We start from the raw sequence: 213992 nt of genomic DNA, 5'->3' as shown, positions 1-213992 counted from the left end.
GATACAGATGTAAGCACACCTAGATGTGGTTTTCTTTAGTAGTAGGGGACAAACTCCTGAAATGCCACAACTCCGCAGGTGCTGTTTTTGAAACGTTCTTGAAATTTCTGTCCCCAGCCCTGCTTCCAGCTGAGCTAGGAGGGAGTGGGATGCCAGGGGAATGATTTCTTTCTGCTGCTGGCATGTGGGCTCCGCGTGCGTGACGTGACCGCCGGCAGGCTCAGGCACCGTGGGGTTTTTCCACCCCTTTTTGCGGGGGTGCGGCGTAGAGGAGGGCGGGCACGGAGGGCAGGGCTGGGCTGGGCGGCGGGAACCGGCCCGGCTGGCGGCCAGCATGGGGGCCGGGGCGCTGGCTATCCGCGTGAGTAGGGCGGGGAGCGGGCGGCGCGGCCGGGGAGAGGCCGCGGGGAGCGGCCGGGTTGGGGTGAGCGGGAGCCGGCGGCGGCGCCTTGTGGGGCGGGGAAGGGAAGGGAGCGGGCGGCCTGGCCCTGCTCGTCCCGAGCGCTCGGCTCCCGCGTCTCCTCGAGGCAGCCTTTTAAGTGGAGGTGAATAATCAAGGGCCGCTCCGGGCTTTTTTTGGTTTGTTTGTAGTTTTATAGCCCGTACTCGCGGCCTGTGCACGGCGGGCTGCATGCACGTTCCTGCCGTGCAGGGGCAGCCCTACTGCTGCTGTACAGCGCGGTCGACTCTTAACTTACTTTTTTTGTTGCTTTGGCCTCAAGTGGAAAAGGTGCGTTGTCCGTTTCATCTTCCATGGAAGCATCTTTTTTGGAAAGAGAGAGGTCAAAAGCTTCAGCCTTTAGCTCGTTGAATTGCACGCGAGCGACATGTTGGCTGTGAAGACGAGCTGTTGGCAGGCATGCTGGCCTGGTTTATTATATTGTTGTTTTGCAAATAGTCACATGCATGTATGGCGTTTATGCTAGTAACACTTCATACAGACGTCTAGGGGCAGTACTTAAGACGTTAGAACACACTCATGCTCCAAGTGTTCATGTGTTCAATGGGAAAGGTGCAGCAGAAAGAAAGTGAAAAACTGCCCGGTTGCATTATAACTGAAAGGCAGGCTCAATAGCAGCCCTGGTGCAGGAGTTGATTTTCATCACAGTAAGCGTATGGCTCCACAGATTTAGAAGCTTTGAGTTTTTCGAAGCAAAAGTGTACGTTGATGTGTTCAAGCACCACGACCCAGACAAGAGTCTGAGCAGTTGTTTGTGATGCATACAGAGACTATTGCACATTTCAGTCAGGTTTCCAGTACCTGTTCATTAAAAAAACACCATAGGAATAAAATGATTATAAGTATCAGGCTGGTGGTGGCCTTCTTAAACAAATAGACTGAACACTATGGTATCAGTGACCGACTTCTAGCAGCATGGTGTCATAAACAACAGCAATTTCTGCTTGTCTGCATTAATTAAATAATGCTTAGGTGTGTATAGAGTTCATAACTGCAGTGGGTTATGCTGCTGCTCTTGGGCGGTCTGTCCAAACCATAGCACCCTATGTTTATTTAGGTTTCTGCATTGCAAAAGTTATCCTAAATTATGTTATTCCCTTGGGTATTACTGGATATATTCTCATGTTCTCTCTGTCACTGCAACTCAGAACTTGTGAGAATGTCTTGCAGATGTATCTTCTGCCTTCAGAAGAAGTTATGGGATGCATGAAGTTAAGGCTTTGTGCTATTACATTTTCCCCTAGTATTACATGTGATTGGATCGCCTAGTTCATTTCTAACCTTAAAATCTCTGCAATTAAATATCAGATTTATCAGATACTAAATAGGCCATAAAAGTTCTCATAAGGGTCCATCTCTCCTGGCAGTGGTCAAAATGAATCTGTAGGAAACACCATTTGGAAGAAGGATGCATTGAATCTGAACGTGCTCAGAGGCCGACAGGTGTCCTAGAGACATCCCAAACTGTTTGTAGTATACTGGGATTTTTCATGTGTGCGTTTGTCCTGTTTTTGTAACCCACAGGAACTATGTGAGTTACAAAAGCAATCTCCTGTGAATCCTTGTTGTTCTAGTAACGTGGTTGCATATAGAAGTGCCTATTTCTCCCTTATCTTAACTGCAGACTGCTGTTACCCTTCCTGTTAGTGACTTGTTTTTTTTTTCAGTATGTTTTGTTGTTGTTTTGGATTGTTTTTTTTTCTTTCCTACTTTACAGGGATTTTCCTGTCCCTTAGAAGGAAGTAAGACCAAGAGCTTATTTTTGAGCATATAAGCCAGTTTTGATGGGTATCATTGTGCTGTAACTATACAACATTTTGTAGCATATGTAGTTAATGCTTCTTTTTCCTGTGCCCCTTTAAGCAAAGCAAGTCAGCTGTGAGATTGAAGGAAGACATGAAAAAAATAGCCTCGCTTCCACTGAACAAGCAGAAGGATCCAACTCGTCCTAAGGTGTTTGGCGTGAGTCTTCTGGAACTCCAGCAGCAGGGACTGAGCAAGAATGGCATTCCTTTAGTTGTGTGGAATATAGTTGAATACTTGACTCAGCATGGTAAGCTTAAGGAAGTCACTTTTGCTTAGCATTACTTTTTACTGTGAAGATCTTCAACAGGACAAGCTTTTCCTTTTTGTGATAGCGAGTCTGAATAAGGTGTTGGTGATAAGTACTTGCAGAGGACATTGCTATTGCTTCTTTATTTCCTTCTGCTCAGTTTACTGTTTAATGGGATGTTTGTTAACTACAGTGTTGTGGAGCAGCGCGTGTTCATTGACAAGCTATTCAGCTTTTTAAATTGCATGTGTTTTATTTTGAAGCTTTGTGTCACTTTTTAGTTGCAAAACAGTTCACCTCTCTCACTGTGGTAGTGGGAAGACAGAAGTATATCTACAGTTATATTCATATGCATGTACACACCCCATGAGAGTATATTATTGGATACACTTTCTCACAGATTGTCACAGTTACATTTCAGATGTTATGTATCTTCTCAGGGAGTTAGGTATCCAATTCTTAGCTTTTCTTTGCATTCATTTTATGGGATTTTATTCTCTGTAAAGGAAATTCATCTCTGCAGCAATCTAGAATGCCTTTAGTACACAGATGTATCTTGTGTAGTTATTCAGCACTGGAAAAAATTTTGTGGAGGTAACTTCATCTTGTAAGAAGCTCCATCTGTTATTACTCTCAGTTCTCTGTTTTAGCTGCTCACTGATGATAATCCCATTACAGTGTCTTAAGATGCTGTGTTTTTATCTTGATAGATCTGTAGAAGCTGTTAGACACTAACGCAGCTTGAAAGTTAGCTGAGTAATCTAAGTTATGGAAATTTGAAACATAATCCTACCTTTATTCCACTGCAGTATCTTTCCTGATCTAATTCAGCTTGCTATAAAAGTCATCTGTTAGGTCAGTGAAAGAGCAAGGATGGGAAAATGCCTTCAGTCACTTAGGTTTAATCAAAACCAGATGTTGACAAACCCTCTTAATTCCAAGTTGTGGGCTGTACTCGTGTTCCATAAAAAGATCTGCATCTCACTCAAGTGTTTCCCAAATACAAACAATACAAGCCAGATCTTCTCTCTGCAGCAAGAAGAGCTGGGCTTCTAAGTGCTAAGGTGTTAATCCAGCGTTGATAAACGCATAATCCATTCTTTTTCTCGAAAAAAAAACCGTCAAATATGCCCTCATATTTTGAAAGATTTTGAAAGCAGTGTTCTGTGTTTGCTTTCACTTTGTTTTGTGAATTAACAGTGAAGTTAAGGATTATGTTTTCAACAAAGCTCCACAAATGAACTCCAGCTATTTGGAGTCACAGTGTTCTGTGAAGTATGTTTGCTGTTTGTTCATTAATGTCTCCTGTTCTGCACAGGTATAGTAATAAACATTGTAGGGCTTTTTAAGGACAGGCCGTTTCAGAGTCTCTCTTCTAGTTCATGGGTGACTGATTACCCATTTTGACAAAGCTGAGCCATCTTTTGAGTAGCTACATCCTTCAACTAAGTTTGTGGTAAGCTGCTTCTTTTGAAATCTGTAGGTGAAGCAGCATTTTCCTATATTGAATTTGTAGAAATATCTGATGACTGTTCCCAGTAGGTTCTAGCCTTTCTTCCATAAATAACCAATTTGGAAAGAGCCAAGGAAGTTTTATGTGCATGGACGCTCCTCTCTGTTCCATCTGTGATGCAGAAATGTGACTGAGATGTGGTGTTTTCTGTTGCCCCTCCAGAGGGCAGTATAGCATCTTATATGTGTTTTGTTCTAGCTGCAGGAATACAGGATCTGTAAGCGGTCTCTTAGTCGAGGAAAATGCTTCAGTATTTGAGTGTTTTAATTTTTTTCCTATAGGATCAGTTTGTTTCTTGGTCTAAGAGAGAAGTAATATTTTATACAAACTCTGCTGCATCAGTATCTTGGCCTGGTTCTGTGAAACTCCTGCTTAATTATGACAACTCTGAACTACTATAAGCCCTACATCATATATTTTGGTCCTCTTGGTGTTCTGTTTCTAAAGAAGAATAAGCACGTTTATGCACACTGGATAAGAAAAAAATAAACACTTAACACTTCATGTTTTATGATGAAACTTTCAGTGAAAAATGAATTTACTGAGATCAGCTTTAGGCACTTGTTTTCCTCAAGTTTTTGAATTTCAGCATCTGCCTAGAAAGTGATACAGTATGATTCATCTGGCTTCCTCTGTGGAAACCATTGCTGGGTGTGGGTCGTCTGGCCTGAAGTGATTGATAGTTTTATTTTTCATTGTGTAATGTTTATGTTTCATGCAATTAAAAATACACAATTGCTCTCAGATTTTCTTCTGTAGTGACTTAGTAGTGCTTATTATTGAGTTTACTGCTGATAGCAGCCTGTATTCAGCTGTTTTTGCTTAGTGACAGTCACAGGTAACAAGTTGCAATCCTGGAGAGCAAAGCTGTGAAAAAGCTTGTGCGAGTAAAGTCACTAAAGCTTAGGGGCTACTTGCAACTGCCATTCTGTCAGACTGCTCCTCTGCTGCCACTTGTCACTCAGCAAGAACATGCAATGTGGGGGTATTGGTGGGAAGGTTTGTCCTCTGCTACCTCTTCCACCAACATCTGCCTCTTGACATTGTGAGCTGACAGAAGAAAATAGGAGGCATTCCTATTGGAACAGGTCTCATACTTCTTAGGTTGTGGCGGTGCCACTGGGTTCTGTGCCTTTTCATAGAGTATCCCAGGCCTCAAGATCTACTCATTGTTATTTGTTAATTATCTCAACTCAATTACTTGACCAGCAGGATTTCTCAGGGAAAGCAGTGTCTTTTCAATCCACATTGTATTTATTGTCCTTTGTATTAATATTATTGTATTATTCACGCTTGAGTGTCTGTTTTATTATATCAGTAGAGTGTCTTGGATCAGATCAGCCTCATGTGTAATGTATAATTACAGGTATGACCCAGGAAGGTCTTTTCAGGGTAAATGGAAGCATGAAAATGGTGGAACAGCTGCGTCTGCAATATGAACGTGGAGAAGAGGTGGAACTGGCTAAAGATGGTGATGTGTATTCAGCAGCCAGTCTTTTGAAATTGTTCCTGAGAGAGCTGCCCGATGGGATTATCACCTCTGCCTTACATTCTAAGTTCATTCAGCTTTACCAGGGTGAGTGAGAGGTAAAAGTCTCCATCTTTCTGTGTGCTTTCCTTCTGGAGTATTTTATACTGACAGTGTAAGCAGTGCTCTCTTAAGTTACTTACTTTGTTCCACATTTCCTTGACTTGAGTTCTTGCCTGCTCACAGAGCGCCTTGAGATACAAAATTCTCAATCTTGTAATTCTGCATTTGAAATCTGAACTATTTATGCTTTTCTAATCCAGTTACATCTACTAATTAGAAATAATTAATTGGTTGGTTAGTAGAAGCTTGTAGACAATAACTGCAGTCTCTCTAGGACACAGATTTGCTAGAGACGCTGGCAATTTCACTCTGAATGGGCTCTAAGTTCTAAAAACTTCATCTGCTAATCATTCTTAATATCCGTGGAGCCTCATGGGTATGTTGTCTAAATTTCCACTTCTCACAAAGTGATGTAATTGCCCTTCAAACACAAGCCAGTTTGCAATTAGAGCAGACTTTACCCTTTAGTCCCAGTTGTGGCATACAACCTGCAAGATTTTTTTTCCCCTTCAAGAGGATAACCTGCTTTAGGAAGTTGAAACTTGCACAACTGTCTGTCTGATGATTTATTGAGCTAATCTATCTTTATTGGGCAGTCCAGACTGCTGCTGTGCAAACTAGATGGTCTGTTGCTGGACTGTCTAGGTCAGTGGGAATTCTTCCTGCAGGCAGCTGATGCCTCTTGCTCTCTTCCTAAGAACCTCAGAGTGCATGGGTACGTATCGCTAGAGATATGCTCTTTACTGTAGATCAGAATAATATGGTGTGTGGTAGAGGAGGAATGTGCTGACAAACACCTTCGTGTGCTGAGTTTTCATGCTGTTTTTCTTGGGTCTCTCTCCCATTTCTCTTGCCTGCTGCAGAAAGGAAGTTGAGTTCTTTCCTGGAGAAGAGAGGGCACAACCTTGTCTTTTCCTTCTTTATTTTTTGGGACTGTACAGACAGTTGAGGGTGCACTGAAGAATTTTTTGCTTTCTCCTGAGCGCAGTCATTAAAGCTAGAATCACGTCATACGTGGGGTGGGTGGGGAACTTTCTCAGTAAAAAGGCATTTAGTAAAATTGGGGCCCAAAGAGAGTGTTGAGGAAGTGTTGGGTAGGAAGGTGCTGTTGCTTAAGAAAGTCCCCCTATTTTTTCGTGTAGCGGTGTCTTTCAGATTTAACCATACTTGGTTCATGAAAGATATTTAATTATGTTTTTAAATCAGTTGAAGTGGAAGTTTTGTTTAAGTTGTGTGTTCTTTCTTCTACTTCCCTGTCCCTCTCAAAGGTCATGTTTCCAGAAAACTATTGATGAACTTAATGAACTGTGCTGATAGTGGAAGGTTTCATCCGTTCTTGCTTCCCACAGGAAATGCAAAATGTGCCCAGTGCTTTCTGTGGAAATGTGTATTCTTTCTTAGCAGTCCAAGATTTGTTATTGGCAAACACAGTTCTCTCCAAGTCATCCAGCTGTGATGCATCTTCACAGTTCAGTTTGCATGTATTGCACCATAATCTATGTTTGTAGTCCCACTGTAATTTTGACTAGGAAACAAGTTTTTTTTAAATAAAAAATGCTGTGTTAGCTGCTATGGCAAGGGGAAGGCTTTGGTAAACTGAGTAAAAACGAGTCGTTGGGTTTTGTTTTGTTTTCATGCCCTAGAAAATAGGGCTTAAAATAAGTTGCTCTGAAGGGTACTGATGACTTTGAAGTTCTGGTTAGCTTCAGTGGTAGATGAACCTGTTTACCATTGAATGATCAACCAGCTGTGCAGGATTGGAGGAATTGTCTATTCATTATCAAAGTACGTGCAAGGTTATTTGTTGCAAAATGGTGCCAACAGCGAGCCTGCCTTAGTGTTCTTTTTGTAAACTATGAAAAAGGGAGGTCAAGGTGTTTCTGAGCCTACAGGTTATTAAAAAGTAGCTCTTAATCTGGAGCTTCTTCACTGTATGTCTATAATGAAAGCGATTATAAGCTCTATTGCAACCTCTGTGCTCCCTCGTGTTGAAGTTTATGTGGGAAATGGTGTTTTTGTAGTTGTTAGAATTCTTTTGGACTATTTTCAGGGATTTGTATCAGCATCTTTCAAGCTAGGTAAAAGCTGTGAATAAGACACAGTTATGTTTATTCCTATAAAAAATAAGTTAGGGAGTGTTTCCTCCAGTTGAAAATAGCTGGAGTGAAAATTGCAGATCTTACCTGAAGCTGTAATCCTTTTTAATGCCGAGTATGATGTCCTTATTACCAAAGCAGAGTATATATGATCTGCTCTTTATTGAAAAAGAGAAACCTGATCCATTGGTAGTTTGGGAAGTCCACGCGGCTGATTTGGCATGCTAGCTGTGCAGCACTGCACGAAATGAACCCTGCACACTGCCCTCAATTCTGACGCATTGCTGTTTATATAAATATTCAGAGTAACTCCAGGACTATGCAGTTCCAGAAGCCATCACGTAGTGTAGGTTAAAGGCAGTCTGGTGCGTCCTCGTGTTCTCTTTCTGCTTTTGGAGAAGGGCAGTGATGGAATGTGGAGAATAGCACCATTTATAGATGGAGGCCTACAAGAGATGTGTGTAGCATGTGCAGGCCAGGGACACCCTAATAGTTATCTCTGTATGGACTGGCCCCCCTCAGCATACTTGACAGATATGAATGCTGCTCCTTGCAGGGAGTCCTGGGGTATAATGTCCCTCAGGGAGGCTACAGCTTTGCTGGAGAACAGGGTTGTGCTTGGCCAAGTAAAATGGGCTGTGCTTGCAAACCTGACAGAGCCCTGTGTGACTGAAAGGTATTTCTTTCATCAATCTCCATTGGAAGTAATCGATGATTCCCATACAGCAATCTCTGTTTCAGTTTGTTTATTCATTTTGGCTTTTCATTCCTTTTATAACTTAGTCACTGAGTTTTAAGATACTTGTACATACTAGAACCAGCTCTGCATGCTCAGCTTTGATCCCCTTTCACAGGTCACTTGTTTTTAGCAAAACAGGTTGCTGTTGTACTTCACTTTTTTGACATGCAGAGAGCTTTCCCCTTATGTGATTTTTGTGTGTGTGTTTTTTATTTGGTACATTCCTTTCTTTAGAGGGGAGTAAAATGGAGGCTTATTCTTACCTTTGCCACTCAGTACTCTAAGTTGAATACTGTTTCATAATACTATTTCATTATTCAGGACTCTCAGTGTTGCTCTATTTGAGATAGCTTGTATTTTCCGTAATGCAGCAAATGTGTGAGTTCTGTCTCACACACCCTTTCCCTCACAGCTTGCTATGGTTGGTGATGGTCTGTGTAGTGCCAGTGCAGAGCTCTGCATGTTTCAAGGAGAGGGGTGGGAGGGAAGGAGGAGCTCCCTCCTGGATCAACAGGTTTGTTTCCTGAATGTTTGGTAGTCAGGAGCTGTTGGAACCATGTGAGCGGGCTCATGAATAAATAAATTAAGGTTGTGTAGGGGATTTTAGAGGTCAGGCTTCAACCTGAGCAGTGGATATAAAAGTGAATAGATGAGAGCTGTCCATGTAATCATCGAATCAGATTCCCTGGTTGTCTGTGGTTTTCCAGTTGTTCTTAACCTTTTCCTTTGCCTTTCATTGCTATTTTGATATTGTTTTTCAAGTTTGGAAGAGCTCACGTTATCTTGTGTTTTCCACATGCAGAAGATGCTTATTGTGCAGTAAAAACTCTTGGTATTGGCTTTCTTGTGCGATGATAATGCTCAGCGCAGGTGCAGAAGAGTTTCGGGATGGACTGTGATGAGAACCTTTTCATGATGAGAACTTCACACAGTTCTGCTACTGATGACAACAAACTGATATTTTTTTCCTCAGTCATAGAGCCTTGTCTGAAGCAGATCACTTTGTAACTGAAGCTCCAGGCCCACTTCTTGCATACTGTGGAGAAAGGAAAAGAAAACAAGACTGTTTTCTCCAACAGCCTGGCCTAGCTAGCAGCGTCCAACCCGCTGCCTGTGTGCCAAAGGTTGACTTCCAAGGGAATGTTGATAGCCAGAGACAGATGCAAGCTTTCCTGTCTGCCCTCCTGGTGGATAATATGCAAGGAAGCTGAAAGCTATGCAGCCGTGGTAGCATGACACTGAGCTCCAGACTCTCTTCCGTGCATCACAACAGATAATTAGCTGCAGAATGGCACCATGCTGATACAGTGTCAGTGCTAGGCTGGAGTTGTTTGGGGTCAGGCCTTCTGAGACGTGCACAGAGCAATTACATGCACCTGTCTGCTGACATCTGTACCTCTAAGTGATGTTCAGACAGCATGCTCTGTAGGGTGAAGGAATATCATGCAGATGGACTGATGGAGAAATTAGATGGTGTTGTAGCGTGTCAAAGAAACTCACTGTGTACAGAAATAGGATGGACTATTGGAAATTAGGTCCCTCTTTCCTTGTGATCTGTGGGTGTATGGTGAAATTAAATGAGGCTGAAAACACACTTGTAAATTTGTTTTTGCCTCCTGCACTGCTGAGGCTCCCGTTTTCAGTTAATTAACATTTTTAGAGATGGCTTGTTGTTTTTGGTTGCCTCTTAGACTGCAGTCCCTGAGTAGTGGGTCCCTAACAAAAGATCCATGTACTGGGCTAAGTTTCGTGCTTGACAGCAGCAAGTGTGATGGTAGCTGGGGTTATTTTTAATATGATTTAATAATATATCTGTGATTTAATAGGAAATATTATTTAAATATAATTTCTTTAATTGCCTTTGAAAGTCTGTCACTGTGCAGTTAAAGACAGCTCTCGGTATGGTCTTCACTTCCTCAGGACATCTTGTACCTTACAGAATTAGGCAAGTACATAAGCTTAGGGCATTGGCACACTTGATGCTTGTCTGGATAATAGTATAAACATCTCTGGTGCTCTAATGTTACTCTGATGGTCAGTACCAGCTGACTAAATCTTAGTGATTAACTTTGAAGCTGAAAAATTGTCTAGCAGGTGGACGTCAAGAAAGAGAGCTCCAGGCAATTAGCTGCCATGACTCATGAATATTCTTGGTCTTTGATAAGTTGAGAAGCTGTTTTATTTGACATATTGCGGTTATGGACAGCTAAGCTTCATTGGTCCTGAAAAATGGATGAAGTGCATGGAGTAATATGTAATTATATTGCTCTCTGAATTCATCGTGGTCATCACCTCAAATAATAACTTCTGAAGATGGAGCTTAAGTCTGTGAAATATGTCTCAGCAATGGGCAGTTAACAAATTATTTTTGGTTTTTGAATTGCATTGAAGGGAAGGTTTGACTGCCTTTCCTCTACTTTCCACTGGAGGTGGGGGGGGGGGGGGGAAATCAAGAGAGCCATATTTTCTTGTTCTTCTTTCAGCAGGACAAATAACTTCATTCCTCCATAAATGGTTTTTTCTGTCTCCTGCTGCTCAGTAGTTCTGTGGCTTTCAATTTAGGGCAATTTTGGAAGATCTTATGGCCTGATATGCATCCTTATTCTTAAAAGGACATAAGTGGAAGCAAAACAGACCTGATACTAAGATAGTAGTAATGAGGAGGGAACAAAGGTTTGGTTGTGTCTAGCAATAAGCATCTCTGATGTTAATCCTCTCCATATCATAATATACTGTATTTAATGAACAAGGACATCAAGCCCACTAAATATAGCTGATACCGTGAAATCACCAGCTTTCTGTGTTGTCAGAGTGCAACCTGTGGAGGTTATTAGCATCTTACCAGTTATGAAGGAATGGAAAATCATTCAGTAAATGGAAAAGTACCTGTCAATTTGAAGCCCCTTTGTGGGGTTCAGAGGGGTAATTAGTTTTCAAGGGCGTTACCTAATTAGGTGATAGAGTGATTCTGGTAGTTATGCTTCTTTCTGAGTGACAGCTTTGGGATTCTTTACTATAACTGCAAGCAACTTGTGCAGGGTAGAAAAGTGCTATGTGCTGGTTGTTTTGTTTTCTAAATAGAATTATGTTGCAAGGTGAATTTCAGTGTTCTTTGTGGAAATGAGTTGTATGTTGTCTTTCTTCAAGCTTTATGAAAAGGAAGGTAATTGGTAATCAAGTGAGGGACTGCCCAGTTCACTTTGGTCGGTACCAACACAGGTAAATTCCCTATTGTTACTCAACATAATAAAGCCTTCTGGAGCCATCCTGAAGTTTTGTTGCAGATATGAAGTTAATGAATCAGATTTCCTCCTGTTACCAGCTGATTCATAGTGATGAAGTCATGATATTTTTTTCTGTTTATCTCCAAACCGTTTCGAAATAAATACTTAACTTAAATAGGCAGTAAGTTCTTTGCATCTTTTCTTCATGCACGTTTGCTTTCTTTAAAGGAGCTAATATTTTAGCTGCTGTAGAAAAGGATGTAGATGATTAAGTCGTGGAAGGTAAACTGTGTTAAGTGACAAGTGTGTTTATACAGAAACTCATTCGCTTCCCAGATCATGTGCGGGGTAAATGTATGTATGCTTATTTGTGTATGTTTTTTCTCTTGTTGTGTTTTCTAGATGGTAGAAATGAACTGCAGAAGGAAAGTAACTTGAAAGAACTCCTTAAAGAACTGCCTGATGCTCATTACTGCCTGTTGAAGTATTTGTGCCGGTTTCTGATACAAGTTGCTGAACATCACGTAGAGAACAGGATGAACCTTTGCAATCTTGCCACGGTATTTGGACCAAACTGCTTTCAGTAAGTTGATTTTTTCATTTTTCCCATTATGCTGTTCGAGTGTTATGAAGCAAATGTAACAGACCCTAACAACAGAATGATGAAACGGAGGCCATGTCTGAGGCTTTCTGGTAATTTTTGGTACTAAAGCTAATATTTGAACTGACAGGGAATTGAATTGCTTTCTCATCTCCACTTGCAGTGTTGCACAACAGTTAGCCTGTTTTCTTTTGCTTTGTTGACAGCAGATTAGCTGTATCCAATGACTGGCCTCCAGATTGCTTAAGAGCTAAGAGATTGTGCTTTACAGCTTTCTTTCTCACTGAATGAGGTGGATGCAGAAGGATTTGGGGAAGGTGCTTATTGGTAGAAGAGGACTCTGATGCAATGCTTGGGTGCTTTATGCTTTCTAGCTCTGCTCATTTTTGAACTGGTGGTTGTCTTCAACACCAGAGTTCAAGAGAGGTCTGTCATTCTACTCAGTTTTTAAACTGCTCTAGAGCTATTGGGTTCTCTTGGTCTTTTGAGTCTTAGTGGTTTCATTAGTTGTACTATTTTGTTTCAATGGGCACAGTTTCTTGCTGCATTTGCTGAAGATGGTTCACTGTACATGCTGGTGAGGTTGGCAGCGGTATTGGGAGGAAGTATTTCCAGATGTGAGAATGCACTCAAGTAATACTGTAGCCTCCCGAAATAGGCTTCTTTGTAGAGAGAGAAAACTAAAGTTACATTCCTAATAAGGTATTGAGCCTGTTCTGCATGGATGCTGCTTGCTCTCTTCTTAATGGAGCATGTTTATTGAAAGGAGAACGTATTTTTCTGTCAACTAGGGAGGAATACTGCTAAGATAAGACTCTAAAACCAAAGTTTGTCCCTTTGACTATACTACCACCTCATCTTTCTCACACATGATAAAGATGACTGTGTCAAGATATGAGCATTCAAGAATTTGCTGTCCTAATATAAAGCCTTAAAACGTTTTGTGGGGGAGAAAGCAGTTCTCCCGTCCAAAATAAAGAAGACTCATAGAGAGTTGTTTATACGGGCACATACAAGTACAATGGCTAGTGGAAACAGCACTACAGATATCTCAGAATTAAATTTGTTTTTTAAAAATAGATAGTTAGATGAGCAGTCTTATTTACACATGGTCAAGTTTTGAAGTTAGGGAGTTGCTGCCTAACTGTATTAGTGGGCTTAGATTCATCTCATTTAATTTGTTTGTTCGGAATTCTAGTGGCTAAATCTCTGTGATTTGAACTCCCAAGTGGCTATTAAAATAATTTTTAGTTTACTCATCACTTGGTTGAGGAAAGTTTTGAAAATCAGCTCTGCATTCTTTTTAATGTAGAACGCAGAACCTTGCAATTGGAAAAGCGATTGGCATTCTTGAGACTAAACCATACTTAGTAAAAGCTGTTTAGTTGTTGCCTCAACTGGTCTCTGCTCATAAGATAGCATAGAGAAGGATCAATGGTTTCTGTGAGGTATCGGCCTGTGTCTAAGAGGCAAAGAATGACATCGTTCTGTTTCAGAAGAGTGGGAGAGGCGGGGAGTTCACTTAAGACTGAAGGATACGAGGTCTCTTGGGTGCATACGAATGCTGCCAGCCTTGCAGTTGTGGTGCATCAAACTGCATGTGCAGCAGAAGAGGCAAGACATGACATAACAGATGAGTAATGTACTTTTACAAGATCCAAATATTTCAGAATGCTGGATGTAGATTTTTGTTTAAGCTCCACCATCTGGCAATTCAGCTGTGTGTTTTATCAGATCTTGATCTTTTCTAGGCAGTTCAGGATTGTGGTCTAGACACATTTGTGAGCAACTGTTGAAATGCCCTTTTCTTCTGTGTTAATGAATACATTCTTAAATTGATGGATCTGGGGCCAAATAAATTCAAGTTGCCAGGAGGGGAAAGGAATTTCTAGCACCCAGATTTCAGCGTTGCGTTTGGCCAGCTGGTTAGCTAAGCATCTGGAGAGAGATCTTCCAAACACAGTTTGGAGCAAGTCTATCTCAAGTCTGCCTTCATAGGGATCATCTTACCATTGACTCTGGGCAGCTAATCCTTGAAAGATTAGCTGAAGGAATTGAGTATCAGCAAATGATTGAACCAAACTTAAACTTTGCCTCATTTGTTCAGATCAGTGCATGGAGTGTTTTGCTGGAATGAGGGACTTAGCAGCCAGCGATTGTCAGCAGTTGCACTGCTGGTGTAAGAAAATCTCACATCTTTGGATGTGTCATCTCACACATCCAAAACCAATGTCTGTGTAGTTAATGCTTAGAGTCAGAGAAAATAAAGTCCTTCTTGCTTCCTCTACAGGATGTTTTTATCGACATTTTAGCTATTTAGGTATATTATTTCCTACTCAGTAACTGAAACTGTTTTACAATTGTATAAACTTCACGGTTGGGCAGCTTTCCAAACATTTAGATTTTAATTCCCTTCATTGCATTCGGTTTCTCTACCTAGTGTTCTCAGTATTTTTTTTCTAATTTCTCAAACTTGTGATCTTTATTACTTTTATCTTAACCAGCGCTTCTCCTGCTTCCTTATTTGCTGTTTCAGAAATCAAACTTAACCTTTCATTAGAAGAGCCTATCTTTTTGTTTTCCGTAGTTGTAATGAAAAGAAGAATGTAGAAAATTGCCATTTGCTGTCCTTGTAATGTTGTGCAGTGTAAAATACAGGAAAACATAAAGGGCAGACAGCAGAGCAGACAGCTCAAAAAAGAAAATCTGGTGATATGAGACTTAGTGCAGTGTTTTCTCCCAATTTGGATTTGTGTGTTGTGATGGAAGCCAAAGAAATATCGACATTGAGAGACAGCAAGCATGGAGGAATGTTAATAATTGGCTTTTCTGTTATTGAGCTAATCTGTGTGGAGGATTAATGCTTGCCCTGTGGCTACTCTTGGAGAAGGGATCTGTTGACATGAATTTAACTGCTTGTTCAAACCATATTCTCCATGTCAGGGAGGCCGTATTTCCATCCTGTGGCTGGGAAGTGTGTAAGACAAGACATATGAGGCTCATGAGTTATGGAGTAAATAGAGTATTTCTTTGCACATTTTTGTTTGTTGTTCTTTTCATCTCTCTCAGAGAATGATGTGTGCTTGCTGCCTCTGTGATTCAAGCTCGCAATGACTTAATGGTATTTCATTCCAACAGAAATGTGATGTGAGGGTTTGCTCAGCCCCTCAAAAAGGGCTGGCAAATGCAAGTGTCTGATTAAAATGTTGGTATTTGTTATGCAGCAGTTGGATGATACGATAAAGGCTTGGGAGGTTTGCTGATTTGGGTTCCAAAAGGGCTAAGTATCTTCAGTGATGAAAGGCTTTGCTCTCATTGTTCCCCTGCAGAATTCAAGCACTTTGTCTGCCTAGCTATCCTCCAGTTCTGGTCAGAGATGAAGAAAGGTCATGGAGTACAACTTCTTGAACTGTGGTAGAAAGAAAATCCTGGAGAGCAGTTGTGCTTTGGGGCTACTTTTCACAACAGGGTGAATGTTCCGTGCAATGTAATGCAGCATAAATGCACGGCTTGTGTTGCGTCCACTGGTGGTGTTCCTTTTGAGTGGTGGGAATATAGGTCAAAGTAGTCCACTTGGATGGCAGAACAAGGATTGCAAGGATTTATGTTACAGGGATTGATAGTGCTGGAGTATTTCAATTTTTCACCTACGGAAGACTATGAGGAGGAGATCAGAGGGAAGTGTTTTATGCACCTACTCGAGTTCTTACTGGTTTGGGTTGGAGATGGTCTTTCTTCAGATCTTGTTTCAAAGTTGAGAAGGAAGCTTATTCTTAGGAATTAAGCAAAGGAACAGTTTTACAGGAAAAGCAGCTATAATATTTTTGCATTTTGTCAAATTGTGGCGTGGGTAAAGTTTCTGTTCAAGTCTTCTTTCTATGAAGCTGTTTCCATTTCACTCATCTGTATTGTAGTTAAAATTTTTGTACCGGGACAGGTCTGGAAACAATATTCACAGTTCCTCACATCTCATCCTTGGTCTCATACAGGGGAGCACATCCATTTGTATGAAGCAGTGGGCCATTTAAAACTACTGCTTCCATTCCCTGCCAACCTTAGCCCTCTGTGCTAAGCCCAATGGTATTTGAGGGTTGTTTTTTTTTTTTTTTGACAAATCATGTACCTTTTGGGTTATCAGATCCCTTCTCTAAGGAGTCTGACCCTTCACATTAACAGTTGAGAGAATTTGAATATCTCATGCTATCTGTGCCTCAGTCGTGAAACCAAATTTTAACAAAACTGGTACTATCTCATTTGGTGGTTGCCTCAGTTAGATTTCAGCCTAGACTTTGTGGCTTAGATTGCTTGGCCAACAGATAGGTAAGTTAATATTGCGAAAAAAAACTGAACAAACCGTAATAGTGGTTACCACCATTTGTTTCTTCTTTCCCAGACCTTCTGTCTGCTAGCCAGCCTTTATCCACAACTGAAGTATTACATAGACATGGTGTGGGAACATTTCTCTTTTGATTATCTAATATTGTGCTTCAACTTCCATCCAATTTTAGTGTGCCCACTGGATTTGAAGGTATAAAAGAACAAGAGATTTGCAACAAGATCATGACTAAAATGCTGGAGAGTTACAATAATTTGTTTGAAGTGGAAGGTTTGAAGAAGGATGAAGAAAAGCCTGTATGTGAAGAGCTAGCAAGAATTATTCTGGTTAAGGTGAGTATTTGTAATACTTTATTTTCTTATAGCAAATCAGTAGTGCTGTTCAAATTCGGAAGTCTGTTCCTGAAGTGGTATGGTAGTTAGACACTGTTGTGATAATGTTCTCTGTTACTGAGTATGCAGTACTACACATAGATCTTGTTAATGGGCAGATTTTCATTACTGGTCTGAAAGTTGTTTCTATCTAAAAGCTTTAGAGTAAATAGGACAGTTCAGTTGCAAGGGGCCTTTAAAAATCTAGTCCAACTACCTGACAAGTCCAGGGCTTTCCCCTGTGTTTTGTCAGTTCTCAGAGAGAAGAGCCTGTCACCTCCCTTTGCTTCTCAACCTCAGGACATTGCATAGAGCTACGAGGTCAGCTCTCAGTCTTGCTTTCTCTAGGCTTTACAGTCTACATGTCCTCAGCCTTCCAGTCAAGTGACATCAGCTGAATTCCTTACTGTCTTTGCCATATGTTCTAAGATATGGTGATTTGGTAGACTTACAGGGCAGTCTGTACAAGTTAGACCAGCTGCCTTCAGGAGGATTTGTTGTTTCCTCATGATGAACCAGTGCAGAAAGAGTAAACCTGTTAGTCTTTTAGATGCTACTAGCATTCATGTAAAGAACTTGTATAGATGGAGATAAAATGGCTGATGATTCTTGCAGAGTTAGTTACTGAAGATACAGTGATTTCTGGGCAATGTAAGAGATCTGTCTGGCATATGAGAGTTTATCTGCTGATTGTCACTCAAGAAATGAAACTGTTAAAAAGACATAAATTAATAATGCCAGAGTACTTTAAGGAGCTCAGTAGAAGGGCTTTTCAAGTATGAGTCTATTTCCTTCAAATCAGTTGCAGAAGTCAGGATAGTCTTTCATTCTTAAGGGCTTACAAGTGATTGCAAGTGCACAGAGATGGAGACCTGAGAGATTTCCCACAGTAGCTACCAAAAGGTATGGTGATAACCAGAATAGCTCCAACAAATTAGTCTGAAAGACAAAGTTATTCAAATTAGATGGAAAACATTGCCCAACTCTTGGCTTTAGAAGAGAGGTGAGTAGAATGAGCCATACCCAAACACAAGAGCCTACGTTGTGTTTGTGTTTTTGGGTCTTTCTGATGGTTTCCAAATTCTGTTGGCAGTCTGCTGTAAAAATAGCACCATGTTCCTCGTCCATGTAATTTGGATGGGTTTTCTAGGTCAACCAAGACAAAATCTCAAACACAAGAAATACAAGCATCAAACTTGATATAGTGAAGTGCTTGTTGAGATATGCCAAGTGGCTTTTAGAAAGAATGCTTTATACCATTCCTAAATGTTAATTTTCTTGTATCCTAGCAGATATCCCTAGCCTTGCCAATTTGTGTAATTTATTTGAAATAGTGGACCGAAGGAGGAAACCAAGTGGCAATAAATGAGTTTTTGTAGAGAAAAGTGATTATCTGCTTACTAATGCGTGAACTTTGATGGAATGAGGAGCAGACAGCAAGGAGAGGGAAGAAAGTGAGGATTCCTTACGAAGCTCAGCTGCTTTGACCTAAGCATCTTTTTCAGCTTTAATATTGTGAGCCACAAGAGAGTGAGGGACTTATTCTCATTAGGGATATTTCTGCCACCCCTCATGCCCCAGATCACTGCTGCATTGCCAGTGACCTTGAGACACCACAGTGCTATTTTTCCTCTAACTGCCTGTACTTTTACTCTTTTCTTTTTCCCACGTTTACATTTTGGTCCCACTCTGACAGACTTGTCCCACTTTCCTCCCATTGGCCCTTTTTTTCCCACTCTCCCTTTTTTCCCCCACGGGAAAGGCTGGGAATTTGAGGTACACCTCCAGTCACTGCACATGTGTACTGTAGTCCATCCACTATCCATGTTTGTCATCGTACTCTTTACTTTCTTAAACGTGGAGATAGCTTTTTGTCTAGGTTAGTATGGTGCTTGCGATATGGTGACCTGCATATATAACTGTCGATGGTTTGTGGGGCAGTTTGACCCAGTACTGTGACAATTGAGGCAGGGGACCCACGGGCCCACACCCCAAGAAAGATCTGAGGATCTGAGGAGGAAAGCTCATTTACTAAATAAGATATCAGAAAGCAAAATAACACAATATAATACGATGTAACTGGAATTGAGGCTAATGAATCAAATAAAGTGAGCAAGAGAGAGTGTCCAGTAACCTGAAGGTCTTACGCTAACGCTGAAGGACAGCTGCAACAAACACCCACTGCCGAGCTCCATCCCAAAGGGAAGAGAGAGTCCTGCGACTGCAGACAGTTTTTATCTTTCTGTCTGGGTGGAAACACGTAAAAATGCAAAGCATCACGCAGCCCTCTGGGGAATGGAGTTGTTCTCTTCTGAGACACGCATATCTGGAACTTACCATGGTCTACGCAGCTAGAGCATAAACTCTTTAACTCCCAATGCACTACATGATGTTATGATGTGGAATATCAATAATATTGTCAGGGTTTTATAATTTTTGTTATAATGAGGGACTAGCGGCTTTTCATAGGCAAGTGCTACTGCCTTTTGTTTTCTGTAATGCTGCTTTTAAAAAAAAAAGAGCAGCTTGAACCTTGAAACTTGTTGTACAGGGAGCAGAATGCCGTGAATTTGTGGAAGGGTTATCTTGAATCAAAATTCCAAACCCAGAAACAGTGGCTTAAAAAAAAAAAAGATTAAAAAGTACAGCTTCTCAAAATCAACTTCTTTAAACTCTCTAGCATGTCTTTCTAGCATACTGAATTACAAAAGTAGCCCTGCTTTTACTTGTGCTGCAAAATAGGAACTTATTTTTTGTTGGTGTCTAAAAGTATTGTGGTACTGTTATTTTTTCTTAAAATCTCTTGTCATCATATCATCCCATTGTTACTGTGTATTTTTTTAAAGCCAATGTCAACTCTTTATCACGATAGAACAGATACCCAGAAACACCACGTCCCATCCCGATGTGGGAATGCACTTCTGTTCTTGCCCAGTGCTGTTTACCACCTGTGTGAGCTTGCATGCCTCTTGACACCTCATGATCTATGCATCTTAAGTTTATCCTACTCTTTGCAACAAAGTCCACGGAAAATTTCCTAAAAAGTACATCTCTTATAAAATGTAACTAAGAACACGTGCATTGTGCAGATAAAGCTATGAAAGCCCCATACTTTGAGCAGTGACTTGGGAAGGAAAAGCGGGACTTGAGTGGAGAGCATTATCTCTTGTTGACTGTGCTGGTCATGGCTAGGGGAAATGTGCAATGCTATGCATTTCCAGAAGGTGTAAGAGCTTTTCAGTCAGCTACATGGTTGTGGCAGCTTACATCAAGTTAATTTTAGAGGTGGGGAAAAGAGGTGTGATTCTGTACACTCTTGTTTGTTGAGTTATCATTTTTGGTGTGTTTGTGCACTGAGGGGGTAGAGGTTATATCACACCAGTTTCAAAGATTGCTCAGTCAATGGGAAAGGCAAGTGATGCCAGTTAAAGGGATTTCTTTGCTCTCTTTTTCACTGGATAGTAGTTCAAAACGTAAGGGAGCAGGAAATTTTTGCAGGCTGCTTTCCAGCCCCTGCTTTGTTCCCATGACTGTAAAACCTCCTCTTGCTCGTTGTTCAGGCATATGGTAGTACTATGTTTAGAAGTGCTGGGGAGTTTTTCTTCAGAAACCTCTGTTTAAGAACAAATCAAGTGCCACTTCGATGAAATAATGTACATCTTGGGACAGATTCCATTTCTCTGGGAAGTTGACTGTGAGGTTCCAGGTGTGTCTGTGTATGTACTCAATGTAGTTTTTTTATCTATTTATTGTTAAATATTGTTAAAGTGTGTTTTCCAAGGGTCTGTTAGTAAGAGACAGGTGGAGAAGTGGCTTGAATATTCTGAGTAGCTATCTGCTCAGTGTTGTGTTTTTCTGACTTTGAAGTATCATAAATATTTTTTTATTGGGCAGAGCCTGGTGTGGCCTATTTATTTTCCTATTGTATCTGAACTGCTGTGCACACGTCACATTCTGAGTTTCAGTGTATCATAATAAAACATTCAGGGTTTGCTTTGGAGCGGAATTCCTACTGTGTTCATTTATGGTCCTGATTGGTCTCTGTGGCACTGAGCTGAGCAGTAGCTTAAGTAATGAAAGATTAGTTGGTTCTGAGTTGCAGTATGGCTGATTTCATCATCTACTTGAAAAAATATTGATTGAAGCAATCTGCCTACAGCAACAATGCAAATAATAATTTCGCACTTAGACTTTAAATAGAATTTTATATTATTCAGCAATTAAACTACAGCTGCATGTGGTCCTATATTGTGCACCTAGACAATGTTGTTCTGTTAGAGCTGCAATGAAATGAGACTTATGAGTAACGCAGGTAATGTTACTCAATAATGATCAAAGTTAAGTGGCAAAAAGGATTATTTTTAAACTGAGTGGCCAGAGGAATCTGGACAGTATTATGAGACCCATGAGAGATTTCTGGAATTAGCCCTTTCACCAGTTCCAAGTGAAATGTAGTACCATTTGGGTCAGTATTGCCTTGAAATAAGACATACGACCTGTTACATGGTCATTAAGAGTTACAGGGTTGAGTTTTTTTTTTTCCCTTAACTTTTCTCTCTAATGCCCTATTGACTGAATACCGTTTAATTTTAAGAAGCTGTGAGCTGATAGTACAGTTGTTAGCATTGGGAAACAACTAAACATTATGATGAGGATTTAATGCTGCTCACAGCTTGATTACCTATTTGGGAAAGGAATGTGAACAAGTCTATTTGTAACATTAAATTTATAATGCCGTATAACTCCTGGGCTGCCTTGCACTCACAGCAGTCTCCTATTTTTGCCACCTCGGTGCTCTGCTGCTATGGTTATACATGCAGCAGACCAAATGACGGCTTGTTTACGTCATGAGAAAAGGCACCTGCTTCTTATCAGTGTTATACTGCCCTGGCTGAGCCCGCAGGGTCTAGATAGTTTCTTTTATGCTTTTTTCATGCCTGGGACTGTTTTAGCCTCACGTTAATGGCTTGCTTTCACTACTGGATTAGTTCCTTCCCTTCAGAAGACCATGGACACTGAGATCCTCTGAAATCATTCCTGAAGGTCATACACATGTTAATGTTTCATTCAGTATTCCCCTTTTTAGGGCAAGTCATGCCAGTTCTCTCCTGCCTGGGCCAGAGTTCCGAGTGACAGTGTGGGTTCTGATTGGATAAGGATGGGTGGTAAGTGCAAGGGGATAAAGATCACCAGTGGAAGTCCATCACTGCTTTTCTGTGTAGTATTTCTTCAGCTAGTATTCACTTGGCAGTTGTCAACCAGTGAGCAGATGGGCATGTTTATAGTAAGGTTATATAGTGGTTCAACCTGAATGACGTTTTAATATGTGAGCTGACAGGAAATGAGTAATATGAGATTTGTGGGGATAAGTTTATAAACTTCTAAACCTTTCACCTATAGCAGATTGTGGAATCTCAATTGAAGTGGACTGTTAATTTTAGGCTGTAGCTCAGGAAGGCAAGTAAAAAATCAGATTATTATAAAACAATTCCTTGTCCAGTTTTTAGAATAAAATTGTTAAGCTTTCGCATATTTGAAGGGAATAGATACGTATAACAAATCACTCTTTCTATCCTGATGTACTTATTTCTTGTACACCAGAACTCTTTCAAACCTAGCCGGCAAATTTTTAAGTGGAGATGCTTAGGGAACTGTGTTTTTTCTCTCTGGTAACTTTTCATTTGAACAAATGCTCAGTGATGAAAATGTTACCCCTTGTAATACCACATAACCAAAGTTTAGAGAAAATGAAATCCATGTGTTTGTGTGCTTACATCTGTATCTTAATTGAAATTTCTTCCTTTCATTGTGTGTTTATTTAGGGGTAGGCAGGGAATGACATCACAGTTTAGCATTGGAGAGCAGTCCTTCTCAGTCAGTGCCAAGAAACAAGGTACAGTAGTAATAAGCATGTGAGCCACTACTCTAGCTGGCTGTTTCTGTGCATCCTTGCTGTACCCTAGAAAGAAAAAAAAAAAGTTGTTTGCTGGAAGGATGAGCATTTTCCTACTAAGAAAACATTTCTCAGTTCTTCCTGTTTTGATTTCTCAATATTTAGTTTCTCATTAATTGTTTTTTTTCATTTAAACAGATTACAGATGTGATAATGCTTATTATTTAATGCAAAAATCAGCAGTTTCAATGCTGCCTTTGTAACAATGACTTTGTCAGCAATAAGAATTGTTCCAAAGTGATGGAGTCTAAGCTATTTTTGAGCCTGTGAAGATTTAATTCATACTGGTATCTGCCAATGGTTTCACCTGCAGTACTGTTAAGGTGGGAATTTCAGAAGGACTCAGCACCGAATGAGTTCTTTTTCCCATTTTAACTGAGTAGCAAAATGCTCACTGGCTTCATTGCAAGCCCTGTGCGTTCTTTGACTTCTTTGATTAGTAGGAAAAACACAGTTTGTCCAGGGCAAGTTTGTTGGTACACCTGGTGCAACTGTAGCATCCACTGCTGTGTGGGATTTCTGGAGCCTTGGAACTTGCATATAAGTAGGGCTCAGGGCAGTCTAAAGCAACAGGACACTCTGGTGCAAGGGTCATAAGGGAACAGATGCTCTTGAAGTGTTTGAATATCTATGCTCTTGAAAACTAGATCGATCCAGCAGACTACAGCGTGATTCGGCTTTAATCATCAGCAGCAAACATCTCTATTGGTGTATTAAGGAGGTGGCATACCCTTTACAGTGTTATAAGTCTTACAACTGTGGAGTAATGTAGAGACCTACTGGAAGCTGTAATTTACCGCAACATTAGGTATGCATTTTGAAAAATAACATTTCTGAATTCTGTGTGTGAGAAACTTTATTTATGATTGTTAGGTCAGAAATGCAACTTAGCTTTTCCAAGAATGAGTTAAAGGAAGTATAATATGAGATGTAAACCTGGAGGGTTTCTCCTATAGCTACGTCATGTTTTTCTCTTAGGTCCCACTTTTTTTTCTGTTTATGAATACCATTACAGTAAATAGGTAAATCACTCCGCAGCTTTTGAAATTGCTTGGGAGAACAGAATGTTCCCCTGGAACTGATCTTTGCTCTGTTGTTTCTGAACACACGCATACATACTGAGTTCACTCAGCAAGAGAGCAGTGTTGCTGTGTCACTTTGTAAATATTTGGTTTGTTGGTGTTTTTGCTTTCTTTTTCATCTTAAGTTCTCCTGCACGTTCCTAATGGGTACTTGAGCCATTAAGAACTGAGCTGTGGGATGTAACCCGTTACGTGGCCCCTTAACTCTGACAGCTACTGTATGACAAGCTCTTAGAAATTGTCGAATTGGGTATGAAAGATGAATGTCTTTGCTCGCTGGAATCTTGGTAACCTTTCTACAGATTCTGGGATTCTATTTGATCTCACCTTTATCAGTGTTTGCAGCCTTTAGTAAACAGTCCTCCTACACTGCAGTGATCATATTTTTGTTTTTCACCTAGAAAGTAGCATGATATTCCACAGATACAATTGCCAATATTGAGCTGTATCGTAGGGTTTGTCATTTCCTTTTTTAAATTGCAGTCCTTTCTAAAAGTAATGGATTTCGGTGTCTCTGCTGCTTTCCTACCGAGACCTTTGTACATGTTTCATGGCAGCAATCGTAGCAGGTTAAGGCTGTACTGAAGCACAACCGACTAACCTTTATGAAGAGATATGGTCTCAGGTGAAAGGTCATATATATAATTTTGGGAGAACAAAAGGAAATGAAAGGGGAGCTGGGTGGGGTATTAGTTTCATACTGAAAAGCAGTGATGCATTTTTTGCAAAGTGTGAGATATTGCTTTTTACTGCTTCTGTCTGAAACAGCTCTGCTCAAGTGTGGTTATTAAAGTATAGTGTAAAAGACAGCACGATAGAACAGCAGATAGGTACTGAGTCAGCTGTAGTGTTCTTCCTAAATGTCAATAGCAAACAAGGAGAAGTTCAGTACGTAATACTAGATGTGTCATCTGTTATGTTCATCTTTTAGCCAGGACGTTTAACAGCTTTGAAAACATTGTTTCTCCTTGTAGCGAGGGTCTTCATACTTTCTGGTTACCAAGTGGAAAGGATTCTTAAAGCATAGTAGAAAGAAGGATATATCTTTAAATCATTTTGGTGTTATATCATTGTATTTTTCTATCTGTGCTGCTGAATGATGACTCTGTACTGATAGCCAAATAAAAACTAGTCATTCTGTCCACTTGATATTTATTAAATTATGTATAATCAAATTACAGAATTTCCTTTGAAAATTCCGTGCCATTGGCACTGCAGTTTTGGCTTCAGAAATGTGTTATTTGGTACTTTTTTGAGTCTTAACCACATCAGGAGCTGTTTTGTGTGGTTGAAAGAGATTACATTTAATATTGATTTGTGATTAGTAGAAAGAGCAGCTCTGTAGTTGCTGTGGTTCTTCTACTTTTGCACTGGCACCCTTGGCAGCACTGCTGCTCGTCACATCTGAGCTGCCATGCTCCAGAACAGCTTTGTGCACTGGTTTGGGTAACATTCCTCACTGCAATGCCAAATGAAGGGACAAGGAGGAACTCTGAAATCGATTCTTTCTGAACTACTCATTGTCACTGTTGCACACTTCTGTAGTAGCCTAGGAAAAATCACAGCTGTGGCCTTGGTGGCACCTACTGAAGCAAAAGCCACATAGCATTGATTTGTGGGGCAGTACTAAGAGAAACTGAATGCTCCCTCCTACTATTTTCTGTGGTGTATAGCTGCTGACCCAGCCAAGAATCAGCTGCTGCAGGCTATCCCAGTGCAATCAGCTAATGAATCATTTCTGCAGTCATTTAGAGCACTGAATTCACTGGGTAATCCTCTTAATGGTTGCTCATCCTAGGTAAGGATGGCTGCACTGGCAGAGATGTAGGGTCTGTATAACCTAGTTTCCTGCCGCCCACTGCAGCCGTGAGCGGATGTGCAGAGAGGAATAAGAGCAGGGCAAGGCATATGTAGTGTGTCCTTCACTTACCTGACCAGTTCTTTACTATTCTCAGGGAATATTTGGGGCCCTGACATTATTTGTGTATTTAGATATGTCCGCAGTGGTTGTCCTGTCACCCTTTGTGCACATGCAAACACTCCTCTTCCACAGTGTCATCTGGCAAGGAGTTCCATAAATTGCTCCCTGCCATGTGAGGAGTGGACTCCTTTTGTTTGCTATAAACAGGTTTTTTACTAGTGTCATTTGAAGGACATCTGTTTCAATTGGTTGGTTTGTTTGAAGGAGCAGTCTATCTACTGTCAGCTGCCCGTGATATTCAAAACTCTACAAACTGCCGTGACCTATCTATTTTTATTTTTTTTAATGAAACATTAGTATTGACATCTGCAGCCTTAATCACTGCAGTGGGTTTTGTTTTATTTTTTTCCTGTCAAAACCCCTGCATAGAGTCAGTCAGCAAACAATCATGTAATAGCTTTTCTATTTTGGGGCATGGGGCCGAACACTCTGACGCAGTAAATTGGATGATATTTAAGCAAAGCTCAGGAAGCTGCACATGCTCTTAATATCAGAGAAGAATCTGATTTCTGCTTTAAAAAAATAAAATAAAATCTAGTCTGTGCCTTGGTTAAAAGAAATGCTGTACATTAATGAAGTTAGGAGTTTGTTTTAAGGTCTTCTCTTAGGTTTTAACAGCTAACAAAGTAGACCCAGTGCTTTCTTAGCAGCCTTTGAAGCTTGAACTGGAAGTCCCACATCCTAGTCTTTACTGAGTGTGCAGTTTGAAAGTCCGAAAGGAGAACCAAGTAGTGAGGAAAGGGTGAAAACAGCAGTAGTGATGGTAATGTGACAAAAGTATCTTGAAATACTAATTGATCAGTAAATTATTCTGTAATGTACAAGAGATTCAATAAATTCACCTGTATCATTAAAATAGAGCACACTGTATAATCCTTGTTCTTACTCTTTTTTTTTCCTGAGCTAGTTGTAATGAGAAGCATTTTTACTCTTGTGTTAGTGTGTAGTTCACAAATGATTGTAAATACCCTTCACTGTGTAGTTTGATTTCCCTGAGGCTGCACTTGACTGAGGCAGAAACAGGTTTTATGCCCGTTCAGCGTTTTGTTGGAAAGTGTAAATGAGGATTGTATTCAGTTTAGTTTGAACTTTGCATCCCAGCCACATAACAGTGCAAGATGCAAATACACTGTACGAATTTCTCTCACTTAATAATGGAAGTGGATCAAGGGAATAAATAGCACAGCTTAGTCTGCTGAAGAAAAGTTATAATGACTAAATAAAGCTGAACTGTTGTTGAACTTTTTTTCCTGTTCCATTTAAATGATAAGATTTTGTCCAAGGTTTTTACCTAGGGCCAGTCATGTTTTCTACTCATGATGCAGTAAATGATGTTATTGGGTTGGGTTTTTTTGTGCCTGGATCTTTCTCAGTCTTTTCTACTTTTGTTAGTAATTCTCCTAAAATAAATTTATATTGGAAATTGGAAACCAATGTCTAACTGAACATTCTCACCATTCCATTTTTGGCCTATAGATAATGTCTGTCTGACAAAGAAATAAACATAAAGGGGAATAAGGGTGTCAGGAGTTGCTGAGTAAGAGACATTGTTGAGTATTTAATACCCTGTCTGTGATTCAGTCTCTCGATTAAGAACACCCTTGACCTCTTGTGTTTCTTCATCCATGTGGGAGGAAGCTAGGAGCTGGAGTATTTAACCACCTGTCTTTGTTAGTGTCAGCACTTCTTGACATTAAAGGATTATTCTAGAGATGTTCTAATCTTTTCTAATCATTGAGGTCTCTATAGTTAATTGGTTTAAAGCTTTAACTGAGGTGGACTCTTTCACGTTCTAAAACCTACATTTTGTATGACTTGCTAATGATATGCCAAAGGAAGAAAAATAGATTCATAAGCAAGTTACACTTAGTAAGGACGAGGATGTGTTCGTTGAGCTAGAATAATTCATTTGGTCTAGGTATAACATGCTGGGCTGGGATTTGAATTAAGAAAGGTCTTTTTCACGGTTTGGGAACATGTACAAGCCTGTTGTGTTCTGGAGTGTTTTTTGTCAGTTATTAACATTATTAGCAATGCAGTGTTAACTGAGAACCATATTCATGGGTCAGCACCCACTGCTGTATTAATGCAGAATCGAAGAATTGTAGGGGTTGTAAGGGACCTCCAGGGATCAAGTCCAACTCCCCTGTCAAAGCAGCTCCCTAGACCAGGTTGTACAGGTAGGCATCCAGGTGGGTGTTGAATCCAGAGCTAAAAACCAGTCTCAGGTATTTCCAAGAGAGTTCACAGGTTTGTTAAGCTGTATGAGCAATAGGAAACATTTAGTAGTTTTGGTGTGACAGTAGTGCATCTCATGGGAAATAGCAGCTGAGGTCTAGTGTGGACAAAAGGTATCTGTTATTGTCATGTAATGTTAGGGACGTCTGAAAGACTCTAGATTTGCTAGCAGTTCAAGAAGCTGACTAGTAGCTTTGATTTGTGTTGATATATTTCCAACAAACTATTTACTGGTAAATAGTGCCTATTAAAATTAGGATGTTAAGTGAATAATCTCTAGCTTTTGCAATTATCTTCTTCATTCTTTTTGAGAAATCATCAGAAAAGTTTAGTTCAAATCATGGTTTTGATGGTGTTCTATACAGATGTTGGCTATTTCATTTGGTTCAAGTATTCTTCATTGTACAAGTTTTCCTTAGATTATATTAATAGGGCTTGATGCCATGATGAGCAGCTAGTGTAGTTTGAATAGATTTTGGAAAGACTCTGTTACTTCATTTTTTCAGGTGGGATTATCTTTTATGCTGAAGTGGGATGGATAGATGGTTACTGCCAGCTACTGACAGTGAGTGGGACTTGGGTGTACTTTTTCAGGTGTGAACAGTTGGGTTGTGGTAATTGTTGAGCACACAGTTGAACAAAACAAAGTTTCTACCTTTCATACAGAGTCTTGAACTCGTTTTGCATCCAGTATGCTGTAGCAGAGATTTTTTTTTTAATATGAATGGAAACAGTGCAGTTTCCAACAACCTTTATTCCTTTTGGAGTTCTGTGGAGGTCTGTAATGGTTTAGAAGAGTGATGCTCAGGTAGTTCTTACATATGGGCTGCACATTAGTTCTTTTATGGTTCCATGTTTATTTTTCTTACCTGGACAGTAGCTGTATCATTGTCTTTAAAGGAGATAAGGCTTTAAAGTGCAATGGATATCGTTTCATAGTTTCACAATTTTCAGAAGCAATAGCAAAATTGAATGAGTAGAAATCTCAGAAATTCTCAAGATTCAGTAATAACTTAAGTTAGACCAAATTAATTAAACTTAGTATTAGTAATTCAGTTCCTCATGTACTCCACGTGGGATGCTGCTGCCTTACTAAACACTTGCATTTGAAAATTATGTTAATTGTTTGAATCCCAATACCAGAGAGTGTTCTGAGAGAGCCAGGGTCGGGTTCTGAAGGTGTACAGCTATATAGTCTCTGCTAGTAGCATTAGGAGTTGATAAACTATATTCAAAGATATCTGAAATTATTTAGTGCTTTTTGATCTGTAAGTTTGCCAGATGCTTGAAAAGTAAAACATATGCCAAAATATACTTAAGTTTCTGAAGTGTGGTATAGTATTAGAAATGAACTCGTGTTGTTTCTGCTTTCAGGATTTTGCAGGGTAACATCAAACAGGCAGTACTGAAAACAGTAGGTTCTAATCTTAAATCATGTTTGAGGCTCTGGTTTTGCTTTGTTTCCTTTCCATTCTTGAACTAGCCTAAGAACCTAAGCAGCTTGAGAATATGAGTTAAACATGCTACTTTTTTGTAGCTTTTGTCTTTCGGTTGCATTTTTCATTTTAAAATTGTTTTCTTTCCCTGTGTAATTTACTGTGAAAAAAATACACGGCAAAATTTAAATAAGAGGAAGCGACTGGTTCAAAAGTATGATTCTGTAGTCCTGTGTGAATTACTGCCTTGTGAAAACTAGCATGGATTTGAAGACAACAGGGAGAGGACAAGGAGATTGCAAGCAATTGAACAAATACAAGTTACTATCTTTTCTGAAGAACTTGTGTGCACCTTTCCCAGTAAAACTATGATCTCTTGCCAATAGCGAGCAGACCTGTAGAGGTTAATATTTAACAAGTTCCTGGCTAGAGCTGTGTGTTGTGTTTTCAGTATGTAACTCTCTTGTTCCCTTGGAAGCATTATTTTGTGTAAACAGAACACATTTTTTTAACTGAAGTGCATCTGTCTACATATGCTGTTCCTTGATGAATCAGTTAATAATGGGCTATCAGAAGATTTTCTGCTTGCTTGTTATCGTTTTTCATCTCCGTTCAACGTAATGGAAGCCATTATTGTACTGCCTGATTCTGGCAATCAATGAATATTGCATCTTAACAGTATTTAATTGGTGGCGAGGCTGATCCTAGTGACTGATGGAATGTTCTTTTCTAACTTTTACTAACAACAGTGAAAAAAAAAACTAATCTAACACACCTGCATGACTCATTTCGAGTCATTTGTCTGCAATGACTGGTACTTAAAATTAATATGTGGTTATAATAAAGATATAATGCAGTGAAAGTGGGAGATGACAGTGGCCTATGAGATCACCTTGAAAGCCTTGTTCAAGTATAGAATGTATTTTTCAATTTTTTTTTCTAGTTTAAAGGTAAATCCTCCAAGAACAGTAAGTTGGATATCCTTTTTTGGGTGGGTTGTTACGTAATCTGGTGGAATTTCTAGTGGAGTCTCAGCTTATGTGTATCACCCAGTGTTGACACAAAAGGACATAGAAAATGTGCTAGCTGAGCTGAGGCACCTGTACTTAACAGTTCATGATATGCTTGAAAGTGCTACTCCCCTATTCTTAAAAATCCCTAAGGCCTAAACCTGCTTTTTTATACAGAGTTTGTAAACCATGTATTTTATTGCTGAGAAGAAGTGCCTGAAGGGTGGGTACCTGACTTGAACCTCTGTAGGTTGTTTTTGTTGTTTCTGTTGTTTTTTTCCTCTTCACTTCTACAAGTTCTTTTGCTAATGAGCTGGCCATATGAGAAATACAGCTATTTAACTAACTTCATTTCCTTGAAGAATCTTTCTGCTCTCTAGGGGTTATAGTACAGTCCAGGCTTGTGCCAACACTGTCTTTTAAGCAGCAAATTCTTTCATTACTGTGTAATTCATTGTCAAACTGTGAGCAGGAGGAGTACCATACATGGAGAAAGACAGGTTTCTCGACTGTTTGTTTGAGTCTTTCCAACCTACTTACATGGACTTCAATAGAACAGCTTCAAATTTTGGCACAGCTTCACACTTTTCTAATGTAGAAATCCTTTGGCAAACACGTACGTGTTTACATCTCAAACAGTTAGGAAGGATGGAGGAATGTGATGGCCTATGCACTGACTTACCTCAGTTTCCTGGCTTTTGATGATCTTATTAACATTTACTCTTTAACACCACAGTTGATATTTGCAGATTTCTTAAAAAATATATATTAAAAAAATGACTGGAGGCAGAATGTATTGAAATATCAAGTGATGTCCTCTGCAGCTACAGTTATTTGCCATAATGCTTGTTGCTCTCACTATTGTTCTGAGTGGGCAGCTGAATACAGACATCAGCAGATAGTCTGCCCCGTGGGAAGCTGAAAACAGAAATCATTATTCATAGCCTTTTAAGTTCATTCCTGCATCTCTCCTCTGGCTGTGATCTCCTGGCCATATTTGTGCTTCTTACTCTTAATATATTTCATGCAAATACAGTTCATGCAAATACAGTCCACAGAAACCAAGTTAATGAAAGGCAGAAGTTACCACCCGCAGGAACCATTGTCTCTGTAGTTAGGTGAGAATACCTGATTTAGTAATAAGTTTGTAGTGAATGCTTGCTCTCTGTGGGGAGGCCTTGATTCTAAATTCAGGGCAAGTGAGACTTAGTTTATATTTTTCTCAAGAGGCCATACTCAGTGATGTTTTACAGAAGTACTCTGACTATGGCCAAGTTATGTCTATGCGTAGAATTGATACAGACCAACACTTCAGCAGTAATTGCTCAGCCTGTAGGCACACACTAGAAGAGGATTAAGCCAATTCTTGACTTTCTTAGGGTCCAGTTGACTTTGTCCTAGCCTGTGACAAAATTCCTTGTTGCTACAAGATGTCTGTTGCATGAAAGCAGTGTAGGTACTCATCAGTATCGATTCAGTTGATAATTTCATCAGCGCCTCTACTGCGATTAATCCTGCTTAAAAATAGTGAATTTGGAGGGTATCCACCAGTGTGGAGCAAAGCCTATAAGAAATGTTCTTTTACCTTTGTGGCCAAGCAATGGTAAATCTGCCTTTTTTGTCTCAGAATGTCAAACAGGAATGCAAGGGTGAAGAAGGTAAAGTGTTCATAGTCCATTCACTAGTTTAATCCATGAGGCTGATTTGTCCCTGCTTTATAGTTGATTATGTTGTTCACACGTGTATAAATGGGTTCCAGAGCATAGTGAAACCATCCTGATCTATTTGTGCACTGCCTGCAAATGCAGATACAGCCCTTGAGATAAGGGAGTCGGACATTACCGGAATTGAAAAATGAGTTTGAGTGCCTTTGCCCAACTTATGCAAGCATAAAAATGCCCAACATTTGCAAGCATTATACATTATATGTTTCTACCGTTCATCTGGACTTTACTTGAGCACCAGTGTCAGTTATTTTTTTATATGCTCTTAATCAAGAGTACAGGTATTTGGCACTGTCAGCTGCACAGACTAAAATATCAATACTGTGGGTGTTGCCTCAGCTTATAGCAAAGTGACCACTTATTATGTTGTGTAGGATTTCTTTTTCCTCCAAATCATACAGCACCATACTTAGAGTCAAAGGTGTATTTTACTGATGGTGAAATGATTTGATATATTATGTAATATGGTTTGCAGAATAGAGCTAAAGAGAGAAAACAGGTAACAGAACTTTTAGAGAAAGTGAGTAAGTCTGGTCTTCTTAGTCTTACGCAGTTCAAACTAGGATGGTAACTACCTAAAAGAGTTAATATGAAAACAGGTAACCCAAAACCCTGGAGAAGGAATACATAATGAACATCTGGATAGGAGTCCTCCCTTCCTTTGCTTTAGTATTTTGAGGGATTCCCTAAGTAGGCTAGCTTATCTCTGTTTGAGAAGTGAGTCTGGGAAGATCCATTTGATCAAAGATTTTTCAGTGAGTGCAGCAGGAGGCCCGGGTAGCTGTATGCAGACTGCAGGGTACGCACTGCAGCAGTCTTGCTTGGTGTTGCCTTAAACTTAAGATGGGAATTTGAATAACTTATCCCATGTATGCAGAATCTGAGATGCCCCATTCCCACGGGCAAGTTTGAAGATGAGGAAAGCTGTAACTGATTCCATTATGTATCTCCTTTCTGACCTGCTGTTACATAGAAAAGTGAGTGGCAAGCTCAAGTACATTCACTGAGATGTCATCATTTAAACAGCTCTTTTAAACCACAGGAGCAATGATTTCAAGCGCTTTCATGTGGCTTTGAACCAGAATCAGCTGCAGATGTGCAGACTTCTTTTTCTTTAGACTTCTATATTGACATTTCTTAAGTTTTAAGGAATTTGTTTTGATAGAGAAGCAACTGAGGAAAACTGTTTTTATCTCTAAGAAAAATCTCACCAGAATCCCACTTCTTAAGTAAAGCAATTGTCTACTGCTCTATGGATTGGGTTCAGTTAGAGACAGTGAAATTATGAATTGCATATCTGTAGTACTATTGGAAATTAACTTGCTGCTACCTAATTAATTTAGTACTTTGTTGAAGACAGACAAAATTCAGTATAGCAATTAGAAATATTACAATTGTTCTGATAGAATTTAAGTCACTCGTGTACGAACTGATATCCCTGGGCTTTGACAAGTCTATATAAGGCATTAGTGTTAAATTTTGAGGAAGTTTACTGAAACAAAATTTTGGGGATTCACAGGTTAATTAACCCTGGGGCCTGAAGTGTGATATCAACAAAACTTTGCCTGAATTTCTTAGGCTTTCAGGGAATTGTTCAGTTTTTTTTTATTTTTTATACATGTGTGTTGACTTTTAAATATTTAAGCAGTACTGCTGTTTGCAGTGGTTCTTTTCAGATATGGAAGCTGTGGTGATATGTCGTAAAGGAAAATAATACGCAGCCCTTGGAATACAAAAGGTCTTGTTATGAAGAGAAAGATGGAAAAAAAAAAAACCAGTCAAAATTTGGTTGAACTTCAAAGCTTCACACATCACATCAAATATATAACTTGGATATCCAAGTGGAGTGGGGTTCAGAAGAGGTGTTTTAGTGATCTAATGCCTAAAAATACAAGTAGATTAAGAGAAATCCAAATTTGGCAGTGGCAGCTGCACAGATTGTAGGGATGACTGCACTGATTGTGACTTTATCATTGCAGTGTGGCATTTAATCAAGAATTTCAGATTTGGTTGTGGGTATTGCAGAGAATTGGTGACTAGATTTTGCATGTATGTGTTACTGCTTCTGTTACTTGTGTTAAAAATCTGTCTCCCAAAATCAGTAATTTGGAATGATAAGGTGTGTTTTCTTTCATAACTACTCATCTTGTCAACTGTACTATGAGTACATAGTTTTAAAATCAATATCATAGATGTTAGGTGAAGTGACTAATCAACAGTTTATATTACTTTTTAACAAGCTATCGCATTCTGAATGGAATCCATGCTTCATCAAGTATTTGAGCACAAGCCAATTTTTACCTTACACAGTAGTTTTACTAAAGATGACAGTGTGCCTTGCTTGCTTTAAGCCTTCCAGGCTTAAGGACTTGTCTTGAGTTCTACTATTACGGAAAAGAATGCCACTGTACTTCAGGTATGTTTAGATGATGATGTTTTGCAGCCTCGCTGACATCTTATTCCCTACTAGTGTGGCACGCATAGCAGTCAGAGAGCAACCAAGGAGCATTTGCTTCCTCTTACACAGAAATTCTGTGCCGTCATCAGTGGGGTGATGAATCAGACCTTCATTTTGTCTGTAGGAATAGAAAGTGAGAGTATATTACAGAAAGTCTGAGGGGAATGTAACTGGAAAATGTCACTGCAGAATTATCCCTGTCTCTACCAATCCTGTGTGCCTGGCAGATATATGGGCCTCAGAGCTGCAAGGGATTCATCTCGTGCAAATTCATCTTGCTTGTCTCTCATTACAGTCTCGCACACAGAATTACAGTATCATGTTTTTTGGAAGAGACTTCTGGAGATAATCTAGTCCACCCCCCTGGCTAAAGCAGCTTCCCTGGAGTAGGTTACACGTAAAAGTGTCTGGGTGGGTTTTGCTTTTGTCCAGAAATAGTGTTTGATGAACTGTCCTGTGAGAGCTTACCAGGCTGCAAAGCTTTGAAGAACCACAAAGGGACATTTTCCTTACTTGACTGTTTGCTGAATGACTTGAAGTGCTTTGCTGTCCCAGAAAGAGACAGACCCCTATTGTCTGGGACACTGTAGCTTGACAAATGCCTCCAGCAATATTTTGTATCTCCTGGCAAGGCCTGATATAATTGACTGTCTCTGTAGATACTGTTATGTAACTTCGGTAGAGAGCTTTCAGCTGTGCTTGTGTGATGAGAAGTACCATTGAAATGGTTTATGTTTTTAAATAGAATGAATGTAATAAATTTGTTTCAAGAGCTATCAGTGGCCAAATATGCGGCCTGGGTAACTTCAGTGGGTGACTCACTCCCTGGTTATTTGACTTGACAGAATTGGCTAAATCGAGTTCTCCAGGAGTTGGTTGTCAAACAAGACTTTTATCTGGCTTATGGTCTCCCTTTCTTATTTGTTCACAAGCAGAGTTAGTGACAATACCTTAAAATGTAAGGTATATGGTATGGTGTCACAAAGAGACTTAAACTTGAGTGAAAATGAAAACAGCTCTCTAAATTTCCCTGCATCACTTTGCTATGTCCTTTTTTGTTTTGTTTTGCAAAGAAATGTGCCTTCTTCCATTCATCAGAACAATTGTGTTGATTGACAAAACACATCTTGTAAGCTGTAAGGGCCCTAGATAAGGGCCCTTCATCCTTAATAGGGTGAAATGCACTCCCATGCTTTGATGGAGAAGTCTCCAATTTTAATACCAGTTGTTCATTAAGTAAGCTTTTTGACTGAGAGTTTTCTTTTGGCCAAAAGAAAACTCAAACAATCAAAAAACCCCACCCCTGCAGGACTGAATAAAGGAATGTGGTGTTTATTTTTCAAGTACCTTCCATTGTGTGTGTTTGTGTTTGTTTTTGGTTGTTTTAAAGATACTTATATAAGTTTATCATAATCATCCTTTAATTTCTTAATGTTGAATATAAACTCACAACTAGGTTCTTTCAATGGTTCTGTATGTAAACTTTCTAATTATTTATTCAAATGGGTTTAATTTGCCTTTGTTACATTTGAGTTTATAGCTTGGAGTAGTTGAAGCTTTTCTTTTTTTTCTCCTTGAGAAAGAGGTACTCAGTAAAGCAAGATGTCCTGTGCTAACGATTTGTATCTTCACTCCATCTTCAATGCAAGTGCTTAGAACTCTTCAATGTGGAGATTGTGGAGCAATCCCTGTCCTTTGGGAGCCAACAAATAATACACTCATCATGCCAAACTGGAGCTTTAGAATATATGGCATGATTATCTTTGAACCCAGTAATTTCTGACATCTCATAGCTTGATGATGCTTCCATAAGTAAAGGAAAACCTTAGCAGTGGAATATGTGAAATGATGCCACCTGGTCTGGTCAGTTTAAGCCTCTTGGGGAGAGATTATTGCACTTTCTTTAATATCCACAATGACTAATGTTTATTCTGGTCATGAAACTGACAGGTCTCTATTAGAATTATAAATACAATTCCTTGCATCTGAACTGTCTGTGACAGCAAATGTTAAAAGCCAATGCGGGGTGTGTGGTATAACACAGCTCCTTGGAGTTATCTGCTCTTAGGCATTTTGATTACCCTCTATTTAGATGATCCCTTTTGATCCTGAATAGCACCCACTATTTACTTAAATTTAGCTGGGAATGGAGATGTATTTTTAAATGACTAAGTAGCAGACTTCAGCATATGCCCAGGGATGTTGGCTGACAACCACAGTTATACGTTAGCCCATCTTTTCAAGAGGTCATACTCAGTAACTAACCACTCATGACACAGGCTGAGCCTCAGCCAGGTTGGTTGAGGCTGAGGCTGAATCTGATCTTTGTCATATGCAGTTTGAGGCTGAACTTCACCAGTTTAAAAGGTTTCAGGAGAGAATGATCAGTTAATTTAGTTCTACTTGTGAGCAAAAAGCATTAACAGGGAGGTGAGCTTGTTGAGTATCTTCAAAGATTTACTGGTTTCTTCTTCACAAACCAGCCCAGTTAGATTTTGTCTGGGACAAAATGTTTCTTTGAAACATGCCACAGCACATTATATAGCAATTCATATGACCTGCTGATGTGCTGGATAGATGAGAATGTCATAGGTGAGGTTACAAAATCACAGAGTGGCTGAGGTAGGAAGAGGCCCTGGGGGTTCATTTTGTTCAATCCCTGCTCAAGCAGAGATGCCCAGAATAAGGCTTGGCACTTGTCTGTGCTGAGCTGCATGGCACTCTTGTCAGCCCACCTCTCCAGCCTGTCAGGTCCCTCTGGGTGGTAGCATAAGCCCTTTCCAGTTTTGTGTCACCTGCAAGTTTGCTGAGGGAGCACTCTGTCCCACTGACCAGCTCATTAATGCTAATGAGACTTTGTACTCATGATCAGGCAGATAAGGAATGCAGTCAGATTAATATTTGCTTGATTATATGGTATTAAATCTGAAGAAGAAAAAAACAAAACTAAAAACATCATAAATCAAAAGTGAAGGACTGTGAGCTAAAAGTAGAAGCATGACATTTTCTAGAAGTCATCCTGAGGGAAGCAAAACAACTGCTGTAGAAGTTGGTATCTGGAAGAATAAGCAGTTGCTCTTTTTTTGTTGTTGTTTATATTTTAAGAACAGAAGCTGAAAACAACTGCCTTATATTTAAGGATGGCCCTTACCTGGGCAAAAGCACGCAACCTTTAAAAATCTCACTTGAATTTTCTCTATCACTGGATAGGCTGCCTTCTCTGAAGGTAGTGTGGAAGGTGTTGTGCTACACAGGTAATTATAAATCTCCTACAGTGGTTCTTAAAACTTGCAATATTATATTTCAAAATTAAACAAGTTACACAGTCTTTAAAACAAATGAACAGGAAAAAAAAAACACAAGACCAAGAAGTATGTAACAAGTTCAAATATTAGGTGCCTTGTAGTAGCTGATGGGTGGAGGTTTTCCTTGGCTATCTCCAGCATCACGCAGCCAATAATGTTGCGATTCAGGCTTGTCAAGTATTAATATTTTCCAACTTAACTGTGTGAAACATTTGCTGGAGTGTGCATCTATAACAAAATATCTTCTCTTGAGAGCTCTGGCACCCAAAAAGCATTCAAGTTGCTTCTATAAGTTTTCCTTTAATATGTTTTGTTAGAAACTCAGATTACAGGTGTCTTTGAACATGGGCAAGCCTCCATTTCAGTGACACTCAAGCTCTGTCGTTACCACGTCGTGGAGGCAGCTTTTCTGCAGTCTCATTAACAACTGTAGCATGTGCTAGTGAATATTGTTACTTATTGTTCGTAATTATTAAAAACATTACTTAAATGATCATTTATTTAATTTAATTAATTTCTTTAATTTTTAATACACTGTCTGAATAACTGAATTCAACCATTTCTTCTTTTTACGTTGATGCAACTCAAAAGAGTTTTGTGTGAGAAGGAATGATATGTAATTGTAATTCAGATATAAAGTAACATTACCTGTAGGATATATTGCTGGAGAAATAACTACAGTGCTATTATTTTGTATGCCGAGGCTGTCAAAATGCTAGCTTATAGGTCATCTGGAACAGAGAATGGAAATACTGTTTCCTTCCACTTATTAATTTTGGAGTGCCCTAGAAATGCAGTGGTGATCTTAGATTTGAATCTAATCTTTCAAACAGATTTTTTTTGCACGTCTTGTATGTGATACATGTGTTTTATTTAGGAAGTGCTAGTATCCGAATTATTTTTTATTGCTGAAAGATGAGAAGGATTGAACACTCTACCAAAACTTTTTTTTTTCAGAGCACTGGAGTACTAAATAGTTTTGTGTGTGTGGAATTGCCCAGTGAGTAGATAAGCGTACTGTTCAAAAGAAAGGAAGGGTTTGCACAGACGGAAGTTGATTCACGTTGTTTGGTAGATGTTTCCAGTTTCCTAGCACTTGTTGCTGGGTATAAATACAATACCTGGTAGCAAAATTATTTAGCATTAACTGTGTTCCTGAAATCAGTATGCACATGGTATGTACAGGGTGGAAAGTCTTTCTGCTGCCTTCTAGACTTCAATCACAGCTGTCACATGAGATACATTGAAAGTTGTCTCTTTCACTTACACCTACGTGTTTACTGCAAAGCACTAAAGGGTTAGTGCAGGATCAGTTATTTCTCTGCTCTGCTGGCTCACATCCAGAGGCACAGCATGGCTTCCCTTGTGCCCTGTGTAGGACCATCTGCTTTTCAGGAGCTCCCCATCTTGCTGATCACAGGTTGCATTTTTGTGGCATGCTGCTCGTCTGTGGTCAGTTTGGTAGCCTCAGTTTGCCTCCTTTGCCCTATGAAGATATTGTCTCCCTTATCTTAAACCACAGCATCCCTTTTGTTTCCAGTCAAGAGCCACAGCCAGATAGATGCAGGCTGTGCACCCAGTTCTTGTGGTGTCATCAGCCAGTGACCACTACAGGCAACGAGGATGAAGATTATTGCCAGAAAACAGTCTTGAAAAAAAACATCTTATAAGCCTGTTATGAAAAGGGTTCAAGAGTGATCCGAAAAGACTTAATTACTGTCCGGGTGATTTATAGGAACTGCAACAGAATTAATAAACAAATGGATAATTATAGGTATCAGAAGGCACGAGCAAGACTTGCTCAGGGAAAATAAGTGTTGCATAGGAAGCAGAAAGCGTATGTTTAAGCGTAGCCTTTATAGTGCACTTCAAAATCTTTTCAAAGGTTTTGATAAGATTATCAAAGACATTTAAAGAAGCAGAGTTCTTGTGAAATTGGAGGGAAAGTGTTCTTACAGATTAATAATTAGAAAGCAGTAAAAATAAATGGCCTCTTTCTCAGCAGAGACAGATTCTGAAGTTTCTCAAGGATATTTGATAGAATTTATGTTATTCGACCTTTCTAATAGTGACCTAGGAAGGGGCTGAATATGCTAATACTAGAAAATTATTCAAAGCAAAGAAAGTTGAAAGCTGGCTACAGGGACTTGCAGAAGGTTCTTAAGATACTCCATATTATGTGAAAAAATAATGGGAGAGATTCCGTCGTTATGTTAACTACTGTCCACATAAAACCCAAATATTATATGCACGTGTATACTGATGAGCCCCAAATTAATTACTCTCTTTAGAAAAGCGATCCTGATGCTAATTGAACTTAACAAAGCTCAGTCAGCAGTAGTGAAAGCAAACAGAAAGCTGCATTTCAATAAGAAGCCACCAACAAATCTGCAATTTACCTATATATAAAATTCAGCTCTCGGAAGTCTTTTTGAAAGGATTTAGCAGAAGTGAAAAGGTATAGAGAAAAGGAGCACAGAGAATTAAAGCCATCAGAATGACTTCTGTGAAGTGAAAAAATATATAAACTGATTAGAGACTACTAATGGAGTAGTAGAGTATTTTTTAAAGTCAAAAATTATTTGCATAATGTGGGTTTGGAGCATTGTTTTCAAGTTCCCATGGAAACAGTTAATCTTTCCCTAGTGCTTGAATTATATCTGAAATAAAATACTGTTAGCTTGGGGTTTTTTTGTTTATTCGTTATTAATCAATGTATTAAGATGTGATACTCCCAGCCAAGGATCATGCAAAAGCTAGAGGAAATTTGGACATATTCACAAAGGGTAAGTTTGCTGTCCACTGTACACAGTGAACTAAGGGCAACTTCCAAGTTAAAGAAAGTCCCAAGCCGTGTAGTGCCAAGAGCTGGGACAGTGTATTAGGGACAGATTCCTGAGCTTGATCTCCTCCCCTGTGTACCCTTTATCTGCTGCCAGTACTGAACAATGCAGCACCATCTGCTCTTTGGTTTTGTACACTTGCAATGAAGGGAAGAGCCCTGGCTGATACTTGAAAATTTCATCTGAAATGTAGGAAGCCCAGCTATCAATGCCATGTTCTATCTGCCTCCACAAAGATCATCAACGTGTGAAGTCCATGAAGTCCATATCTTGAGGAATTCTCCTCCAGCATATATAATGATATCAACTTCCTTTTTAAAATGCGAAGAGGTCTTTTAGTTTCTTGTACCTTCTGTTTGTCTAAGTGGTGTCAAGAGATAAAGATTCAGTGAGAATATTTTCAGTTTGTCAGCTGTGAAAGAGGAAATAACTTGCCAGTTAGTTTACTTGCCTTTCTTTTTATTAATTTCACTATTACTCTTATTCTTTCGGTAGGTGTATATTTATTTTTTCTTTAAATAGACTTTAAACAAGCAGAACTTTTGATTTATGTGCTTTTCATATAATTGGTTTGTAACTTGTCATTTTTGCTGTTTGCACGCTGGTAGGGAGTATCTTTCTGTTACAGCTTATCTGCAGAGGCTGCTCTGTTTCAATATTTTCTTTCTTTGCTTTTGTAGGTGACAAAGTCCACAAGGGAAGGATCCAGTCGAACACACCTAGTGCCACAGCCAAGCTTGTCAGTTGGAACACCTCAGGTCAGCCTCCGATTATCAGACAGTAGTTCATGTTTGAAGGAGATGGATTTAACAGATGAAATCTCCTTTGTTAACAGTGGTGCGCTTTTCTTCAGGTTAGTGCTTTCATTTTTTGTCTTTGTACTTGTTTCCTTACTTATAATGTAGCTGCGTCTCCAGCTCTGAGCATTTTGAACACATTTCTGCACTCTAAGTCAGCGTGGTGTGATGTAAGGCAAAATAATATGCGTATCTCTGTGGAAGCACACATTCCATCAGGTGCCTTACAAAGCTGGATGCATGCTTTAGTTTGCCTTTCAAAAACAAATTTACATTCCTCATTGAAGGCAACCTCATTGGTGAAGGAGGGTAGGACTTATTAAAGTCAAGCACTAGAAATGGCATTGAGCACAAGATCCAACCGAAATACATGTTTTCTGTCAGCATTTACACGTGTTTGATCTGCCTAGTTTAAGTCTTAAGAGAAAGCTGAGTTTTTTCCCATTCTCAATCCAATAAGGGAAGGGGCTTTAAGAGGGGCTTATCTTTCTAACAGGTAATGGTGTCCTAGGTATACTAGAGTTGTTTACACAAGATAGAAAGTAAAAGTGTCTATAGAGCAACCTTATCTGTCTAAAAGTGTCTTTCAAAATCTGTGTAACATATCATGATTATATCTATAGTTCTGATTGATGTCGCTTTACTAATGAGGTGAACAGGTGATTGACAATTTGATTTCTTATGAAATTCTTCACTCAACATTAGAGTTAACCAGTGTCTTTTCATCATTCTCAGGATAATGAATTGGGTATTCAATTCCCTTTCCTCTTGTGTCTAGCGTAAAACATCAAGGATTCGCATTACTGTGGGAAATTGCTGTATGCTACTGAAATAGGAGGTTGGCCTAATGTGGGCAATAGTGTTATTTATGTGTCATGAAACATGACACCGCAGTGTCTCTGCATACCAGGGCAGAACACAAAGCAGTGACAGTGCTGCCAGCCACATAACTGAGTGGCTTCACCGAGGAAGCGGGAGATGGCGTGCTATTCTCAGCGCTAACGCAGACAGACAGCATGAGACAAGTTAGCAAACCATGCACTAACACCAAATTTTGATTCATAGTGGTGGTGAAAAACAGATGTTAAATCTGGTGTTTATCTTTGCACATGCACATCATTTTTTAGCTTCTAGCTGTGCCAGCTTTGTGGTTCATTGTCCCCAGCGCTGCCCTCAAAACTTCTGTATTAAGAATACAAGGTTAGCTTTTATAGTTTAAACTCAATTCCTTCTATGAGTGTGTCTTGGTTAATCCAGCTTGTTCTAAGTGAGATGAACTAGGAAAAAATAAGTAAAGCAGGTCATTAGGCAAAACTGAGAAGGCGATGTGAGTCTGTCAACTAAATAGGGCTAAGCAGGTAGGGCTGGGGCAGAATTTATGGCCTCATGCACTGGTATGCTGGAGCTTGGCAGAGAGCGTGCCCTTGCCAGTCAGTACTCCACTATGTATTGTGAGGTGTAAAGGAGAGGTAAAACAAAGGACTGCAGAGTCTCATGCTTGGGAAGGCATTTATGAGTGATGTGCTTCTTGAGGTGTCAAAAAATTGTGGTTCTTGTAGTTGAACATTCCCCAAAGGAATGTTCATGGTAAGAATTCATACTTCGATGTCAGTATGCGTAGGGTGAATAACCCGAAAGAAGTACTGAAAGTACTGAAGAACTGAACCAAAAGTAATGAATAACTACTGCTGAAGTTAGGGGCACTTGGGCTGACACCAGTACGGAACATCAAGTACCAAATAAGATGTCTTGGTAAGTAGGCAATAGCTGACAGTTTCTGTGCTCATTGCTCAGAATGAAAGATGTCTGGATTTCTAACTTTACCTGTGAGATGAATAAGATAGAGAAAGTAATTCTCTTGTAATCCCATGTTGTTTGAGAACACTGTCATTTTCTATCCCATATCTGAATTCTCTGTGTGTTTATGTAAGTGGATTGAGTTTATGTCTGCACTGCTGCTAAGTTCTAGTGCTTTTCTGTCAGTGATCTGCTGCTGCTACTGAAATAGGTAGTGCTTGCTGTTTCCTGCCCAAGTCTGGGACAGCGGGTTGTGGGACAGGACGAGCTGCAGAGGAGGGGGCCCTTGATCACCCCACCCCTAAGAGGAAAAGCAGGGAGATATCTCTTACAGAACTGGGGGACGTGTAGTGCTATAGTGTATCAGGAGTGTTTTTGGATGTGCTTTTGGCTTGTGCCTCTTCTGTGGAATCTAAGCACACTGTATGACGTTATCTAGTTATATTTCAGTGCAAGGCTGCATTTGTTTTTATCTATTTTAGCAGGAGGACTCTGGCACCTGTTTTGAACTACGAAGTGCTTTGCGAACCCGTTGCTAGACTTGTTGGGGGGAGGGGTTCTGTCACAAGGTACTAGCAGTTCTTAAATGTTATCATTGTGTAATTAAACGTAATTATCAGATACCTTTTAGTGAAATTACTGTATCTGCTCAGTTATCATATGATCTTTGTTAGAAAAGAATAAAGGTTGTTCTTGGCAATGATAATCTTTTGCTGTTTCATGAAAATGCTTGTGGTTAGTTCCTGCTCTGTGCTCAGATACCATGATATGGGTGGGTTAGAAGGGGATGAAGGGCTACGATAAAACAGTAAGTGCAGAACTCCACCTTTAGCACGCTCACACATGTAGAAGTGAGGAACCAACCATGCACGGGCCTGTAAAGTCCCCTCAGCATTAACTGTAACAGGTCTATCGTTTTCATTTGTCGATAGAGAATAGGGTAAGGACAAAATGGGAATTCTAGTTGTTCAGTAATGTTTAATAGTATTTATAATGTCTCTCAGTATGTGTTTTATACAGCTGACTTAAAAATGATGTTCTGTATACTAAATAGCAGTTGAAGCTGTGACTATATCTTACAGAATGACTTACCTTTTAATTAATACTGAAAGGTGCATTATGCACCTTTACAGGCATTATATTCCTCATGGCAGAAATATTTTGTAAGTGTTGCTGTCACTTGAAATATGAGAAATATAAGTTTTGGTCAAGACACTGCAGAGCATAAAATCTGTTTCCTTCTGTTTATGACTTGATCTTAAGAAAATGAGCTTGTAAAGTTGTTATGTTGATTTGGTTTTTTTGTTTGGTTTTTTGTTGTTTTTTTTACCAGAATAGGTAGAGTAACTACGTGTACCCATAATCACTACTCGTAATGTATGTGATCTCTTGAGAATTAACATTATTGTAGCTGTGTGCCAAGAGCAAACTGCTAATTATGCAGTAGCAAAAAAATGTACCTGTAATACAGTCTTTGAACAAATCCCAGAAGGTTCAGGAAAGAGAAAAAGAAGAGAGAGGAGAGATGAGTTAGATCCCCTGAAGGAAGAATCAAGTCTGCATGCAATAAACTGATGGCTGTATCAAAATTCTGGACACTGGGAGCCGCATACCTTGTCTGTTTTTGCCTGGTTGAAATCCGCAAGACTTACACTGCAAACCTTAGAAGCTGGAGGAGATAGCAGCTTTGAGATTAGTGCAGAGGCAGGAGAGTATTAGCTCCCTGGAGCCACACTAGGCCCTCAGTGAGATGGGTCTAGGGTGGGCTTGCCGCTGTGTGAAGTTCAGTTTGTGTATCTCCCACCCTCTTTTTTCCTACTATCAATAAGAAAAAATGTGTTTTCAAAGCTGTAGTTCAGAAGGAGCATGTGTAACAGCAGTAGTAGCTTGGAAGATTCTGGATGTGCCTAGAGGTGCTAAAACTTCAATAATTCGAATAAGAAGTTCAAATGGATTTTACTTCAGGGCACATTAAGATTTAAGTGAATGCAAAGGTAGGAAAGCCTCTTACAAACTGCTCTTAGCCTTTCATGCTAAAGTTCATATAACAGCAAAGAATAGTGAAAGCCTTCAGGAGGAGGGAAAAAGCTTCCTGAAGCCAAGATGTGAGGCAGGAGATTGTTGACAGCAAGCTGAAATGACTTTCCCAGTGTTGGCCTAGAAGTGCCAAATGCTTGCTGTCTACAGACATTTGTTTCCACTGCCCTAATATTTCTACCCCAGAAGGGGCACTGAAATGGACTTTGCCACATATTGCTGTTCTGGCACGTAATGGAGCTGTGTATCTCCTCACAGTCCTTGTACTGTTTTCAAGGAGGATTTATCTGTGGGAGGGCACCCTGTTGTTTGCCACATTGTTGGGCTCAACGCACGCTCCCTAGGTGGAACTACTTATCTAAGGAGTGCTACCACGTACCTTACCTTGTTGGTAATCATTAGGTGCTGTGAAATCAGTGTGTGTATGGCAGACAGACTTGGTGGAAAACACTGTGCAGATGCTGTTCAACCGTTCGGTAAACAATCCGCCTTCTCCAATAGCTTCTAGCCCTCTCTTTGCGTGCCAAAGATCATAAATTCCTTTTTGCAACTGCAGACACAGCTGCAATGAGATTTGCCAGCACAGATAACCTTTGTTGGCTTTCTAACATATAAGAGATTTGTTTACATCAACCTTTTGTTCACAAAGATGCTTATATCTGGCCTACGTCCCACAAATGTAGCGATCGCATGCTGAGTTGTCCTCCTTAAAATTAAGGGTGGATTTATGTACCCTTGCTGCGCCCTCTTCTTTACAAGACCTGGTGTTCTAGCTGTTAATTGCTGAGGTGGTATGAAAACACGTGTATTTGTACACTGAGAAGTTTGTGCTTACTATAAACACTTTCCCTGTTTGTTGGCTTTCCTTTTAGCAGCTGCGGTTTCAAACCAAGGCAAGCCAAAACGTACCATTATTCTCTGGCATGTGATAAGAGCTTGGGTTCCTGTTGTTGCCAGAACAAATCAAGCAGGGGGGCTGGTGTTTGTTTAGCTGACTATTTTTGTTTAGGCTTGGGGTTTTTGCAGCCTGTCATGGCAGTACATTCAGTCCCTCTCCAAAGTAATAATTTGCCTTATCGCTCGGGAGCCTTGCTGCCAGGTTTGTGTATGGGATTGCGGCCAAAGAACAGACAGCACTGCCTTCTGAAAGGCCCAGATTCTTCGAGAAAACGGCTCAGGAAAGGAACAAAGGTCTAGGGAGAGTTTGCTGGGGAAGTGGTGAGAGCAGTTCCCTTCTGGATGGTTCAGCAGCAGTCTCTTCTGTGCCCTGCTCTGAGCCCTCACAGGAGACGTTTTTAGCATAAGGTATTTTTGCTGTTTGTCCCTTTCTCTCTTTAGGTTATGTTGAGTTAGTTTTTCCAAGCTGACTCATTTAACTTAAAAAGTACGTTTGTCTCCACCCTCCTATGCAATCAATTCCCTTCTTTCTTGCATTATGAGATGCTGGCACGAAGACCTGCATTACATAATGAGTTGTTAAGAAAAGCTTTCAGTTTTCCAAAAACACAGCCACAAAGACATGTGATTTAAGTTTCTCTTCAAGGTAGGTGACTGTGAGCGGTGAGTCAGGGTGTGGTGTCAGCTCTTCCTCAGTTCTTCTCTGCTGTCCACGCAATGTCAGCCACAGTAACTTGTAATTATGTAGATTTTTACCCATGCAAGTCACCTGGGTGGATTTCAGTTTACTTTTTCAGGCATTTGCACCCTGAACAGGTTATTGCTTTAGATTAGCCTTTACCCATTAGGTACCTTCCTCTTTATGTCATCTTCTTATTTCTGCCTCTCTGTACATGATTTACTTGGTGACAAAGCATGGTTTGTGTGATGGAGAATATCTTGCATCCCGCCTCCTGATCCGTGCCACAGAAGTGGAGGTTCACTTTGGAAGCTGTAGGAATCATAAGCCAAACAATGGTCTGGCTACTGATCCATGTAAAAAGCAGCTCTTAAATGCCATAAAACAAATAGGGAAACACGTTCTTTTTTCAGCTGATAACCAAAGTGTATTAGCTTTTCCTGTTTCCTGGGACAGCATCCAGCAGCCTCAGAAACCAGGAAGGGACTACTGTAAGTTCACAGTAATTGAGTAATAACGATAATAACCTGAATTCTCCCTGTAAAAAAAAAAAAAAAAAAAAAAAGGTTAGCTGGCTGCCATCACGTACCTCAGGTATTATTGCCCTCACAGCTACAAGGATTATTTATTTTGTCATCTTGTTCATTTCTTTCTTATCTGCCTTTGCAGTGATAAGTAAGTCCCTTCATCTTGTGAGGCTGGAACCTGACCGATAATGGCCCTTGCTGTACTGAAGGAGGTGGCAATTTTAAGGTCCTTTTCAAACAAAATAAGATCAGTGACCTCTTACGAGAAAGCACACCGTGAATAATAAGGAACTTAAGCCTGCTTTGGAAAGTGTTTTGTCTTTTATATTTGTGTTTATAAAAACGAAACACCTGTGGCTATCTCTTTTTGCTACTATCTAGGGAAAACATAGAATCTCTGCGCTGTGGCTTTATGTACTTGTAGTGCATTGAGTGAGTAGTTTCCTTTGCTCTAGCTTCTTTAGCCTGTCTCCTGGTGTTCCCAGTGTGTTGTTTAGCTAAGGAAGGTCATCGCAGTGTGTTTCCGGTGGCTTTGCAAAGCAAGCAGTTTTCAGTCACCTGAAGCTTGAGCGGTGCTCCTTCCTGTGCTGCTTCCCAGAGGGGACCTTGGCCTGCTTCCTGCAGGCAGGCTGCAGGAAGATCAGCATACAGAGGTCAGCAAGTTCTCAACCAGGCTTGCTTGCTGTTGCAACTTCCTGGTTCAGCTCAAATAATTGTGCATTTGGACGTTCTGTTCAGCACGTTGCCCTGTAGGCTGATGGAGTTCAGCAGTGACTTCCCATTACATGCACGTATAGTTTTAAACAAATTGGCCTGCTATCTGCCTAGTAAGAAAAGACTTGGGGTGGCAGGGCAGTGTTATCTATCATTCAGTATTCTTGCCACCTTGCTTGCATCTGTATCTGGTTCAGTGTTGTAAAAGTCTCCTCTTTCATGGTCAGTAGCAGTGAATGATTTTTTTTATTTTTAATTTTTTTTTTGCTGTGAGGAATGGGATTTCTAACTAACTGCTTATTTACTAATTGCACTTTCTCACATTGGCTCAGCGCCTTCCTCCTGGCTTGAAAGTGCTGCAGTTGAAGCAGTGTGAAGGCTGTTCTGTTTCTCCACTAAAGTTTTCCTTGGCGTTCTGTATGTGCAGGAAGCAGTGCAATTGCACTAGGGATAACTCCAAAAAGAAGCCACTTGGTAATTATGAAGGAATTACTAAGGGATGCTTGGATGTTGGCAGTTTCTACTTTGATGAGACTGCTGGAGAGGAGACTCCACCAGCGATTTCTTACTTCCTTTCACAGTCTCCAAGCTTTCAGAATGCAGAAATTTTAGAGTCACACGGGGTGGGATTAGCACCTCATAAAGGTAACGTTTTTATTGTCGTGTATTACGGTTAGGACTCAACTAACTGCAGTGAAACTATTACTATGCTGGGAGCACTTCTCCTATGTTTTATAACAGTTTTAGATGCTTCTTTAAAACAAAAAAAAAAAAAGAAAAAATCCAGAAAGCATTAAATTGAAAAAGAATAAAGTAAAAATTTAAATCAAGTGCTCATCATTCTGAAGGGCTAATGAGCATTGTAAGGGACGAGTCCTCTAGACTCCCGCTAGTATTTCACTTGATTTATGTGTTTGGGTTGGAAAATGAAGGTTTTCAGTTTGTTTTTCCAGGTCTGTGCAGGTGATTTGGGTATTTCCAAGCTTTTAGCCTTTCTCATGTTGTTCTGGATGTCCCTGATAAATAAATGAGGCCTTACACTGAATCTTTTCATTCTTTTTGGTATCCATTCCTAACATTATTCAGACGGGCCTGCTGCAGAGTAGGAGCATGTTTGCTCAGCTTGGGCACATATGGAGTGATTAAATGCAAAGCTGGTGATGCATACGAGGGCTACAGTAGTGAACTGTACTGCTGGTAACATTGCTTGAGCCCAGCATCATTGTACCAGGCTACATGTAAACACTGTTTAGTGTTTTTTGATGTACACATACCTAATTACAGAAAAGAAACACAGGACAGGCCTGAGAGAACTGTTCTCCAGGCAAATGCAGTCAGGCTCTGACAGACCTGGTCAGAGTTGTCCTTTAGCCAGGATCTCTCTTGCTTCCATGGCAGATGTGTCTTCCAGCTCCAGACAGAGATCAAGTTATTCTCACCTAGCTCACTCCATACCAGTCAGTCTCTTCTGCCAAGTCTCAGCCTAGACATCACTTCCTATCACCTGTCCTGAGTGCCAGAAGGGCTCTTTGGGTGCTTCTGCAAAGAGGATTCCTTTCTGTTATGATACGAGTCCAAGAAGAGGAGTTATTTCCAGAAGGTTTTCTGGAGTGTAACTCTGCCAGACCGCCTTCCTTGCCAACAGGGAAGGTTGTTTATCTTTCAGTGAAGTAAAAAGCCATGTTCACCAAGTGCAATTTGTGAGGACTGCTCCTCTGCTTTGTTCAGCCTCAGCAGTTTGAATTACCATACCAGCCTGCAAAACCATGCTCTCCATTGTCATCCCAGCTTCTTCTCAGTCTTGAGATTGCATTAATCATCTGACAAGAAAACAGCATCCCACTTGAGAAGCGAAGGGGGTTCATTTCCCAACCAAGATAGGATTGCAGGATATCTGGACCTCAGATATACCTCGTAAGACACAGCTCATTAGTTTAGCTGAGCTTTGGTAAAAGCCGGCATTGAAAATAACGTGATAGAAGTTCAGACTTCTGTTTGTCCTACTTGCTCTTCTGTGCTCTGACGCTTGAACTAACAGGTGAAAGGGAAGTGTCTACTGACCTGCTGTACAGCACACTTTACCCTCTTCCCACAGCCCATTGGCAGAGCCAGTCATTACGTGATGCTTTCACCGAAAACCCTTTAGGAACCTGCTCCCAGTCCTCCCCCTTCTCCAGGATGGAGGGCAAGAAGTAATTTCTGAAGCTTTTCCTTTGCTTTCCTTCATTTCCAGCAAGTTTAAGCAGTCTCAGTATAGGCGCGGAGATGCCATCCTTGACTGACTGGTCCTTTTCAGAATCAAAAGCAGCTTTTCACTACAACTTTCTCATTTAGATTGCATTTGAGATTGTGAGAAGTATGTACTCCCACTCTGCTTTGTTGTTGTTTTTTTTCTGTTCATTTCCTTACTTTATCAAGTTCAGCACAGGATGTGTTCTATACTCATTATTTAATACTTTCAGTGGAAATTCGTGGTTTTTTACTAAGTTTTCTTTTCCTGAGAGATTTTAGAAATGGGTAATTTGGACTGTTTAGAGGAATAGTTCTGTAACAAAGGAGTAAACTATAACCCTTCCTCCTTAATTATACCCATAGAGGCCTACATTATATGGAAACATTTAGCCAGAGAGATGAGAACTATAGTGATTTCCTTTACTTTGACAGCAGACAGTAGTGTCTGCTAGAACCCCATTATTTTCTCATCCTTTATAAATGATGGCTGATTAACTGTCTGCAATCTGTTGCTGATATTGAGCTCTTCTACTCTTTCTTAACTGACTAAAAAGCCCAAGGGAGAATCCAGAGAAACCACAGTATCAATTGATTATATATTAAAACGTGCCAGAATGTTCTCATAATTGATAGCACTTGTCCCATTTGAAGAGAATTAATGGCAGCAGAATCTGCTCATTGATACAGTTTTAGGGTTAAAAGAAAACGAAATAAAATTCCAATATGATTTTCTGCAGGTGAGAGAACCACAGCTCATTCTGAATTGATTGCCACCTCCATTCAGTTGCTGTGGTTGCGACATAACATTTCTTTTAGCCTTTCTTCATTTGTTCTTATTTCTAAAATTCCTTTTGGTAGAAAATTCACCATTCTCTTTGTTAACTTGTGTCAGTAGTCAGCAGTCAGTAATCGTCCTGACTGCTTAAAAATGTTTCATTTCTTGTCATAATTTGTCTGTCCTTGACTTCCAGCCAGTGGATCTCATTCAGCTTTTTGAGTGGTAGTTCAAATATTAACATTTCCTGCCTGCACACATAGTCTGTTTAATTTGAAAAGCACTGAATGTGTGGGCGTTAGGTTTGGGGTTTTTTTTTTGCGTTCCTTTTCTGGATTGTCTCTGAGCACTCTTCAGGTTTTCATAACTTGCTCGTAAAAGGGAATTCCAGAGCCTTTGTTAGCAGACACGCTAGTACCAAGTTGATAAATAAAACAGCTTTTCCACGTGGGTATCTATGCTGATGTATATGTAGACAATATTAGTTTCTTTAGCAAAGTAGCCACTCAGAGCTTGTATGGAAATGCTGCTCCAGCATGGCGTTGTATCCCCCGATAATGCTGGGTGTTCCTAATCACAAATTTCACTCCTCTATGGCTGTATTGAAGCCTGTGCACGATGTGCAGACAGGACCACCAGAATTGTTTTGTGTTTAATTTCTGTTCGTTGATAAAATTAGTAGGCAAGGTAGGGCTGGATACTAGCCTTGAAAATTCAGTTAGTACCCACTCACGTAACAAGGTTTGCCTGTTCACTGAATTTTATTCTTGACACATTAGTTGTTCTTTCTTCCCATCTGTGCTCTTTTGAACAGGGTCTATTTAATCATCTGTCTGCTTTGTTTGGACACGAAGAGCTACAGTTTCCAAATATGGTTTTTATTTATTCGGGTCTTGCTTATTCCATACGTGCACACAAATCTACTGGACTACAGGGAGTTCTTCTCAGCATTTTGCATCTGTAATTGCTGGTTTTTATATGCGTGGATATTTCTAAGAGAAAAAATGCTCACGTTGATGTGTATGTGTAAATAGTGGTGTTCTAAAATCTCTATCAGTGGTATTTTGAAAAGGATGTTCTTTAATTTTTAGCCTGTTCAAGATGTGCTTATATCTTCGCTTTTTTGCTTTGCATTTCATATTTTTGCAAGGGAGAAATTATTAATGAAATTTAGTAAGTACTGGAGGAATACATTGATGGCATTGAGTGGAACTCTAGCACCTTAAATAATTTAAGATTTTAACAAACCAGGCAGTATATATTTAATATTTAATTAAATACACAAATTAGATATTAAATATATATATGGCAGTGAAGTGAGCCAAGGGATAACGGCTTTTCAGAAAGCAGACACAGCCATGTCTTCATAAAATCCATTAACTGAATCAGGTATATTCTGTCTGCTGCTACTTTTCTGGTCACAGATTCTCTTCTTTTGTTGATTTATATGCTGAGAAGATTACTTGCTGTGTGGCAAAGTATGGAAAGGAAAGAAAGAAGAGCAAGTATTTCTACAATGATGATTGGTTGGACACTTCCCTTCCAAATGTGTGCTTATTCATTGATGACGGAAGAGAAAGGTGATTATTCATCTTCAGTTCCAGACAGTATATGTTTGTTTCTTTCTTGAATCTCAGTAATAAATCTTCAAATCAAACAGTGCTAACCCAGATGGTGTAAAACCCACATGTGTTTAGCCCATGTGCTGAAGTGTAGTGGCATGTGTTAGCATTTGGGGGGAGGTTAATCATTTTTATTACTTTTTGTTACCTGTTTTCCTGAAATATTCACAGTACATTAGCGAGTCTGTGGAGAGGATGCTGTGCCTGTCCTGAGCTGATTTTTTCTCTCCCATCCTTACTGCATTTTTTTGGAGCATGATTTTCTGTGGTAGGGTGGGAACTGCATGGGAATGGTGGCTTCTTTCTATTCTAAGCATTTGATGATACGCAGTTGGGATGAGTCCAGGTTTAAAAGCCTCCAGACGGAGAAGGGTATGTGGCTGTATCCTCCATGTGTTTGTTTGGTGGTACCAAAAATAGCCACTGAAATGAATTGTAGCTACCAACAAATGAGTTTGGTTTTCTGAGCAAGCAGTAGGGATGTAAGAATTGCTTACAACTTGTTTCCCATCTCTGACATGGGACATTAGTTTTAATGAGTACATACAACCAAATCCCAAATGAGATATTGCATAATCCCAGGTTTTATATGTGATAATCCTGCCTGTATTATGCAAAGAGGCAAGGGGAAGGGTAGTAATCTTTACATATGTCCAGTGGAAGTTGGCTTTGACATTAAAAAAAAAATCTGCAGAAGGAAATTGAGTTGTTTGGAGATAAGGCCATAGTGTTTTGGCAGCTTTTATCTGCTTACTGTGTGCCACAAATACATTGCTTGTGGTCCGTACACATGATGAAGTATTAAGAAGTTCTGTTCTTGAGTACAGGTTCAGTGGGAAGTGATGCTAAGTTATGTGCACTCTCAGGCTTCCTCCTGCTGTCTGAGGTGCAGGTAGCACTCATGTCACGAGTGGTTGGCCTTTGTTCCCCAAAGTACTTTTAAAATTTCACTCCCTTTGGTATTCCTTAATATGAGAACCTTTTAAAGTAATACCTGCGTCTCCTCCAGAAGTAATTTAAACCCTGGGAAGCCAACAGTGCTACCAAAAGTCCCCCAGATGGATTTTTCATCTTTGGTCTTCTTGTTTTCAGTGGGTACTGAAGTTGAGTGTCTGTGGATGTGCAGGGAAAGGTGCACTACGATATTCCTTTGTTGTGATGTTTTTGTCAATATTAAACGTGCAAACAAGGTAAGAGAAGATAAAATTTGGAAGCTCATCGAGAGGACTCCAAAAGAAGAGAACAGGACTGGGAGGTGGATTTGACAGTATTGATGACACAGGGTGCACTGAGCAATTTCAGTGCTCTCCCAAGGCATCTAGTTGATCTTAGCACAGCGCCAGCAACTGACCTTCACTGATGCTAACTCATAAATTAATCTTTCTGGTTATTACGGTGCCCCTTTTTGCTAGTGAATTCTTTGTTGTGGATGTTAGCATTTTTAAATCCATTTGTACAGGCAAGTCACGTGGAAGTTGAAACAAAACAGCTCAGAAATAAACTTCAGAGCACAGCAGCTATTAGCGTTATCCCACTTCAGTTTGTTGAGCAAGCTGCTCCAGAGACCCCAGCTCCCTTCCTCATGTAGATGGGTCCTTCCTTAAATGTGCAGTTTCACATTTTGTCTTTAATTGGCATCCTCATGCTAACATTCGGTTTACAGAAGTGTAATAAACCATGAATAATTCTGAGTGTATAGAAAAAGACTGGCCAGGAAGAGAGCAATTAGATTTATCGTCAAATTGTGAAACAATACAAGGTGCTTTTGTTTTATTCTGAGGCATTTCTGTCTAGTGAAGTAAAATCTTTCCTGCATGATTTCAGTTGCTGAAGCATGCTTATAGCACGTTTAATTTAACAGGAAGTCGTGAAGATATTCATTTAATTGACACAGATAAGAGCAGGCCAGATCTCTGATGGCAGAGTGCTTTGTCAGCATTGCTGACTTTCCAGAAAAAAAGGGGCTCTTTGCTGTGCCTGGCATGACTGTGCTGCGGCAGAACAGGCTTGTGCTGAGGCAGTGGGCAGAAGCATTACTAATGCACTTCTTCAGCAAGCCTGCTGACAGAAGCAAATATTAAACAGTTGAGCATACTGAAGCAGAGCCACTTCTCAATTGACCTCTGTGTTTCCACTCCGTGCCACCACTTTCTGAGGCTGCAGCTACCTGCTGCTTTTGTGTTGAGGATACAGAACACTCCTGCCTCCTGCTGAGAAAGGATAACATCTATTAGGCATCCCTGCAAAATGTACTTCTGTTCTTTTGTGAGTGCCTGCTGTTTCTTTAGAAAGCTGCAGTGGCTCTTGCATCATTCTCACGACCCACATCTGTATGGGAGTCAGAAATGTACAGGTACTAAGTTCTTGCCACAGCTTTCCCCCAAACCAGTACCAACTCCCTGGTCTGGCATTGAAGGCAAGTGTGCTTTTAACACAGACTTGAATTTTAGAAGGTTGGTATGCCTGGCTGTGTGGGAATTAACCACTGGATGTTTACCGCCTAAAATGTTGAAAGGCTCCATTCTCTTGTGCCCCCTCGTTTTCTTGGGATTCTCCCATGGTACTGATAAAAATCACTTGGTTCACAGCTGTGGCAGCAGCAGCGGAAGTGTTTGTTTGATGCTGCAGAAAGTTGAAGGTGATTCCTTGGATTTTTTGGGGCAGAGGAGGTTCAAAGGTTAAACATATAACATTGGCTATGCCCCTTTTGAATCCATCAAACGTTTCAGTGCAAGACCTTGCAGATTTTGTACTGAGTGTTTTCCAAGGCTGCTACGTCATGGAAGAACTGGAACGTGGCACGCCATTGTGTAGTGTTCCGTTCCACAAATTTCTACCAGAGAAAATGGTCTGATTCTTAGATTCAGAGCAGTATTTGGTCAGCAGCCACAATTATATGAGAGACAGTAGTCCTTGAGGGTGCCCCACGGGGAACATCAATAAACTAAGTTCTGCTTTTACAATGCTACCATTTAATTTTGAATGGTAAAGGGAGCATTCTCATATACTCCTTCGCTGTGTGTCGGGATTCATCTGCCAGCTACTGCAGAAAGCAGTCACGCTCCAGTCACACCTCCTAGAGTTCAAAGGGAGAGTAGGTTCACAGGGCCCGTGGGTATCTATGTGTAGCAAAGGCAAGCGGGCACAGCAGCCTGCCATGGAGCACGCACAATGCTGTGCGCACAGTTCCTCTGCCCTCCTGCGAGCAGCAGCTATCGAGCAGGCGCCATTCACGTTGTTGGGGCACGATGGCCACAGAATCACAGAACTGTATGGGCTGGAAGGGACCTATACAGATCATTGAGTCCAACTCCTCTGCCCAAGCAGCTCCCTAGCCCAGGTTGCACAGGTGCGCATCCACGTGGGTCTTGAACGTCTCCAGAGGAGGCTCCAGAAAGGTTAACTTATTGATGCCCACATTTTTGGTGGTGTTTCAGTTAGAGGGTAGCATGGGGCATTTCTTGAGCATGGAAAGCAACTTAAGAGTTGCGTAGAGTGATACGTGTATGTTTTTGTTTTCCTCCACAGCAACACTGCGTGGATCAAATCTTTTACAGCAGTGCCAGCACAGCAGCTCGAGGAGGTGTGTGCTTCGTTGGTCACTGGGAGAGCAGAAACAATCCAAACTGCCATAACTCTTTTAACAGAGCAAGCAGCTTCGCGCCGTTCGCACTGAGCTTCTCCCACCACTGCTCGTTCCCCTAGGCAGAGGGGGAGCCGGGGCGAGGCCCGTCCCGCCGCCGGCTCTCCCTCCCACGCCGCAATGCAGTACCCGCGCCGCCTTCCGAGCGCCGGGCCGGGCAGTGACCGGCCGCGAGAACGGCCTCTTCTCCGCCGGCGCGGTACCGCCTGAGGGCAGGCCCGGCCCCTCCGCAACAGGGCGGGCCTCGGGAGCGCCAACCCGCGGCCGGGCGGCCCCTCGCCCCTCCCCGGGGCCGGGCCTTGGCTCCGGCTCTCCCGCGGCCAGGCGCTGCGGGCGGGCGCGGCCGGCAGAGCGGTGGCGGAGCAGCCCCATGGCCAGCATGGCCTGCGAAGTCATGCCCCTGCAGAGGTACGTGTCCCGCCGGCCGCGGGGAGAGCTGGCCGTGCCGTTTTAATGAGGCGGTGGGTGCGTAATGAGGGCCCGCGTGTGCGGGGGGGAAATAAAAAAGCTGTTTTGTTTGCGCGGTGCTGGGACACGCCTCTCTTCAGCACCAGCTGCGAGCGCGGAGCTGCGGCGGCATGTGCCGTGAGGGAACCGGTGGCTGTGAGGGGACGGGCTGGCATGGCAGCGCCGGGGCAGCGTGCTCCGGGTTCTCGCTGCGTGGCCCTCTCGTTGCTTTTTTACTTCTTAGTATTACGCGTGTCTCTACCGCGGGGCGAGCACCGCTCTCTCTGCAGCCCGCTTGGGGTGCTCGGGCACGCCTTTTCAGCACCACGGCCCTGCCGCTTCGGCAGAAGCCGTGAAGTTGCTGTTTGCGTGGGCACCATGAGATAACAACTAGAATTGCTGCCCAAACTGTTGTCGTCTCGGTAAAGCACCGCGTCCTCTGCAGATGGATGCGTAGAAAGTCGGTTCTGCGGGAATGCTGTTGCGGAGTTCCATGTTTCTCACTGCAGAGAAGCAGAAGTACAGTTTGAACGTCTTAAGGAAGCGGTTATAACCCGTAGTGCCTATTTGCAGGGCCAGCTTGCATCGTTTTTTTAAACATTTTGTGTTCCAGACCCTCTGGCTACTGTACGCAGAGGCAGAACAAGTGGTTGTTATGACGCTCCCAAATGCTTGTATTCAGCCCAGGGGGAGATAAGTTTCCCGGGACAGCCTTAATTAAACGCTTTGGGGTTTGTTGGTGCCAGGTGCTCTTGCTCTGGGGCTTTTTCTGTGCTTCAGGAAGACAGATCCCTGGCAGTGGCTGTGGTTCCTTGTGACAGGTAGGCTGCTGCTGCACTGACAGCTGCCTCTGCACAGTGCCCGCTGCCTGGCTCCAAAGCAGATCTACCATGGTATCTGTAAGCTGTGAGTCTGTCTACCTGAAAATCACGTCACGTGCTTGCATAGAGCCCTGTGCGCTATTCCATCTCATTTTATTCTATCTATAGATGTCTGTGGAGTGGCACATGAAGGAATAGGGTGGCTTCCTTCGAGGAAGTGACAGTAGGGCTTCAAGGTTGTGTTCCATTGCACGGGAAAAGGCAGAAGGCCAAACACGTTGAACTTTTTCTTTCCTGAAGTCGGTACCGTGTTGCCTAAGCTCTGTGAAAGGTACCTTAAAGCGACACTCTCATTGCATTCCTGATTTTCCAATAACCTCTACACCATCAGTTGTTTCTTTTGTTACTAACAGATTAACGTGTTTTCTGAATGGCAGCTAGCTTTGTTTAATAACTTAGGTTCCTAGTTAGAGCTTTAGTAACACTGTTAATGTGTGTATGAATTCGTTTACTCTAGCTCAGCGTATTCCAGGTTTAACAAAAGCCGTGTGAAGCTGAAACCTGTGGCTGCCTTTGCCAGTTGCATCTGTCAGTTTCTGCAGGAGATAAGAAACCAGGTACATGCTGTGGCCTTGCTTGTGTCCAGTGGTTCTCTTGCTTTGCACTTTGCTCAAACAATTTGATGGTAAGGAAAGGTGAAGCCATCACAAATGTTTCTACAATGGACATCTGATAGAAGTAGGGAAGCATGCCTGGTCTGGTTCTCATCTGTACAACAGCAGTTATCTGCATGGACTGCCTCGCATGCTGACAGCATTATGGTTGTGGAATTCACCTTAGTGGTTTGTTTTCTTGGGGTCTTTCACAAATACAGAGTATTTCAGCCTGAGAACACACTCTGTTCCACTGCATTTCCTTTTCTTTTGTAGTGGAGGCTGTATTCTTTTTAACTGACTAGGGAATGTGTCTGCATGTAAAGCTGTACTGTAAATAACTCTGAGCCTTTGGACTTTGTTATCACTTTCTTTCCAACGTACTTGGACCATTTTACAAACACCGTTGAAGTATGTTCTGGAATATCCCTCTCTGACAGTGGAGGGAATTTGTCAGGTGTGTTTGCTTGATTTTCTGGTGGTATAATTAAGAGAAATTTAGTCCAGTGGTTCTCATCTTCCTGAATGAAGATAGTTGCCATAGTCTGTGACAAAACGCTGTATAAATTTTTGGCCTTTTCAGTTGGGATCTCTTTTCCCTGCTCTGACTTTGTTGCATGTAGAAGCCTGTGGGTTTTCCTGGCACCACCAGGTGGGCAGCAGAGGGTACTCTGACTGTAAAAGGAAACAGACGTGAAAATGGGTTTGGTTTTTTTGGTGTTTGTTTTTTTTTTTTGGTGTTTGCTTCTCTGGTGCCCACTTGATTAAGTAAGAAAATGTGACTATTTTCTGAAAAAACTGGACTGCTAGGTTATTTTATTTGAGACCTGAGAGCTTTTAACAAATAGTCCTGGAACAGAAGTCACTGGTTTACTTTATAAAGTAACAGGTATGCATGCGTTATGCAACTTTACACTTAATTCTGAGAAAAGGTGAGATTTTGGCTGGTATGAGCCTTCTGCCTCTTTCTGACCCATTTTCTAGTTCTATTCTAGTGAGGACTGCTGCCAAACCACAAGAAGAAAAGACACTGCCCTATCTTTCATAATAAGCCCCAACTAGTTTAAGAAGTAAAACAATAAAAGCAAGCTGTTTAACATTGACGTCATTTTATAAAAGATAAACATATTTGTAATCCAGGAGAATAGTGAGTAGAAAATAATTAGTCAAAATTACACTGTCAGGCATTCCCTTGGATTCAGATATGATAATATAAATGTAAAATCAGCCTCTTGCTTGCAGTGGTGTTCACGAGCAAGAAGTTCTGCCCATTTCGTCTTGCTGTGGGATAGCCTGTACTTCCCTGCTGTTGCTTCAGAGAGGGTGCATCTAACAGGTCTTCAGTCCATGTTTATTTCAGTTCAGGCTATGTGTATCAACCTCATCCCATCTCACATACAGACTGCACAGAGTTACGCTTGTGGATAGTGTAGTATATTCCCAATGCATGTGGCTGTACCACATTAGCTTTTCCTACATTTGAGAGCTCCCGCTCTAGGCTTGGGTACCCATGATTTAACCTTTGCTGTGGCAAATGGTAAATAGAAAACATACTCCTCAGACGTGTCACAGAATGCTCTTTCATATTCATCTCAGCTTGCCTTTATAAAATAGTAATCTTGGCATTTTGAATGCCAGATAAAACAGGACACTGAAGCTGATGCTTTTTGCAAGGCTAAGGAGATCACTTTCTACTGCTCTACAGTCGTATTGCTGTACGCTGTGATCTTGCTGTGATCTCTCAACTTGGTTGAGAAAGCTGATGAAGAAACTGCTGCGTGGAAGACAGAAGGATCTTTTGTCGATCAATATGTAAATAATTATTGAAGATATTTCACAGATGATGTGACTTAAGAACAAATAAGTCAAACTATAGGCTTGTGTTTTGACATTTGTCTCATTTGATGAGTTACTTAGGTTTAAGCAAGTAGTTCAGCATTACCTTAACTTAAGCATGGTTGGGCATAAGTGTAATTGTTGGAAGACTGGAGATAAATAGCAAAAATGATACACTGTATTTTTGACCGTAACAATTAGTCTTCAGAGAAAGTGAAAATGTTTGCGTGAAAATGGCTGTCATAGGAAAATGGCTATACACATTTTTAGTGCTACCCCATGGCTACTGTAGAGTCTGAGTAAAGGTAAAGAGCAAGGGTGGCATTGCTCAACAATTGATGATAAGCGCTGCTTTTAACGACGGCTATCATGTCACTGAAGTGTTATCATATTTGATTGAATTTATGATTATTCTTTCATTAGAGATGATTGTATTCTTCTTCTGCGTGACGTGCCTCAGCACTTGCTTTATATACAGGGAGTAGCTTATGTTCCCTGCTATTTCTCTATGTGTGGAAACATTACCTTTTACCCACCGTTGTTAAGCACGAACTATGGGTAAGTCACTCGAATGAAAAATCATGTATGCAATAAATTTTCATAGCACGTTCAATCTTGTATTTGTCACAAGCTTGAAATAACTTTTATGGGAAAGTAACCCAGAGGAGGAAAAGAAATGTCAAAGAATGCATAGATAAGTAGAGATGTTTGGCAGAATATATTTCTGTGGCCAAAACTGGGGGTTCTTCAAAGTTGGTTTTTGGTGTAGTAATGCTGAATATCAAAATTAGTAAATATTGTTAAAATCCCTCACGAGTGCAGCAATGGCTTGTCTGTTAATGCAAGGTGGCATGGTGGCTCTAAATGGTGAGAGGAGGACAGAAAGTTTCAAGTTGTAATAAGTCACCCAAATTTACCCTTCCTTCTCTTCCTCCCAGAAGCTACATTAACTTTTGATATTGTTAGTAATTTAATACCACTGAAGTTTCAATGCCTTTTTGATTGATCACATTAAAATTAGAAGCAGCAGTGTAATTGCCTGAGAAAGGCATTCTCACTAAAAAATAATGTACTTCTTTTGAAGTCCAGAATTGTTGCGGTGCAGTAGAAAGAGCCATTTCTTTATCTAACTTTTGAGGACAGAACAAATAGAGCCTATGGCAGGGTTGTAGGAAAACATGACCTTGGCTGAGCAGCATGACCCTGCCAGTGTCTTAGCTCTTCATCTCTGGTGCCAAATGTTGACACTTGAGTCAAAGTACATTTTCAGGACTGTAAAAATTGCATGTTTTTTTTGTATTTAACTAAATGTCCCATTTAACTTTTGAAAAGAAATGCAGGCTAGGAGAACAATATTTGCTTTAGAGTAAGAGGAATGTGGTGACAGGAAATGAGGATGGATGAATTGCTGATAATTAGGAGCAAGTAAAATAGGGCAATTAAAACCCTAAAGGGGTAGGGGGGAATAATCAACAACCTAGTTGTTTATAAACAGTCAATAAAGACCTCCCTAAAATCTGTATTTGTAAAGCAATATGAGTGTTGGGGGCGGGGGGGGGGGGAGTGGGGGTGGAGGGAGGAGGGAGGTAGAGGGGAGGAAGTCTACTGGTTTAACTGTTAGGCTTCACCAAAGCTTTCCTGTTTCCTACTTTAGAGACAGAAAGAATGCCTTGCATAAATGCTGTCAAATACACAGGCTATAAAAGCCTAAGATGGGCTAAGCAGACTGGAGGATGATACTGGCATTCTTTCCAGTCTGACAGACTTTTCAGTTAGCTCACTGGGGATCACAAACATAACAATATTACTCCAGTAGCAGTAAAGCAAACTTCAGAAGAAAGTAACCTTCTTTTTCTTTTTCAATTTTGTAGGTTTATTTCTTTTTTTTTTTTTAGCAAGAAGGGAGGATTTTTGGGTGTCCGTAGGAATGTGATAAATTGATCTCCCAGATACGGCATGAAAGAGCATCCATTTTGGTTTAATCCCTTCACATAGAGGAGCTGTATTTATGTCTGAGAAGAAGGCAACAGCTATATTTGGCACTCACCTGCTTGGCCCAGTTATCACTAGTAGCTGATAAAGTAGCTGATGTATTATTATTATTATTATTATTATTTTCAATTATTTTATCCCTTTTTCAGTGTCTTCTGGCCACAAAATACGCGTTTTTATAACAAGTAAATAAATAACTTCTGTAAACCTACTTGCTAAATGGATAAATTCTTCACTGGACAGGGTAGACATTTAGACCTTATAGGAGGTGCTCTTCTGAAGTGACTTGTGTCCTCCTGGCTGTGGACAGCTCGCATGGTTTGCCAGGTCCCTGTGTGTTCCTTTCTGCAAAGGTAACCAAAGATGAATGACACAGCCAAAGTAAAGTACAGGTGCATGCAGAGTGCATCTTAATGGCTTTGCATTTTTTTCTTGGGAGGACACAATATGTGGTGAAGAGGACTTCCTAATAGTGCTATTAAATCCCCTTTAGTACAAGGTGCATTAAAAATGAGAAAGCAGTTATTTCATTGTTGGTTTATTTTCATAAGCAGTGTGTGAGTAGTGGTGACTTAAGAGTCCTACAAGGAAGATTTTAAACCAATTTCTAGCTTGTTTATTGCATCATATCAGCTGATGATCATTTATGATTCATATCTTGCACATTCTTGTTTGCTTGCTTGTCTCTTATATCACAAACCATGCGATTAGATATACACAGATTTAAAACCTTTCACACACATTTTTCATTTCTTTCTTTAAGCTGTGCTCGTGCGTATAACGTAAGCACAGCCACGAATTATCTTGCAACATTAATACTTAATTGTTTCATAAAGTAGTTAAAATAGAATCCTTGTGCAGTCCGTGATTGCAGTAGGACCTACTGGTTTAACATCTAATTGGAGGGATTGTGATTGTGGATTAACTGGTTAAAATCTACTGGTAATTTACACAGCTGTAATCTTCCAGCTTGCATAGGGGAGTTGCCTAGGGAGTATGAAGTGAAGGAAAGATGCTTGGGATGCGTTGTTGTTCATGATTGGGATGGGGAAAATGGGTAACCTGCTTTGCTCAGATGTGGAAAGTCTTCTTTAGTTTAATGTTTTGTTTGTTTTTCTCAAAAATCTGTTTCTTGCTCATTTCATCCTGGATGCAGCTACATGTATCTGCTGCATGTATAAAACTGTAAAGCACTGCAGGATCATGCACAGCTGACAACCGTGTGAAATTCTGACATGTGGCAACGTAAATGAAATGTTACTGTTAATGTTCTTAAGATACTTGTTCCTCAGTTGCTTTGTATACGTGGATAATGATTTTTGTTTAGCTTCAAAATGCCTAAACTTGTGGAGCAGTGATCACACTTGCTGTGGGGGAAAAGGAAGGACAAGAGGTTTCTGAGTCCCTGCTGAATGCTGCTACTACATCTGATCTGTTACACAACTTGTTGGGAGTATGAATATAAGGAAGTTGTTTGGGCTTTCTCAGGATCATTGTGCTTCTGTGACCTGCAAACTGTGAGATAAGGAAGGATATTTGCTGTGGGTTTGACAGCTGCTACTTGTACATGAAACAGCGTTTTCTGTGGTCATTGGTAGTTGTGTGGATACGTAGAAATCCTGATGGCTCTGTAGACTTTTTTTCAGATGTGATTTATTTTTTATGTTTTATGGGCACCAGTGGGACTTGCTTGCGTTCAAATCACAAGGACAGCCACTGCCGTGAATTTAGCAAAACAGCAGAAACTTTGTGAGTTTAAAGTAGCTTAAAAAATGTTTTTTAAGGAAAGAGTATTCTGTTTTTGCTAAATTAAGAGAATGACTTATGCTTGCAAGTTGAGAGGGCACATGCCATCAAGAAAAAGAGCCTGGCTCTGGAATATGTTCCTACCTGTGTCCTGGTCATCTTCTGGAAAGCAGCCCTGTGGGGTACTCATGTGTTCCCTTTTCCTCAGCAGTCTCAGAGCCATAACTTTTTCTCACAAAGATCCTCTAGACATTCCTTAGCTTTTGGGCAGGCCACTGTGCTACCTTCCTGGTTGCAGCAACTTTCAGCCTGCTCTGACCGTCATTTCCCAATAGCATCTAGGTGAAGCTTGCTCAAGCAGCATAAGACAGGCTTGTGGAAGCTGGAGCATGACCTTCAGCAGCAGCCGTGCTTTTGGTGGTCTCACAGAGCTGCTGAAAACTTCCCAGTCACTGTTGTGTTAGAGAGGCCTTGCAAACTTAGGCCACTTCTCTTGCTTCTACTCTGTGGCCTTCTGTTTTACCCTTGAAGGCTGCCAACGTGACATGCTATCACAGTGAATGGGAGTGTCTTTTCTGTAGATGTCTCTAGCTGTCTATGTACAAATCTATGCTAGAGTGGGGAGTCAAACAACACCGTAGAAACCCCTATGATTTCTCTGTTGCGCTGGCTTGCCTGCACTTTTCTCTCTATCTGACTTCCTGGCCTTTCTGATCCCTTGCATCCTGCTACCTCCTTTCCCCTGGGATAGATTTAGCATTCATATTTGTGAATCTGTTATAACATTGGATGGATTTGAAATGAGCCACGATGAAATCTGCCTCTGGCTATATTCACTGTGAGAGCACAGTGCTTACCTGGCTCTAGGCCAGTTTCAGCTCATCTTGCTTAGACAGCTTCCTCCTGACTCAGTGGAAGCTGCAAAATATGTATGTGAGCATTTCATCTCCTAGCTACAAAACCCATGGTGATGTTTCTTTGGCTTTTATTCTGTGCTTAGAGAGCCTTTTCTGGACTGACAAATAAAATACTCTGAAAGTTGAGAGACTAATGGGCTCAGGCTAGGTTCTCAACTAATACTTAGTTTTGATTTTCTTCAGATCTCTGTTGAAGTTGATAAGAGTTTCAGGACAGTCAATGCCCCCAAGTGGCTTGAGTGCAAAACGGAGTTCATCTCACTGAGATCTTGAATTCTTCATCCTCCGAATAAACTGAAAAGCAGTAAAAATCCCTGGTCTTCTCTATCAATAGCAGTGGTTGAATTGCTGGGCGCTGGTGTAGTCTCAGGCTTCTAGAACAGTGGGGAACCAGTAGGGGAATGCGTCATTCCCAGTGCCTGTGAAATGTTATCCTTTCTGCTTTTGTTTAAAGTAATCTGTATAGCTTCCCATTTTTTTTACTTTCTCCCAAGCTTACTCTTCAGCAGACCCAATTAGAAGTCCTTTGAGGACAAATTGACCTCAGAGGCATTTCCTGTGTGCTTGGAGGAAAGCAAGATTTCTAATTGAATGAGCTACAAGGGCTAAATGCCTGCAAGTACAGTGGTTTGTTTGATGAAGTTTATGTTTTGACCCTTTCTTAAAGTGGAAAATCTAGCATTGCCTCAAACGTTCATCAGTCCACTCCACCTTGAAGCTTTAGCACTCCAGCAGCTCATCGCTAGCCTTGTGCTAGCACAGTCGTATGCAGCTGTCTAGAGAGCTGGGTTAGGGAGTTAGCTGTCTGCTGGCAGAACAGGCCACGCACAAAGTAGTCCCTTCAGATGGATCAGTTGGGCACTGAAACACTTACTTTTGGAAGGGGAGCTCCACAGCAGGCAGTGACAGCCCTTGATCTCAAGCCAGGAGCTGCTTCCTCAGTTCCATAAGGAACACGTTTCTCCTGAGTTCTGTTGAATTTGATACAGACTTGCCTTGCCACAGTCAGACCTGCCTTTCAGTTTTTTCACACCTCTGCAGCCGAACCACATTTCAGCATCATCAAATAGGTTTTCAATGGGAAAAAGGAAACCAGGGAGTTCTTGGCTGTATGCATACAGACATAGCTGTTTCTTTGATCTCTCAGTATGTCATTTGCTTTTTTTTTTTTTTTTAATTTTAATCCAACTATCAGGTTGTTTAATTCTGGAACAGCAGACAGCAAAAGGCTCTGGTGCTTCTGCTGGCAGAAATGCTTTATTGTTGCTATGGGAATAGTCCCTGCATGCCTGCAGAGCTGGAGTGACTCCTGACCGTCTAGCAGTGGGTCTGTTATACATTTGTGAACTCTGAGAAATTAATGTAGTTCACAGGATTTAAAGAATTTAATGTAAAGCAGTCTTCCACGAGTACAGCCACAGGACCAAACAGATGTAAATGTTACCTCTGTAACTGATGTGCTGTTTCACTTTTATTATCTTTTTTTTTTCAGAGTGGGTGTCTTGCTGTAAATTAACTGCAAATACAGGAGAGAGCTGCTAACTTAAAATTTTTTTGTTTGTTTGTTTTTAGCTCCCAAGAGGATGAGCGGCCGATGTCACCCTTCTATGTGAGGTATTTACTCAATTGTTTTAATTTATTTCTCTGGATGGGATTGACTTGTTATTAGAATTAAATGTGAGGAGTGATGCCAGACAGTCTGAGCAGACTGTAATCAAAGTGAAGATCAATTGTTAAGTTCTTAATTATTGCTCAGCTAGTGGGATGCATGACTCTTCAGAGAGTAAAAAAAAAAATTCTGAAGACTTCATATTTAAAGACAAGGCTTAAATTTCAATGTCAGTCTTGCAAATTCTTAATTAGAAGATGGAGTTTGGCTTCCTACTTTCCTCATTTCATAATATAGTTGTATTTACAACACGCTTGCAGTCTGTGGGCATAGGACAGATTCTTGCCATGAGCTTTGTAGAACTGACATCATGTACTGTTCAGAAAGAAAGCAGGAACCAGATAGTGAGTCAGCAGCCCATACAGCAACTGCTCCTCCAATGCAGCCCAGCCAGAACAGAAAAGCTGGGACTGCCTCAGTCCACAGTTCTGCCTGTCTGGAGGGAATGCAGCCTGGCTGCATTTGAACAAATAGGGATTCTTGTTTTGCCAACTGCAGGGCAAAGTCACTGCCTGTAAAAGTGGCCTAATTCTGTTGACATCAGTGAAAGTTTGCTCTGCTTACTTCAGTAGCAGGCTCAATTCCAGTGCTTTCGTTTATACTTACTGAAAGTCCAGGAGCCGAGGCAATTAACAGTGAAGGGCTGCAGAAGAAGGGCCAGATATTGTAATTGGTTTCTTTGATCTCTGTGGAGCTGAGACAAATAAAAAGAAATCCCTGTGGTGCTTTTTGTGTGGGCAGTGAGATTTAAAATTCTTACAGAGATTTCGTATTAATTGTCTTGCATGTGTTCCTCTTGATGTTTGTAGACTGGATTCTCTCTGAGAAATTTTTTCTAGTATAAACCACAGAAAAAGTGCATTTCATGCATAGTTGTAACATGTAGGCTTACATTACAGCTGCAGAAATGCGCACCGGTGAGCAGTAGACGAGCCCAGTTGCTTGATCTGGTCTGCCTTCCTGGTGACACACCATTGTTCACTGTCATGTATTTCTGCAGATATTGTCCGATCTGTGCTTCAGAAGCTCCTAACTGTCCGAAGAGGTTTTGCCTTTATCTCCAGGAGATAGTTTAGTGCAGATGATCCTGTCAGTTTCGCCCAAGTTAAATCCTCATCCTGTCTTTCCATTGATAATAGTATTCCTCTTTTTTTTTTTTTTTTTCTTATTTCTTGCTGGATATACTCTTCAGATGATTGTAGGCTTTCATTACGTTTCCACCTCTCTTACTTGATAAAACTATCCTTCCAAGCTTTTTCCTAGATCATGGAAAAATGATCCAGGAAGGGATATCTTCATCTGTCCTTGTGGGTTTGCTTAGGATATGAGGAGCAGAGATTGGAGTTGAAGAAGCTGATATCAAACCAGGAAGTTTCAGAGAGAGAGAGCGAGCGCAAGTTTGGAAATTCAAATTGAAGTGTGGACATACTAGTATGAGGAATTAAATAGAGTTGTGTCTGTTGAAGTGAGGGGATGGCTTTCTGTAAAAATAATCTTGCAAATAGGAAGGAAAAACTCAAGAATTAGCAGCTAGAAAGTGAAGCAAGAGTAGAGAAGGAGCAGCATACATTGAAACATGAGGCTTCGGGCCAAGCTTGCATCTTTTGTAGCATTGCTAGGACACAATTACTTGTAAATAAAGGTAACAGCTTGTAGGTCTTGCTTGTATTTATCACACCTAAGAAATGTGCGCTCTTGAGGTCAGTTGCCGAGTGCAGTTAATTTGGCAGGAGAGCTAGTACTGTCTGGGCAATTTATGGTACTTCGACAATGAAGAATTTGAGTGCGTGATGCATTTTTTCTGTGCAGTTTTGAATGTTCTAGTTGTTAAATGACTTCTCTGAATGTCTGCTTTATCTGTCTGATGATCAAACGTCTGAAATACTGTTCAAGTAATCCTTCAAGTGAATCACGAGTGTGTACAGAGTTAGGCCGCTAGCCTGTTCATACAGTAGTTTTCATAGAGGTAATTTTGCAACAATTTAATCAAATGGGAACAAGAGCTCTTTATATTCCAAACACTGCAGAGTGCCTGGCCTTTGCCTGGCTCAAGGAGGATTCTGTCTCCCACTTGATGAGTTTTGCCAGGATCAAACCAGGGACTTGATCCTGTACGGTGCAGTACTATACCATGTCAGCTAGCAATGGAGAAGTTTCTCTTGATGTTGTTTTTATGTGTAACACCAATGCTTGACTTATTTCCAAGTTAGAATTGTCAGAATGCTACCAATAGACATTTTAAAAAGTTTCCCCGACTTAGGATTCTGAATGGGTCTTTTGGTGTTGAGGGTTTTCTCTTCAGACGTTGGGGAAGTCATGACCAAGAACTGAACTAATTATCACTGTTGCTCTATAGGGAAATAAGCAATCATTAAAGGTACGAAGGTGGTAAATGAGGCAAAATATGATGCACGTTTAACAAGAGAGGTGAAATAATAAATATCAAATTATTTTTTATAAGACTCCAGAGTGAGGAAGAAGAAAATTATATGTGATCTGTCTAATTTCACCATGGTTTTTTTGCACTATGCCATACAGAGAAATAGGCCTTAATGTAAGACCTTAAAGATGGATAAGGAAAGAGTGAGACCTGTATGTATTTCTTGAGGAGAGGAAGGAGATTGCTTATAGAAATTGTGGTGTTTTTTGTTTTGTTTTGTTTTCTTTTCTTTTATAGGCAGTGGTGTAAAAAGAATGGAATTGTGCTTGGGGAAGTAGGAGTGTTCTTGTACAAGGCTGAGATGAGGCTTGATAAAATTTCACTAATACCTATTCTTAAGGCATTAGGTTTGTGAAGATCCTTGAATAAGTAAGCAAGCCTGTTACAAAATGGAGACGAGCACAGAAGACTTACGTACTATGAGGAATGAACTAGACTGTATTTATTTAGTCTGGATCTTAGACAGAATGAAAGGTTGATTTGTTAAGTAACAAACCTGTTGCGAGAAGAAATTGGTGGAATTAGTCAAGGAATAAATTGAGGTACATTATTAGAAATCTTGTAGTTGAATCCTTCTCGTGTTAGGCATTTGGAGGAAGAGCTGAGTTTGATCAGTTTGTGAGATGGAGTTCTGAGGTTTGAATCCATTCTGTTGCTGGTGAGCGGGATTGTCCTTTCCTTTTCTGTATTCCCTGTTAAGACTTTTTACTATACTTAGTACTAGGCAAGGATGTTTCTGCACTGTTGAAAGAAGAGGAAAACCATGCTGGATGACTGACTGTTCTAGGGAGTCATGCCTGAAGGGCATTTATGTTCCAAAAGTTTTTGTAATTAAACCTTGTGGGAATGAGAGTTGAGATAGTTGTTAGAAGTACTGTGGATTTTTTAATTCCATTATATGAATGGGAATGTGAGTAATAATACTGAGAAACAGTTTGCAGTTTCATTTCATGTAATTAAACAACATCTGGCAAAGGCAGTTCCCTGTAAGCACACTTTTGCTCAACACGTGCAATGAGTTTTTAAAAGACAGGGAATCTAGAGACATACTTGGTGTCAGAATATCTGCGTTAGATTTGACATGAGTCATGTAGATGCTTTCAGAGTCATTTCCTAATGAGTACAACCTGAGGTAAGCCAGAGTCATATTAAAGTGGAAAAAGGCAAAAGCTTTGAAGTGTGGGAGCTTCCTTGTTAATATACAGAGTGCTAAATCAAAATCAGGATGAGTGCTGGCATCACAAGCAAGGTCTAAATTGCGTTGAATTCAGGGCAAGATGTTGGGTGGTTTCACCTGTTACAGCATTTCTTTTCTCTGTAAGTACTAATATCCTGTTGGATGTATTTAATGCAGCTGACTGTTTACCCTTTTAACAGTTGTTACATAAGGCAACTCATTTTACATAATACGTGTCGAGCATTCCTAATATATTGGGTAAGATGTTTTACTGTATTTGCTGTCTTCTACATCTAGTTGATCAGAAGGGTGTGTGGCTTCCTACTGAACACTTCTTGTTGGTGGGACATGTAGTAGGAGTTCCTAAAGTCAACAGCAGCATGGGGCTCTTTTACCAGTGATTATGTTATGGGATGTGTACTGTTCTCCTTTATTGTATAGCCATTGGCTGAAAACAGATAGAAGGCTGCTAGGTTCCCCTGTTCTCATTGTCCAGCTGCTGTGTGGATCTCAGACCGAGGGACCCCTGTGTGGTGGAGATGTAGGGAACTGGGAGTCCTGATTTCATACCATGAGCCAGGAGGACTATCTCACTAAGCACCCTATTTGTTCAATGGAAGAAGGTGATCTATGCCAGTTTGAATCAGGAGCCAAATGTGGAGGCTGTGGATGGCCCCCAAAGGAACATTTATGTTGTCTGGAGAGGATCGTGCAGTCACAACGATCTAAATTTGCAGAGGTGCATTGGATAGCATGTAAGTGCCCTTTGGGGCTGTCTCTGCTTCAAACAGTAGGTGTCAGTGTGCACCCAACTTGAAGTACAATACCAGTGCACAGGGAAACACCGCGAATACTGAATAAGGCAGTTTCCTTGGGATTAATTTTCTGCATAGTAAGGAAGTAAAGTAAAATACAGTGTACCACATTTAAAGGGAAGATTATTGAATCTGAAGCTTGCCAAAGTGTGAAGATAATTAGAAACACTGAAAGTGTGTTTTCTGTTCAATGGTTCTTCTCAGTAATTAAGAGCACATCTCTTTTTTTTTTTGAACTCATTATTTTCACACTTTCATGCCAACACAATCTTTCTCTTTGGGAAATATTTGTCAGATGTAGTGGTGGCCTTAAGATTGATCCCATGTGGGTCAGCAGCATTACACCTCACAGTATGCCACTCTCATGGAAAGTGAACCATTAGACAATAGCAATAACTGTGGAAAAGTAAGAATTTCCTGGGTCATGTGCTGGAACTCTGTATTAGGGAGTTCTTGAGAAGTTTCCTATCTGAAATGTTAAAGGAATTTAAACAGGCAGTGTGTGCATTGCTGGAATGACAAAAAGTGAGATTTTTGTTATGGTTGGTGTAAGAATTTTTTATTGTTGCGCTTGGCTTTTTAAAAGCAAAACCAGAAATATTTTTACTTTCTGAAAACAGCAAATGGATTATAAATAAATGTCAGCAGCAAGTGGCCTTTGTTTCAAATTGCCAGTACAGCTTATGATTTAGGCAGTTCAGTATGTCCAGCAATTAAATTATTCACTTTATAAATGAAAACCCTATCTGGGTAAATACTGCACCAGTAAGCCGGTTTGTTCTTGCTGATTCATACTGCACTCTTTTAATACATTACAGCTGATAGGTTTTGCTCAGTAGAGCCTTGAGTGGAAAAACAGGAGAGGGGTTTTGATATCTAATTCAGTTATTTGTTTGCTATAGCAAGATGCCCAATACAGATCAAGGAATGTGTGGTTATTGCATAATGTAGTTCTTCAGTGCATATCTTTAAGTCTACAGTTACTAGCTGGAGTGGCAGAGATTTAATGCCAGCTTTGGCAGAAAGTACAACCTGTCACATACTTGAGATTGAAATGGAATGGAAGAAAAGGCCATAACGTAAAGAACACACCTTGTGTGTGAAGCAAGACATGATTCAGAGGGGTCACCTGAGTGTGAGAGCAGGAGAGGACTTTAGTAAACAAGCTAGAAAACACTGAGAAGTGCCAGAGTTTGGGCTTCCTGAAAGTAAAAGCAAGAACCTCTTCAAGAGTTTCTAGCATTTAAAGTATCTGCACTGATGCAAGTTTTTTGGCTGGCTTTCTGAAAATAAAAATCCCCAGCACTGGGAAACAATCGTGCTGCTTCCTGTTACAGGCAAAAGAAGGAGAAACTAGTTTGTATCAAAAGTCGCTATTTCTCAGTGTGTTCTACAACGGGTGCATAATTTAATACATATGATCTAGCTGTGGAGATAATTGACCGTATCTATCAGTGCAATGGGGCAGACTGGAGGAGAAAATAATTAACCAAAGCAGAACATGATTTCACATTGTCTAGATGTTTTGATGAACAAAGCAGCCCTTCTGAGGCGGCTCCCAGTGCAATGGGGCATGCCAAGAGGGCTCTTCTGGATATGGCTTGCTTGGCCTGCTCTGTGAAGCATAAATCTGGCGATGGACTGACTTTTGCCACCCAGAAAGTTTGGAAAATACCTCAGGATGTGTCTCCCATGCCTGGTTGCTCATCTGAGCTGCAAAATCTATACAGAGCCATGCCTTTCCCTGCACGTGCCAACACGCTTAAGCAAATTCATCACCAGGCAGGCAAGAATCTGAAAGCCTCTGTATATTTGCTGCTTTGTTGTTTGTTTCTTCTTATTATTACTTCTTGTGTTAAGGGGCTGTGTGTTTTCAGTGCTGGTGTGAGTGGTTTGCTGATAGTGACTGTCGGTTGGCCTTGAACATTGCATGTGGGGTTAACAGCACGAACACTCGCATAACATGTCTAGCAGTTCATTAGGTTTACTTAGAACAGGGATTTGCATTTTCACACACTGTCAGCGCTATTAGAAGTAGAAGGAAAAGCTATTTCCTGGCATTTTCTGTCTTCTCTGATGGATTGCTATACCTACACCTTCGGAATGTTTTCAGAAGACTAGAACCCAAACCATCCTGCCTCCTCTTCATCACCTTCCTGATGTGAGAACACAGAAAGGTGTGATATGAGGACCACCCCACTCTGGGTAAATGTTGGGGAAAGTTGATACAGCATTAACTTGTCCGCATGTAGGAGCTGTAGTCGTAAGAGGGGTTTCATGTTACAATGTGGTTTAGTCTACCACAACTAGCAACTTACTTTCTAATCTATGTCTGGCAGGAAACCAGACCTTGAAACATAGTTTCAAGCTCAGAAGAGACCAAGTAGTTTGTGTAAGCAGGAAAGCAAGGAGGATGCTTGAAATGTGAGCTTCAAATGGTAAAGCCATGCAATAGTTAGTAGTCAAGATGTTGCGTGTGGGAAGAGAAGGATCTTGCAATTCTTTTTTTCTATGTGTACTGCTTGTCCGAAATCGTAAGTGCAGCAGTTTAGCACTTGCTTGTGTGTCTTCCATTCATGAACTCATTTGAATGACACAACTCCTCGAGTGTTGTGTAGGCAACGTGGAATCCACTGGGAAATACGTGACTGCTTTCATGCTGTGCCACAGCTCCAGGGAGCTGTGTCTGGACTAGAGGTCAGCAGAGAGTGAGCAAGGCCTGGAAGGGATGAGTGTGCAGTCAGGGTGTGCTGGTTCACCCAAACCAAGGTGAAGGCTGTGGCTCAGCCGAGGAGAGCAGAAGTGCGTGTGTCTGGTTTGTGGCTTGGGGGTTGTGGGTTTGTACTCAAGAGAAGCAGAAAGGAAGCCTTTGGTTAGTTAAGGGAAGCTGGCTGTTACTGGTTCTTCTGCACTGAAACAGTTTGGGAGAAACTCTTGGAGGCTGAAAGCAGTGAATGGCCGCTTTGGCAGAAAGCACTTTGTCCTATCACCTGTCCACACTTCTCTGGAGTTTATCAGCCAGTCACACTTCTAATTCTGCTGATACAGGGAGAAACCCAAATGAACCCTCTAGGCCTGTGATGTGTCTGACTTAATGTAGATCACGGGGGTGATGAATGGTCATGGAGGGTCACGTGCCACCTTATCTGCAGAGCCGAGTCAGCACTGGAGCAGCAGGTGGGATAGGACTTGGCTGAGCTGCGTCTGGCCCTGTGCAGAGGGAGGAGAGCAGTGGCAGCTGTGCAAGGTGGCACGTCAGCTTATTCAGCAGCAAGCAATGACACCTGGAATTCTGTCAGCTCTTCTGAGCCTGAGCACAGCCTGAAAGGGAAAAGAAAAGAATGAAGCACGGATTTTATTTTTAAAAACACGAACATCAGAGAGCCACAGAACGATTTTGAAGTGCAAAGGCTGTTTTCTTTTTCTCCTCAATTAACAGTTAAAAGTTCTTAAATATTAAGCCCACTGTTGTACATTTTCAGGTCAGCCTCAAAAAGCAAAAACTTTTGAGATGAGGTTAAAACAACCTCCTGCCACTGAAAGCTCACGAGAAAGCAAGTGCAGTGTGTTAAAGCGGAAATACTTTCCGTTAGATCTTGGAATGATGGGCAAATGAGTTCTTGAGGATATTGGCATTGTCAAAACGTGCCACGTCACTGTGGGAGTAAAAATTCCTGATGGGGAAAACTTGTGGCATGTGCATGCAATTGTTGATACAGCCTCGAATCTCTAAATCTATTCTTAGTGCTGCAAAGAACAAATTTTGTTAAGGCATTATTGCGCTAGGTAGATGTAACTTTCTCCTCTTTTTGTTTTACACAGCACCCACGTGTCACAAGTCAGTAGTAACATTCCTGCTACAGGAGAGTAAGTGTTTTATTATTTTGTAGCTTTTTTAATTTTTATTATTTTGTATATTTAAAGTTTTTGAAGTATTGCTGGTTATTCTTCAGTTTCTCCACGAGGGTTATTCTTACGCTAATAAAAAGGACATTATTTCCCAAATCCGAGCATCTGCAACAATAGTAAATCACCTCCTCCTGAAAAATTCCCAGGTCCTTATTTTTTTCATTGCACTGTGCCTGTGATGGTTTGGTTAGGTAGATTATGCACATATAAAGAGCCTATTCATGCTCCCCTCATGCTCTTGTTTACACCCTGTCCTGTACCAGCAGAGGACAGAACTTCATCTCTTTGCACTAATTCCAGTGCCAGTGAGAGCAGCAAAGCTGATGAGTTGATGCCCATGCCAGAGGTTGGTGGGTTTGCAGGGCTGATTCTTGTCAAGACATGCTCATCGAGTTGAACTATGTGATTTTTTTTGTTGACATCCTTCAACTCTTTCAGGGGGTTATAACTCTATAGGTGGTTAGCAACACCTTTTGTATATTCTCTGGAGAAGCCAGCCCAGGTGCGGGTTCACATACTTAAAACTACCCAGTTGGAAATTAACATCTTGCAAGTAATATTTTTAGTTATGGAAGAAGCACTTGAAGTTGTATAGGGAATTAGGTCAGGCATGTTTGAAAACCTTCTTCTTCAGCAGACTACTTAAAGCATCGCGAGAAACAAGGGTGGAGCAAGGTGGAACAGAAATGTGTTTCCCAAAGATGTTTTAGAAAGTAAAAGGTGACTCATTTAGATTTTGCCCATAAAACAAAAAAATAAAACTTCCTCTGATTAAGGAAGGAAGGAAATACTATAAGGAAATGTGAGTGCCGAAATGAAGTAGATTTGGTTGCGCTGAAAGTTTGAGCAGCCTGACAGTTTTAATTGATGGAACTCAGAGGCTCCCCTGCTGTGGCTTATGTGGAAGCTCTCGTAGTGCCAGGGGGCATGATAGCAATCTCACACCAGAGTACGCCGAGAGTAGCTGCGGGTGTGTGCATTCATGGCACAAGAACAATTCCAAAACAGCATGAGCTCAGAGCCAGATGCGTTTTCAGTCACTGAGTGGAGCACACTGAGGTGCTGTTAGCATGTTCTCATCCCCCTGTGAGACAGCACTGAATCACCTTGCAGATGACTTGCTGGCTTACTGAGCTCTGTACCATAGGCTTGATCGGTGTCGTTGTGGTTGGGTGGCAAACAAGATCTTGTCAGAGCAAGGAACGTTAAAGAGGAGGGTAAAAGTTAGACACCGATGTTAATGGTTGCAGTAAAGCACCTGTTTTACAGCAGGCTCAAGGAACCCTAGAAATTTTCAAGGACAAAATGAACTGGAAAAGCTCAGCTTCAATGAAGGACCTGAGCATCAAGGTATCCGAAGGTTTTGGCTTAGCTCTTTGCAGATTTCATGGGCCCTAATGCATTTTATTCTGCCTTGCCACTGTAATGAAATATAACGCTCTGATACTCATTCTTTATGTGTTGTTGCAGAGAGGGAGCTCCAGAAACTATTTGAGCTCAATTGACCTTATTTTTCGGCTTGACAGGTATTTAGAGAAGACAATCCGCTCAGCCGTGGAGCAGCATCTCTTTGATGTTCATGGCTCAGGCGGCCAGAGTTCAGAGGACTCTGAATCGGGAACATCTTCAGCCTCTTCTAATGTGTCTGCCAGGCAGAGGAGGCGACAGCACAAAGAGCAGGAGGAAGCCCGGAGAAACAGAGACATGTACGATCCTGATTTCTTCGTTTTGGAAAGTATATCTGATTAAGTGTACCCTAGTTGTGTACTCTATCTAGGCACTGCCTGGTAGTTCTATTAAGAAACGCGCTGGCCCTTGCCCTTGGTTGAAAGTACAGACTGCAGTGCCACTGCAGAGCTTTGTTACATCAGAGAGCTGAGAAATGTGGAGCTGATTAGAGGTAACTGAGTGGGCCAGAGCGTGATAAGAAGCCAGTTATAGCAGTATAGTTGAGTTCTTAATTAAAATATTTTGAAATGTTTCTTTTTGGTGTTAATTGTTCCCAAGCAGTTGGCTCTAGAACCAGTGATATTCTACAAGATAAAAACAACTGCGTTAAAATGCTTTTCTGAATTCAGAATGGGACCGAGTTCTCCTTTTGTATGTACAGGCACAGCTTACGTTCAGGACTATTGAAGAGCCCCGGGAGTTGATCTGAAAGTAAAAATGAGCTTTTTAATTAATGAGAACCTAAGAGTTTTTATCCACCATTACATTAAATGTTATTTAGTGGTAATTTTCATAAAATATCTATCAAAGGGTGAAAATAATACAATTTTTAAAATTTTATCCTGCTATAATTGTGCCTTGTATTGGGTGGTACAAATGTGATATAAACCACCACAGCTTTAAAAAACATATCTTTGAGGAACTGTAACTGGAGAATTTGCAAGCACATCTAATTAGTGCTTACACATACACCTAGCTTTAAACATTGTGCTAATTCTTGCAGTGAGTTTGTACTCTTGACTGTAGTAGTGGATTGCTAGGATGAAGCTATAGGATTGCTAGGATTGCTATAGATGTAGGCTGTTGGTTTGTTGATTTTTTTTATACCGAATTCCCCAAGTCTTGGAGATCTGTATCTTTCTTTACCAAACTGCTTTTGTATAGAACCGTAGCCTTCAGTACTTCAGGTGAATACTGCAGCTATGCTCTTTCCCAGTACGTGTCAGTGTTTAAAAAAAAATATATATAAATATATAAATATATCCTTAGTTAGAAAATGAAAAAGGTCTTTCCCTAGTGAATGGAAATATGCTGTGAAGATAGGCTGGGAAATGACACTTGCGAGTCACCTAAGTAGCTGGCAGCAGCTCCGCAGTAGTTTTTCTTGTTTAGTAGCCCTGCTGACAGGCTTCACAGGTAAGTAGGTCAGAGACTGGCTAGTGTACGTGTTTGGAAGCATATCGTACTGCAGGTTTTTTTTTCAACATTGTGTTACAGAGCATTACAGATCAGCCTGGAGCACTCAAGCCTATCTTGACGCAGTACAGTCCCTAAAGCCCAAGCCAGGAATTTAACACATTGGAAGTTTTAGATGTTGGCTGAGTTTCAAATCATTTTCCCTGGTTCTTGTAGATTGGAGTGCTGGAACTTCTGGGGGTGGATTATCAAAATTCAGAAATCCTTTCAAAACTACTTCCCCCCACCCCTTTGATTGTCAGTGACTTCATCTTCTTGCCTTGTGATGGATCACAAGAGGATTTGTAATGTCACAAGATGGGACTGCAGAATTAATACAGCTAGGAGGAACATTCATCACAAAAATACATTCCCAGCAGTCCCAGGCTTGACAGACTATGATTTCTACAGGCTGTGTATACCTAATTAATCTATTCAGAACATTGTAAAAAACTTTCAGAGAGGCAAATGGACTATCTGAGAAGTTTTAATCTTATAATCTCTTTGTATCTCTCTTCCAGTAGCCAAACCTAGAGATCTGAGATCTAGAAAATCACTGGAACTTTGTTTTGTTTTTATTCTGAATATTTTGTCATGCTGCCACTGTCCGGATACTACAGAGTAACTGCTTTCTTATCACACTACTGCAGGTTAGGAGAAATTCTGCTGCTGTCTTTGAAAGCAGGCTTTGGAGTTGCACAGCACTGGATAAGGCAGCTGCACATAAAGTAGTTAGCAAACATTCCAGTTTTTATGTCAAGTTTAAGCAGCCAGTCTTTAGCCTAGGCAGGATAGTGTTAGTAAAGAATGGGATGCCTTGTTTTTCTTCTGTTTCCACAGTGTAGTTTATCTGTTATGTATGTGCATGCTCATGATTGCATAAAGTAGAAGACCACTAACAGGTTGTGAAGAGAAGTCTGCATGCTGAAGGATCTAGTGGGATGACCGTGTAGGGGAAGATAAGCTGTATGCCAGGCTTATGGAAAGCATACACAAATCCCGCTAGCCCAGAGGGACCCAGCTAGTGTGTCACATGATGACTTTAAGGTAGTTGGCCTATCACTTTCCAGTGCAGCAAAACATTCCTCTGACCTAGTTGTGTTGCTGTTGTAGAAATACATTCCCTTTTCTGTTTTGTGTAATTTCTAAACACGAGTTAGGTGTTTGACTGAACATTGTCTTATTCTTGCATTTGAGAAAATGAGTAAGAGGGACAATTACATGGTGTGTCATGGACTAAAGGAGTTCCCTGCGCCACAATTATGAATCAGTTTTCTGTATTAAAAGCATGTGTCTCAAAGGAAAATATGCTGCATATTGTCTATAAAAATACAACAGACAACTGGGAGTTAGACTAGCTTCCTTCTGAAGTCAGTGGGATTCTCTGTGTTGGCTTTAGTTGGAAGCAAATCAAGTGTTGACATTGGCAGCTTTCTCACCAGAAGTGTATACACCTGGCTTTCACTCCTCAGTAGGATTTAGCATTTCATAGTGTAGTTTGCTGCAGTAGGAAGAACCAGAGATACTGGTTTCATAGGGCGTAGAAGATGTTGCCGGAACTGCACCAGTCAGCATAATACATTTCTGAAATGCTACCATAAATGTAGCGGGAGAGCATTTTAAACATGACTGTAATGTCCTTTTTTGTTTTAGGGAAGTCATCAACAAGGAGAACATTCCATCTGGTTTCAGCAATCTCGAAGACTGTATTCTAACTCCTCAAGAAGTAGAAAAATTACAAGACAACAGCTCTGGATATCTTAATGAAAAGAATAAACCAAAACGGCAGAAATCCAGCACCAAACTTTCAGAGCTTAATGACAACCAGGATAGTCCTGTGGTAAGCCAGCATGCTGAGCTATTTGACACCTTGTATAAGGGTGGGAAAAAGATTTTTTTTTTTATTTATTTCGGAGCACATCTCGTTCCCTTTGGTAGCCACTTATTTAATACGTGCATAAGTGTCTCTTCTTGATTACGGGGAATACTGGTCTCTGCACTTGTAATCTTTGTTAAGAGGCATCCAAGAAGTTATTTTTCCAGTAGGATTCCCTTAGTCCACTGTAGTCGTATTCTCTTTCCGTGTCTTTCTGCTTATGTCTTCTGCATTTAGCAATTACAGAAAAAGGATATAATTTCTTTTTCCCAATTTTTCAAAACTCCTATAAGGTGATTGGAACTTCAGATACAGGATCATCTTTTAAGGTTGAGTTTAATTTTATGTTCCTGTTAAGTTATGAAACCACAGATCACAAATGTCTTTCTGATAAGATGATTTAATGCATTATGTGCCTTTTCCCTACAGTCTACATGTTACTGTCATGTTCACAGTTTGTGAAACACTTTTGGAATGCATTGATCCCAAAGATGTTTTTTCTAGCCAGACTTTACTGGGAATGTATAGTGGGCTCATATATAGTGCTCTAAAAATCTGGAGTGCCGTGTAATTTATGCAGCATATTCTTGTGTAACTTTCACAGTAGAAGAGAGTTTGCCAAATTTTGCAAGCTATAGAATAAAACTGATGTGCCCTCCTTCCCTCTCAGCCAACCAGACGCTGATTGTAGTGTCAGCAGATGACAAACTGTATTTTGCTTGAGTGGGGTTCTGCTTACAGTAGATGCCCTCTGCATCCTGCTGCCTGGTAGCACACATGGATCATGCAGCTACTAATAACAATGAAAGTTGGTGTGGAAAGATCAGAATTCTGAGCTACAGAGCATTTCCTTTTAAGTTTTATTCTGCTCTGAGTTCCTTCTTAATGTAATATTGCATTGTGACTCATTCTGTTTAGGTTAAAAAATTGCAATGGTCTTATGGTCTACCCTGTGCAGAGGTCCTAAGGAGAGGCAGATTTGGCTTCTCTCTGTGATAAAAAGAAGCAAAGATGCCAACAACTGTAGACTATGCTTAGATAACACTCAGTATCAGTAACCTACTGGTATGTGATGTTTCGAGAAAGAACGCAGTCACATAGACATGCTTCTTTGTGTCTTGGCTTGTAGTTATGGGCTTGAAAGCAGGCTAACGTCAAGTGCTTAGACTTTTCTGTGCTTCTTCTATGTACCTGTGCAGTGTACAACAGCTTCAAAGGAACTAAGAATTTGATCCAGGATTTGGGGAAGGAGAGACCACCAAAAGTTTCCATTAAGAGTGTACACTGAGGACCTGAAACACATTCATAAAATATTTAAAAGTTTGTGAAAGATATGTCCTCAGAATTACCTGTCTGCACTGTACTTTGCCCTGACCTTCATTTTTTGGATTGTTTTTGAGTTTTGGAGGGACAGAGGGTGAAAGCAGCATATAACAAACTGGCCTCACACAAAGAGCGCTTTGGTGGTTATCCTGTCAGTATGGTCCTTGCTTGCTTTGCCAGAAGTGTCACAGTGGAACTGTCAAATAGGAACACTGTTATGAAACAGCCTGCTGAGAGTATGATGTTACTCTTTATGAAATGAAAGCACAGGCTGCTCTTTAAGCTTTCATGAATGCACTTATTTAATACTTACGTATCTGAGACTGCCAGCAGGATGCAATGTGCGGTGGCTTAGCTTTCTTTTGGCTGTATCTTTACCCTTAAAATAATCACCCAAGTTGGATTAGCTCCCTGAGGTATAACAGGACATAACCTGCTTTTACAGGTTACAGTCTAACAGGACTTTCCCATGAAAACATGATTGTGATGTAGTAGTTTCTTCCCCACCTTTTTTAATCTTCCTGTTCTAGCAACAGAGCCTGAAAGAATATGTAGGACAGAGTGTGGAAGCTCTCCTCCTAACTGTCGAAGTGAATCTGACTCGAATGTGCAACTCAGCAGTGGAAAAACGGTCAGTTCCGCTGGTTCAAAGCGAAGGAGCTTTGAAAGCTTGTAACTGCACTTGAGTCACAGTAGCCAGGTTTCACTAGGAGGTGAAGAATCTCATTAAGCAAGGCTAGAAGGGCTGGAGGTGCAGAGGGTGAGAGGAGGCTGTGGCTGCCACTGCAACCCCCCTCCTCTCTGCACACTTCCTTCCTCTTCTTTAAGGGAGACTTGCCCAAATACCAGAGCAGAAAACCTCCTGGTCGTGTGCCCAAAGTGGCAACATTCAGTTTTCCTGTCTGGGCCTCTGGTGTGTTGTGTGCCATGTTTAATTTCTTTAAGGTTTACAAGAATGCACTCTAGTGGCAGTGTCGAGGCAGTTTTGAAGCATGTTTCCACTATGAAAGCACTCAGTCCCAATCCCTTCACTTCTCCTTACTTTTTTAAATTTCTTTTTGTAAATGCTTTATGACTGAGTCACTGTCAACAGAAAGTAAAATAGAATTACTACATTATTACATATGGACACAGTGTGTGCGACAAGGTTTTATTTAGAAAAAAAAAAAGTATTCTGACCATTTGAGATTAAGGGTTTGATTTTTCCTGTGAATTTCACCATCAGTAACCTGCAAGAGCACTGCTGCCTGTGTGCAGCATGTAATTCAGTTCGTATTTCCAGAGTGAGAGTTCAATGGCCGCATTCCTCAGCACCTTTAAAATACCAAAATAAAATAGAAAGCTACCTTTTTGCTTGCAGGCTGAGAAATCCAAGCAGACACGTTTCACTCTTGAGATTCCGGGTAGGGTGAAACCAGAGGCATAAGTCTTATGTATTTCCATCAAAGACATACCAGTGTTTGGCTTGTCTTCACAGTACTTTCTCAGGCCCTCAGGGGACATCAGAGTTAATACTGCTAATGGTTACCAAGACAATTTTGGTACATGTTGTCATGATCAGTTAGATTTCTTGCCCTGCATTCATATTAGCACAGCTTAACGTTACCTCTGTGCAGACAGCAGTCTCTGTGTGCTCCTAACGCTTCGAGAATACAGAAGGGTTTGTCTAAGAAGGAATATTTTCTAAGCTGAGCGTAATGAATGCTGTTGGGATGCTCTGGATTTTGGTACCTGCTCTGGCAGGATGTTTACATATCCCAGACTTGCTCTTCTTACTGTATCAGTTCATAAAATAGGAAGTGCAGGATATCATTCAGCATTATTCTGTCAGGCATTTTGAGGTCATCTGATGAAAGAGACAAAAGAAGCAGTGAGTTGTTTCTTCTGCAAGTTGTTTCATTATGCATGTATAACAGGGAGTATTCTGATTGTTGTCTTGTTCCTAGCAGTCCTGTTGGATATTTCTGTATTCGATTAATGGCTTCTGGTTTTAGTCTGTTTCTCACATATATTTTACTGCTTTAACATTTACTGTATTACAGAGTATGGAAAGCTTCAGCTTATCCAGGCCTATAGACAGAACAGGACCTGATGACATGGAAGTTTTATCGGAAGAAAGGTGATTTTTATTCTTTTTTATTATTATTAATTATATATTCGTATATATATATATATATATGCACTTCACTTTCCCTGTGATTGTGGTAGGGACAGAATAGGAGGGTCACATTTCATTACGCTGCAGAACAGAGTTACCTCTGCCATCTTAGCTTCAAAATAGAATTGTATGGAGGCACTGCTCACACTGTATGTCAGCAAGTCTTCTCGCAGCCTGTAAGACTTGAAAAGAAGTTAAAATGTAGGCACCTGAACCTGCATGCTCCTCACAGGGGACTGCAATGAATGGGTGCATGTGGCCTGGCCTTTGGCTTGCGAGTCAGCCCCTTTCTTTGTGCTCCGCTCTCCTGTGAGAGCTGTGTAATAGCTTCACTTAGCTCTCCTGGTATGACATTTCTCTCCACAAATATGTTTGCCGAGTGAGGTGTATTTGTGTGTATTGAAGGCTCAAACAGCTCCTGAGAAGAAGCAAAACAGATAGCTTAGCATCTTGAAGTGCTGTAAGCCAGCGTCCCTTCATTTACTGAAATGCATCAGCAAACGTGGAGTATTGGAATTATCTGAAAACATGAGTGTACATGAGTCCTGGCTGTTTTTATTGCAAGACAAGTGTGCTTTTCTATTTGTAATATGTTTATTTTGTTTTGTTCTGTTTTGTAGCAAAGAAAGTGAAAGCGGTGAAGGGTTTTTCAGGCACTCTCAGGTTGGTAATCTCTTTTTATTTCATTTCAGTTTTGTGGGCTCTAAATGGGCTTTTTAATTGAGTAGATACAAGCAGTTAGGCGTGTTCTGTATTCCCAGGGAAATTGTTGTTGCTCCCAGAGAAACGAAGTTAACATTTGCTTTTTCTTTCCTTCCCCTCTCCTTTTTTACTTACATAATCTAAAGAGTCTCTCAACCACTGATGGGCCTGAAAGCATCTGCCTCATTCCTTTCAATCCCTCCTTGCCAAAATGAGAAGCATGAACTGAAGTCAAGCACTGTGGTTTGAGTGATATTGCATTCCTTTGTAGTCATTGTGAATAGGGTGTATAACTGATTATCTCCGGGGGTAGTAAGATTAGCTTGTGCCTCTTGGTTTATCTAAAATAATTTTGGTCTTTCATTTACGATTTCTCCGGTGTGGCTTGTTGTCTGATAATGCAGGTGTCCCTGATTGTTTGTCTTACAAAACTGGATTGACTCCTGCTTCTCTCTGAGGGATGGTGGTTGAAGTGAATGTCAGGAAGGGAATTGAAGGGAATTTGGCATTCTTCCTTTCTTCCTTCTCCTCTTTCTCTCCCTCTCTCCTCTTTCTCTCCCTCTCTCCTCTTTCTCTCCCTCTCTCCTCTTTCTCTCCCTCTCTCCTCTTTCTCTCCCTCTCTCCTCTTTCTCTCCCTCTCTCCTCTTTCTCTCCCTCTCTCCTCTTTCTCTCCCTCTCTCCTCTTTCTCTCCCTCTCTCCTCTTTCTCTCCCTCTCTCCTCTTTCTCTCCCTCTCTCCTCTTTCTCTCCCTCTCTCCTCTTTCTCTCCCTCTCTCCTCTTTCTCTCCCTCTCTCTCTCTCCTCTTTCTCTCTCTCTCTTTCAATCCGCTGTGCACTTATTGCTCCTGTCTGGCAGGGAAGGTACAAGAGATGATTGTTGGGCCGTAGCTGCCGTTCAGGGTCCCACGTAACCTCTGCAAGGGTTGCTCAGCACATGCTTTGATCCTTTGGTTAGGCTTAGCCAGATCTTCTGCTTTGCTCCCAGAGAGTCATTAATCCCCAGGTTTCCTGCACATGGCAGCACTAATTCCTGGCAGCTCAGACTTGTGAGCTGTTGCATTTCCCGGAATATAAATTCTGCAACACCTCCAAATTCTTTTTGCACGTGGAGAAGGTGCTGTCGCTGCCACACCACAGTGTGCTTCCACTGAACTTTTAAATTAGTCTGGGGGAGATGTGTTTGAATGTGAAATCTTAAAATAAACTCATAAGGAAGAGTCTTAAAATTCAGTACAGATTGTGGGAGGGGATGTAACCATAACCATTATGACCCATAAATTTCGTAAGAGATGGTGTTATATAGGTATTACAAGGTCAAGAAAATGTTACATTCCTGCAGGGTAGTTTAACACTCTGTGTCCCTTAAAATCCTTATGCTTAGTGCAGCTTAAAAACATACCTTTTGTAACAAACAAATATTTGGAATGGGGAAGGCACTTAGTTACTTCTTTTTCTTTCTCACTTGGTCTGTCAATATTAGTAAAGATATTTGGATTTCATCTTAGCTAGCGTTTTTGCAGACCTAAGGCAGTGAAAATACCTTGAAACATATGTCCTACATGAGTTTTGAGTGGCTTTGTAGCATTTACAATATGCCCTTGGAGTAGCTAGGCTCCAGGATGGAAGTAAGTGGTTTCTAATACCACAGTTTTGTTGAAGGAAGTTGTCCTAAACAGATCTGAGTGTGACTTACTGAGTAAAGGTCTGCATGCTGCCTGAGAACCCTCACTCTAAGTGACATTGTTTACCACAGTGTTGCCTATGCTTCAAATGTAATAACACAACAATGTTTGTCAACTTGTTAATTGTTTATGATATTCAGGTAGTGTACTAAGTCTGGAAACTGGAAAAACTTGTACTTCTTCGTCTGGTGGCAGGAAAGCAGGAAGAGAACTGCAGAGGTTTTCCATCTGCTAACTTTGGCCACATAATCCACTTTCATTACCAAGCTCTTCTGCAGATAGGAGTACACAGTGCAGAGAGTTACATTGCATTTATTTTCATAAAATATTTGAGGGTGGGGTATTCTTTTGGTTGTTAATGTAACAAAGTACTTAATTTTCAAGATTGCCCCAGCACTGCAACAAGGATAGGGGAGAAATGGCGTGACTCAGGACTAAAGCAGCAGAGTGTGACTGCGTTCTTGCATTGAATTATATTATCAGAAGTTGCTTAAGAATGCTTCTTGCTGGTGGTTGCAATGGATGATGAGATGTAGGGGAAGTGTATCTTTTGTATATATTTCATTTGAATCCACATACAACTGAACAGAACACAACATCCTCCTGATCTGAAGTCAAAGATCTGTTGGCATTCATTTCTAGCTGCTGGAGGTACTCTTTATGCTGAATCTCCTTTTGAGCAGAGATAATGAAAGCAGTGAATTATCCCCAGGTTATTTACATCTGTAGTTAGTAGTAACTGCAAAGCATGGCTGCAAAAGCAGTTTCTAAGAAGCATAGTCAAGTGTCTGGTTTGTGCACATCCTGAGATCAGGAAGCAGCTACCCCTTTACTTTGCATGGCATGACTTTTCCTAAAGCAAGGTAGTTCTGCCTTGAATTTTGTCCTGCAGGTTGGCAACTGGTGGCATCAGGAAGTCAAAGAAAACAAGCTATGAGGATACTAAATTACCTCCCAGTCTGTGGGTTTTAATGCAAAGAAGGTTAAACATCTGCCTTCTTGTGTCTCCTGGGTTTATACCACCATTATTCTTTGGAACACCTAATGATTTATTCATTGTATTAGAGACTACATCACTGAGCAAGCGAGCACAGAAAGGACAGTCACTAGCTGCAGGCACAGCACAGGCCTGATTTAAAACGTTTGCAACAACTGAAGTGACTTTAGCAGGAAGACATGGATGTAACCCTACTAATATATCTGTAGTGGAAGTGCATCTGGAAGAGTGTCCTTTTCTCTTACAAACATCTTTTCAGAGTCGCAATGCGTCAGGAGATTGTACACTCTTTGTAAAGATATTTACTTCTGTGATTAGTATCAGTGATGGTAACGATATAATATTTTGAGGTTGCTGCCTTTGAAGTTGTTAAAATGCAGGTAAGCTCTTCACACTCGTTACGTGCTGTTCTTAATAGCATCCATTTGAAGCTTATCGCTTGATTTCTTTCAGCCTTAAAGTACTATGCTGGCAATTTAAGTACAGTTTATAAACTGGTACAGTTTGTTCTCTAGCAAGTGCAAAATACTGCCTGTTTCTGGCCACTGGCCAGTCTTTCTGTTTATAATGTACACTTGACTATTTAGATCCTGGCAGGAAAAGGAACTAAAATTTCACTGGACCTTAAAGTAATATTTAAGTCCTCCCAACCTAGAAGCAGCTTAAAAGTTGTTGAGTGGCGAATTAGCATTTTTCCATGTACAGCTTTCACAATAACCACATTTGTAATCAGATTTAGCGTCAATCTGTACGAGTTATTAGTGACTTGGCAAACTGTCACTTAGTGTTTCCTTTTGTTATAATGTTTTTAAAAGGTGATTTATTGAAATGAAAAGGAAATACAAACCTTATACAAATACAACGCAGAACACTATTTACTAATACTAGGATGTTCATCCAGTTTGATGGGATTGAATCCAGATAAGAACATTCTTCATTCAATGTGTGAATTGGGCAGGGCTTTTTTTTTTTTCCTTCTCTGCATGAAGTTTACTTGTTTTTTCTCAGCTCAGAGGAAAAAAAACAGTGTGTAAATAGATTATCAAAATACCTGTGGGGGAAAAGCTTTATGTTGCTTACCTGCTAAACTGTACTTGAGAGAGCTACGCCTCAGCTGTTCTTACCAAGACCAGACACTTCACGTTCAAGTGTAATGCTATCCATTCTCATAACTCTGTGTCTGCCGGGTTTAGACGTGTCCCGCTACGTGTTTATGCACATGTTTTACCCTTCCTGTTCCCCACAGCCCTCTGCGAGCCATTACAGCTCGTTTATTTTATTGTGGTCAGACTGCCTGTGTCACGAAGCCCTGTTCTAGCACACGTACAGTGTACCTGGGTTATGTGGATGGCTGAGGTTTCCTCCACAAAAGCACACTCTGTGTGGTGTGTCAGGATGAGTAGTGGTGAGACAAGCAGCAGTTCCCTCTAGGTAGCATTAAATTATGAATCATTTACTTGACGGCATTCTGTTGTTGTTGCTTTTTTCCTTTTTTTTTTTTTTCTTAAGTCATTGGATGCTCGTGTGCATTTTTTGGCTCGTTCCCAGAGTCCGCACTGCTTTCCAGCTGAGATGCCAAACCCCACTGCCATTTGGATTTGCGCAACACTGCTTTAATACCCAGAGCTCCTCCATAAATAGTTCTGCTCTCCCCACGCCCAGCTAGAAAACAACCACAGGAAATCGGGGAATGTGCAGCCTGCACAGCTTAGCTGGCACTAATTGATCTGAGCCAGCATAGCCTGCATGAGAGCGTTTGTGTACGCAGCCTGTACTGCTGGCTGCCTGCAGCTGCTACCACAGGAGCTCCAGTGCCTGCTTTTTAGGAGACCGCATATTGCCTCAGCCTTGCAGCAGCGTTTTAGTTCCTGTTCCAGGGTGCTGCACTCCTGTAGGAACTCTTTGCAGCCTCCTCTTCCCTCTCTCCCTTCCTCCCTGCTGTCCCCCCTCCCTTTCACCCCAATCAATCAGCAGAGGCTTTTTCAGCTGCATGCGGTTGTCAGGGCAGGCAGCCTCGGGAACTTGCTGTGGCTTTCTAAAGAAGGGAAAATTCAAGGAAGGCAGAAAATTCAAGGAAGGCAAATAGCCAGATGTTTTTATCAGCGTGAGTGATCAGTATGCGGGGGTCACTGCAAGGGGCTTTGAATCTGGAAGTGGAAACGTCCGTTTCTTTTTATTTTGACCTTTTTATTTAAAAGCATGAGCTTAGTGCTGCTGTGACTGCAGGGGGTTTTTCCCTCTTCTTCATCTTGATTTTTTTTTCTCTCATTCCTGTGGGAATATAGCAGACTTCAAGTATGAAGATTCAAGAACACCCAAGCATTCCTGAAAACAAGCTGCAAAGGAGTCAAGATGCTGATGATCAGGAAAACAGCTTTGTGTCAGAAGTGCCTCGGCTGGATTTGACAACGCTGTGTGATGACAACAACTGGGAAGGTAGGATTTGTGTCATGGCTGTTTAAACGAGTTTAAGTAGAGAACGTAACCTCTGTGGGCTGGATATATCTTTATGTGCTAAAATTCGCTTGCCAAAAACAACAGGAAATCAATTTTGTCCTGATTATGGAACTGAAAGTTCAGAGAAATTAGAAGTGAAAGTCTAAACGGTTGCTAGTTCCACTTGTCCCTTTAAGAAATGAAATTGTTTTGTTCTTGAAGTTACTTTCATGTGCTGTTTGGTACTCTAAGTCCCCGTGTGCTTTAGGATAACTAATTTCTTGATGGCTGGTTTCTTGACTACTAAGCTGGAACTGTAAGTAATAGTGCTTACTTCAAAGAAGCTGAATTTTTCACAGTCTGGAAGGAACTTGCTTCTTTCTCTCTATTCTTCTACTTCAGTTCTTATTTGGAAGTAAAGATGCAGAAGGAAGGTACAGCTGGGAGAAAAATGGCTGTCTGTCTAGAACTTTATACCTTGGTAACTCTTAGAGACAACATTTTTTTGATGTACACTGTGAAAAAATTGTGATCACAGACTCAAAGGGCAATATAAGATTGCTTGTGGTTTAGATTATTTTATTAGTTTATTAGCACTCATCTCCAGAGTGTGTGCTTACTTGTATGTTTGCCCTGTCTTAGGTTAGAGAATGAAATCTCATGCACAGTGTGAGTGTTGTGAACTTCCATTTCTTCTGAATAGAGAGGAACTGAGGGAGTCCATCATCTCTGTGATCAGAGCTCTTCTCACTTACTGGATGTGTCTTTCTCTTTTCTACAATTAGTTGTCCTGCTTGTTTGTGCTTTAGAAGTGAGAGAGAGGCTTTGTCAGGGAAGAAACAGGAAGATGAGGGCTTTGTATTGTAAGAGTCAAAGAAAGAGGGGAAAGGTTTATAACTAAGTTGATTAATCTAAAGAGGAACACTGAGAAGTTAAATTCTCTGGTCCTGCCTTCACAGCATACATGACGTGCTGGATTTTGCCTTTCTGTCTAGTTATGACACCTTGGGCATGAGTAAAGAAAAGCCACAAACCCTGGCTGCTTTTGATGCATCCTGGCTGCCTGTCACCATGGACAGAAGAGAGTTTCTCTACTCGCTTATTAGCAGGGATTCCCTGGGTGATATCACCAGGCGTGCAGCACAGCTGATCAAAGCGCTGCGGAAGGGCTCCCGCAGGGCCTTGGCTGCCCTGATGTTGGGGAGGTGCCAATCAGCACGGTCCCTCAGGGCCTAGGCAGCCCTAGTGAGCACCTCTGTGTTCCCAGGGGTGATGTGTGGCTGCAGCCATCATGTGAACCTTGGGAAATAAAGACTTTTTTCTCCCCGGTGCACGCCTGTGGCAAGCTGCGTTACTAATGGGAGTCATATGAGTGTGAGAAGGGGACAACACAGTTCCCTTCTGTCCAGCAGGTTTTCCCATAGCGTGGAGTACATTGCACCTTGGTACAAATCCTTCTTTGTGGGTGTGCTCTTGTGTTTGGATCCCAGCTTTCTTGCACTGCAAATATGAGTCAGGATTTATGAGTGCCTGTGACTGCAGTTGAGTGCTTCTTTCTGAGTCTTCTTCCATTTTCTTCAAATATTTTGTGCAAGAGGAAGAGGTGGGCAGCTGCAAGCACATCAGCCCTAGAGGGAGAGAGATGTGTCTTCAGTGGTAGTAATGACAAGTTATTTGCTGTAGCTTTGGGGTGGGTTCCTTTGCAGGAACTACTCCAGGAGGTGCAGGGTGTGGTGTGACCAGGGCCACTGGGAGAGCATCTGCATGCTGAGGGGGCAACATCATCAGCTGTAGCTGTCACTGCCCGAGGAAAGCCTTAGAGAATGGGCACAAAATTACATAAGACAGCCTTGTCTGCTGACTAGCTTTTATTCTTCACTAGGGAAGATTTCTCATCGTGTTAAGACCAAAGCTGACATAAAGAACAGTATTTCAGGGGCGCTGGACTGTAGTGGCTGCCACGTGAGCTTACAGGGTTATTCTAGAAATAATTTCTACCTGATTATTTTTAGTGTTTACTGCACAGTCAGACTTGCACACAAGAGAAGAGATTAGCTATACTTCTACAGGATACGTTCCCCTTGCTGTGGATTGTGTTGGAATTGAATGCCATGAGTGGGAAGGACACTATGTTCTCTCAGAATCCAGTGCTATTGTGCAGAATTCTTACCAAATGTTACTAATTCAAGAGCAGAATTTGTTATCCTGCCCTCAAGGAAAATCTGGAAGCATGTTGCTCTCCTAACAGAGGCTGGCCCTGTCATCAGCTGAAGAGCTGAACAGATAGTTTAGTAAGTTGATCTGACATGTGTGATTGCTGCCTACATCGCCTCATTACTGAGGTTTTAAAGAAGGGTTCTGTAGATGAAATTTGAAGCAAATTTTGCAGTAGCGAACACAAAACAATCAGCAGACGTTTTTCTTTTAAGCTTAATAAAAGGAAAGGCTAAAAGCAGAAGTTTAAAATGAATAAACATTCTGTCCAGTTTTGAGAACCCACGTATTGTAGCAGTGAGACCCTGAGAGTGAAGCTGATCTCCAAATAGTTTTGAGACGGATTTAATTGATGTTTTCCCATGATAAGAAGCAAGGTAATGAGAAGGAAAAAAAAGAGTGTAGCGGGAGAAACATTGTTCTAGGGTTGTTTTTAACAGTAGACACTTAGATAGTTGTATTTGTGTGCAACGCACATAAATCAGAAGGTGGTGAAACATGCTGTGTTTTTATCACCACATGTAGAAGTGAATAATTTCATTGTTTATGAATTTTGTTTTATAGCAGCAGTATTAAAAAAGATTGTTGTTTATTTTGGACAACACTAGTAACAAATTGCAGAATTGTCTGGATAGCTGGGAAGTGTTTCATCTCACTGACCAATTTAGGGTAGCTCCTTACTTGGGCCATTGTTTCTCATCTATTTAGGAAGAGTTCTGACAGTGCTGTTTAAAGATGTAAAACACGTTGTTATTGACCAAGTGAATGTTTTGAGGTTTTGAATTGCTTTATTCATCTCAATATGAGAAGTCTTTCTGGAGTCTTTCAAGGGGGATTTAGTGGTAGGACCTCAGGTGTTGTAATTAGTTTAGGCTTTTTAATCCCTCCAGACCTACTTCATTTCACAGCAGTGAAAATTGTAGCCTCTTGAGGCTGTCATGTGTGTGCTGAAGCAGTATACATCAGTTGTATGGCTCCAGAGAGGAGCACACAACCCTCAGTGGCCTTTTGCTGGCTGTACCTCTGGGCAGATGCACATGGTGGTACCCCTCTGCTGGCCCTGCAGCCCTCACTTGTCCTGTCACAAATAATCAGCAGAACAACTAAAGAAGAAATAAAAAGTCAGGCATCCATCAGCAGGATGGCATGGAGCTGACCCTACCGAATTTGGTTACATTCATTTTTCTTCTTGGTTGGTGCAGGTTTATTAATAAGGCCAGTCCTTTGTGTGGCAGATTGGTAGAGAGGCTGTGCTGCAGCGACAGACGTATGAATGCCTACAGAGTTTTGCAGAGCAACACCTGGCAGATGGCTGACAGCTTTGTTAAAAGATTAGCTGGTTGTGAGATTGGAGAGGAGTGCATCGCTGCTGAGGGTCTGCAGGCCCCATAGCAGTGTATTTCATTTCTGTGACTACTTAGAAAAGGCACACCTGAAAGAAACGTGATGAGAGTGACCAAGAAACAGAAAATTAGCTCATCTTTTCTCTACGCTGGCATGGCCATGGCGGTTAAATATTCCCAAAGCTATTCATTTTTTCATGCAAGGTTTTTATTACGAAGAAAATAAGCACGTAGAAGGAGTATAGAGACTTGCTCAGCAAGAAGGATCTGTTCAAGATAGAGGAGTACAGGTAGCTGCTCTGTCAAGTCAGAGGCAAAGGAAAGGCAAAGCATTTTCATTTTTTACTGAGACTTCTATTCGCTTGGCAGAAACAGCCACAATATTAAAACTAGTAACAGATATTTCAAACCTGAACCATAAGTCCAGAAATCTAGCAGCCTTCGGAAAGGGCTTAAAACTTTTATATATGTATTTTCTGTAGATAAGTAACAAAAGAGGCTATAGCTTCTGTTGGGCTGGCTTTGGTTGATTGTTCTCTATCAGGAAAGGAAGCTCCTTACCCTGAGTGGGTTACTATTTGTTTGTGCAGTCCAAGCTTCTGGCACCTCACCCATATAAAGAACAGGACAGTCAGTCTGCAACTCTGATCCAGTTCATGGTCTGATGTAGATAAGATCCGTAATTCTAAATATCTCAATATGTTCCTTTATTATTTGCTTTGTTCCTTTTGTTTATGTCCCTTTGTTCCCGTGTTTATATGTTCCTTTATTATATGTTGGGGGGAGGAGGAGGAAAGCATCGTTACTCATTTTTTGTTCTGATGAGGTTTTTCTTCTAAACATCTACAGTCAACAAGGGAAACAACTTGCCATGGAATCTTTCCATCTTCGATTGAGAATGAAAACCAGCTGATTTTCTATAGCAAGCATTTCTTATGTCAAATTTGACTTCTCCTTTTAGGCTGTTTTTTTCCTTATCTTTCTATATACTTTCTCCTTTTGGATTCGACTTTTGGGCACTACTTATGTTCACTTCAGGGCAAAATCACATGCGTCATGCATGCTTGGTAATGGCTTTTTTTTTTTTAACTGGTGTGGTAGAAGCTTTATTTGGTTACTGCTAAATATACTTCTGATTTCTCCTACGTTTCTTATATGTTAATCCTATGAGGGTGTTATTTAATGATTTCCAAGAGCAAATTCTATTTTGGTGTGAGTGTATTCCGAAAACTGGAATTGAAAAATGTCTTGAAGAATTGCATATATCACTTACCTCATTCCTGCTAGTCAGATGTATCAGATTTGTTCCTTTTTTGTTATCAGCCATTAATTTGCTGCAAGAGATCATGTGAGGACCTGAAATTATGAGATTCTGGTAAGGGTCAGAGACCAAAGTGACACTGTTTGGGTGAATGTTTTGCCCTTAGTTTCCTCTTTGTTCTTGAGAATATCTTTTCAATTATTAGGTACCACCAAGGTGAATGTAGCTTAGAAACAACTCATGTTCCGGAAGTTACTTAAGGGAAATACAGGCTGCATGAACTTACGAATCCATGGCAACGCAACCTATGTCCATCTGAGTTTTGCACACCTCATTAATACAGCCCCTGAGAGCACTTCTATCTGCCGTGTATGTTCTTCACTTCTCACAGCACTTGTGTGGTGCAAAAACCTCCAGCCATCCTTTCTAGGATAACTCATCAGGTTGTATGCAGCATTAATCTCTAAGCAGAGGCATACAATTTCAAGTCATGTACTACAGAAGATGGGAAAAGGTGGAGAGTAACCTTTGATGGAGCAGAACTCCTCCGAGCCCGGTCATTCCTGGCCTGTGGATGATCTCTTGCTGCCTGAGCTGTACCTAGGGGAGAGCAGCATAAGATTCTGTAAGGGGGTCCCTACAAAATCCTTTCTGAGCTATGAAACTCTTAACCTTGTTCAGCAGAAGGAAATACTGCTTTTAGTTCAAGAAATTACCAGCTTCCAAAGCCTCTTCTCTTCATGAAACAAGAGCAGACATGCTAGGCACAGGAAATACCAAGTCCATAGCTCTGTGACTGGCCTGGGAGCTTTCTATAAGGTTTTTGTTTTGTTACTTGACTCTAGAACTATTTGTTAGGTTTATAAGTTCAAGGCCTGGCTCTTAAACTGTTTAATCCCATGGTGCTAAGTAGGAGCATGCAAATCAGCTTAGTAAACTATCTGAACAGAAAACGTTCGACTCCTTATGGCATCTGGAGGGAGCTGTCACAAGACTGAGGCAATTGTTTTCCGTGGGCTCCAATATGCGAAGCAGCAACACTAAGTGGGGCTTCCATTTCTCTCCCACCCTGCTGCCTCCCTGTATGGCATTGCTTTCACTTCCAGCTAAGCATTAAAGATTTCCTCACTCTTCGGCCACGCAGCAGGATTAAGCAGCAGTTTTACATATGACTGCTGGGTGCCCTATGGAAGAGGTAGTAGTACAGTGAGATAGTCCTTCTTTTTGCTATAGAAACATATGCTTCCTTCTAGTCTTTGAATATGCAGCTGTGTGTGGTGGAGTTGTGTTGGGGAACAGGAGGACAATTACTCTGCTGCTCACTTACAGCATTTGTAAGGCCTAAAACAGACGAGCTTCTTCCTATCGCCAGCTTAACTCCTTTATCCTTCAGTGTGCCGATAGTTCTGTTCTATCCCAGAGCTATTTGCTCAAAGGCTGGCGATGCCCTCTCTTGGTGTCAGTCCGTGGTAATTCCAGCCAGATTATGGGTACAGCTTTGTGTTGCACCCAGCAGGGTATTTATGTTTGTGTAGCACATCCACTGTGACCAGGCAGTGTTTTGCACGCTGGCAGGCGTGAATAACAACCAGAGAATACCTGACACTGAAACCAAGGAATTACTTAGGATAAAGGGGTCACTGTATGACATGAGAAATGTTGTCTGGAGTCTATGGTACTTGTAATACAAAAATGATAAAACCAGTCTTTGTCTTGCTGTTCCTAGAGCCCATCCCTGCACTTTCTTCATGGCAGCGAGATGGCTTAGACTCAGAAGAGGCTCGCCTTTCCCCACAGGCTGGTCGTTTAATTCGCCAGCTCCTGGATGAGGACAGCGATCCTATGCTGTCACCTCGCTTCTATGCCTATGGACAGAGCCAGCAGTACCTGGATGATACAGAAGTGCCTCCTTCCCCTCCCAATTCTCATTCATTTATGAGGTGGGTTGTGATTTCTCTGTGGTGACTCTGATCTGGCCGCATTGCACAGTTGCATCAGGCAACGTCTCCCACAAGCCATATAGCTATATTGTGTTTGGCTTCTGTTTTTTCTGTGAGGAAATGGGTGTTTTAAGAAAATTTCTCAGTAACTGATCATTTCAGTGTTTTTGTATCAGTATCTAGGGAGTTGCTGTTCTTCAAAGAGGCTGTTATAGCATCCTCTTGTTCTGTCTGTCATTAGAAAGTAACCAACATAACTCTCTCGCTTCCGTGGGATTTGCCTCTATTTACACAAAGTTTAAGTGTCCTTCTGAGTATTAAGATGTACTGCAGCTGTTTGGATAAACTCTTCTTGCCATCTCTGCTCTTGGTAGGAGGCGGAGTTCTTCTTTGGGATCTTACGAAGATGACAGAGAAGATCTCACCCCTGCACAACTTACCCGGAGGATTCAGGGACTGAAGAAAAAAATCAGGAAGTTTGAGGACAAATTTGAGGAGGAGAGGAAATACAGAGTGAGTTTCTACTTGTGTAATGGGATGTATAAGTTAGCTAGAAAGGGAGCGGACGCTGAGGGAGCCTGTCAAACATATACAGAGAGCTTGGAAGTACTTAAACAAAGTAAAATAAAGTAAAAAGTAATGCTGATGCTCTAAAAATGAAAAGGTGCATTCTGTACCAAGCGATTTACCTTTCCTGGCATTTTTTGTACCACCAACACAATATAAGAGAGTCTTAGAAACACATGGGATTTTGATGGCTGCTTTAAACAGCGAGGGTGTAGGAATAGCTATGTTAAATTTGGCATTTGTTTATTTATTTAAGTTCACTTTATTGGAGGAACAATTGTGCATCTCATTTGCATGATCCAATTCTGGGACACTGGCTCATTGCATAGTAGAGAAGAGCAGCCTTCTTTGCTCCTCAGCAAGGAACCATAGTCAAGTGCTGCTGAGCTGTAGCACAGTACTGTACTCTGTTTATCCTTGACATGTCCTTCAGATGGACAGAAAGCTTTCTAAGGAACTAAAGCTCCACACGTGTACATCTTTGTTGATGATCTAAACCATGTAGGTTGGTATTGAAAGGATCTTGCTTCAGTCTCACAATGCCCCAAGAGACAATGTTGTGACAGGCAGGGCAAGATCTGAACTGGATTGGTCGGAGGTGCGCAGGCACTAGTCAGTAGCCTGTGCCCATGCTCTGTGCTTTGTCTCAATCCTGTTTAGTCCCCACTTTGTGACACACGCTTGTTTCAGTGGGTCTCTCCTGATGGTTGAATACAGATTCAGCATGACTGTTCTTTCCTTCCAGCCTTCCCACAGTGACAAAGCAGCCAACCCTGAGGTGCTCAAATGGACAAATGATTTGGCCAAATTCAGAAAGCAACTTAAAGGTGAGTTGTCGCTGTACCTTCTAGGAGCAGCTGGACTTAGCCTCGTGTTAATTGATGGTAGACAGCGGTGCTGTCACTGTCACATTTGAAAAAGGAGAGATTATTTCTCTTTACCTAAATGTCCCTGTTTAGAGTCTAAACTGAAGATATCTGAGGAAGACCTTGGCCCTGTGGTGCGTCAGCGAAGCAACACACTCCCAAAGAGCTTTGGTTCTCAGCTTGAAAAGGAGGATGACAAGAAACAAGACCTGTCAGATAAATCTGCCAAACCTGCTGTGGAAGTGACCCTTGATTCTATCCAGAAGAAGCTTCAGGAAAAACGTACAGAGACAAACCGACCTGAGGATATAAAGGTACAATATATGCACATCAGGTTTAGGCCTTTTAAGTACAAGTATGTATCTCGTGGCTGCCATGTCAATTGAGAAAAGTCTTGTGTTCTTTTACATATTGTCACAAAGTCTGCAACCTTTACTCTGGGCTCACCTGCTTTAGTTGCTTTCCCTCTGCCTTTGTTATCTGTATTTTTTCTTTCTTCAGCTCTATTTCTGCTGAATGGCATTGTGTTCTTTTTTTGTTTCTCATATATTCCATGTAACAGTTGTGAACTGTAGTTACTCCTAAAAGCTTTTGGCAAGTTCTGATTCCTCCAGTGATTCTCAAGATTAGGTCATCGATTTTCTTCTAGATCCTTCCAAAGCTGAGTGCTCTTGTCTCAAGGCATTTTATCACTGCTCTTCTTAGTGTCACATTGAGCTTAGCTAGCTCCTGTAATCTCTGAGCATAATCACTGGAGAGGTCTTTCTGTCTGACAATGCTAGTTCCTGAGTTTGGGGTAGCCTTGTAAATGGAGTCCTCGAGTCTGCTGACGTTTGAATTGTGCAGTACTCTGTGAAAGAGGAGCAGACAGCAATATCTTTGCTTATTGGATTTGCAGAAGTGTTTGGCTGTTTTCTGAAGGTAGCAAGAATAAACAGCCTGACCTTTTAAAGAAGGTCTCTGATTGTATTGGGCGCAGCAATAGAGAGAGAAGGCTTGGTGTCAGTCATGTTTGGTGGAGGAGCCCTGGAAATCTGAGGGAAGTGTATTCCAACTGTCTGCCCTTTGTTTTTTTTTCTGGCTTTGTCCCTTCAGCCTGTCAGCCAGAGCTTTTCACTTCATAGCAGAATTTGGCAGAAAGAAACAGTCTGACTGCGCTTCATTTCTGTTAAGTGTATTTGTGGCAGTCAAAGCAAAAATGGCAAGCTTTGCAAGAGGTACTGGAGCTTGTCTCAGGTTTGGAAGACAAGGAAGAACGTGCATTTTGTTGCTGGACTTGCGGCTCATATCTTCGTAAGTGAAGAACAGCCACCATCTCTAAAAGTATCTGTGTTCAAAGCACACAGAAAACATAAATCCCCCTTGTGTACCTACAATATTTTCATATACAAAGATTATTTAGTTTTAATTTGCCTGCGTTGTGTGTAGGACTCCACTCATGGTAAGTCTCTCCAGCAATGTATCTGAGAAAGGGGAACTAGAAAGCAGAGATGAGTCTTCAAAACTTTAATGACAAAATGATAATGACTTCGCTTAGTCCTTATATATGTATTGTCTGTGTCTTGAAGTCTGACATTTTTGCTTCCTCTTCTCGCTGTGCTACTTTTTATAGGACATGACAAGAGATCAGATAGCAGCTGAGAAAGTGGCTCTTCAGAAAGCCTTGCTGTATTACGAAAGCATTCATGGCAGACCGGTATGTACAGCAGCATTTTTTCAGATTACATCTTTACGTGTCTTTGTCTGTTGTAAATGACTGTAAATGACCTAGTGCTCCTTCAGTGTCATTCTCTAGGATTTCCTGCTGTTCCAACCATACATATGTCCTCTAATTACCTCCTTGATCCTTTGTTACCACTACCATGTTACTCTTGGCAAGGTGGTGCCTGCGCACAGTGCTGGACGTGGCAGATACCTGTAGGACTGAGCCTACATCCTGAATGAAGCTGAGTGTGCATTAGTTTGACATCACACTTGCCAGGATCCACAGATATCAAGTTTGTTGCCCAGCTGACCAGGGATATAGTGTGCACAGAAATAGCTGTGCATGGACCCCGTCTTGCCAAAAAATCTTCAGTTTGCTAGTATTAGTGGCTAATTGCATAATGTGCAAGCAATGCACCTTCACAGAGAAGCTGTATCTTTCTCTCTTCACACTGTTTGCAAGGAGGCACCTTTATCTTCATGTTTGCACAATCCCTTTGTGCCAGAGGATTCATGAAACAGTTTGTCTCCTGAATACCATGACATAAGCTGTCAAGAGATATTGTTCTTCCCCTAAGCAGACATTTATTTTCACAAGGAAGGGACAGGCATGAGATTTCTGATACATTTGATCTTAGCAAAGGGAAACTAATTATAAAGACTGAGAATTAAATATTGTGCCCTGTTGACTCCTGCCATGACAGAAATACAGTGGGTTCCAGGCCACCAAGTACTCTGGTTGGCTTTGTGCAAATCCTTCCTCCTCTTTCACTTCAATATAATCCTTGCTACCAGCTGTGGAGGTAACGCAGTTCAGTTTCAGAGTGGTGCTAATCCCTTGACCAGTGGCTTGAGAGAAACAAATCACTGTTTATAAGGAGTGCTCGGTTAGTGCAGTTGACAAATCTGTCATTCTTCTGCTGTGTGCAAGTCCTGATTTCTTCCTTCCTTTTGCTCATGAATTATTTCCTCCTTTGCTTGTTGTTTTTTTATTTTATTTTATTTTTTTAAAGTGTTGCTAATCTAAATACTTCTCTTCCTGAAGTACTAATATTGTATAGTCACTTTTGGTATCACAATGATGTAAATCAACAGGTGACATCGTGTTAAAGTAAACTCACTTAAATCTGTTTAAAAACTCACTTTAGATCTGTTTAACAAGGCTGTCATGTCAGCATACCTTCCTCCCAGCACTTTTTGGTGTTTTATTTATACAACTACTTTTTAATTTGTTTTTAAATAAGCAGTCTATACCAAGCAACATGGAGTCACGTAACAAGAAGGACTGCAGCTGATCAGCTTCTGCTGTTCCCAGCTCCTGGCACTGCAGCAGTGGAAAAGTACTGAGAGCTTGAGGAGAATGGGGTGTAGTTCAGCCAAGTTGGGTTGTTGTTTTTTGTGCTGTTTTTTTTTTTTTTTTTGTAAGATATTTAACTAAACACGAAAAACAATGGAGCTCAGATTTAATGTGCAGCTGGGTCTTTCTGCACCAGTGACAGGCAAACCTGGAGAGGTAGAACTGAACTGTTTTAATTAAGCCAAAAAGTTCATTTCTGTTGAAATTCTCAAGCTGCTCTAACAATGCAGGCAATGATCTCTTCCTTGGCTGCTGCTGCTTGCCACACAGGGAGTGCTCCAGACTTATGTCAAAGGCTCTGTTATTCTGACAGCTTTTTTTGCATTTTGATGTTCTCCAAAAATATATTCAGGTTTTAGTGGTATTACGTTTAACCAGGGAGACAGTTTGCCCCTGTGCAGAACGTTTTCTTTCAGTTTGCTTTCTGGTTAAATGCTCTGGTGCACGTCTGCAGGGCTGACTCAGGCCCCTTACGCTGAACTTCCTCGCTTAAATCAATTCTTTGTGTTCTTCCTCCGTAGTGATGCTCAGACTCAGAAGCATGTCAGTTATATTTTCCTATTCCTAAACTTGCCTAAGGAATTTCTGTCCATTCCAAGGCTTATGTTTATTTTTCTGTACAGAACAGAGGTATTTACCTACTTCGAAATGTCATGAAGTGAAGGTTTGTTTCTCAGCCTCGGCCTATTTTTGTTGTTGTTTTGGGTCAGTTTTGGTGGGTTTTTTTTAAGAAACAGGTACTGGCTGAGGCTAAAGTACCTCCTGTGCCTCCTGTTCTACTAACTGCTTATCTGCTAAAACTAGGAATACTACAAGTCCTGTACGATTTCTTCAGTTTCTCCATTTCTATGTTTGATTGATTGCAGAGAAATGTTGAAAGCTGGAGGCAATTTGCTAGCCAATGCACTCCTGGCAATATTTACAGCACCTCTTCTGCCCCTTCCAAACAGCATCTCTCCTGCTCCGGAGGGATGATGTGAAAGCTTTAAAAAGCTTGCTCCAGACAAAGTTAGCTGCAGGCAAAATGAAAGACAGTTTGTTTTAAAATTTTCTCCTCGTTTCAGGCTGCATTCCCTTTCCTCCAGTATCTGTTGTAGAGAAGGAGACTGTACAAAGCTCATCAGGGTTCATACCATTGTTGATTTTTACATCAACTGGTGATTAACAGCAGTGAAACACTTTGGTGTATACAAATAGCATCTGAGTCAGTTAAACCTTCCTCTAGCAAGGGCTTTATAGTCAAAAGATGGAGTAAAAGGACAGTCATAGGGTGTGGTCAGACAATGCTGAATAAAAAGAATGATGATGATCAGGTGTGTTCTGGTGAATACTTTGGTTTTTTTTCCTACCCCTATGGTTAATTTCTATAAAAGAATTGTTGTGTATTAAAGAAGTAAAACCCAGTTTCTTTACAGCTACTGCTTAGCTGCACAGACCTTTGCTTTCCCACACCAGCTGTTGTCTGTTAAGCCTTGTCTTCTGCACTGTCAGTACTGCTGAGGTTTTCTGCTTAGCATGGATCTGAATGAAAAACATAAAGCCACGCTAGCAGTTAGCAGCACTCTACGTAACAAGGGAGCACAAGTACTTCTGCATTTCCAGTTTCTGTGCTAGTGCTGTTAGCGTGTCATCATTTTGAAATTCCCTTACATCTTCTGGCTAGCAGCAATCACAAGCACATACATTGTGGAATGGAGCATCTGCTGCTGGCCTCCTGGTTCTCATTTCTTTTTGCTTTACAGGTCACAAAAAATGAACGACAGGTGATGAAGCCGCTGTATGACAGGTATCGCTTGGTCAAGCAGATCCTCTCCAGAGCCAACACCATCCCTATCATTGTGAGTAGAACTTTCTTTTTGGAGTTCTTGCTTAGGGTTAGAGCTGAGGTGTAGAGCACAGTCAGTAATGCCAATTGCTCCCTTACATCTCAAAGACTAAGCGAATGAGCAGGTCGGTGACATATACTGCAGTCAGATAACTCTGGTCAGGGGTCTGCAGTGCCCACTTGTGAGCCATGAGACACATCTCACCTTTTGTTGTTTCTCACCTTTTCATTGGGCTGCTGCTGTTATTTCATCATCTTATGTTTGGCTACAGCCTCACTTCCCTTTCCTTATTGGTCTGTTCAGAACTGTAGGCCTTCCATGTTGTTTGGTTACCCGGGGTTCTACATTGGGAGTGCAGACTTGTGTGAGGTACTAGTCTCTGTGGCTGAGAGAAAGGGATGCTATGCTGGTATTGAAGAGATCCTGCAAGCAGTGGATGCCCTCTCAGTCCAGGTGGTGCTTTGGCAAGGAAATATTGACACCAGCGTGGAATCCAGTGCACCCCTTTAGGGAGCAAACACAGTATCTCAAATTCTGGACAGCTTGTGTAGGCCATTTTTAAAGAATTTTTCAATCCAAGTATACACCAAATATCCTCTTAGCCTGTTTGAAGAAAGAGAACTGTTTTATCTCTGTTCCTTTTTACCCTGTTACGTATGATCTCTTACTGTTTTTGCTGATGTCCTGGCTGCTTTTTGTAGACTGCTTGCTGAACTGAACAGACTGGCAGAGCATTACTCGAGTGTGGTCAGTCACACTGATGTGTGATCTTTTTTCTGCGCACGTGGTGGCAGGTGGTCCTGCATTTAAAACAAATGTTCATCTTTGAATATGCAGAGTACTCCCCAGAATGTGAGCTGTAAGGATGGTGCTGGCTATCAGATGGACAAAACCCTGTAGCTGTGTGTTGGCAGTTTAAGACAGAAGAAAGCTCTTGTTTCAAAACACTGAAATTGCACACAGGAGAGATGAGACCAGCTTTCCCCAGTCCCTTAAGCGAGAAGAGTGAGAGATTCATATAGAGGCAGAATACATTTGGAAGCCCATCATCAAGCATTTAACTGGAAAGTCAGGCTCCTGGAAAGCAGGGCTGGAGAGTCCGGCTGGGCTTGCAACGTAGCCCTGCAGTCAACCAAGTGTGTGTGTGTGTGTGTGTGTGTGTGTGTGTGCACAAGGGCCTTGGGCCGGGGGGTTATTTTCTTTATAATTCCTGCCCAGCTAGTTTTCCAGCATTCGAGTATTTTTCTTATGTGTTTAGCGGTGATGTCCCTTGCTAAGCAACATCTTGAGGGAAAACAGTCCAAGATCCAGCGGGTTTGCCAGGCATATTTTTGTTCTTTAGACTTCTCCTGATGGTCTGGCAGAGAGCTGAGTGAGTGAGTGAGAGTGATCTGAGAGCAGGTGGCGGAAGAGAAGGGGTTTCATAATGTAACGTACTTGTTAACACCTGTCACAGGGTTCCCCCTCCAGCAAGCGGAGAAGCCCTTTGCTGCAGCCAATTATCGAGGGCGAAACAGCTTCCTTCTTCAAGGAGATAAAGGTGAAGACCTCCAGCTGCTAACTAATTGCTCAGTTTGCATCAATTTTCCCCTTATACCAATGAAAGAGAATGATTGATTTTTTTCCATCAGTGTTGATTTTTTTGCAGTGTGTCTTCCTGAAAAATCAGTAGCTGCTTTAAGCCTGTCCAGTTCTGATCAAATTCTTCCCTTGTTGTAGATAAGACTACAATATTCCCTTGGCTTTGTGTTCTTTCCCTTTTCCTTCTCCCTCCCTTGCACATAATGTATTTTACTTTGCTAAAAACCTCACAATTATCCTTTGCACCTTGGCTTGGTGGTGTTTTTTTCCTTGCTTTTTCCTTCCTCTTTAATAACATAAACTTATTTTGCAATGGTTTCTCTCACTCCAACGCTCTGTGGCTCGCACACAGCTCCACGGCTGGAATGACACCTCACAAAACTAACACACGCCGAGCCAACCCAGCACTTACAGGATCTGTATCTCCTTCTGTTCACATACTTATTTTATCCAGGGCTCTCTTTCACCACCTTGTAAGTAGTGTTTCTAACCAAGCCGCACAAGGATGGAAGTAGGAGCAACTCAGTTAAGTTTGAGCTGTCAGATCTGGAAGGAAGGGTTGTTGTGATTCCTTCTTACTGCACAGTGGAGTGATAGTTAATGGGGGTGAAGGGATGTCCAGCTGTCAGCCAGGACAGGCAGCACGGAGCTGAGCCCTGCCTTGCTCTTGTTACCATTGCAGTGTAGCAGGAAGAAAAGTGTCTGTGTCTTTCAACTGCACGTGCAACAGGAGTAAAAGCTGCAGCTGCCAAGTGTGGTGATCTCTGGCGACTGGCGAGGTGAATGCTGCATCACAGCAGCACCTCACTAGTTTGCTACAGAGAGCACAAATGTGGTGTTGCTGACCAAGGGTGACATTAAGCCCATGAACACTGAAATGCCAATTAACACTTGCTGGGGACCTGTGAAGTTGCACACAGCAGCTTTTCACTGTAGCACACTCAGAATTAAACAGCGGAGATTGACAGAAAACCCAAGAATTTTCCTCCTGTATGGGTCCAGCATGGACAGAGCACTGCTGGTCTTGATGAGCATCTGATACTGTTGTTTTCCTGATGTGTTTTTTAAAGCGTTTGGGATAGCTGGATAAAAGCTTAAACAATGGTGTGAGGTGAAGCTTTGTGTATGTTTGGGCAGAATATCTTGAATTTTGTCTGTGATTAGAGAACCAGCGGAATCCTTGCGTGCTGGGAGTACTGGTGTTGGGCTACTCTGCACATTTTATATCTGTAGCTCTGGAAACTTGAAATGTCTCACAATTGCCTGAAGAACCACACGGGTACAAGCCAAATGGAGCTTGTCAGTGAAGATCATTTTGGTTAGAATGTGAATGGCAGTGGAGGTTTAAAATAAGATTTCCATGTGAGGCACATTCTAAGCAGTGCTTCTTGATTTTTTTTTAATTGCTCCTTCATTTGAAACAGCAAAATGCTTTAAGAGGTCCTGTATTGGCCAGATGTAGTGTTTTGGCACTGACGTCTAAACAAGTGAGATTTCTGCACTGTCTTTTCCTCCCATGGGCTGTCTTTTGCAGGAAGCTCACTCCTGAGCTGTGGGCTGTGTGCTGGTGCCCTGGAGCAAGGCGAGCAAGCCAGCCTGCTGTGCTGGCCCTCATTGCCTGACATGGGCTTATGGGTGTCCCTGGGAAAGAGACTGCTACTGGATAGGCAGATTTAAGTTACATGGATGCTTGGCTTCTCTCTTTGGAAAAAATTTCTTACACTGCTTATGAAAATGGTCCTTTTCCTTTCCCTCCAGAAGAGGAATCCAGAAGCAACTTGCTCTCCTAGGAAAAGGCAGAGGGGCTTCTCTTTCAATGCCGAAGGGATTCCCATAGAATGAATTAATACAATTTCTATTGGTTTGATTGACTTAGCAAATCTTCCACCTACAATTGTGAATTAGCAAACACCAAGTGCAGCAGGGACTTTCAAAAGTTGTGCCTGTAAATCATAGAAAAAGAAAAAAAAAACAGTAGAACTTGGCCAATTTATCTGGGTACTTTGGGGAAATGGAGTGGAAACACTTTGTCCAGTGCCAATTTTCATTGTACTACAGCTAAATGCTACAGAGCTGAAGTTGGGACCACGTTAGCAACAGTAGACCTTTACAGTCAATGACATTCAATATTTGGCTTTAGAAAGATCCCTCTGAGCTCATAGATAGCGCTGTGAGAGCCTTTGAGGTCTTGAACTCAGCCATTGGAGAGTGCTGTTGAACTCTATCTTCTGTGAGATACTTGTTTTAACTTGGCAGTCAGTATGAGGATGGCAGGTATGCTGTAGGCAGTATGCATAACTTGTGTAAATGGTTATATTTGTATCAGAATATAAGAACTAGAGCAACAGGATGCTGAGAAAGCTAGATATTTTTCCTACTCTGTTTTGCTGCCTTGGGTCTCCTTAACCAATCTGAGTTGATTTCTCTGACATGCTTTGTGTTTAGGGTGTCTTCCTGGTGATATCCTGGTGTACTGTATTGCTTAGCATTTGAAGTGCTTGCTTGCTCTGCTTATTCACTTATTTTCCTATCTGTTCCCAGTGCATGCAGTGAAAGGAGATGCTTGCTTCTGAAAAGGGAAGCAACTTACTCTATGATGGGGGTGTTCTTTCCCTCTCTGTAGGAGGAAGAGGAGGGTTCTGAGGAGGACAACAATGTGAAACCAGATTTCACAATCACTATGAAAGCAGATTTCAACGTGCGTAGCTTCTTGGATCAACTAGAAGATGATGCCGATGGCTTTGTGTCCCCGGTGGATGATAAGATGCCATCAAGGAGCAACCAGGATATGGGGCTTTCAAATCTCCATGAAGCATCCATGTATGTTGTCCAAATTGTTTTGCACTTCCATTTTAAATGCAACAGACTCTTGTACGACAGAGTCTGGGAGAAAAGTGCCCCGTCCTAGTAGTGGTATTTGACTTCTTTAATCTTTGGGATCTTGGGCTCAATAGTACTTCCAGTTCAGCTGCTGTCATCAGTGAGCATGTCACTGAAACAATCCCTGTACTCTGCAAGGCTTTCCTATTTTTAGAGACATCAAGTTGAACATTTTTTTCTAGTTTAAAGCACCTAGATCTGCTGCGTACACACTTAGATGGTGGCCCTCATTCACTGAATCTCAATATTATAATAGTCACCAAAAGCAGATCCACCTTCAGCAGATTGAGTTTTCACACAAGTTAGCTATGAATTGTGAAATGCATGCTTGACCTTTTTATTGCAGTAAACATCAGATTCCCAGGGCTGCTTGCAGCAGCAGCTCAGTTGCTTGGCATCCACAGAACACTAAATTTGCACATGTACTGTATGTTTCCAGTTATAATTGTGTACACGAATGTAATCACGTCTGTATTTAAACCCAACAGCCCTGAACTGTTAGAGCAGCTGCAGGAAGTCAGGGAAGAGAAGAAGCGGATCAGGAAAAAACTGAGAGACTTTGAAGATAATTTTTTCCGGCAAAATGGAAGGTAATTTCTCAGCTCTTGCCATGTCTTTCAGCTGTTCTTAATCCCCCTGGCATCTAAAAAGGCCTCCAATTACAGAAAGTTGCCTGAATTCACTACTGTACATTTCGCTGTCATCATTATATCTTTATTCACATTCATTACAGCTGCCCATTAAGATGAATGACCTTTTTTTCCAAAGAGCTTTAGGGACCACAACATCTTTGATTAATTTGAAGAGCAGTAGAAGCACTGAAAATCCTGCTGCATGTAGCAAAACGTGCAGCATTTCTTTAGTGATAGAGTGATTGGGCTTTGTCCCCCGTGACGCTGTACGTTTCTCTGTGTGAGGTATTCAGATGCTAGTTTAACGTATACTTGGGTGTACCTGGGTATGTAAAAATCAGAAAACGTTCCTCATAAATGAGATGATACAATGCTTTAATGTATCAATACTCCTGAAATCAGCTTCTTGCCACTGCCATAAACCTTAAGTGTTTTTATGAAATCATAGACAATTTAAATCTCACTTATGCTGTGGTTATCTCTCTCATCCCATTTCTGCTGGTTTTGATGGGTTTGTTGAGGTTGGGGTTTTTTTGGTTGGCTGAGTGTTTTGGGGTTTTTTTCAACTGTCATGCAGAGGATGACCATTTCAGTGAAGTAGAAGCTTCGTATCAGTTTTTGAATTTGGAACCATGGGAATTTGGAATCCTTTATATGTAATATCTGCTTCATGAGATCATTTGCTTCCCCTTCTCTTTTTCTCTCTAAGTATAAAAGTTATTTGGTTTTATTCCCTACTGGGTAATAGAAGAGGGGAGCTGTTCTGTTGGTCTGAAGCCTGGAGGGAGGGTACTGAGGGAAGATGTACTGATACAGAAATCTTCATGATTCCTTTTACTCTCACTAGGAACATCCAAAAAGAGGACCGTACTCCTATGGCTGAAGAATACAACGAATACAAGCAGATTAAGGCCAAGCTGAGGCTGCTGGAGGTTCTGATCAGTAAAAGAGATATTAGCTCAAGGATCATGTAAAGGAGGAGATTGGCTTTACCAATGCACTAAGAAGAGAGAGCAGCAAGCGGACAAGTGCGTGAAGCGGATGCATCGAAGGCCTGGCTGGGGAGGGCTGAAGAGCTCCCTGGGAACTGAAGGGCCATTACCGCAGGCAGGACAGGGAGAAAGGGTGGCTTTCCTTCGCTCTCTACACTTGCTGTTTTCCACTATTTCTCCAGGCCTGATGCCCAAAATGGAGTTTGCAAGTGTAGGAGACATGATGCTGTCCTCAGTGACTGCACTGAAGGGTTCCTTCTGTTTTGATTTGCTTACAGATCCTGTAATATTTAGAATACGAAAGCCAGCCATGCTATTCTTTTTTTTTTCTTCCAGGATATCTTTAGCAAGAGGCGAAGTAGCATGAATAGTGATTAAATCATCAAATAGCTTCCACTTTATTTTACTAGACCTGACCCGATCTCATGTGATGGCACAGGTCAGATAGCACCAAGATTGTTCTCTTCTAGCTACAGTAAAGATTTGCTCAGACTTTTGACCAGACTGTTTGGAGTTGAGTATCTTCCGTTGCTTTATAAACTGTTGGAAGAGCATCCTGGTCATAGCCCAGAACTGGTTTGAGTTACAGTTTTGCACAGGATTGAGTTGGGTGTTCTTCCCACTTTTCTTTTTATGACTGCCAATTGAATTAAGAAGAAAGTACTTATCATCTGTTTGGGATAGCAAAGAGAAGGAGCTGTGCAGCAAGGTTCATGCCTACTCGTTCCCCTCAGAAGGTGATGCTGTGAGATGATGACGATGTTTGGGCAACTGGGAAGAGGTGTTATCAGCTCTAAGTTGGAATGCCTTGAGAGTTTGGTAGCTGCTCTATTAAGTGTCAGCTGTCAGGCATCTGGAAAACCCATCACGTGAGCCCGTAGGCTTCTGATAATGGATGTAAGAACCTGAGGCGAATGCCCACATGGATGTCATGCACACCCGTTAGCCGAAGTGTTACTCATTTATGTGCACTGCCAGACAATGTGTGCTGGAGCAGTGAGACTTTGTGGCTACAGAGGATGTTCTTTTCCTCCCTGTGGCTTTGTCGGGTTTAGTTAGTATGCTGGGGCAGAGGATACTGCAGGGAAGTGAAAGCTGGGAGCCACATGCTGAACACGTGTCTCAGGTGAAGGACTGGGCAGTTAAATATTATCATATCTGAAAAGCAGGTCCTGAGACTGTGGATTCCAGTTCTTGCCTCAGACAACAGGAAAATCCTGAAGGATTGAGAGGCAGGAAGTTCAGAAACACAGCAAGCAACTGGCACCTCTGCAGCCCCGCGCAGTCCAGGAGCGCATGCAGGCAGTAATTGGACTGCAGCCCTTCCCCTGGACCTGGGGAAAGTTGGTCACAGTAATGAGGCTTGGCCCAGGTATCACAAGGAGATAATGTCTTCCATCTCAAACCCCTGGTGAGCTGAGTGCAGGAGCCAAGCAGCTGAGGATGAGTGCAGTGCAGCTTGTTGCAGAAGCTTCTGATTGTGCTTATATCTACTGGCAGGAGGGCCCATGAGCAGGTATGCAACTTAAGTGTACCCACCTTATGTGGGGAGGGGTGCGTGGAGGTGCACTTGGTGTATTCCTTAGTAGTTGGGAGGCAGGGTGTTTGTCTAGGAAGTGGAGTGTGGAGAGGAGAAGGCAGTGAGTGTGAACCATTGTGAATGTAAAGCACAGTGATTGTAATGTGTGCAGGGAAAATAAAGTATGTGTGGAAAGGATGTGTGTGGTATTTGTGTAAATAGTGGTATTTGGGAAAACTGTCATTTGGACACATTGTAATTCCTTCCCTTCCTTCCTACCTTCCTCCCTCCCTCCCGTCCTTCCTTCCTTCTCTCTCGTGTCTCCAGTCATCGTTTTCCCAGACAGCACATATTATCAGTCCTTGTAACATTCAGTAATGCCTTTTCTTTCTGTCCACCATCCTCCACAACACTCCAACCTTCGTTTTCAAATGAGCTGCACACCAATACCATAAAAATTGGAAAGTCGTTTATTTCTCATTACTGGGATAGGTGCTCTCCAGCCTAACAGGATACAGTTCACACTTCTGCTGATGTACACTTCCTGTACAATTATACAGTATTACAATACTTACAATACCATTGTGATTCATAAGATTGTCCTTTAGCCTTCCCCCCAGAACACAGCCTCATGAGACTGGAGAGCTCACACACGCAGGACTCCTCCAGAAAGAGGCCCTCGTTGTAATGATTAACACATCTGTAAGAATGAAAGACAAGACTTGGCTCTGCCTAACATGGGGACAGAACGACACCACAGACACCCAGTCCAACGAGCTTGTTACTAGCAGTACACTTTGTCCATCTATAAGCCTTAACACAAAGGAATCTTGATTATCCTTAAGAAGACATTGCCTGGTAACGAAGTATGACACAAAAGAATAACATGCCAACCCACCCTCCAAGCAACACACTCACCGTGAGATACAATGGTGCAAAAGGACGTACCGTTACTGACCTGGGGATAACAAGTGACACCTTAGCCCAGTACCATCTGCCACGTACCAGAGGGCAGGAGGGATACATCCACTCAAAATAAGCAAGAACCAGCTTGCATTTAAAAAAAGGAGAGGAAAAAAAGGTGGGGGGAATGGCAGCTTTTTTAGAAGGTGATCACCATTTCATTCTAAATTCCGCTGTATCCTCAGTGCAAGGAACGCCACATACGTACTCTGATCTAGAACAGGAAGTCTCTGTGTGGGGGGGCAATAAAAGCAAACTACAAAGAGTTGCTGGTATGGCACGGCTGTGAATGTGGGGGGGAAACGATGGAAAAGCTTGCTGAACCGATTGTATTCATTCGATCATCAACTTCAAAGCAATAGTCCCTTCCTGCTAAAGCATCACAAAATACTGGCAGCATCATGTCCAGACTGCGCTGTCCAAATCTATTAGAATTCTTTTTCCAAAAAAAAAAAAGAAAAAAAGCTTCAAAAAATCAACCCGAGCCCACTGTGCACCCAAGTGTCTGTGCCTCTCCCACACCAGTCAAGCTAAGCTAAAGCCCTCATAGTGATCGATGGCTTGCACCAGCCGGGCGCTGAGGATCTCCTTGCTGCTGTACTTGGGCAGGTCCAGCAGGTTGTAGCAGGTGTGTGCCACAGGCAGGTACTGCTCCCCGTGGGCAGTGGACTGGATGACAATGCGGAGGCTCGACATGCCGTAGATGGGGATGCGGTCACTGCCCGTCAGAAACACTGGAAGCAGAGGGAAAGCAGGCTGGTCAGAGCAGGCACCTCACTCTGAGGCTGGAGAAGACCCCTGGAGGTCACTCAGTCCAACACCATCTATCGCTTGAAGCAGCACACACAGATGCATTTCTCGAGGCCATTTCTTGAGCACATCCCTCCCCTACCACCACTGCTGGATACTTACAGAGGAATTTCTTCTTCTTTTCCAAGGGAAATGCATGAAAGGTTTCCCAAAACATTCTCACAGTTGGGTGTGTTGCAGTGTAGTCTCCCTTATAGACAGCGCTCTGTTAGGAAAGCAAAGTGTCATGAGCAATAGCATGGCTCAAAGACACAGCCGTGTTTTCCCAATCTCTGAACCCTTTGGCTGTGTTTTTTGTGGGGTTTTTTTGCCCTTCTATACTGGAGTGAGTTTTACTCTGTCTTGTGCTCTTTCCTGCAGTCTTTGTCTTTGTATTTAGAAAATCAAGACAGAAGTCCTTCATCACTGTTCTTTCTCGTACCCAGTTTCCTCCCTGAGTTGTATTTAGTAACAGGACACTAAGACATTGGACGGCAAGATGAACAAGACAAGTAAACGAGGCTCACCACACCTCATGTCCCACTGTGCTCACCCTCCTGGTGCTTGTTAAAAACACAAAGACTATGACAAGGGAAACTTTACCTCCTCCAGTTCCTCCCAGTTGTAGTTGCTGTTTCCAACTATCATGGCCCTGAGCTCTGTGGGCTGGAAGAGCTCCAGGACTTTCCCACCACACACTTTCAGGAAGCCAGTAGAGAAAGCCGTGTACCACTCATGGATGGAGCAGTTGAAAACGTAATTTACATAGGCTTCAACAAATTTTTCCCTAGGACATAGAGAGACAGAGAAAAGCAGCTTTACTTAAATGCATGAGCAGCAGAGAGCAATTAGTGCTCAACAAGTTCGTCCGACCATCCTCCTCCCACTGACTCTAATCAATGCTACGTGGACAAAGACTTGAGGCAGCAGGTAGCACCAAGTGTCCACATAACCTCTGAGAGAGGCTATCATTTCCACAGCTGGCAGCCTCGCCAGGCACACTGTCATTCTGCAGAGGCAGCTGCTCTGAACTCAGTGCCCACCTAGTCCAGACTGAGGAAATCCTGCTCTGAGAAGTTTTCACCTGAAACTACATGGCCCATTAACTTTCTCCTCAAATTACTTCTACTACAGAGCAAGAAAACATACCTAGGAATCTCTAATTCAGCCTTCTGGTTCAATAAAAGTAGAATTTGTTCTTCTGGAGGACGCAGCAAAAAAAAAAAAAAAAGGAAATAGGCAGTCTGACAAATATAAAAATTGGGAAAAATAAACCATACTGCAAAGGGGGATTCATTTTCCAGTGCGTTTTACTGTCACTTTGCTGACGGTCACCTGAGCATTACAGAAATCCAGGCTGATCGAGCACTGAACTGTTGCTTAATACCTCCGTGGCAGTTACAGTCACAAACCATTTACCAAAAACATTTTATGCTGTGATACCCAATATGAACTTCAAAGGAGAAGGGGAAAAAGCAAGCACGTCCTACTCAGTACTGTTCAGTCAAAGCAGTCCCAAGAATTCAAAGGTTACCAGCAAACCTTCCTCAAAAAGGAAGGACGGTGTCCTAAGACGTGAACACAACACACTTGTGAGGCCAAGCAGGGCAGCAGCTTGGTCCCTGACCTCTAAGCATAGCCACGGAGGAAGTCATTAAGCACTGTAAGGTGGATGAACTGACAGCCACGTCTAGACTTGGATTTAGAGGTTAGCTTGAGTTCAAAACTCTGGTCGTGACAAAGCAATTGCATTCTGGAATGCGTTATGCTGGTGCAGCCACACAGCAGCCTTTCTCTCAAAGGATCTGCTCCTCTTGTTGCCTTTCCTCCCCCAGCAGTTGAAGGAGTTACCCCGGATGTCCTTCCCTAATGTCTGCTCTGAGCTAACACCGCCGATCCTTCCCCTAGGCACTCACAGCACACAGCAGTAAAAAAGGCCAATATACTTTTGAATGTACATGCCTACACAAAAGAAAACCTAAAGACTATCACTGACGTTTTCATCTTCACTGTCTGAAACTCTCCTGTACCCATCTTCCTGCCCATCTTCTCTTTACGGGGAGACAGATTTACACTGCTCCATCTCAAGTACTTGAGTTTTGTATGGAAACAGCTACCTAGCTGTAAAACTGCAGTAAAGTAGCTACGAAGTTAACACAGGCAAAGCTTTTGCTACAGCAATGGTTTTAGACACAATCAGAACCATTTTAAATAATCAGATTAATAGGAAATGACTTCATCTCCAGACTTGCCAGTAAAGGTGTTCAGCAGCCCTAGCACAAGCCCCTAACCATCCTGCTGACTAATCACTGGATCACAGTGTTTTGCCAGCACAGAAAGAATTCTGACAAGTTTCAAGTAATCAAGGCATCTGCAGAAATCCAATTACAAGATTATGAGAAGAAAACAGTTCAGCAGCTGGAAGAAAAACGAGGGGGTAAAGGGTAGCAATACTTGCAGTAACTCTCAAGGTTTCAGCCAAACGCAGAGCAATTGGTTTATATACAGCTGGGCCCTGTGGCTCTCATCAGGGACGCTGGTCCTCTACCAGGAATTCACAAGGGAAATAACTTTTTTTCCAACAGTTTGTTGGCAAATGACTTCCCAGTGACTTCACCACAAGCATGAGCCCATCCCCACGTATTACCCCGCTTACCTATTGTCCTTCTGCACCTGAATTTTGTCCCCGTCTTCAATCAGGTTTTTGTGCTGTGTCACACCGTAGCTCTCCCTGCAGATCTACAGACAATCACAAAAATCATTTTACTACAAGTGCTTCTCAGAAAGATGCAGGGTTTTCTCTCACAGCTGATAACTGGTATTTGAAAGGTGGGATGGAGAAGAGCACACATGCAGAGCACTTCTTGCGTGTCGTAAACATCACTCCTGTTTGACTGCTTTCTACCATCTACACTTGCCACAGAAGTGCTATTAAGCCTAAAAGCAAGTTCAAAATGGAAACAAGTTTTTCTTTTAGGTCAATTTCTTCTTAGAAAGTAAGAGACTGTTAACTGTGAAAAGTATATTTAATAAGCCCACATGCTGAACTGACAGCCAAGGATCTAGATCATGCTCAAAACGAATTTACTGCTCACAGTTTGGTTATAGTGCCAGGACTTCAAAGCAAAGGCACTGAAACATGGAAGCCCTTAACCTGCCTCAGGGTAGCAAAGGGAAACAGCACTGGAGAACAATGATGCTGTACTTCTTCATCAATATTGACACATCTGCACGTGAGCAAAGCCCTACCTGATATCTTAACGTACATGAAGACCTAACTCTTAATTCTAGGGAACCTCCACCGTGTAATAGAAATCATTTTCTCTAAGTAAGTTACTAGCTAGGAAAGAAAAAATACATATTACTCTAGAAGCACAGGAAAGCTGACTACCTCAGTCTCCTAGAAAATATTTGTTACTAAGCAGTCTGACCATGTACACTCAATATAAATTTTAAATTAAAAAGATACGATAATGACAGCAAGGAGAATTCTAAATTGTGCTGGCATTTCAAGCATCAACTCAGTGCTGCCAAAGCCTCCATTTTCAAGGAGGACTTAGGAATCTAGTTCTAACTCTTTCGTATGAGAAGTCACATGCACCACAGTGACAGCACAGCTATTCTGAAAACCACTACACTTAACCTGTGTAATTGGCTTAGTTTTCATCGCCATATATAGAAAAAGCAAAGAGCTGACAACAAAGCATTTTAACAACATTAACACAAGGCATTTGCTACAGGCATATTTTAGAATCAACATATAATACACACAAATGGGCTTCAATGTACCATAACAATCACAGCACTTGTATGTTAAATATGTCTTACTGTAAAATTCAAGCAGAATGTCTCTTCTATATCTTCCCCAGGATAATCTAAAAGCTGCTGAAGACTCCTACGTGTGAGCCAGGGAAAGAAATAAGAAAGAGAAACATATTCAAAAAGCCATACATTTAAAAGACAACAGGCAAAAGCAAAAAGCATCACACATCTGGGTAATAGCACTGCAAGGAGGAGGACTCCTGAGTCATGTGAAAAGGTAAGAAATATGCCTCAAAAGAGGAGATGCTTTGCTAGAAGCAAGATACGAGACTGCCCACACAAACTATTGATGTAGTCACGTCTACCTAGCACACAGTGACCCTCTAGTCATCCCGGCCTCAGAGCAGAGTTACATTTCTAGTTTCCAAGGGCCGCTAGATATTTATGCCTAGGCACAAAGAAGGTCTGAGGGACAGGAAGAAAAGAGGGCAGTGGAAAGTTGTATCTTGATCTCCATTATATGTAAGATATTCTTCTCCGATCACTCAAAGCCCTTTTGCTGTCCTTCTGGGATTTTACTTAATTCTAGTAAAATACAGCTGCAGCTCTGTGCTGGTAAACGGGACAGCAACTCCAACTCAAAAGAGACAGAAGACAGCAGCAATGCAGTGGGATATTAACCTCTCACTGTCAGAGAAAACCAACATCCCCATGCAAAGATTCAGTATATACTGTAGAAAAAGCCATTCCTTCACTCAGTTCAACTCCTTTTCTTTTGACATGGGAGCAGGTCAGAGTTACTTTGGTTCACAGCCAAGCCCAAGCCTGGCCTGAGGAAAAAGGCTGAGGCTAGGATCTGGGATCACGCATGTAATTGGGCTGTGGAGTGGCAAGGCCCCACTTGTTTCAAAGCCATGCGGTAGGTAACCTTTTGGCCATGTTGATATCGAGCTTCTGGGGCTCAGCAAGGTTATAGCCTGAGCAGACAGACCAGACAGCCCAAGGGAGAGAAGGCTTACGTGCCGTTCTCATGTCTCACAGCACCCCAAAAACAGCCACTCAGAAGGACCAGGCAGCGGTGTGCTGAGCAGTTTTTACCACCTGGCATTTCTCATTCTCAGATGGATCGCTTCCCTTCCCAGACAGGCTGCAAACTTAGTTTTCCATACCTTCCTTCTGTAGGGGACAGCTCCTTCAAATCCTCTAGGCATGGCTTCACATTCAAGAGCTTTTTGTACAGAGCCAAGGGAAAGTGAAGGTCTACCACTGTGAAGTTGTATATTGCAAGACCGCATATGATGCCAATCAAGTGAAACCAGTTGTGTTCTACAAAACACTTCAAAACCACACAGAGAAATCCTGATGAGACGTAGTGTTTCTGGCATGATGCATTGCACTCTTACCCCATGCATGACAAGGCCAGCCCCTGCTTTCTCAACTGGGACAAAAACAGCGTGTCACATCCCAGTCTGGTTGTGAATTCCTTGATCCTAGCCTTGCTGGAGTGTGGCACAGAAATGAAGCTTCAGAAACAGAGTCCTATTACTTCTGTAATCCTCTGCGTTTGGACATTAACAGAGGTTCAGTAAACTCTGCCTCCTAGGTACTGCAAGAAAGCTTGTTAACACTTCTCTCCCTATCACACTTTCTACCTTCTATTAAAAAGCTTACACGTAGCCACAGTGCCACCCAGGCTGTGGGGACACAGGGCTTCATTCCTTCACGTATTTACTGTCACGTTGCTAGGTCAGTCACAGACTCGGTACCTGGGTTTGCTAAGCGTTGTAAATACACGACACAGGTATTTTCAGTGACCACGTTGTCATCACTCTTAAGTGTCAAAAGATCTGTTATTTTTACAGCACTAACACCAAGAGTAATTGCTCTGTAATACTGTTACAAGTTACAAAAGGCACCATGTCATTTCCTTCCTTAAACAACGTAATTAATCAATTAAATGAACCCCCCATCGGGGCAACTGTACCTCAAGGTAACACCGATAACATCATTTTCCAACTTAGGATATTTCGTAACTAGGAAGGTGAAGAAAAAGGATATAAGCAATCACCTCCAGCTGCCTGATAGGTAGAGAACCTCTTACCTTTCCAAAACCAACCAGTGTTCACTACAGCGTTCCTGCTTTTTAAGCTTCCTCACACAGATCACTAACAAGTTCTGAACCTGAAGGTGATGATAGTGATGCATGACTAAGTGGATTGATTGCAATTACGTGAACAGCAACAGAAGTACTGCATTCTAATGCCAGTATGACCTAAACCTCTGCCTGTGTAAAACAGCACATGATGATGGCATTCACGCTATGAGAGAATTCTATTAACTGTCATCTGATACTTAATGCGAGTTTTACTGTGGAATAAGAATAAAGAGCCAACTCCTTAGCAGGCATAATCAGAGTTAATGGACCTACGCTAAATTACACGGACTGAAAATAAAGCTCGCGTTATATCGTGGGTGGAAAACAGGAGAATAATCATTTCTTTCCCATCGTTTGCCATTAGCTTCATTATCATTTCAAGTGCTATATTATTTCATCCTATGTGCACAGAGGGCAAGGGCTCACCGTGTCTGAAAACCACAGCAGGTTTGACTCTGGGTAGTAAGTGAACATGCCGTAGATGGGGTTGAGGAGTTCTTTCAGCAACAGGAGGAAAAATTCCTTTGTCACCCCTCCAGCATCAACAGCCTCTTCACCATCGAAGATGACCTTTGGGAAAAAGGTCAAGGACACAGAGCTCAGAATGAATCAGACACCTTTCTGAGGTAAGCCACACAAAGCAATTTGCCTGACATGCACCACAACCCTTCAGCCAATTTCAAGCGCTCTGTTTGCAGGGAAGGACGGGGAGCACAGAGTAGTGTATGGCACAGATAAAATTTTCACTTCTTATGTTACTTCCCTCCTTCCCCTTACCTACAGGCGTCACCAGAAAGAGAGAGCAAAGCCCCTAACTGGCTTCCCGTGAACTAACTACTGCCCAAAGACTCCAGGAGCCAGAGAGGAGAAAGACTGAGCCCCCCCACTGAAAAGGTGCATCCCTGTCTTCTACTGCTACGCTAGCACACTGGTGAAGCAGCAATGCAAAGGGCAGAAAGGCTACGGAAGCGTCAGCTGCAAGAAAAGGTTTATGGACACCTTACCTTAAGAGGCTTTTTCAAATCGATGTCTGAATGAATGCTCAACTCTCTTAAAGCATCCCCGACTAAATTACTCCTACGGACATGAAGTACCAGGAAAGGGCTTCTGGCCAGCAGAGGCTCCAGGGTGAGAAGCATGAAGACATTTTGCAAATTCGCACCATTTATTGCCACCTGGAAACCAAAGAGGTGTGAGAAACAGCTGCTGTTCTTCTGGAAGACAAACAGTTACATGCCTGATGTTCCTTGCTTCCTTCCAGTTTGTTTTCCTTGGGGTCTGAGGATCGTGTGACCACTACACAGCCTGTGTGCACGTGTGCCTACTTGCCAAGTCCATAGACAGAACCACAAGTCAAATTTCAACTCAAATTCTGGTAACCACTGCTCCTCTGCCAGGCTGCAAGAACATTCCCACTTCACTTGAAAGCCTCTCTGTTTTTCCAGCCTTACAGCTCCTCTAATGGAGACCTCACCTTCATTCGTATCCTTGGCCTCTCATAAATTCATAAGACCTCCTCCTCTACATAGTTTAGGCTTCCACTATATGCACATCTGGCAATTTTGATGTTCCCAAACTTCTTGAAGTTCAAAAAAAAGTAAGCACTGTGTCTGCCCTGGGCAAACAGCTTCTCCAGCTACTGTGCTCTCCCGTACCATAAAAGCATTAAAACAAGGTACCAAGTTACCCCCAGTGACCTCCTTTCCTTGCAGATACCAATGCAAAAGAGAGGAAAAAAGAAACAGGGCAAGAAAAGTGGAAGAGAGAACCATTACCTGCATCTGTAGTTCTGCATCTGTCTGTAACATCTTGGTCTTAGCCTGAGCATCAAAGATGAAAGGGTAAGAACAGAGAGTCACAGCATCCTGCAAGACAGACAGACAGATTGGTGCCCCTTTACAGCTTCTGTGAGCACTTCTTCAAATAAGAGTCATGAAAAACAATTATCTTACCTGCATGATAGATGGTCTTACTTTCTGCGAAGGCAAAAAAAGAGAGAGAAGTGAACACCCTTTTCTCTATAGATTGTGTTGAGCATTTCTTAGGATGGACTAGTTCAAAGGTGAGCCAAAGGAATTGTCCTCTGGGACCCACAAGCCAATCTTTTCCTCTTGAAGAAAAGCATGGGAATTTCCCTCTCAAGGAAACACATCAGTTGCATTCAAAACTCTCATACCAACCATTACTGAGAGGACTGACTGACTTAAAAGCCCATTAGCCTGACAGAGGTGAAACTTAACTTACAAATATAAACAAATGAACAGAAAAACAACCCTCAAGGCAGAGGAGACATTAAACAACAGAAGAGAACTGCAACACAACAATGTAAGACCAGTCCTGCAACACAAATTAGTCCACAAATTAGCCATAGGTACGTTTTTAACTATTACTGTTACATCAAACTAAGTCACTGTTTTCTTATTCTGCTCAATAAAAGCAAGTGCAGAGCAGCACTATTTATTGGACGGAAGGTGAGAGAGAGGGAACACAGCACACACATTTAGAAAGTACATACAAACACATACAGTAATACTCGCTGCAATCTGTTTACTCTTGCAGCATCCCCAGATGGATTTCTTTGGTGTTTTTCTTACACTTGGGATTTCTCTCCTTGTTGTAAGAAAATAATCTTACTGGGCTCCTGTACAGAATTTTCCATCCCTCAGTTTCATTATCTCCTTTCTTACACATGGTAAAGTAAGGACTAAAAGAGGTGAAGGGCCAAGAATAAAACCCTGATCTCTGGAGTCTTGGTTCAGTCCCCTATCCAGTATGTTACATTGCCCACTCTTACAGAGCAACATTTTGAGATCATTGGCTGAATTTTTTCACAATACTGCCTGAACAACAGAAGCAAAGAGTAAAAATTATAATGTTAGAATACATTATTTGGCTCACGAGGCCTAGGTTACATTGAAAGGATTCAGGGACTGTATTAATCCCTTTGCGAAGGAGTGGACGTAGACTGACAGGAGTAACCACAGAAATTGGTGCAAACACTAGTTAAATATTGTTAGCTTTAGCTCTTCAACAAGTCACTAAGTATCCAAATCTGAAACTTAATGTAGAGATGCTTCTCTATTGCATACACTATGCTCACTAATAAGAGGTTATTAAAAAGGTAGACCTCTTTCATCAGTGACACAAACGTGGACAGCATACGTGCGAAAGCTCTTACCATTCCAGCCTGATGTAAGAACCACATGAGGTAATCCTCCTGAATGTCCACCAAGCTGGAAATCTCAGGGATATAGAACTTATCATATTCTATGTGTTTAACTTTCTGATTTACCTAGGGAAGAAAACAGATAGTTTTTAAAATACAGATGCTTCAGCATTCTTCTTAGAACAGGCAGAAACACAGAACTGTAGGGGTTGGAAGGGACCTCTACAGATCACTGAGTACAACCCCGTGCCCAAGCAGCTCCCTAGCCCAGGTTGCACAGGTAGGTGTCCAGGCGGGTCTTGAATGTCGCCAGAGGAGACTCCACCACCTCTCTGTGCAGCTGTGCCAGTGCTCCGTCACTGCACTGTGAAGAAGTCCCCACGCACGTTTGTTCAGAACTTCCTGTGCTTCAGCTTGTGGCCACTTCCCCTCATCCTATCGCCACACACGGCAGATGAAGCTGGACTCTTCTCCCTTTGCCTCCCGCTCCTTAGATATTAATAGACATGGATCAGATCCCCTCTGAGTCTTGTTTTCTCAGTGCTGAACAGACCCAGGTCTCTCAGCCTCTCCTCATAAGAGAGGTGTTCCACGCCCTTTATCATCCTTGTAGCCCTCCAATGGACTCTTACTAGGAGATCCCTGTCTTTTTTGTACCGGGGAGCCGAGAACTGGACGCAGTACTCCAGTGAGGCCTCACCAGGACAGCAGAGGGGGAGGATCACCTCCCTCGACCTGCTGGCCACACTCAATACATCCCAGAATCGCATTGGCCTTGTTGGCCACCAGGGCACGCTGCTGGCTCATGGCCAACCTGTCGTCCACCAGGACACCCAGGTCCCTCTCCTCAGAGCTCACCACCAGCAGGTCATCCCCTAACCTGTACTGGTGCGTGTTGGCTTTCTTAAACAAATACAGCAGATTGGAACAAACAGGCTCTAGAAGATTGAGAAACTTCTTTCTACTCATCCACTACAGTGGGAGCACACATGAAGTAGGGCATTTGTATCACAATGGTGTATGTGGTCTTGTGGCTCAGCAGCAGCATTCTTTACAGTGAGCTTTTCCTTGTGTTTGAGTCACAGCTAAGCAGTCTTCAAGTGCACTGAATTCAGAATAACCGGTATCATCCTCACTGTTGTGGAGTTTCAGTGAACAAAGAGACAGCTAACACGCCAGAGCTGTTCCCCAGTTGACAAAGAGCAGAAAAGACTGAATCATCTCGAGACAACACACACCCAGGTTTACCTTGTGGAGTTTCTCCAGAAGTCTGAGAGCAGCTGTAATGTAGCTACTGAACAAGACTGGGATCAACAGTGATTTTCTTCCACTGAGGAGGTAAACCACTGCGCCTTTATAAAGATCCACTAGCCTGAGGAAATATCTTGGGCACACTTGAGACCACCAGTTATCTGGAAAGAAGAGGAACATCAAAATAAATCTGGAATTGAATGTCACAGAGCGCTACCCTACATAAAAGTGAAAACAGGGGAGCTGCAGCAGAAAATAGAGGAACACACCTGAAAAAACAGTTTCAGAAAACTTCCCCAGTTCCTTCCTAACTGCTGGAGTAGGAAAACGGGCAGAGTAAGGGGCAGATACCAGAAGCTGAACAGCTTTCTAATTTCCAGCCTTCCATTATCAAACAACCGTATCACTCACCATCCAGCCCCAACCCATCATCAATGCAAGAGCCTGAACTCAAGGTTTTCCAACTGCTTCAAGTATTCTACGTTCAAGATTCTGTGATCTTGCAGACAAGCCACTGTCTCTCTATAATGATAAGAAAGTAGTTCTGTGGTCAGTTCTCCATCAGTACCACCTAATTTTCTAGCAGGTCTCAGAGGGTGTCTCTTGGCACAGATGCACTAAATGTCCTTCTCTTAATAAGATGATTTCCTTCTTGCTAAGGGGAGAAACCCTTAACTCTCCTCCAGAGAGACCTTGCCTATCTTCTTTGTTGGAGCCAATCCACCTGCAAAGTATAAAGTGCTTCCCAAGTTACATCACATCTACTTTTAGAAACAAACACTGGCTTTTCCTCTGAAGGGTCAGCACAACAAATGTGTGCCACACCTGAGAATGAGAATCTTTTACACTTCTTTCTGCTGAGAATCGCAGCGGACAAGGAACTCTGAGCAGAGGAGGAAGTCTAGATCCACAGCCTCTTTGAATAAAATACATACATACTAATAAAAAATAATAAATAATCACTAAGCCTAAAAAAAAAGAAAATCACCAGAGCAATGCTTCTAGAGGCCTGAACACATTACACAGCATTATATATATGAGCATTAGTATAAGATAATCTTAAGAAACAGAATAAAATAGCAAAGAAATAATATCTTTGCAAACACAAGCAGCAATTTTGAGCAGCTTATCTCCTCAGCATTACGCTGATTATAAAATAATGTTATCAGAAAAACAGTTTAGATGCAGAAGAGCTGCTGCATTTATGTTGGCCACAGAAGAAGCAGTCGTTTTTCTGAACTTTATATAGGATAAATTAACTTTATGTTAGCATAAAATTTCATTTACCTTACACAGAAAGTATATTTGGATGTGGACAACATCTGGTTCAGGTTAGAGAGTAATATCACTTAACCTTCTAGGCACAAAAACTGCGTTCACAGAGAAGCTTGAAAATTCCTCTTTGAATTGAGTGTCTGAATGTAGGTAAATTAGATAAGGCAAACTGAAATAACTTCCTCACTAAGTGTTCTCTGAAACATTCTACTTCTGTATTAAAACAACTCTTCATTTTAATCTGCTTCCTTGTTCATTATCCACATCACTGTGGAATTACAGGTTTTATATTACTATAACTCACTAGCTTCCCATATCTTACCTATATGACAGAGCATTCTAACATACTGAACACTTAAAATGCAACTGTTATGTTTGAAATTATTTTACATCAGAGCATAGGTTTTTGGGAGGAGGATTCCTTGGGTGCCTTTGGTTCCTACCTGCTTTTTAGAGGTGACTGCTTCATAACACCATACCACAAATAGTACTCAATTATCATTATCATTGCAGCCACAGTTAACAAAATTGCCAGAATTACATCAACACGGAAACGTGACTGGAAAATCACAAGACACAAGACACTATTTTGTGTCCTCACAGGACCTGGCAGCCTCTTACCAAGAACTTTGCTGGGGTTGGTGTCCAAGCGCAGAATAGCCATTGCCAGAGGAAGAGTTAATGTGATATAATACTTTGAGTCTTGGAAGGGTGGGAATTCGGGGAGGATCAGATAGATCCTCATTGCTTCAACATCTGGTGGCGAGCTGGACAGCTGAGGAATCAAAAAACTTTCAAAGCTCTTCAGTATCTAGAGGGCAAAAACACAAAATGAGGCAACTTATCCTGGATGACGGAGCTCCTACAGACGTAAACAGAGTGCAAAGAGCGTGAGACTTAACTCTTGCTTCCGATCCCTTAAAGCACTCCACAGGACATGACCAAACTCGTTTATTCAAAATGCATCAATGTTTGGGGTAGGTTTTTCCAGGGGCGTCGAGGTTCGTTAACCCCTCTTGCTGAAGGACACCTCCCTTCTTTAGAAGCCCAGCCAACTGAATTTACCACTCTGCAAACAGTGCTGAAATAGTTGCTTACGTGCATAAAAGCGTAGCAAAATAGACACCTAACCTTACAGATAAGGCTCTCCAGAAATAGTTCTGTCTGAAACAGACAGGTGACCTGCAGAATTTCACTTGCTGCAGTTCAAATTTGCCAAAATGTCACACAGCATCCTCCTACTACTGGTGTCCCTTTCTGATGCCTATAATAAACAGATCCAACATACCACAGTTTGGTCTACAAAGGTCCCGCTGTGTCTGAAACAGGGACTGCACAATGTACAGGGCTACTCAACACACTGAGTCATTTCTGCTTTAGGGGACTCAGGGAGGTAGAAAACGCTCAGATATGGTCAGCGAATGAATAGCAAAAGTGAAATGAAGAAATTCTCAAAAGCTGTGAGGAGTACAGCGCATCAGATGAACTGAAGAGGCATTTTATATACACTCTTCTAAAATGTTACTTTAAGTTTCTTACGTTACTTGAAGCTTTTTACCCCCACTAATACTTGGCATTAAGTAAAAGTCCCTTTTCAGGGCAGAACTCTTAACAATAAGGCCCTTCTCAATTTCCTCCCGAGGAAATAGCAGCATCAAGAAGAGCAATTGAGACAGATTTTTGCAGCAAAATCATAGCATAAAACTCGGCGTGACCTACTAGCTCACCTAGCAAGTGTAACTTTATTACTTACTTCACCACAAGAGACTCCATGAAGTAAGAACTATTCTGTGACCTTTAAGGTCCCATAAAGTTCCCTGAAGAAAGTGACCTATGTTCAGGAACCACTGAAATTATTACAGCCAAGTCCTAAATTGGTTGTCAGTCTAAATCCACCGAACACTTTACACAAGCTGAAGATCAAACCCAGAGCAACAACAAATAAACGAGAAAAAAAAAACACTATAAAAGTTATAGCTTGAAATATGGAGAACGTACACTATTTTATCTCACATCTCTGCATTCACAAGAAAATCCCTCCCAGTTAAAATAAACAACCAGGAAGTGCTCAGCTGTTGACACGCCAGAAGTGAGAGCACAGTCATTATTTACAAGCACTAACATACACAGACTTGATTTCAGCAGTCATTTCGACAATTAATTTGATGCCATGAAACAAAACTTTTTAAAAACAAGTTTTTGAGAAGGTCAAAATCCACCCGGGTCAGTGGAGATCTATTCACTGAGAGCATGACAGATCCAGCCTGCAGATTTGAAATACAAAAGCCTCCCAAAAATGTGCTGTTTCTCAAACATTACTGAGGGACAAAGCTTTTAATTCGCCCTAGGAGAATCCTGGAAAGTACAATACCTGGTCTAGGAGAATTGCATGTTGCGAGTTCATCAGCTTCTCAAACAGCACTCTGGTGGAGTTCAAATCAATTCCTGGGATCTTTGGACTTGTCTTAAAATGTTCATCAATTCTTGAAAAAAAAGAGATCACGGGCGTAAGTTCGAGGAAGAGGAAACATTAGCTGTGTATTGGCTCTGGATGAGAGCGAGTGATGGAGGATTGACCCCCAAGCAATTAATCAGGCTAGAAACAAAGGAGAATTTCAAATTTTCTTTCATGAGATGCATGGTTCCTCCTTCAGAACTCTTCTGGGCCCTGTTTAGATTTAGGACCCTTGCAGATAAACTCTTTGATTTTCTCAGGACTCCTCACTCACCTAAGAGCCTGTCTACTTAAAAAACCTATACAATACATATCTATTACATATAACAGGATCCTCACTGTTTTCTTGGCATACGCTCTACTTTAATAACAAAAACTAGTTCAACACTAGAGAAGGGTGACTTAAAAGAAGACACTGCCTGTTATACAAGGGAACACCAGATAAAAGCTTTCAGAACAAAATAAGCAGGATTTTCAGAGTGGCTCTTTTGGCAATTCCTCTTTTGAATTTTCTAAACCAAAACAATGACCACAACCAAACAACAGCAGAGTTGAGAACAATTTTCACATGGTCTTCACACCTAATGAACTTTCTGCTATGTGTGAAAGGTTGTAATTTACAAAGGCTACCTGCACGAGAGGGACTATGACGACAAGCCTTCCAGACAGCAGTTTAACAGCTAAATCTAGTGAGGAACATCCTGCAGTTCAGCAGGCAAGCTGCCTAGCTCAGCATCTGGAGCACATGCAGCACCTCTAGCAGAGGTTCTCAGCATTGCTGTCTGCAGTAAAACTGCACATCTAACTTCACAGATGCCAGTAAAAGTAAAAAGATAACTGCTGGAATTCCACCGACCTCACGGAATTCCCAAACACAACACTAGGAATGTGTTTTATCAGACTCACTCTGAAGGAAACAGTACCTGTTACACACGGGATGCATTTGTCAGGCTGCTGGTGTGCTTGCAATGAGAAGTTAATCATAGCCTGCTGGAGTAGTTATCTCCGTAACAACATGAGGCTGGAAATAGCTCCTCAGAGTCACATGGCTGTACAGGCAGCTTCAGTAGTGTACTGCAGCAGGCCCAGTCACAGTGACACAGAAATGCTGCTTCTCTACTCAGCCCTGTACACCACAGTGCTGTACTGCAAACAGGCCTATAGGCATCAGGATACTGACAGCGTGTAGTAAGGGTATCAAATTTATCATTCATTTGGTCACAGACCTGTAAAAATAATGCCTGCACGAGCCAAGGCATCATTAAGGTGGAAAGAAAACTGCACTGAGGTGAGCAAATCACACACTCTACTCCTTTCCACGTTCAGAGGAGCCCTGATACTATTTGCAGCGACTGAAATACTTGGGAGACCTGACCATTTTAAACCAACGTGACACAACTCTCCTTCCACAGTCACATGTTGCCTTCTTGCAACACTACAGAAGAAGCCATTGTACCAGCTGAAAAACGCAAAAATAATGAGTAACTTGTTTTCTTTTTTGAGTTGCTCTTGGAAAAGATGACTCAAAAGATTATTCAGAGTAACTAAGTCATCTTCACCTAGCTACAGGTCATTTACTCATCACATCACCATAAAAATTCCTCCCCCACCTCATCTTCTGCTGTTACCTCCCCAGCATTTACAGACACAGCCAACACAGCCCTCCCCAACCCACAGCCTTTGACTCAGCTATGCATATTACATCCTTGCCACCACCCATTGTTAGTTACACCCATTTGAAACTCCCGCTTTCGTAAGCAAAAGCACAAAACTTCCCACAGCTGATGGCCCTTAAAAGGAAAGTTCTTTCCACGCTGGCCTGTGTGTATTTTTCAAGAGCAGCCTGTGCTGAGGTACAATTCCACCATCAGTATCCTTCACCAGCCAACTCAGCTGGGTATGAGACTACTCCAGTATCTGGCATCAACAACTTCCTTTAACATCATATTACTATCCCTGTCTTTCAAAGTCCATATTCATTTCATAAGGGAAAGTATCAAGCATGACAACTCCAAAGAATCTGTGCCACTTACAGTACACTCACTGTGCACTTTCTTAGACCTAGCTCTGACCACCTACCTCTTCAGCACACTCTGTGCCCAGTCTCCTGTCTGATCAGAACAGTTAAAGCCTACTGCAGCAGGCTGAGAGACAAAAAGAGATTCCAGTCTGCCTCGAGGGAAAGCTACCGTTCTTGACTCTTGTTTTTCACTTACTTCTTCTCCAAGAAGCTCCCATTCCAGCAGGCAGCCGAGGACAGTATCTGAACAACATTACTGTTCGCAGCAGGAGGACAAAAGAAAACAGGGATAGAAGGTATCAACAAATGTCCAAGCAAATATCTTCAGATATCTTCCCTTCCTTCTATGGGAATCAATGCCAAGATCTCCCCATCACTCAAAGGTACTGAGGTTAAGTAGCTCACTCAGGATCAGGTAACACTCCTCTTTGAAAAGAGGGACATTAGCAATGCCTCCTTTCCACCTACTCTCCCCTTGGCATGGCAGGCAGGGAAGAAATTTAATCAGTCTTCTTGCTGTTTTTCATGAACTCTAAGCACATAATGGAGAACAGCTTTAAAACCAATTTCCCACCCACTATTTGCAATATTCTGAGGCAGCCTTGAATTCCTCTGGTTTTGCTAGGAAGCTCTAACCTGGTATCCTCGTGACTGGCACTTGTCCTCCCCTTGGATATGACCAAGAACCACACACTTGAAAGGGCTGCTGAATTTCAAGTGAAAACATGGCACGGAAGCCAACCAAATTATTTAAATAAAACTTCCAACAAAAGGCTTATCCAGTGCCACAATACCTACTTGACAGAATTAGAACTGTTCTTTTCTAAAAGCTTTTGCCTCCAGACATCTATAGTTTCATCATTTATTAAACAGGTGTAACGTGTTTCATTTATGGTCCGGAAATCATCAGCAGGCAAGGAATTCTGTGAGAAGATACAGATTTCAGCAAAGACAAGGCTTGTACAACAATTTCCTCTTATTAAAAATCTCTGTCTTTTATATACAACTGATAGCTTTCTGGGTGTGGTCTCTGAACAGGTTTGATTAGGGATGCCTTTGATTAGGCATTACTAATGAGACCAAAAGGCACGGAAAGGAATGGAAAAAACTAAGATCATCACCAAATAAGTTTTAAAAAAGAGGAAAAAACAAAAACAAAGTATAATTTCCTTTAACGTACCAAAGCCCTTTCAAATAACACTGCATCTAAACAAAGGCTTAGTGCATTTATTCTGGAGCTACATCCATCCCCCAAAAGTGTATGTCAAACACTTACTGAAAAAAAAATAAGATGACAGAAGCAGAAAAACTGCCCACTATCCAGCTGATCTGACAATATCCCAGTGTGCATTCCACTTCCTTACACTCTCATCACGTGAACCCCTCTCTCTCAGGAGTATGGCAGTCCATTATTTCCCATATGCCAAGGAAGTAACTCCCCTCCCTGATGATCAAACTGATAATCAGTGTCTTCCCAATCGCTCTCTGACATGACTCGAAAGGAAGGCACCTAAAGAAGTTGTAAACCCCTGTAAATAAGCATTGTCCTTGATAAGGTTTGTAAGGTAGAGCGGACTCCAAAATATCACCTCATTTTCAGATTAGGAAAATATGAAGAAGAAAAAGAGGTGCGATCACAGGGTTGGGGCAGGCAAACAGATTTGAGAAAACATGAAAACATACTTCATTAGTTTTACCTCATATTTGGAGCAAAGCACAAACGTTTGGTCTCCTCCAGAGAAGATATGCTTAACAATGTGATATTTACAGGCATCTGATGAAGGAAGAGATGCAGTTGTGTCAGAGGCTGATTAATCACTCTTTGCCTTTCCCCTGCATCGGCACTGCCACCGTCTCTACGCTTTACACTACAAGGAACACCCGGTTCCTTGAAGGCAAGGCTGAAATCAGAAGGAACTCAAGCACTAGAGCACTTCTGAGACAGACACAGGATCTGGCAGTAGGGAAACATTCTAACTTCTAAACAGCAACTGGGTTTTTAATGAGAAACCAAAGCCCTCAGAAATCTGTATTAAAACAATTTAATGAAGGCTCAAGATCACCGAACAATGAGCTCTGCTATGATAAGAGAGAGGGAACACAGATTAACAGAGAGCAAGCGGTCACCCAGTAATTCCACGGTGTATTCAGGCAACAGGAATGGGCTTCTTTTGCTATTTCAAGCACTTACAGAGTAATGTCAGGGTGGTTTTAGATCAGCATGGGTGAGATGAAGTGACTTATGCCCATTTGCTACTTCAGATCATTCACAGTACATACCAGGTTTCCCTGAGAGTTGCCCATTGTGAGCTGCCCAGTGACCCTTCACAGGAGAGGGACACTTAACATTGCAAGTGTGCCCAGTTCCCAGCTGGCCTCTTGTTCCACAGCCAAATGCATAGATCATCCCTGAAGAAGGCACAAAGGCTAAAGTGTGATGTCTGTAACAGAGACGGGTACAAAGTTTGGGCCACGTTTAACAATTAAAAGAAGAAAAAAAAAAACACCTAAGATTTATTCTCCCTCCCCCAGGCCAGAAGCTGGTGCAGAGCACCAGTGCTCAGCTTTCACCGCTTGATGGCACCAGTTTATAGGACGCAGCTCTTCAGGTGGAAGTGACAAAGAGCAGCCTGTGCCAGCATGCAGCTCGTATCAGGATAACAGACTGAATTAGCCCAGACATTTGCTAAGCCTGCACATGTGCTACTCTTTTCTCCTGAAACAGGCTGGAACCTTGTGACCAAAAGGGGTGGCAGCCCTAGAGTCTGTCCTGATCATCAAAACGGAAAGGTGTCACGGGCCTGGGGCAGAGGCAACAGTCTCAATTAAAACCAATCCCCATTAGAGGGACTTAACATTCTCCAGGGATATAAAATTTACATTAACTTTGACACGTGCGACACAAAAGCAAGACCGTTCCTTCTGTTTCCCATCAGCATTAACCTCCACCGAAGGAGCATTTCTGAGTGCACACAGTACTCACCTGCCACAAGCAATCTGGGACACCTCGCTGCCCATCAGCTCAAGAACTCTTCGGGGGTTCACTTCATCATTCATGGAATCATGGCCCAGTTGCCCGCAGGAACCTGCACCGAACGTGAACACCCCTCCACTCTGTTAGCAAATCAAACAGCAGATTCTCCATTTAGGACCCGTATCCCAGCAGCATCTCCTTGACTCCAGTTTCATTATGAGCCCAAGCTTTAGCAGAGATTGCTGGGGATTTCAAAGGACTCGGAAAATAAACTTGTGTTCTGCTAATGGAGCTTCCAAATAGCTACCTTGCCAAAATTATCTCTAGGTATGCCTGCAGTGAACAAGCTTCTCCCCACCATTACCCAATGAGCCTGAAATCTCAGCATGTTCAAAGAGGATTCAACAGCACCCATTTCCACTAGACTACACAAGCACCTCTATCAGCCGCTGTTCAAAAAGTCTGTGACCTTTTACCTTGAATAAGAATCACACTCTCTGGTCCTATGCACTGGCTCTCCTACAGGAATCTCAAAATCAGCTCTTTCAGTACCGTCGACAACAGAGAACACTGAGACACCGACCCAGGAAGCAGCAAACCTAGGAAGTGGCTGTCGTGAGGCAAGAAGTCAACACTGACCTTCCAAATGCCAGTCCTATCCTCTGTCTACTAAACTAAACACAACTTGGAAACAGCAGTAGCTTGGGAACTGAAAACCTCTGGTAAATGCTACGAGGGACTGGTGATTCCCTGTTGAACGGCCCATTCTGTCTGCCTTGTCTTTTATTCCGAGGCACGCTAACTCTTATCATCCAATACATTATGCTCACCCCAATGGATATTTGTTACTATCTTTTTTCTGTGCAAAGTGATTTGCCTGAGTTTTACCATTCGTTCTCATGGATTACTAACATCTTCATCATAAAAACAGCAATGGCTCACGTTGGCAATGACTCTCAGAATAAATTATAAGACTGTTTTCCAGTTAGTCTCCTTTACAGGTGTCAGATAAAATAAGGAACATCCATCTGTTCTTTTCCACCATTTCCTGGGGAATTAATGTGAAACCTTCAGGCAAGACAGCAGCAAGGAACCAGCTATGGGAACTTCTTTACCTTTGTTAGAACTGCTGTGTGCTCCTCTCCACAGCTGATGTAAACAACCTTCTGAGACCGCAAGAGCTTCACATGGCAAGGGGATTCTCGGTCTGCATAAAACCAAACAAAGGAGCTGTCTCACAAACACAGTCCTAAATGCCTGAGAGAACCACAATGGAAGTTTGAACAAACGAGGGTAAAAAGAGCAGATCCTTACTGACTTCACTGTTGCTTTCCCCTTCAATTTTTAACAGATTTGCCCTGGTTCAAGATAAGTCAGATTAAGCAAGGACACAAATGATGAGTACCTCATATAAACTCAAACTGCACTCACAGTGTGGCACAAATGATGAGTGGAGCTGGCTACACCCACCTTCAGCCTCGTGCTCCGTTTCACCTCTTCTCTGATGACTGCTAACATTTTCCAACACCGTTTTTAAACCTTTTTCTCATACAAAACAATCCTGACGTGGGAGACACCAGTGCACTGCACGTGACAGCTAAATCCCAAGGCGTATTTAAATGCCTAGTCTTCCTTCTGTTGTCATCCTTTAAGAAGATCCTCGTAGTTGAAAAGGCTAATCTTTGCCAGCAGTTAAACAATGCTTTTCTCCTTCACTGTGACATTCTAACCACCAGGGCTGTCCCGAGGATCAGCACGCTAAGCAAAGTTATATGTTCTACTGATATAAAAAATAAAAACAATCATTTGCATTTCAAGGAGCAATGGGCACTGCAGAACATACAGACAATAAAGGGAACAGTTGCTTCCTCTGTACCAACAAAATATCAAGTTCCTACATAGAGAAGCTGGTCATTTTTTAACACTCTCACTCAAGGATTTGAAAGGTGCTCTTTTTTCTGCGTAGGGAAATGAAAATAGTCACATTTTCATGGATTCAGAAATGAGAGCAAATTTTTCTTTTCATTTATTTCATTCTCTACTTCAGCACTCTCAATTTTATTTTGACTGGAATTACATTTACCTCTACAGCGTAATTGTTTAAGTAACAATGCTGCAGAGTACACACGCTCGTCATTTTTGCTGTTCATGTTCAGTGAGTAGAATTCTGTCTTACCATGACTCACTCAGCTCAAATGCCAAGTCCTTATGGCAGCACCACTTACTGCGTGCTAGCAGTGTGAACTCTAGCCAACACAGCTCCACGAGCAGATGCCCCTTATGTTTTTATTTAAGATAGCCCCATGTCAAAATAAGCATTCTCATATATAAGCTGCAGCATTTCTAACAGTGCTCTGTTGAGATAGAAGCATCTATCAGTCTGCAAGGAAAGAACACAGTCCTATACTAGCTCGACATTCTAGCTGACACACAGCACAGAGAACAGAGGTGGAGCATTTTTGAGAGGGTGCAAAAAATGTTACAAGTCTTACAACTATGTTTTATATTCATAAAAGTGCAAAGCAAGGTGAAATGTTTAATACATTTGAGTGCCCTGTGCTAAACTACAGGCTGGTTTACGTTTCAGTTGGTAGGATGGGTTGTCAAATTGCATCACTCCATTATACATAGACAAAAATATGAAGTAATGCTTTTCTCTTGCATCATACAGTGTTAATAAGCTCCTACACAGTCTAATATTTATAAATATATGCACCTCTTGTACTTACTCATGCAAAATAAATCACTCATATGTGCTGTACATCCTATCTATCTATAGACAGTAACTTGTTTAGTAACTCAGAAACTACGCAGAAAACGATGAAGAGATTGACCTGAAACTTCAAAGAAAATCTTTCATACACTGTTTTACAGTACTGAGACAATTTGTGTTGCCATCATTTTGTAGCATACTGGTGCTCACCACTCAAAAATATGTTGGCAAATCAGGAGATGGGCTCGGTCTCCTGCTCCACTTGGAGAGCCTTTGTTTCACATCAACTTCAAACAAAGTACGGACACAGTGATCTTGAGGGAAGAATAAAAAAATCAAAGCACTTCCTTGGGTGTCTGCATCTTGACATTCACATTTCAAAGACTTTTTTTCTCTTTTTTTTTTTTTCTTGGATTTTCATTACTTCATTCTCACTGACAAACAGAGGGGAAAAATGTGTTTCCTAAGAACAAAAACCCAGTAATGCCCACCAGAGGCTGTTTCTCTGCCCTCTCCTGAGGTCTACACATCTGCTCAGTAAAAACAGACTGCCAATGCAGAAAGAAAAGCTGCACTCAGACAAAGGAAAAAAAACACCTTCTTTCACCTAGGAGAACAATTTGAATACCTCGTTCGTCACTTAGTCCCAGCTGTCCTGAGCTGTTCTTCCCCCAGCCAAACACAGCTCCTGAGAGAGAGAGGGCAAAACTGTGTGCTCCACCTGCAGCAACCTGGGCCAAAGGGATCCCATCAAGAGACCTGACACGCTGTGGACTTGCTTGGGAGGGACACTCTTTCCCCAAGCCCAATTGACCATAGCTGTTCTGCCCCCATGTGAAGAACTGGCCATCTGAAAGAAAGCAAGCAAGAAAGAAAGAGAACGGTGAATAAAAGCTGGTCAACAGACAAGGGAGTTTGTCAAAATGAACAAGTACAAGCACTGGGGGCTTCTTTCTCACCCAAACCTCATGAAGGAAAAATCAAGCAAGATATTCTTTGCTAAAATATAATCCCAGCTGCGTTCAGAAAGGGAACTGACATGGATAACTTTGACACAAAGGAATTAACTCCACAATTTGCCTATAAGGGCTGCTCTGAAAGTAATGCCTCCTTTTTTATTAGGTTGGCCCGTGATGTCAGTGGCAGATGCCGCTGGTATGGAAGGAGAGGCTGAACCTTCCTACCAATGTTCCCTTACATTTTGTTGCTGCACAGCAGAGGGGCACTCTGACAAAATGGTGCCTGACATGGAAGCAAATGTACCTTTACAATGAAGCAAAGGTAAAGAACTGAATTCCTCCACTCAGAAAAAATGGCACCCACTGACATTCATCAACACTCATGGAGAGCAAACAGTGGATGTGAGCACAGTGAGGCTGTGAGTGGTGCACTTCAGCAGTGTCCACAGCAACACTGAGTCATAGGTTCATAGGTTCATAAGGTTGGAAAGGACCTACAAGATCATCTAGTCCAACCATTCTCCTATCACTATCCCTACCCAACTACTAAATCAAATCCCTATCATCCCCATCATGAGTCATCACCACTGGTGCAGATTTTTACAACGTGGCATGCAGGTTCTTGTTTGCTGCTGGTGAAAATGCATAGCTAGTGGTGCAACTATGCTGACAAAATAGTGTTTTGTGACTGAACATAACAGTGACTGAAAACTAATTTCAGTAGTGACTGAAAATCTGCTCTATCAAACAGTGTTATTGTGCTCTTTGTATCTATTTAGCTTCCTTGAAAATAAATAGGAGGCATTATTTTTGGAGTGACCTACATATATCAAGATGGAAAGCTTTCAAGTGTTCTTGCCATCATTCAACAGTGAGGCAGTTGGTGGCCTGTAATATTTCCTTTCTTGACAGTATTGGCAACACTCCTCTACGATATACATGGTATCTGATCTATTTCATTGTCTCCCATATGCCCTGAAAACAGTTGAGATAGGGATGTCCTTGGAAATATGCCACCTGGACACGGAGCAAAACAAGAGCAGAAATCTTAGTGACAAATAACGAATGCTGCAGTACCTGCTGCCAAAGCCAGGCAATGCCAGTTTCCACAGGAAATCTGCAGTATCGTCTGTTGGTTCAGTTTCTTTATCAGCCTAAAGAAGATGACATTATTTTAGAATAAAAACTATCTACAGATACAGTATCACATTAAGTGCAATTAGCATTCCATTTGGGTGCTTCTTCTAAGCAGACATATAACCTACAGTTCTGAGAAGAACAGAATCTTGGAGGTAATAGTGGTCACAGATGTGAACCTACGAAGACCTTTAGACATAGGACTATCAACTCCAACAATTTTTACTGCTATAAAGAAGACCCTAGACATCTGAAAACGGTGAAAAAAATCTGGTCTCTCAGCAACTCTCTTATTATTCTTTTTCGGGCACTGAGATTTTTCGTGTCATTCATGCCAAGGGCACAAAAGTTTCTAAGAGCTACAGCACCACAACCTCCTCGTTGCTTTGCACAGAGAATAGCACATCAAGGTTCGAGTTATTTCACAAAAATGTTATTTTTAAAACGGCACTGTCACACTGGCATCTGAGCCTCTCTCTCCTTTTTTATATCAGATCTGCCAGCAAGTAACAAGCTTTCTTCCCACAGAGCTCTTCAGATCAAATGAGTATGGTTTCACAACTGGAACTCTTTTCCTTTAAATATAGACAAGTGTCCCAGAGCTCCTCTTCTAGCTCTGAATTGGATATATAGTTATATGCAGAATAAGAGTCGGAACACATCTGTTATTAACACAGCATGATACAACATCATTAACAACAAACAGAGCAGTTATCTTTATTATGGTAGTGAGTCGAGGCCTATACTCTGTGAAATGCTTTGGATGGAGGAGCCGTGGTGTCTGCCACCGGACCCAGCACCATCTGTATATCCTTATTCTTAACACAGTTACTGCTCTGAGACAGATAAGATGCATTAAGCATGTCAATGAAGAAAACTGAGCACCTCTATAACATTTCTGGGCAACATTCACTATTCAGAATTGCAATAGGCTGTGTTAACAGCGCTGCTGATAAGCCAAAGATACAATGCATACAATGCAAGAGTTTTAGAACCAAGGCACCAGTTTACCTATCCATATTTTCTGCTCATTCTTGAAACGTGGCTCCTATCTCAAAGATACAGTGCAGTACAAACATACTACACAGCATTTCTGTTCTAGGGTCCTCTCTCAAGTACCCCCTGTAATGCAGAAAACACTGTCATATTTTTCACTGAGGAAGCTGAACATGCTCTTTCTCCTCTGCGCCTCAAGCACTGTAGATCAGAAGAGCTGTCCTAACTGTGCTTCTTCAGAACTTGTCTAGTACGCAAGGAGGGCTAAGAGGGAAATGAACTTGAACTGGTACATGGAAAATGCTCCTGAGCAAGAGCGAGAGCAGCAATCCCAGCAACTACAGGCTGGAAAGTGAAAACCCCCTGACACAAGTGGGTGCCATAAGGAAACCCAAACCACTTGAAGATTTACCTTGGTACCGTCACTGCATCTTCTATAGTGGTGAGGCCCAGCTGCCCGTCGCTGCCTGCGCCCCAGGAGAAGACCTGGCCCTGGTCGCTGAGTGCCACACTGTGGGACTCTCCACAGGCCACGTGCACTATGTGCTGCCCTGCCAGGGCTCCAATTAGTTCTGAGAAAAAACAGAAAAACACTTCCATCACAGGACTCGTCACACATCTACATGCAGACATAAACATGCAGTTTAAAAACCCTACAAAACACATTTGGCCTTCCACACCTCATATGCCTAATGAAGACAAGTCATCCAAAAAGTTAATCAATCCAGTTGTCTTTTGCTTTACTGTTTGATGGATGAAAACAGACACGTTACAACACCCCCGGTGCTAAGCTTGGAACAGCTCCAAACCTATTATCAACCTATTATTATTTCTATCACAGTCAGAAGCTCACAAAAATTAGTAATATAAAAAGCAAGAGGACCTTACAGAAGAGTAAAAGAGAAAAAAAAAATCTTCCTTTGGGAGACAGCCCACAATTTATTTTTTCATTATCATGACATAAGCAATTGAAATGTTTGGCAACTACTCTTACAACATCAACAAGCTACTTTTATTCATTACACAGACTTTTTCAGACATGAAAGGGTTCCGTTATGCAGCAAAGCATTGGAAATGGCACACATCTGATGGCAGAAGTCCTCACAACCCAAATGGAAGAAAAGATGGATTTTTTCTTCCCTGAAAAAATGTTTCAGGGTAGACAGAGATTCACTCTAAACGCTAAAAAGCAATGATTAGTTTTATTAGAAGTCCCACAGTGACGTACCACTTATAGTTCTATGAAATGACACCCAGCATCAAGGGCATCTAGACACGCATCATTAACATACTTAGCACCAAAATCTGCACACAGATCGATTTAAATATCTTAAATCAATTTAAAGGGGACAATTCCTAAGCACTCCTAGGAAGGCTAACCTTCTGAGTCTGAAAGCCTGAAAATGGGAAGTCAAAGAAGCCTTAAGGTGTGCTATGGGAGAGACAGGTGATGATTCTTTAACCATATATTTAATAAGAGGACAAAATGCTATTTCAATATGTGCTTCCTTTCACTCAATTAATAGTTACAGAGGAGCAGTTTGTATGCAGTGAGCCCACAGCACTCTAGAAGACCCCGAGGCCTGGGTCTGTCTGCCTCCCCACCATCCTAATCATCTGCTAGAGAGGTGTATGAAAAGCATTTGCTAGCAAAGACTGAGGCAAAAACGTTGCTGAGTCCCTCAGCCTTCTCTTTGTCCATTGTTATGAGCCTGCCCGTACTGCTCACTAAGGGAGATATGTCTTCTTGGACATGTCTTTTCTGGTTGATGTACCTACAGAAGCCTTTCTTGTTCCTCTCTGCCCCACTTGTGAAGTCTAGCTTCAGCTGGGCCTTGGCCTTGTTGACCAGTAGGCCCCAGTTCAGCCATGCCAGTCTCTCACTGTCCTTTCCTGACTTCCTACATCTAGAGATGAAGAGTTCTTGTGCACTAAGCAAAGCCCCCTTAAAGATGTACCAGCTCTGCTTCGCTCCCTTGTCCTTGAGGACAATTTACCAGAAGGTTTTGTTGACTGGAAGTTGGCTTTCCTAAAATTTACTCTTAGTCCCAAATCTCTCAGGATTGTGATCTTCGCTCCCTATGATCCCCACAGCCCAGGCAGCCCCAGTCCTGAAGTCATCAATCAGTACACTTGCACGGTAGAGCAACAGGTCCAGTATCGCAACTCTCCACGTGGGGCTGTCAATTACTCTGCTCAAGAAGTTCTCGATTCACTCCAGGAGGATCCTGGACTGCCTACAGCTCGCTGTGTTACTTTTCCAGCAGATATCAGGGTGGTTTAAGGCCCCCAGCAGGATGAGTGTCTGCGGGGATAGCTGCTGTAGCTGGAGAAGGGCTACATCGTCTCCACTTGATCAGGCAGCCTGTAGCAGACATCAACTGCAAGGCTCTCTTTGTTGCTTTGTTCTTTAACTCTCACCCATAATTTACACATAAGCATCACCTGGTGGCCTAATTTATATTCATTAGCATATATAATTTAGGGATCCTGTTTTTAAACATGTACTTAAAACAACCAGCACTTTCAAGGACAGGTCAATGTCAACCACAAAAAACACATGTCATCTCAAGAGCAAACATGGCTACGGTCTCCTCCCCTCAGTGCCCAAAAAGACAAAAGCATCCTATTTGCCACTGTACCTGAGGGAACTGGAGCACCCTGGGCAGATGGCAAAAGACTTTTCATGACCTCCCTTCCCTTTCTTATTTCAAAACGTCAAGTGCTTTGGTGGTTGGTATAAATTTTGGTTATTTTCCAGAGTGTCACAGCATTACTGTTCTTTCCTTAGAAATGATGCATCACTGTACTCAGATGAACAGTGCAACAAGTGAAGTTTGTTCTTGGTATTGTGACTTCAGTACGAAACTGAGCAGAGCACAACTGTGGGAGCAACGGGGAAGGATTGCAGGAGCTGCGCAATAGTGTTTCAACATGTCATAAAACTCAGAAAAACAAGTTCCAAGAAGTACACACTGACCCAGTCTTTTATTTCTGAAGCCATCAGCTGTTTCAATACAGCACCAACACTCAGAAGGCATTCAACAGTTCTTCATATCTTAGAGGAGTTCTCGTTTTCAATTCTTTTTTCTGTCCATTTTCTGTCAGCATAAACAGACCTATCAAGGTTTGATTTCTGTTGATCTTAGCCTTATCGGATCTTATCATCAAACAAAAAATGGATTACAGATTGAGATCTTCGTAAAACTCCTTCAGGACTTTGCCCTTCTGAATCATGACAAGGATGGTTCCCAGGGCTGCCTTCTTGCCTGTCTGTGGACTGCAGGCTCACTCCATCCAGTGAAAGCTGAAAACGTGTGGTATACATCTTTGTAACACAGAGCGTTTCATTTGAAAGTGATGAAAACTGCAGTAAGGCAAGGCAAAGACTGCAAAACTCTTGGAAAACCCATCTTCAGACCGTAGCTCCCCAAATTACTTATACCTATACTTCGTCCCCATAATGCTGAAAAGCTACACTACAAGATGTTCAATGTCTAACAGTACTGGAAGCGCAAAGCACTCAATTACATGGCACTGGTTAGGATGTACAGGCAGTGAATGATTGATCACATTCTCTTAGGACGTTTATCAGACTGCTGGTACCTTTCCAACACATGGCTTCCAGCTCCTTGCAAAACAAGCTTTTGCTAGAGGATGAGGTGGAATCCTTCAGCCGTATGGGGACTGTGATGTACATGGACAGCACCAGATGGCTTCTCCTGTCTGAAACCAACGGAGAGCCCTGAGGTGACACCTTCAGTGGCAAAATCTGGATTTCTTCCCCAGTGAGAAGAATTTCATGCTTGGAAAAGTTCCAGGTGATTTCAGCTCTCTCGGACATGTACCTCAAATTCCTCACATCCTCCCCAGCTTGACAACAGGCATTTGTTCACCCCGAGCGTTTCTCTCTGTGTGGGATAACCTGGGGATGAGGCCTAGCTAGCATGCCTTCATGAAAGGCAGGTCCTGCTTAACCAACCTGATCTTCTTATGAACAAGTGACCCGCCCGGTGGATGAGGGAAGGGCTGCTGACACAGTGTATTGCCTACACTTCAGCAAAGCCTTTGACACTGCCTCTCCCAAAGTATCCTTCTAACGACGCTGGTATCCCATGGCTTGGACAGATACACTCTGCTGGGTAAAGAACTGGCTGGACAGCCAAGCCCAGAGAGCGGTGGTGAGTTAAATTCAGCCAGCAACCAACCATGAGAGATGTTCAGAGGGGTCAGTGATGGGGCCTGTCTTGTTCTGTACCTTCACAGATTACCCGGTTAAGGAGATTGAGTGCTCACTCAGTAAGTTTGCTGATAACACCAAGTAGGGAGGAAGTGTCCATCTGCCTGGAGGTACCCATACCCCACTGTAGGACCTTCCTGGGCTGAGGGCAATGGGATGAGGTTCAATACCAAACACCGGGTCCTGCACTTTGATCACAATAACCCCAGGCAATGCTATAGGCTGGGGGCAGAGTGGCTGGAAAACCGTTTAGAGGAAATGGATCTGGGATTGTTGATCGACACTCAGCTGAACATGAGCCAGCAGTGTGCCCAGGTAGCCAAGAAGGCCAACAGCATCCTAAGCTTGCATCAGAAATAGTGTTGCCAGCAGGAACAGGGAAGCAATTACCCCTTTATACCCAGTACTAGTGAGGCTGTATCTCCAGCACCTTACTACAGAAAGACATGGAGGTCCTGGAGCATGTCCAGAGAAGGGTAACAAAGTTGGTGAACTGTCTGAAGCACAAGTCTTGTGAGAAGAGGCTGAGGAAGCAGAGACTGTTCAGTCTGGAGAAAAGGAGGCTCAGGGGAGACCTTATAACTCTCTCCAACTGCCTGGAGAAAGGCTCCGGTAAGGTGGAGGTCAGCCTCTTCTCCCACATAACTAGAGATAGAACATGAATTAATGGCCACAAGCTGTACCAGGCAAGAACCGCATAAGATGTTAAGCAATACCTCTCTGAGAGCATGGTCAGGTGCTAGAATGGGCTGCCCTGGGAGGTGGCGGAGTTAGCATCCCTGGAGGTGTTAACAAACATCTACATGTTGTATTGGGGGACATGGTTTAATGGGAAATATTGGTGATAGGTAGACAGTTGGACTGGATGATCATTGAGGTCTTTTCCAACTTTAACGATTCTATGGTTCTAACAAGAAAGGGCTCACACAGTTAAAACAGGCGCCTTACACTAATAAGAAATAGATGGCAACAGAAACATAGAGGAGGAGAAAACAACTATTGAAATTCCCCTGGGTTGAATCTCAGCAGCTGGCAAATCTGAGGACAGATGAGCTAATTTATTCACATTGCCCCGTTGTTAACACAGTCCATATCCACAGTGAGAATGTCTGAGCACTGTATGACTGAGCTTTAAAAACAATAAGTGTGATCCACAGTACTTTAATACAGAAGACAAGGCAGTTGAACATTTAATGAGATACCAACAGCAATCCAAACTTCACCCTAACAGTCTTTCCATTCTCTAAGTAGAGAAAAGATCTAGTAATTTTTACATGGAAGGAGATTAGCTCCCTTCTTGGGCTAGTTCAGCCTGGAAAAAGAGAAGGCTGAGGGGAGACCTCATTGTGGCCTTCTAATATTTAAAGTGAGTTTATAACATGAGGGAGAACTTTTCACACAGGTAGATGTGACAGGACAAAGAGGAATGGTTTTAAACTAAAGGAAAGGAGATTTCTATTAGATGCAGGGGGAAGTTTTTTACTGAGAGAACGGCCTCTCTTTCTGCTTGCTGTTCTCAGCCGTGCATGGTAACCCATTTTGTTCTCAACTTTTGCTTGGTAAGGAGCAAAAGCTCTGAAACAGAGAGCAAACAAACATTAACATCAGCATGTAACTTCCCGTTACTTCTGCCAAATGCAGTTTACTAAATCCATTATGGACATTGGGCTTTACACATCCAACTGCAAATACTGAGATCAATCTGCTGTGCACTGAGGGAAGGGAGTAGACGTGGACTTTCTAATCAGAAGCAAAATACATTATGAGAAGCTCTTATGACATGTAGCCTCAGTTCCTACACATGGGTTTGATACTACTACACTCACATCAGGAATTGGAGCAGCAGCCCCATCAGAGGGACTGACTAGAGCAGCACTGGTGCCTGTAAGGCTCTGGTAATTTAGTTACAGAGGAAGAAATGTAAAAACACAGCAGACTCACTGAATAAAAGCAGAGGACGGACTAAAGCAGATGAGGTTCAAAGGAATGCTGTTGGTCACGTGGGTAGGAGCAGTGACTAGTGCCAGTATCAGTAAGCAAGGACAGCAGGCCAGGAAGAAGAACAAGCCCTTCCCTAAAGCTTGTAATACCCACACAGGGGTTAACGTAGTCACGTGGCATCTCCTGAGCAAACCTTACGAAGGCAAAAGAAAAGGGAACCAACATAAAATTGACAGCTCCACTTAGAAAGCAGCACTCTCCCAGCAAGGAAGAGAGATCTGTTCATTTCCTCCCCGCAGTTCTCCCCCAGCTGTAGCACCACCCCTTCCCAGCAGCCCTAAAGCAGCCACGCGCAATACACACTGGCCAGGGCTCAACAACCCAGAATACATCCAGACTACCCCGGGGCTCAAGTCACTGCCCTAGGAGGTAAAACACGAGCTGACTCTTATCCACCCACTGTGCTCAATCCTGCATGTCACTTTCTGGAATGGGATAGGCGCTACGTCCCCATCTTTTCACATTACTGGATCAGCTCTGCGTGGCAGGACACACTTTGCCTTCACGGGAGCATTTCCTATTTTTCTCCTGAAGGGAGGCTAAATCTTGTAAGTGCACTTGGCAGCCCCAGGCTTTGATTAAGGAGGGTGGAATGTTCAAAAGCACCTGGTGGTTCCTTGCTTGGTGCCTGCTTAATTCCATCCTGCAGCGATTTGCACAGGAGCAGAACAAAGCCACGCGAGCATGGTGCGGACTCCATACAGCACATTTGTCCTTGCTTTCAATGACATTACAATCAAGAGCACAATCACCACTTGAGAAAAAGCCTGATGACAGGGAAAGGGAGGAAATTAACAGTCCTATTAAACATTTACCAAAGCATCTTTATTTATTATCAGGTTTAGTAACTTTCAGAAGTACAGCAGTTGGATATAGTTTGAACACACCCACACCACCTTTACAGAGTACACACTCAAGTCTAACCCCAACTCATAAATTCCTAAGACAGCTTTGAAGAAAGCTCTTCCTGAAAACAGCAACAGTACTTCAGAAATAAAAATGGAAGGCATTAGCTGAAGAACTAACCTCACAGCTTCCTGCTGGACATAGAGCAAAATGAGCCTCTCATCCCTGGCTGCACTTCACTATCTTGTTTTCTTCACAAGACAAACTGGTCTTTTGGATATACACGTGTTAAAACAAATAGAAGTATGTTTACACGAAGCTCATAGTGACTCATGTGAATACACAAGTGGGACATATATGACAAACCCTGGGAAACACGAAACATTTCATGTTTCCCTGCCCAAGGACGTGCTGCTTAGTCCTTCAACAGAGGCCTGCACAACAGGCATGTCAAAGCCCAAACAATCACATACTTTACAGGGCAGAAGACCAGAAACGCACAGTGATGTTACACTGAAGAAATGCAGAATAATTGCATGCAAGATTTGAAGGGCATTCCGGCAAAAGTACAGATGCTCACACTTCCTTTTCCTCTGCAGGACCTGATATTGGCAGTCAGCTGCTTACAAGGCAGGTCAGGTATTAAGAGTAAGCATTTCTTCACAGCTCTGCTGCAGGAGCAGCTGTTTTCAGCTAGCAGGCAGAAGTGTCCAAGATATGTGATTTCTGAGGAGTTACATACACACTGAGTCTCAGCTCCGTGTCCAAACAAGAACAAAACTGCCTCATATCCTTTCTGAAAAGCCTACTTTGTGGCATTTCCTGGCTTGTGTTTCAGATCTTGTTCAGAGAAAGGAAAACAACACAAAATTGGAACGAGTGGTCAATACACCAATGAGTCATGCTGCCAATCCAGGGGGATTGCAAGAGGCTGGACACGCGCACTTCCATGGCAAACAAACAGCAGCTCTGCCACTTCTCACTCCTGAACAACCCGGGCCTCCCACATGGCCTCCTCCCAGCCAGGAAGAGATGAAAATAAGAAGATCCATATGGATAGTCCTTACAGACAGGTGAATTTTCTGTTGTTAAACCGTTTACTGTTAGGCATTCCACAGTGAGCATCAATGCTTCTGATCGTTTTAGCCCCTTGTTGAAGTTCAGGACAAGTGCACATACGTTTGAAAAGTGTGAGGTCATTGCATTCAGAGCAACCCAGGCGATTTGGATCATCTACTGAAATGTCACTTAGGGACGGTCAGTCCTCTGCCACAGGGAGCAGACAGAGCTCACTTCCGGCTGCCCCTTGCGTAGGGGTGCCAAATCATGAGGCAGTAAAACCACAAGGCCTCAGGTTCACACTGCAGAGGTCAGAGCAAAGCAGCTGCAAGATTGCCAGTTCCATACATTTCCTCTGTTCCCTTCCTTAGAGGCATACTAGAAGCTCGGGATCCTCTGTTCCACACATAGCTCTCCCCACACCTAACAGAAAGTAAGAAACATAGGAAGACATGCCAGGTCTTCCTATACAGAAGGCACAGACTGTCCTTACTCTTTACTAGGGAAGGCTAAAAGATGAGGGATACATTCTTCTTGTTCCTATTTGCAAAGAAGAACTGAAAAACGCAGTTTCCAATGCCAGAAGCCAAAGTGGATCCCCACAGGCCAAGCGTGGGAAGGGACTCTCCTCCAGTTTACTGTTATTAATGAAGCTGCCGTGGCAGTTCACCATGAGCTAAAAAAGGAAGCTGTTCCTTTATAGCACATCCCTCCCACCTGCCCTAGTCAGCAGAACTCAGTCACAGATGCAGCCTGCAGTGCTGCGCTGAGGGAGAAGCACACATTTTCACATGCACAGTGACAAGCTTCTCAGAAACCAGCACTGCAGGAACTCTCAGAACAAACAGAATATGTAGGATAACCAGGAGTTGGTGTCACATCCCAATCACTTTAACTGTCCAGACTGCAGGAAAAGCAAGACAAAAAGCCTAGGTCAGCTCTTCTAATCCAGCAGCCAACACGTACCACCTCATGATTGAGAGAAAAGGACAAAATACACTCCAAAAACAAAAAAAGATAGCTGAATCAGTCAGGTCACATTTGCAAGTAAATAGAATATTCACCATCCCTCATTTAGTACATCTATGTTAGTCACAAAATAATAAGGTGGGCTTCAGTAGCCCACAGAGGGTATAGAGAGCAGTAGACAGTAGGAGTAGAGATGACGCCTCACTGCTCTAATTACTCAGGGAGGGATTTTTATTATGAAACAGAGATAGCTGTGTTTCTGCCACACGCCAAAACCAGTAAGTTAACAGAAAGCAAATTGCAAGGCCAACATTAAAAAAATAAAAAAAGTTAAGAACAGCTTCAGTGTTTACAAAAAAATAGATACGCTGTCCAACTACTGCTTGCTCTTGGTGTATGGATGCAACCTAACTGCAAAGAAAGCAGAGGACATTTGTGGCACACAGCCCTCTCCAGCCTTTTGTAACAGGGCACAGTAACGCCGAGTAACAAAACATGTCCCAACACCACCTCCATTGTGCTTTTTGATGCATTTTCCAGACAAAGTGAGCAGACTCATCTCCCCACCCACGCTGCTCATCTGTAGCTTTCCAGAGGCAGCAAATAAAATCCAGCACCACTGCCTTATGCCACAACTTTCAGCTCTGTCAGCTGCTCCAGCTTCATGGCAATCAGCACAAAGCAGCGTCCATCACTTTCTCAGCCTGCCAGCCTCAGACAGTTAGAAAGCACACACAAGAGGCACACTCACCTGGCTTGCTTCCTTCACTTTCATGGCCCAGTTGGCCTTTGGTGTTCAAGCCACAGGTGTACACTTCCCCATCTTCCAGCAGGAACACCGAGTGGTTTCCTCCACATGCCACCTCCTTGACGTTTCTGTCGTGAATGAATCCATACACTTGTGGCTCAGGAATGATGACCTGGAGGTTGCTACCTATCCCAGGTTGTCTAAAAGATGAGTAACCCCAGCATAGCATTTTCTCTCTTTTCAGCTAGTCATGTATTCTTCCTGGGAAGAGAAACAGGGGAAGGAGCATGGATGAAGCAAATAATCAACATGTAATCCTACACAGATGACCCGCTCTGAGCAGGAGGAGGAAACAATCAAAAAAAGCTTATCCTGCATGACTGTCATACTTGTGGACTGACAACAAGAAGGCAGTTCTACCACTACATAGAGAGGAGCCAGGAAAGCTTAGCTGGGTACTGAGTCAGCACCTTCAAGTACTGGCCACCTCTACCTCTTGGGCAGAAGAAACGCCCTGAAATCCAGCAGACCCAAGCAGCTCTGTGTTATTAGTAGAACAGGACTACATCATTTCTGATAAACTCAGCTTAAGAAGCAGTTTGAACAACTTAACACATTCCTCCAACGTAAAAGTGTGTGTGTTCACATGCACGCATCCCTGTGCCACAGCACGGTTTTCCAATAAAAAGCAGCTCACACAGAGCAGCACGCTGACAGCTCAGCCTCTGACAGCAACAGATAAAGCTCTCACGTCACTGCCTTCTGGGCCTTGTTCGGTGAAACTCAGAATTCAGAGAACGCAACACAGGAAGGGAAAAAAACAGAGCAATACGCAAGAGGACCATCTCATTGCACAGTCTGAGCTCAGTAACGACAACAGCTTTCTAACATGTAAGAGCTGAGCCCTCATCCCAGAATAAGCATCTGAAAGATTTCAGTAACACTTTCTTGTACTCCCATCCTCATTATGTTTAGGCCATTTGTTAAACATGCTGTATTAATAAGACACGGAGATTTACTCTGCTTGAAATAGGAAAGGCTTTAATCGGTTCCTATTTCATAAGCAGAAAGAAAAGAGCAGAGGAGAAAAAGAAACATCCTAGACATCAAGCCTTATGACTCACCATGGAAGGTTTTAAACTAAGGCAATTTACTGCAGCACTCGCTATGTCAGCACAGGATCTAACAGCAGAGGTAAGCTCCGAGGCAGCACCGCAGATTCCTCAGGAAAAGGAGATTTCCCCACTCAGACAGGAAACACACGCATGCTGCTGCCAAAGCTTGGTGCTAATTCAAGCTGCATTAGCCATAAAGCCTTCCATAATCCGAGCCCTAAGCAAGGAGTGCTCGTCTCCTACCAGCTGCCTTCACCCATGGCCGTGTCATGTCACCGGGTGTACTCACCTCCGTTAAGGCAGGGCCGAGCCAAAAGAGGGCATGTTCCAGCTGCAGTGGTTCCATCTTCTCTCACAAACTGCTTGCTAGGTTCTCTTACTAGGTGCTCAAAGCATGCCTTGTAACCTATTCACTTCTCAGAGCCTCTACTCCTTTCAAGCACAGTTGAAATCATCCACACTTCAGGACTGTCACTGGCCAGCTCCGAAGCATCCCCAGTTTATAAAGCAGGAAGTTACAGGGCCCTGTTAAGCTGACCACTGTGCTCGGATGACCTTGGCACATAAGCCCAATGGACACACTACTCCCAACACCAAGAATAGGGACACGGTAACACTGGAGTCATGCACGGGCTTATGTTTTACATGACACAATAGCTATATTTAAAGAGAACTTCATGATCTGCCTCAGAAAAAGCCTGCCACCTCCCTCAGCCTGAGGAATTACCACCTTAAAAAAGATAAAGCACCTCCACAGTTCAGAGCAGAGCACCAAGGCTCACACTCCCCGTAAGGTGATGCTGCCTCAGAGATGACGAGAACGTACAACCCTCACCACTACAGTGACGCTGTACATCATGAGATAAATAGTAATTTCGGATACCTTTCTAGAAGAGTTTCTGAACAGCCTGCTCCCCACAGGTCCCATTCGTCTTTCCAGCTGCTAATTTCATCTAAAATGCTAAAAACACCTTAATTAATTGAATTAGTCGTGTTCATTTCCCACACGAGAAGCTGCTGCACTGAGCAAGGGGAGGCAACGTGGGCGAGAGATGTTTTTATTCCCCCTGCTGAGACACGACTCGAAGCAGCATCCCATCCCTTCATGTTAGCAGCCAGATTTTTCTGAAGCACCGCAAATGTCACAATCCCTCAAGCTGGCAATGAGGCGTGCCACACCGTACAGAAGATGGATCACGTAAAGCGCATCCCTCGAGTCCCAGCCTCCCATTCTCCAAGCACTGCGCTGATAAATCCACGTGCAGCTCCGCTCCGAGGGGACAGAGCTGCACTTGTCACTCAGGAGTCAAAACCAACACATGTCCATCTGAGCACAGCCAGATGCTTCCTAAAGGCCTGCTGTGACAATTATTTAGCTTAGCTATCACAGAACTGTAGGGATTGGAAGGGACCTCTAGAGAACACTGAGTCCAACTCCCTGCCCAAGCAGCTCCCTAGCCCAGGCTGCACAGGTAGGCGTCCAGGCGGGTCTTGGATGTCTCCAGAGGAGACTCCAGCACCTCTCCGTGCAGCCTGGGCCAGTCATCACCGCACTGTGAAGAAGTTCCCGAAGACATCGCACGTTTCTATAAACCACAGCTGCTTCAACGTTTGGATGGATATTTCCCTTCCCATCTCCACACGCAGAAGGCAAAGATGCTGCAAGTCAACACATCACGCGTCCTCGGAGGGACAGCGTCCTGAAAAAACGAAGCTTCAAATCATCGTCTCCCATTCCGGCCGAGGCAGCACTCACCCAGCAGCACTCACTCACCCAGCAGCGCTCCCGCAGCAGCGCGGCCCCACAGCGACAGCTCGCTCGGTCCCTCCCTTCCCCCCTCGCCCGCCGCAGCGCGGAGGAACGCAAGGCGCCACGGGGAACGAGCGCGCCCGGGAGCTGCGCGCTTCTCGCTGCCCCACACAGGCGGCCAACCCGATCCGACGGCCTCCTCCGCCCGCCCCGCGGCCCTCACAGCGGGCAGGAGGCTCCAAGCTACCCCGTGCCCCGCTCACCTGCCGCCGGCCCCGCCGCTGCCGCCGCGGCGACAAGGAAATCCAGCCCTCCCCGCCGCCCGCGGGAGTAATGGCTGCGTGCGTCCAATGGCCGGCGGCGGGCGGGGCGGCGGGCGGCTCCTTGCGGCTGCCGGGTGATATCTGGCGCCTGAGCCCTCTCCTCTGAGATATTTTCCGGCAGAACCCATTTCTGGGTGCCATTGGCCGCCTGCTGCTGGATGGGATTAGATAGTTGCCCGTGCTGCCATCAGCCGAGGTGGGGTCTGGCTGCCCGCCCTGCAAGTGGCTTTTCTGCGTGGTGTCCTGGTCGGCCCGCATCCACTCTGCCTCTGCTGCTTTGCAGAGCTGCTGCAACACCTCTGTGGGTGATGTGCGGATAAAAGCAGCTTGAAAAAATCCCACTGCAGGTGCCATGCGCTTGTGATGCCTGTGTAAAGCCTTTTAAACTCATAGCTGAGTATCAGTTTCACTCATGTCGTATTTCTTCACATATTTTATAATAAGCACCGCTTGAGAAGATGTAGGCGCAGCTCGGTGCTCAAAGTCATCTCAAAAAACAACAGAGTGCTCCACTCTGCTCCTTTGGAAGGTCTTTAAAAAAAGCGGTGCTTATTTGAGGACAAATTAAAAATAGCCTTGAAAGGTACTCTGGGATTTAATCTCCCATGTGCTGTTGCGTCATACGTGATAAGGAAATTCCTTCGGGCTCTAAATAAACCCATTATCATTTAATCTCTGATGGGTTGCTTTGAAATCTGAACAGAATACATCTTTTATTGACTTGCAGGGGATAGAAGATCACTCTGGATTTCCCAGCCCTAACAAAGGCTTAGAAAAGCATTAAAAATGAAGAAAGAAAGAAAGAAAGGAAGAAAGAATGAAGCAGGCTGCTAAGGAGCAGCAGCAGGCCAAGCTGTGACAACAAACAGCCACCATGGTGTGGTAGCATCAGCTAGGGGTGGGACGGTGACTCTTTTCACACAGCATGGAAAGAAAGACACTTTGAGCAGATCATGCTGACCTTTTTGTGCCAGCTACCCAGGACAAGGGCATTGTCCCCTCTATGCCATTGGGATGGCAGCTGGGATCCTCTGAGCCACTTGTGCCCCTCTTCCTCTCACCACAGCTGTGCACCTGGCTTCCCCACGCAGTTAATGCTCCCCAGCACCAGAGGTAAGAGCTTACAGTTTTTATACACTGCTTGCTATATTGCAACTTTCTTTATATGCAACGAAGTCCTTTTCACAGAGCTGGAATGTCATGAAAAATGCCTAAATTCTCCCTAGGATACAGATCCTTTCCTAAAGAATTAAAACCCAGCAGTCGCTGTCAAGAAGAGTTTTGTATATGTATATATAATCAGGATTTTGAAGAAGAGGCCTCCCAGGTACAAGAGGCTCTTTATCTTCCTTACTGGTCTCGCTGATAGATGCTATATTGCATCAGTTTATTTTGCTTACTGAGGTATAGACTATTTCACCCTTACTTACATGTACTTCTAGGAAAATTATGTACTCCTGGAGGAATCTCTGTAATTTGAGTATCCTTATACATGACAAAGGGCGTAACTGCTGTAGTGTTTAGTCTATTTTCATTACAGGGTTTGTACTTCATTTCATTTATTTATTGCAATAAAGGCTCCCCTGTGGATACATATGGAACAGGGCTTTGAGTCTGTCGGTACACACGTTTTTAAAAGCTCTGCTGCAGAGGTGACACATTTAAGTGACTGTTGCTGCCAAGCCCTTTGGAAAGCCTAGCCCCTGATTATTCTTTCTGAACTTAGGCTCGATCCTCTGGGCCTCTGAGAAAAACAAAAGGAGGCATGGAGGCACATTTTCCTCTGAGACAGGCTGTGACAGTATGGAGGGAAAGGCTGCTGGAGCTGTCACATGAAAGTTCTGAGCAGCGTCCTTGAACACTGAGAAGTAGAATTAAACAAGTTATTTTCTCTGCAGTCCCTGTACATTTCTCACCTGCCTTCAAGTGATACATTTCAGGTGCAACCTCGTCTTGCACAGCGAGTTTTATCAAATGCTTCAAACTCCAGGCATTGCTGTGGTACCCGTACCTACAAACACACCAGTGTTTGTGGCAGATGGCAACGGCATAGCTCCCCGAGTGCTGTTGGAGAAGCTTACAGCTGTGGCATCTACCTTTTGCAGCATGGGAGTGGAGCACTTTATTCATCACTAACCTGCACTGGTCCTGGAGCAGGGCACTACACAAAGTTTAGGCAGAGGAAGATGTGAAAACTTCTGTCATCTTCTCGCTCTACATTCATACCAAAAATATTCCGTATGAAATGTGAAAGACCTGGACTTGTTCAGTGTATGCAATACACCTCTTTGAAACACTTTTACATCGGCCTTTGGTTCCCCTTGTGAAGGGCTCACTTTTGTGAAGGACAGAAAATGGTCGTGCACAGTGCAGTCACATAACGGAGGAACACACAACCATGAGCATGGAAATTTATTCAATTTTGCACAGTAAAAGCCTTCTTTTACACATGTATGTCCATTACAAGAAATGAAAGAGGACTGCTGAAATATCATGACTGTTGTCTCTCTATAAATATATCTTACACAAAGTAAAACATACAGAAAAAGTCAACCTCCTGCCTTTACATGCTGCCTGCTGTTGCTAAGTGTCATTTTGGCAGTGGGCTTCCAGCAGCTTCGCAAGCCTCATGTTCACAAGGTTCTGTAGTCAGAGCTGTTCAGCAGGCCTAAAATTTTGCTTTATTTAATTACCAGCTGACTCCTTAGAAGATGTAAAACATCACAACAACTATTATCACACTGACTAATGAAATTAATGCCTTACAAATACAGCTTTGTCTTAACAAACTCTAGTCCTCATCCTAGGAACTTCTCTCAGATAACTCAAAGGCCACACGTAGGTGAGTACAGGCTATTCCTCAATTCACAGTTTGAAGGAGCGTGTCTCCTTAGAGTTGGGTTATTCTCCAAAAGAATCTTTAACTAAACAGATGAAAAAATGTTACCATAGCTCCCTCTTGCAATGATTACTGCTTAGCATACACTGGCAGGATTTGTAATCCAAAAATATTCTCAGTTGATCACACACACTCAAGTGTTTCATAAAGTGCAGTAAAGATAAGGCAGAAGAGAAGTCACTACACCGGAATAAATCTGGAAAAAAAATTACAAGTGAGACAACCAATTGTTCTCTTGTTTGTGCTTCAGCACCAAGAGCTACATCAAGCCAAAACCTTCACTATACTCTATGGCACAGAGCAACTTTTCTTCAAGTATTTCTTCACTGCTGTACCTAGGGAGGAGTAGAGTGCAGTTGCAGGTACGGGCAGAAGGATATGAATTATCCGGATTTTGACAGAAAGGGTCTTCAATAGAAAATACAAAATATTCCAGTCCATAGGGAGCGATTCGATCAGATCCTGATAAAAAAGCTAAACAAAAGAAGGGGGAAGGGAAGCAAATCAGTAAATTTAAAAAACAAACAAGAAAGAAAACGTTATCAGAAGATGAAAAACATGAAGGAAAGTCAGTATAAACATATAGCTACTTACATAAGCTAATCATTCAGCATTGTTGAATTTGTAACTGAATATAATGGTCTTTTGCTGATTTCTAGTAAGTATAAACCTTCTTTTTATTTTACTTGTACAGACTTTGCGAATCAGAAAATTCAACCGAGGTTTGACCTTCCTCAATTAAAAAGGATGAGCTAGCTTCTGTGATCCTCTGAGAAAGCTCAACAGCTATCGTGTCAGCATTAAAGTTGAACCCTCTGACCAACAACTGATCTCTACAAAAGTAAGGAATAAATTAATTGCAAGGTTCAGGGGAGGTGAGAAGGGACAGAACTGTGACTGTGCTATTCTTTGTGCCAACTATTTATGGCTTACACTAGAAAATAGGGGGGGGGGGAGACACAAGCACACTGAAAAGCAGTATGGAAGTACAGTATTTTTCACACACAAACATTTAAATCCGTCTTGTGAGGGAGAAAGAAGAGCTATAAGAAAGTTCAGAATGTCTGAATATTACCAAGAAACTTTTTCTTCTTTTCTTCTGGGAGCTTGTAAAACACAGTCCAAAAATTCTTGATGGTTTGATGTGACTCTTCATAGTGCATGTATGTCGCGTTCTGTTGAAGAGATAAAATCAAAATTGGCCTTGCTATTTCCATGTTTATTGAAAGCAATAACCATTTATCTGACAAATTTGGTAATTCTCTTCATAGACATTCAAATCCTCTTAACGCCTGGAATCTATTCATTCATTGCTTTTTTAAAGACTCCTTTTTATTACCTTACACTCTTGCACCTGGTGGAGTTTAGAAACTGATCAAAACAATGATACAAATGTTAAAAACATTCCCCTGAGCTGCTGTTTTGTATTTGGGAGCTACACATCCAATAGAAGAACAGGACAGAATGCTTAGCAAACAGCCTGTGCGTGACAGCAGAAGGCCTCTCTGCTTGTAACCAGTACCTTCTTTAGCAGTTGCCAGTCATAATCTGTGTGTCCCAGGAGAAGAACCTGGAGCTCAACAGGGAGAAATATCTTCCAGCTTTCAGCTGGGCAGCCTCGTATAAAACCCTGCATGAAGTCTTCAAATGGCTTCCGTATTGATTCATTCAACACGTAATTCACATACAAGTCAACAAATTCCTTCCTGCAACGATATTTTGATTCAAACAAGCCACACAAGAGGTGGTTTTTGAAAAGGAGAAATATATAGAACTTTATTCCTTATTCTTTACTCCATACAACCTGCTTTACAGACAACAAACAATCTTTACTGAGAGCAGTCACATGCAGAACTCAAGTCACAGATTTACTCTTTGTATTCTGTGCTGAAGTTCATGCTGACACAATACCTCATTGATAGATTGCTCCTGTTCCGTTACATACAAGATATGTTCTATATATGTAAGTAAGGAGGAAATACTTTGCTCATAAAAATACTTTACAAAGACATGTTTGATAGGAATTTCCCCAGTGAGGCCTGCTATGACTGTGCATCCCAATGCCAGGATGTCCCAGGATCCCTGTCTTATCCACTGCTTGCACAAACTGCTGATGTCTGGCATATATACAGCACACACAGCACGATCTGAAACCACACGGCCCTTGCTGCTGGACTGAGACCAACAGCACTCTTCACACTCAGTACTTTCTAACAGATTTTCTATAGATACGATATTTCATAAACACATAAGAGAAACAGGATAAGAAAAACAAAACTGACCTGTTATGCTTAGTGACAAGAATGTTGGCACCATTTTTTTTAAGCTCAACCACAGAACCTCCTTCTTCCATTTGCTACACAAATAAAAAAAGCCATTGGACACCAGACTTCCATTTTATATATATATATATATATATATATATATATATGATAGGCATATACGAGCTATGCCAATCATTTTTAGTTTGTGTATCCTCACTAGCTGGAGTTTACAGACAAGTTTTTATATCATTTGTGATGATGGGATACTGTACTGCCTGTGTTACATGCAAGGCACATCTGAATGACACAATGAAGTCTTACCACAAAGGTCATTTGGAGGCTCTCAAGCTTATGTTCAGATTCTTCCTTTAAAATATTCTTAAGACTCCTTTAAAGAAAAAAAAACAGGGTGGAGGGGGAAATAGAGAAGGGACATAAAGACGATTCATTATAGTCTCAAATTGTCTGGAAGGCATCCTTCGGCAAGCAGTATTTAAATGCACATATGTACAGAACACCCGTACTCACAACAAACCCTCATGAAAAGCCCTTAACTGAACTTGTATTCTTCTCCTGCTGTGATCTGAGAGAAATGCCTTGATAGTGAAAGAAGCAAAGCAAGACTATCCCCATGCCCTGTGAGGATTTCACACCCAGATCATCAATTCCAGTGGCAAATGGGCTGAGACCACACCTTTTTTTCTTTCAAAGATCATCTAAGAAGGAACGCCCATCTAAGAATGCACATCCATCAGCGGGATGATCTGGGAGAACTGTTTTGTAGAGCAGTGTCTCCCAAAGCATTGCAGGCAACCTGACATTTCAGTGTACCAAGGGCCCTTGCATCACACGACAGACACGGGCTCCAGGGAAGAGGTTGTTATGGACTGTTTATAGCACTTGTGTGGAATGCTGTGCTTCAGAGAGCTACAAACTCAGTATTGTAGCAGCAGCAACTTGTCCTGCAATATCTGCCTGAAATCTTTGTCAAAGGTGGAAACTCAGCATGTGGGCCCTCAGATTTGATTGCTTGCACATCAAGTCTGGCTACCTCGAAATCGTAGCAGAAACTGTTTGTTAATACAGTGAAGTACTGCTTTCAAGATTGCTGTGTCAATCACCCAGCCAAAAGACCCACTTAAAAGACAGTTGTACAGAAAACTAGGAATTGCCTTAGGAAGCACACAGCTTAGGACACTGACAGCTTTGGGATACCTGCCAACTGCTGGTATCAGCTCCTCCAGGTCGTCCAGGGTGGGCTCGACGTGTTGCATCTTCTTGAAGAGAGCCTTGGGGAAGGGGAAAGGCGTCCAGCAATGGTTATACATGGCCATCCCGAACAGGGTGCCGGCCAGGAGAAAGGTGTCATCGTGGCTTGACGCCTAGTCAAACGCGAATTGAAAAAGCAGAAGAAGTGATCCCTCTCTGTTGGCGCATCTTGGCTCTTCCGGGGCTCGTGGCACAGGCCTTACCTGCTCGGGGAACCACACCAGCCTGGAGGGGAAGTGGCGGAAGACACCGCTCTGTGGATCGCAGAGCGCCTTGGCGGCGACGCTGAACAACTCCCGGCGCAGCCCGCATCCCGTCCCTTCCTCGCCCACGAACTCCACCTGCGAGCCGGGCGACAGCCACGGTGAGAGCGGCCGAGCGGCGCCGGAACCACAGCGCGGCGGCGGCGGCGCTCAGCCCGGCACGGCACCGCCGCGCACCGGAGGCGGAGCGGCGCCGCGGGAGAGCCGCCATGCTGCGCGGCTGCGGGCGCGGAGCGGCGGCGGTGCTGCGTGGGGCGGCGGGGAGCCGCGGGACGGCCGAGCAGCGGCAGCAGCAGCAGCAGCAGCAGCAGCAACAGGGCCCCGGCGCGGGGCGGCCGCTGGAGCCGTCGCTGCTGCGCTTCTTGGTGTGCCCGCTGTCCAAGCGACCGCTGAGGTGAGGCCCGGGGGCTTGGCCTGCCAGCGAGCTGGGAGCGTCAAGGCAAAGCGGGGTCACTGACGCTTTCCCCTCCGTTTTTTGGCTTTCTTGCTTGAATACCCAGGTACGAAGAATCGACTAACGAGCTCATCAACGAGGAGCTGGGCATCGCGTACCCCGTCATCGATGGCATCCCGAACATGATCCCGGAGGCAGCCAGGACCACGAGGAAGCGGTCCCGGGCGGAGGGCCCGGAGCAGCCGTGAGGGCGCCCATGGCTGCGGGCGGCCTGCTCCCCTCCCTGCCCACGCTGACCGTGCTCGTTCCCCTCCTCTCCCTAGCGGGCTTGTTCTACTCGGCCAGCGTGGATGAAACCTTCCCCCAGGGCTGCACCAGCACCACCAGCTTATGTTTCTACAGCCTCCTGCTTCCTGTTACCATACCGGTTTATGTATTCTTCCACCTGTGGACCTGGATGGGAATTAAGCTTTTTAGGCACAACTAGTGCATTGCCTCCGCGAACCCCTGGGCTTCTCTAGAGCAACACAGCTTATTTCATTTTGCCAAGGCTCACAGTTGATTTGCAGCTTCTGTTGTGGTGCTGGTGGCTGTCAGCATTTTGCTGGTGGTGTCTGAACTGTATGCAGTCCTCTGCAACAAGCCTATTACGTAATTACTGATAAGGCAGAGAAAGAGGAGGAATAACAGGCATTGTTTCTTTGTATCTCTATAAGCTCTGCATTTCTAGTGGCTACTGAAAATCTCCTGGGGGGTAATCATCTGTGCTAGACAGCTGCACCCTGACTGAAATAACATCAGATAATAAGCAGTGACAACATGGGGTGGTACAGATCTCCCTCGGGTTCGTGAGCTTTGAATTTGTCTTCACCTGATGAACTGAAATGCATTTGTCTTACTGTCAGAGGAACATAAAATAAATTAGGATAACGTTTAATAACAGGCCTCGAGTTGAATGAAGAATTTTGCATGGATACTCTCTCTATAGGGTATCTTTCTCCTTAACACTACCTCCTCCTTGGTAGAGAGGGAACAGTAGATACTTCCGTGATAGTGACTGAGAACAGAGGCACGTGGTCCCTGGGCTCAGCTCAGCTCTGGGCAGGGACCCAAGTGCCCGGATCCCATGTCAGCCACCAGATTACTTTTGCAGAAAGGGTCTAGCACTGCAATACTTGAAGAGAATCTGGCTAACAAAACCTCTGTACTGGGGAAACCACAATTGCAGAGAGACAGCAGCTTATATTCGGCTTTTCCTTCCTCTGAGGGGCATTATTCTTCCTCTCCCTCCAGGGAGCACCAGCATGAGAGAAACTGCCTTTTCGGCCACATCAGTTGCTGGCCTCTAGTGCTGACAAGAAAAACCTGTCCACCAGGTTTTTCATGCACACCAAATTAACCTAGTAAAGTGAACCTAGCAGTAATAGTTCTGGAATTTGCCAGTGTACCGGATTCCTGAGCAATCCTATTACATTATTCCAAAGCAACTTCACAGTAAATAGCTCTGCCAATTGCATGGAAATTATACCTGCAATGCTTATCAGCTACCTGGAATAAGAATGTACGATGCTACCCTCCCACTTTACTTATGTCCCCAACGGCACTTTCTTACAGTACTTCAGAACACTGCAGTAATACATGTAAAGCTTAAAAAACAAAACAAAAGATAGTTTGATATCTTACACGTAAGAAACACGTGAATTGCTTGTTCTTTGCGTTTCTTAAATGATTCCATATGTCATGCAGAAGGCATTCTCTTCTGACAGGAAAAATCCACTCCTTCTGGATTACTTCTATTGAGCTTGGACACTGAAGAACAAAACAATTATTAGAAACGTGCTGCTCTATTCTAAGTTAGGAAGAAAAAAATGGCCATACTTACAATGTTGAAACATAAAGACAGAGCATTGCATTTCAAATGATGAATCAGCATTTTGCAATTCACGTCAAAAATGCACGGATATTTTAACAGCATTGTCACCTGAAATTACAAGATGAAAATAAAAGGTATGATGATTTTCACTTGCAAAATCAGATCTGAGGGTACGTGTAGAGACTGAATTGCCATCCTGTATTTCTGAAACGTGTCTTTGATGTGTGTTTGTACACTATACCAACAGAGGCACACTTGATAAAGGCAGATTCTAAACGTTCCCATGAGTGGGAAATCTGAATTTTTGCAGAACTGTCTGTGCAGACTCTCGTGCTACAGTACCTCAAGAATAGAATAGAAAGTGATTTTCATAGCCTCTTCTATACTTGAGTTAAATCAAAACACACAGAAAAAATGTCCAGGACACTCAGGTTATCTGCTGTTGTTCAATGCTGTTGGTTTTATTATTCACAATACTAGAAGTAGGTTATCAGCGTGCAAAGCAATCTAGTGCAAGGTGTTACACTTCTAGTGTGATAAGGCAGCAACTTCAGCTAAGTGTCCTATTTGACTTGTAGTTCTGTATTGTTTCTCAAGCCTCCTTCTGTGTTGTGGTTAATGAGTACAAAATTGGTGCATAGTTGGCAAGTGAAATCCAGCCAAGTTGCTAGAAAACACTTTTTTGATTAACAAAGCCCATAGTATATACATATTTATGTTTCGTGCTATATCCTATGGCACTGATTGCATTTGATAGCTAATTTTCATGCATTCGTATCAATGAGCAGTGAACCATTTCACAGACTTTTTGTTTATTATTACACTGTTCTGTTTCTGGGGTAAAGTCTAGAGTTGACTTCTGTTTATACTGACTTATTGAAGTAGCGAAATAAGTGTTTTGTACTGCTGCTAAGATTTTATACTTACTTCTCTGCCCATTCTGCTAAAGAGAAAGACAATCTGTTCCATTTCAGGCATATAGAAGTCGTTGTCTTGCAGCCGGCAACCAGCCCTCAAGTTCACCTGTGTTGACAGACACAGTATGAGTGGGACGGGCAGTGGAGCTAGCGAGCTATGCACTGGGACAGGATTAAGGAGTAACAGGGATCTCAGCAGAAATAGCTCTGAGACCCAGCACAAAAATGGAACTCACACCACATGTAGCACAGCACTCAACAGTGACAAATCACACATACACACACACAAAAAAAACCACATAAAAACTTGCAGGAAAGCAATTTTCCTTTACAACAAAGACGCCTTAAAAGAACTCCATCCCAAAGGGTATTTTTTTTGTCTGTCATGTTGCAAGAGAGTTCCCATTCGCTTTCCTTTTTACTGCCTGGTAAAGATCCAATTTTTTGGGGCACAGTGACCATGAAAGGCTGAAAGTGATGTTGCTGCTTACTGAGCAGTACTCCCCTGCGCTTTTGAGTTTTATCCAGTGGATAAATACATTCAAGAGTCTAAATGCTGAGGGCCAAATCTGCATTCTCAGCCAAAATAGTACTGAATAAAATGTAACAACTCTTAGTAAGTGCAAGTTTGAGCTCCTTCCTGAACTTTGAAAATCTCAGCAGGAAAAGGGATGTTTTTTGAGAAGAATACATCTGTTGTCCCCTTTCTTCTCCTTTTTCATACAAGCTAAACACGCCCTACTGTCTCACATAATTTTTCAGGTAGTGGACTCTAAAAGCATCGTACACTATTGCTGTGCTGCTGGGCTGTCATTTTGATGCTGTGAGCAGTTTCTAGGGTAAGAGATCTCAAGGGATTCTCATAAGTGGAATAGGCATGCTATGTGATGAACACCAAAGCCATAGCCCTGCTCGTGTCAAGGTATGCACTCCATGCAAGTGTCCCCTCCCCAGCTGGGGCTTCAGTTTTTCAATTCTGTAGACAATCAGACAGGCACAATTCAAGAGCAAAACTTGGGGTAGGTAAAATAGCATGACAATTCAGTTATTTCAAAGTCATGCTGACACAGAGCTAAAATCCTGAATCAATGTCAAGGAAGCATGTTTTCTTGTGAGAAGGAAATCCAGAAAATTCCATGAAGAAAAAGGATTAAAATATTGTAAATTGTACTGATATGTCATATCTCAGGATCCAAGGACATTCTCACCTGGTAAAGAATCTGCAGTATTTCCAGAGCCTCTATTTCTTTCGGGAATTGCTCAGCGAAATCAAGAAGTCGAATCAGAGAGTACAGAGAAACCCTCTTAAATATAATGATCAGATTCTTGAAAAGGTCTGTTTCTAGATTTGACCACAGGCATTCTGTAAATTAACACAACAGCTAGTAAGATAACCACCACAGGTAACATGCAAAGAAAAAAAACCTACTATTTCTGGATAAAGCTGCATTTTGCCTTCTCACCAATTAAGCCAAATGCTTAATTTCACACTACAAGAAATAGTAAGCCTCAAGCTGAGAAAAGCTGGGGGTTTTTTGCGTCTGCTTTTTCTGCAGTAGACCCCATGTTTATATTTCTACCAAAGCCATAGGCTGAACTCTGGAATAAATTGCTTCAGCAGTATTATCTCTTGCTCAATAGTCACAAATGGCCAAACATTTATATCATTTGATTCCAACGACTTCAAACCCTACCAAGAGTCTGCAGATCCTTCTGCTGGAGCCTTAGGATAGCTTGTGCTAGCAGCTTGAGAGTACAGCAAGTGCTTACATCCTCTTGCTGCAGAAGGAAAGGCAAGATCAAGTAGACTCTGAAATTTTCAGGTGAAATAGGAGAAGATGACAACGATGGCAGTAAATTTTTAATCTCTTTTTGTACCTTCAGAAGGAAAAAGAAAGAGAGAGAAAAAGATTAAAAATGCAGTTGTGTTATGCCAAAATAATCTACGAATTATGTTGGTATGGAATTCCTGGATTCCGTTCACAAATCTCCCTTCACACACTAAGCCCAAGATACTACCTTCAATTCAAGTTCAACATCAGAGTTTTCGGACTGATTCTGAGTAACTCATTCATTCTTTATTTGCACTGTTAGAAGACTGTGATAACTCTCCCATAAATTCCCTTCTTAGAGAAGCTTGTCAGCTTTCCTGGGAAAGGACTTGCTCCCTCCACTATGCCTTTAATACAATCCAGTCTTCTCAGTATATAGCTTCAGCAGGAACAATAAGCAAACTGTGCTTTCTCTTCATGAAGTTTCCTGAAAGGTTGTAGATTTTGTTTGTTTGTTTGTTTGGTTTTGTTTTGGCTTTGTTTGTAAAAGACTGGGAAAAAAGTAAACTCCTGAGGAAAATTATAGTCAGATCCACAGCTTCTCAGCGTCTGTGTAGTGCGAATTCTCGTATCAGATCCTCACCTCCTGGTAGACTGCTGCATTCTTGATGATCTTCTTATAAAAGCATAGCACTTCTGCCATGTCTACACCTGAGATTTCTTTAGAAGTTTTGAAATGTTTGCCTCTGTCATGAAGGAAAAAATAAATAAATACGTGCAGTCAAACAAACAAGATATTTTAATTCTTGAGCGAATAGTGAAGCATCCCAACATGTGAAAACATTTAGAAAAGTTAACCCCCCACCACAGTGAGTACAGATTCATCTGTTCTACAAAGATATTCTCACTGCAGAGTGACCTGATTAATATTCTGTCCTTCCTGTCTTGTGTAGTGATGCACTGTTAATAATAGATTTCCTGTATTCCTCCCTAAAATGACTTGAACTTCAGTGCTGGGAAGAGCTATTATGGACCCTTTGGGAACTGTAATATTGTCTAATGACATGATCATCATCTGTCCAATGTCACTGTGGGATAATCTACTAGAATAAGAGCTTCTGTAGCAAGTTTCGGTAGGATTAAGAGATAAAACCTTAATTTTAGTCAGCACACACTACCTTTTATCCAAGAAACTTCCATTGATGCAAGCCTCAGATGAAAAGATCAGTCTGATATTCCTGAGATTAAAGGGGAAAAAAAATGCAAATTCTTTCAACATGAATAGCACCTTCAGTTCATGAATTCTGAAAGAACAAAAACTGTGTGTACAAGCACGTCTGCACCTGACCATGTATGACTTTTCTTAATAGCACTGTATTGAGAATGTTGCAGAAGACATTTTATTTGAGGAGTGATCTTCAGAAATCCATGTTTTCTGTACTTGGCCTTATACTTAGAGCACAAGCAGCCATTATGTCAGCATGCAGAGCTGCTGTGGGGATCCTCCTTGAGTGCCCCATTCCAGCCTGTGCTGTGCTCAAGTGGCTGATAATGACAGCAATAACATCAAAACAAATCAGGAGAGGACATGGAGCACCTGGAGTTAGACTTTCCTAAAGAAAATAACTTTACATGTAAAATCTGAAAAAGCACTAGCTAATCATCTCACCCATAAGTGTCAGGCTTCCCAGAGTATTACTACCTACTGCTTTTGAAAATCGGGGAACTAAAGAAGACATCACTAGTTTTGAAAAGGTGACACAGAAAAAAGAAAATCCAGCTTTTGGGTACTATGGATTACAGCTTTTGCACAAGGCCTCAGAAAGAAGACTGAGTCACTGGTTTAACATGTGAGCTCTTCATCCGCTTAACAACCAATTCATGCAAGGAGAAAAGCACTGCTTCCAAAACCAGGCAGTGCATCTGCTCTACACCTGCAATAAGAATGTTGGAGAGCTGTTGCTTACGAATATGTGTTTTCCTACTGCAAAAACTAAGTAATAAGTGCTGGTACAAGATCTGGTCTCAGCCAAATGAGTACTGAACGTTAGTTTCTACACAAATTTTCAACAAATAGTAATTTTTTTCCTTATATCAAAAATGATGTGTTGGGAAAAAAAAGTCACAAGGGTTCTAACTTACTTTTTTATAGTCTCACAACACTGTGAACTGGAATTAGAAATCCATGCTTTCACTTCTTTCCTCTGCAGAGTGGCAATTCCATTCAAAGGATAGGAATTCTTTAAATTCATGAAATGCATGAACATATGATGAGATTAAAGATCTAGCAGATTAGATTATTTTTTAAAGCTAATTACCACAGTAACATTTCAGCCTAAATCAGAATAAATTAAAGGTCATCCAGCATGATCCAGATGCAGAAAGCATAGAGCAGATTTATAGTTGCAATACAAGTCAGTTTCTGTTACTAAGCATGCAAAGAACTGCAAAGAGACATATTTTAAGTGGGAACATTGAAGGCAGTATGGAAAAATCAAAAGCTTCCATAGGGAATGTGAACAGTGGTCAAAAGCTGAAGTTGTAAACAAATATACACATACCCTTTTCTTAAAGAAAAGTTCGATGATACTTTCCTGTCCTTCTGCAGTAGTTTCAGTCACGTTTTGTGACGTGCCTTCTGTGAAAGTATAAAAAAAATCATATGAACCTTTGAAGGCACAGCCATTACTACATAGAGGTTAGTGCACAGATGTGACATTTTTAAAATAAAGTTAGTAGCTGTTTGTCTAAAAGTTGATTCTATGTGGCCATTATTCAAGATGAAAAATCAAACAGCAAATAGATTTACGCATCGCTAGACTGTGTTGGGACAATTAAGAAAGCATGAGATATAGTCTAAGCCACTGGAGGCCATCAGTTTTTCAGTGTGAACAAGAAATCAAGAAAGCAAACACCTCCCCTCTGCCTGATTTGGAAGAAATTAATATAGATCTTACACATCTACAGCGATCATTACCCTGACAGAATTTCTTGTTATCCACCAGTAAATCGATGGGCAGTGGTATCAACTGATTAGCTTTTCTCTCACTTCCCAGCTGTCCTTCGTAAGAACCAAATGAATAGACTTTGTCCAAAGATGGGACATAGACCAGGGTGTGCTGCCTGTTCAGAAAGAGAATACTGTCAAAGTCAGTTAATGCCATTGAGATAGTCAGAATAAAATTTACACACACATTTTCAGAGGGGATAGCTGAGGCTTGTCCTTAAAAGTGGGGGTTGTCCAACTATAACCTCTTTAACAGAAGTCGCAGAACCTTTCCTTGCATAAACATCCTGCAGTTAAAAAAAAAAAAGCAGACTCAAATTTCCTATACTACCCTCGAATGTTTGTAATTTACCCTGGCTCCTCATACAAAATTAAAGCATTAGGCCTTCCCAGCTTCCTTCCATTTTTTTCTAAGTGAAACTGCTAAGCTGCTGAGCCTGACTGAAAAGCCAGACAAGTCAACGGGAACCTTTTTATGTCTCTGTTCCTGAAAGGCAGAATGAAACAATAACTTTCACAATTCCTTGGCTCTTTCTAAGGACCCATGCCTGTTAAAGTGAATGTTGACTTTTCAGTCTTTGATAGTCCTCTGTACTTTGGTATGTCCCACCTTTGTTCTTTGGTAAGTTGTTTCTAGAAAGACCAAGAACCAGGGGCTCTTTTTTCCATCCCTTTCCCCATGCTTGGCTTTGGCTGAGAGTTCTGCTTCCATGTGAGCTGTGGCAGGAAGGTGGGCCGTGCATGAAGAATGGACGATACACTGACAGAACTGACCTACTGGAATATAGGGATTTAAGCATCTTAGTGATTTCCCTTCCTACTGTTCTTCAATGATTTATCTGAAGCTCTGACCTCTGAAGGCATTTTATTAAGGCATTTTCCCACCTTCCACAGGCAACATGTGAAACTCTTGCTCCCCACAGTTCAGCCACCACACGAGGCGTTAGTTCATTCCGGGTGGAGTTGTGACCAAGCTGGCCAGCCCCTCCTGCTCCAAAGGTGTACACCAAGCCATCCTTGTAGGTGAAGAAACAAACAAGAGGATCACTGCGTTATTAATGGCATTCAAATGATCACTATTAAAAGTGAGACACAGTAATGCATATTATATGGGTCTGGACTCAGAAACATCCATGATTCAAACAGAGGTAGAGTTTACTTGGCATCAAACATAACCTTACACTGTTTATATGTCCAAATCCTTTAACTTATGAGAAAGCCCATTTAACTCCTTAGGAACTCCCTGTTGCTTAAGAATCTTACTTTTATTAGCAAACCCTAGTGAATTAGCTATTATTCACATTTCCTTAAGTCCCCAGCATGTTATGTAAAAAAAGGAAGTTTGTTCAAAAAGTGTGGAGAGTTGAACTGCACCCCTTTAAAGCAGGATTCTCATTTATCATCTCCTAGTGAGAGCTTGCATGCAGGTGACAGGAATCTGAGCAAAGGCCAGTTTTCCCACTACCACAGTTAGCATGCTTTGTTGATTGGCTCCAGACTGATGGAAGCAGGAGCTGTCATTGCAATTTCTCCGTGTTAAGTTTTGGCACTGTGTATCTTTTTCTCCCAGTGTGAGTTCTCAGGTGCTGAGTTTCAATTTCAGATTCACCTTGGAGAGAACTGCAGTGTGGTCTGCCCCGCATGAGATAAATACAGCCTTCCAGTGCTCTAATGCTCCAACGTATGATGGGCGGTCCATATCTGGAAAGAAAATACAGTATAGCTAAAGTGAAGGTGTACTGAGGGGCCTCACACAAATAAAGATTTAGAAAATACATTTTTAGCATTTTACAGTGCTATCTTACAGCAATTCATGTAATTATGACTTCAGTTGGAGTTGCTTTCTGCGCTCCACTACAACAAACCCTTTCTCATCATGTTCAGACTACTTCATAGTACTTTTTCTATTCAGTTTAACTAAAGTCTGAAATAAAATGCAGCGCTTTCATGTTTGTTTGTCAGAAGGTACTTGGCTTCAAAATATGTGACTTTCAAGGAGCTGGACATACTAATATTCCAGTAACTTCAGGTTCCATCTGGCTAAGGCAATTCGGCACTTTCAGGTTTGAATACAAATTCTTCTCTCACCTTGTGTTCACAGAAAATTAAAGAAATGTATTTAGTGCAAGACTGCCTGGAGATATAACAGGCCTGAAAAGAGATCTCTGAGACATAAAGTTCTATGATCCCAGCCTATTTACTCGACCATATAAAATGATCATAGAATCACAGAATCTCCCAATTTGGAAGGGGCCCACAAAGGATCACTGTGTCCAACTCCTGGCTCCACATAGAACTAGTCAAAAATCAAATCCCATATCTGAAAGCATAATCTTCCTGCACTCTGTTGGCTTGGGCACACAACCACTGTCCCAGACAGTCTGTTCCAGGCCCTAACCACTCTCTGATGAAGAACCTTTTCCTAATCTCCAGCCCGATCCTTCCTTGACACAGCTCCATGCTGTTCCCTTGGGTCTTGTTGCTGTCACCAGAAGGAGAGATCAGTGCTGCCCCTCTGCTGCCCTAATGAGGAAGGTGGCAAATTTTCTGCAGAGATATAACCCATAAATCCCTTGTCTCTGCATGCATTTCCAGGATGAAACAGCTTCAGAACAAAAACTTATCCAGTTATAGTTTCTTGCCAAGGCTCTGCTGCCCACTGCTGTTCCAAACAGGCTTAGCATTCCTATGTCTGCAGAAAAAAGCTCATCAATCTTCCCACTGCTCTGCTCTTAAACTGCTTTCTTTTCATACCTTCTGTGTGTCCAAGTCCCAGCTGTCCAAACTTGTTCTTTCCCCAGGAGTACACAGCTCCAGAGAGTGACACAACAACATTGTGAGCTCCTCCAGCAGCAATTTGAGCAAGTGGGATGCCCTTTAGTCCTTTCACCAGATGTGGTTTGGGGATGTGTGGGTCCTGGCTCCCCACTCCAAGCTGTCCATGGGTATTCAGGCCCCAGGCAAAGAGATTACCTCCTTCACGCATGCAACAACAACAACAAAAGCTCCATGTCATGCTTTCTTTGAGTCTTTGTACTTTGAGAGTGAGAATCAGTGCTGGTTTCAGAGACCTAGCTCCTAGGTGGTACCATAATCAGTATTTACATCTCCCTGTGTCTCTCCATACCCTTCAAGACAGGCCCATACAGTCTACATGATTCATCAAAGTCTGTTACCACTTCTAAAAACACACTTTCAATAAGTTTCCAACCAGAGAAGAGCTCAGACTTAAAAATGAGCAGATCTGGTGAGTGTAGAGTGAGGTGGCCACATTTGCTGTCCACAACAAGCCTTTGAGGAGACATAGTGCTAAGGAATTAGAGAAAGAGAACTGCAAGTCCTTTAGCGTTGGGAAGAAAAAGTAGCTGACAGCAATTACACTTCATGTCCTGTGCCTATTGCTAATTACTCACGGATGGTGTCACTAACTACTGGATATAGTTCAAACATTCCCTTCTGAACAAGCCTGTCAAGCGCAACTTCCATTTGGAGGAAAAAAGTGCACAAAAGAGGCTACCTTTGGACAGTGCCATGGAGTGATAGTCTCCACAGGCTACTTGAACAATATCATGGTTTCCCAGTTCTTTCACCAGCCTACAAAGATAAGGAAAAAATACCAAGTCAAAATAGATGCTGTACCGTCAGACAAAGCAGAAGAAGAATATACTCTGCTCACCATGTCCTATCATTTTCAGAAGTGTATCAGTCATCTCACAGTCGATTCACTCTACTCTTACACCAGCCTCCTTCAGCTGCACTAACTGGCCTGATGGTGGTCCGCACCAGCGGAAGCTTGAACAGCATCAGGATCATCCTTGGACAAGTTAACAGAACATCCAACAAGCCAACTGCTGTGCCAGTTTTAAAAACTGGTTAACCTCATAGATCAGTGAGATGGTGGCAAGGTTCAGGTGGGCTTGGGTCTTTCACACACAGCTTTCCCAAGCCACGTGTCATTGCACTGGTGTATCTACCAATCATTACAAAGTTTTGAGAGGAACCTGTATCAACTGCATCTCAATCAGCTCATATCTTGGTATTAACCTCAAAATCAGAGCATTTCTTGCTGAACAGAAATGAAGAGGAAGTTTTGGGTTCTAGGAGCATGTTTCCTCTTTACAGTAGGAGTATGCCTAAGTTTCTTGAATGTTACCTTTAGGAAGAGTAGGCTGTTTTCTCTGACCACTACCCAGTGAAAGATTCTTACCTTGGCTTAAAGATTTTGTTTGGAGCCGTGGTCCAGCGTTCATAAAACTTTCCATCGCAGGAGCAAACGAGTATATGTGTTTCATCACAGTTTGAACACTGCACGTCCCCTTTTCTCTCTAACTGCACGCATTCTGCACAGCAAGCAGAGATGAACACGGCAGTCACGGTAAGCACCTTAACCATTTCCGCTCCCTCCTATGCAGCATTTGCTCGAGTCATCGCCATCTCTGCCTGCCGCTCCACCTTCTCTAAAAGCGATCGCCCCTCCGCGAACCACGACCCCGTCCCGGTCCCCCCGGCCACCCCGCCGCGCACCTCCGGCATCACGCAGCTCCTGCGGGGCCCTCCTCCGCTGCCCGCTCAGCTGCCTCCTGGCCCGCCGCTGCCGCTGCCGAGCCCCCGCCATCCCGCGACGCCCTCCAGCCGGAGCCCGGCTCTCGCTTCCCGGCGGACAGCTCCCGGGCTGCCCGCTGTCCGCCCCGCCCCGCTGGGGAAATGGAAACCGAAAGCCGCCGTGCCCGAGTTCGGTTCCTCCCGCGCCCGTGACTTCTTAAACTCAGCTAATTACCGTGGTGGCTTCACTGTACGCCCAGTACATACTACATGCTATGCCCAGTACATTGACAAACTACATTGTATGCCCAGAAACATAGTGACTTGCACTTCTCTTTGGGTCACCGACGCTTATTTGGATAGAGGAGAGGCTGTGGATTTTACAAAACCACATTCCAAGCATTCCGGCTTGCTAAAAGTCACCTGGCAGCTCAGCTGACTACAGCAGTCTTCCTCTGGCTAGATCGCTGCTTTTGTGCCACTGAAAGTGATGGGAGCTTGGCTGCAGTGACAGCAGGAGGAGAGCAGATGCCGATCAAGCAAGGTGTTGGACGGAACCGTGTGATACATGATCCTAAATACAAGGTTAGGCAGTCTGAACTCTTGATCTTGACAGATCCAGCACAGCCACATACTGACCATACATCTGCATTACTACTTCTGGCAAGCATTCAGGGAACGTTAGTGAAATCGGGAGCTTAGGATGGAGCTATGCTGGAAACGCTCCCGCAGCTGTTGCGTGGAAAACATCTGTGGTTCCGTGCATGGAAATATGTACATCTCTTGTCACACTAGCGCACAGGAATCAATCTTGTGGAACCAAATACTGGAGGGAAACACGAGAAGGACATCATGCAGCAATGAGCTTGACGTGAATAAAGGTGCCGCAGCTGTCTGACAAAGGGAAGAAAATACAGGCTGGCGTGATTTGTTATTTACAGTGGTAATCCCTATGCAAAGTATAGAAGACGTTGCCCCAAACAGTTCATTTCTAACCGATGACTTCAGAGGAGGTATGCTTAACAATGCCCCTGGAAGGACTACAACAGTGCCTCCTAGCAAGTCATTTCACTCAGCAGCTTGCTGGCGGTGCACTCTGAAAGGTGGCTGCTCTTTGTTCTTGGCTTAGCTTTTAACGACTGATTTAAATTCCATTTAAGCAGAACCCGCACGATTTTGAAAATGCCTTCGGAAATTATGCACAACTACCTTTCTAAAAAAAAAAAGAAAAGAAAAGAAAAGAAAAAACACCACACTTCTAAAAGCCTTAAGTACAAGGTTGCCTAGAATTATCTTGTCAGTTCAATAAAAGAATCCACTTGAAATAAGTGACAAGGATATACAGTGAATAAGACACACCTTCCAGTTACAAACAGTTATTAAGAGACCTTTAAGCAAAGTGCTAGTTACGTGGTCACGCTCAGATGAGCACAAGTTTATTGAAACATACAGCTTCCTTTCAGACAATTTAACTTGCACTGAAGGCAAGTTATTGCCATAAAAGCACTGAAGCACGTTGCTCAGACATTCGGTGTAATTGCTGGCTCCTAAAAGATTACCCTTGGTGCACAGCAATGTCAGCAGGATCAGAATCAGGACTGCATCTTCAGCTGCCGTTACAAATACTCCCTGCAGGAAACTGGTGTATGCATTTGATATTATTATGTAAAAAACAAAACAAAACAAAACAAAACAGGAAGCAATATTTTAATTGACTTCTAGATGGAATACAGACCTCTGACAATAGCTGTAATGGAAACCAGTGAGACTGAGCTGGCTCACAATCGAGCTGCAAGGAGACTAATACGAAGAGGTCCTGAATTCACTCAGTGCAGAGATCATGAATAATAATTTTACTGACTGGGTAAGCAATTAAATGTGCCACAGATTGGGAATCCTTCCTGGTTGCTTCCATTTTCCTTGTTACACAGAGGGGAATTTGAACAAGGTGGGGCAGCAATAAGCAGCCTGTGACCAGCTGAACTAAGAATACTCTGTATGTGGCCATAGGCAAAGTTGTCGTTGACAAGTGCCTTCTCCTTCTCATCTTTACCTGAGAGTTTACCCTGGTGTGTGGGTGCAGTTCCAGCTTCCTCTTCTCATGTCCGTGCCATTTTCAAGGCTTTCAAAATGAGTTTTGGTAACACACAGAAGTAGATTGCACTGGGCGCTGTGCTTGTAAGGTTGGCAGCTGGCTCCTTAACAGTACAGATTTTACAACTCTTCGTAGAGATATCTTCATGAAAACGTAGGCAAAGCATCAGGCTCGTTGAATAGCTTTCCCCTTGTCTGGCCATTTTCTAGTGCTCTGGTATTAAGGATGACAGATTTCTGTCATACTATACCAGCATACCATCTGCCAGCATGCTCAGAGCCATGAAGTAATTGATTTGGGCCTATCCACCAACTTATTCCTGGAACAAAACCCTTTCACATCAGTGAAAATTATCCACTGAGGGCTTGAATTTTCTTCACAAAACAAGATTTTAGCACTGGGCACTTGCTACAAGCAATTCAATTTTTAGCTGAGTTTTACAAGCGTTATGCCAGCCGTTGTATAGGGAATACAAGCAGTTTCTGAAATGATGTGTTTTCTCACAAGCTTTCTGTTCCCTCTCCTAGTAACCTTGCCTTGGAAGCCTGAAGTTAAGTTTCTGTTGTCAGAGGGGATTCACAAAAACCTCTCGAGACAGTTTAAACTATCTTCAGCGAAACCAGATCATACAGGTGAGGAAGATAACATTAAAGCAGCTTAAGTAGGTTGAAAAGCGAGCTACTACCAAGGCAAATGTTAATGAAGGCAGTGGAAACTACTGCAAAGTCATCATCTTCAGCACTCAGCGTCATCATTTCACCATCTTTAAAGGTCTGCTGCAGCTCCCTTGGTTCTGAGCAGTGGTACTACGTATTATTTAGGCCTTGTCTATACTAGGAAGTTTTAAGTTATGCAAACTCACTTCTTCTTGTCCTAGAATTTCAGTACAGCTGTGCTGGTAGATGAGAACTTATGCACTGTATAGGTAGAGTTGCCTTTTTTCAGGAAACAAAGTATGCAGTATCAGTACAGAGCAGCTTTATACCAGCTTAAATGCATATATAACGTTAAGTGTACGTGACTGTCTAAAACATACACACATGATAAAGGCTTTCAGAATATATATCCTGGAGTTCTAGGGTGCTAGGGTTCTAGGGTGAGTTCTAGGGACCAGGGTTCTTTGCATTAGGACTGTCCCAGAAGTGCAAGCTCATTTGCTGAAGGTGTCCTGCAGTCAGCCTTGCAGCTCAGATAAATGTCCAGATAAATCAACTGAGCTTCCAGGGTCACTGTGGGGGTGGGTCTGAAAAGCATGTCAGGACCCCTTTTTTTCTGCACCTTCCTAATTTCAACTGCTATTTTGAACTTGAGATGGGGTCACTGAGACATCTATTCACCGTCTTTTCTTGTCACTGTTGCTCATGTTGCCAGCAAACTTGTTCCTTAGCACCAACATCATGTTGCCAGCAAACTTGTTCCTTAGCACCAACCTGACTGGCAAGCCTTGCACCCTTTCATTGAGAAAGCATGTGATAAATCAGAATAAATTCATTTATTTACGAACTCTGAACCTGATCAACTGACATTCGCACAAGGTGAAAGGTGAAATTGCATCCTTCTGTGCTGAAGTCAGGAGCTGTATCCGCTCATTTACGCCTACAGCCACTAGAGGACCGAGTAGCATTGTCCTGTATGGGCCGTCAGGTGAAGAAATCTTAAATCCTAGAAGATATATGAGACATTTTATCTCTGAAATCGTTCCTTTTGAAAGGGCCTGCTCAGGGGAAGCCTATACAAAGGCTTCGAGTTTGAAAGCTTTTGTCACCAGGAACTGGTTCTGCCGCTTCTAAAAGCAACAGAATCTGCAAAATATTTCTGAGCCACATACACAAAGTCTTTAGACATATACTTATAAAAATATATTAGATATATATTTATAAAAATGTAAACACTGAGCTATTTTATTTCCTTAAAGGATCTATGTTACTCCACTCTGTGAAAAAACAACCACACAACTGTCAAATCATTCCATGTAATTCAAATTGAGGATTTTTTTTTCATAAGATGCCTCTTAAGGAACTATGACAGAAGGAACAAGCAGTTCACAAGGCGGAGAAGAATTCTAGGGCTAATTGCTTTTGGTGTTGGATGCCTCACTCATATTCTCAAATGAACTAGAATTATGCTTGGTGAATATACTAAATCATTCATGGGATGTTGCCTCCTACATCAACACAGAAAAATGCATGTTGGCTAGACTGGACACGTTTTTCCCCCAGAATTAGGCTAAGTTCTTAGCATCATACAGCAGCAGTTTGGTTTCAGAGATAGTCATAACTCCAGCGGTTTTTGCTGACCGGACTGAGCAGTTCTGCTGCTTTCCCTGTCCTCTTTACCAGTGTAACGGGATTGCAGTAGGGCGGTTAGATTAATTACTGGCTGCCACTTGTGTAGAGTTCTTTGTTTAAGTGGTTCAGAGAAAAGCACTGTTCCAAATGAACACTTCTGTTATTATCTGGGTGACTTGGGCCCTGAGTAGGAAGGTTGCATGCGTTGTGTGGAGTGCCGATTACTATGTGTCCCTTAATTATGAAGGCATTTCAGTATGAAGACCCCCGTACCAGGGGGCCCCGTTAACATTTCTGATATCACTGGCGAGGCCATACGCAGCTGTCAGCTTTTCACAGCTATTCCTGATGAACTCCTGCACACGTGTGCCAGTGCACGCTTTGTCAAGCCCGACTGGGAGACAGTTTATCAAGGCTAGGTAAAATATTAGTGCTTTAAGGCACAACGAATGGCATTTGATGGCACTGATCAGTCTTACCCCTCAACAAATTAACAATTATTTATTAGTTCAGCGTAACATTTGTCTTGCAAAATGCCCAGCTTTTAAGTTAAAGCTTTGGCGTATCTCCCTTTAGGACCCGTAAAGCTTGCGTGTGGGTTTTCCCTCGACTTTGCATTATTGCTGTTGCTGCTGCAGGGGCAGCGTAACCCAAGAATTGCTCCTTAAAGGCTAGCACCACTGTCCCTAACTAGATGGGTGTTATTGCGCTGCAGCTAAGCAGTCACTCAGCCGCCAGCTAAGGGGCAGGCAGGCAGGCAGGCACCAGCACAGCAGCAAAACGCTGCCGTTGTCGTAGGGCCACCGGTGACGACACGCGCCCAGCAGCGTGACGGTTGCTAAGGCCGGCAGCAGAAGGCGGGGCAGAGGTAGCACTCGCCGACCAATCAGGAGAGACCCACCGTCGCTCGGCGACCAATCGCCGCCGGTAAACAACAGGGGTGGGTAAGGGAGGAGGGTGGGGGAAGCGGAGCCGCCAGCCAATCAGCCGCCGGGGAGCGCGGGCCAATCGGGATGGGGGAATGCCTGGGCGGACTTTTTAAAACAGGACAGGGAGGCACAAAGGTCCCGGGGCCTTTTAAAGGAGCCGTGCGTCCCCGCGGTGTGTCCCTCCGCCGGGATCCGGCGCTCCTCTGGAGGAAACGGGGTTTTGTCCAGGCTGCGGCGACCGGGGAAAGCTGCCGGTTGATCGCGGCGTGTTCCGGCCGACGAGGCCCTTCGTGTCTCCGCTAGGTTGCGCGGCTGCCCGTGGGACTATTTTACCTCCGCGCGGCGCTTCGCCGGCCGGGCCTCGCAGGGAGCGCTCCGCGCGGGGCCATCTGCAGCCCGGCAGAACAAAAACACGGGGGCGGGGCCGCGCCGCCTCCATTTTGATGCGGGGCCGGGGCGGCGGCGGTCGCAGCGCGGGCAGCGCCGTGTCTCGCTGCGGGGCGGCGAGCGGGGGCGCGGGCCGCCCTGCCTGGATGCGGTGCCCGCGGCGGAGCCCACCCGCGTCCGTGCGGTGACGGGAACCGAGCTCCCGGGGCCCGCGGTTCGCGTCCCCGGCGCTGCGGGATCGCCCCCCGGCGAGGGGCGGGCGGCCGGTTCCCTTTGTCCCGGCGGCCCGGAGATGGGCAGCGAGGCGCTGCGGCTGTTCCGCCAGCTGAACCTCCACCTGGAGCTGGAGGACCGCTTCCAGCCCCGCGAGAGGGGGCTCAGCCTCATCGAGTGCGCGGCCGAGGTGAGGGGGGGGGTCTGCCGGGGCGATGCCGGGCAGCTGCGCTCGGTAGCATCTTCTAAGGCCGGGAGTCAGTGTGCACAGCCGTGGGAGTTGGCGTCTGATGGCGTGTGTGGGACCCGCGCACCTTGGGGCCGTGCCGAGCCTCCGTGTGCTCACTGCACTTTTCTTAAGTTAAAAACAAGTAATAAAAAGTGGTTAGGGCAGAATGAAGCAAAAGCACAAGACCAAACTTCTCTTTGACCTACGTAGAACTTACCTTTGGGAGTGTTGCCGGTCCCTGCTGTTGCTGTTATTACATTTGATCTTCTCTTGCCGTAGGGTGAAAACAGCCTGTGTCCGAGACAAAGGAATGCTAAGGTGGAAGATCTCTGGAGCCTCACCAACTTCTTTGGTTTTGCGACTGAAACGTTCGTGTTGGCTGTTAACATCCTGGACAGGTTCTTGGCTCTTATGAAGGTAATTTATGGGGAAGACCTGCTGTAGCATCACTGGGAGCTTAGAGGTTCTGTCTGATCTTTCCTTTTAGCAACAGGGGGAAAAGTTGTGCTTACTGACTTGATTTATCCTATTGCCCCTATTATCCTATTTACATGTAAAGTCCTTTAATGTAAAGTTCAAAGTTGAGAGCAGCTGTTGCATGAAATATTAGCTTATATTGCAGTTAGATGCTATAAAGTTTTTATTGCTTCATCTTGCCTTTAAATAAGTAGCAGCGCAGCTTACTTGCCCCACTAAGTCATTAGTCTTCATCAGGTAGGTGCAGAAGACAAAGGCAGCAGTAGTTATTGAAGAACAAAATAAGCTATCCGTGTTTTAAATACTTGTAGGTGCTCTGCCAAAGCTTAGCATAGAGCTTGGTCTAATGGCAAAAGGTGGTTTTCTGGTTCTTGTTTTGTTTGTGCTGTGTTGTAGACAAATCCAACAGTTATCAGTTGCCAATTTCTAAGCTGGCAAAATAAATAAATGCTTGAAGTTCTCTGGTCGACAGTCTTCCAGGTTCTGTGAATTAAACAGTTTTCTCTTAGATGGCAGAGAATAGCAGAGGTAGGAGTGAGATGTGGGGGGCTAGGACTGCCTAGAACAAGCTCAGACCGGATTTGTGTAGTCTTTAAAAGGGGGTAGGTGAGCACTGCCGGTTGGAGAAGTGAGGTACTACAGTTTTCACTGTAATTTCTTCGCATTGTCGTGACGAGCAACAACTTTGACAAAGGGTCTCCGGTTGTTGAACTTCGATTTGCCTGCTGCAGATTGATATGGCTTTATTGGCTGTATCAGCTGTGTTTTCAGATTTAATTGGTGAAACTAGTAATGAGTATTTAAGTTGTTTGAGTTGGCTGCTGTCAGGTTTAGATGAGTAAGTAAATCTCCAGTGAAGTGCAGATAGCTCGCAATTGCTCACCTAGGTTGGGTGAGCTCTTTGTTTCACTGCTTGATAAGCGTAGCGTGTATGGGTCGGAAGTACTCAGGGTTCTTTTATTTTTAGGTGAAACCGAAGCATTTGTCTTGTATTGGAGTTTGTTGCTTTCAACTGGCTGCCCGAGTGGTTGAGGAGGAATGCAATATTCCATCTGCTCATGAGATTATCCGGATCAGCCAATGTAAATGCACTGTGTCCGACCTGAAACGGATGGAGAAGATAATTTCAGAAAAGTTGCACTTTGAATTTAAAGCTACTACTGCCTTAACCTTCTTGCACTTGTACCATACTATTGTACTCTGTCATACCTCAGAAAGGTGAGTTGAATGGCATGTTGACAATCAGTGTGCTTGCAAAGGCCTTTTTCTCTGCAGCTGCATCTTAAAACGATGTTGGCTGAAGAGAAGATTACTCCTTGCTTGTGGCTTCCTGACATGTCAGTGCTTGTTGATACGGATGCTGCTTCTCTTGGGTGTCTTACAGGAAAGAAATATTGAATCTTGACAAATTGGAAGCACAGCTAAAAGCTTGCAACTGTCGTCTTGTCTTTTCTAAAGCAAAAGTAAGCAAAAGTAGTTTTTTCTTTGACTTCCTTTTAGGCTTCAGTTACTGTATGCTGAGCAGCGTTTTTTTGTTTTTCTAGCCTTCTGTCTTGGCTTTGTGCCTTCTCACTCTTGAAGTTCAATCGTTGAAATCTGTTGAGCTGTTTGAGATACTTCTGCGTGTTCAAAAGCACTCGAAGGTAATGATTTTTGTGTTAATTTTGCAGTTGCTGGGACTGATATGGCTATTATTTGGTGTTGCATTTGAGGGAGCTATGTGTGCAGTCTTCAACAGGTCACAGTGCTTGGCATCAGCTAAGACAAGCTATGAAACAGCCCTTTAAGCATGTCTGAAACTCTTAATACCGTTTCGTTGGTAGAATGCCAAATAGATGTAACTGCTGCTTAATAGTGAATGAGGTCAGCCAGTCATTTCTCCCTGGCACATCTTGGCAACTACCTGTTGTGTAAAGGGATTATAGTTTAAAAACTAGGCTAAGTGTTTAAAACGACAAGTGTTAAGAAAGTACACATGTTCAAACAGGCAGCTGATTTTACTTGTTCTTGAGAGGCTTCCACTCCGTTTTTATGAACTGTATGTCTGCTGGGTTAGTCCTTTTTGTTCCAGCAACTATCAGAATTAATAGCTTCTAGCTGCGTGTTGTAACTGGCTGTAGTCTAAAACAGACTCGTCACTGTTGTAACAAAATTGAAGCAAGCCAATGCCTTGGAGGATCCAAATAGTTCCTTAAGGAATTTTTTGAAGGTGGCATCATCATCACGTAGTTGTAGGACATGTCCATGTGGGACCTTCTTACGTTGTCTTAAGTTAGTTTTACTGTATGACAATAGTGTAAAGCTCTCAAAAATGCCTTTCATCTCTGTTATCAGTAGTTGTTTTTCGTTTGGGATTAATGTAAATGTTGATGACCACTGACAGGACAACTGTTACTCAAATTTAGGCAGAGGCATTTCTAGGAAGTGTGTAGGAGTTCACCTTCAAAAGCAGTGAAGCTTTTTAACTTAGGAATCTTATTCATGAAATGATTTCCTTAAGGCGAAGTGGAGGAAGTGGCTATATTTTGATAAAATAGGTTGCTTTTTCACTTCTCAGATAAGTGATTGTGACCTGCTTTACTGGAGGGAACTGGTCTCAAAATGCCTGGCAGATTATTCTTCTCCTGAATGTTGCAAGCCTGATCATAAAAAACTAGTTTGGATTGTTTCAAGGCGCACAGCCCAGAATCTACAGAACAGTTACTACAGTGTTCCTGAGTTGCCAACGATACCAGAGGGTGGCTGTTTCAATGAAAGCCAAAGGTTGGTTATACTTCCCAGCCTTTTAACTTTTGGTGTGTTCTCATTATCTGGAAATGCTAACCTTTCCTACTGTTCCTTTTAGTGAAGACTCTTGTGAAGATATGAGCAGTGGAGAAGAAAGCCTTAGCAGTTCTCCCCCTAGTGATCTGGAAGGCACCTTCTTCTTTGAACTCAAGCCTAAAACAAAGTGGCAAACTCCTAATTCTCAGTCTTTGCATTAATTCTTGATTGTAGTAGGTTAAGTTTCTTAATGCACCCTAGTCTTTTGGCAATAATAAATGAGGTGGTGGTATTATGTGAACTGTTTGTATTAAGGCAAGAGTTGCTGTGGTACTGCGATGCTTTGAATGCCTGACTTGTGGTTTGTGTTCTAATTTTAAAGGGAAAACTTCCTTTCAGGTCTCGTTTCAGCAAAAAAAAAAGCAAGCTCATGTTTAGATTTGTTGTCACTGGGGATAAATGCAGTCCTGTTCCCAGTGTTCCTTGATGCTTAGCAGTTCAGCATAAGCGGAAGAGTGTCAGGGCAATGGTGAAAGCTGATGGCTCGCTGGGCTGTTTGAGCAGGTGAATGAGATGGAGGAAAGTTTTTTTTTTTCCCTTGTCATTCATGCTTTTTGATCCAATGTATTGGTCACTTGTTGCAGTCTGCCATGGAGCTGCTGGGATGCTCGGGATTTTGGGGCACAGGGCACGGGAGGGGAGGTTGAGTGAGGTGTGGGCTTAATGCAGCTTGGCAAAGAGGGCGTGTGATAGGATTGAGCAGTGGTCTTCTAGTGTGGAGGAGAAGGTTGCTGAGAAGATCATTTCAGGGTTTCTGACTGTGATGCATGCAGCAAGCATTGCAGTGTGCAAATAGAAATAGGAGGCTTTCAGTTAAAGCAGTGGAAAAGTTATTCTGTGGGTATGGTCAAGCATGGAATGGGCTAAGAAGAAACTGCGTCATCTTTGTTCTGGGAGATTTTCAGGATTTGATGTGACATATCTTTGAATGGCAAGATCAAAATTCAGTATTGGTGCTCCTCTGAGCAGCACATGAACACAGAATCCTCCTGTGAGGGTCTCTCCACTGTTCAGTGTTTTGTGGTTAAATCACACTGGGTGAGTATGTTATGTGGAATTATGTGCATAGGTAGTACCATGCTGAAGTAGTGATACACTGTCCAGTGGGTGTTTTGAATTCTGAAACTGCTTTAACACTTCACGTGCTGTGCTCCTTTTCAGCAGGTTCTTGTGTATTTCAAGTGTTTCTTTTTTAAAGCTTAGCCTTTCATTAACTTCAGGAGTTCCTGTTCTGAGTTGAGTGTGCATGGTAGGAGTGCAGGATTCTAGTCAGTACAAGCTTCTAGAAATGATACTATCAAGTGTGACAGGGCTTTCTCTTCATGTTTTCTTTAATATGAAATAGCTTATGCTGAAACACACGGTGTGTTTAGACTTAGTGTTAACATGTCAGTCCATACTATTAGCTTAGACTTATTGATGCGGTAAATCTTGATATGTCTACATTCCTTTTAATAGCTAACCTTGGTAGTTTATTTCAGTATATTCATGTTATTGAGTCATAATCAGGCTTGTTTGCATGCTTATGTAAAGCAGTTAGTGCAGGAAAAGTGGTTATTATGCAGTAAAATCAGGTAAATGTGATGTTGATGAAGTAGTTGATGTAATGGGGTTTTTTGGACCTTATCAAAGCACACAAACTGAAGTGTGATTGCAATTCTCTATACTGAGAATATGGCTAGGTAGTAAGCAGACAAATTAACTCGGAATAATGGTGTGAAGTGTGGTGGTGCCAAAGTAGAAATGAAGGAGCAAACTAAAGGCTGTTTTGTAGATGTAAGAGTTGTTTTAGAATATGAGCAGTGCAGTAAGTTTGTAACTGTTACACTATTTCAGTTTTATTAAAACACAAGTTTACAGAAAATGTAAATAAAAATGTAAATTAAAAAAATGTACAGAAAAAAATTTAAAACAAAAAATGAGCAGAAAATACTGTATTTTTTTACTTTATATGTAACTTTTTGTAGGTATGTTGCATGTAGATATTAATTTATTGCGTACTCTGTATGATACAAATACTGTACACTCCAACTTCTTACTGCTGATCTGTACCTGGAAACTCACTTCTGAGGTGGGTGACCTTGACTGTGTGTAATAAACCTCCTGGGTCTTGTTTCACTTAAGAAAAGAAATAAATAGCTGTATTTGTTAATTGCCATGAGTTACAGTTGGTTGTACTTGAAGCATGTTTAGCTTGCTTTCTTCTTTGCTGTTTAACTTGTGTGGCATCCCAGCTGCTGCTTGGGTTATCCAAAAGTTTTGGTAAGCTCTTTGCAAAGGAAAAATCTTTTTTGTGTGCAGTTTCCTGCTGGATGTGAACCTTTGCTCTGCTGCTGTTGGTGTTGAAAGCTCCTCTGAGGTGTTCTCTGCTTATCCACCCAGCTGCAGTTATGCTCTGCTGTGGTGCTGGGATGAGTTTTATAAATGCTCCATTTGCATGTCTGGCAAATGGGATCTCCAATTAGAGGTTAAGTTAATGCTCATTATAGGTTAAGTGTTATGGTTTTGCTGGATTATACTTGCAGCCAATCCTGGACGCCTGGATGAAGCTTGCTATCTGGATGTTTCTGCACTTCTGCATACCTATAATCATTCGTATAAAGAAGAAAATCGTAAGCAGTTTTCCTCTTGTTCTCCATTTTAGGAAATATTTCAGCATCTCCTTCAAAGTAATGAGTTAGAGGCCCTAAGAGGCTCTTTTTGGATGAAGTGAAAGAGCGGCCCAAGATGCAGACCTGCATGGTGCTAAGCATCACTACAGGGTGTGTTTTGAAGCTTGATCCAGATCTTCTCTTTACTTAGTCCTTTTTTCTGCAAGATATGGAGAAAACAAAGGTGTTCCTTTTGCTGGGGCTGCTTTTTTTCCAGCTCTAAATGCTGTGGAGGGGGGAGGGAGATGCATATCCCTGGAGCATTCAGCACTGGGGCTCTATGGGGATAGGGGATGGGGAAGATAGGATACTTAGGTTGGCTGTGTGTGGTGGGGGAAGAATAGGGCTGGTGCTACTGTTCGTATAATCCACTGAGTAATAATGAGTTCTCAGGTTCTTTGTGGCCTTCATAATTGTTCCTTCAAATACAGGAGAGCACTGGGGCTTCTCACTTCCCACATACGATTGATGAGGAAAGGCCACCTGATATCTCTAAAAGGGCTCTGTGTAATTCCTTTCTATGTTCTGTAGCTCATGTGTACTGCTAAAAGCCAGTTAAATAATGCAACTATTCTTTTTGGCAATGCTTGTTGAAGCTTCCTTGCTGTCAGCTGTGACTGCTTTGAACATGAAAGCTACTGCAAAGATGCTCAGATCCTACTTCAAAGATGCCCAGTCAGGTTGCTTCAGTACAGCAAGAGCCTTGCTTGGGAGCTGGCTCATGTAGGTGAGCTGCTGTGAGTGCGGGAGGCTGCAGGCCTTGGGCTAACAATGGCTTATGGGATTGGTCTGTTTAATAAAGCTTGGGGTGTGCTACGCAACTGCTTTTAAGTTGGTCCCCAGCATGAGGTGAAATTTGCTTGAGAATGTTGCTAGGCTTACTTCTGTGGCTTGATAATTTGCGTGTGACTTTGATTTTGTTGGGTCGGATAGATGTGTATCCCTCAAAGGAGGTGTGTCCGGCTTTGTTCAAAGAATGGGGCTTTTGGAGGCTGGTATTTTTAACAGCAGAACAATGTGTACTTGTCAAATGCGCTTTTAGTCTTTCTTGCATCAGGTGAAGCTTTGAATGCTTGCCATCTCGACTGTTTGCTGTCTCATTTTCTTAACTGCACTATCACTAGGGTTGGTTGGGAGTAGAAGGCTGAAAGCAAATGTTTCTGAGCAAAAGGCATTGCTGTGTGACAGCTTTTGGCTGTGCAACTTCTGTGTGAGCTCCAGAATGTTCATTTGTCCACAAGACCTTGAGCCTTTGTGAAATAGTGCATTGCTCAACCTAGATCAAGTGTAGAGCTGACAGTTCCCATCAGTTGTGGACCAGCCCTGTTTTCTGATGGGATCTCATGCTGTTACGCTGCTCACCTTTTGAAACCCCTCTCCTCTGCCCTGAAGTGGATCACAAGGAATTAGTAGTGGAACAGTATCTATTCCAGTGAGTTGTCACACAGTATTTAATAATAGTAATTGGCTTTTAAACAGGAAATTTAAATTCTTTACCATGCAATTGAACAGCAAGCTACATAGAAGAGTAAAAACGTGCCATCAAACAGTATGTTTCGGCCTGAACAGGGGCAGGATGGTTTGTTGAATACCTGATTTCTGTGATATACACTAGCTTTTGAAGTTAATTAATATGTGAAACATGCTAGGGGCAACAGCAGAAAGCAGCTTCTGCAGTTCTCCATTCAATGCCCATTACATAGGGCTTTTAAAAAAGAATGTTTGTTTCCATTTCCAAGCAGAGTTGGACTTGCGGTTTCTGTATTCAGTGTCCTTAAAACTTGATGCTTCTGCAATCAACAAGTCATGAGAAATTTGTATAGTTGAAGATACTGAAGGGATTTTTAATTCCCAGTATTGCAGGGACTGGCAATTTGTGGCTCACAGGGCAAGCTCTGTTTTGCAATGCATGGCAGTAGGGGTATGTTTTAGACACAAACAGCATTTCATCATCACCGAGTGACAACAGGAGCTGAGCAAAGCCGATGCCAGCTGCTGTTGTTCAACTAAACTTAAGACTTTCTCCTACATGGCAAAAGGCTTCTCCTAGATGATCTAACTTTGTCTCAACTGTCAGGTTTCCAGCTCTTGCTCTGAACTCCTGATTTAGAAAAGCACTTCTGGATAAGCATCAAAATGCCTAACGTGCTGATGAAACTGCTGTTACAAACAAGATTAACAAAATGGATGAAGTGCTATTGCTCAAGCAGAACACGAAGTAGTGAAAACCAAGAGTAGTTAGTGCTGGAGGTAAGAATATAAGATGCTGGCTGGGATAGGCAGATCTACCCAGAGTTTATCAGCATGTAATGACAAAGTTAGAACAGAAGTCACTAGACAGTTTTAACTACCTTTTTTGTCTACTATGTATCATAAGAGTAAATAATCAGTATTTGTCTTTCCGTCCACATTGCAACTGTGTTGTGTCACATAGCCTCAATTTATGGCTTAAGAGTGTAGCAATCTTGAGTAGTGCATATACTAAAGGAAGGAAGTTGCCATAACAACTGAATGAAATCAATTAGAGTAATAAGCAATTAAAATCTCATCCTTAATGTTGCATAAACATAACATTTTTTACTCATGATTAGCAGCAATCATGCCTCTAGACCTGTATGTTCTGTTCCCGATTCACAATCTCAACAATTTTTGAATTAATGAAGCATTTCATTTCTCCTTCAAAGAGAGCTGGTGGGTTTTTTTGGCTGCAGTGAGTATGCCTTCATCAGAGATGTAAACACTATTAAAATATCTAAATGAAGGAAGCATTCATGATGGAATTTCCAGAGCACTTGGTGCTGGCTTCATTCCCACCTAGTGATGGGAGGAGATGGTGAGAAACCTTATCCTGGACTTAGAAAGGCAAATTCAGCTCCTTGTTCTGTCTCACGCTTCCTTCTTGACCTTCTGTGCATTACTGAGTCTCCCACTTCCGTTGTTCCTCCTCAGTAGAACAAAGATAGGAATAGCTCTCTTCTGTATATCTGTTGTTAAGGATAAATAAGCTGTAAACAGAACTACAAAGCTGTTGTGGAAAAGCAGTATGTGTAAGGGTCCAAGAGAAAGTGGAGTTAATTAATGTAGTTAGTATTGAGTTAGGCCAACAGTTAGTTTTTAGTGGTGTTTTTAGGTGTCTCTGTGTAAAAATGTTCCAGGACATGAGTTTGCTGTCAATTGTAATCCTGACTTTGCCTTGCCTAGCTGGACTGGTGTGAAGGCTGATTGATAACCTCACTGTTCTTTAGTGTTTTGCAAGGACAGATAGATACCCTGTGTTAGCAGGAAAGGTTTCTTCTGCTCTGTGCTTTCAAGGGTACTGTTTCTTCAACAGCCTTACTTGTATGTCTAGGGCTTCACCCACTGTGTCTTACATGTGCACCAGCTAATGAGGGGCTATTCAAGTTATGCAACAGCTGACATGCAATATCTCTGTTTACTCTACAGGGGCCTGTATGCTTATTCTCTGTGAGTTTTATGTGGCTGGGGTACAATTTTTCAAAGGTTAACCCAAGTCTCCAAAGAACTTTGGGAAAACATTACTGTGGTCTGCATTTGTTTTCTTATGTTCAGTGTCTGAGTCAGGGATCTGTGGGCTGTTCTTCATCCACTCTTAATCCACAGCTCGAATATTAACTGTCAAGGGGCAAAAGGACTCAAGGTGAACTCTGTTCTTGGCATCCTGTCATGACAAGATTACAAAAGCAATGGCCACAAGCCTCATTGTAATGCAAGGTGATAAGAAGCCAGGTGCAGATGACAGGCCAGCCCCTTGCCCAATACCTTTGCACATTGTCAGACTAACAGGACAGCGAAGCTGGACTGTGAAGAACAACCAAGTAGCACACTCCTCTCCTTGGAATGACATTTTCCCAAATCATCTGTGCCTTCATGTAAGTATCACTGTGTAGTGCATCCAGAGGTCATCTGCCATGTGTCCTTTGCTTTTCTGAGCTTGGATTGTTTTAGTAGCTATTAACCCCACTATCTTTTGCCTGTGTGGCCAGTTGGGGTGAACCACATGCCCTCAATGCTGTCATTGCAAAATAAGGCAGCTACTTACATGAGCTGTGCAATCAAACATAGCTTGGTAGCAGGAATTAGTTGTTGCTCTGTCAAGATGTCCACTTCCGTTGCCTCCCAAACCTCCCTTTAACACTGGATAGCTGATGTAGTATTCCTTAGAGCCCAAATTAGGGTCTCACTCCTGCACCCCAAGCTCACTAAATCCTCATGAGTTCTTAGGGAGTTGTTTTCTTCATCATCAAGCAAGTGTTGGTGAAGAATGGCACACAGTGCTCAGACCTGAGCACATGTGTACTCTGTCTGTTAATGCTTACTAAATTCTGGGTTATTCTTCCAAAGAAAAGGAAGGTGCACTTCCTTGAGCAAAGCAGAGAGAAAAATACTATCATATGCATTAAATATTTGTTCATAGTTTGCTTAGTGCTAGATGGCTACTTGCTCTTTCTGTTTATCATTTCGATGGGAGATAACTTTGCCCAAGGCACATTAAATAGGGGATGCTCTCTGAGAACTATGTGTGGTGTGAACACTGAGCATGGAAGGGGCTGGCATCTGAGGGTGTGGGTCTGGGTCTTGAGATTATCTTGTCTAGGTGAATAAACATTGCATGTCTCATGCTGAGAAGTATGGCCATAAATATTTTTTTTGTCTGTTATAGGACAAAGCAGGGGTAGTTTTGTTCCTGGGACTGTCTGAAGTCATTTTTTTTTGTTTAAATTACCCTGTGCTTGATGTTAAGGGCAAATTAGGAGTAACTAGCCAAGATTGTGTTATTCCATTCCTATGAGCAGGGTATGGTCAGTCCTTAACGTGTACATTGCTCCTTGAATACCCAAGTTTGGGTAATGCACTTCTACATTAGTTCTACTTTATTTGTCTCAAGAGCTGGTAACGCAAGTCCCACCCCACCCCATAGGGGTTCAACTTAATGGTGCCACGTTTGCAAAATGAGAATTTTTCCCCATTATCTTTTTTTGTTGTCATTGTTGGCATGTTGCTCTAGTGCATCCAATTACCATTTGCGCTTAGCAATAGTAAAGGTCTCACTCTTCTTACACTGCTAAAATACAAAAGCTACCTGTAATTTATGCTGATTTTGCTGGTTATAAGACTGAGGTTTCCTATCCTTTCATCTGCTAGCTGGTTTAATGAACTATTTCTGTGGTAGTGCTTAGCGTTCTTCTCGGGTCTGTGGCGTGAATACCGCTCGATTCCTTCTGGGGTAATAACGGTGTCTTTAATTTCCACTCGTGTCTGATCTCTGTGACAGCGCTTCTGCTTTCTCCTGGCAGTACCACTCAACTCCTTAATGTTGACAGTTGAGCATAATCCTTCAGCTTTTCTTTTCTGGATTGATTTAGCACCAAAGGTTTTAGCCCACAGCTCTTGGCAAGGTGACATTGTGCACCCTCGGCTGAGGGCCTCCCCCATCCTTCAGCTGCTGCCGCAGCTCAGGGCGCCATGTTGGGAGTGCCATGGCTGCCACTGTGAGTGCCTCGAGGGCATGAGCCATGCCTGAGGCCTTTCTGTGCACATCAGCAGTCTGGAGGGAGATGCTGTTATCTTTTATTTCCAAGGGCTCTCGGGGTGAGAAGGAAGCCAGTGAATACATGCTACAGCCCTGAAGAGGCCTGAGCTTCACAGGCATACCCTGAGGGTACTCTTGTTTTGTGTATAACTTCCAGCCTTTGGAGTTAAATCCACACTAGCTTTGGCCATGAATCATTTTCTCCTTTACTGAGGTTCCAGCTTTTATATTGTTGCTTCCTTTAGATCTGTTCAGTCCGATTCTTTATAGACTCCAGCAAGCGTGAAGCTTATAGGTCTGTGCTGGCTGTGGCTTGATACAGCTGCTCTGTGTTGAGACTGCATCTTTTGGCATTATTTCTTCAGCTGTTAACAGGATTTCATTCTTGCTTGTTCAGTAAGCAATAGTAGTCAACAATGCTCTGTATCTGGTACTTAGCCCTCAAGTAATGACCTGCATGTCTTAGATAATACCAATAGAGTGCTTTCTGAAACATATTGTCTCTTGGAGGCACTCATTTGTCAGCACAGGAGATCAAAGCCTTTTTTCAAGTAGCTAACAGCAGAGCACTTTTTTCTGTTCTTCTTGTCCGTGCTTCAAACCTGACCTCAAGCGGCTATTTGTTGAGCGTTGTGTTTATACCATGGAAATTTACCCAGCCCAGTTAAGCCACTAGGTTGGAAAACCCCTCGCATCTGCAGAGAAAACTTGGCCTGGTGGTTTGCAAGGCAAGTAGTTCTGTATGACAGCAGCTGCACATCCCTGGGCTCTCAGTATTACATGCATCAGGCTTGGCCTGGTAACGTTTTTGTGCCTGGAAAATGGTGTAAGGACCCAACTAATCCCTGTGTTACTGCGCTGTTCAAGGATAACCACAATTCTTTGTTTCTGGAGAAGCTGAGCCAAAACAGGGAGGTAAGCTGTAGTTAGAGGGAGTTGCTCTTGCAACAGTTCGTGTAATAAATTGACAGTAATTTAAGCCTGGAACATGGCCAGTGTTGCTTCTATCAATCTGCCTTCCTCTGGGCACTGTCTCGGGCTGCTACATCACTGACCTCCTCCAGCACTGGCATAGTCAGGGCTGAAATCTCGCACAGCTCGCTGCAGGAAGCAGGCTGCCCCTTCAACACAATGACTAACTCACTAAAAAATAGTTCTTTCATAGCACTCAAAGTACCTAGCAGAGGAGACTTACAGAGCCTATTTAAATGTAAAATGGGAGCAGCATCTTTTCATCTCTAGGAAGGGCACGACTCTCCCAGTAGCTGAACAGCTTCAGCTGCCATTGCTTCCCAAAGGAGTTTGAGAGATTCATGAGCTCCACAGTTAAGGTCATTTCCCTCCGAGGAGTGGCCAAGAGGGAAAACTTCAGGTGCAGAATACCGAGCACCTGACTTTTGTGGCTGAATTAAAACAAAGGCAAATTACTTCTGAAGTTCAGTAAATCTTGAATTCAAATCTGTACTTAGAATCAGAGCTGGTCTTCTCATTTTCATTTCAGAAGAGGAAATATCCTGCAGTAGGTGGAGCCAGCAGTGATATTCTCAGAAAACAGATTCCTGCACAGCAGGAAAAAAAAAAGCAACAAAAGCATTTGTCCTTCAGGCATTGGATAGAATACATTTGCAGTTGTTACATGTGAGCCATCAGGCTCATGTGTTTCTATTATCTGCCTGTTTTTATTTGTTAGAAACCAAAGCTCAGAGGTAGAATTTGTTTTATGTTGATCAGCATCAGGGTAGTTGCTGATCAACAAACTCTTGCCAATAGATATGTTTGCTGCAACATATGTAGCCCTAATGGGATGCTGCTGTTCCCTGAGCCATAAAGGAAGTGAGACGTGAGTCTCACACTGTTCCTGGTGTATGCATTTAAGCCTGTGAAGGAGCTGCTGTCTTTCTGCAGTTATTTTTCTATCTCCCTGACTTTCTCCAGGGTTCCTACTAGGAAATGGAAAAGGAAAGCCTTTGGGCTCTGTGGTTATACGGGGAAGGGGGAGGGCTGAACATCTGTCACAAGCCTATTTAATAACCCATTGGAGGGGGCAAGGGAAAACAATCGAGCTATCCCATTGTTTAAATTTAGAAGAGGGAGGTGTGGCTGTCTAGTTTTTACGTAACAACAACTAATTTGGGAAAGGATGAGTGGAAATGCATAGTCAAGACAATAGAGAAATAGCCGGAGTTTTTTTTTCTGTTCTGCTATCTGCAGTTGATAGGAATTAGCTGTGAAGTCTTTTCCTGTAGGGAAACTTGTTAGAGAAGAAATTGTAGGTTGGTAATAGATGTTGAGAGGAAATTATTTTTTAGCAGACTTCATACCAAATCTCTAGGGAGTGGAGGGCTTGATGGAAACGAGAGCTTTTTTGTGCTCAGCTTCATTAGTATGGGCAGGAGTGAAGCTTCCTCTGATGAAAATAACCTGCAAATAGGGAGAGCCGGGGGGAAAGAGCCTGCCTGACAGATAAATCATCTAGGACAGAGGTGCTTAAATTGCAGCCTGCAGGGCACCTGCAGCTTGACAAGCCTTTGCTTGTAGCCTGTAAGAGTGTTTTTTAAATGCAGGCATTGAGTTTGTGGGGTATTGCACTGCAGGTGAGTTCTACCTGATCCAAACGCACTGATACAGTCTGCGTCTCCAAACGTGGTTATCCCTACAGAAGGGTTTTCCTAGCAAGAACTTATGAAAGCTTTCGATAAGAATGAGTGTTATCTGTATAAGAAAAATAAAGCCTCCTGAGGCTAGGAAGGAAAATAATCTCATGAAAGTCATATGTCTTATATTGTGGTTTCATTAACTTTTTTAGGGAATTCAGGCTTCAACAACAAATACAGAAGTACTGAAGGTGTTTTTTATTACTTAATATCTATTCTTTGCTATTTTAATGTAAGGATGTTCTGCATAGCCTGCCATGAAGCACTATAAGCTCTTGCAGTCTGCGTCCTCTTAATGATGGTTGGAATAAAGCAAGCTCAGGGGCTGCTTGTGTGTTGAAATACCAGCAAGTAGCAAAACTGTATGCAGAGTCCCTTAACTCTCCAGGCTGTTTAAGACGGGTCACTGCAAGTGTATAAGCAGAATAAAAGGAGAGGAGAGCCCATTAATCCTGGGGTTTTTGCTTCCTTGAGTGCAATTTTTATGTTTAACTACTTTCTTATATGAGGGATCGACAGTACCTAAAAGCTTTACTACAAAGAGAAGAGAGAGCAGCAGAGTGTAAGGAGACATTGTCTGGCTCTGAATGAAACTGTGCTTCACCGAGACATTTGGGGATTTCTGGAAATGTTTCCACTTCACTAACACTTTGCAGAAGCAGTTTTCTACATGATGAAGGAAACTCAACATGCTCTTCTAGACGTCGCTTAGATTTCTTTAGATGAAAAGCACAGTTACCTTGCCTGTGGCTGGGAAGGTATGGCATAGCTCTGCTGTCCTAGCATTTGGGATTGCATGGTGCATTCTGCAGTAAAAAGAAAACATGCACCTTCCTCGGGTAGTGCACTTCTGCAAACTGTTGCACTGCTCAAAACTTAAGTTAAAGCCTGGAAATTATTGCAGAGAAGAGATGATGGAAGACTGAAGGCTAGAAGTCAGGGGATAAGTGTCATAAACTTGATGTCATAAACTTGCCTTCTGTTTTCTAATGAGCTCAGCACAACCTTCTTATTTGCTGCCTATCACTATACAGCTGTGAAATGTACCAAAGTGAGCAGGTGTTTCTCTCACCTTCTTTTAGATGGAAGAGCTCAACAAGCAATTGGCAGCCTGCTTGAGCCCAGGTGCAGCCAGTCCCCACTGATTGCAAGCAGGCTGGTGACCATTTTGTTAGCAGAGAGCTGTAGGAATAGAGCTACAAAAGCTCAGAGAGGTTGGGATTCTTGTTTCCTTTGTCCTTTTGCAGCTACTGGTGGGAGCTGTACTTCAACAGGTAAGTGCATGTGGTTTTTCTATTGTTTTTATGAGTTGCTTTTGGTAGTGCTGCTGTTTAATTTGAATAGGTATTATTATAGGCTTATTGTTAGGAGTACACCTTAATGCTGTTTTCTTTCTGATGCAAGTGGTAGCATCTCTTTGGCCAGTAAGGGCCTTTCTTTCAGTTAACTGTTTGTTTTGAGGTGTGGGTTAAGTTGTTGCATGCTGCTCTTCAAAGAATGGTGTTGATAAAATGTGATAGCTAAAAGCACTTGAATTGCAATTGATGATTTGTGTATAAGCCTAGTGACTGTGCACAGTTTAGGACTTCTCTGAATGGTGGTAAAGGCTCTCCTGAAAATAGGAGAGTGTTTTTTTATTAAATTGAGGCAAGAGAAACACACATTAGTATCTGTTCTGAACGCTTAGAAATAGTTTTCTGGGTTGCTTCTGTCTTTTTCTTGGATGGAGATGTGTTATGATGCCTTATATTTGTCAAATAAGGCTTAGCTCGGAGATGAACTTAAAGGAGTAGGAAGGGAATGGGTAGAGGAAAGAGCAGAGCAGTGCACCTGAGGAAATAAGTGGCCAGGAACTGGAGAGTCTCACATAGACAGCATAGCCTTCAGGCTTCTCTATATTTGAGCTGAATAAACTTGCAGCATTTATAGCTCCAAGGCCCCTAGGAGTATCACAAGCTTCTTCACCTTCATTTTAGAAGACTTCAAAAACAGGACTTCTTCAAGGGTTTGAAACAGCATCCTATTAGAATAATATTCTCTTCACACTTCAGGGAGGGGACTATCAGCTGAAGGAAATGGCTTACAAATATTGCAACCTCGGTTTTGTTGGGGAGAAATTACTTGGAAACTGTGGCTTTCCCAACCAAGTCTTGGAAGCAGGGGGCAGGAAGGCAGGGGAAAAAAACAGTGTGTTTCCCTTTGAGTCATCTCAAGGCATAGGATGGGCTCTCAGTGGTACCTTCAGAGGGCTGCAACTACTTAAACAGAGCAGAAGGCAGAAAAAAGACTTACTGCCCTGGATGGGGTCTTCCGGCTTAGGGGGGTTGGCTAGCCAGGGTTTGGAAAAGGATTTGGCTTTGGAAAAGGAAAGAAGTTACTTATGTGCGAAATCAATGTTCTGAATTCTTGTTCCAGACTCCTACTTTTCCTGTATGAAGCATTTGATGGTGTCTTTGAATCTGTGTGTTGATGAAAGTGGTACATGCAGAGCAAAGTTTTTGGGTGAAGATGATGAATGTTTTTACCTCATGTTTGGTACTAGAAACTTCAAATAGCTTAACAAACATGCTAATACTGCTACTGAACACGTATAGCTTTCCTTATTGAGAGGTTGTGTACCAGACTGCTGGCATGTTCCAGGTTCCATCTCAAGTGAGAAGGGGAGTCATGTTTAATTTACTTTGCTTTGTTTCTGCAAGAAATTACAGCTGTTTCTATGCATTTCAAAGCAGAAATAAACTGTGAGAATCTCACTGCCTTTAGAGTTCAGCAAGGTACCTAGCTTTTCAGAAAAATCTACTGTATCTCAGTAGCAAAAATAACAGTGATGAGCTGGGACTTCGTAAATAACAAATAAATACACTTGGGCTAGTATAGCAACCTTAAGAAGTCTGTTGTGTCCTGTGAAATGCTGCAAGGTGGAAATCATCTTAGTGTTTCTGCATTGCAAGGTGAAGAGTCTTGTGACACCGTAGTGATAGGTGGGGGGCTATGAGCTAGCACACAGCTGCCTTTTTTTATACTGTTGCTCGTTGGAGACCAATCACTATGTAGGTCTTCATGATTGTGTTGCTGCTTTGGGGAATTACGTTACAACTCCGAAGAGGGGTTTTTCCATAGGTGTGGTAGGAAAGCCAGCTCCTGCTTACAGGTTAGGCTGAGGTGAGGTGGGTTGGTGATGAAGCCAGGAGAGGGTGGGAGGAAGGCATGAGTGTGCTGCTGTTACTGTGAGTACCCTTCCAGCTCAAGCAAACCAGGAAATACCCCCTCACTTCAGAAAGTGTGAGAAAAAAACAAGGAAATCTCAGATGAGGCCACAGCGATCTGTCCTATTCATCTGTGATGAGGTGTAAGTGATGACGGCCTCAGTTTCTGTCTGTCTGAGAGCTCAGGAGTGTGGCACAGGGTGTTACCAGACTTGGCCTTTGCCTCAGTTTGTTCCTGCACATATTTTCTAGGGTAGAGATACATATGGGGTGGATTTTTTTCCACATCATACAGTACTTGCATTCTGTAATGCTGCTGATGTGGTTTATGACGATGGCTTGCGCTTATCTCACACCAGGGAAGGAGCAAATAGTGAGCCACTTGTTTTCATCTGGCCTTTAGTTGTGCAAGTGCACTTGAATGCGCTCCAGAGGCTGATACGGAAGGAGTCTAATAAATAGCATTAAGAGCTATGACCTTTACACTCTTCCCCATGCTCATTCAAGTCAGATACAGAAAACACCTGGGGTGAGGCAAGGCTCAGCATAGATCTGCTATGAATCATTCTGTTGTGATGTTGCCTACTGCATGGTGTGATCTTATTGTCCCATACACTGAGTTTGGGGCAGACAAACATGGTTTGCCTTTGAATGACAAGGCAAAACAGCTGGGTGAGTCTGTTTTAGTTGTGTACAAAAGCTTGACAGGTATTGAAGTAGATAAGGCCTTTCGGTGCAGTAGATTGAAGTTTTGCTTAACTATTAGCTTGTTTTCGTTGTTTTTTTTTTTCCAAGGTGCAAAAAATGTTGGCTTTAGAAGACTTCCTGTATGAAAATGCATTTCCTCCACCCATGCTTGCTGCCTGCAGGGACAAATCTTGTTAACTGTCCAGGAATGGTGAACTTTGGAATAATGTAGAAGTTTCTTAGGAGGCTCACAGACATAGCCATTAGGGTAATGGTACTGTGCCTCTGCCTCTTTTGTCTTTAATCTCTGGAAGTCTTGTGCTGGAGGCTTACGCCTGTGGTACTCTTTAGTAGATTAGCATCTAACATAGCACTGGGGGAGGCATGTCTGCTGGAGATAGTAATTGTCTGCTCTCTTGGCATTTAAACACAAATGCACTGAAAGCTGTGCTCTGGCTTTCCAGCTGCTCTCCCTGGGAAGCCTCAGACACTGCAGGATTTCTCTTTAAGTACAACACACTGGCTGCCGATGGCACTAACAGGTTCTGGTGGTTTCCAGGTGTGCAGCTGAAGAGTAACACAACTCATCTTAATGATTGTTTAAGGAATGGATTTTCCAGCTAGGAATGTAGCCTTTATGTCCTTAATCACAGCATGGGTCAGCAGCAGCAGTCCTTACAGTCTATATTGCTTTGCCTTGCTGATTGCAGTTAGGACATGCAACTAGATAAGATGCTGTTTCAGGCCATGAATACAATGAATATGTTTGTTCTGGTGAACTCAGAAACAGAGCTGGTATTTTAGGCAGTGAGCAAATTGATGTGTGCTGCCACAGTCACGTGTGCAAAGCTTTCCAGGTATACCTGCAAAGTAGGGTGCTTTGAAGGGAAATCTGGATTTCAGAGCTCAACTGCCTGCAGCAATCTGTGTCTGTCACTAGGGCTATGTGTTGGCAGCTGGCTGTTTTTCCTTGCCTGTTTTATTACCCTGTAACCTTCATCCAGCCCCACGGCAGTGCAGAGAAGAGAGGATTTTTCTGCCTACCTATCTTTTACATCTGTCAGGGCAATTGCAGCTGTCTGCTTTAACCTTCCCTGTGAGGAAGGTCCCTGTATGTTACTGCAGGTTCTGTGGGGGTCTGACCGGCATTACTAGATTACCAGCTTGCCACTGTGCCTCTCCGCACCCAAAAACCTTCCCTAAACATTGCTTTGCAGCACAACGTCAAGACAAGCCAGTTACACAGGTTGCCCCTGCTTCTGCCTGGGAATTGAGCAAAGAGCTCTGAGCTGAGTGTAAAAAGTAAAATGAGGGCTTCATCCCTTCACTTGCCCTCCTTCCTTTCTGTCCTTTTCCCTTTCTGTAGCACATAAGATGATAGTAAAATGTCACCTGTGCAGTCCATCTGCTGTCTGTGACCTTCTGCCTCTGATTTGGTTGCTTGTGTCTGTCCTAGGCTGTATCATGTCCACTTCGTTTTCTTTTAGCAACTCTGCTGTTAGGTTGCTGCACCTGCAGCATGAGTGCCTGCTGCTCTCTAGTGGTTCTGGGGCTTGCAGGGAGCCCTGCTTGGCTGCAGCTCTTCCCAAAGCTGCTGAGTTTGGACACATCATTGAAAAGGGTGAAGTAGAAGTGTCAATGTGTGCTGTCTTTATGGCCTTGGTCAGTATTGGTGTGATGAAATAAACCACTAGCTATGACTTGGAAACATGTACACTGATCTACTCATTAATCCATTGATGTTGCTGGTGAGAACTTTGCTGGTGCCTCATTATAGAGCTTACTTCTGCACTTGCAAATCCTGTGTCTACGTGATGTGAGTGGTAAAGCTCCATGTCTTCCTCTGTCCCATGATCAAAGGAGAAGGAAAGTCCCTTGTTCTGTTATGTGAATTTGTTGTGTGGATATGTTTTTTTTTATGTGGGAGAAATGTCTTTCTAAGCACCTCCTGCATACGTAACTTCCACCTCTCCGTGCAGCCAGAACTGCTGTGACAAATGCCCACAGCAGGCTGCCTCCAGTGCTATTAATATCTGGTCAGATGTCTTCAGCAAAGACAGTGGAAAGCAAGTCTCCTGTCTAGAAAAGGAAAAATACTTTCTGTCTTCAGTGTCCTACTGCCTTGGCTTTCTACTTCTAGTTTCTGCAGCATGGATTGTAGATGTATTGTGCTGTGAGAAAGGAAGGCTTCTTACCTTGGGTGAGCACAAGAAGGGGTTGCGGTATTTAGCAGCCTGTTCTGTTCTGCCATGCAGAAAACAAGTCACAACTTCTGTGGTAAAAATGGAATATAACCTGCAACTCTCTGGAGATGTCTGGAAAGATAACAGGATCTTGTAGAGAAAGGAGTTAAAATTTTGATTGAAAGCGATATTTTAGAGAACAGTAATCCTCTCACAAGCACAGACCTAAAATAGAAATCCGAAGTATAACTCCATACTCAACTTGAGCACCAATTCCAGTTGTCTGAAGTCAGAACTGCATGTAATGAGTGACTCATTAAGTTGGAAATTGTACTTGAGAACAGGACTGTAGTCAGATAAGTTTGGGGAGGCTCAGCTTGGACCATGTTACTGTACATCTCACCTGTGAAACTTGACCATTTGTGCTTCAGATTACCTTAGTCTTTGGCAAGTTTTAGCTTTTTAGGTTGTTGTTTGCACAGGAAAAAACAACTCCAAAATGTATCAAGTGTTCAAGTAGTTGATGTGCTAAAGAATCCAGGTTTTCTATAGGGCATTGTTTCTATTTTTCTCCTAGGCAGTCTGTTCATCTCCATCCTTCCTTAGCACTTAAAGAAAAGGAAGAGGCTGTTTTCAGACACAACCAGGTGCACGCAAGGTTGGGAGTTTCTCATGTACAATCTGTAGTGTGTTTAGCAGCAGAAAGATGTGAAACACATAATGAAACAGATTAAATTTCCCTTGTGTCTCAATTGCTTCACATTTTAAGAAACATCACCCAGGAACCTGGTAGAATTTAATATTATGGTTAATTCGATACGGTAACAATAGTTATTTAATATTTCTGCTTAAAGAAGGGGTGTTTCCCAGCTGGCAGCCTCTACCTGCAGCTCACAGACAGTATACCTGTTATGCCCAAAGGCACCAGGAGGTGTCAGGGAATGCACTCATTCTCTGCCTGCGTCTTGCTTCCCCCTGACCCTGCTGCTACCTCCCTGCATCCAGCACAGCTTCTGGAGTACTTGATTTGATTTTATATTTGGACAGAAAACGATAGTAGATCTTAGATCTTCAACCAGGCAGTAGGTCTATAGTGCTGTGAAAGATGTAGGGAAAGCCAAGGGTCTCATCTCCAGTCCTTTCTCTTTTCTATCACTGCCTCAGAATGAACTTACAGCTTTGTACTGACTCCATTGGCACCTTTGTTATGCAGTACTATTCGTTCATGTGCACATCTGTACTGACCCCAAGTAAACATCTCTATTTCCTGTGGACTGTGTCTCGCAGAAGTATTAGGCAAATCCACATAATGAGATACTGGATTCTTTTTCATTTGTGAATTTTTCTAAGGTGGGAATGAACATGAAAAACCCCAGAAGGTTCTTAAATATTGTTACTCTGTGAGTAGCTTCTAAAGTTCTTTCCTGGTCTAAAAATAAATTTGCATGCATATGTGGAATTAATGTCAAGGAGAGCGTGAACTCTGTTCCCTTCCATTGAAACTAAACCAGACAAAGAAGCATGCTGAGTATGGGCCAGCCTGTTCTGGGTGTTCACCCTGTGGGACTAGGCTAGGCTAGGAACAAGTATCTGACAGCATTAAACACCTGTTAGGGTGAGACTTAAAGGCTGATGTTGGAGATCCAGTAGGAAATTCATTTGTGGCTATGCTTTCCGTCTGTGTGTCCCAAACCAGCCCAAGTTGGCAGGAAGACCTCTGGAGGCTGAAATCAAGCAGTGAGTTTTCCTCCTTATGTCAGCCTCCTTGGTGCACATGCATGAAAAATGAATCTGGTTGATTAAAAACTGATTTTTGTTTGTTTTACCTCCTGTGCTTAGCTAGCAGGGGCAGAAAGTTTTAGCCTCAGGATGGACATCATTTCTTGTGCAGCAGTGCTTTCAGTCAGAAGACGCTTTATTTTATGCTTGTGAGAGGCAGCCCCAAAAAGGTGTGCTATGTGGTGAGGAAGATGCACACAAACGGCTTCAGGGGCATTCTGGATCCAACTGAAGGCTGTTTACATTGACAAGCAAGACCTTTTAGATCTCACCAGTTCTCAGGGCAGGTTTTGTAAGCAACAACTGAGATAAAAGCTGAGGAAAGATTGAAGTACATTTCGTGGTTTCAATAGGTTTTTGCTTCTCTTTTTTCACTTTTCAGTGTCTCTCTCTGCTTGATTGCTGTTCTCTCCTCTGCATCCCACCTCTGCCCTGCCTGTGGCCAGGCTATGGGTGAGGATGTGCCATCCTTCCAGCCTCAGGCCTGTGGGCTCCACCAGCCTACTCCCCTGAAACTGGAGCAACATTGGTTTAGTTTAGCTGCAAGATAACCCCTGCAGTTTCATTTCCCTCAGCTGGTGAGATGCAATTCCCAAGCAGAACTTGGCCTCAAGTTTCTCCTTCTCAGCTGAGGGCAGCTGTAGGTTGCTGTGCTGTTTCCTGGTGCCCAAAACACTGATCCAGGAATGCTGAACCCTATGGCAGTGCTAGTGTGGAAAGGGGATTTCCTGAGGTGGGGGTGCTGCTCAGCTCCCCAAGAGGCATTTGTGTAGCATAGGAGTGGTTCCTTCTCAATGAAGATTTGTATTTCCCCTCCTTGCCACCTGCATCTTGCACACGCTGCTAGTTGCTCTGTGCTCTGTGAACTCGTGAAGTGCAGAAATGTAATGTTGCTCAGCTGGGCTGCAAATGTCAGGCTCCTGCAAGCACAAGGTTGGTAAATACTGCTTAGAACAGGCAGAAAACAGCAGAGACAGATGTCAGCCGTGCTGTGGCAATCAGTCCCAGGTAGTCTGGAAAGATATGACATTTGCAGTGAAATGAGTCATTCTCGGAAACGTGCGATGGTAATGTGCTACGAGGCATAGAGGAGGCTTCTTGTTGTGGTTAAGGAAGTCTCCATCGGGCTGGAAAGGGGTGCTGCTTTTCTTGAGATGCTCTTAATGCTTGTTCTTAAATAACCTGAGTGGGAAAATGAGGCAAAACTGTGTTCAGCTACATCAGAAATAGATCTGGAAAAGACCTTTACGATCATCTAGTCCAACCATCCACTTAGCACCTGCACTGCCCACTAAAGCTCATCCCTTGGTGCCACATCTGCATGTTTCCTAAACCCCTCCAGGGTCAGTGACTCCAACCCTCGCTGTGCAGCCCATTCCAGTGCCTGACTCTTTTTGCTCTTGTCCTACCATGTCTTGCCACTCTGGTTTTAGCTTTTATGGTACAACTACTGTGAGCATCCTCACTGGTGTTGCAGCATCTGCCTTTTATTCCAGGGTAGGCAGCAAGGGCCAGACCATCTCTATTACATGAGCCACCCATGCAAATTGCCAACGCTTTACTGCAGCACCTGCAATGTCTGGCCTGGTTCCTCTGCATGCAAATGTGCAAGGAGCGAGCACCAAGTCCTCAGCCCAACCACTGTTGCCTGGGCTTCATGACTTAATTCCTGCCTCACCTATTTTGTGCTATGCTATGCTTTTTCAGGTTGCCTTGGAGGTACTGCACTGCTTCACTGCTGAACACGAAATGAATTTAGGGTTAACTCACATCTGAAACAATTCACAAGAGAGCTCTTGTTGATGAAGTGTAGGGGTGCTGGCTTTTCCTCCAGCATCCTTTTCTAGCAACAAATGTGAACTAGCATCATAGTCTGGGGATTTTTTCCCATGCTTGGTACTATTTTGCATCTGTAGGGTGGATGGGTAGTCCCAGAGACTGCCCTGGCCTCAGGCTGGGTGTCATGCTCTGGTGTCCTACAGAAAGAACACGGCTTTCCCTTCAGTAGAAAGTACCCAAAAGTATGGTCCCTGCTTCACAGGTCCTATGATCAGAGTTGTGAGGCCCTACTTGTTGAGAGAGCTGGCTGAGGCACTGATATTCCTACAACTAATGGCAGTGCCACAGCCAGCTCTCTTGTCAAATACAACTTTGCAACTCCGATGAGGAAGAAATTGTGGGAAGGCAGGTCATGGCATTTTGTCTGCACCCAGATGTTCTGATTATGTTCTGATTCCTTAAGTTTCTCTACACTTTCTCTCACCTTGCTCCTTAGTTGAGCTTTTGTTCTTGTTTCCTCCTTAAATGTTCCCTTTTAAACCACCCTCTTATCTGTCTGTGTCCCTTTTCTTTGGTCCTCAAGCGGAGCATATACTTAATCCCTTTACTTCTTAAGTACTTTTTTATTCGTGGGGTTTTTTGTTTTGTTTTTCATGTGAGTGAGGTAGGGATTTAGGTTCAGATGGAACCAGTCAAGAGCTTCAGATAGGATGGATTGCTCCTTTCCCCTAGACTGCACCATTATGACCTTGTTGTTTTGAGTTTGAGCTCATGATTTTCCTACCTTAGGCTCTGATTGCTATTACATTGAAAGTGGTTTTTAAGCTGGAATAGGCACAAGCTGAAGAAAGCATATTTAGGAAGGTCAGGGTGTGCAGTAGCTCCCAGTAGGGTGGTAGGTGACCTTTAGTTTGCTTTCCTTCTTGAGATTAAAAACTTAATTATGTGAAGCTGGTTCTTATCTCTTCAGAAATTATGGAAGAAGATGGTTTTGTTGCTCCTTTAGAGCCACCTTCCTTGGTCTGTAGCTCATGGTGTGATAGCTGGATGTCTTTGGGCAGAGGGGTGGAAGTGATGTGGAAACCCATTGATGGGAGAATGTGTCCTGTGCAATGTCCGTAATTTTTTTCTAATCATGATAATCATAATGTGTGATGGGTTGTGGTGTGATTAGTAAAAGCTGAAGACAAAACAGGCCTGGAAGTAAGAATGTCATTAGAAAGCAAGATATTGGTATAAATGAATTATTTCAGTAAAATGTGACAAGGAGAGGGGATGTGAGGAAAGCCAGAGCGACTCAACCAACAATTAATTTCATATGTGGATAAATGAATAAAGGCTAGCATTATAGGGCTGCCAGAAGCACAGGGTGTCAGAAGACATCCAATTTGGCCAGGATGGGAAGACATGGTCTAAGGAGTCCTGGGCTGCAGGTTGAACACTGCTGGAAATTTTTGGGTGCTTTTAGTATGAAAACTGAGACATCAAAGCTACAATTAGGTCCTGGTGGCATCCAAAGGGGTTTTCATGTGTTGCTCAACTGGGTACTACTGAAACAGATGATGTTCATGCAATGCTGTCAGGTTTCATCGGGAGCTCTCTGTGTATCCATCTTTGAAGCAGCTGTACCACAAACAACAGCAGTGACTGTTCACTGCAGTTGGGCTCTTTGGAGGTACTTTTTTTTTTCTCTTTACGACAGTTTTGATATCTCATGCGAAGAGTGCTTGCTAATTGCAGAAAGGAGTGTGCTGAAAGTCACTTTCATTCTAAACAAATGTGGGTTTCCGTGCAGCCAGGATGCGCTGTCCCTGGTTTCCATACTTGGAAGTGCTGTGACAGGCTTTCATCTCTCATTTGTTGTGCCTGTTTTTAAAAAGGGTGAAAAGGACAACCCAGAAAACTAATTTATCAGCCTCACACCTGTGCTGGGGAAAATCATGGAACAGATCCTCCTCAAAGTTGTGCTAGGGCATGTGGAAGAGAAAGGGGGTTGATGCAAGACAACCAGCATGGCTTCATCAAGGGCAAGTCCTGCCTGATAAACCACGTGGCATTCTGTCATGACCTATCTGCACCAGTGGATGAGGGAAGAGTTACTGGTATCATCTATACAGACTTTAGTAAGGCCTTTGTTACAGTCTTCCACGTAACATCCTTCTCTCTGAACGGGAAAGATAACAATTTGAAAGATGGACTGCTCAGTGGGTGAGGATGTGGCTGCCCTGAGTGGTGTCCCTCAGGGATCAGTACTGGGGCTGATGTTCTTTAATCAGTCATTGGTGACATTGACAGTGGGATTATGGGCTTGGCCAGCAAGTTTGCAGATGATAACGAGCTGTGTGGTGAGGATGGCGCATGTGAGGGATGGGTTGCCATCCGAGGAAACCTGGAGATGTTACAGCAGTGGTCCTAGGTGAACCTTCTGAAGTTCAGCAAAGCCAAGTGCAAGGTTTTGCAGCTGATGACAGTTCCCACTGTCAGTACAAGCTGGGCGATGAAAGCGTAGAGCACAGCCTTGATGAAGTGGGCTTTATGTAGCTGTAGGGGTCTCTGATCATTGCAGGAGAGTTGAACCACATGACTTTTAAGGGTCCCTTTCAACTCAAATGTTTCTATGATTATTTCTATTTTTAGAGAGGGCTTGCATGTGTTTCCTTCTGACAAGAAAGGTGAGCTTCCTTCTCCTTGTCGCACATGGCTCACCTGCATCCCCTCTTCTTTCACATCATAAGTTTTTCAGTGTTTTCAAGGAAATCTTTGATCGTCATGAACAGGCCTGAGACATTATGCTTCTTCATGTCCCTAAACTGCACTACTTTAAGCTGTTTGGTGGCTGCAGAAGCACAGCGAAGCAACAGGTCTCTTCTCTGGTGTCTTCATATCCTCTGGAGGTGTTTGTACTACATCAGTGTAGGCTTCCAGTTCAAGTAATGTAGGAAGGCTTTCTGAAGGATTCAGTGGGTAAACAAGTTCTGGGGGAGACGAAACAAACCACAAGTAACTTACAGCTCCTCCTGTGAAGGTACAGCTGCTGCAGAAAATGAAGAAGCTGTTAGGATATTTTTACCACGTTGATGATGAAATGGCTAAGTCCGCTCTTCAAAATAACGGGACCACTTTTCAGAATTACTGGCATCTGGGAAGTGGTTAGCTTTTACGTGTGTGTATATATATATATGCAGTTCTAGGCTAGATCCTCACTCTTCTCCTTTCTTAGAATTGCCACTTGACATGCATGGATACTAGTGCCCAGCAGTGACTGCAAGCCTTTCCTTCCTGAGGAAACACCACAGCATTTGTCAATGAACACATCAGTCATACATCAGAACCACCACAACTAAGTTATAGGCAATTTAAAAACCCCTGGGATTACAGCATCTTTGTCAACTTCTCCTTTCTGCATGCATCCGCATCTATTTCACTTTCCTTACCCCAAGTAGAAACTTCTCACAGCTTCGAGGCCTGGTAGGCAAATGTACGTGTTGTGGTGTGATGCAGCAGGGATCCACCCAACTGTCTGGCGTTCTGGGGAAAACCCAAGCACATCACTACAGTGACTGAGCCAAAGCTGGGCTTTGCGTATCTGTGTTTGGACATGAATCAAGGGGATGAATCTGAAAAGGGATCTCAGTGCCTGTGTGCTGCTTTCCTTCTCAGTCACTGAAGAGAAATGGAAATGGTCCCTAGACTTTCTTGGACTCTGCACAGCCTGCACTTCTCATTCACTCATTTTTGACACCGATCTCTTGAAAAATGTCTTCACAAGATTTTTGCATCTGATAGCAAAATAAGACTCTAAGGGAAAAAAGAGGGGTTCATGGATTGAGTGGAAGACTCAGATTTTTTTTTTTAAGGTTACTGTTGCATTACTATATAAAACAGATGTGTTACGAAAGATCAGAATTACTGTGTTGTCACACAATGACTTAGTCTTTCTGCTGCCTTCTTTCTTCCTCTTCATTTTGCTGATGGTCTCATGTTCCCTTCCCCTGTTGTTCCCCAGCTGGTGACTTTGCCTTGTTCAGAGCAGCCTCAGCCCCACTATAATGTGGGAGTGTGGGGTACTGCTGTGGGCTCAGCTTTGCAGCACCAGCTGAAAATGACTATATTGTGTGTGAGCAGGAGCTGTCAGCCCTGTGGGATCCTATGGTGCCCAAATGCTGCCACGAGCTATCAAGGGGCTAAATAGGAGGAGCCCTGGATCTTGCCTCATCCAAATGGGGTTTTGATTCTTGTGTCTTAGTACTATCTGTGTACATCAAGTACAGAGTATGTGTGCAAGGGAAGCAGTTTTACTGAGTTCTGTCCGCTAATGTCAGACATCCATCAGTGTTTCACTCCCAGTCTGCCAATACAAAGCAAACCACCATTGAAGGCCCACATGAGCGTTTAGCCACACATTGGCGGAGGCGTAGGGATAGTTTCCCTTCTGCTGCTGCTACTGTACCAGTAACTTTAGCATTTCCTGGGTGTTTTTGTTAGCACAGGAAAGTGTTTGATTTGAAGGCTATGAGTGGAAACATATTGCAAAGATCATTATTATTTTCCACTGTACAGTGCTTTTTTGCTGATGTAAGAGAGCAAAAAATAGTGTGGGGAATTATAGCCCCAAATATGTAAATATCTGACTGCTATGAAAAAACCCTTGCTTGGGGTTTGTGTTCTGATGTTTTTCGTGTTGTCCTTGTGGTTGAAGTGTAATCAGTGAGGGGAATGAATGCTGATGACATACGTGCAGACCCACCTAGTAAGAAGGGGTTGGGGGAGGTGGAGGTAATGTGAGAAATTCAAATCCACCCTTCGTCCTGATAGCTGATTTTTATCAATAGTGCTGCATGTTGGCCTTCGGACTCGGCTGCGGTGAGCGGCTGAGAAATGATGTCACCTCTTTATGGTCCATTTGTCATGTGTGACTGCTGCAGTCTCCTCTTGCTGCTTGTGTCAGAGCATGACTGCCAAATAAATAGAGGTGTTTTTTCCCCTGGCTCCCCACATCGTTCCTGGGGCTGCAGCTGCTGTGAGGATGCGAATACTGGCATGGGGTGGGAGAGGAGCCGCTGTGCTCCCATGGATGCTGCTGCTGCTGCTGCTGGTGATGTCAGTGCCCCAAGCAGGTGAGCTCCTGGTGCCTTCAGAGAGAGATGCTCAGTAGGGGGTGAGTATTCAGCCTTCAGCTTGCATCAGGCTGGCCTGGAGGAGGCAGAGATCCTTCCTGACTGCTTAACGCAGGGTTTCTCCTGTAGCGGAGGGAAAAGCTCTGCATTCCTCCTGTTTTAGGAGCTGGTTTAGCTGATGAGAGCAGTGTGCAGAGACATGGTCACAGATAATTCCCTACGCTGGCCCTGAAAGCACTGTCAGTAGAAGCATGGAAAGGGACAGCTTCTTATTCTTGCTGAGTTCTAGGGTTGCTGCATCTCTAAATAATGCTGTTTCTCTTTGTATGTTGCCATCTTTCCCAGCCATCCTGGAAGTAAACGGAAACTTGAGCTGTAGGTGTATAAAGACAACTTCAGACTACATCAGTCCGAAGAGATATGAGAGCATTGAGTTAAGGCCTGTAGGAAGCACCTGCGGGCGCACAGAAATCATGTAAGTGCTGTGAGTGCTTGGCTGTAGCTATGGGGCAGAGATGCTCATCTCTCCAGCAGTGGGGCCAGCACTGAACGCTTTCTTCTGCAACCACTGCACTTCTCAGCTTCTCTTCTGAAAGCTAAAACCTTCCAAAAGTGCTGTCCATCTCAGCAGCACTTGCGTGAACCTACAGGAAAAAACATCTTTGAATGGCATCAGTCTGTGCTCATTGCAGGAGCACATTGCCTCCCTGCTTCTTCCCTTTTCCCAGCTTCTGCAGCTCCTTGCTTGCCTTGCTGTAAATGGAAGCTGGTTCCTGCACATCAGCTCTGTCTCTTCAAATCCCTGCCTCTGGAGGGAGTGTGGTAATTGTCCTTTGTGTTTCAGCATTAAACTGAAATCCTCAGCAAAAGTGTGCGTGAACCCTGATGCCCCTTGGGTAAAGAAACTGTTGAAGCGTATCGCTGGCATGTAAGTTTCTTTGATGGAAACCCTTGGTCTGGGGGAAGTGATGTTCCCCCAGGCAACATCCAGTTGTGCCTGCAATCCCAGGGTCCTCTTTTGGGATCCATCAACCCTGGGGGAATGGTGGTGACTTCCTTCATCTCCGACAGGCGCTTCCTCCCCCAGAGCCCTGCACCATTCATGAGTTTTTCCTTCTTCTGCTTTTTGCAGGAAGAAAAGATAAGTTTCCTGCTAAGGAAGTTGTTGTTCAGAAGGCATGCTGCGTTCCTTCTCTAGACCTCAAGTCAAATAAAACTTGGGTTTTTTCTTCCCTTGTGTTTTCCCTTGAACTGATTTTTGAGGAGATGCCACGGAGCTTTGAGCAACCCTGCTCTCATCTCTTTTCTAGTGCTGAAATGAGTGCCTCTTGTGCCCAGTGCCCTGTGACTGGTGCCCTTTCCCAGAGGTGCTGCAGCACTACGCGTTGCTTTGTGCACACAGTGTTGGCACTGCACATCTGGTGTGGTAGGGGATGGGGGCACAACCTTTCAAACTGACTCAGCACACACAGCCACATCCAAGTGCAGGTGTTCACAGTGGGTATGGTGTCTGCAGGCAGCTGTAAGGATTTTCTAAGCAGCAAAAGGCAAATAGAGGTAATCTGGGGCTGGTCTGAGGCTGTCTTACACAGGGGTGAGATAATAAAACTTGAGGGAGAGAGCAAGGACAAGTATTCCAGAACTCAGAATGCTTTTTTGAGGGGGAGAGCTGCTTGTAGGATGTTTATGTCATAGCTGTCTGCCATTCAGTGTTGCTTTGTTATCTTACATCCCACCAATTATAAATGTCCCTGAAGTAAACAGTGTGCATCTTTTATGAATGGGATGGTGTGTCCAGATATATGTGTATGTACCGAGTGGGGCATCTTTATGAGATGGGATGGTGTGTCCTGTTGCTACAGCTGGCATGCAAATAGCCAAGGAGAAATGGGTAACATCTGACCGTACAAGAAGAAAAAACACTTCAAAAACTCCAGGTTTGCATGGCTGTGTGAGCTAGGAACTAGCAATGGGGGAAACGACAGCTGTTGTTACCAGACCCACCTTCTTTGGAAAAAGAAAACTGAGCCAGTTTCAGGAAGACTGTGCCCCTGCATGGCCTCAGGCTGCTTTTTCTTATCGGCATTACAAACCCAGCCAGCACAGTCAGCAGGAAAGGGAGATGGGTGAACCCCCCCCAACCCCAGGGCCTCCCGTGCGCTGCCACACTTCTCCTATTTCCCAGCTCAAATAGAGGATGCTGGTGGGTTGGGGCCAGGTCCTGTCGGCATGGCACTGCGGGCAGCCCTGCTGCTGGGGCTGCTGCTGGTGGTCCTGTGCCCTGGGGATGCAGGTGAGGCAAGGGGAGTGCACAGAGCTGGGCTTCTTTTTTGGAGGCAGCATCCTGCACCTCTCAGGGGCTTAAGTGTTTCTTATGTGGGTCTTTCGGAAGCAGGTGCACTGGCGTTGAAGGGATGTGGGGTGGGGCAGGGGGGGATGCAACACATGGAGAGGTTTTTGGAGGCAGATGGGAAGGTGGGTTTTCAGGTGGTACGTAAGCTATGGCTGTCCCCCCAGCCCTCCTGGAAGCCAATGGTAACCTCAACTGCCGCTGTGCCAAGACTACCACTGCCTTCATTCCCTTGAGGAAGTATGAGAGTGTTGAGGTGCGGCCGGCCGGGAGCAGCTGCTGGCGCCTGGAGGTGCTGTAAGTGTCTCCCAGGGCACTGTGTTGATTCCTGGGTTTTGTGCTTGTCTTCCTTATGGGTTGGGTGCAAGGAAGGGGCTCAGTTCCTTGAGCCTCTCCTCTGGAGGAAAAAGGGCTGAAAATCTGCGTGTTTTCCAGGATTAAACTAAAAACCCAGGAGAGGATCTGTGTGGATCCCAACACCCCCTGGGTGAGGAAGCTCCTGCAGGACCTACCAAAGCTGTAAGCATCCTGGCCCTGACATGGAGGGCAAGCAAGTTCCCAGGGCACCCCTTGGGCCTGCTCTTTGCACGTTTTCCCCTTCTGTTCTTGACAGGAGGAAGAAAGCTGCTCCCCAGTGAGGTCTGGCATGATGGTCTCACGGCCTACAGTCATAGCTGGACACCCTGCTCCCCACCACTGCTTCGCCCCCAGCCTGGAGGTCATTTTCCCCCATTATGCACCCGCAGAAAGGCAGAGGCCTTTCCCCAGCTCCGCATTGATGCATCCTGCAGCTCACCCGTGCCAGCAACAAGCAAGATGTCCCCTCTGAGTGCAAGATGCTGAGGTTTAATAAAGGCAGCAGCCCTCCCTCATCACCTGTGTCCCTGCAGTGTGCCATGGGGCAGCACCTCCTACTCTCCGCTCACCTTTCGTGCCGCCACGTGATCCCTGCTTGTATGATGGGGCTCTGCTGCTTTCTGCATTAGGCAGGAGGCACTTAAGGCCACGTGCTGAAGGGGAAGCGATGGCAGGGAAGTCAGAGTTGGGGACAAGGGGCAGATGCTTTCCCCCAGCGTTTCCCAGCCTATGAAATCCCCACCGGGTGGCTATAAAGCAGCCTGGCAGCAGCTTGGGTGCAGTGAGGATGCGGGTGCTGCGGATGGTGCTGGCCCTGGGCCTGCTGCTGAGCAGCCTGCTCCCGGGGGATGGTGAGTGAGGGATCTGGGGACCCTCTGTGAACCCCGGGTGGCAGCAGTGGGCACGTGACCTTCTCTGAGCTTTCAGCTCTCTGCTTCTTGCTCTCTCTGAACTTAAGATTCATCTTTTCTTTCGTACTGATGGGGTGGGATTTGCCTGAGGGCTTCAAGCTGCGTCTTTTCACATCCCCTGCAAAGCTTGGTGGGTGAGCAGTGCTTGGTTTAGTTCTGAGAACATCAGTTGCATCTTCCAAAGCCCTGCTGTAGGCATGAATCGGAGCCGCTTTGGGACGGACTGTCCCTGCATTTGCTAACATGAGCTTCTGCATGCCCTGCTAGCGCCTGCACGCATCCCATGAGGGCATGGGGAGGGCAAGGGCCGAGCTCGGGCTGTGGGCTGCTGTGGTGCAGGTCTGTCGCTGGAGAGCCTGCTGACCAACAAGAGGTGCAAGTGTGTCAAAGTGACTGCCCAGGTCATCGGCCTGGGGCTGATCCTCGCCATTGACGTGACGCCGCCGGGTATTCACTGCCGGAGGAAGGAGATCGTGTAAGTGGAAGTCTGGAGCCTGGCAAAAATCGGTGGGTGCTTGCATCCTTTTTAAAGGCCTGCGCTCTCTCAGGGTGTGCTGCCACCTGTTCTAAGGGGCGGGGGCTGAAGACCCCCAGACCTGCCTGTCTCACCGTGAGGGTTGTGTGTGTGCTTACCTGTGTGTGCACTGGAGCACAAAGGTGTTGGGTCAGCAGAGCTGCGGGGTGGGGCTGAGCGGGTCTGGTCTCCTCACAGCCTCACCCTGAAGAGGAACAAGAAGGTGTGCGTGGCCCCTGAGGCGCCCTGGATCCAGCTGCTCATCCACAAGCTGACGCAGAGGGATGTCACCAAAAAAGAAGCGGCGGCAGTGGTGCGGTCACGGGGGGTAGTGGGGAGACAGCCACCAGCCCCGTAGCAGGACCTTGCATCCCTTCCCCACCCCCCCCCGTGCAGCTCTGTTGGTAAATAACCAGCCCTGGTTTTGGGAGTGGGAAGGAGCCTGTCTCCCACCCCATCCTCCCATCCCCTGCCTCAATTAAACTGTGAGTGCTCTTCTTGACTCTTTCCATGAGGGTGCGTGTGAAAATTGTGTTTCCATATGTGCGGCCCCAGGATGGGTTAGGCGGGGACAGTGGCACTGCGAAGCCTGCAGGCAGGGCTGCAGGGTGTTTCCTACTTGTGATGCCTTTCCTCTGCCCCAAGGACCCGTCGGCTTTGTGCTTCTCTGTGTATTTTCCTGAGCCAAAGGAAGGATCCCAAGCAGTGCACGCTGCAAGTCAGACGTGGTTTGATCTCTAATGAGCCCAGTAACTGTGGCAGCAGTGCTGCCTCTTAGCTGTCTGAGCATGGGGAAATGGGAGGGAGTGGGAGATTTCCCAAAAGCTGGTGGTCTCTGAATGTCCCTGGCTAGAACAGCCCTGGATCGTCCCTTGTACCTTCCCTCCCCTATCCTAGAACACCAAGAGATAGAGCTGCTTGGAAATGGCACATTCTCCAGAACTGAGTCTTTTCAGTTTGTAGACAAGAATCATTTTGTGCAAGTGGAGCTGGCGCTCCTTTTTAATAGTGCATCAATTACTGCAAGTGGGAGATGGGCAGAAAGGGCTCCTTGCTATTTATTCTTGTGGGAAATGTGGAATAAGCAAGTTGCTAAGATTCTGTTTGAGAGTGCTGCTCTTGCAGCTGAGGTCCTGAGGGCTGGTGTCAGGCTTGGGAATGCCTGAAAGACCTGCACTATCCCAGTATGGGGCTGGTGGCTCCCAGGGCTGGCACTCAACCTACGGAATGTGGGGGAACAGAGGGGAACTCCTGGCCTCCAGCCCAGCTCCAGGTGGCCAAGCGGCCAGAGGAGCCTCTGCACACAGCGACATCCCAACTCCATTTGCACAAAACGTGGTGGAAATCCCCTTAAAACTTCAGTGTAAGCATGTCCCAGTGTCACCACCGCTTCCCAATTCTCCGTGTGTAGTTCCACCTTCTGAGGGGAGGAGATGGTTGTGCAGAAACGAAGCACAAGAAGTAAGACTGTCTGAAAAGCACCCAGCCTCCCCAAAGGAGAACTGCAGGAAGGGGCAAGGGAGGGGGGCACACCTGTAAGTTTATGAATTAAGGGCATCTTTAGCTAATGTGGTGCACACAAACACTTTAATTGCTCGGAAACACATGATGCAATAATTAAAAATCAAAAACAAAGCCAAAGTCATGTAACATGTCACTTCGAGAGCCACCGTGATTTCTTTTTCTGCTTTGGAACAAAGACAAATACAGACAAATGCAAACTTGGTAAATGCCTAGGTTTTAGAAACTGTTCAACAGAGAGGATGAGACCAAGCACCAGAGCCACTCAAACCCTCACCAGTGAGAGGTTTTCTAAGCTAAATACCTTGTGCTATTGGAGGACTGGGGGAAGGGAGGAGTCATATCACTTGGCATGCTTTGCCATCAATGATGCTTGAAAAACCCTGTACCAAAGTGCACGAGCATTTCTCCAGCTTCCTGTTCGTTATCAGACATACGTCGAGAAACCACTCCTGAAGTCCATCACCCTCCAATACAGCCAAACTTGCAAACTTTGTCACATCTGAATACCCATCATAGAGGTGGACGACTTTTCTCCAGTCCTTGAGAGGTGCTAGTTTTGTCACTTTCCTCATGGTGTCATTTTGTCACTTTTTGTGTCATACCTGTGCCTACCTCACCAGCTCTGCCTTTTGTCCCAGCTCCTTTTCCCGGAACAGAAAACCTGTGCTCAGTATCTGTGAAAATGTGGTCACAAGAGGAGATAACGTGTCACTCATGTCTGTGCCTGTATCTAAAGCTATTTAACCTCCTTTGAAATTGGTTTTTAACCTTAAAGTGCTTTCTGGGCTGAGACTTGGCAGAAAGATGTGGGAAACGATTTCCACTAGGTTTTCTTGTGTTTCATGCTGCTTTTGAACACAGAAGGGAGATAAAGGGAGAGTATGCCACAATGCTTCTGTACTCATTAAAAAAATAATAATGATGAGCTGCATAACCCAAGATGCCTTTCTTCATTATGAGATGAAGAGCCTAGTCTGTATAAAACCCTCCGCAACCGAGCAGTCTGGATCCTTTTGAGGCACGGGAAATCTGACAGTCAAAATCTTCCCCCTTCTGCTTCAGCAGGTTCCCTTCCCTTTACCATTCCCTTCCTTTTCCATTCCTTTCCCTTTCCCTTCCCCTGTCAATCAACAGTAACAAAGCACATGGCAGGCTCTGAAGTCTGCACCCTTCAAACCCACCTCCATGCAACACCACCTGCTATACTGGCATGAAGCAAGGAAAGGGATTCTGTGATTATTAGGAAAAAAAGAAAACAACAACAAAGCCAGGATCCATTGCAAAAGAACAAGAAGCTGATGTAAAACAGTGAGACACTTCTCACACCAACACTTTGCTATTGTCTCAGGAGGAGTGCCTGCTGAAGAGGTGCGACAGGGAAAGCATCATTCCTTATGTTCAAATTTGGCCTTTGCTCTTTATAGTCATTACAAGAAACATATAGCAGCCAAGAAAAGGTAAATGGTAGTTAAGCGCAAAGCTGAGGTCACCAGGGGATAACAATGCTGTTCCCTCCCACACCATGGTAAGGGCATGTATCCTACTTCTGCGTTCTTTCTGTCACGGGCTTGGTGCCTTGACTTGGTGTGGATAGGATTAAAAAGTCTTTCACACCACGCCACTACACCAGATTTCATGCCAAGGGATGGTTTTGATGCGAGAAGCTTACGCACCATGAGAAATCCAGCTCTCTATTCAGGATTTGGGAGCTGCAGGCGCTCAGCACCTTTGTAAACCAGGCCATGGGTGCATAAGCACGGATTGGGCATGAGTTTAGGAGCCCCCACAGCAAAGCTGCAAGGTGGGAGGACCCCAGTAGTCCGCAGCACTGCTACAGCTCTGAAGACCACAGAATAGTTCTGAGAGGTCAGTGTCAAAGGCTTCTCAACAGGTTTGGCTCCAAAACTCTGGGCTTTATAGTTGGTAAAACACTGGACAGCAAGGGGTTGTGACTGACAAGAACTCTTCTGAAGGGTTCTGCAGACTAAAGAGAGTGGCTTCAAACACGCACAGAAAGCGTATGGATAAAATGAAGTACTTTCTCAATAGATGCGAGAAACCGATGGGAAAACTTTTAACGAGGCCAATGGAAGAAGAGCTGCTCTCAGAGCCCACTGTGCCATACCTGACTTCAGCGTGCGGTGCACAAATGTTCACACCCCTTACATCAAAATAAGGAAACCAAAATATTCAGCTACAATGTACAAAATTCTCTTTTATATATATATATATATATATGTACACACAAAACCCCATATCTAACAGATATACCATACTGAATTTTAAAAAGTTGCTTGTGGAATGGTGCTGGATTTTTTTTTTCTCTGCTTGCTTTAGGCAGTGCTGCTGCTTAGAAGTTGACACCAGGCACAATATCAGTGAAACCCAACCAAGAAAGAAAGGAGCAGGAAGGGGCTGAGAGCTTTATCCCAGGCACGGGTTGTGCAGGCTCTGTCATGTGCCCAGCACCTAGGCATGGGAAACAAGGGTCAACGATGGAGAGGACCACTGGTTTTCCATTAATGTGTTTACGGTTAGGGATATTTTGCTCTGTATTACTTCCCTCCCTCTCCCCTAGAACATACCCTACGAGGTGCTGTCAGCCTCCATCTGGGTCAAAAGAAAATGAGTGTCACCATCTGGGTGCTGCAGATGACCGTGAAACGGATCTCATCCCGCGCACTCTCCAAACACTCTGCACTCCTTCTTGTCTCAGGGCAGAGCTCTGTGAACAGCAGCAGTTCTGCTCGGCTGGAAGAAAGCACAACCCCTTACTGCTCCTACACAGGAAAGAGAGGAGAAACCAGAGGAAAAGAGAGAGAGGGAGCCAGGCATGTGCAAGGTGGGTAAACATGCCCCCAGTTATGTGCATCGACCAAAAGAAAAACAGAGTTCTAAACGGGCTTTGTTAAAATCCAGAGGTTTTGTGCAACATCTGTTTAAACAGCATTTTAAAAGTCACACAGCGTAATGGACGTTCCGAAGTGCATTTTGAAGCAGAGAAAATCCCATTGAACACCTTCCTGCAACAGAACACTCCAACCAGTTATAAACCCGAAGAAAGTACAACGTAGCAGTTTACAATGTTTACCGAGTGCTTTTGTTCCAACCCCACCCTCCCACCCCAATATTACAAAAGATTGTTGCCGTTTTTGCTTTTTATTAACAAACGGGCTCCTCTGCAGTTCATATACAATCATAGGTGAACTTTAAATTCCATTTTATACAAACATCTCAAAAAATATTGGGAGTGAAGTATGGTGGAACTATTGCTCACGTTGCTAGTTAACATGCGTGTAGGACAGGAGGAGAATGGTTGTTAGTGCACACCTCCAGAGCAGAGAACCCCTCCAGAAGAGATACAGTAGCTGATTACAGAAAGGTGATGTCCACAAAATTAAGTTTTTCATGCTATTCTACTTTCCAGTACTATACTCAGTTGCTGTCTCAATTTATCTGCGTGGCTAGGTGTTGATCGCTGAGGTATATTAACAAGGAGATACCTGCACCTAGAGGAAAATTCTTCTTTAGAAGGGGCTTTTTTTTTTGCTGCTGCTGCACAAAGCAATTTACGTCCGTTAATTTCACCCAGCTACGGTAACTTCCAATTGGTATCAGACAACAGATGACGTCTCCAGTTTTAGGCACTTCTTTTAGAGGGAGCTGTCATTTCACTGAACTCATCTTTGCAGTCTGTCCCACTCCTCTCCCACCCCCCTCAGCACAAGTCAGGGAATACTTCTACTCTGGGTCTGATGGATTTTTCCTATGGGTAATTTCCTACATACAAAATAACAAAGGAAACGGAGAACCAAAGAGCAGAGGAACAGCCTGACTTGTCAGTTCGGTGAGACAGGCTCCTTAGCATTTAAACTAATTTAACAATTTAAATTTGACTGTTAAGTATACGAATGAGACATAAATATAGGCTATCAATCTGTTTAAAAATTGCATTTAGGTAATGGAAAATTTTTTCATTTATTAAAAATATCACATTTTGAGACTAGAAACAGTAAAGTGCATGAAAAGTTTAAAATATAAATTCAAGAAAATCTTATAGCAGCAAAAAAGCAGAATAAAGAAAAACTTAAAAAACACAGACACAACCTTTTCCTATTACTGTGACATTTTTTTTTTAACATTAAGCAGCCAACCAATTTTCTTCCAGAAAACTACATTAGGTTTAATGCCCCTTGAGGCACAAGGTTTTGAACTGGCCACCAAGAGCACAAAAGGAAAGAAAAAGGATTTCCAACACATCTCCAGAGCATTAACACTTGGGAATGAACCAGAAGCCTTTTCATTCGACCCTGACCAACAACAGAAATGAAAGATTTTTCAACACATCTGATGGCTATTTGGCAACTAGGGTCAGGAAAAATAATGCAGGGAATGATTACGGCTACCACTCTCTTCCCCCCGTGAAAATGCTGCTTCACATGTGCTGTGGAGACAGAAGCACGATCATTTCCAGCAGCTTTTTTCCTGTACCCTAAGCTTAACCAGT

The 213992-nt window shown here is 42.8% G+C and overlaps 9 protein-coding genes across 21 annotated transcripts; 7 read left to right on the top strand and 2 right to left on the bottom strand.

Moving 5' to 3' along the window:
• Positions 1-331: 331 nt before the first annotated feature.
• On the top strand, positions 332-108722 carry FAM13A (family with sequence similarity 13 member A). 5 transcript variants are annotated; one of them, XM_065736435.1, is made up of 23 exons: positions 332-361; positions 2324-2513; positions 5393-5602; positions 12079-12259; positions 16786-16945; positions 41695-41867; positions 66719-66760; positions 75070-75114; positions 76683-76862; positions 79714-79900; positions 83302-83378; positions 84038-84080; positions 89083-89233; positions 95778-95991; positions 96366-96504; positions 97304-97385; positions 97518-97738; positions 99037-99120; positions 102228-102323; positions 103768-103851; positions 106516-106712; positions 107261-107362; positions 108252-108722. In XM_065736435.1, exons 1-23 carry the CDS (start codon positions 335-337, stop codon positions 108376-108378), a joined length of 3012 nt encoding a protein of 1003 aa, XP_065592507.1. In that variant the 5' UTR covers positions 332-334; the 3' UTR covers positions 108379-108722. The 5 variants fall into 5 exon arrangements, with proteins under 5 accessions (XP_065592507.1, XP_065592504.1, XP_065592505.1 ...); XM_065736432.1 differs by lacking the exons at positions 332-361; positions 2324-2513; positions 5393-5602; positions 12079-12259; positions 16786-16945 and having other exon boundaries at positions 41752-41867; positions 66719-66755; XM_065736433.1 differs by lacking the exons at positions 332-361; positions 2324-2513; positions 5393-5602; ... (1 more) ...; positions 16786-16945; positions 41695-41867 and adding an exon at positions 57061-57142 and having other exon boundaries at positions 66719-66755.
• A 1996-nt stretch (positions 108723-110718) lies between these two features.
• Positions 110719-149610, bottom strand: HERC3 (HECT and RLD domain containing E3 ubiquitin protein ligase 3). Of its 9 annotated transcripts, none has more exons than XM_065736422.1 (25): positions 149522-149610; positions 146397-146654; positions 136943-137102; positions 135475-135551; positions 134067-134288; positions 131841-131932; positions 130735-130865; positions 130032-130192; positions 129449-129525; positions 128550-128674; positions 127948-128007; positions 125648-125759; positions 123898-124087; positions 121999-122162; positions 120763-120876; positions 119537-119560; positions 119360-119449; positions 118589-118759; positions 118011-118154; positions 116599-116765; positions 115496-115562; positions 114324-114406; positions 112271-112454; positions 111791-111893; positions 110719-111612 (listed from the first exon to the last, which is right to left on the bottom strand). In XM_065736422.1, exons 2-25 carry the CDS (start codon positions 146620-146622, stop codon positions 111404-111406), a joined length of 3153 nt encoding a protein of 1050 aa, XP_065592494.1. In that variant the 5' UTR covers positions 146623-146654; positions 149522-149610; the 3' UTR covers positions 110719-111403. The 9 variants fall into 9 exon arrangements, 6 of the variants coding, with proteins under 6 accessions (XP_065592494.1, XP_065592498.1, XP_065592495.1 ...); XM_065736426.1 differs by having other exon boundaries at positions 146397-146650; positions 149522-149575; XM_065736423.1 differs by lacking the exon at positions 149522-149610 and adding an exon at positions 147798-148060.
• A 3000-nt stretch (positions 149611-152610) lies between these two features.
• Positions 152611-168895, bottom strand: LOC136048707 (probable E3 ubiquitin-protein ligase HERC4). The gene is made up of 23 exons (XM_065736480.1): positions 168764-168895; positions 168447-168579; positions 167757-167833; positions 166994-167215; positions 165849-165940; positions 165125-165255; positions 164210-164355; positions 163794-163870; positions 163375-163472; positions 162411-162470; positions 161876-161978; positions 161155-161338; positions 160669-160823; positions 159471-159566; positions 158553-158651; positions 158354-158479; positions 156217-156354; positions 155960-156126; positions 155066-155132; positions 154763-154836; positions 154003-154186; positions 153556-153655; positions 152611-152954 (listed from the first exon to the last, which is right to left on the bottom strand). The coding sequence occupies exons 1-23, from the start codon at positions 168852-168854 to the stop codon at positions 152740-152742; spliced, it is 2835 nt and encodes a 944-aa protein (XP_065592552.1). The 5' UTR covers positions 168855-168895; the 3' UTR covers positions 152611-152739.
• On the top strand, positions 156428-156918 carry PYURF (PIGY upstream open reading frame). Its single transcript, XM_065736475.1, has 2 exons — positions 156428-156670; positions 156777-156918. The coding sequence occupies exons 1-2, from the start codon at positions 156486-156488 to the stop codon at positions 156916-156918; spliced, it is 327 nt and encodes a 108-aa protein (XP_065592547.1). The 5' UTR covers positions 156428-156485.
• On the top strand, positions 156914-157254 carry PIGY (phosphatidylinositol glycan anchor biosynthesis class Y). Its single transcript, XM_065736477.1, has one exon. The coding sequence runs from the start codon at positions 156927-156929 to the stop codon at positions 157155-157157; it is 231 nt and encodes a 76-aa protein (XP_065592549.1). The 5' UTR covers positions 156914-156926; the 3' UTR covers positions 157158-157254.
• Positions 168896-174581: 5686 nt separating the features above from the next.
• CCNG2 (cyclin G2) lies at positions 174582-178868 on the top strand. The gene is made up of 7 exons (XM_065736464.1): positions 174582-174883; positions 175202-175339; positions 176367-176617; positions 176784-176862; positions 176944-177042; positions 177957-178162; positions 178245-178868. The coding sequence occupies exons 1-7, from the start codon at positions 174773-174775 to the stop codon at positions 178381-178383; spliced, it is 1023 nt and encodes a 340-aa protein (XP_065592536.1). The 5' UTR covers positions 174582-174772; the 3' UTR covers positions 178384-178868.
• Positions 178869-203630: 24762 nt separating this feature from the next.
• On the top strand, positions 203631-205519 carry LOC136048415 (interleukin-8-like). Its single transcript, XM_065736066.1, has 4 exons — positions 203631-203829; positions 204175-204304; positions 204674-204757; positions 204962-205519. The coding sequence occupies exons 1-4, from the start codon at positions 203739-203741 to the stop codon at positions 204972-204974; spliced, it is 318 nt and encodes a 105-aa protein (XP_065592138.1). The 5' UTR covers positions 203631-203738; the 3' UTR covers positions 204975-205519.
• A 539-nt stretch (positions 205520-206058) lies between these two features.
• Positions 206059-207059, top strand: LOC136048703 (C-X-C motif chemokine 13-like). The gene is made up of 4 exons (XM_065736476.1): positions 206059-206122; positions 206347-206476; positions 206615-206698; positions 206793-207059. Exons 1-4 carry the CDS (start codon positions 206059-206061, stop codon positions 206815-206817), a joined length of 303 nt encoding a protein of 100 aa, XP_065592548.1. The 3' UTR covers positions 206818-207059.
• A 185-nt stretch (positions 207060-207244) lies between these two features.
• Positions 207245-208433, top strand: LOC136048701 (C-X-C motif chemokine 13-like). Its single transcript, XM_065736473.1, has 3 exons — positions 207245-207387; positions 207787-207922; positions 208160-208433. The coding sequence occupies exons 1-3, from the start codon at positions 207324-207326 to the stop codon at positions 208317-208319; spliced, it is 360 nt and encodes a 119-aa protein (XP_065592545.1). The 5' UTR covers positions 207245-207323; the 3' UTR covers positions 208320-208433.
• Positions 208434-213992: the final 5559 nt, after the last annotated feature.

Source organism: Cyrtonyx montezumae, unplaced genomic scaffold (assembly GCF_038088225.1).
Source record: "Cyrtonyx montezumae isolate F1298 unplaced genomic scaffold, pur_monq_1.0 scaffold_2, whole genome shotgun sequence".
NCBI classification, from domain to species: Eukaryota; Metazoa; Chordata; class Aves; order Galliformes; family Odontophoridae; genus Cyrtonyx; species Cyrtonyx montezumae.
Note: the sequence above shows the minus strand (reverse complement) of the source record. Positions and strands in the feature narration are given on the sequence as shown.

Excerpts from the sequence above, each read along its gene's own strand:
- LOC136048703 (XM_065736476.1), top strand. The coding sequence starts at position 206,059 with ATGGCACTGCGGGCAGCCCTGCTGCTGGGGCTGCTGCTGGTGGTCCTG. Across the intron at positions 206,123-206,346 it reads CCTGTGCCCTGGGGATGCAG|CCCTCCTGGAAGCCAATGGT; the intron begins GTGAGGCAAGGG and ends CTGTCCCCCCAG. Across the intron at positions 206,699-206,792 it reads CTGCAGGACCTACCAAAGCT|GAGGAAGAAAGCTGCTCCCC; the intron begins GTAAGCATCCTG and ends TGTTCTTGACAG.
- CCNG2 (XM_065736464.1), top strand. The coding sequence starts at position 174,773 with ATGGGCAGCGAGGCGCTGCGGCTGTTCCGCCAGCTGAACCTCCACCTG. Across the intron at positions 174,884-175,201 it reads TCATCGAGTGCGCGGCCGAG|GGTGAAAACAGCCTGTGTCC; the intron begins GTGAGGGGGGGG and ends CTCTTGCCGTAG. Across the intron at positions 175,340-176,366 it reads GGTTCTTGGCTCTTATGAAG|GTGAAACCGAAGCATTTGTC; the intron begins GTAATTTATGGG and ends TTTTATTTTTAG.
- LOC136048707 (XM_065736480.1), bottom strand. The coding sequence starts at position 168,854 with ATGGCGGGGGCTCGGCAGCGGCAGCGGCGGGCCAGGAGGCAGCTGAGC. Across the intron at positions 167,216-167,756 it reads CTCCATGGCACTGTCCAAAG|GAGGTAATCTCTTTGCCTGG; the intron begins GTAGCCTCTTTT and ends GCATGCGTGAAG. Across the intron at positions 154,187-154,762 it reads CTTGTCACTAAGCATAACAG|GAAGGAATTTGTTGACTTGT; the intron begins GTCAGTTTTGTT and ends ATATCGTTGCAG.
- PYURF (XM_065736475.1), top strand. The coding sequence starts at position 156,486 with ATGCTGCGCGGCTGCGGGCGCGGAGCGGCGGCGGTGCTGCGTGGGGCG. Across the intron at positions 156,671-156,776 it reads CTGTCCAAGCGACCGCTGAG|GTACGAAGAATCGACTAACG; the intron begins GTGAGGCCCGGG and ends TTGAATACCCAG.
- HERC3 (XM_065736422.1), bottom strand. The coding sequence starts at position 146,622 with ATGCTATGCTGGGGTTACTCATCTTTTAGACAACCTGGGATAGGTAGC. Across the intron at positions 130,866-131,840 it reads ACACAGCAGTTCTAACAAAG|AGTGGAGGGGTGTTCACGTT; the intron begins GTAAAGAAGTTC and ends ATTTGCTAACAG. Across the intron at positions 119,561-120,762 it reads TCTTACATCAGGCTGGAATG|AAAGTAAGACCATCTATCAT; the intron begins GTAAGAGCTTTC and ends TTGCCTTCGCAG.
- PIGY (XM_065736477.1), top strand. The coding sequence starts at position 156,927 with ATGGCTGCGGGCGGCCTGCTCCCCTCCCTGCCCACGCTGACCGTGCTC.
- LOC136048701 (XM_065736473.1), top strand. The coding sequence starts at position 207,324 with ATGCGGGTGCTGCGGATGGTGCTGGCCCTGGGCCTGCTGCTGAGCAGC. Across the intron at positions 207,388-207,786 it reads CAGCCTGCTCCCGGGGGATG|GTCTGTCGCTGGAGAGCCTG; the intron begins GTGAGTGAGGGA and ends GCTGTGGTGCAG. Across the intron at positions 207,923-208,159 it reads TGCCGGAGGAAGGAGATCGT|CCTCACCCTGAAGAGGAACA; the intron begins GTAAGTGGAAGT and ends GTCTCCTCACAG.
- FAM13A (XM_065736435.1), top strand. The coding sequence starts at position 335 with ATGGGGGCCGGGGCGCTGGCTATCCGC. Across the intron at positions 5,603-12,078 it reads GTTCATTCAGCTTTACCAGG|ATGGTAGAAATGAACTGCAG; the intron begins GTGAGTGAGAGG and ends TGTGTTTTCTAG. Across the intron at positions 75,115-76,682 it reads AACATTCCTGCTACAGGAGA|GTATTTAGAGAAGACAATCC; the intron begins GTAAGTGTTTTA and ends TCGGCTTGACAG.
- LOC136048415 (XM_065736066.1), top strand. The coding sequence starts at position 203,739 with ATGCGAATACTGGCATGGGGTGGGAGAGGAGCCGCTGTGCTCCCATGG. Across the intron at positions 203,830-204,174 it reads GATGTCAGTGCCCCAAGCAG|CCATCCTGGAAGTAAACGGA; the intron begins GTGAGCTCCTGG and ends CATCTTTCCCAG. Across the intron at positions 204,305-204,673 it reads TGCGGGCGCACAGAAATCAT|CATTAAACTGAAATCCTCAG; the intron begins GTAAGTGCTGTG and ends TTTGTGTTTCAG.